Genomic DNA, 288358 nt, shown 5'->3' with positions numbered 1-288358 from the left:
CATCCAGGTGTCTGACACCAGCCCCAATAAACGCCCACCGAGCTGTCAGCATCGGGGCACACGTGCGTGCCTCTTCCATGACTCGGGGTTTGTTTTTTTAGTCATACCTAACTGAGCAGCCACATGAGAGCCGTGGCCCGTGAGTCACTGTCAGACATCAGATATCACATGTGGGAGAATCGCAAAGTATGACAGATACTGTTACCATTATGTAAACTTCCTGTCATCATCGCTCTTGGATGTTCATATTCATGAGTTACCCTCTGCGTGCCTCGAGCTGGAGCTTTGCTTTCTATGTAGGCCCAGGCAAACCCAGTTGTTGCTGGCTGTGAGATGGAGCCTCTTTTGCTCTCTTGTTTAGACTCTCGGTTCAGTGTCTTCACCGAGGCAGCAACACTTTCCATGAGAACATTCAGTTTCTGGCACTAGGATTGTCAAAAGTCTCAATTATTAATTTGCACCTGCTAATAGGGAGACTACGTATGCAGACCACATATTCAAACTTAGAATCAATTTGACAAATAAACAGTTGGAGGAGCTGTCCTAAGTTTCCTGGTGTTTTTGTGACTTTATCATATTGTGTAATTCCACCCTCCCCGCCCCCACCTGAATGAACAGATCTTTAATGCCCCTTGGCACTATTATTTTCTCACATTAATAAGGAGAGCATCTGTGAGTCTTGACTCAGAAGATAATCTGTAACACATACAGCCTGGTAAACAACAACAACAACAACAAAGTGAGAAACGTGTGTTTATCTGAAAAGCTGTGTTTTAAAAGCAGCATAGACTCAGAACCTGAAATGATGTATTGAGGCAGCTAATGGTTGAACTGTGCCGTGTGCCAAAGGCACAGGATGAGAAAAAAAGGTATCCTGATGATCCTGGATGCCCATCCACCCTTAGCTGGTATATACCCAGCCTCTGGACAGCCATGTATTACACACCAACTTCAACATTCAGAGGAGGTAACTTGGAGCAAGTTTTATAACCTGGCAGCTGATGGTTTTGCTGTGTTTTAAAAGGTTTTGTGTTCCTCAAAATTAAAGTGAAAGGTGTTATCCGATGCCTGGAAATGGCACAGGGAATGGCAAAAGCACCTTTGTTCCCTCAGACAGTCTGAACAATGTGTTAATCCGTACCTTGAGAGATCACCTCTAGAAAACAGAGGAGAGTTCCAACCTTTCTGACAGAGTGAGCCAGTTTTTCTACTGTTGCAGCCAAAAGAAGGTGCCAAGTGACGGCAAAGTAGGTGTAGTTTTGTAATGAATAGGTCTGAGCAAACCTTGGCTTTGTGCATCTCCCCAGAACCTGGGAGATGGGAAAGGGGCAGAGTTGTTTAAGAAAAGGTGCTGGAAAAATGCACATGGAAATGGAGCATTATTTTTATTACTGAGCATCTGCTAAAGAATGGTGGCCCCACTCAGCTCTACCTGAGGTGATGGTGCAGAAGGTGGCAGTGAGGTCACAGCTCTGTGTCAGCAGCTGTTTTGGTGCAGGCAAGGCACAGTTGCCTTGGAAAGCCAAACAGAGATAGGAAAGCTGAGGTCTGCAAGGCTGAGGAGGGTAAGGTAGCTGGGGGGTGGGTAGGTATCACCTTTGCTGTTCTTCCACACCCAGGAACTCAACAGGCAGCTCACACACCTCTCATGAAAAATGGAAATCTATAGTCCTGCAGTGCTCTCAGTTTTATTCAGAAGTTCATTTCCCTAGGGAGGTTGTTGGAGGAGAATGGTCTTTTTTTACATCTGAATGTTTTGAAACAGAAAAAAAAAGTCTTTTTGAAATGTTTCAGTCCCATTTAAATATGTGTTAAAAAGTCTGCTGTTAATTATCCATCCAGGATGATGGCATCTGTTATTTCTTTTTAAATGCTCCATTTACTTTAACTTTATAATGAAGTGCAGTAAATCTATTTGCAGTGGTTGTTAACTTTTTGAATTAGTTTCAATTTTTTAATATAGAGGGTGTTTTTAGACTTTTGCCACACATTGTCCTCTTGAGGGGCTGAAGAGAAAGCTAACGTATACTTTTGAGGGAGGTTTAATTCTGATCTGTTATGAAACATCTCCTGATAGTTCATAAAAAAATAAGAACTTCAGAAATTTTGAAGGAAATAAACGATGCCATTTCTCTCAGCATTTTTTTATTTTTTGGAATTGCCAACATTTCATACAGATTTACACTCTCAAATCTTTTTGCTGGAAGCTATTTACATCAGAAAGGAAGAATTGTGAAGCTGGGGGCTGAAAAACAGAATTTACACTTTTTTTCCACAGCATTTCACATATATTTAGTGTTCCTTTTTTTTTTTCCTCAGGTCTTTGTAACACGCTGTGTTCCAGATCTCAAGCTGGATAGATTAAGTGGCATGTTCGCTATTTGACATGTCAAATTTCAGTTACTGCTGCCTTCAATACATGGGAGCAAATGTCACTTGTATTTTTTGAACATATGCAAAAAATTTCAACCTAGAAGTCAGCCCATGAGAGTCTGGGTTTTTTTCCCCTCACTCTCTTTTTTTCTTCCTCTTATATTGCCAAAAGGCTTTAGAACCAACATAAAAGTAGCTGACATCAGCTCTGCGGTTCCTCACCCAGAACAGCATAAGGGGGGGACTCTAGTAAGAATGAGACTTTTCCCTCTAGGATGATTCTCCTAGGATCTGCAGCCCTGGAGAGCTAGGAATCCTGGAAAACTCCGTATTTTCTCAGGTTTTTTTTTTTTGAGGCAGACAGACAAAAATAGAGAACATTGCCTTTTGTCCTAAGAGTGTGCAATTTCAGCTCTTAATTAGGTCTCAGCTCTGCAAACCAAGAGCTGGTGGGAGCAGCAGGACCCTGACCTGCTGCCCTTCCTGCAAGTGCCCTGCTCCCACTGATGTGGGGCTGTGCAGAGAGCAATGGAGCTGGGGAGGGGGATTAATCTGCAATGACTCCCCCCTGGAGACCATCCAAGGCTGTGCCAAAGCTTGTGCTGGTGCCAGTTTAGGATGGATGAGCCCTCAGTAAGTATATGCCTTGGACACTCCTCTTGACCTAACTTGCTTGTTCCCTTCTTGCAAGAGCTTAGGCTGTATTTCCATTTTACAGGACTGCTCTAAAAAAACATGCTGGAGATGTGATTCCTACTGCAAAATCTCTCATTCCATTTAAATTGCTACCAAAATTTATTTCTTTCTCAAAGCCTGTTATGTGCAATCTACAATTAGTCAAGGAAATGGGTTATCCTTTCTAATTCCAAATCTGTTTAAACACCTTTCTCATGTGTTTGGAAAAGGATATTACATAAAATATCAGTCTACTATAAAAGGCAATAGTGCAGCAATACTTGTAACCATGATGTACTGTGGATATTGCTATGATGGTCTCTTAGAAGTTCAAAACATACAAAAGGGAAAAATTATTTTATACAGAAAGTGAACAAACTCCAAATAATATTTAAGTGATTTTTTTTTCTTGTGAAAATATTTAAATTGACAGTAAACAAGTAGTTGAAATATGAAACCAAACTGACATCTCTTGCAAAACATGGCATTTTTGCAGCACTGTGTAAATTTGCCAAAATAAAGAGAGAATATCAGTCCATACCAAAGATAATTTTGTATAAGTCAAGACCATACTTATGTGAAGTTTCAAAAATTCTTTGGAGGCTGCTGATTCACTATGAAAAAGTCTTCTCTCTGGAAAGACTTAATAGACATAGAGATACTTGTGAATGTCTTCTCTCCTCCAAAAATAAACAGAACTTATATTTATTTCAACTGGATGACCACTTTTGCTGAAATTTCCAGCAGGGCTGTGGAGCCCTATGAGATGTTCTCCCAGTTTTGCTGCTTAGCTTCCAGATCTGTTGGAGGACAGAGACTTCATTTTTTCCCTTCATTACCAGTTTCCTCCTCCCCATACTCCTGTTACCCAAAAACTGAAACGCTGTGGAGGTGATTTATTTAAAATATTAGAGCTAATCCTACTCAAAGTGGAATTAACTGCTGTGAATGCCCCTGATTAGCAGCCTGGTGTCTGTGTGAGGACATGAAAATCTCTGATAATTAAAAAAAAAAAAAAAAAAAAACAAATCTACTTTATTTCCAAAACTCTGTCTCTTTTAGCTGAAAGTAATAGAATTTTTCTTTATCATCTAACATTTTGAACTATTCTTTAAAGCTTTCTCTTTTTAATCCTCTAGCCCTCTTCCACCCCTCCCTAGACCAAAAAGGAAATCCCCTCCCTCCAAAAGAAATGGGAAATAAAGCACTTTCTTTAGCAGATATGAAAACTGTACTGCACATAATTTGAAGCACAGTTTTCATCTGGGGATCTCTTGCCTCCTCAGACCCCTTGTGATCTGCCTGCCCGTGCTCCTGCAACCCTTGGCTTTCTGCCCAAAGCTGAAGTACATGTTTAGTATCTTTTTAACATTTCATGTGTCCCCCACCTGGTGGGCCATCTTCTGGTGTCACAGGAGATGGACTTAATCATCTGAAGTTAGGTGGCCATTTCTCACTACATAAGAGTATTATAAGGCAGACTGATGATATACCATAATATATAATAATACCTACCCAGCTTTTTTTTCTTTTCTTTTTTTTTTTTCCAGGATCCTGTTAGATCACTCCACTAAACGCTGCAACCCACGTCTGGATTATTTCTCTTAAAGATCATTATTCTGTATTTATCCATACTGAAGTAGATTTTTAGCCCATGTCTGTCATCAGTGAGAGGATCTGTGTCCCTTTAGACCTATTTCATTCTTCTCTGCCATTTGCCAGAGCTGATTGGCATTGCCATGCTGCTACTTGTCCTTTTGGGGGTTATTGTGCTACTGCAAGGGTTTTGCTGATGAACTGTGGCATAAATTTTCTTGACCGTTAATTAATACCAAGAATTACATTTTACGGGTGGTTCAGGATGAAATAGGATTTCATCTTCCTACAAGACACATCAAGGATATATGGATTTTACAAATTAGAGACAGGCATGCATGCACTCTGCATAAAAAATATATTCCCAGGAACCAATTTCCTGGTGGCAAATTATTGGCTGAATATATCAGTACAGATGGCTGTCTAAAATGCAATAATGCTAAGCATGTGTCACCATGATGTGGGAACTCATTCAGAAATGGAATACTGCAGCATTGGAATAAATAGAAATGTAGCTGAAATTACAGATTGTGGAATACAGGATGGGTGCAGGCTGCTGCTGCTGCTTGGTGCCGAGGCTCTAAGTTCCCTTCCTAGGAAGCAGAGATCTCCATAGGCATTTTATCATCTACTTGGTGTAATTTCAGCTCTTAAATGTCTATTACAGAATGGAGAAGAAGTTATATTTAAAAAAAAAAAAGGTCAGAATTTGGCATAGCCACCAGCTGTTGTTTGAGGTCCATCAGCATCACTACAAGAAATAAGGAACCAAGCCAGATGGCTTGGTCTGCCTGAGGTCAGGAGCTAACCTAAGTGCAGTGGATAGCCCAGATTTTGAAGAAATTTTCAGTAATTAGATTGAGACTTTTTGATTTTTGAGTGTAATCCTTGCAAAGGCTAGACAGAAGTGAAAACACAAAACCACTGAAGCTCTTTAAGTGGAAGAGGAAAAGCAATGTTTTTCTCAATCTCCATATGTTTATATTTTGAATATGGGTTGTAGTTTTATGTTGGTAGAAAAAAAATTCAGTTTTCACTTTGTATTTTTGCTTCTTAACACAGCATTTTAGCTGTTTATAAATGCTGTGAACCCCATAACAATAGCTCATGGTTCTGAAGCCACTGTTTGAAATCTTGAAAGGCCTGCTTCAAGCACCACGTGACAAATTTTGAATTTACAAGAAGCCCTCTTGGATTTTCAGTAAGAATGAATAATAGGGCACTTCCAGCTTTTAGACTTGACTGCACTTCATGCTCCTCAGTGACACCACACGATTGTTCGTGATTTGCTGTAAGAAATGTAATGATTTTTCTTTAATTCTTCTCTATTGAATTTTTGTACTCTTCCTGTGCTACAAGAGAATTAAAAAGGGGAAAAGAGATGAGACCTTGACAGTTGTGGCATTATGGTACATACATAAAATTTCTTAACTTTTCACCCTTTCAAGATATGTAAAAATCTTCTTGTCTTTACCATATTTCCTAAAAACACACGTCATGTACATTGCCACAATGATGGTGTACATGGCAAAGCACTGAGCTTGTCTATGAAATAGGTACTAAGCCTAAAACCCCTGAAGATTATGGGTTTGCTTTGATTTATTCTGAGTAGTGATCAGTGGTGTTTCTTTGTATGGATGCATAAACCACTAATATCCTTATGCCAAGGTGTCTTCCTGAAGACTGTTTAAATGCAAAAGCTCCCTAAGATCAGGTTATTTTCTCTGTAGCAGACTAATTAGAAATCTTATTTGTAGGCCTGTCAATAGACTCTGAATATACAGATATTTGGCATTAAATTCAACTTTCAGTGACAGATTCACACAATTTGTGGGCATCCAAAGTGTTGCACTGAGAGTAGAATTTTGCTATCCAGCTTTACCCAGAATAAAACTTGTTCTTTGGATTAATATAATTTTTGAAAGATCACAAAAGGTTTCAGTACATCCAAAGATGTTTTAAATTTTGTTTTAACATTTAAGCAAGCTAAGAATCCTATCAGAAGCTGAAATTTCTCTCTTTCCTTCACTCTCTGAGACCTGCAAAGGTTTCTTCTTGGAATGTAAAAGGGTATGAAAACCTGAGAATTCATTATATATTTGGAGAATAGCAATTATAATTGCTTTTCTCACTCTCTCTTCTTGTATGGGCTTACTTGTACGTGTGCCTGCTAAATATGGTACGTGTATTTCACTCAGATTAGAAAGCAAGCTGACCATCATAACCATGTGTACTTATGCTCTGCCTAAGGATAAATACATTTTAGTGGAAGACTCTTCTATTCAGTTGGGTAAAGAGGCTTCATGCTGTAAGAAACATGCAATTTTATTTTCACGTGGAACACTTTTTCACAAGAAGGGAAGGGAGATTAATCAGTTCCAGAAATCGACAGTTACTCGTTCATCTTAAATATCGGAGTCATTCAGTACCACAGGTTTGTTCCTTAATTTTTGAAGCTAAAAGTACTTGTAAGTGTTGAACAATAGTAGAAGAAATGTCACTCTCATTTCCTATGTAATCAAAATGATGTTTTGCTATGTTTTATTTTCTAATTCAGTTTTTAACTGTAAGAGTGGGGTTTTCACTGAGTTGACAGAGGCATTGATAAAGTAGAAATGGGTCAAAAAATATTTACTGCTGCTACTAAATCACCACTATTACTATTTATCTAAATACATTCCTGATTTATAAGAGCTGCTCCGAGAACAATTTCTTAGTTGATCTCATAGTTGGATTAAATCTTACTAGATGATTGATTACGTGTTAACTGAGAGGTGGTTAAATCTTTTTTATGATGGACACGTTAAAGGTTATTTTCTCACTTTTTGAGAGACATTTGAGAAAATGTCTCTCAAAAAATGTAGGACTTTAAGAGAGCTTTGAAACAGCTTACACTTTAAATGATCGCTGAACTGAGAAACTGCTAAATATAAACAAATGGAGAAGAGCAGGAATCTGTGGTGGCGCGTGCGTTTTCCTCCCCAGCACGTGCTGGTGCCCACACACAGGCACATACTGCTGGGTGCATCCTCACCTGAGATAAACTTCCACAGTTTGCAAAGCCACTCACAGTGCGTTGCTTCATCTGTGATGGTAGTTTGAAAAAGCTTAATGATACCCTTGCTGTACAACAGCATGAACAAGGAAGGAATTTAAAGTTGCTGCATTTGCTCTGAAGCAGACTTCCTTTGCTTCTTCAATTCTAGAATCAGAAGTTTATCACTTGGATGTAGCCCCATATTTCCATTAGAAGTGACCGTGTCAAATTAGGAAGTGTGTGTTTCCATTTAAAGGCAAATTTGTAGGAAGAAGGATAAATGCCCGCCTGCATCATTTAAAGCTTGGCTGAGATATTTGTAGATTTATTAGGGACAAAAGTACAAACGATGTGTCCCTCCTCATTCTAAAGTGCTCCACGCTTTCCTCTTGGCTTTTGCCGGCACTTTGCCCCACTACAGGGTAGGGCTCTGAGGTCTCTAGAGCAGAATGGAGGCTAATTCAATTGTTGCATGTTGAGACACTGTGGACTCCAGTTGAAAACCCTTCTGAAACATTTACTACATTGCTGATTTATTTTCCTTGTGGGCATGACTCTCTAATTGCCCTGGAAGCTCACAGCTGTGCCGAGTGACTGGTGACAGTATTTATACTGCTGGTGGGGAATTCAGCATTCTACCCCACTGTTCCAGTGTCTCACGATCCGTCACACCCATCCTTCATTTTAACAAATTATTGCAGTCATTTGGGTTGGTGGGTTTTCCAAAATGGTTTTGCTGTCACATTTTGGGGAAAAGACAGAAATCCTTAGACTGTATATTATATATGCCTCCTGAGGTCTTGACCTAGGAAGAAAAAGATCTGAACAACTTAAGACAAAAAGAATTTTCTTGTCTCAAAACATGTAACCTAAAAAAGCTAATAATCACAAGAGAGAAACCTTTTTGTGCTCATTTGAAGCAATTACATGTTTCATACCACAACCTACCCACAAGAATTTTATTTCCATAGGTGAAGACAGTATGAACCTCTCATGTCTCTCAGTAATTTTACAGTGATTTCCTCTGTAGGAATCTTAATGTCACACACCAGTGACTAGTCCAATCACTTGTTTCCACTGATATTCATAGGTATTCCATCAGAAGGTAAAATTACTCTACAGTGCCTTTTTTTGACAAAACTTTGCAAAGCTTTCATCCTCAGGGAATCTTTTCCTGACTTTATTTTATGCTTTAAAGTTCAGGGATTGACACTTGTCATTTCTTGTAGCAGACAGAAATGAGAAACTTTTAATCCAAACTACAGTAAAACCTTTCCCTGAAAATGCTTTTTATGCCAGTAGTGAGCTTTGCTCGGTTATCCAACGCAGGAAAACCTTTTTCAGATTTATGTATTTCTCACCTTTTCAGCAGCAGTGGGACAGATCAGAGTGGATGGTGCCCAGTTTAGGCTCTAATTTGGCCGCCTGATCTCAGCATTCCTTGCATCATGCTTTAGAGATGGTCTCCCATCTGCAGAAGCCCAGAGGTTGGGTGTGCACACAATGAGAATCTGTCCCTCTGAAATCCAACAGGAGCTGCTCCCAGCTTGGCTCATGAGCAGATCACCCATATAACTCTGGAGAAGATGAGGTTTCCACAAAAGTTTTGGGGAAATGGCATGAACTAGCACAAGTTGGAAATCAATGGTTGTGATTTCTCTAGCTGACTGTGGCTGGGATGCAAGTCTGATTTAATGGAGAAGAAAAGAACAAAATGGTTGAACAGACCTGACATGAATTTCCAAATTAGCTCTTAGCCAATGACATATTGCTGTGGCATCACAACAACAGTCACAATGTTTTTCAGAATGAGAAAAAAAAGAGCATTTCTTCCGGAGGACGGAAATTACTGGTGTGAAACAGAAACGTGGATGACGTAAAATCCCAGAAACTGAGGTGTATCTGACAGCACAAGACTTGTTGAGGCCCAATCTGATTCAGAAACGGCAATTTGCTAATTCATACACCACAGGAAAATGTATCTGTCATACATGCTAGCGTGCCAGCAGCGTTTTGGCTTGTGATTCCCTTCTGCCAGCGGGAGCTGCGGTGTGAGGTGCGGGATCTTCCCAGTGCTGGAATGTGCTCCTGGCCCTGATCCATGTCGGGATCGACCTGCACTGCCATGTCTGCCAGCGCACCAAGGTGAGAACCCAGCCTGAAATAAACTGAATGGGAAAACTGGGCGAAACTCCATGGTGGAAAGAGCAGGGAAACGGATTTTTGGTTTAGAATACAGTAGAATAAAATATTTCTGTTTGTAGAGGCTTACAATGATCATCAAGCCCAACTGCCTGATTACTTCAGGGCTGTCCATGTAACATTGAAGGTCTTTCTTGAGTGACGTTTGGGCTAGGATTTTATTTTGGGTGGTCTAAGCTCCCTGATGTGGGAAGCAGGTAAGGCAGTTGGCAAAGGCAGTGCGTGTGAAGTTCACCCTCCAGGCTTCACTGAGGCTTTTATCAGAGCTCTATATGCATGTCTAGCTTTAGTGACTGGATGGTATACAGAGACAAGACAGGTGTGCGACATTTATTTTTAGATAGCTTCTGAGAAAAGAGGAGGAAAGCTGCATGCAGCAAAATTTTACTCTGGCAGCACAACATAAAAATAATTTGCTTTCTGTCTGCAAACAAATTTAAATCCTTATTTTGCCGTATTAAAAACAATGTAAAATGAACAGTTAGCATAAATAAGTCTCACTGCTCAGTGGACTCTCAGCTACATGTGATAAAGAACGTAGATGCCCATATGTTTAGATGCTGCAAATTGAATATTTAGCCAACTGGTCCCTGGAATGGAAGCAAAAATATAAAGTTAAGTGCTTGGACCCTTTGAACAGCACACAGGCACATTGAAAGGGCTTGTTGAAAAAAAACCAAATCCCTCACAGCTAAGTGGAGACCTGCCAACTTGAAAACAGTAAGCCAAGGGGCATGGTGCTAATTTGACCATCTCACAAGACCTGGCACCCATGGAGGCGGCCGTTTGCTCGGGGTCTGGATCCAGGCCGGTTCCACTGGGAGCAGGGATGATGCGGGCACCAGGCAGAGCTGCCAGAGGTGCAGGGAGAGGAGAGAGTGCTGTTCTTGCTGCGTGGGGAGTGACTCACAAGTTCACGTTGCAGCGCAAGTGAACACAGAAATCTCCCATGGGAAAAATGCACTTTGTGCCTCTGAGAGCTGCAGGAGGCAGCAGGAGAAGAGAACTGGGTGCTTTGGATGTGTGAGCAATGATGTGGGACAGCCTTCCCAGGGATCCTGCACCTCCAGGCTCTCTCTCTGCTGCAGTTTTACTGCCTTTGGGGCTTCCTCAGCTTCTCACTGCCTTGATCTATCCTCAGCTTCTCACCGCTTTGCGTGCTGTGGTGGATATCACAGAAGGATGGACCCATAGTGGCAATTTCTTAATTGCCTTTCTTCTGTGGTCACAGCTTGCTGAAATACTCCTCCAGATTATGGGAGCTGTGGTAGCCAGATTTGGAAAGGAAGTCTGTGTGGTTTTGCAGAAATTTGCAGCTAATAAAATGATAATAGGGAAATAAGGAGAGAAAGATGACTACAGATCTGACTAGTTGATGATTAATCTGGTCAATGTGGGGAGACATGATCTGTGGATTAAAGTCAGTGGTAACCTCTGGTTATGAAAGCTGAAAAGCAAAGCTAAATTACCTGTATTTTCAGAATGAGAAAGGGGAGACATTGATAGTAGCATTCAAGAGTCACAAAATATCCCCATGATGTAAAAGTATATTAGTAAAATGCTGGGTGTACTGCAATTGCTGGGTTCAGGTCATGCTCCTGTGGCTGTGGGAGAGGGGAGTGTAGAGTCCAGATCTTGAAACAATTGTCATGAATCACAGAAAACAGATATTTAGCATGTATGAAACAACAATGGCATCCAGCTCCATGCAACATCTTGACTCCAATAATTCTTCTCAATTACAAAAAACTGCTTGTGTTGCTGAATTCCCTGTTTCTGGAACAATATGAAACAAATTGTTCTTGGAATCAAAGTATCACTAAACAGTCAGTTCTATAGGTTAGAATGTAACTCTTCCAGTGAAAAACTTGAATATTTTATGTTTACTGAAAGAAGGTCTTGGAGCAGTAAGGTATTTCTGAAAATCCAAACTGATCTCAAGAAATCCCCAAGATATAATCAATTTACACTGAACTCTGAAGCCATATCAGGCATTGCTTGCTTCCAAACAGAGATTATTTCAGAGAGCATTCAAACTAGATTTTTGAAGTTTCTTAGATGTTTACTTCCCACTGATTTCATAAGAAACATCTGTAATTCTTGATTTCATCACCTACCTGCTTCAGCCAGTGTGGTTCTAAATACCCTGCACAGAAAAGCTGTGGCAGGATTGGGAAACAAACCTGAACTCCAACTGCTCTGCAAAATCCTTTCAAAACAGTCATTTTAAGTCTTTTAATAAATAATTACAGAGAAGTAGCATGCCAGAACCTGATAACCTGCAAATGTGATGATATTAGAAGCAACTTGCTGAATCTCCAGGCTTTTCCACATATTTGAACAGTATATCCTCCCCATATACCTATTTCCCTGTTATTCATTTTTCTCAGACTGAGGAGAAGGTTTCTTAACAGAAATTATTTGCTTAAAATTGTGAACAAATTCTTGTTACTGTAGTTTCCACGAAGGCATAACATCACTTTTTGCCACTCATCTGGTAATGGTTATTGGATTATGCCATAAAAAAATAAAATTAAACGGTAACCTTATACATTTGTCTTTTTGATGAGGGAAATATTGCCAAACCTCATTTCTGTTTCTCTCCTCAGTAAGACTAGTTTTGAATTCTAGGGAAGTTCAACTGATTGCAATCAAACATATATGAGCAATTTGCAACATGTATGTCTACAAATCAGGAGGAAATCTTCAGTTACTGCATATTTAAGATGTTGTAAGCCAAGATGTGTTCGAGCAAGAAAGAAATTTGCAGGACTCACAAAAGTATTCCAGGCACTTAGTAAATAGATTTATAGTCTCAGACACAAAGGGATATGATAAGACATAAGAATTTTGAAGTCATTCTAGGGGGTCAACATGCTATTACTTACATGCATGTATGAAACAGAATTGCAATACACTGAGACATCAAAGAAAAATGTTATGCTAGCGCTTTTCTTTTTAATTAAATTAACACCAAAAAAAATTAACAGAAAAATAGTTATGTGAGCCTCTGCAGGGATCTTTTTTCCCCTTTTTTTTTTTTTTTTTTTGTAAAATATTGAGAAATCAGTTTGTTTAAACGTTAAGCTGTTCATAGGAAAGTAAGACCCTGGAGGTTAGAGAAAGTGTTGTCACTCAAATCTGTTCTCCCAAAGAGCAATTACTGTAGTCATTAATGTGCCTTGTTCCAAAATCTAGTCTGACATTAAATACTGCTTGAAATGTTCAGAAGACAGTTAAAAGGTAGGAATGGATCATTTTCTCATGCAACATGTGCTGAAAAGCTTCCCCGTGCATTCAATCATCTGGCTTCACAAATCCTACTGGTGCTCTTCTGAAGCTGTTATGGAACATATTGGTTGCATATTTCATTTGTTTCTGGCAAGAATAATTAGATGAATGTTTAATTAGAAGTGATTTTCTTTCATGAATCATGGCCAGCTGACTGAAGGGTTGATGACAGTCCATATTAACCAATAATACATACATCAGAATAATTCTGACTTGCTAGTATAACAAAATTATAGGTAGTTTAGAAATGCCCCAGCAGAAGGATAAATCCCCAGTCAGTATAAATCAAAGATTCACTGAAGTTGACAGGACTATTTTATTAGAAACCTGCTAAGAATGTGGGAAAATTCACTGCAATATTATTCAGAAAGATTCCTGCTTTGCTGTGCTCTCTGTCTTGGATTCAAAACCCTGTGAGGCAAAACACAACTCCCCCTCACGCCTCTCCCTGCACACAGCTTTGTCCACACATTCCCATTCCTTCAGTCCTGTTCATCTCTCCCATCTTGGGAAACAGGTCCAACTTCCACCTGCACCCCTCACACCCAGAAAAAGCCCCAGCTCCTTTATCCCCTGCGGGTAAATGTGACTGTGCAGCAGCATGGCCAAGACAAACTCCCCATTCCACTCCCACCATGCTCTCACCTGGTGATGTCATCGTGGGGCCCAAGGGATGCAGGGCAGGAAAATGAAGCAGAGGATCTCCAGGAGAGGGACCCTAAAGCTGCCTGTGGTGAGGGCAAGCAGGATCTGAAGGCAGCTGAACCTCTGTGGTCCCTGTGCAGGGTTGCTCCTGTGGTTCTCCCCACAGCTGTGTGTGGGAAATGGCTGACTCCTTGGCAATGCTGGTTTAGATGGCTTTGGATGCATTTCTGTGGTGATTCAGGGATCTTCTAGGACCTGTTCTTTATATAAACACCAAGTAAAACATGTCTATTTTTACAGTACACTGGAAACTTCATCTCCTTTTGTGAAGAAAATCCACTTGTTTTACATCCCACACTTCTCCCAGTTTTTCCAATTAACCTTACAAGTTATAGTTAGCAGGACCATACATACACATTCATTCCCAATTGTTACCTACTACTTTGGACCATGGAACATTTGCTTGCTCTGGGGTACCAGCAAGGAAACAGTAATTAAATGAGATAGTTGCTGCTTTCCCTTGAAAGCTAAAGAATGGGATTATGCTCTTGATAAACTAATAGGCTTAAATCAATTCAACGTAATTAATAGGAACCCCTGATAACAGGGAGACACCTCCAAGCCTTCACTGTGAACTTTTCCTATTACTTCATAACTGCAGACAATGGAGATAAATGAAATTTCAATTCTGCAGCTGTAATAGAAAGGGTAGAGGATAAAGTATGCAGAGAATCAAAGCCTAAGTTGAATGATCATATTCTAATTAATGATTGTTATAATTCTTCTGACATCTGCAGAGCCCTCTGCAAACTTGAGCTTTCCTGTGAGTTGGGCAAGTGCAGCCCATGCTGAACTTGAACGTTGTCTTTTCCTCAGAGTCTCTTTGCCTTTTTCCTTCCGAAAGGTTTGATATCAGATTTAATGAAAGCAGGAACAGTGGTGAAGGCAGGACACTGCTCTCCTTTGCATGACTTGTAAAAGGAATGGGGCCATAGTTTGTGATGAGCTTCAAGGGCTTGTCAAAGATACATCTTGATCAATAACATGGTACCTACAGGAGGATTTAAATGGATTTTGAATCCTTGTGGCAAAAAAAAAAACCCAAACTTTTTTATCTAATGTTCACCTGGAATTCAACACTTTCTCTGTGTGTGTCTCAAATGTTGAAGGGATGAGCGCCTCACAAAGAAGACAGCTGTAGCTGCTTTGTTTTAAATTGCTGCTGCTGCCCTCTCTACCCTTTTTAAAGAGCCACCCAGCTGATGAGACCTGTGGGTTCAGCATCTTTCAGCAGGAGAACATGCTTCACTCTGTCTCCAGCAGTCAGGGCCACAGGAGACGTTGGGTGACTCACTGGCACATCCTTTCTTATAAAACAAGGATTTTCAGGGTAATCCAGCTGGATAGCATAAAGGCAGGCAGGAATTGACACTAAATGACTAAGGCATTAGTAATGAATACCTGAGATCTAATCCATGATTTTAAAGTTGTATACTGTCCTTCAAACTACGTAAAATGAAAAAAAATTGGTCTTACAACTACCAGAGTCCATATGTCCACTGGTCTGTGGGTTTCAGCAGAAGACAAATTACTCCTAAAGCCTCACCTGAGGTGACTGAGACCTTGGCAGACAGTGGCCCCCCTTCTCACATCTCAGTTTCTTTTCTGTCCCTGCCCAAAGTGACACCTGTTTAGGATCCTGCTCAGAGCTTTTCAAGGGTCCAAGCACTTCACCTGGGGCTCCATTTTGCCTGGTCCTTTCTCTTTTGTATTTATTTGTTAACTGTGAACCTACTACCTGACCATTAGCTCCTGTAGGAGCCTGAAGTTGAACCCACATCCCTAATCTGGGATAAGTAGCTTGCTATTCAAAAATACTGTCTGTCCATCTTACTCTTTATAGAATTGCTTATTTTTTCAATATTTGTTTATTACCATGTCTAATTTTACAGAAACACATTTCCCCCTCCTTCCTTTGAGTTGCCTACTGGCTGCTTGGGTTTCAGTCTTTTTAACTGTTGGCCAGATAATATCTGCTTGTACAAAATCCTTTTATTTGGTACCCAGTTCCAGTGGAATCAGGAAATTTCCCCAGTAATACAAAATACAAACCCTGGTTCCTTGCTTGTGAAATTGGACAAGGAACACTTTGTTACTCCACAGAAATTTTGGGAAGGTTAATTAATAAATACTGGGAAAGCCTCAAAGTTAGTGGGATAATACTAAATAAATAACACTGAAATTATTAAAAACTTATACACCAGTCTGAAGGCTGAAACAAATGCAGGTAGAAAGTGTTGTGACAAGGCTACAGCATGGAGCAGAAGGGCAGCTGGGAAGGATACAGAACCATATTGAAACATTTTTGGAAGGGTATCTCTTCCCATGAATTAAAGAAAGTATTGTCATGTGACAATCAGCAAGGTTTTTCTTCTTGTCAGCTGCAAGAGGGATGAGGTAGGGAAGCTCCATACAGTGATTTACTGCTTCTGCCTAATTTTGTTTTTCATGGATGATGGGGAGGGAGGAGGGAGGGCTGAAATGGAGGGCAGTGATCTAAAATACAAACAACCAGCACAATTAGCCAGCTTTATAAGGTTAACCTAGCTCTGCCTTCAGAGAGAAGGGAGGCAAAACAGCTTTATTGCCTTAGATTGCCTCTGTCTATAAATCTTAAGCACATTTAACTCCACCCTGTCTTCTAGGCAATAGGTAACTGTATTAAGCACATTCATTTAAAGCTTAAGTTAAGGTAGGTGCAGAAACCACCCACTGGTTAATTGCTCCTGTGCACTATTAGGAAGAGGACATGCTCCTAGAAAACCTTAAGGTCTTGATTTTCAGGGATTTGGGCTGGGGAGTGGTTTTAGTTTTGGTTTGGTTTTTACTTTTTACAGTATGTACTTTTTGCTCACTCTAACCTGACAAGAAGCATGTCTCAATAGTGAGGTTAAACAGGTACAGCTGCCAGCCAACAAAAGAGCCGCTGGTGCTTCTTCAAGCTGCTGCTGAAATAGTGTTTTAAATTCTCTGAAAGATACTTTAGCTTACCACGTCCAAATAAACTAATGTTTTTATGGCCAACATTTCCCCATGCCAGTAGAAACACAAATATATCTAAATAAAGGTGGCTTGAGTAGAAAGGCATGGTTGCTAGGTAGCCACTGTCATGATAGTGAAGGTACCAGTGAAGCACAGAGAGGTGAGTCCCTTGTAATTGCTGAGATACATTTTTCATTCTCCTTGAAAATGAGTCTTTATTTATTATTTTTTCCTGTACAGATGACAAGATCATCAGCTCAGCAGGAAGAAGTCTGCAGAAAAACAAAAGCAAGAGGCTGTACTGTGTCTGCCCATGGACACAAGGATTTTTCAGATGTATCCTGGAAGTTGGGGGACATAGGTGAAGGAGCCATGTGCTTTAATTATAGGGGAATGGTTAGATATGATAGCAGGCAGCAAACAAGCACTGGTTCTAACTTCCAGTGCTCCATGATTGCCAGTACAAACTGGTAGAGCAAGGAAGGGAAGTCACCAGAGCATAAGTCTGGTTTCTCTTGTTTCAAGAGCTGTGGAAGCAGCTGTGGCCTGGGGCCCTCCTGTTAATCCTGGCTTCTGAGGTTCTCCTTTGCACCTCTGGGCAGTGACAGTGTTCAAAGAGGGTGATGTACCTGGCTGTGAGAAGAAATGCTGCTAACCAAGTCACACCTTAGCTTAAGCCCTTTCTGTCATCTTTGGTGTAAATGGGTGACAGGTAAACCATAGGCTGGCCAGAAATTAATTCCCTTTTTAAAGATCACATTAAGCCCGTGGGGCTGGGAATATGTGAAATCACTGCAAGCTATTTACTTTGATCCTGCTAAAGTCCTCCTTGGGGCAGGGGGGGTAAGGGCTTGGGCGTGCTGGGGCTCTGTCAGGCTACAGAACTCATCCTCTGGACAGTGGAGATAACTTTGCTCATTGCACTAAGAGGGAAATGAGATACAGGGAAGATTAATTGGTTTGCTCATAGATGCACAGAAAGTTTGCAACTATTTGAGGAACTGAAACCAACCCCAGATGGATCTTGTAGCACAAGCAATTATTTCTATTTATTTACAGTTTGTGTGCAAGTCACATTTTATGGTATGGTCTTAAGAGACGGCTGCTTTTTTAAACATTTACCAACTGAAACAATAAACCATAATTGCTCTGGTGTAGAACTCCTTACTTTGCAACTCAGTTTAAAAAAATCCTACCCTATCTCCCAGGGTGTGAAAGATTCAGTAAGATGTCCCCCACAGGAAAGATTAAAACAACGTATGAATAACAAGTGCAAGGAGTCAGAGATCCCTTTGCAGAGAGTGTTTTGCGCAGGCACACTGTCAATGTTATGCTGTAGTCCAAGGACAAGTTGTTGATGGATAGGATGGAGCTACCAAATATTTTTTCTCTGCACCTGATGACTTAATACAAGCAAGACTGCTGTAATACATACAAGGTGGATTCTTGGCTTTCTAAGTCTGCTGGTGAGGAGAAAAAGGGCCATCTTTTAAAGAGCAAAAGTTGCACATTGCAGGTTTGAGGCCCTGTGTGGAACTCTGGATGAGCAGTTGGAGATTTGTTATTCATCACTGTCCAAGCATAGCAGATTTTATGGCAGAGACTGGATGTTTTGTAGGGGGGACCCTTTACTCTTGGGATTCAACTGGACTTTCAAAGCACTCTAGCACTGTTTTGTTAGATTGTTTATGTTATCCTGGCATTGTGCCTCCATCCTACCTGAAAAGACACTCTTTGGTCAGAGGGGTGTGTCCACTCAGCCCATGGTTTTCTGAAAAGACAGCAAGCAAGCCTGACAATTATATCTCAGTCAGCTCTAAGACCACAAACTCTAACCTACCCAACCCTAAAGGTTTAATGGGATTTGCTTGAGAGCAAATGGGTTTTAATAGGGCTCTTTCAGGCTCTTTGGGAAGCAGGGTCTCCATGCCATCAGTGTAGTGGCTGTATACAACATCTGGAGGAGACAAAAGGCAGAAGTGCCACATTTTCATTCTGGGCACATCCAGAATGATCTTGAGGACTTACACAACTCCTCTGGGTGAAGATAATTGTGTCCTGACCACTGTGGTTCTCCATCCATGTTGGGTTGAACTGTGTTTTTCTTGCTGTGAAGGAGAAAAGAGGAGACAAGAAGACAAATAAGAAAGTGCATTCTCATGGTTGTTCAAGATGCCCAAAGGGATACACACAGCTGTGGTGAAGGTTGGCTGCAGATTCCTGCAGAGCTAGTTGAAACAGATGAATGTCAGGCTTTAACTTGACACGGTGGGACATTTACTCAATAAACACTTGGGAACAGCTGCAAAGACCTGCCCAGCATTTCAGGGGGCCTTAATTTCTCCTCAGCATGTTAAACTCCCTGGTTGACTGGCAAGCAGGGAGTTAATGAAGTCACTGCTCAGTTAGTTTAGTAGCTTTATCAGCTTGGTGTCAGTCTCTAGTTGAGACAATGGTTAACCACTTATCTCACTAGAAGTGTGAGGTGTGGCCTCACGGGCAGTTATTTTCACGGGAAAATAGTATCCAGAGCAAACACATTGATTATGCAGCTCCAGCAGATGATTCAGCAAACACAGATAAGCCTCTTGCTCTGGTGAAGGCATGATGGAGAGGAGAGCTCACAGTTCTCCCCGGTGTGTGCTGGTCCAACCTATGACTTAATGAGCAGGCAACCCTGGTTTATCAGTGTCGTTGATCTCTAGCACAGCATTAAAGCAGTAATTCAGGGAATACTGAGTTTTCAAAGCACTGTAACACACTCATAAAATAATGCTCACAACATGACTAAGAGCTAAATATGCCCTATCAGTATTTTATGGCTGGTGAAAATAAGCATAAGAGGAAGAGAATAATGCAGCTCAACACCTTGGGACCAGGAAAGAGGAGGTCTCCAGTCCCACCCAGCTCAGTGCTCACCATGCCTGGAATGTCCTGCCAGTGGTGGGACTGCTCTTTGACCTTTGCCTCTTGGTTGTGGGCCTCAGATAAAAAAAAATAAATGGACAAAAATGGCCTCAACCATGTCAGTGACATGACTTTGGCATGAGTCCTGCTGTGGATGCCAGGTTCCCTCCTTTTCCCTCTCAACTAAGGGCACTGCCTTCATCCCGGGGCTTGTTTCTAATATTATGGTACCCCTGTGTCCTGATGGTGCCATGTGTGGGAATTCACACTTCAGGGGATGCAAAAGATGACTGGAATCTTTTATGGGACTCTCAGTGGGACCACAGCTTTTTTCCTTCTTTCTGATGCTCCCTCCAGATTAATCTCCTTTCCAGAGCTCTGTGAAGTATAATATCAGCATCTGAGGAAGAGGCAAGCAGATGCTAATAGCTGAGGATCACACATGTGGTGGCTTTGTGGTCTTCTCACGGGTAGGAAAAGCCATGATTTCCTTTGGGATCACCTCTTGCACAGCAGTCCTGAGCACTTCCAGAAGGAGATGCCCCAGCTGCAGAGGAGCAGCCAGGGGCTGCTCCCTGCCAGAGCTGCTGGCTGTCTCACCTTCCCCCTCCAGGGGAGCCAATTGATTACCCTGTAATCAATTTGGCATCTGGGAAACTCTCTCCACCTAAACGTGCATTTTGAAGAGAGCATCCTTCTGACCAAACAGTGCCTCCTCAGATTACTGTCAATCAGAATGAGCTTTCTCTGTATGAACCTGATGCTGCCTGACAGAGAGCGATCAAATTTCTCCCAAACCGCCTGGACAAAGTGGAAAAGCATTGCGGGATTTGACAACAGCCTCAGCAACAAACAGCTCATTTTATAGGGACTTGTTAACCATGAGAAATCTTTGCTGAGCACATGCATAGGTGACCAGATGCTTGTCAGGCTCTTGGAAGAGTAATTTTTGGAGAAGTATGGAGATTTCTACTTAAGAAACAATATATATTATAGGTATTTTACATGTTTCATCCTCAGAACAGCAACATTTGTCAGGACTTGCTATAAGTAAAGTGGGATAAATTCTGTGAGTCTGAATTCATAGTAAAGATAATAGAAAAAACCTGCTGCAAGTTAAGATGAAAAATCTGTCCTCAGCCACCAAGACGTTAGTGATTACTAAGGCTGAAATCTGAAATCAATGCAATGTCTCTTAAAGGAGTGTCTCTAGCTAGAGGCATTTATTTTCTATTTACCTGCTTCCATCACAGCTTTCCACAACACTGGGAAGTGCACTACCAAGGCAAAACTTTCAACCAAAACAGGAGACCTGTGAACACTAAGAATGGAATTTTCTCAGCAGCAAGATGCAGAGAATGAAACTGACCTCACAGCGGGTAACACTGATTGTTAAACTCACCATACTTAGAGGTAATAAGCATCTTCTTGCTGTGATTAACTTTTAGTAGAAAAAGTTATTCACAGGCACAAATAAGAATGACAAAAGACAGCTAGTAATTATTATCAATACAAGAAATGTTTGCATTTAGCTAGGGAGAAAGGAAGAGATTCTCATTGATACTTGCATATAATTCTGGCAATTAGACATCATGTCACTAATTACCTCCCTTTATAGGATTTTAGAACAATTTTCTAATCTCTCCCCATCCCACATCTTAATTAGCTCCTACTTTGCTGTCATTGACTCCCAGCTGTAAGAAGCAGCTTAGGTGAGGATAACCAAATTTCAGTCTGCTTCCTCCAGCAGCTTGTCATAAAGGCTTGTATTAATGTCACATTTTACTGCATCCATCAACATTAAGCAGATGCTAGCTACCAGGTACCAGCCAGCTCTCCACACGACCACGTGTCCTGCCACTAGTCCTAGGCCACGTTTCTAGAGTACTTTTTCCTCTGCCATCGCAGCAGGGTAACAAAGGGTAATGAGTGTAGACTTTCAAAATGAAATCCTTCCCACAGGAAACTTCTTGTCAGACAACGCTGGGTGAAAAAATTAATGAAATTTGAGATTTTCAAACCTTCCACAAATAGTGAGCAAGCATGGTCATAATCATGCTGGTTGATTTTCTTGTAGGAAACACTCATGCCTCACTTCTAAAATGAGGCAGCCGGCAATGACTGAGGATCAGAGAGTTTGTGGGAATGCCTGCCAAAAACTTTTTTTTTTGATCATTAATGCATCACTTTGAAATAAATGTTAGTTTAAAAAAGTCAGGTTTTGGAAATGAGTTGCAGGAGTTTGCTTAAATTACAATAAAAAGAAAATGAAAAATAAGGTCTCAGCAGAATTTCCTGCCCCCAGAACACTAATTTAGCATTATTATATGAGTGAACTGTGAAGGTCACGGGTGCAAGATAAGGCACTGAGTGAGTGGAGTGGGCGAGTTGTACCTCCCAGCAATGAGGAAGCCCAAGTCAGACAGCAAGTGATTATGAAAGTGTTTCATACACTCTAGAAACCAAACACAGAATAAACCAAATGTGCAAGAACGACTTCGGTACTTTCAGTATTAGCCGTATACTCTTAGATATGAATGCAAAAATGAGTCATCGTGCCTGAACATCTTTCCCCCTCCTGAAGCAATTTACATACATTGATAAAAGATGCCTATTTTTAATAGCAGAAACTCAGGGTTTTTTTTTTTTATAGGTGTGGCAATTCCACTGTGTGAGCTGATGGTGCAGGTGGCAGTCCTGGACCCTCCCAGTGCACTTGTGGCCTGTGGGAGCTTCTCCCTGACTTCTCCAAGCCTTTCCTTGCAGCATCTCCCCACTGTAGCAGCACACTGATGGATTTACTCTTGGACATATTTGGGCTGTCATAGCTGCATGCTGTGGTATGCAGTGACACAGGTCTCAACAGCAGCTCAGCTAAGCAATCCTGGCTTTCCTCCGTAGTGCCTATGGCAGGAGAGAAGTGCTTTACATGGGAGCGCTGCATGGTGCCCAAGTCAAATGGTGATGCTCCTCCTAAGTCAGGCTCCCTTTTTTAGCTCAAAACTTTCTAAGCAGACAGATGGAGGTTGCCTGGGAGGTTCTGTCACATTTTGGACAATGTGCACATGCACATAGGAAAGCCAGCTCCCAGTCACACTTAGATCACCATGATTTCGATAGTACTCCAACCCTGAACTGCTGTGGCTAAGATGAGATCCAGGTGCCCAGTTGCACTGCACCAGTGGTTGGAAGCCTGCCTTTGGTTTCAGGGTGGCTTTTACTGTTTCACCCACTTCTTTGCCTTTTCCTGATGCCCTAGAGAGACTGGTGCATAGCATGAAGTATAGCAGGCCTTTGTCAATGGCCCTAAGTAGTACAAGCAAGTCCACTCTGCTGTACCAAGATCCCTGACAAAGGCATCAGGAGAAGGTGTGTGGGACACCCTTCCACGGTACTGTTCCATGGAATAGGTTGCCCAGATGAGTTGTGAATGCCTTATCCCTGGAAATCTTCAACTGGGTGGGGCCCTGAGTGGAAGTGGGCAGCAACCCTACCCCTGCTGGGGGGTCTAACCAGACAGTCTTTAAGGTCCCTTCCAACCCAAAGCATTCTAAACTTCAGTGGTCCTGTGCTTGTGGGGCTCAGGTACACATGAGAAGCTGGATTTCCGGAATTTCTTCAGCACTGAGAGCCAGGGCCAGATATTCAAACAAGTTCAGTTGCTTGCAAATTTTCTTTTGCAACTAAGAAAAAAAAAGAAAGAGTCTGAGTAGGACCACAATGGGAATTATATGTCGAGGGCTTTAGAGAATTGCCCACTTAGTGCCTCAGCAAGAGGTGGGCTTATCTGAAAATGCAGCTCCAGATGTTGGGCTGAATACTTGAAAATTTAACCCGGATCTCCTTTGAAAATCTGGTTCTGTGTGAGAACATCTGTCACTGAAATGGTAATCAGACTATTATCCATGTACAATTTTACCATTTACATATTTTAATGACTCTTGACTCTTTCAAGCAACTTTGCGAACCAATTTCCTTCAAGTGCAAGGGATATATTTTCAAAGGCAAACACAGCTCAAATGTAAAAGTTTGTAAAATCTGTCCCCTGGACCACTGCAAACTGACCATGTGCTGTTACCTGGGGCCCCTCTTCTCTTGTGAATGGGGATGGTGGAAATGGGAGGGAGCATCAGGAATGTCTCTGGCAGTGTCCAGCGAGGAAGCTCCCAGACTCCTGACCTCCCAGCCAGCTGACTCATCTACCCTGTGGGGACCAGGGGCAGGGCTGCTGCCAGAGCCTGCAGGGGTCATCCCTGAATTCTGCAGGCTCCCTGGTGGGAAGGTGCTGATGCCTGCTTGTGCCAGGGAGGGGGCCATCTGCCACTCCAGTGACTGCAGAGGGCGTGGAGGAGATTAGCCTTACTCTTCAGGTTTTTGTGAATCCTTTCCCACTTGCATCATCTGGCAGAATATCAGGCAACAAAGAGAATAAACTAATTCCTGGAAACTCCTCCCTGCACATTTTCTCTGAATGGGGCTTTATATGGCCAGGGGCAGGCTGAGCCTTGTTCTGGTAATAGAGGAGGGAAGCCACCACAGTGCCTTCCTGAGACACTGACTGCCAGCAACAGGCAGGATGGTCTCTGCTGTTGTGTTCTGCAAACTGCTGACAAATACAAAGGCATTTTGCTGCATGAGGAGGATTTACATACACGTTTATTTGTATAGCTGACATCTCCTTTGTTTGCACAAAACAAAATTTCCATATTCAAGTCCCTCATTAGACACACACCTTTATCCAAAAATGACATGCAAATTGTAGCATAGCAGGGGTTGAAGATCTACCACATAACTTTTATTATTGAGCAGATCAGACATGGAGATGCCCACACCTCAGAGCCAGTTTGTGCTTGCTGAGCTGACAGTTCAGAAGGAGAGTATTTTTATTTATAAAGAGTAAAGAGTATTACACCTGGAAGTAAATGAAATATAAAGTTTAAGCAGTCTAATACCATTTTTACAGTCCCTTTTAACCACACTTTAGATTAAATAATAGGCCTTGCCTTGGTTAGCTATAAAATAAAAACCAACTAGGAACATATGCCAGTTGCACAAGCTTCCTATTACCCTGCTTAGTTGCTGCATTAATACTCCTTTAAGCATGCCATTTCACTCATTTTATTGCTTCTTTCACAGTTTATGGTCAAATAAACACCACAATTCATGTAAGCCTTAGTTTGTCTCATGTATTTACATACATTTACCTGCATTTGACCTTGACCTGACAATCATGTGCACAAATCTTCATCTCAGCACTCATATGAAGCTTTGTTGCCTCCAGTGGTGTGCTGTCCAGCACATCAGCATTCTCCTCATGCAAATCCACATCTTTCCAGTTTAGAGGCAAGGATGCTGTGTGGGGCAGTGTCAAATGCTTTGCACAAGTCCAGGTAGATAACAATAATCACTCTTCACTCCTCCACCAATGCTGTAGCCCCATCATAGAAGGCCACCAAATTTATCAGGCATGATTTGCCTTTGATGAAACCATGTTTGCTGTCACCAATGACCCCCTTATTTTCCATGTGTTTCATGACCTTGCCAGGCACAGAGGTGAGTCTGGCCAGCCTGTAGTCACCCAGGTTTTCCTTTTTCCACTTTTATAAAAATGGGGGGCTACATTTCCTCTTTTTTCAGTCAGTGGGAACCTCACTGGACTGCCACATCTTCTCAGCCGTGGTGGACAGTGGCTCTGCCATCTCCAACTCAGATGGTGTGGCTGGAGCACAGGAACATCGTGGAGTACGTCAGCCTTCTCCATGTCCTAAGTAACCAGGTCACCTCCTTCCTTCCAGAGGGGGGGGTCACATTTTCCTCAGTCTTCCTTTTGTCACTAGGGTCACTTAGGCACTTGGGATTGTGGCAGATGGCAAAGCACCTGACATCAACATTATGTTACAGCACCAATCTCCTCTGTCACTTCAGCCCAAAATCTGTTTTTACTCCTGTGCACCACATCTTATTTAAAACTGACTTTTGAATGTGTTAGAACTTACAATAAATGGGTTTATCGGTGTGCTTATTAAGCTCTCAGCTGAAGATTAAAAAAAGGTAAAAAAACCAGTATACTTGTGTGTTATGATGAAAGAAAATGTAAGATGATAACTGATAACTTTTATACTTCCTCTATATAGGAAGTAAAAAAACAAAAGGCTTTAATAGGCAGTCTTCAAACTGCATTGATAGTGAGCATCTCATTGATTTCAAGTTTTCACAGGTCCAAATACCTCAAAGATGATATTCAGATTTGTCTGGAAGCACTGTTACTATCCAGTGATGTCTATTATTAGCAAACAAGCCAGCCCTGACATTGGACTCAGAATCAGTGCAGGGCTACTTTAGTAACAAAGTCTGCCAGGACTGCCTGCAAAAATCAGGCCCTGTGCCTTTTTTCCTCGGAGTGGGGGAGCCCTAGCACTCTTATCTGGTTTTGGTGTGACACGACCTACCACTCTGCTTGCTGCTTCCACCTGAGCAGCGTTCGCCGTGCGGTTTGAATAATGCAGCTCGCTCAGTTGTGCTGACAGCATGTCAGAGAATATTGGAAAAACTGATGCCTTTTGATAACATTTTATAGAGGGCCCCGGCCAGCACAGACACTGAGGATGAAGCAATATTTTGAAGTTAATGAGACAGCACAAGAGAAAAGAGTTACGGTTCAATTGCAGATTGCAGGAGGAAGCTCAGCCTGGGGTTTGCTGGGTGGTTTGAAGGCTCCCTAGGGCCCAGCTAATACAAGATTTGCACAGATTATAATGTTTGTATAAACTTCAACCCCTAGTTACTGATGAGGAATTCAGACTTCAGAAAAGAAATCAGCGCAAAGTTGAAGCCATTAAGAAAGATGACAGCATGCCAGTGTTTTTAAGGCAATACAGGTTAGCTTAGAGATTCCTGGCTGAAAACCTGGTGGAGATAAACACGTGAGGCAGGACTTACATTTACCTGAAATCTTGGAATTCCTTTCTGTAGGTGTGATTGCAGCTGTAACAGATGCAGTAAAATCACAGAGAATGAGGCATAAAAATTTTGTGACCAGCAAGTGCTAGAGGCAGGACCAAGCTGGGAGACACACATTGATGAAAAGAAAAATATCCATACTTTTTCTGGATGAACATTTAGAGACAATTAAGATAGAAGGTGAAGTTAAAAAATCTATGAAACTGCTTTTTGAGGAAAAGAATGAGCTGAAGAAGTGAGTACACTCAAGAAGATGATTACAGAAAAGGAAGATAGATAGACCTGATACTTGAGTTGGCTGAAAACTTTTCAGTCAGCCATTAAAAAAAAAAAAACCCAGAAGAAATAAAAGTATTTTTCTAATTATGTTATATATTATGTAGGTTTTCCTAGAAAAGTTTATTTTAATAAGAGTTCCTTAATTAAGAACATGCTCTGTCTTCTCCCAGCCAAAATGAAAAACATTTTTTAGAAGATAATTATTCCTTTGAGGTAGAGTGAAAAGGAATGGGGAAAGTCTGTAAGGAGCATGGCATGATAGGAAATACCTTTGCAGAAGTTTTTTTTCTTACATTGTTTATCATCCCTAGTAAAAACCAAAAAAAAAAAAAAAAAAAAACAAAGAAAAACCCCATGAAATCAGAACTTATTTTGCATTTTTTAGCTGTTTTGGGACTGAAGGAAATACATTAAGCAAAAAAACTAATTATTGGAACTCCTCAAAGACAGAATTTTTTATGAGTCACTAACACGGGTAAAGGCAGACATGCTTCCAGAGTAACATATTTTCTGTGCTACACACATGTGCCTTTGCATACAACACACAGAGGGGGTGTGAGCTCTTTCATATCCACTTTTCATATGTCTAAGTACATGGACTAGAGGGAAAAAAAGAGGAAGATCAGACTCAAGTGCTACCCACATTTATTGTTCTCATTTAGGTCAGTGAGGCAATTCTGATGCACAATCCCTACTGCTAAAGCCATGTAATGGCAAAATGATTTCTGTTTGGCTGGTGATGGAGAGCACCACAATAACTTATCTATCTGCTCTGCACACAAGTGGGAACCAAAGCGTTGCTATCTGAGGCCGTAAAGGGTTCTCTGACTTCAGCAAATTTGGCACTCGGTGACAGGGCTTCAGTGGCTCTTGCGGCTCAATAGCTGCACAAATAGCCCGAATGCAAACACGTTACCTAATCAGGTATCTGTGTACTCAGAGATATCACAGCCTACAAATATATGCTTTGATAAAGGAGAGTTCATGGTCCAGATATTCATTCTTATAGAAATGGATTACATAAAGCTGAAAATGAGGAAATGAGGACGTGACCGCGCAGCGTGCCAGCAAGTTGCTGCAAACAAACGTGGTCTTGGAGAGACAAAGATGTGCGGACATGCATTTCTTCCATAGCAAGTTTCTGTCTGTGCTTGAAAAGTATGGACAGAGCCCAAAGAAGGCAAGAAAGAGATTTTGCAGCACCAAAATATTTGTACCAATGTAGAAGCACAGCTGAAATCAGAACTTATTTTGCATTTTTTAGCTGTTTTGGGACTGAAGGAAATACATTAAGCAAAAAAACTAATTATTGGAACTCCTCAAAGACAGAATTTTTTATGAGTCACTAACACGGGTAAAGGCAGACATGCTTCCAGAGTAACATATTTTCTGTGCTACACACATGTGCCTTTGCATACAACACACAGAGGGGGTGTGAGCTCTTTCATATCCACTTTTCATATGTCTAAGTACATGGACTAGAGGGAAAAAAAGAGGAAGATCAGACTCAAGTGCTACCCACATTTATTGTTCTCATTTAGGTCAGTGAGGCAATTCTGATGCACAATCCCTACTGCTAAAGCCATGTAATGGCAAAATGATTTCTGTTTGGCTGGTGATGGAGAGCACCACAATAACTTATCTATCTGCTCTGCACACAAGTGGGAACCAAAGCGTTGCTATCTGAGGCCGTAAAGGGTTCTCTGACTTCAGCAAATTTGGCACTCGGTGACAGGGCTTCAGTGGCTCTTGCGGCTCAATAGCTGCACAAATAGCCCGAATGCAAACACGTTACCTAATCAGGTATCTGTGTACTCAGAGATATCACAGCCTACAAATATATGCTTTGATAAAGGAGAGTTCATGGTCCAGATATTCATTCTTATAGAAATGGATTACATAAAGCTGAAAATGAGGAAATGAGGACGTGACCGCGCAGCGTGCCAGCAAGTTGCTGCAAACAAACGTGGTCTTGGAGAGACAAAGATGTGCGGACATGCATTTCTTCCATAGCAAGTTTCTGTCTGTGCTTGAAAAGTATGGACAGAGCCCAAAGAAGGCAAGAAAGAGATTTTGCAGCACCAAAATATTTGTACCAATGTAGAAGCACAGCAGAAATGATGGGGCCACATATACTCTGGAGGGAAACCCCCTCCCTCCCTAAACCCCCTCCCCCCCTCCAAAAAAATAAACATCATAAGAATGAAAGAAAATTTTACGGGAGATCTGGTACTGAGAGCCACAGAGCAACTTGTGCTACTCAAAAAAGCTCTGTTTATGAAACTTTCTGGTAAATTAGTGTCAAGTCTGTCTTTATTAATCTTTCACTCTCTTCAGACAAGATTTAAACATAAGTGGAGGCCTCTATTATACTGCTTTTCCAACAAATAGATGATTACACTTGCAGAAATGCACAATCTCAGCACCAACCTGTGAGTAACAAAATAGGCATAATGTATTTCCCTCCATCCTTAGGTATCAATATTATTCACATCAGATTATTAAAGTTTCTCCTACAGATAAGCAGATTTAGAGTATTAAAAATGTGGAATTTTCATACAAGCTTAAATAAAGAGAATGCCTGCATACACACTTATTTCAAAGGTGAATTTCCTAAGAAGTGGGGATCATGGGCATTTTATCGACACTCAAGAAACACAGAGATTGTAAGAGGACCAGAGAAGCTACTTAGATTTCATCCATTAGCACATGCAACACTGCAGCTGAAATCAGGATTTGGCAGTTTGGTGGTTCCTGAATAACATGGCCTTGATACAGTCAGCCTTCACCCAAATATTGTACATCAGAAAATGACCACTGACAAAGTAAACTGCAAGAACTGTTTATCCAGCACCAGCCTGTAACAGGTGGCTGAAGCAGTCTTCCTACTGCTCCAGATTCCTTTTCTGTTAATATACAGAAATCTGTATGGCTATTTCTTTCCCAGACTGGCATATTTGAGAACATAAAGTAAGCATGAACGATACATTTTTTTTTTTCCACACATTTCAAAACCCCTTTCCCAGTTCACTGTAACTCATACTCCTTCTCTCTGGAAGAGCAGTGAGCTGAAGAAACCAAAGCAGCATACTTTTTTTCCTGTTTCTGCCTGGCTTTTCTTTGGACCCAGTAAATCCATTTAATCCTTCCTGGGCTCAAAGGCTTCTTTGGCTTTTTTTATCTGGGCTTCTGACTCCAAGACAATTCGTCTCAGGGCCCTGGAGGAGGTTTTTTCCACATTGCATGACCCTTTTCTTGCTCTTCTTTGCAACCAACATCGCTGTGATTTCGGGGGAGTGGTGCCAATTCAGAGCCTGACCCCACCCAGCACAAGCTGTCTGTGAGCCACCTCCAACCTGGAGCCATCCCCAGGATGGTCAGATGGCAGAAGCTGCCAGCAGGAAAGCCACTGATTCTCCCGGATGACATGGCAGCTCTGGTCCTGGGGATTTGGCCAGCACATGTCCATCCTCTTGCCCTGCTGGGTGCAGGTCTGCCCTCTCCCAAGGAGGACACTGCAAAGCAGGTCAGACACTTGCAGCAGTTCAGGGCCGGAGCGGTGCCTTGGCTGGTCTTTTCCAGGCTGCTGACAGAGAAGTTATTCCAAGGACCTGAATGAAGTCATGTGTCTGGACATGCACCCTCACTGTGGATGCAGCCCATGGCAGGGCACCACGATCCCCTTGAGAGGCTGCATGGATAAAAGGCATGGCCAACATCCTGCCCTGCTTTTCTGCCTGATCTGGCCACTGCTTCTGAAGTCCTCGTTGCCAGTGAAGAAAAAGTCCTCTGATCCTGCTGCTGATGCTCTTCTGGCCTTGTTTTTTCAGTTTTCAGTCTACTTTTATCTTTTGAAATGAGGGGTTAAATGTTGACTGGAAGATTGAAAGCATTTTATTTACGTTTAATTCTCAAATATTACAGTTTTAGAAGTTAGTACCCCGAGGATAAATTAGCTGATTGCAAGCTTTGTTGACGTGGATGTTGGCTGATCTAGTCAGCCTATGACACGAGATGAGTTGTAATGAAAAGGAAAAAAATCAATGTTAAATAGGTTCTACACTTGTCTAAATATTTATTTTTCATAACATATTTGTAATGCTACTGGGAAATTTTTATATATGGGAGATTAAATATACTTATAGGCTTACAAATAGGCTTACAAACACTGTTAAAGCAAAAATTAAGGGCTTGATCCTGGAAGACTTGGTCGTGCTGGCCTCAGTGGGGATTCTTTCTCTGAATAAGAAGTTAATGAGAGCAAGCACAGTTTTAAAACACCATTGGGAGAATACAGCCATCTTCTCTTTCCTGAGTCTGTTACACAGGAACAATAGCACCATAATTGTACAGACAAATTATTATAAAACAATCAATTTTTACATACATGTGTTTTATTTTCTGAACTACACGTGTGTTTTGGATTTTCCCAGTGACCATACATACTTACAAATGCATAATAATGGGCCAACTGTCCATTCTATTTACATTTTTGATACTGTGCAAAATGCCTTTCAGCTGGTTGATTTTACTAGACAGCATTATTTTGAAAGAGCATTGTTGGATTCTGGCTTGGCGCACTGAAATATTCTTGCTGCAAATAACCTTTTCAGTGAACTCTGCTGCTCCTGCCAAACTGGCAAGTTTAGGGTGAGCCAAACTCCAGTGCCTGGTATCAAAGGAAGGCATGGAAAATCAGGCAACCTTGTCTTACCAAGCACCAGGAGCTTCACCAGCATGGGTTTTCCAGGCATTAAGCAGTGCCAGGTGTTAGGCAAGGGATGAGGGGAGCAGAGGTGCAAAGCCATGCTGCAGCTGATGGAATGTTCCTGGGAAAAATACCTTCCTTTCTCTTGAGCCAGGTTTGCCCTGACCTGTCCTCAGGGAGGACAAAGATTCTCTGCAGAGTGGGCTCTGGAGTTGTCCTCAGCTAGGATGTAAGTCTGTATTTTATTTGGTTTTGCATCCTGTTTCACATTTATGATATTTCAAGGGCAGCTGGTCAAAACACCTAAAAATGTTGAATCTGCATCTTTTCATCACAACTCTGGTTAATTTTCCCCATGTACAGAAGAACAGCATTTTAATTAAATGACTTCCTTGGACTGTTTGGTCCAGCTGTTAATGCAACAGCATCCAGGTGGAGCTGCCATTGGGGCCATTTTTTGGTGAGTAGAGTATGTGTTTACAAGTGGCTACCTGAAAACATGATACAATCTGTTGCAGAAGTTGCTCTCATGTCTGACTCCACAGGAGGCTGGTGCCCTCTCTGTGAGACTCTGTCCTGAAATATCTTTATTTACTCTCTCTAGGACACGGCAATTCAGCAAGGGTTGGGTGCAGCAAGGCTCATTTGTGATAAAAGAAGCTGTGGGAGCAAATCCTCCATGTGGGCATGGGGGAGAGGAGAGACACACATCCCCTAGCTCAGATACACAGCACTTGTAAATGCCTTCTCTTAGAAGAGAGCAGTGTGCCCTGTCATTCTAATCATAAGTCAATGGGAACTTCATGGTTACCTTCCCTGAGGTAGGAAGAGTCTTTATGTAACATGCAGCTTCATCCTGAATCATCCTGTGGCCCTCCAATTCAAAAAGACATCTCCTCTTTTTAGGCAAACTCCTCACTTGAAAGCAATTAGAATATTTCTGGGAAGTAAACGAGAAAAGTTATTTTTGTGTTTGTGTGTTTACACGTGACAAACCGCAGAGCTGATACAACATAAATGCCATCAGGCCCAGGCAAGTTCTGAAAGTATTATTAGGGTGCTTTTAAAGCTAAGTTAAACTCAAATCAAGTTCCATACTTCCAGTAAGGCTTTAATTAATTACTTTGGAAACATACCTGGGCTTATATGCCAGCGTGGAGGTGTCTGCCTTTTCAAAGGTGGTGTTACAAGACTCTGGCTAATATTTTCACAGGAAGGGGGGCAGGCCAGCATCCATGTATATTTTCAGTGATGGAGGTGTTGCCTCCTGTCAAATGACATTTCTTGCTGATAGTTACCAGCATATGTCTAATATCTACAAGAATAGATAATCTTATTAATTTTGAATAAATAATGAGGGTTTAACTGGTTTCTATGATTTTTTTAAAGTTTCTATATATATTTTACTCACCCTTTTAATCTGCCAGGGTCATATGCCAAAACATGACATAAATAATTAATCATAAGTTTCTATTAATCTATTATTCATTCACTTAAGTGGGGCTTTAATGTAGCAATTTCCTTTGTTATGTTTATGGGAGGGGACCTCACTTAGGTCTTATTGCAAATAGTCAAAAAAATTTGAAGGACTCCCCATAAAAAAAATTCTCAGATGTGCCACTAGTTCTTAGCTCTGCTGCTGGGGGGAAGGGAGTGCATGCAATAGCCAAAGTAAGCAATTCATTTCATATCCTCTTCTAAAAGGAGTAAGATTGTGTCAGCCCTTTTTGAGGAACCCTTTTGAAATCCTTCACAATATTACACAGATGTTGTTTCCATACTTAATTCCTGTAAGCAGCAAGGGAACTTAAAGAATTAAGAAAAAGGTCTTACTATATTTTCCAGATTCTATACTAATTTTTTTTTTTTTTCTAAAAACCCTACTCTGTGGCAAATTCTTTGGTGGATATTTGAATACTCAAACAAGACGTTAAATTAAGCAAATTACATAAATGTAATTACGCAAGTTCTGTAGGGTACCTGTGATGGGGACAAATCAGCGTGTCAAATAAAGGGCAGCTGTGGTTGCGCATCGTTTCAGTGCCCTTAACTTTAGCAGTGCTTTCTTTTAGTGTGAATGATGATCAGAGAAGCACATGTGGTAATCTGGCTCTTAACCTGTCTGGAAAATCCCTCAGCTCCTCTTGAAACAAAGGTAAAGTGACCTTTATTAGCAGCGTGCGTTATTTTCTAAGAGAACAGTTAAATACCTCAGCTTGTTGGCACACCCAGAAATGAATTGACTTGTCTTTTGGATGGAATTCAAAAAATGACCAATGTCAGCTTCTGTCACTTTTAAGCAAACCAAAGACTGGGGCAGCGTGCCATCCCCAAGCCCTCAGCTATGCCCTGGGCTTGGTATGTGAACCAGTGATTTAGTGGAAATAAGTGCAGCTGCCTCTGAAGACTGAACTCAGCCCTAGTTGAAGTCACTTCTCACCAAGACTGGATTTGTACCAGGGCAGAGCTGCAGGCAAAAGAAGAAGTGATCAATCATATTTTCAGCATGAATGTTACTCGCCTGCTTCTGGTGATTCTTTCACGCTAACACTGCCCTGCTGGCAGCTGTTGAGCTGCTCTTTGTAGTTTCACCCCCATAAAAATGTTATCAAGATGGAGATTTGGCTGTAGCCTCTCACAAGGCCTCCTTCAACTTCTACCTCCTGGGATGTGTGAGAATAAAACCCCAAACAAACATTAGAAGACCAGGAAACACTCCATTAAGGTCTCCCCACAAACCGCAGGGCTGGGGAGAGCGGCAGCAAGACACGGTGCTGTGCAGGTTCTCATTTTCACTCACCAGGCAGGGGCAAAAGCCATGGGTTTCAGCCTCAGATGTTTTGAGAGTAGCTTAGTGTCTACAGGATCCTTCAGAAAAGCTGCTGTGTGCCATCGAGCTCCTGGCTGTGCAGCTGGAGCCTGGGAGAGGCAGTGTGCTGGCTGCAGTGTGGCCAGGGAGTCAGCAGCAGATGCTACTTGTGAGAAATGCTCAGAAACCAGGGAGAGAAGTTAAGGCACCTCCTTCTTTTTCCTTTTTGCTTGTTTGTTTTCTAATGAGGAAAGCAAGACCTAAACATGCTGGTTTGGATCTGTTTTGCATCCAGCACTAGTTATCTTCACTAAAACAAGCTAAACCCTGAGTTTGGGGAGATAAGTCCCACGCTGAGGTCTGACACTTTTTTGACCTTGCTTCAAGTTTCCTGCAGATATGGAGGAGACACCACCTTGACCTTTCATTTCTTTCTGCGCTGCAGTTAAATTTGGGATAAAATGCATTGCATGGAATAATGTATATTGAATACCTCTAGGAAATATCCCTAAAAGTGAACTCCACTGTTTAGTTACCTACCTATTTTCCTGATACAAGGCAAAGACAAGACTACAAAATGGCAAGCTACAAAACAAGTGATGAGGTATTGTGTGCTGTGTTTCTTCCCCAGCCTATTGTCAGGAATAACAACAGGCTTTATGAGCATTTGTAGAAACAGCAGCATGATGCTGCAGGAGGGAGATTTTATTTTCTGCCAACACAGCCGAACTGGAGATTGTGAGGAGACCCAGGGAAATTACTAGAAGTGAGGAACCAAGGCAGCCGTCTGCAAAGCTGGTGCTTAGCCTCCTGGTCAGAGCAGGGCACTGTCAAGGTTCCTGCAATTTCAGACCCCACTTCCAAAAGCCAGCCTAGCAGCCAGAACAGGACAGAAGGCAGCCACCTCCTGGTACTGTGTGAAAGGCAAATCAGGGGAAGATAAAATTTCCATCCTGAGCCTGCAAAATGCTGTGATTCTGTGAAAATGTTTAGGTCTACTGCCAGCAGCACTGGAAATGCTCAGACGGGCCATTCTTCAAGCAGAGGCAAATGAACGTGCAGATTAGCAACTGGAAGAGGAGCAAGTGCAAAAATGTTCTTCCTGGCAGCCACATCCGCTGCATAAACACTGACCTCCCACTGGAGGAAAATAAGAATGTGGTATGGTCTTAGATCTGTGAAAAGTGGCGTATTCTGATTCTAAGTAGTGCTTATATTTTTGAGCTCTTCACATATTTCTGCTGTTCCACAGTTGCTTGTACCCAAATCTCTGCTGATGGCTTTTGGGGAAAAACATCAGAGATCTTTTTCTCCAAAGTGTGATCATGCACACATGGTGTAAGGTGATCATGCTCTTCCAAGGTGCTTTGCCATCAACAAAGGAGGAGGAACAGGGCTTTGGTGCTGTTTTGTGTTTGGCTTATCTTCATCCATTCAGAAATGAATATCATTGTGCCTTTCTGCACTGCGTAAATGGGAAAACATAAACACTTGCTTTCAAATTTACAGAAGAAAACACATTCTGCCTTTAATACACAGAAACTTCTAGAGTAAGATATCGATTTTAATGTTTTGAATCCATAGAAAAAACATTTAAATCCATATTTGGATTACACTATCAGTTGCAGTCTAAAAAGAGAAACTTCACAAAGAGTCCAACTGTGTTATTTTAGAGTAAAAGTGCAGTAAGTCACAGGAAAATCAAGTTTGATGGAATATAAGTAACTCTTTACCACCCTTCTTTACTGCATTAGCAGCATGTGAGTCAGACTGGTTCTGATTATTTTGCTTCTCATATTGATCAGCCCTTCTTCTTTTAAAATTTCTTGGGGAAAAAAAAATACTCAAAGCTTTGTTCCAATTCCAATACTGTGATGTGATGCTGGACTGAAAATTTTAAAATGTGCTGGTTTCACAGATACTGATGTCTCTGACTGAAAAGCTAATGATAATTATTCTGTTTCAGAGAGAAGAACTATGACCCCAAATAATTTTGGGTCTGTGCCCATTCTTCTGTTAGATAAAGCATTTCAAACCCAGGAATAATAGTGCTGCATTACCTGAGTGTGTTTCTGGTCCATGATTTGGTGTTTATGGCTTTCTGTCTCAGCTGAGCAGCCCAGGGTCTGACTGCTGCAGAGGAGACACAGCGCTGAGGGGTTGGGAAATGTTGTACATCTCCAGCCAATGCTCCACTGCCATGAAAGCTCACACGTCTCATGGACTTAACTGGAGTCAGAAATTGGGTATAAGTGTGAAATCTGGGAATCTGGGCCTCTGGGCCTGCTGTGTTTCTCCAGGTGTTGCTGTTGCAAAACCGAATAGCACATCATTGTAAATTATCCCTTGGAAATACAGTAATCTACAATCATGGCTTCATGAATTGATTATTTTCTTCCTGTAAATAAAACTATCCACTGGTATGCAACAACGAATGAATTGAAAGATTTGTTTTGCACCAAAGCTGTGCTACACCTGCATAAATACAGGATTAATCTTTTGTTCTATCACATGCTAATTATTTGCATGAAAAAAGATGAGGAAAAAGTTCACATGGGTTTTGCTGACAAGAATTTAGAAAGAAAATATCTAGTTACAGATATACAGAAAATTCTATGGATATTTTGTTACATTTTTGGAAGAAACTGACAATTTGCACATTGGAAAGGAAGCAGCATAATGACCTCAGCTTAAGGAACCTGAGTAATCATGGATCAGGCCCTCTGACACAAGACAGTGAATTATCATCCCAACAGAGTGTGTGGTCCCTTCAACGTGGTGAAATATTGTTGAAGAAATGTAAGGTCCATGCAGCTGGAATGCACTTTTCTGGACAAAGCCCATGCAAGCCCGAAGGAAAGAGCCAATCCAATCTATACAGCCTGTTGGTTCATAAGCAGAGTCTAAAATGAGTAAAGCTGGGTTTTCCTAAGTGTGAGGGATCTTTTTTTCTTTTATCTGATTGCATTCATGAAAATATTTAGTCTGAAATATATATATGCAGGCATATCTAATATTTCAGGAATCTTTTGGATCATCTTGCATTATCTTGGCTGTTCACAGCTGAACTGAGATTGCCAGAAATGCGTCTGGGCTTGATATGGCTTGGAAAGAAACTGACCCTTTAGTAAAGTCAGCAATTCAGAGACAGATAACTTTTTTTCCCTCTATTTTATGATTTTTCTTTGACACAAAAAAAAAAAAAAAAAAAAAAGCCATACAGAATGTAAAGCTAAAAAGAATAGAAAACAAGAAGATAATAAACTTAACCTCCTACCTTAAAATGGTGCAGATCTTGACTGACGTTCGTATTTTCAAGGGATTAAAATGTTTTACAGAGTAGTGAGCTTGAGATGTGTATAGATGCACAGAAAGTTAAACCATGGCATGTGTGTAAAAAAGCTTGTAGGAAAAGTTCTATTTCTGTTAAACTTCACAAAAAATTTATGGGGGGCATGCATTTCTGCCTGCTCTGTGTTCTGGTTTTTTTCCTTGTAAATACATTTATGGGTTATAAACTTACTAGTCTATACTAGGAGAGAACCCAGGCTGTTTATGGTAGAATTGCCAGGCGAATGATATGTTTTAGTTCCACTGTAAATTAGCTTGATGGAGCAGTAATTGCTTGCATCAGTTAGGAACGTGGGTTTATATGTTTTATGGTATATTAAGAGAGTGACTGCACTTGTGCAATGCAATATGAAATCTTCCCTCAGATGAAGTCTGCCTAGCCTTTTCTGTGCTTGCTCTTGTCTATAACTAAACCACCATTTCTAAGGATTTCATGTCATTCAGGTCCCATGTGAGCAAAACTTGGCTCAAATAACTTTCATATGTCAAGTATTTCATATACCTATATTTCATATTTACCATTTAGCTCTGAAAACCCTCAAAACTGGAAGCTACATGGCTTGCCAGGCGAGAAACATCAGTGGCAGAAATCCCTTTAGCTGTAAGGAGCTGAGGGTCGTTCTGCTCATCTCAGGGTCTTTCCAACCCACCACAAAATGTGGAAGCAAATCCTTTGTGTTGCTCGGGGCGGGCAGTGTGCCCCCTGTTGCCTCCCAGGTGAGGCCTTTTGCTCTGCCAGGGGCACAGCTCACTGGAAACAGGTCTTCTGCTCCATCCCAAAAGTGTGCTGTGGAGCAAAGGGAGGGGCGCTCAGTGCAGCTCTGGCAGCTGAGAAGAGACTGGGTCACAGCCTAAGCAGGCTGCTGGGAGGCTGCCCCTCATTCAGGACATCCCATTTGATCTCTGCCTCTCTCATTACTGTACCAGGTTGACTGGTATCACAACAGAAACCAGAATGCAGCTCAGTCAGTATCTCACACCTTTCTGTTCCTGATTTTCTTTCATTACATGCAAGTTCCATACCAGGAGAATACACAACTTTTCGATTTTTGTCTCATCTGACCGCTGCTTGTGCTCGTGGTTGTGAAAATTCAGTCTTGCAGATCATATGCATCCCTCTCTAGAGTGGATGAGGATACCTTTTGGAACGAAATTCTGGTGCTGGCACCTATATTTCCAAATGAAAAATTCATTACCCATATATATTCTCTAATACTTGCTTAAAATTTGCTGTTTCTACAAGCGTTCTTGCCAGTAAATGCAATAGCTAGAACATGCACAGTAAGCAAACACAAAGAGGGCATTGAAACAGTTGAAGAGAATATGTTTATAAACTGAAATGAATATTCATTGGAAACTTTTTTAACAGTGCTCACCAGTTCTATATTGGAATACTGTGTAAAGTTTACACTCCATATAAAGAGTTACACTGTTCCCTTGTGAAATCCGTCTTCTCCACTACCTCCATATTGGATATTTGCATTTTTAGAAATACCATCTGCCAAACCCCACACAGACTGCAAGTGATTTCCTGGTTATATATTTTGGATATTCTGTGGTTAGAAAACTATGGAGCCATATTACATGTCCTAGCCTCCAGAACATCTGTGAGACTGAAACCACATGAATATAAGCAAGTCAGCAGGATAAAAATGGAGATTTTTAGTTATATTGTATAGGCACGCTTGCAAATTTTTTTCAGTTTTATAAATTTATCTCTGTACATGTGTTATTTTCTTATTGACTTTACAAATAACTTTTAAATATTACTTTCTGCTTTGGATCAAATCTGCTTCAAACTCTTCTCGCCCAAAAATCTGCACTGTCTCTTTTCCCTCTGCATCCCAGGCCCTTTTGGCAGCATCCATCTAAGGAAGGCACCCAAAATTTAGTAGCTGGACTACTCATTAAGCAAAAATTGGTTTGACTTTCACTTCTGTGTTTTTTTTCTCCCCTTGCAATCAAAAAGTGAAAGGCATAAGGGTGACTGAAACCCAGCTTTTGGCAGACCTGGTTTACTATGGAAGGTGATCGAGGCATGTAAATACATTAAATATCATAGGCATACAGGCATTAAATATAAATAGGCATATAGGCATATAAATATATAACTTTAAACAGAGCTTTAATGTGAATGGGGTAAGCAGCTGAATGCTGCCTGTGGAGAGCTACTGGGAAATTCACAGTTCTTCTGGCCTGACATAAGGTGGGGCTAACTTCAAAGCCCACTTTTCCTCCCTGAAAAATGGAGATTTTGGACCTTGTTTCAGTTCTGTTGTGGCATTGCCAGGTATTCACAGAATTATTTGGAAAGGAACCTTAAAGATCATTGAGCTCTAATGCTCCTGCCATGGGCAGGGAGATCTTCCACTACCAGGCTGCCCAGAGCCCCATCCAAAATGGCCTTGAACACTTCCAGGAATGGAGCAGCCACAACTCCTCTGGGCAATCTGTGCCAGTGCCTCATCACATTCATAGTGAAGAATTTCTTCCTAATATCTAATATAAACCTTCCCTCCTTAACTTTGAAGCCATTACTCCTTGTCCATTCCCTTGTAAAAAATCCCTCTTCAGTTCTCTTGTACCAGTTCTCCAGTATCCCTTTAGGTACTGGACAGTGCTCTCCCTGGACTTGCTCAATCCATTCCATGTTTTCCCTGTGTTGGGGGCCAGGGCTGGGCACAGTACTCAAAGTTGGGTCTCATGACAATGGAACAGAGAAGGGGAATCACCACCTCTGCCCTGCTGGCCACGCTGCTTTTGATTTGCCCTCAGTGAAGCCTTGTTGTCTGTCTCCAGTCTCCTCATCATTTTCCAGGTGTCTTAGCATGGTTTCCAGGAGGATTGGCTCCATAATCTTACTGGACACTGTGGCAAGGCTGATCAGCCTGTAGTTCCCTGGGTCTTCCTTATTTCCCTTTTTTAAAATGAAGGTAATCTTTGCCCTATTCCAGTCAGCAGGAGCTTCACTGGACTCCCATGACTTCCCAAACATGATGAATTGTAGTTTAGCCACTTCTTCAGTCAGTTCCCTCAGGACCTCTGGATACTTCCCATCAGGTTCCATGAACTTGTGAACCTTCAGGTTCCTTAAATGATCTCAAACCTGAACTTCTTCTACAGTGAGCAGCTCTTCATTCTCCCAGTGCTCTCTGGAGCAAATACCGAAGCAAAAATGTTATGGAGTATCACAGTTTTCTCCACATCCCAGATAACCAGGTGTCCTGTTTCCTAGTGGAGAAGGCTCACATTTTCACTGGGAAAAATTTAATTCTACCAGGTTTTATCTTTCCTAACTTGATCTGTGGCTGCTCTGATAATGTCTTTGTACTCCAATCTGACTACTTGCACCTGTTTGCACCCTCTGTAGGCTTCCTTTCTGTGTTTGAGTTTGCCCAGGATCTCTGTTCATCCCTGCAGTCCTCCTGGCATTTTTGCCTGATGTTGTCTTGGCTAAGGAGCATCACTCCTGATCTTAGAGGTGGTGATCCTTGAATAGGTAAAAGCTTTTTTGGGACCTTCTTTCCTCCAGGGCTTTGTTCCATGGTGTTGTACCAAGCAGACCCCTGAAGATGCCAAAGCCTGCTCTCCTGGTATCCCTCCTTGCTGCCCTAAGGATCCTGTACTTCACTTGTCAAGTATTTGCTGCTTTGACTTCCTCATTTATGAGACTTGGATAATTATCTATCTTGCAAATCTGCTGGGCTCAGTCATATTTTGTGTCTTAGGTACTGCTGGGGAAGCAGTTGTTCTGCTGCTGTGTCAGTGGATCATGTTATTCACTGCTTTGGAGGTTACAAATTGGTAAGACAATTGTAAACCTTTAAAAAGGTGAGTGCATGTAAGGAGTCCCATCCTGCTGCATAACTTATGAGAAAAACCACTATAAAAATCCAATGGATATATGACTACTTATAGAATGAAAGAGCAATCCAGAGGAAGTAGCAAAGTATCTAAATGTTAAGAACAGGTTTGATTCTCTCCTTTGTTTCTGGGAGCATTTCAGAAAATGCCATTGGGAGGCAGATCACAGAGACTTTACACAAGGCTGCATTAACTCATCACAACAAAGGACCTGCACCTACAAACATGAACATTAGTCATTATACTAATGTGATGGGACTCTCTGGAATTTATGGTGGTTTTACAGGGGACCTTAAGCTCTAATTTTGTCATGACCAGTTTGCATGGTCATCCCTCTGACCACAGAATTGTTCATAAAGCCACTATGGTCTCTCAGTTTCATTAAAAATATTGCAGAGAAGTTGTCTTGTTTAGGACTTTTTATTTTTTTTAATGTTACTGTCACATGTATATGTTCATATATACAAATCTATATATATATATGAGTGTAAAAGATTCAGGGTTTTTAGCTTATATATATATAAATAATGGCTATATATACATTTAGATGCTATTTCTTTAAAGTATTTTATTTTTAATCTCTCTGGGGAAGAGGAAAATTTATTATAAAAATAGTGTAACTGTAAAAAGACAGATAACAGCCTGCATAACTTGATTTTAATTAAATGTATTTGTTTCTTGAAAGAGGTTTAATGTAAACTGTATTTATGCATCTTTTATATTCATATATGTTTGTGCATCCATACAAATATTTAAATATATAAATCTAATTGTTTGTAGTGGGAATGCTATAGCATAGAAGATGCAACTTAGAAAGAAATTAAGTACCTCCACTATGTATAGAGGTTTCAAAACCAAATTATTTCTATTAGTTTGTTGCCTTTATCAAAAAAAAAAAAAAAAAAAAGTGTGTGAAATATGGCCTACTAAAGTCCATGGCAAATCTCCCACTGTCTTCAAAGGGATCTGTATTTCACCCTGTGTATTTTCTCAAAGAGAGCTGCCAATAACATCTGCCAGCTGGAGATCCAGCTAGATGTGGGTTAAGACAAAAGAAATGTGTGTCAGCATTTCATTGCACGACAAAGGGTGAAGGCTTTGGAAGTCTTTTGTGGCAGATTAGCACACAAAATGTACTTTTTCCTTTAAAACGAAACGGGGAAACCCTTGCCTGCTATTTCTCCTTTGGTGCATCATTGTAGGCATGACCACTTAAGGCACAGCTGTGAAGTGAGGGGCCCTCACCTCAGCTGCCTAGTTTAGAAATGTTTGTGGTCCCATTTCCCTTGAAATCTCAGCCCTGACCCCTCTGGAGATTGTGTGCCTGCTTTTCTGTTTTGTACTCTCTAAAATTCCAGGGTATGGCCCTGCTGCCTTCAGCTGGATACATGGATCATCGCTGAGTGAGGCAGTTTGTGTCTGCAAAACCACTCCAGGGACTTGGAGAAAATCAGCCTTACCTAGGAGAAGTCTCTCTCCTGGCCCTACTAGAAGTGTTGTTACTTCACATATCTCCAACATTATTTTTTAAAGAAAATAACATATAACTTTAAGTTGGAGAAGCTGGCACTGCAGTAAATGTGCTCTATGTAGAAAGGGAAACCTGTGACACCCAGGTTGGAGGTCTGGATTTGCAAGGTCCCTCCTGTGTGTTCATGGACAATACTGATGTTGGTTTCTGTATGTTTTCACTTCAGTGTCTTTAAAATTCTACACATAGATAATAGTAGCTTTACAATATTATTTTTCTGATTAGCAGGCAGCACATGGGTAGGAAAAATTGGAAAGTGTAAAGTCTGTATTCCTATGGGCCATGAATTAAAAATGAAAACCACAGGTGGTTTGGGTTTTCTGCTTCTAAATCAAAACATGATGACTGAGGCTTAGCCAAAACCAAAATATGGCTGCCCATAGCCATTTTTTAATAAAAGTCCTTCAGATTTGTTACACATTCCACTGAAAATCTTTATTGTTAGCATGTTAGTCACCACAAGTGCCTTGCCCAGAATGAAGTTTCTCATTTTACTGGTTTTAAACTTTTGGTTTTTGCTTAATATTCCTAGTATTTTTCAAACACAGTACTTTTTCAATAGGATATATCTCTGAGATTGCCTTCTGTATTACATCCCAAAACTCCTTTAAGAGAGAAATCTTTGTTTTGGCTTCTAATAAACATTATAATATGATAGCCTAAGAACCTTGAAGTCATGCAGCTAAAGCATTACAATGATAAGAATTCATTCTTTTTATCTTTGCTTTATGCTATTAAAAGATGTTTTGCTTAGTTCATTCTGTCAAGCATTTAATAAGATTAATAATTTTCTGACCCTGGAAACTCAAGCACTTCAGTACATTGAAAAAATGATCAGGTATATAAATGGAAAAGATTTACATTGTTTGTTGTGTCTAAGAAGAGAGAGTTTTATGCAGTAACAAATATTCAAGCTATTGCTCATCAATATGAATAGTAAACTGTCGGCCTTAGAGGGTCAGACAAAGGCAAGTGTCGATTTAATCATATTCCAACATTAAAAAGTAATCAAGAATTAACTGAGTAATAATCCTGCTTAAGCTAGTTAAAAAAATTAAAATCACTAAGGCTATTGGAACAATTCCCTGCAGGAAGAAAGCTTTGTGCATATTCCCCCCTTCCACTTTGTAATTTCCACTTGTTTATTTTATTAACACATTATTTAAAAGCTCATAGGAGCAGACTTATAGAAGACTTTGGAAGTTTCTTTTTGAAGTTTTCTTGAAAATCGTTAAGTTTCTAAAAATTGCCCAAGAAAGAAAATGACATCCAAACCATAAATGAACGAGAAGCCTGGAAGTTGGAAACTGGCAGCATTTACAAGATGACTGCCTTTTTTACATCTATTCAGTAATAGAAACTGAGTAAGAAAAACATAAGCATCTTTCTCCAGAGAAGTGCCAAACATCCGTCCCTCAGAGCAGCAAAGATGAGACTTGCAAGTGCTCAGGGTACTTACCCCTGGATCACAAATGTGGGCCTTTGACATTAGACACACAGACTTGTTTTATTTTGGTTATAATATTATTTACCTAAATGCTGTAAGAAGGCTGTCATTTTCCTAGATGCTAAATTCCTAAAGAGCAAATTTTACCTGGAGAATTCAAAACCATTTGGATCCCTGTGTCTGTTTGAATGTTTGAGGCTCTCCTAAAGCTTCCCTTACTGCTCTCACATCCCTGCTGATTACACTGCATTTTCCAGCAGTTCTAATTTCTGGCAAATGAACCAGTCTAAGACAACCTAAGGTATACCAATAATACAAAAATACTTCTGCATGCCATAATTTCTAAATTTTCCAACCACCTTCTCCACCTTGGTGATCGGTGGCAGGGCTGCCAATCCAACCAATTGCCTAAAAATATTCCTGTAGCTTTGGCTTAAACTCTGAACAGAGCTAGTTCAAAAACATGAGCTATATATCAAGGTTGTTCCACTGTCAGACAAAAAATTTAAAAAAAATCAGTGTCTGCTGTTTTTGTAGTAAGACCTGTTTTCTATACATGCTGCTGCTTTTGCTTAGATGTTTCATAGGAGAGAGGAAGACAGGGAAAAATTCTGATTGCTCATTGTTATATCTTCCTACAGCAATGCAAAAGAGGTGCTGGCCTTCTGCAAGTGCTTTGCTTGCATTGAAAGCTCTGACCTCACCCCTCAGTGAGGAAGTTTCAAGACTTGTAGATAGAAAGGCAACGTTTTACCTGTGGTGGAGGCAATGACAAAATATTTTTTGAAATTCTTTTCAGGGTTTAAAATCAATAAGTTCTGCCAAACTTGAGCCTTCAAGTCTCCTTTGCTTTTTAAAAATTAAAGGAACTTCCAGCAGGAAAAGGTAGGCTTAGAAAACTGACTTTACTTTCTAATAAATAATTTAAAAAATCAGCTAAAATACTTTAACTTTTTTTTTTTAGATTTTATTTTAAACCACAATAATTTGCAAGGAAATGTGTCTGAAAAAATAAAGAATCAGCAGCTTCATGTGGATTAATGATAAACTTCACTGTTAGAGTAAGGAGTGAGATTTTCAAAATACTGAGTTGGGTTCTTTTTATTTATTTCTGGAAACTGAATGCTTAGGTATCAAAACTGACACCAACTCTTTCTCTCTAGGAAAAAGACAAAAGCCCTTGTTTTTAAGAATTTGGAGTTTCATGAGCTGAGACTTTAGAAACCATCAACTAATGAGAATCACTGACATCATGGGAAGAGGCAACTGTACACTGATTTAAAAACATCCAGTCGCTTAGGAATATAATGAAATTTTCAAGATATTTAAAAGTTCTCTAACTTTTTGTCTTGTGTCTGTTAGAGAATAAGAATTTTTTTAATATAGGATTTGACTGACTGAGTGTGTTGATAGATGATGTTGTTGGAGGTTTATGTGACTTTATGTGGACTGTATAATTTTGTGTTTTAACTATACTGTATATCTGCTAACATATGTATTTTTATGTAGTGAGTAATACTGTAACATATGTTCATGTTTTAGTACTTTGGAGACAGTTCAAGTGAAAAGGAAATGGGATTTTATATCTCCTGGATGTTTATTTTGACCTTTACATGTTCTTCAACAAACCTGAGAGGTTGAAGCTAGCGGGCAGAAGCAGTTGTGTGAGTGATGAACTGTCTTGTTTCCATTTCTTACAATAATCAGGATTTAGTTTCCAGTGCAATGGTGTTATAGGCAATTATCCTGAGATCCTGTGTATGCTGATGTTGGCTGGACTTGGTTAAAACCTGGCACACTCCCATTCCCACATTACCCTTGGCTACAGAGCAGGTTCAGGGACTTGCTTCTGGTGCAGGACCGGCAGGGACACCAGTCTACCTGTCGTGAATAACAGGCCAAGAAGTTTTAAAGCTTCCTCTCCATCCTCATGGTGTCAGACAAGAGACCCAGTCTTCTGTTTCTCATCTGAGCTGCCAAGACCCCCAGCTGTAGGAGCTTGCCATCTCTGGTATTTCAATAGAGGAAACACAGATCAAGTGGGCTATGACATCAGTAAACCTCTTTTCCTGGGTATTTTTTGATGGCAGTGATAGAGGTAAAGGAAGACCTTCCTTGACAAGAAAGTAATTTGCTCAGTGAGAGGCACATTAGAAGTATAAAACCACAGCAGTCTTTGCTCTAAATAAACTCTCAGGTTTTCCTTGAAGTCAGTGGTGCAAGAGTTCCACTGTAGGGAAAGCTCTCCCTTGGAAATGAAGGAAGAATGTCCTTTCAATGCTTTCTCTGGCTGCTGCCAGCTCCCTCCCTTGTCTTATACCCAGCATCTCAAAGCTTGAGGTTGTGTGCAGAAATGTTTGATGCTATCAAGCAAAAATCACCAGGACAGGGAGTGAACTAATGTTATTGTTCTTCCTTATCCTTTTTGAGTAATCCATGATATCCTCCACCATGGTCCCTTAAATTTGTCATTTATTTCCTTTCCTTTTAGGCCTCCCCTTTTGATTTAACCTGATGCAGCATATACATGTGCACATATTTGTTATGAGACAATTCTGGTTAAAATGTGTTGAATTGAGGTGTATGCAATGTTTATTTTTTATATATGTAGATTACATTGACTCCTTGAAGCCTTCAGTGAGCAATTTGATTGACGTTTTCTTTTACAGTCAATTGAGCTGTACTGGTTTCCACTTGCAAAGTAAACAGCTGCTGTTGTTATCTAGTTCAGGCTTTGGACAAACATTCTAGCACATAAATAATTTTTGATTAATTTTTTACTTCAGCTTTGACTTTTAATGAATGTCATCACATGTCTTACAAGAAAGACAATGGCCTTAAAAAAACCCAAATCCAATTGCAGCATAATGAAATACTCAGTTATTGATCTCATTGAACAAATTTCTATAAATGTTCAACTCAAATAAGTGTGATTTTTAACTCTCTTGTTCTGATTATTAATGACATTGCTAATATTCTCCTGATAGAGTACGTTTTTGATTCTTCTAGCATGAAGGGAATGTCCAAGGCAATGTCTCGGCTAGCGCAGTGGGAAAGGGTTTATCACAAGAAAACAGATGACCTGCTGTTCTCCAAAGCTCAGATCAATCTGTTTAATCATTTGTTATACAGTGGAAACTGCGATGCCAATTAATCAATTACTCATTGCACATGTTCCTATCTGACATGGATATTCCTACCTGACTTGGACTTCCACAGCTGAGTCCCCCAGATTAACTAAGATTGGCACTACTTGGGGGACCGTTCTCCTCCTGTGGAAATCATCTTCTCACATTATTAGGAGCTGCAACTGAACAAACACAGGAACATTTTTGCTTTTGGCCTAGAATTCTCTGTATTTCTACCACATATTAAAGAAGGATTAAACCACTTCTTTACATCCTATAATTAAAATTAAGCTTGTTGGCTGGTTTTCACTTAGTTTTGTGAGACTTTTTTGTTTAATGCTGGTGTGGTTCATAGGAAAGGAATTACTTACAAATAACAATGTAACAATAGCTACAGGACCAGTGTTTTCCAGCACAGCTGAAACAACCTATGCCAGGAGGAGGAGCTGAGGGATGTACCTGCATCTGCAAAAGCCCTGCTGCTTCTGAATTTGTTGTAGGAAAGTTGCACTTCAACAGCTGGTGATTATATTTTTCAGGGTGGGTAGGAAGAAGCTGTCCCTGCAAACATTAATTATATCATTGCAAATAGTATCCATTGCACCACATAGTAATGCAAACCCGAATGTTCTACTCTCACCTGGGACTTAGGGAAACACAGAAAGCAGATGAGAAGTTGGAAAGTATTTTTTGTGACACAGTAGAAAAAAGATAAAGGGAATAGCTATCCGAAGTTATCCTTATTTCAATTGTTCTGTCCCCACAGCCCCCATTTAATCTTTGTTTACTTTGATTACTACTTGATGGGCAATCCAGCTCTTCTTCTTTTGTTGAAGTTCTGCATCTGTGATCTGGAAGCTGTGGAGGTTGTTCTCTGTCAAAATACAGGAAAAAAAACTGGATGAGGAAAAAAAGCAAATGAAGGCTTTCTTTTGACACTCTGCTCAAAATGGTACAATACTATAGGTTCTGTCCATGACAACAAATAAAGAATTAGCAGAAATCAACAGAATTTATGATATTTGTTAATTATTTCTTACTTCCATCCAAGCAGACTTCCTTTATAGATCTCAGTATCTAGTGTCATGAGAAAATCAAACATTTTCTTTCCTTCTGCTACATCAAGGACTCCAATTCAAGCAGTATAAACCAAGAAAAAACTCCCTTGAAGAGAAATAATCTGTAAAAGATTTCTTAAAGATATCAGCCTTTGAGGAGATTTGCTTTCTCAGGTGAAGGTTATGATGCTCAGGAGAGATGATCCCTGGGCCCTGTGTGAAGGTGGGCCCTTCTCTAACTTGCTCACAGGTTGTCCTTGACTGCTTTTTGGGTGTGCAGTCATCCTGTCCTCATGTCCTATTCACTGTGAGGAGAGAAGCTTCACAGTCTGCTTTAAAAAAATGTGGTGCCCTATTAGTGTTACTATTTTCCCACCCATGCATATCTTGTTTTATTTGCTGCAGGTAGTCCAAAGATAATCCTGGGCTCGTGACAGCTCTTCCCTTCACCTGTCCAACCCCAGCCTCTCCTCTAACACACATTCTGGACTCTGGTCTGAGTTTCCAGGGCAACCACAAAATCCTCTACCTATCCTTCAAATTTATCATCTAGGTTCACATTGCTTCCAGGATCCCTTTGGGGGAGGACTTAAGGTCTAGTAAGTCCCCTGTGCTGCCCGGTCATTGCAGACTATAGGGAAAGAGGATCATTCCTCAAAGCCTTGGGAAGCACCAGGGCTGTGATGGAGGAATCTCTCACTGTGCCTGAGCACCAATTCACCATGATGTTTGTCACTATGAAAGCAGAATGGCCAATGGAATAAGCACAGGTTAGAGAAGACCCCAGTGACACCCCTGCAGTGTCAGTATTTGCTAAACCCAGCCTGGCACTGTCCTTATAAAATACTCATGAAGGACAAGAGAAAACACAGCTAGCACCAAGCCAGCAGTAGGATATGCTGTGTTATCAGGCTGAACAGCAAATACATCACTGAAGTCTTCCAGAGGTTTGCAGCATTTTTGGCTTCTCTTTCTTTAAATCTTGTCTTTCCTAGCATGGGTGTGTTTTGCACTTGGATCAAATTGATCCTGCCTGAAGACTGGGCAGAACTCATGCACTCTGCCTGAGAGATGATGTTGCAGTAGTAGAGAAATGAACAATTTCTTTGCTCCCTACCAGAGGGAAATACATATTTTCTCATGTGTTAATATGCAACAGATATGGTCATGAAAACATGGGTTAAGAATTGGACAGCTCTGGGAGAATAATTTCATGGAGAAACACTGCATCATACATGTCAAAAACAGTCTTACAGGAAGATAGGTAAAAAACTTTAATTAAAAAATGTTTTGTCTCACAGGAGATGCTGAACAAGGAACTGGGGTTACTATGAATGAATATCCCCATCAGGACTTGCTCAGGTGGGTGGGCGTGAGAGCTGGTGATCCCTGTCTCCACATCCTCACTGGAAAGAATGTAAGGGTGTCATGGCCAAGAACAAGACTATCCGTGACTGCCTGTCATCACGTTGTCTTGCACACTCTCCACAGTTTTGATGTAGGGGAGACAAAAAGCCCAGCACGTTGTTTTAAGGAAGATATGACTTGTTCTCAATCCCAGAGCTATATGAGGTCTTTCATTAAGTAGATGTATGTAAGAGTAAAAATGAAAGTACAGGTTCCTGACTGGAAGCATCAGTGATGTGAGGTCCAGTCTCGCACTGGAAGGCAGCCTCCACGCCTGAGGTGCCCACCCATCCCCTCCATGGGAGCCAGCAGATGTGTAACCAAGAAACCCAAACACTCAAAGCAGGTACCAAACCCTGTAAGAAGTTGTTTTGAAGCAGAAGTAATTGGGGACATCATTAGAAAAAAGCCAAGATTTGTTCTCTTCTGCAGGAGATGGCAGAAACAGCAGAGCTGTGTGATTTCCCAGTGCTCTCCCTGAGTGACAACAACTGCAATTAATGGGCAGGATGCTGCCTGTGTGGGTGACACAGTGCTGTAGTGCTGGGGAGGAGGATGCTCCCGCCTTTCAAACAATTCTTTGTAGGAATGGAGAGCTATAAAGTGTCTCACAGTGAAGGAAGCTAAGTGACAACAATGTGTATAGCTAGGAAGCTGTTTTTTTGAAAAAGAAAATCAAGTTTTTACAACCAGTGACCTGGCATCAGGATTTTGAACTGTCTGCTTCTATCACCAATGACCTTTCCAAGATGATCACCTGTTAGGAGAAGAACTTGGTAGCAGGGCTGGAGCTGAGGGCGGGTGGAGCATCCTTGGAAGTCAAAGGCACTGCCTGCAGGGGCTGGGGGAGGCTGTGGCACAGCACTACTCCCTGCTACCACAGCAGGCCTCTTCAAAAGCATCTGAGGTGCTGAGACAGCTCCACAGCCCTGGGTGATCTCAGACTACAACCCACACTTGAGGGCTACATCCACAGTCAGCCTCAAATGTAAATCTCTTTCAAAAAGATTAGAGATGTTAATTAATGTAATTATCCCTTTTAACGTAGGCAGACATGGATCCTGACTCCTCTGAGCCAGAAATACTGTCATGGAAGGCATCTCTTTGCTCAGTAGTGGATTTTTTCTGTAACATTCCTGAACTTTCCCTTTCCAGCAGCACGACTCTCAGCGTGATGACCACACTCTCCAGACCACAGAGCTCAGTGGTGCAAAGGCAGCAGGAATGTCTGAGACTTATCTCCTGGATATTATCACAAACAAATGGCTTTCCACTTCCTGGTGAAAACAATCTGTCTAGCAGATGTTAGGTGGAAGCTCTAGCAAGGAGACTTTGGGAAGAAAAATCTATTTTTTGTATTGGTATCTCTAAACTTGTGTAGCTGGAGTATGTAGGTCACCAGAAGCTGAGCTTCCATAAAAGGAACAAAGCATTAGATATAAGTATATAATTTTAAGAAAAAAAAGCTTAAAAGTAGGTAGACCATAAGTCTAGTCCATCCTATTTCAAAGCAAAGGTCAATCTATCTCCAGTCTTGTAGGGATGTTGGCACACACAGAGGTTGCTTTAAGTGATAATTTCCACACTATGGCTTGCAATTTAGTTGAATTTGTCCTTCAGCCTTTTCAGGATGAGTACCATTTTTCTTAATAGAACACTTTTCACTTTCTCAAAATTAAAAACAAGACTTCTCCTACAGTTCCAGTTGAAGTCAGGTCCTTGAATTAATTTCTCCCAGAGTTCAGCTTTGGTTTGGGAGCCTGCGTGACTGACTCTACAAAGACAAGCTTCAAATAAAAATAATTCATGTAATATTTCTGAGAGTTTTATTGCCACCAAGAACTTTGCTTCTCTCAGATCTGGTATTCACCCCACTGACTTTCTGACAGACTTCCTGCTTCTGAAACATTTGAAAAAGGTTTTATCATTAACTTTTATTCCTTTAATGAGCTCCTTTAATAAGTTTCTCCTTACTAAATTGGCAGGCCTTCCTGAGGTTTAACATTTAACCTGTCAGGATTTATGTGCTTCTCCTTTTTGGGATGTGATTTGTCTTACTGAGGCCATTTTTACCTGTAGCCACCTTTCCTCTTCCAGTGGCAGACGATGAGGCCAGGTATATCTTGGGTACACCAACACCAGGTATAACATCCTCACCAGGCAGCTGCTGTTCCCTCACCCCACCTGAAATTCTTCTCATCTCATGAGTCATTCAGAAAACTGAAAAACAGCCAAACATGTCTTAGATTAAAAAAAAAAAAATATATATATATATATATATAAAATCATGATAAAAAAATGTTCCATGTTGGGACTTTGCATTCTGAGTTTCAGTATAGAGTGAGTTTTTATGACTGAGTTGTAAACCCCCTAAAATATGGTTTTATAATGGAAATGCTGACACAACCTTTATACAGCCCCAGCCATAATTTTAGATGATGTAAAATACCCTTTTTATAGAAAGCCAAGATACGTGGATTTTTGCTATAGAGTGAAGAGAAGATAAGTACACCTTTTAGCTAAGTATTTTCATTCTTTGTTTTAATTTTGATCAAAGAGCAAATCATATATCTAGAAGAGCAGGTTTTTATAGTCATACTTCATGTTTGTATAAGACTAAATTATGTTTTTAATCTTTCTAGCTACCTAAAGTAATTCTTCCAGGAATATCACTGTTTCCCAAGGCAAAAATCAGACTTATGCCTGCTATTGATAAATAGGCATTTTCAAAGGAATTTTATTAAAAAACTGGAGGATATCACTGGAAATACAAAGGAGTGTTTTCAAATAATACAGCACTCAGAGGAAAGTGTGTTAGAAGTAACAGACTGGATATAATTGAAACTGACCTCATAAAATCTACAATGTATTTTTGTGATGCTTCTTTCAAGGTCATTTCAGGACAACTGAGGATCTGGGAAGTAATGATACTCATCACCAAACAACACTCAGAGTTTATTTCAGCTATAGATCCAAAACTCTGGATATTTACTTAATGGTTATGTACTATAACAGAATCCCTTCAGTTGGAAAATCACCATGATAACAACAGAAAATATTAGAACGGGTTACTCTTGTGATTTTCTCTACTTCATTCGTATTTCAAAGTAGATTTTTTTCTAAAAGCAATGTTTCAGTTAAATATTTCAGTTTATTTTCTTCTGTATGTAATCTTTTATTTAAAGTCATGAGAATAGGAAAGGCAAAAGGGAAATTTTAGGCTTTTTGCTAACGTAATGTGCAAGTTAAATTTCTGAACTTTGATTGCATTGTATTTCTACATTTACCATCATCTCAGTTTTGGGGGCTGCTCAAGAACACATTAAAAAAAATCCATTTTCACTTAAAACCATTCAAATTAAGTGTATAAAATATTTTAATAGCAACCTATAAATTGATTTACTTGGTCAGATTTGTGCCTCAGTGACCTTTTCAATACTGCAGCTTTTCATTGATATTTGAGAGCAGAACCAGCTGTGAAATACTGACTGTACTTATCTTCCTGACACCACGGTTTCTGTCATCAGCTGGGTGGAATTCACATCCTCTGCATCACAGAAGAGTCTGGGCTGCTGATCCAGCCTCCAGCCTCCACTGGCTGGGAGGTTTGCAAAGCATTTTGGACTCTGCCTCCATGAGTCTTGCTGAAATAAAGGAGGAACTTCAAACTTGAGACAGCTGAGCATTTGTTTGCCTTGGTCTGAGCAGGTCTTCCCCAACTGCAGTGATAAAAACACAGGCAGGCTTCAGAGGGAAGAAATGGAGGCACAGAAAGATTATGTCACTGCCTCCAGACTGTGCAGGAAATCTGTGGTGGGGCCAAGAATTGCAGTGAGGTGCTCGACTTCTGCACCTCAACCACAAGACCTTTTCTTTCTTCCTCACACTGAGTGTCACTGCCACAGTGGCTAGGGAAGAAAATGTTGCACTGTGCCAATCAGCTGCTCTCTGGTGCAGACTGGAGACCAAATACTTCTCCACAAATGTTCATCCAACCTCTGAAAATTTAATGGAGGGCTGTGTATGTTGACTGCAACCATGATTATTTGCCTAAAGAAAGATACATAAAAGAAAATGTTTATTCAAATTAGAACAAACTATTTTCTTCTTTACATGAAATTTAATTTCTTAGGTTTTGAAGCAAACAGATACTAATACAAAACTAGGGTTTTTTTCTTGGTTTCAGCAGACATTTTTCTTGTGGGTTGACACAAGCCCTTAAAAGGCTGGCAAAACAAGCCCTTAAAAACACCTTCCCCACACCCTTCCCTCCCTCCTTCCCAGCTCTACCTCCTACTCCAGTGGCACAAGGAGGCAGGGAATGGGGGTTATGGTCTGGTTATGGTCTGGGGAAACTTGAGACTTTTCTCACTGCTCAGGGCGCGGAATCGTTCCCCTGCTGCACCACGGGGTCCCTTTCAGGGGAGACAGTGCTCCATGAATTTTTGCAGTGAGAGTCCATCTCACAAGCAACAGCTCTCTGCAAGTGGCTGCAGCCTGAGCCCCCCCACGGACAACAGTCGTCCCAAAACTGCTGTGGTGTGCATCACTCTTCCACGGGATGCAGTCCTCCAAGGACAGGCTGCTCCAGCCGTGAAGCTGGGCCCTCTCTCTAGCAGGTCTCCCACTGGAGCAGAGCCTCCTCCAGGCTCTCCCACTCTGGTGTGGGCACCTCCCCCACGGGCTGCAGGTGGATCTTTGCATTCCCTGTGGATCCCCATGGGCTGCAGGGCACAGCTGCTTTACCGTGGTCTCACCATGTCCTGCAGGGGGAATCTCGGCTCTGGTGCCTGGAGCACCTCCTCCCCCTACTTCTCCACTGACCTTGGTGTCCCCATGTTCTCGCTTCACTCTTCTCTGACTGAAATTACAACTGCACCATGACCTTTGTTTTGAATTTTTCTTAAATGAGTTATCACAGAGGTGTTACCACCACCTCTAATTGGCCCAGCCTTGGCCAGTAGCATGTCCATCTTCAGAGTCATCAGGGATTGGCTCTGCTGGACATGCTGGAAGCTTCTGGCAACTTCTCACAGAAGCCATCTCTTCAGTACCAAAAAACAGGCCATGCAAAACTAATACAACTTTCAAATGCTAATTTATTGTCTCTAATTTTGAGTTAATAATAAAACATTCTCATAAGGAACAAATGTTCCTATACAGAAGGATGCTGCAGTTCTAGCAGAGCCCTTGCCCAGGGCTGGTGGTGCTGAAGATGCACATCTGACTCTGGTCCCTCCAGAAACTGTGACACCATCAGCACTTCCCGGCTGCTCTGCTGCCTGACAGCAGCAGCTCCTGTGGAGCTGGGAGAACAGCGCTGGGGCAAGCTGGAGTTTGTGACAATGACTGAAGCCTGCAAGGGGCATCAGAGGTGAAATTACTTTGAAGCAGTGTAAGTTGGGATGAAACTCAAAAGCTGATGAATTCCTTTTGGGCAGCCCTGCGTGAAATTCCGGGCTAGGTCATGAAAACTGACTATACATTTTTTATTCAGCTGAAGACAGAGAGAACTGTCAGGTTGCTGCTCCTGAAACATCCAGGTGTGAAGTGAGAGCTGCTGTCAAAGTGTTTACAAAGATCACCAGAAAAAGGAGTAATTATGAAAAGCAGTCTAAAATCCTTTGAGGGTTGCACCCTCACAAAGAAAGTAAGAACCTAGGTGGATATGAACACTGAAGCATTTGCTTATACTTTGGGATTCTAAAATAAAATGCGTAGTTGGCTGACACTACATATTCAGGGAAGTGTTATCCAAAAGAAATTACGGACAAAGGTGAAACTGTTAAAAGCTCTGGGTTATGTGCTAATGGTGCAGGTTTTGCAGAAGACAGACTATAGATATTTCTGACAAAACTAGATTACTTTTCTGCCAATGAACATGCATTCATTTGCTGAACCAACAGACCAGGGAATTGCAGCGTCCCGTCAGACGCAGCCCCGCGCTCCGCTCCGCTGAGCCAGCGGCGATGAGCGCGCTGCTGCACGGGCCAGGCGCTGGGACTGTGTCACTGCAGTTTAGGAGAGAAACTCACCTCTCTCTGCCCCTCACGGAGGCTAAGGAGAAAGGGTTCTGCTAAAACTACTGCCTCCTGTCTGCCTCAAACCTGGCACTTCGGTTTATTCCGGGCTAGGTATAGACTTCATCTAACTAATGTGACAGAGGCACTTGCCACGTTGACCAGGGCCTATGGATGAAAGCAATATTTTCCCTTTTCCATCTTCATATATTCTCACATTTCACAGCAAAATACAATTATTTGTGCTGTAGGTGATGGAATCAACTTCAGAAAGAATTGAACTCTATTGGTGCCCATCCTGAAATTCTGAAGCTGTTTTATCTTTAAATAGAATAATAATTTTTATTAATTGTATTGATGTTTTGAAAAATTGCTTAAGCAATTCTGGCAATATTAAAAAATTTGCAAAAATCTTTTCTAGTTTTGCAGAAATGAAGGATTCTTCATGAGAGCCTTTCTAGAAACTGTATGGAAAGGTTCCAAACTTTTGAGTTGCTTTAAGTTAAGGTCAGTTACTCGGGGCAAAGGACTATGTATGGCCTTCATGTAGACGGCGTAGCTGTGCTGCTCAAATATTCAATCATCTTTACTGTCCATAATGTACATTGTTATTAAAATTAATTTATTTTAAGAACAGAGGCCTTTTTTCATTCTGGAAGATTTTGATTCTGAAGGAATTATGGAGAAAGGCGTACAGGATGAAAGCCTGTACAAATTTCTTGTGTTGCTTAAACTGTTTCTAAGTAAGAAAACAAGAAGTTTTAGGCAGAAATGATTACAAATAATGTAGTCAACCTCTGTTCAACAGTATTTCAGCCCCTTGCTGACCATAACAGGGGCCTATTTTCTTTCTGTGTTTACACAAAACGGCAGGTGATTTGTATTTGTTTTTCTCTACTGGCTAAATTATTGTTGAAACCATTAATGACATACATATGATTTTTTTAAAAGAAAAACAAAATAAAAGTTTTGTTCAGCAATGGAATAAAATGAGAATTTTACAGTCTTTAGTGTTCTGCAGAAAACAGCCAGGATTTGGGGCAGATTTTTGGATGCTGATGAGTGTATTCCAGGGCTGCAGTAGAAGTGAAGTGTTCAGTAGCTCCCAAGAACAGACTTGATCCTGAAGTCACTATTTATGCATCACTCTTATTCCAATCTGTGGGAGTTTTGCATGACTTAAGTGTCAGTCACTTTGACATTTAGCCCAGCTGGTTGAATGATCTACCATGACTATATGGCACATTTTAATCTGATTTTTCTTCTCCATACAGTGTTTAATCTCTTGCTTTGTTTCCTGTCCTCTAGGTAGTTTGTGAATGCCAAAGGCATATTTTGACACATCTAGATTAGAAAACAGCCTTGGAAGAAGTTTGCTGGCAAGGAGTGATGGTAGGTGGGTAACAGCTGGAGGGGAAGTCATCTGGATAAAGAGACAGGGATTTCAGCTTTACGCCTGAGGTACATGTGAGTGCACCCAAGCTTGGCACGATTCAGCTCCTTGCCAGTACAAACAAGGACCAAGACAGTGGGGTTTACCTTTGCTCAGAGAAACGTGTGGGCTCAACTGGAATACCCAGAACAAACCACATTAGTAGCAGAAACTATAAGCTGAAGGAAATGCTTCCTGTGAAATGCTGCTTGAAAAATCCATACAGTTTCCTTTCTGTGAAATGTACATAACAGCTTGCAAATCACAAGTGTATCTACTATAAAATTTGTGGTTTGCCTCATTACTTATCCTTTGTTTTTTGGGGTTTTTTTTTGGTTTGTTTGTTTGTTTGGTTTTTTTTGGTTGGGTTTTTTTGGTTGGGTTTTATTGGGCTTTTATTTGGTTTTTTTTTTTTTTTTTGTCCCCTGGCAGGGGATCTCATTTTCTTAGTTGTTTTGAGATATCTTGTTTTATTTGGGCTCCACACATCCTATAATATTGTAGCACATTGATGGGGTGAATGTAACTTATATGATGAAGTATCTCAAAGGAAAATCTCATAAAGCTTAGTGAAAAATGCCTCTTCAGCAAATGCTCTCTTTTGTTTGCTGAGAACTTTCTCTACCTGAATTAGAATTAGCTGAAAACCTCTCAAATTTTCCTTCCCAGAAAATAGTTTCAGGTTCTTTCCCCATGCTTATTCCTGTTGATTGATTGAAATATCTTGCTTTCACCTTCTTGCACTGGTTTTTCCTCTTATTCTGCATTTCCATGAACGTGTCTTTCTCGTCTCTGTTCTAAGTGTATTTTCTTTGGCTTCAGCTCGTTGTAGCATTTAAGAATACGTTTATCTTGGAGCACACATGCAGCCTTGTTTCTCTGTAGTGAGATTAATTATGTACTCAAGGACTTTGTTTAGCCAAAATTTTGCTTTCACTATGCTATTCTACTTAAGGATTGAAATGGTGTGGTAATTTTCATCCAAGTTACATCACCATCATATTTTTTGCATTGGAGACATGAGAATGTCATGGAGCAAGCTTGACAAGCAATAAAATGTCAAGTGTCAAAACATTACAATTTGTTCTTAGATGTAGTCTACTCCTGTCAAATTTTGGGTAATATGTCCATAGGTGCTTAAAAAAAGAGGAAAATATTACATATAAAAAAAACCTTGCAGATGACCTAGAGGACTATTCAGGACTCTCATATAGACACTTATTGTCATTTTCTACACCCTCTGTGTCTGACAGGTCTATGTAGAGCTGGCAGATGTGACAAAAGACCTATAGGTGACCCATTCCATAAAACATCTTGCTGGGCAATTAAAATAGCAATAAACAGATGTGCTTAGGTATTTGCATCCCACCCCATATCTGTCTTTTAACTCTCTAGAACATTTTTGTAATGGAGATTGTTCAGTTGGAGAAAATATTTATCATCTTTAAACATAAGCAATCACCAAAAAATTATAAAGACAGTCAAAAAACTTAACACAAAAGTAAGCATAATTTTGTTGTATTTTTAAATATGCCTGCACTGTTCTTTGGGCCCAGATTCCTGATTTTGCACTCCAAATCAGTGAGTGCAAATTTTAATTTATTCCCTTTGTAAATCACAGCTTGACCACCAGGTTTCTTTTGGGCTAATGAGACACTTTGGTATCAAGTGCTCAAGGGTATCTAAAAAGTGAAAATCTGACTTCCTTATTGTGTTCATCCCCTTCTTACTGGTATGTGATTTAGCATGGGCTTAACAGACCCACAACCTTCTTGCTTTGTAGGAGTTATGAATCATGTGAAGTCTGTCTTGAGACTCTAAATCAATCTACCCTTCAGCAGCCATCAGTGTGTTTTAGTGTTCAAGCTGAATATGTCTTTTGCAGAACAGCACTGACAAATACATAAAAGGGGATCAGATGTCATGGCAAAAATCCTGGTGTGCAAGCCCTGCAAGTCAGTATAGCAAATAGAAATGAATCTTCATTTTCCCTCACATAGAAAACATTCTGCTCCTTTATTTGATTCCAGGGCCTTAACCTTGTTACTACAGTAGAGCTGCATGTAACTAGCAAGTCAGAAAGAAAAACCAATGTGACCTTCCATTTCTGAAGCAATTTCTTAGTAAAATAAGGCACTTCAAAGAGACCACTGTGGAAACAAGACAGTTTGGTAAAAACAAGGTTATTTGAAAATTTGTATTAGAACTCTTCACCTCCAAGGAGCCCACCACAAGTCTAATATATCAGGATTCAGAAGGCATTTGTTTTGCAGCTTTTACATACTTATATGTATTTATTTACATACATATCCATATACACACATATATATACAAATATACATGTGATATAAGAACATAATTGTTTCCAGCAGGGATATACAAAACACATACCCTTCCTTATCAGATGATTGCTATTTAAGGAGAAGAATTAGGAAAGAGACCTTTATTCAGAAAGTGTAGCAGAGCTCCAGGCTGACTTCTTCAACAAACTTCTTCCTTTCTGGACACTTTTTTGGGGCGATATTATTCCCATATTAAAAAGGATGGAATATTGTGATGAAATGGGATACTGTTATTGATTAAATAAGTCCTCATAGGCTACAGAAATGAAAAATAAAAGCAACCTCTGCATTAAGTCAAATGTGTTTACTCCTTTTTTTTCATCTTTCCCTTTGTTTTCCCAGCAGACACCTAAAGCGTTGTACCATTGTATGTATAAAACTTGTTTAACATATATCACATCACCAAAAATTTAAGTCATTAGAAGTTCAATACTTGTGGTTTAAAATAGCTCTTTGATAACCAAATTGGCTAGCTAATTTCTGCTGCCTCTCAAAATACCTCCTGGTCTGCCTTGCTCTGTCCTATTTCATGCACCCAAGCATGAAACTGCAAGGTGGAAAAGAAAGTGCCATATAGAATATTTATCTGCAGTGGCTGCTTGGGCCTCTTCAGAAGAGAGCTCATACTGATACATGGCAATTGTATTTTAAACAAAGATATTCTGCAGACTACAGATTCCTGTAAATCTCCATTGCAATTCACATAAGCAAAATAGAGATGGAGGGTTATACAGATGGCTAGGTACTGCACTGACTTCCTTCAGCATATAAATGTTCTCATACAGTTTGAGAAGACCAATTAGGAGCTGAAGTCTCAATTTAAGACACAGTTTTTCTCCACTACCGCTTAAACTTTATTAAATATAAATACTTTATTCTCATAAGTGGCTGAAAGGAGGTTTTATTTTCCAATAAAACAAAACAGAAGTAATGAAATCTCAAAATTATGCAGCATTAATATCTCTAGTAGATATTGCAAAGGTGTTTTTTTTTTCCAGAACACAATTCTTGAACGGACTTGAAAGGACTCCGAACCTGAAGTGGGGGAGTGCGTTTAATACTCCAGTATTGATCCCTCATGGTGCTCAGTTCTTGTCTACAGTACCACAATCAGGGTTCTGCATGCTCTTAGATGACTGGATGGAAAAACTAATTAAACAACTAGCCTAACTCTGTGGGTCTTGGGCACATCCTGTCCCATTCAGAAAGCTCTCCTGCCCCACTCAACACAAGGAAGGTAAGGAGGTAGAATTAGAAAAATATGCATCCCTGAAATGGAGGAGTATCTTTAGTTCCTTGTTAGATTCCTGCATGTTTGATGCAAAGTCCTGTTTAGATGGAGGGAGTGCAATGACCCAAATCTTTTGTCTCCCTCTTCCTCCAGCCACTGGAGTTCATTTAACAAGAAGCTGCTGCTCTACTTTAGAGGAGCTAACTGCTGGAATGCAGGCACCTACATCCCAAAATGATGACCAGCAGGTGGAGAGATCTTGTTCCAGAAGGATGTGATGGCTGCTACCTCTCAAGACTGAGATTTCTGGCAAGCCCTTGTAAATCCTGGCAATGGGCCAGGAGGATGAGGAACATGCTGTGTTGAGGTTAATCCCTGCCCATGGTGTGGGATGTTTTGGTTCCTTTCATAATGAAACTGGGTTTCTAGAAATTCTAACCCAAACTCCACAGCTGCATGGATAGAGATCTAGTCCCAGGGATTCTCCATCCAAACTAAACTACTTCAGGTGAAAAACACCCTGCTCTTTTCAGGGGAAGACTTCCTAACACTGCAGCAGAATTCCTCTACCTGGGTGCACCTCCTATAGCTGCCCTCACTCTGCTGGCTGCTTCTGACACAAGAGCAGGGGTCAGTCCCCCTGCAGCCCTGCAGCCTGACTCCACAGGCCACAGGGACATGGGGACACCTCTCCCCTGCCTGACTCCACAGGCCACAGGGACATGGGGACACCTCTCCCCTGCCCTGGCCCATTGCCTTCTTACTTGTTTCAACGCACTGCTAGAGTTTTGTCTTTTCCTCCTTGCTCAGCCATATAATTTTATTTTTTTTATGGTAGCCTATCACCATTCCCGTCACTTTTCCTCCTTATTTTCCCATTTTACCCGATGTAGTTTGGCATGTCCAATAGCTGTAAGCAGGCCTAGGTCACTCTTGATTCCTGCAAGCACAGCTCCACTGACATCAGAGTTAGGGGCACTGTAGCAGGATGGACTTGGCACTGGGGATGCACTGCACCTCCCAAGACTTTGTTATCTCCTTTGTTTCCCACACAGCTGCTGCATCGAAACCCACCTGTAAAATCACATTTAGATCTTGTAAAAATGAAAACTTCCTGTAACTCATTCCACATGGCTCTGCTGCTGGAATGGCTTCAGATTCCTACTCCTCCTGGTGGTATCCTCCAGTCTCACTGCAAGAACTTGGCGAGGTGAGGCAGTTTGACCTGTGTCCTGGTATTCACCTGCACCCTCTCAGCAAGAAAGACTGTCTTCCTCACACTCTCCCCACCAATTTCTCCCTTTCTCCTTCCAGTTTTAAAAATCAGGAGAAGCAGAAAGGCTAAGTTTCTCCTCAGGAGAAACCAAGTATGTGTATTTTCTGAGTCTTGAATAGAGAGTTGTTTGTAAGACTTCCACTTGCAGAATAGTGCATAATCTCTCTTTATTTTGAGAATATTTCAGCATTGAATTTACCAAGGTCACACAAAATTGGGAGGTTGCCAGGTGCAGGGGATCTGACTTTCTTTCTTCTGTAAACTCAACTCAGCAGCAACCAGAAGAATAAATTTATGTGATCAGTAAATTAAAATAATAAATACATGACATCTCATATTAGCTTGTGACAATAAAGTGTGAAACCACACATAAAGGAGTGGAAAACAAGAAGAAAAATCTGCAGATTTTACAAGAGGTGAGGACAGAAAAGGGAGAACAGGAAATTGTGCAAACTTTTATCTCAACTACTTATGACTTGCTCCGGGGATTACATTTCTCTATAGTCTTCCTCTACCTTGGCTGACACTCCCTATAACATTTTATGAGACATGCTAAGTATTTTATGCAAAAAGTGAGTTGTATTGCATTGCACTGTAGGTCAAGGTGAGGAGGACACATTGCCAGAATACTTAGTTAATCTCTTTCATCTTTCCCGTGCTGTCATTAATGCTTATCTGTTCCCACAGGAATTGCAAAGCCATCCGTTTTCTCCAGTGGTGCAGTACAATGGTAAAGCCCTTTGATTTCATATGCTAACTGCTTTTGATGCTGGTTTTGTTCATGCTAATTTTAAGATTACATTTGTGTTTTCTTGTCTGTGATGTTTCTATCATGGTCTCATGCTTTTCTTTTCTGGGAGTTCAGGAGTTTATCTTAACATTTTTGTCATCCCCCTGTGTATGAGTGGTTTGATGTTGATGGGTATGTGTTAAGAGCGCTTGCTTTAGGTCATAGTGTTGAAAGACCCTATGAATTAATTGAGTCTGTTTGTGGGGCTTCTATCCCAGTTATTGTCTGAAAGTCTGTCTTTTGCAATCAAAACCTGCCTAGGGCTTCCCTTCTCTCATTGTGCTTAAGTGGGAACTCACCAGCAGCTCCTGTGTCCTGTTCTGGTGTCAGAAATGATCTTTCTTGATTATTAAGGAGACCTTGACCAGCTCTGTCAGTATTTTTGACAGGGAATGTCTTGTTTGGGATAGTAAAAGGTTTATCAAAAATTATTTAAGGCAAACAAGATAGCTAAGGTCATTAGCAGAAACTTTTTCTTAGCAAAACTTTCAAATGCCTCTCACTTCAGGATGTCCAGTTTCAGGAGAACACTATGCCCTGCATTCTATTGCTTTTGAAAAATCCTTCTAATATTATCATTAATAAGTCTGGGAAGCAGTTATTATACACATAATTTACTTCTCCAGTTGCTTTCTTAACTTGAAAGTTGAGACCAAGGATTGGGATGGCCCAGCCATGAGGAATGTTATGTGCACTCCCCAGACTACAATCAAATATCTATATTCATAGGCAAAATAGGCACCTTGCCACTCCAGAGGTGAACAGGAGATATGAAGATGTTGGTAAAGGAAGGTGCCGAGGGTGTGTGAGATTATTATACAGCTAAATTAATGAGAAAGTAATTTGATCTTAAAATTCAAGTCTGAGCTTTAATAACTCCAGTAATTCTCAGCAAACAGAACAAATTAAGGTAAATGAAAACTAATTTCATACTAAAGAATAAATGCTTGTGAGAGGGAGCTTTTGCCCCTGCCTTGTTTGTTGACTTGCAAAGGGAATGAAATTTAATATTTCGGAATGTTTTAGTAAAATCCATAATTTTAAAGCACAAGAGAACTTATTTTCTGTTCCTCAGAACTTTGATCCTTTAATTCATCATAAGTAATTAAAAAGTCATGTCAGCATGAATTTCAATGTGAGCACCCAGTGAATATTTTTCTAGTCAGTAGAAAGGAATCTAAATATATTTTTTTTTTAATATTACAAAACATGATGTTACCCAAATGACTCAGAAGAACATTTCTGTGTTTTTTCCTTTATTCCAAATGCATCTATGTGTGGCTTCTCTTTTTCCATTACTACCAGAGACACGTAGCAGAATTGGTCATTGCTTCTATTTCTGATCACAGTTTTGGGAGCTGAGGTTTAATATGCAATAAAAAAAGCAGACATGGGGATGATTCTTTTCTTTTTCCTGAAATGGCTGTGAGAACTTATGTCAGAGCCCACTGCACATCAAGAGCACATCAAAATGAGTTTTGCTGCTTTGGTTAGGCTTTCACACAGAAGTTTCCTCTGAGGTAACTCAGTGCATAAATGGAGGAGATGTTTCCTGGAATGCCGGGAAAATGAGAGCCTATGGCATGACTCCTCCAAAGGACATAAAAGTAGGAAACAATCAATTCTACCAAATGCTGCTGGGTTTGTTTAATACAGTATATAATGGCCTATTTGTTCTAGATAGAGCAATATTTTCAGGCTGCCCTGAGAGGGAGAAAACAGCCTCTTCAAAAGTCAGCATGAACATCTGAGAAGACTGCAGTAGTACTTTCATACATTCAGAACTGGCTTGTTTTTTCATACATGTCCTAATATATCATATTCTAGCATACCTTGTATAAAAACATCTTTATTGCTGTTTTTTAGTGGTGTCAACTCAACAGGTTAGATTTCATTCCTGTTAGTGAAAATTAATTACTTTATGTGACCTCTGCTCAGTTTTAATTTTAAGGTATTTTAGAAATTTAAGGGGGGGGTGGGGAGGAGGGTTGGCTGTTTGTTGTTGTATTTTTTTAATCTCCAGTGTAAATTTTGTTACTCTTCTTTGCTTGTTTTGTATTTTTAAGAGAGGTCCTTCATGCAAATAAAGAAGAAACATAGCTATTCATAGAAAGGAGGGTACATTTCATGGAGCAAAATTTTTCCAGGCAAGGAATAGTACTGTTGCCTTTAGGAGCCAGAGACCTTAGCAGTCACTTCTCTCAGGAGCAAAGAGATTTTAGTTTATTTTTTATATCAGTAGTGATTTTGATTTTCTAAAAAACTTATTGATCAAAGTAATTGATTGTTACAAGTTCCATTATCGTCACTATGTAAAACCTGCATTTGTTAACCTGCTTGTTTTGTGTGTCTAGTTCAGCCCTGAATGTGAAATTAAATGGTGTGGTTTCCCTGTAAATCAACACTTGAGAACTGTGCTCCAAATGTGGGAGGAAAAAAAGCATCTCAGAGCCCCACAGGCTAGAAGAATGATTACAAAGGGCTGATAATTGACCCTTGTGGAACAATGAGTAGATATTCATATGGATGGTCTATATTTAAAGAAAAAAGACATTTAAAGTAACTGGAACTCTGCTGAGTTGTCGTATGTTATGAATTCTCTCCTTGGCCAAAAACTCCTTAGTTGCCATTATATCCACAGGTTCATGATGATGAATTATATCAGGCAAAGACTATTTAATCCTTGACTCCAGGGCTATGTTCAACCTTGAACAAATCCAGGACTGTCACTAATGTTTATAATTTGCTTTCTTAAATACTGATATATTTGATGAAATTAGGTAATAACAAATGCTTCCCATTAACTACTTAGTCCTGTTTCTATTTCTGCTCATACATGCTTGAAATGCCTGCCTGGTGCTGAGCACTGAACAAAACAGCCTGAAATATGCAGGGCAGAGATACATGCAGGATTTATGATCAAGCAGTCTTAAACAGTATTTGGTTTGTGGCTGAAAAACACTCTCCATACAGAGACTGGGGAACGAATTTTGGAGGGACTTAAGCATGTTCTTTATATCAGCTTCTGTCAACTCTTTGTGTTCTTTCTTTGCAGTTCCTCTCACCACTTTGCCATGTCCTTTCTGAATAGTCTGTGCAAAAGAAGTCTTATGATCAAATTCAGGTAATTTTCCCCCTGACATGCTTCCTCTTTCCAGTCTGAATTCTGTGTTTCACACGGAGTCTTCTAGAACAGAGAAGCAGTCTCATATGCAATCTTTCCATCCTTTGGATGGAAAACACACAAGTTTTTGAAGGATTTAGTATACTATGCAAATTCTCTTACGGACCCCTAAAGTGAAAATATCCTTCTGTCTTTGATAGCTTTGACTTATAGCTTTGACTTGGTAGCTTTTTTTTATTTATTCAGGTAGTGCAGTGAACTGTTGTACTGTAGATAAGGCTGTTACAGTAGTGCAAACAGCAGTAAAAGTACATCATTTGATGAGTCAGTTTGTTTCAAGCAACAGATCAGCCACAAAGTTGTAGAGATCATTGCAAAATTCCAGCAGGTCAAGGAAAAAAATCGCAAAGTAAGAAAACTGGATCTGAGGGTGATATTTGTTACTTGTTCAATAGAATAGGGGTTTTTTTCTTGGGCTGAAACCTGTCCCTTCTACAAATCCCTGGATGGCCTCTTTTCTCTACCTCACAGAAAGTATCTTGGATACACTGCAGTCTTTGCAGCCCATTTGATTTATTCTTACCTTGAATTGTGATTTTCACGTGTTAATACTTTGCTCCAGTTCTTCTCTGTATTGCAGCATGTGGCCATTATCACTTCCCTCCCCCAGGCCCATTTCCCTTGTTATATATCTGTTTCATTCTCTTATTTAAGTTGAATGTGAACTTGGGGTCAAGAACAGACGAGTCATGTGATGGGACTGAGGTATAACTGCATTTTCCAGTTTTTTTCCACTGCATTGTCTGAGGGTTTGGAAGCACAATCTCACACTGCAAAAAACCTCAAGTTCACAGTTCAGCTGTCAGTTATGAAGCAGATTGATGAATTAATGTCCTTAAGGAAGCCTGGGCTGGAAAGCTGTGGGATGCAACCTCCCCTTAAGGAGTACTTGCTGATGTGGGAAGCCTCCTTTTGAAAATCACACTGATTGCATTCCTTCCATCAAATCTAAGTTCTGGAGGGCTAGGGCCCTGCCATGAGTCCACCCTGAAACTAATGGCCAACTAATGGCCAAGTAATGCCTTTTAGTCAGTTTTCCAGTCTTTAGAAATACACCATCATGGCCTCAATGTGTGGAGGGAAGCTGAAACCCATACTTGTGGCAAGATGTGACAAACAGGAAGAGACAAACCAAACAACAAACCTGACGTGTTACTGAAGCACTGAGTGTGGCTGTCCAGGGTGGGCTCCACGAGTGCATCACAATACTCAGGATTTTTTGGACTAGCCTGCTATTATGCTGCCATTTTGCCTTTAATAAGCAATAATGGGTCACCTTAATGTTGAGCTTAACAAAACATAGTTGGAGTGCAAGAACAGTAATTAAAGGCTTGTAATAAAATAATGTAGCATTTACCTAAATGACAGCATTACTGTTGACAGCCTTAACAGCAATGACATTTAAGTTTTCCTGAGACATTTTTCATTCAAATTATGTCACTAGTTCTGAGGCTCCCTTTGTAAGTCTTCCTGCCATGTATCTCTATAGTTATTATCCCTCATTGTCAATATAGCCAGTCATTTTTTCTCTGCATCAGTTTTGATTGAGTTCTTCCAGTTTTCCCACACACCTATCTGTGTATAAACCTTTCTGAGTGATTGATATGGATTCATGCTTTTATTCTAACTTATCAATTTTTATCTTTTTTTTCTTTCTTTCTGAAGCAACTACCAAATTTCTGTCTGCATAGCGCGCAAATCCAGCCAAACCTGGAATTAAAAAGCTGCAGGCTGAGTATGGGTTTAATACCTTGTTGTCATGCATTTTGAAAGATAATACATTTCTGGGGCACACTGTAGTATCCTGTCAGTCAGGTATACCCACTGGTGAAATTCACATGACCTTGACCACAGTAAATTCTTTGCTAAAGCAGAAAGGGAAGGAGCAGCCCTCCAAAAAACCAAAATACTGGACCATAAATTTCTTTGACAACATTGCACAATATAGCAAAGCTTCACGGCGTCTCTCCAGCATGGAGGGCATTGCTGAAGAATGAGAGATACAAGGAGGCAAAAGAACTTGAGGACAAAAGCAAGTCTTTGTTCAGGCAGATTACCTGGAGGGGAAATACAGTACATGATGTACCATGCGACACATCAGTCATGCAAGCTATTTCTAGGAGGTTTTACTTATTGGAGAGCTGTTTTCCATCTAGAGAGGAATTCCTTCCTGGGCAGAGGGCTTGGAAAAGGCCAGTGTGACTCTGAGTCTCACTGAAGCCATATTCTGGCATGGAAGGCACACAGCCTCATAGAATACTCCTGCACATGCATGATTTTCTCCTGTGCTGAACTGACAGTCTAGCTTTCATCAGATCTAAAATAATGCAGAGGATTTATAAAGACATTAGACTCTGCTCAGCTTTGCACAAAGAGCATCAGTCAGGCCTTCATCCCAAACCCCTCCTGCGCCAGAATTGAATGATTTTGTCCTGTCAGGTCTCTCTGCAGAGCTGACATCTCTCAGGCTCTGCTGGGCACCTGTAGTTGCAGTGCAGGAAGCTCTCCAGCTGACTGGTCCTACCATGCACGGCTGCAAGGCTCAGAGAGCTTGTGCACAGCCAGCAGGGACATTAAAGGAGCTGCTGATTTGCCAGCTGCCATGCTCTGCTGGCCAGGTGATGGCACGTAGCTGCACACCGGTGTGTGAGGGCATGCCTAAGGGCAGGATGTGCCTCTGTGCTCCAGTGTGCTTCATTAACATGGCTGACAACTGGGCAAGGGCATGGCAGGAGAGACTGAGCTGGAGTGCTGCACCTCACCAAGCCATGATGACTGCCTGAGGCAGCAGTGAAGTTCTCCTGTTATTTTTCAGCTGGGTTAAAACCACAGCCTTTCTCTTACCTCTGCTGCAAACCAACCTTCAGCTGCTCTGCAGGGGTACAAGATTTTAAATTCATCCTGATAGTCAGAAAACACCCTCTATAGGGGTAATTCCATCATCAGGGCAGGTGACAGACCTAGAACACACCTAGACCATGAATTCCCTCACCCAGTTGCTGCTGCTTTTGTTTTTATTGATGCTCAGTTCTCGAGCCACAGGTCAATGTACCACTTGACTTTGCCTGGTCAAACCAATTGTTATGACTGGAATGTTGATTCAGCTATAAGCCATGAATATTCTAAGAGAAATAATATTTATGCATAACAACCTTAGCCTGTACTACTACTTCTTACCATCCCTCCAAATGCATTTTGAATATTTGCTTTAGTTGCTGCCTCCTCTAGATTAAATTCACAAAGCCTTCTACTTCTGTACAAAGCAGTAAGCAGACATTTCTATTTTCAGGGGCCCTTGAAAGGTAAGGAATTGAATATGGTGATGGCAACACACCATCTCTCTCCAGATTAGGGATATACAAACAAATGTAAGCATTGCTCTGCAATCAAGATCTCCCCTTTCCTCTCTTCTCCCTTGGGTATGATGAGAGGATGACAGTGGCTCATTGTTTAGAGGATGAAAACTAAAGCTGGGTGCAGCTTTGTGATCTGGAATTTTAAAGCTGCCTTTGTTTTAGAGTGCTACAGTGAAGAGTTCATCATTTACATTAGTGGCAAATCTGGATTTTCTGTCTTGACTCTATTGTTTCTCTCTGAGTTACACAGGTTCTACTGTGCACTTCTGCGTGAACTTTAAATGGTGCATCAACACCTGAAGGTGACTTCCCATGTATCAACCCTACTGCCTGCAGGGGGCTTGAACTGAATTTCTGATGAAGTGGCGGGAATATCCAGGATCTGGCACAAACAATGTATGAAATTAATTTCCTAGTGTACCTAGTTGCCCTGAAATCTTCATTGGGAAATATGAATTCTCTAATTCATCAGACCCATCGTGCAGATCAAAAGGAGTCTTAATGAGGGCTTTAGACAACCTGAGGCTGGGGGTGCTGGGGTGGGAAGTGATGAGCTAAAACCCTTCTACTTCTCAGTTATGATGATAATGGGGATTTTCCAGCCATTTTTAGTTTGAATTCCTACAGTCTAGTGTTCACCAAGCATTAAACCTCTAACACTCTAGCCTGTACCTGCAAGGGCTGGCATTTTCACACGGTGCCATTTTAGCACAGGTTAGGGCAGGATTACCAGAGCTGCTGCCATCAGCCTTATTTTGCTAAACCTTGTTGTCTTGTAGTGCCAATGAATACAGGACTGGAGGCTGTTGAACCCGAGCCAGGAGGGCCAGTCTGCCTTGATGGACAGCTTGCACAGGAGCGGCTTCTGGTGCTGCTCACCTGGGGGATTTCTCAGTTACTGTAAAGGGGGAACAAGCAATTATGCAGTAGTCTGTTTAGGGACTTATATCAGGATTGGTATAGAATAATTTCTGACCAAAGTCTGTAAGGCCCATTTTATTAAAATATGGTTGCACACAACTCTGACAAATTCAGAACCTTCCAGGAAAGCAAGACATGCTTAAGCTGCCCCCAGGTCAGCACTTTGCATATAATCCTGTCTCTCCTACTGTCCCTATCAGGAACAAGTCCTTTTTAAATGATCCCTAGATGCTTGGACGTTACATCTCCTCTACAACTTTCAACTCTCAGAAGCCCCTTGGAGAATTAATAATTTATCAACAGCAACTTGAAGTCATGCGGCCCACCCACCTCCTCTTGGCAGGATTGTTCATACTGCTGTTGCTGCTGAAAGAAAGTGTGGAAAGAGCCTGATTGTCACTCATGGTTAGTTTAACTGATTATGCTTGGCATGTTGTACCTACAAGAGCAACTGCTGCATGGGGACAAAGCCTGGAGGTGTGACACAGCTGAAGAGCCTCCTGGGCCAGCCCAAAGCTTGTAGCTGAAGTTGCTCAAAGGTTCTCCTTTAATTAAGGATATGTTGGTTGAAGCACCCTCTTTGCAGGCCAGAAGAAGACTGAGAGACTCCACACTGATGTGACTCTGGCAGTGCAAAGACACATATTTCTACCCCAATATCCCTCGTGCAGCTCCTGCTTGGTGTCTGGGAGGGACCTTGAGCCCATCTGTTCGACAGCTCCCTGAAATCTGTGCTTTTTGGAGTAAGCTTGCATCCTATTCAGAGGAAGAATCTGTGTACACTGTACTCCTAATGAAGCCTCTATTTCAGTTTTGGAAATGTCTGTCCCTTCCATGTTTTGGATAAATGATTGAAGTATCCCTGTGTAAAAGAGTAAAAAAAAGCCTACTCAGGACCAGAAGGCTCCCTTAATTGTGTGCCTGTAGTATTTCATTGCCGTTGACTCATAGAGGGAGAGAAGGGGACGTGAACACGGAGAAGGCTTGTTTGGGGCTTTACAGGTCAGAGCTACCTGCAAATCAGCTGGCTACCAAGAGGCTTCCTGCTACCAAGAGGCTTCCTGTTTGAGGTGCCAAACAGTGCACCTCATCTGGCTCCAGAGTAATGACATCAGAGAGACACCAGTGCTCACCCTCTGTAAGCACGTGGGTGAAAAGGGATTTTCATATGCAGCTGATGCTCTAAGGAGAATTATGCATCAGGGTGCTCAGAGGATGAGTAGCTCAACGTTCTGTTCACATCTTGGATCCCAGTTTCAAGGATACCCAGTGTGTTTCCTGCCTCCCTGCAGGGAGGAGACAAGAGGCAGCAAAGCACTGATTAATGTGGTGACTCAGCGAGCAGCGGATGGACTTGTCCCACACACCAACCAGCATGAACAAGGACAGCAGCTGCTGTGGCACAGGGACACCAAACACAGGAAAGCATCTAAGACACGCCCAAGGACACACCAGCCCCTGAGCCAGCTGGAAACATGGGCTCACCTAAGAACTCCATCACTTCCCTGGAGACGGGAGCTTTTGTCAATTATTGTGAAATGTCAGTGCAATTTCATCTTCAGTGAGTATTTGGGCAGCATGCTGCAGGGGTTTTGATTCACCTGGAGGTTAAATGGCTGGCATTTATAAAAATGGACAAACCCCATGGATTGCCATGGATTCTCCTTGCATGAGAATGTGGCCATGGGCAATGAGCCCGAGGTAGCCCCAGGATGGCTCCAAGCTCAGGTGCCTGGTTCTGCCTCTCACTGTGCACGGTACATGAAAAAGACCTGCTGCCTTTTCATTTTACAGTCACCAATCTGAATTTCTTTTATTGCAAGGACTGTTTTTCAAACTATCCTAGCACTTAAATCTTTTTTTATAGCTTGTCATCATTATTTTCTGCCAGGACATTTGCCATATGACTAGAGGTTTAGGGTTCTTTAGACAAAAGCAGGAATGCCCACGGGGCTGGAGAGAAGCTGACCTGTTTATTGACTTTCATTTTATTGTCTGCTGCTTGGTCCCAGTTTAAAAAAAAAAAAAAAGAGATCAAAGATCAATTGGAGAAACAGAGCATTGGTTAGAAAGAACCTTTTTTTTGGTCACCTTTGAGAGTTTATGACAGTCAGCAAAAGCAAATTTTTAAACTGTAAAAATATTGAAACAGAAATCTTCCTTTTCATATTTCACTAGTTTGAAGATACATTATGGTATTCCATATAAAAAAGAAATTTATTTTAGTTTTAAATCTCTCTTTTGTCAATCCTTTTTTTTTTTTTAATAAATGCCAACTTTTTCCATTTCTACTTAGAATTTAATAAGAAATAAACAAAGGAAGCCCCATGGGCACTTTTGTCTCCCCATGGATGTAACAATTTCAATTTAAGCTAAGATCATTTCCCATAGGCTTCATATACATAAATTTCCACAGGAGAGGTTGATAGGTAAACATTTCACTTCGTGCAGGACTATTCAGGCTATCAGTAGGCTGCAGGTTTTTCAACGTCCTTTTTGACTCCTGCCTGATGTATTTCACACATGTTCACATTATTTGCTGTCAGCACATGTATTATATTTTCATTTTTAATAAGTTTATTGAATTGGGACATTGTTTTGATGTTTCTTCATCACTTTAACTATAAGCAAACATCTTGTCTGACTTATTCCTCCGAAATAAAATGGTTCACAAGATCTGGTAATTAATAGAAAAAGGAATTAAAAATATTTTTTAAAAAAACACATTTAGAATTATAATTTGATTGCATCCTGTTTTAGTTCTGCCATGCCTGTAGATGAAGAATGACTTTTTGTCCTACTCCTTCCCTGCCACCAGAATCAACTATTATGTAGCTTTTGGTATTTTCTAAATTCTGTCTTTTGAAGAAGAGGAGGGACTTTTTATCAGCCCCTTTTTTTTTTAATATTCTAAGTCAAAGCTTGCTGCCTAGATTACTTGTGCTTTATGCATGCAACTGTGGTTAAAAAGGAATGGCACTTCAGTTTTGCAACAAGCCTGACACTGTGTTCTTTGCTCATCTTAGTCCTTCCATTCTTTTTAAGGGGATTTGTATACACTTAACAATTTGCATTCCCTGACTTTTAAAATATAAGCTCATTTTTAAAAGTTTACCAATTAATTATATGCTTAAGTGAGACCCTATCAACTAGAAAATTATATTTCTTACTGCAAAAATGTGAACCTACAATGGATTAATGCAATTCTGGAAATTAATGCAAGATGAACAACTCTGTGAAAAGGTTATTTTGGAAATCATATTCCAGTGTATATTCTTTTCATGCATTTGGCAATTTATTTTTTTTTCACATGTATTCCTGAGTTGTCATCTCCTGCTTCAAAGTTTACTAAGTTTGATTACAAAAATTCTAGATCAGACTATTAATTTTTCCTGGCTGAAAAAATGATATGATTAAACAAATCAAGGTTTAAACCCAAAATCTAGTATATGCTGTTTACAAACTGTCTAAAGCACAATTAAAACACAACACAAAACCAAGTGAGCAATTGTCCATTTTCTGAAAGTTTAAGTTGCCTGTGTCACTTTAATTCCAAACTCAGACAGAAGCAGACTTAACTTAGAGCACTTTTTCTTAAGGAGTGCAAGTCAAATCCTTAATGCTAATGTAGGAGGGTTTTTTGTATTTAATTTGACTTACATTTTGTTATCGCTTGGCTCACTGCCTCAGGAGTCTGAGCCAAAGCTGTTACACTGTAATATCCATGAGGTTCAGTTTTCTCTTTCACCTGCAATACTGTACTCTCAGTGTAATGCTAATGTGACTCCTGCAGTATAACAAAGAACCCATAATGACAGCAGCAGAGGGGCCTGAATGTCATTTACACCTATTTGCTACATCCAAGGTCAGCAAGAATGCACCTGCAAAACACTCACACTGCACCCAGACTGGATACAGGAAAACTGTCTACTGAGATGAGGTTATTTTGAATAACAGATGTTTTTTTCTCTTAAACTCCTGAAGGTCTTTGTGCTGAAGTTCATAATGAGTTATTCAAGGTAAGCATGTGCATTTTTGAAGAAACAATGAAGGAGACCGCTTTTGAAACAATGCTAAAGAATCAGTAAAGGTTCTGAGGATGTACTTAGCATGTTTATAAATACATTTCCAGACACATTGTTTCCCCATAGCATATTTTACCAACCTATTACTTTGGAACTGCTGTAGCAGAAGCAGGAAGACTGATCGCTGCAAAGGTTGTAGCAAGTTCTTAGAGTTGTGAAAGAATGAAAAGCAAAGCATGGTCTTCTGATGCAGAACATTTATTATACTATGCTGAAAGAGATAATAACTAAGTTTTTTAAAAATCAATACATTAAATTCATTTCTTTTCATTCTCTGTACCAGTCCAGGACAGTCCTGACCAGCAAAAACAGCAAAGACACAATTGGCTTCAAACACAACAGTTTTTGGTGCAGTTGAACAATAAAAGAATGAATCCCCGCAGCAAAATGCAGGGCAGGGCAGACATTTGTACCTCCTTGTGGCAGTAATGGGATCTGTGCAGAAGGTGAAGCTTGTCTAAGCCAAGGGATGTGCTCCACAGCCATGCAGATGCCACAGAGAGGATCCCCCAGCTCCGATGCTGCTGGGGCAGCAGCCAGGCACCATATGAGAGCTCCTGCTGGAGCTTCTCATACTGCTGCCGCTCTCCACCACCTCGCTGATCAAAAACGTCACCTCCTCCGCCCTGTCACTGCTCAAGGGCTAAACTGCTGGCCTTTGGCAACCCGTGGGGCCTCGTTGGGAACAGATCATGCAGCTCCCACGTGCACAGCCCAGTCCATCACTGCTTTCTGGACCCACAACTATCTCGGCTCACAAATGGTTGGAAATGAGGAGAACTTTTGGCTAAGAGTCTGTACAGGTTTTGGCTGGGATAGAGTTAATTCTTTCAGCCAATTTGGGGCTGTGTCTCAGACTTGTGCTGGAAATAGCAGTGGCTATACGAGGTGATTTTGGGATTGCTGAGCAGGGCTTGCATCAACAAAATGTTGAGGCCTTTTCTGCCTCTTGCGCCACCCTGACACATCCAGGACAGCTGACCCCAAGTGATCAAAGGAACATTCCTGACCATGTGCAGTCATGCTCAGCATATAACCTTGGGAGGAGAGGGAAGAGGGGGGGATGTTGGGAGTTATGGTGTTTGCCTTTCAAGTCACTTCTCCATGTGATGGAGCCCAGCTTTCCTGGGGATGGTTAAACACTTGCCTGTCCTTGGGAAGTGGTGAATGAATTCCTTGTTTTGCTTTGCTTGAGTGTGTGGATTTTGTTTTCCCCTTTAAACTGTCTTTATCTCAATCCACAAGTTTTCTCACTTTTCCTATACTCTCCCCCGTGCCACCAAGGGGAATAAGGGAGCTCCTGTGTGTGGCTTATTTGCCAGCTGGGGTTAAACCACGGCAGAGTCATGGGGGAATTTGGTATCTCCAATGATACAAAGACTGAAAGGGGATCAACTGGCATCTCCCTGTCTACTGGAGCTCCAGAAGAAAGGCTGGGGAGTCTAGACCATGATTTCAAAATTCAGATCTAGCCTGAGGAATAACTACAGCTAAGAAATAATTTATAGTCAGAGAAGTGATGAGAGAGGAAGGTTTTACTGATAATGTATACAGCTTCTGAAAGAAGAGGTCCCACAGCAGGGGATGAAGACTTTCACCTGGCATTTGGCTAAGCAGGGCTGACAGTGGTATCTGGGTGTCAGCATTACCACCATCTAGTGACTCCCCAAAATACTGCACCCCTACCTACCTCCTACCTCTGCTCTCCCCCCCGCCACGGTGGGGCCAAATTATCATGGCTTCAGGAGCTCAGGGCCTGCCTGAGAGAGCAAATCCCTTTGAAATGAGAAGTGAGGTGGGTTTTAGACAGTGCTCTGCTAATATTTCAGTGCACTACATTTTGACTTTCAATAGGAACATTTAATGTCGACTTCAGAGCAAATATTCATATATTCAAGCCTTAAGGTGGTTTCAGAGTACAAGCAACACTAAATGGTAACAGAGATTTCCTGAATCTTTCCATTTCTCTGTGGATTGCACCAGAAAAATTCAGACAGAGGAAAATCTTATCTAATCTGAAGATAAAGAATTCATGAAAGGTAATCTGAAGTACAGAGGTTACAATAAGGTACTAATTTAAATTTGTAAAACTACTCCCAGTCCAAAGAAAATTCCCAGTAGGCAGTTTAATGTTGTTATTTTCAGATAATATATAAAGACTGGCAAAGATATTAATTCCTTTGTATACAATTAAGAAGAGTTTTGGGACTACTTTCATATTTTACACACAGTAAAAACAACTGCATGAACTTTCAGTGATCATGGACTAACCAGTCTTTCATGTATGTCATTCAATTCATAATCCATCTCTGCCTTGTTTGGAGCTAGCACAGATTTGAGGAACAATTCCTGTCTGGAAATACAATGTTCAGAGAATTTGTTTTGATTAACACTCCGATAAAATATTTAGAAAAGAGCATCGCTGATGATGTGGCTTAAATGAAACCCTTAGTTATATTGCATTTATCACCTGCCTCAAGTGGTTTCTCTGTATGATTATGCCTGGCCACAGTCAGTTTCAGATGCCAGCAGTTGGCATATCTGTCCCTGAATCTGAGTTTCTCTTCATTGCATTGCTCCTTTTCCATAGTCATAAGATTATTATCTGGAGACTGGACATTGCCTTGCCAAATTGAATAAGGTTTTAGACAAACACAGGCATAACTTTGCTGATGGAAGTGCAGCTTAAATGTCCTCTTTGTTGCACATCACGTTTTCCTGAAAATTTGGGATTTGTTTGTATCAATAACTGACTGTTCTCTTGGTCCTATTATTCCCAAGACTTTCTGTAAACAAGTTCACTATTTATCCATGCTTTCATCATAGAATAAGGTTATATTTATTGTTTCTGGTTCCACTTACATCAGGGTACAATCCTGCTGCTGGATTTTTGTTTAGTGATGCTAATGAACACTGTAGTGTATGGCTCAGCCTGCACTTGTGAATAATCCAAGAGCTTTAAAGAGCTCAGCCTGGTTAAATTATCCTAAAGAAAAATGATGGCTGCATGGTCTTGGGGGAGATGGGGATGCTGAGCACACCTTCCCTCACTGGAGGAAAGCTACCAAGAGTCTTTGGAAAGAAAGAGCTGTCTTTGTCTTTGCCACAGCTGAGTGTCTGAGACACTGTGTCCTCTGGAAAGTGCCGGCAGACAGGAAATTTATAGACTCAGGGCAGACAAGCAATAAGATTTAAAAGCGTGTAATATACAGAACAATAAACTAGAGCAGAATTTACATCCATCATCTGAAATATTAGGCACAGCCGAAGTTGCAAATGTAAATGTATATACAATCAGGTGCAGTCATTTAGACATAGTCTTGATTAAGGACTTAGGTGCAGTTACAGCTCTCCCATGAATGCCTTTTCCAGGTTTTGACATGGACCTTTTGTATGTTTTTTACTCTCAAAGAGTCTTGCTGGCCTATCTGCCTTAGTGCAGGAGGGATATTTCATTGGTGCTCATAGTGGAGGATTCACTGTAATCTTGTATTCCCCAGGAAACTGCTGGGCTTTATGAAATGAATCTCTCTATCCTTCCATTACATCTTCTGGCTTAATGCTGGTAGCACTGGAAGTCAGATAGTTCCCAGTCTTAATATCTACACGATCAATTTAAGATTCAGGCATGGTTTGAAAGCAGGCAGTAGTGGGACATTGTATCTGCAATTTAGAATTGTAAATATTTTATCTACTTTAATGCATACACACATCTTGTAGATTCATGACTAATCTGCCAAATGGGGCTGGTTTTTAGGCAATGACTGTGGTAAGCTTGAATAGTTTTACCTGTTCAAATATCTTCATGGATATTAAAACACTATGTGCACTAAATATCAACTACTATTTATCCTAGTGCCATTTCTTTGTGGTGCTAACCCTTGTGACTATGATGTGCTGCTTCATATTTCTGTTATTTCTATTTCATGCAGCATTGTGTATCCACTGTACCATTCCTTCTGTTCTGAGACCCTGAGTTCTCCATGTTGGCTCTCAGACCTGCACATTTCCAACATGCCCGTCCTTTTTTTAGACATTTATCTGTGTTTTGTATTTCCACATACCTCTCCCTCCTGTTTGTGTTCAGATTCCATTGCTGCTCACTTTTGGAATAGATTTTTCTTTTTGACCTACATAAACACTCTGAAAAGCATTGTCTTCTGTTTAGACCTGGATTTTCAGTGGAATTCTACATGCTGTAACAGTGGCACATTTAAATCTGTGGCATTTGAACCTTGATTTTCTTTGAATGCAATGTAGCTCATGATTGACGCATAAACTTCCAAGGGACTTGTTTTCTGTGAATACTATTTCATATACACAAATAAAAGCACACACCTGACCTTGAAACTTTAATTATCTCCCGAAATATTTTGTAGGGGCACTCAAATCTTACAGTCTTACAGACTCCTTTGCTTTTGAAACCTGGGATCACTTTTGGGATGACAAGAAAATAAAATCAGAGAATGGTTTGGGTTGGAAGGAATCCTAGAGGTCATTTCATTCCAAACCCAATGCCATGGCCTGTGTTAAGCCAATTAATAACACACCATCATTAAGAGGCCTGTTATGGTATTTCACTGGCTACTTTTTCCTCTTCAGCTAATATACACACGTAAATGTCTTTCCATACTTCAAAAAAGATTAACCAGAACCATTTGCCCTTTTCAGTTTTGAATCCAGAAGTCTCTTAGAGCATCACTCTTTAAGCCTCCAGAATCCCTCCTTTTCAGAGGGAAGTGCTGTATTCCCAGGGTCCTTCATCTTCAGACCCATCTCTCCTGTGGAGGGTGGCTCCCTGGTGGTACTTCCAGCATCAGACACAGGTGTGGTCCCTGTCAGGGCCTGTTTTGTCTGCACAGGAGTACTTGTCCTAAATACCCACCCCAAGCAATGGAGGTAGAGCAGTAGAACTGCTCAGAGCCAGAGTTTTCTGTTGGTATCTCATTTAGCTTCCTGGTCACCATGGGCAGCTCATGCAACCTAGAAGAAGTGCGTACAACTAAGAGAAGAAATTTTGCAATGCAGTTCTTGATGGGCAGGAAAGAGGGAGTGAAGCAAGATAGGTGGGAAAGTATTCTATGAAATCACCACAGAGGCCCAGAGAACCACAGACAGTAAATCAGGTCTTTCCTTAAAAGAAAATGAAAAAGTGAGCACGGGTAGTTGTGGTTGTGGTGGCAGCAGCAAATCATTCTGATTAGAACACAACAGGTTTAGGTCTACTTCGATAATGAATCAAGACTGTATGAGCACAAAACATTTAAAATAATGATTGTGGAATCTCCATATGCAAAAAAGAATGATGATATATCATAATGTCCTCATCCTTACCTTAGAGGCATCCAGTTGTGTTTTGAAATTGAGGTGAGAGAGCCTTTGAGCACATTCTCTTTGTCAGCTTCCAAGTCCAGGTAGGTGTTTATTGTTATTCTTTGCACCTTCTTGGAAGTAATAAAATGCAGGCTCAAAATTCAGCACAATGTTGCATCTCCTAAAACCCACAAGGAGAAGAAACCTCTGAATGTTTCATTACATTTTTTTTATTTTATATTTTATAAGATGCTGCAAGGTATGAAAAAGAAATCATAAGTAAAGGTTTAAAATGGGAGAGGATGGTGCATCATATCTCAAAAAAAAAAAAAAAAGAAAAAAATGTAGTTCCATTCATTAATGGAAAGAAAATAAAATTGAAAATCCATTTAAATTATTAGTTGGGAAAATACAAACAGCAATTAGATATTTAAGGGATAAAGACAGCAATGGTATCATATTTACTGTGCAGAAATTTGAGGGAAAGAGTTGGAACTGATAACTGGGTAGAGCAAAAAGTGGTCTTGTTAAAGGACAGCTTTGAGATATGAGAGATATCCCTTGCCACATTCCGAGGGGCTTTTTTGCACCTTATCTTGGCTGCATATCTAATCTCTTCACAGTTCTCTGTGTACATACATTCATTTATAAGGAGCAAGAGTAAAGAAATAGAATATCTTTTCCTTCTCAGAAAACACACAAAGATTGATGAGCCACAGTAATTCCTTGACTTGATCTGTCTTTCCTGAATTTCTGCATAGTTTTACTTCACTTGCCTGCCCTTGACGGTGGAATAGAGACCCCGAGGCCAGCAGGAGCAGCCCTTCTGGCGGTGCAGAGCCCTGACACGCACACCACAGCAGCTGAGGAGGCAGCCGGCCCCTCTCCCTGCAGGGACCGAGTTTTGGGCCGTGGCTGCAGCGGGTGGAAAAAGCAACTCCTCTGCCTGTGCCAGGCCCACAGAAGAAAGGGGCCCAAGGTGCTGCTCCCAGCACTGGAGACACCAAAATAAGACCACTGCTACTGAAGTTGGTAAGTGCCAGTGACACAGTAATGCCTCTGTCAAAAAAAATCAACATCCAAAAGCTCTTTTCCAAGCTTAATAATCCGAGCTATTTCTCTGCACTGAAGCACACGTACCAAGGCACAGGGAAAGCTGTCCTGTGCAGCCACACAATACCTACCCCAGCCTCAGGCTCAGCCTGGTTTGCTCATCTCAGTACAGCTGTCTCCAGTCCAGCAGAAAATGCACTAAAGCGGGCTGTTCACAGTGGGAATGTCTCACATCTAGCTGTCTTTAATATAAATCCATTTCTTTAAATGTGTGTTTTCTTAACACTGTGGCAGACTTGGAAATGACCAGAAGAAGGAATGTTCCACTGGGGCTTTCTCACCTCTGACCCCACCGAATGGAGCTGCTCCACTTACACGGGAGTGGGACAACTTCTCAAAAGTGCTTAAGGATGCAGAAACGTTGCCAGGAATAAAGAAACAGGAATCTGTGGCAGGTTGGTTGGTCTCTTGTCAGTGACTGTCCCCAAGGGAAGGGGAAACAAGTGCCAGTGTGAGGAGCAGCCATGGCACTGCCAGTGGGCTACAAATTCACACCCCAGCTTCTCCTTGGAATCTGCTGGTGGTCTCAGAGAGAACAAGTCCAGTATGAAAACTTGACTTTCCTGTTAAGAAACAAAGCTTTGAAGGCATTAACATTTCTCAGGCGTTGTTGGTGATAGTATGTTTGTGTTCTTTCTAGTCCCAAGCGTTGCAGGCTGAGCAAGCAGGAACCCAGCTCCGAGTGGGAGGCTGTAATGAAGAGGAGGGGAGGGGGCTATGTCTTCCTCTGCTCTGCAGTAAATCCATTTTTGTACCAACATGAATGTCGTGATTAATAATAATAGCAGCTTATGACTGTTTTGAAAAATTGCATTTGTAGAAAATTAATGTTTCCAAGTTGCTCAAAGGAATGAAGACTTAATAGGGGGAAAATACGCAGAGAACTGAATTTGAAACTATTTACTACTGTAATGCTGCCAATAATTAGGATGACTTGAGTATTTCAGTATTCTGTCCTTGTAGTACTTTACCCCCCTCTTCTGCTCTGCTAGGAAGAGTAGCATTTTCTATCTTTGGCTAGGAAAATTTAGAAATTTATATATGATGAATATGACATACTCATTATAGGGTGCCAATTGAAAAGGAACCAAATATGAAAATCTGTTGTGCATATCAGTATAACCACACCAAATCTCTTATTAATACCACTGTGATGAAGAACTCTTCCTAGAGGTTTTCTTTAACTAGTTTTATGCAATTTGAGAATTATAAAACTGCAGATAGCAAAGATAAGGACGCAGCAATGCTTTTGCAAAATGAGCTATTACAAGAAGTCTTTTCTCCTTTTCAATCAATAACTTTAAACAGGGGAATGATCAGTACTCTGGAGCAACCAAAATCTGCCTGACAAATGATGTCTTAATGTTTGATCAAGTTCAAGGCATTAACAATATCATGCAGCATAATTTCTGCTTTCTTGAAAAACAATGGAGCTCATTTAGAAATTGGAATTCCCTGGAGAGCGCCACGGGAGTGCAGACTATTAATTACCCTGTTCTATTGTTATCTTTTGTTCAGAACAATTGTGCTCCTGAGGTCCTGTGGAATCTCTCTCCCCTGCAAGGTGTCGGGTTTTGATTAAGCATCATTTCATACAGTTCATTAACAATGTATCTTAAAATGAGCTTTTGATTGAACATTTTTATTGGGCATTTAATATAATTTATGGTTTCTGTTGAAATTTCACATACAACATTTGCCAAGCTAGTTATTATATATTTTTCATTAAACAATGGTGTTTTACCTTTTCTGAAAGGTTCTATTTTTTTTGAGCAGAAGTACCGATTATATAAAAATTTATTATGAATGCAGTATATCATGAAAATAGCCCTCCTGACCATATTTTATTCCAGTGGAGATATAGCACATAGGTGTATAAGCAGTCCATTTGCAAACGTTGTCATTTTGTACAGCCAATCTCAAAGCCAACATTTAAGCTTAGTTTTCCTATCTGGAATGGTAGCACTTCAGTAAATCTGTCTACTTTTACAAAAAAGCTATAACCTGAAGTGAACGAATTCTTCTCATTAAGCTTCATCCAGTAACTCAGAGACATTTTAGCAAATGTAAAAGAGCAGCATAAAAGAGGATGTTTTATCACTCATCAGCTATAAAAAGATTGCAAATACTTCTAGGAGTAGTGACCAGCAGCTAGGCTGAACACCTAAATGTAAATACAGGGTAAACAATATTTTAAAAGTTTCACCAGTAAGTTCAGGCTTTGGCCTCCAGCAGTCTGGGGGACACTGAAATCTGAGGAGTCAGGACTGTGAGTGCTTAGACAAAATAACTCTGTCTTTGTAGAACAGCTCCATCAGGAACAAACTACACAGTGAATAGGTTTTAGCTCAGCCAGACAGATGCATATTCATACCTTTCCAGGATGCGGATGGAAGAATTTGGGCCTTTTTTTTAATCCTGGGAATCTATTTTCATTGTCAGTTTGCAAGATTAAATAAAAAAAAATCTTATATCACTGAAATGGCAGGTTGGGGAGGGAGTGTGCACAAACATTATAGTTAGAAACAAACCATTAGCTGGAAATTGTGTCCAGGGAAATTACTGGAATTATTTACATGCACATGTGAATACAGAGGGAAACGCTCCAGCACTGACTGCCTGTTACCATAGTGTATGAGTCTGCTGGGAGGAAATAAGTTAAGTTTATACTCAAATACTCAAAGAAAAAGCCGGCAGAAACTTTTGCTGAGATTTGAGACTGTTCAGACAAAATCTTCCATATTTTTTGTCTTTTACCTGGACTCATGGATTTGCAGTTTTCAGGGGATGGATATGAGAATACTCAGTCTTCTGCTTCCTTGACTTACTAAGAATCGGAAAGCACCAGGAGTTTTCAGGAAGTCCTGCTATAAATATTTCAAATTTGATTGGAAGTTTAGATCTTTTGGGATTTGGATGTCAGTCCAAACCAAACCAGAAAACCTTTTAAGAGATATGGGGCCCATTCATTGCATTCAAATTCAGATTGGTGTTCCTGACAGAAGTGAGGGAGGATTTGGACCCAAAGTGTTCTCTTGGGCTTGTATCAACAGAGGGGTCAGCTGTAATATTTGGAGCTAGATCCTTGATTTATTTCAAATGGACACTGTATTCCCTGTACTCATTTTAGGATAGGATCCCATCTCTGATGCTGTGGATGCTTCCCATCAGAAATGACCATAATTAAGAGCTGGTAATTTCTAGGGCAGCCTCAGTTTTCCATTTGGTCTGTGGTTAGAGTAATAGCTGCTGCTCACTCTGGGACTGCTCACGTAGTCTTGCTCTTGAACCTGGTGACCCACACTGTGCTCTTCAATCAGCCTGGCTAAATTTCAGAGAGTTCTTCAGAAAAATGACCTTTTCTCACTGACTGGCAGCATTATGCTATCTTTGAGTCAACTTCTTGTCCCAGAACTTCAGGCCTAAAAGGGTCACTGTGATGGTGAAACATATTTTTTTTCCTTTTCCACTAGTAGTACCCTTAATACTACTGTAATTGACAGAAATGTGGAAATGTGTACACTTATTCTTGGTTTTTAGTGCTGTGCACTTTACATTTCAATTTTCCTCTAATTAATAGTGCAGTCAGCATTCCCTGTTCATTTCAGATGATTCACTGTGTAAAAGAAAAAGAGATGAAATCACTTAAAAATAGGAAAACATAACTCCTGGAAAAGTACTATATTTCAAACTGACAGTGCTCTTCCTGCCTCAGCCCTCCATTAATAGATACAATAGATACATATATATTGTGGAACTCTTCTTTGCCTGCTTTTCTGTCTGTGATCTATCATAAATTCAACCATGTTTCCTCCTCCACTCACAGCTTTGCTTGCAGTGGTCTATTTGTCACTTCACCCATAAACACTTGTTCCTTGCTTCCAGGGGCTGGGAATTATTCCCTTCACATGCATATTTTTCCCGAGTGGTTACCTTGCCTTGTGTCCACCACTGCCTTAATCTCATCTAAATAAGCTAATTTATTATATGTCTAATGGAGATGGCAAGATAAGAACATTCCACAGCTGATCAGTGGCATCATCTTCGTTTGTAACCTTTGCCTCTCCTAACCCTGTCTTCTTCCAGTGATGCTTTGCCCTCCTGTGATAATTCAGGACAGGCACAATGTCTTCACATGTGTTCTTTCAAGTGACGAGCACACTTTTCACCAGAACAAAAACAAGTAAGAGTTGATCAGTGCTTGCACCCTTAATTACTGACTATGTCAGCAAATTTCTGTGTTTAAAAAATGTCTGTGTCTTACAAAGAAATAAATTCAACTGGCAGGTTCCCCTGACTAGAAAGCTCATTACTGACCAACACCCTCCTGTGTCATTTGGGTGTGCCCATGTGAGTGTAAAGCCCTGAAAAATCCAAGGTAACTCAAAAAGCAAAACAGGTCAAGGGAACACTTCAACAGCAGATCACAGGGCTTGAAGAATGCAAGGCTAAAGGCAAAGTAAGTGATGACTTTTTTTCTTTAAAACAAACAACATAAAAGAAACTGGTTAAACAGGAAAAAAAAACCCAAACATTTGATATGTCTTGTTTCAGTGAGGGAAAATTGAGGCACAGAAATTAGAGGCTAGGCTAGGGTGATGTTGAGGTCTTCTTGTGTGCCCTTGGCTGGCAGAAGCTCTCTGTCACACTCATGGGGCATCCTAACCTCTGAAGCTGCCCTTGCACCCCTGTCCCACTGCCAGCCTGGGGAGGGACAGCTTTCTAAAGCTCCAGATGTGCTTGCCAAGCGCAGCTGGTGTTCCCTGCAGGCTGGGGGATGTGGGCAGCCCCTCAGGCACTTCAGCTTCTGGGGAAGGAGAAGATCCTGGGCATCAGCATTGCCCTGAGCTGGGCATGCAGTGAAGCAGCAGCTTTTGCTTGGCTCTCCTCCTCCTCCTCACACGGCCCTGTCACTCAGTCTTGGGGTGCTTTTTCAAGCCTTACAGTTTTAGTCCAAGGCACAGAGTGGCCACTCCTGTCTGGGGCACCGCAGAGGCTGTGGCAGAGTGTGCTATCCCTCTGGGCTAGTCGGAAGTCAGGGAGAAGCGATGGTGGTTTCAGCTCATCAAGCCTTCCTGAGTGAAGGAGACCTGAAGTTGCAGATTTTCTTCATTGTAAAACTTCTCCAGTCTGAATTGGCTCTCAGGAAGTACTGATGTGTTCACCCTCACCTGCAGCAGTACCTGTGCTCCTGCAGCCCCTGTGCTCACAGGTGTAGAGGTCCTCTCAGAATGTATCAGCGAAGGTACAGCGTGAGCAAGCAGGAACAAAGACCAGATCTGCTGGAGCCTTCCTCTGCACCACCCCTCTCCTCCTTTCCTCTCCCTCTCCAGCTGAGCTGTCAGGAAGGCAAAAGTGTCTGTATTCTCCCTTGACCACCCCCCTCTTCAGCCTCTGCTTTCCAGGACATGAAAGAAGGGCTTTGCAAACATGCTTGGCATACAGAGATGAAGAGGCAGAAATAATCAAACACTGTGTATATTAATATATATTTGCTTTCGTGCTTGCCTAACTGGTGCGTGTAGTACGTGCTTTTGTCATGCCTCTAAGGCAAAGAACAAAGGGATGGGGCTGATAGAATTTTTCTGTGTTCTTCCCAGGATAAAGTTTGTTTTTCCCTCTTTGACCTTCAACTCCCTGAAGACCTGAGTTTAACCGCTTTGATTTACTTCCATAATAGAGTGATCGATTAATGTTAAAGGCAGGCTTTATGAGGCCTGTCCTCAAATGGTCTTGGAGCCTGCCATAGCGAGGATGTTATACTGCCATGCTCTGAGAAAGGTCACATGAAGGGAATCAAAGACAAGATAAATGATGGTTTACACATCAGAAAAGCTCTCTGTAGCACAGACAGGGAATGTGGAACATAATGTCTCTCTGGGCTCGGTGCAGATGGTATATAGTAAATATAGTCTGAACTGCCTCCCCAGGATTTATTATTGTTCCCTTGTAGTTGTTTTGGGGCTGTGCTTTTAGGCAAAGCTGTGCTCTCTGAGTTTGAAACACATGGGCAGCCCTGGCTAAAACTGAGCAAATGAAGAGGTCTGATCAGCTGATGTCAACATGCTGGTTTTGAGGAGCTGGCATCCATAAGTTAAGGACTTGATTTCTTATGATTTTCCATGCTCGGCTAAAATTTGTAATTAATTTCTTTTTTTCCTAGCTAGGTTTCACTGCAGGCATTTTTCCTTAAAAGGAACAGGTAAAATGAGAAAGCAAAAGAAAGATCAATCTAAAATTCAAGCCCCTGGATGTCCTAAAGGAGAATTTATACGGAATCATATGGAACAGCAAACTGTTCTGTTCTCCCTTAATATTTTTATGAGAAATTGTTTATTCTTGTTCCATTAGTGCCCCCACTGGACTAATTTCCTTTGACAGGCAGATATACTTCTAATTTGAGGAATACAAAGGGCAAAACTCAGTTGAAGAACAGACATAAAGAGGAACCTGTGCTTTATCTGTGGTCTTTCTTAAACACAAATAAGACTGGTCAGGTCATTGTATAAAAATCCAGCTTCTGAGGGAAAGCACATTTTTTAGACCAAACCTCAGGCCACACACTCACACATGCAGCAACTCTCTGACTGGGAAGGGTTGTCAGGTGTTGGATGAAATTTCAGAACTGCCCTGTGTCTGCTCTCATAGTTTGTAGAAACAAAATAATGAATTTAATTCCGATTTACAGTTCCTATTGAAATCAATGAAAGTTATGGAAATTTCCTGCCCAGTTTCAAGACTGTGGGTGACAGATATTACCCATCAAATCAGGCCATGAACTGCTGATGCACGTAACTCAGGACTGAACAGTGTTATGAAAATTGCTTTTCAAGGACTCAGTGACTGCTTCTGGCACTCGAGGATGGGACCCTGAGGCACCACGAGGCTACAGAGGACATGCCCTCAGTGCCCTCAGCCTAGAAGCACACAGTGCCAAGGCAGACAGTGGACCACCTTGGGAAAGTAATTCTCCCAATGACCACTTCAGGCTGCTGAGATTGTGCAGGGCTGTGATAAAATTTGTCATGGTAGAAGGAAACCAGTTGAGTAAGAAGCTTATTATTAAGGGCCTATAACTAATAAGACTTTTCATGTGATTCAGTAATGTGGTAAGACCAGGTCTGGACAAAGCATTTGTATTTCCAGTTGTGCAGTATCCTTAGGAGGGGAGAAATGAAAGGGAGATATCTAAGGGGAAGGGCTCATCTCAAAATACATGGAGTGAAACACTCTATTCAAAAGCACAAATTGAAGCAGCCTGCTCTGAAAAATATTTGGCAAAAAGAATATAATGGGTTTTTCAGATTTCTAATGTTTCCTTTTTTTTTATTTAGAGGACAATCAGAGTTTAAGATAAAAACTCAGCTCCCTTAACAGCATTGTAATCATTTATAAATAGGAAAATTATTATTAAAAACCAGAATTGTGGAAGGAACTGATGAAAAACATCACATCACCTAACAAATCCATCTTTAAAATAAATCCATCTCTAGGCAGTACAGGACTAGTGCATACATTCTACAAGTGCTTCCATGCAGTCAAGCTTTAAAGCTGACTTTAAATTTCCTCCTTTAATCTAGGGTTATCCTCTGCTGCCATCCCAACCTTTCAGAGTTCCAACAGCTGAATATTCTGCTTGGCCCACAGGGAGAGAGGAGCGTGTTGAGGATCCAGATACAAAGCACATTTCTCCCTGCATTCCGTGTAACCTGACTAGGCACTCCAGTTGGCAGACACCAGATGGTTGATTGGAGTCTCTAGTCAGTCTCTGCGATTGCCGAAGCCTTAAGGACAAAACAGTGCCGGGAAGATGGGTTTGATATGATCATGAATCACTTCTGGGGGACCACGGCAGATAACTTAAGATAGGAGTCATGCAGGTCACCTTCTCCAAGCTCCTTCTGGTGCCAAGTGCAAGCAGAGACAGGGGAAGATTGGTATTAGAGAGGGAACCGTGATGAATGTCGTTAGCAGGGCAGTAAGGTGTGTTTGGGATTTACTGAATATCTTCCCGCAGTGTTTTGAGAGCACTGACAAGCAGAAGGGGATGGGCTTTTCAGAGTCAAAAAAGGCAAATCTTGTTGAGGTGAAAAAGAAGGAAAATGAATAGTTCTGCTTCATCTAAATGATACTGCAAGTGCTTCTGACAAAGTATCAGATGGGTATTCAGGAATACAGAATGAGCAATATGAAAATGTCCCCATTAAAACTAGGTGGTTATTATTAAAAAATCTTAAGCAGCTATTCAGATTATAAAATGAATTTCCTGCAGCTGTACTCACATCACTTTTTCCACTTTTCAGAAATCCTTTCGTAACTGATTTATTTTTCTACGCTCTAAAGTTTTCATGAAGAGGCGCAAGCGTCAGGCTTGCATGTTCTAGAGCCTTGTACATTTCTACTCAGAAGCATGCTATTTATGCTTTTTATTACAAACAGAAGGAAAAGATTTCTAAAACCCTCAGCTGGAACTTAAAGCAGATCTCAGGGGATATTATACAAACTGGAAAAGACTCCACACCTTTTGTGTCCAGTACTTGCATCCAATTTTTTGGTCATTTGAACAAAAGGAAAATTACATTTATATTATAAACACTGCCAAGAAATCCATAATAACAAATTTTGCTTAGGATGTCTCAGACTTGGAGACTTGGTTTTCAAATATCAAAGAATTGCTAGGGTTTTTTAAAGACACTACTTCTTAGACCTAAAAATGCATTGTTTTACTCAACAGAATCCATTACGGAAGCACCTTTATAAAATTAAATTTTTTAGAAGAGCTGAAGAAAATTTTCAATAATGTCCATGGTCCATTGGAAGAGCAGCAAGAAAGCAGGTTGTACCATAAGTTTGGAGATTGGAACCCCTAAAACATGACTTTTACTATAAATAAAAGAATAGCATACAACCTTTCCATTACTACTCAGGACTTCTATATTTCAAAAGTTTCATCACCCCTTGTGAAAATACTGCACCATAAAAATATACTAGATAGAAGATAAAATAGAAGATAAAATATAAAGTAAGAAAAATATAAGATAAAGTATATTCATGCTCTACTGAAATACTTTACATGCTTTTGAATAAGCTCTGCCCATCATGCCCAGTTTCCTAAATGCTGAGAAATGGTGTCTGGACTATCTGAGAGAACCACCTAAAACTCCTTCTATTATCACCCCTAAAAAATTATCTTCAAGCCAAGCTGATTGTGAGTCAGGCTCAGCCAGTTCTGCCTTCAGAATGTTGCCAGCCATGAGTTTTTATCTGAGATGTGTGTTGGAAAGGCCTCCCAAGAGAAGATTGGGTTGATGTTTTGTGGGACAACATCATCACTTCCTGTCATTTAGTTGTTAAATGCAGTACCATTTATTTGTCATTCACAGAGTTTGAGAGGAGCTTTCCTTTTAAACAGAATCAGTCAAACCTTCCAACCCTTGTGGTGCTTATTGGGACTGTTGAGAGGGTTCAACAAGAAGGGGAATATTCTGACAACAAGAAAATCTTCCTTAAGCCACATGCAATTTATTGGTCTAGTTAACTCAAGTACAGTCATGACTCACTCTCCAAAAATTGCTTGAATTTGTTTACTTTCCCTCACACAGTGCTGAGTGGTTGGACTCATCCTTAAGTTTCAATCATCTCTTGTTTTACTTGTGCCAGTGGTAGTTTAGCATCTGCAGAATAGAAAGGAGGAGGATTTCTTTAATTAATTTTCTGTAACTCGCTGTCTTGGATTCTATCCATGTAGAGTTGAACATGTTTCATGTAAAGTGTGCAAATATGTGTCTTTTTGCAGCTACTCTTTGACGTTTTCAAAGATAGTTCCCCCTCTCATATCTATCTTGACACTCAATCAAGCACAGAAGAACAAGGAGAAAAAGAGGATCAGGGAATGAAGAAAGGAAGACAAAAAAGAATCCAAGAAAAAAGAAAGAAATGCAAAGAAAAAATTAAAAAGGATGAAACAGGAAAATTTCTTGAGATAAATTCATAAACTATCATTTAGTTAAAAAAAAATAAGAAAGACAGGTGCTTTTCCCATCATCATCTATCTCCAGTTCTCTTCTTTCCTTGCTGTCTCTCTGACATGCAGATTTTCCTGGTTTTTGGCCTGTAGGTTTACTTGCCTTTACCACAATGCACATTAATTTGTGGAAGGAGTTCAACGTGCACATTCACTACACAAAACATGGCTGAAATGAGCTGCAGGGTGACTATTTGTATGAAGCACGAGAACCCTTCAGGAATTCTCTGCTGATCATTCCCTCCACTCCCCCATGGAGACTTTGCCATGGTTACTTGCTGCTTGCAGGTGTCACCAGACTCCCTTGCTTTTCAGTCTCACTGAAGTCAGGGAGATCTGATTCCAAGAGCAGAAGTTGGCCTTTACGATTCACTTCCATGGAGCATATGTTACTATACTGTATACCAAGAAATGCAACTGAGAAGAGCCATGGTATTTACAGTATGCTAAAATTTAACTGTTGCTGCAGCCTTCTGAAGCCTGTGGGCCACATTCCAAAGACTTTATCCACGTCTTACCTCACCTCATGTAAGGTAGGACTCCAACTGATGAGGGACAAATGACCAGTATAATTAAGGATTTGGGATCTGGATCCATGCCCATTAGTCCAGCAGTGACTAATCATCTCAGTGAGTTGGACAGGAGAAGTAGCAGTGACTGGAGTGAGGGACACTGATCTAAATTTTTTAAGAGACATTCAGCAAGTGGCAATGAGCTTTCTTTCCAAGACAGAGGGATGCAGCTGAAGGTGTTAGGGTGGGTATGGGAGCTGGGTCTGCGGCTCTAAGAGAGACACTGCCCATAAAATCAGTAACACAGAGAACAGCCTATGGTACACTTGTTGAATTTTAAAGAACTGTAGTATGCTGTTGGGTCAAGTATCTCCATCATTCCTCCTTTTATGAGAACAGTGGTCCCAAAAGAGTGAGGTAATCATCCTGCAGAAGAGGTGTGAAAGTCTGCTCACAGTGTGGTTGTCTGTTAGTATCTGTGTTTCCAGGTGTGTGACACTGCCCACACCACCGTGCCCATACTTCCCTCTGCCTGCAATGCTGTTTTGCAGCAGCAGGATTATAGCTGATCCCTGGCATTATGGCAGCAAGGATATTGTTAGGAGTGACTTGGCAATGCTCATAGGTGTTCTGACACTGGTTCTTTGCTCAAGGGCAAGGATAGCAGAGGGGATTCTGGATACAAACCAGTGAGAGAAATAATGTCAGAAGGGTTCAGAAGATGAAAGCAATGACAGTAAATAAGTCTGAAATTATTTTAGGTTTACATACTTTAAGTCCTCAGTGACTGAAAACACAGCCAAGAATTGCTTCAGCAATATTCCTTCATAAATCTGCATAATAATCTCTCAGAGGGGCTTTGGTGAAATTACAAGTATTCATTTACTAAATTGGGTTCAGTGTCTGTATCATACGCTGTATGAATATTCAGTGCCATGAATTCATCCAAACTATATCAAAGTTAGTGTGTCCACAAAGCCTCTCTCAAATGATAACCCAGACAGTAAGCATGGGCAGAAAGGGTTTTCCTTGAAATAAACAAAAACCAGCTTCCACTATTATCCAGTAAAGAAACATTTAGCAGCTATGTTCCTGAGAATGGCAGAAACACATGCCTGTAATTTTTTCATGTGAAATTTCTGATCTTTATAGGTCTAAATTCAAAACCAAATGTTTTCATGCAGCAATTGTTTTATGAAAGGAAACATAAACAAAATGTAAAGGATTTATGAGAGGTTTATCAAATAATGCAGTAAGAACTGCCAGCTAGATGAAAGAAAACTGTTTGATTGGGAGGTTAATAAAAATACTGAATATAAAATACAGTAACCTTCATACAAAGAAATGAGGACTTAGAGGACAGACAAAACTCTTCAGCGAGTCAAAGACTGGACTGTGAAATAGAAGAAGTAGTACACCTGGATAATTTTCCAGTGTTTTGTGCATAATGAATTAAACACATGAAAAAAACCAATCCCTTTAGAAGAAAATCTGGGGTGGTCAGTGTCTGCAGCTGTGCAGTGCATTGAATCAAGGTTATCAATTTTCTGAACATTTGTTCATGATCATCATGCTCACTCTTGGTCTGGCCTTGCCAGGCTAACCCAAGCCAGCAGTTCCTTCCCCCCACGGCTGCTGGTTTGAACATAAGATGTTGCAGCAATTCCACAAAAAAAAAAAGAAAAAAGAATAGTGACTTACAATTTGGAGATTTCAGAAGCTGTCTGTGGCAAATTGAGAGAGACCCAAGAAGTCACTCATGCTACTTAGGAGAAGGTGGTGCACTTCAGAGGCAAATGTTCAGTGGGTGGTTTCTGTAGACCAAATGGCAGCAAGTGAAATGCAGAGCAGAATGATAACTATGGGGAACTTCTCCAGAGGATGCTTTTGTGACTTATGTCAAATGGCATAGAAGTTGCAGCTTATTTCCACAGAAGGCATCACAATACGAGCTATAATTTTTGTCAGTGGTCGTTGCAGACAGAGTGATAGGATGAGGGGGAGTTGTTTGTTCATTTCTCTGTTAATTCTTTTTAATGCTTTTGTTAATTCCCCCATCTCACATGAGGTTTTTTTTTTTTTTTTTTTTTTTTTTTTTTTTTTTTTTTTTTTTTGGTTTTTTTTTTTTGTCCTAATTTGTGTTTTACTCAGTACCTGAAAAGAGTTAAATTCAATTTACAAACTTCCAGCACTTCTAGGAATTGTGCTTGTGTTCCTCTGACAGCCTGAGAAAGTTGAGGTTGTTCAGCCTGGAGAAGAAAAGGATCTGGAGAGACTCGAGAGCACCTTCCAACACCTAAAGAAGGCTGCAGGAGAGTTGGAGAGGGCCCTTCTACAAGGGCATGGAGTGACAGGGACAGGGGGAATGGTTTCACACTGAAAGAGGACAAGTTTAGATCAGATATTAGGAAGAAATTTTTTACTGTGAGGGTGGTGAGATATTGGAATAGGTTTCTCAGGGAGGCTGTGAATGCCCCTTCCCTGGTGCTATTCAAGGTCAGGCTGGCTGGGGCTTTGAGCAGCCTGGTCTAGTGAAAAGTGTGCCTGTCCATGGCAGGCGAGATGGAATGAGATGATTTTTAAGGTCCCTTCCAATCCAAGCCATTCTATGGCTCTTTGATTCCTTGTAAGGTAAATGATGTGAGTTAGACTGTGCCTCTTGACATTTCTACTGGTTATTCTTAGCTCTCATTCATGGTATGATCTGTTTCCTCCATTTGGTCCAATATTGAGGCCAAATGGAGAGGTGTTTAGAGGGATTTTGCACTTCATTATTTAATCTTTATATCATTTGTTCTGTGGGTGAATGAAGAATTTCAGATGCTGGTCCTGCACTGGTGGGAATATTATTTCTGTCAATAAAATAATTTATGTAAAATCAAGGTATGTACATAGTGTGTTCACTCCTGTATATTTTCTTATCTTCTTTATGCCAGCAAAATGGAGAAATACCACAACAAAGTAAGGATTCAAGCTGATAAAAAGTGAGGATTTTGGTACAAACTAAAAAGAAAAATGCACAGGATAGCACTAAGGTCATGTATGGTCATGAGTGAATTTGTGAAGTAAGGAAAGAAATGAATTTCTGAGAGGCTGAGGGAGAGTTTCAGGAATGAGTGGCAAGAGGATCTGGATCAGCCTGAGGTTGTGATTTAGTACTTGTTAGTGGTGATAACAGGGCACAGAGCTTGGTGCATTTGCTCTTCTGCCATTCCTAGGTGAAATGGCAAACTCTGAGCTTCAACTCTGCTACATAACACTGGATTTCATACCCTGGAGACTTTCTCAAGCTCCTGCCAGATTAAACAAAAAAAAAAAACAAAACAATCCTCTGCCAAACTTCTTCTTCTTCTTCTTCTTCTTCTCCTTCTTCTTCTTCTTATTCTTCTTCTTTTCTTCTTCTTCTTCTTCTTCTTCTTCTTCTTCTTCTTCTTCTTCTTCTTCTTCTTCTTCTTCTTCTCATTATTATTATTATTATTATTATTATTATTATTATTATTATTATTATTATACTACATGCAATCAGCAAGACAATGAGCAGACAGTCAGTCTGATTTTTTCCTTTACTTAAGAACAGTCACTGCCTCCTAGGGAGAATGTAATTGAGCCACTGCCACCAAAGTTTCAGAGCTTAAGTAGCCACAAGAGAGAAATGTCCATTAGAAAATAAAGTGTTCATGGATGATTTTGAGAAAAAGCATCCCTTCAGTTTTGATCTCTAAGTTATGTTACTGGCATTGTGCTCGTCTGCCATCACACAAGGTCATGACAGTCCTTTGAATTCAAGTTATTTGTAAAGCTGCTGAACAGCTGCTTCCAGGAGGTGTTTCAAAGAGGGACAAATCTCGGAGTCCAGAGCCTACTCAGCAGATGCTGGATCACCTAGTTTACCTTGAGCCCTCTCTCTCTCTTCTCCCTCTCCCTCTTTTTTTTTTTTTTTTTTTTTAATTTGGTAAAGATAGGCAGGTGCTTTAAAAAGCTGCAAAGGAAACTGATGATCATTGTACTTTTCCTCCAAACTTGTAAGATTTTAGGCTTTTGGATTCTTTCACCTGAACATCCTCCACCTAAGGCTGGATCACTTTCTCAGTGCCAGGTTAGCAATCAGAAAATTTTGGTCAGCCTCCTCCCTTTGCATTGGTTGTTCTCTATTTATGTATAAATTCATGGTCTTTTATCGAAGGCAGCTTATTCCATATAATCACAAGGTATAAAAGAAGCAGAAAGCATAATAATTATTTGGAGTCTACACTGTGGCACTACTCTGTTGCTTAGTGAGGGCATTGATTATGCTCAAGAGAAGTTTGAGGAACAGCTTTCTTTAGTCTCAAATTTGCGACAGTTCCCCTTTGAGTTGGCAGTACATTAATGGAAATGGAAACTTGCCTCATTCTAAATGTCAGAATAATAGAGCACCAAAAACAATTCAGTCATGTCTTTCAAACCACGCACATATGGTTCAGCACCAAATGTCACTATTCTTCCCCACTTCCTCTCCATTTGTCACTATCTCTGTTGATTATCATTGTTTGGGTTAAAACTTTCCTGAAGGCTCAGTGCAAAACTCACCTTGACAGCAGCAGATTTCCAGCATATCCTACACTTGGTATGTGCCCAAAGTAGACTTCCAAATGCAATGGATTCCTCCTTATTAAAATGCTGGTTTGTGGCTTAAAAGGGTGCCTTGGGTTGGCCTTGTTTCACCTGCTGTGATACTGTTTGTATGCTCATCCAGACTTTTCCATAGACATATTTCCTGCCCCAAAGGATTTCAGCCCCATGGCAGGCATAAACCAACAGCTATGACAGGCAAAAGGTGTGGGAAAAGAAAAGAGTGGACAAAGCAGTGTGCAGAAATGGGTCTTAAGGGATTGGTATATCTTCAAAAAAATCAAATATCCCAGAGTTGCAAAATGTCCCAAATATGCAGCCTGTGACCGCATCATTGCATGTTATTTTCACTTTTTCTTCCCAGAGGATGTTGGCCTCATTCAATGAGCAGAATGGGTGACATTCACTTAATGATTTTTCTGTGTCAGAGAGCTGTAACTTGTAAAAATAAATGCCTCTATGAGGTTGTTTTTAGTTAGGGGTTGGGGCGGGGGGTGGAAATGCATTGTTTTGTCTTCTGGCCTCTTTTTGAGCAACAAATAAACTTAGTAAATTCAACTGGAAGCACATATCTGGCTTTGGAAATTTCTAAATGATTGATGCTGAGAAAATAGAATTGTTCAGTAGTAATTGCCATTCTTCTTCCCAAATGTCAACCACTATGGCTTTGGGGTTGGGGTGGCAGATACCTCCGTAGGTTATTTCACTAATCCTTGTATTTTCTGCATTACTTGTGCTTCCATGTTGTAGGACAAGCATTCAGAAATGACTGCTAATATTAACAGCTATGATCAAATATGATAAACTTGATTATCATGCACTACAAGCTTAAGTGCAAAATTGGTCTTTTTTAGTATCAAACACTTTGCTCTGAACTTGTATTGGGAGATTTCATTTTTGTTTTCACTTTCACTCTGCTCTTCTCCTCTTGGTCCAAAGCATGGCCTGATGAATGTGGATTTGTTCTATTTTAAAAATGCATGAGAACTTGATTTCCCAACAACTGTTTAAATTTACTATTCACTTTAGTAAGCTGAAGAGTATTTTAATTTATTTCTTTGTGTCAAAACTAACAGAACTGTAAATAAAATTGAGGACATAGAAATTAGTTTTTGGTAGATAACCAGTCTTTTGCAACTGAAGAACCTCTTTCTACAGCAGAGTCTTTTACATAACTTCAAGACATCCAAAGAACCCATGTATTCATTTAGAAATAAGGAAATCTGTAGTAGAAATACAGATTTCTACTAAAGCTGATGTGCACGTTAAGTTCCCTAAAATTCACTTGGAAGTCTATTTTGTTACGACGAGAATGACTGTTGAACTGCAGCACGTCCGTCAGAAAGCTTTAAAAGAAAACATCTTCCACTTCTCCAGGAAATAAATATCAGTCGTACTTCAAAATTATTTAGCAAAGATGTTTATGGCCAGTGTATATCAGCACTTATTGCTGTGCAAATTAAAATAACTAACCAATTAATGCAGAAGTAATTTTATTACCAAATGGATAGAGGAGGTATGAAAAGCCCTAATTAAAAGCCTTGTCTGCTCTGTTTTACACTAATGATTCGCTAAGAACCAATGTTATTTGTGAATTAGCTTAATCACAAAGGAATTAAAGAGAACAAAATTATTTGTATGAAGCCAGTTCTCTAGATTCATGGAGGCTAGGCAGAAAAAATGCCTGAAGTCCTTTCTATATCTGATCAGCTGGCTTATCTAATCCATTTTACTGTGGATAGCTGGCCTGACATGACTTCAAATTAGTTTAATAGGGATTAAAGTGGCATGAAGTGTATAAATCTATGAATTTGCAAGTACAAATATGTTTGGGAATTCATTTATCTTTAAGGGCAGGAGGAGTGGAGAATGTTCAAAGTAAAATCTGGACATATTTGTAAACACAGATAATTTCATGGGAAATTTGGAAAACAACAGAAAACCATGCAATTCAGGCAGCAAATCTTGACAACTTTACTAAGTTTCTCTGCACAAAATCAATTACTAAAGTCAAACAAGAAAGTCTCCAAGATCTGGTACTATGAGAATTGATGTGGAAGTTCTTAGGTAAACCTACAAGTCCTCTTGATTAGTGCCCAAATAAAGCAGACCTCTGGCATTCAGCTTTCTGAACTGGCATGATCAGCACATAATGTCTTTGGAGCTATTGCTGCCAAGAAAGGGATCAGAGACAGCCAAATTATGATATCACACCAATAAAACCTCATCGTAGTGACATACATAAAACACTCTGTAAATTGCTTTTTGTAACTTTTAATTTATTAAGAGCTTTTGAACTATGTTTTCATTCTGTGACATGTTTTCATTTACCTCTCATATCCTTCATTAATTTATTTCCTGTTTGAGAAATAATACCAAATTTTTGGCAGCTTGAAACTGCTGAAAAAAATATATTGTATCCTACAAGATGCAGCTTGCCAGGGGATCAGGAGTGTGTGGTATTTTGAAATGCTAGGCTGAATTACAGTGAATTATTTGACTACTCAATTTACCTAGAATCAAATTGGAGTCATGAGAGCTGCCTGTCATGTTGCTGTCTGCTCATCCCCAAGGCCAAATTCAGAAAAGTTTCTGATATCCCAGCTGATATCTGGGGACTTTGAGAATTTGGAGGTGCTGTATCCAGCCCTGGATGATGGGGTGTGGAGCTATTTGTGGAATGGCTTCCTGCATTAAATAAAACAGACCAGGCACAGTTTTCCCTGATAGTTCTGGGAACTTTGGGGACGTGACATCAGCAGACCCTGCTCAAGGGTTCAAACCCTGGCATCCTGCTCCCTTCCCAGCACTGCCTTTCTCTGCCATAAGTCCATAAAGGTGATTCAGCCATTCTGGGAATGGGACCAAAGGCATAAATGGACAGACTAAAGGATTAAAATAACTCAATACCACATCATGTAGTGCTGACTCCTCAGGTATCCAGCCATAAATCCATTCAAGAAGCATTTATGCCTCCCCGACAGCCTGCTCGGCACATTTTTCCAGCTACGCCTGCACGAACAACTGTTCAGCCATGAGATGCAAAGTTTCTGAAGAAAGCATGAAACTCTCTCCCAAAAGCTCTTCTTCACTCTCAAAACATTCTTGCCTAAACGGTGACTGGCTTTATGGTCCATTAGCTAAAAGGCAACTGTTTCAAAGCCTTAGGTCTGTAACTTTGAAGAGAAAAACAGTTAGATCCTGTTACAGATGGAGTTTGCAACTATTGAAAATATATAGCACACATGGAACCCTACAGATATTAGACCCTTTCACTTTGCTAATACCAATCTCTTTGTGTTACCTGTGATCTAAGTCAGACAATTTCTTTGACTGTTTTCAAGATACTGGAATAACAATGAAATGTGGTTAAAAAGTAAGGAAATCAGGCACAAAGCTGAAGTTTCCTTTTCTTTCCAGTCTGCTGTATAGAACACCAGTCAAGAAGGGAGTTACAATACCTTTGAAGATGACCTTTCAAGGCCAGGCCATTCAGGTGATATTAATATTTTTTGCCAGCTCCTGAGCTAAAGCCCACGGGAGGGGAAGGGAGTGTTTGAATAGAGGGACACTGAATCCAAAGCAGCTTTTGGAATGGGTTGATGGGAAGGGCTTAATCGCACTTGGGAAAGATTTCCCACAGTTCATGTGTCAGACAGGGAGAAAAGATCTTATAAAAGCAACAGGGGCCAAAGGTTTTGTGATGAAAACTGGGGCAGAGAAGAAAAAGCTTATTTTTGTTTCCTTCTGAGATATGACTGGATTTTGACATGAAAAAATATCAGCTTCCTGCTGTGTAGGAAGCTCATACTGTGAGATCAAAGAATAGTGAGTGTCTAGCTGCTAGCTCACATGTGTTTTAAAAGCTGGGTATTTGGAATTAAGAAAGTCAAACCCTGGGGCAAACAAGAAATGAACGAACACTCAACTTTCTGTGTTGCTCTTCCTAAGGAAGAAAGCTGGAGACTGATTTCCCTACATTCAAGGGCTTCAACCTTGGAGCATCCTGGGGCTTGCACTTTTGCCATGGTGGGATCCATCCTGGGATGTGCTGAATGCTAGCTGAAGCCCAGCTGTGGTAGGTGTCACTAGAGGGTACTGTAATACATGGTATTATCTCTTGTGCATGAGTGACATTCATTCTTCCTGTCAAAATGGAGGTGTGCTGTTAAATTTGGTGGGAGAGGTTGATTTAAATAGATATAATTTTATTATTTAATCTGTCTTCAACTGTCTGGCTGGACTCACATGCCTGGGTATCAGTCTGACTGTCTTCTATTCACCAACATCTTCACTGGAGGACCAGTGCGGTCATGGGAAATGAAACTGGAAGAAAACATGGATTTCCCCTAACACTAATTTCACCTCTAAATACAAACCAGCTTGCAGCAGCATTAGCTGCTCCCAAAAAGCACAACTGATCTCATTCAGGTAAACAATGCTGTGTTGTGAGTTCAGAGACATTATAATCTACAGTGTAGTTGCATACTCAAAAATCAACCCCATGGGATTTGGGGTACTTCCCTAGAAACCGCTTGAAGATATTTGATACTGAGAACTTTGCCATGCTGAGATGCAGAGCAGATATTTTGCACAGTGCTGTGTGCAGCCATTCAGAATTGAGGCTGAACCTTGAATGGATGTCTCACCTCATGGCCTGCTCATCCCAGAGTCCGTGTGGCCGCTGGCAGGTGTTCTGGGAAAGGGCGTGAAGAAAAGATAACTCACTCCTCCTCTCTTGCCTCTTATTTTAGACTTCCAGTAAAGAGGAGATTTACAGACACCTCCTGGGAGACTTTTATTGCTAGTGGTTAGTTGTACTGTATGAATATATTTTCTTTTCTGAGTGCCTTATCTATAGATCTATATATGTGTATTTCACCATCTTTACATCTGCATGTTATGAATTAATTATAATTCTGTTGTCAGAATGAATTATAAAATGTGATAATATTTCTGTCTATGAGGCTAGATATTTTCTTTCAGATAACTTGGGTAAAAAAATATTTGTGCTCAGTCTAGAGCATTATTAATTCAGTCTAGATCATTTGAACCATTGTAAGATCCAGTAGACATGCTATAGTTTTAGCTATTACATACATGATCCTGGAAACCTGAACATGGAGTTCTTGTTCACACATTCTTTCATTTTCCTGTATGCTGTTTGACGTTTGATCACATCTAGATATTCATTTTTCATTTCATACTTTACTATTTTGGCTCTCTTTTTGGCTGGCAAATTGTTATCAGAACTATTTTTGTTTTCTGCAGATATCATAATTTTTTACTTGGTCTCTGATCACTTGTTAGTCATGATAGTGTTGCTTTGATTATTCATTATTTGTGCTTGGTTATTGATCATTGAAGCCATAATGGTTTCTTATCTTGATAAGACAAGTAAAACAGGTTCATAAGTTTCATATTTCTGACTTTACATTACTTAAATACATTTCCAGTATCATGTTTTATGTTCAAGAAAACTTCCAAAATACTCAGATCTTTCAAAATATTTCCAAATACTCTGTCAAATTACTCATATGCTCTTGTAGTCACAAGATAAGGCTCTGAGTTTTTCTTGTTGAGAATGACTTTTAGTCTCAGTTTTCAGTTTCTATTTTACTTGAAACACTCAAAAACATAAGCATTCAACTCGTTTTAGTGAATTAAATATAAACAATATTGATTGCAGCAAGCAACAAACTATTACTAAACACAAAGAAAGAAAAAATTATGCATGGTATAATAAAATAATTGAAAGTAAATTTTGAGAGCAGTACCTAGAAATGGATGCCTGTTTTCTGAACTCTTCTAAGCACTTTGTCCCAGTGGAAGCTGGGATTTTACTTTCAGTCCACAGAGAGTTCCCAGTTTTATGAAGCATGAACAGGAGTGGGAGAAGGCAGAAGTCTTTTCATGTGAGTAGGAAACAGGAGACTCAGAAAGGGTAGCTCTGCTTTGAAAAGGATGCTTTGCCAGGATGGCAAGTTGGCCCCCACTTTTGCTGCATTCAGAGCTACCTCTGATGACCTTGGCTATGAAAAGTTTTACTGATCTTTAAATTTACTAACCCTGATGAGTTATACAAACCAAAAAGCTGAGCTTAGAAGGCTAATTCCTCCTAGGACAATCTGTCTCTTAGGCACCTTTTTACCAGCAATCATGTACAGGAAACAGAAAACCCATTATGGTTTTCATATTTTAAATCCAGTTTGCCAGGCTGAGAGTTGAAAGCAAATTTTTTCTTTTCCTTTTTTAGTTTAACTCGTAAAACAATCAGATTTTCTCTATAGCTCCTCAAACTACACTCCCATGTACAAACTATATGAACCCCTCACTGCTCCCCAGTGCAACCCTATTTTACTCCTGCATTTAGAACTTGCTCTGCTTCAGGGTAAATGTAGATGCTGAAAAGTGTCATGGGTGAGTCAACACTTGGGGCACAACAGAGCTTTCAAATAAACCCTTCTGAAAAGCAGAAACAGAAGTATTACTCATCTCCTTTTCTTCTTGCTGCCAAACTTGTTTCTCCTTGAAGATCACGCTATTTATTTTTTTCCCCCCTCATTTGCAACCCTATTAGAAAAAAACATGGAAATAAGCTGCCATGTAAGGACAAATACATTGTGTGAGAGAAAATGTTTGCTGCACTGTTTATGTATCTATCTGTGGCTGTGTGTAAACAATAACAACACACTGAGCTAAGCTAATTGTCTCCTTGTGGAGGGGTTTTGTGATATCCTGAACTGGAAGACTTAGGGCTCTCCAAGCTTTCAGTATGGAGAGTTCATTGTTCTTGCCCAACAAAGTAGCTCATTGCTACTTCATATGACTCCTTCTCCTTGCAGTTTAAGAAGTCTGGTGGTTGCCCTAAATTGTATTATAGGGCCATGGATCACCTCTGAGCTTTGCTGTGGTGCCTCCATCAGTGCCAAGGCAGCATCACCATCCTGAGTCATAGTCACTCTTTCTTCCATGCTCCTGGGGAGCAGAGGGCTCACTGTGGGAATGCTGTACTTTGTACACAAAGACTGAAAAAAAATATATATTCTTCAAAACTGGGTAAGATTTGAAATTGAGATACTTTGCTGCCCTTTTCCCTTAGGAGCCAGGAGATGAGGGGGTGGGATGGTACTTGGAACCATCCTTCCAAATGTTAGACTTCCATATGGCTAATGGTGCTGTTCACTGTGGCATTGGCTGCAGCCCTAGCTCAAAGAGGCTTCCTTTGATCATCTGCTACCAAACTGTTGTGTGGCACTGCCTTTCTCTTCTTGGTCATTGCTTCTTCATTATTGCTGAACAACTATCATTTAGTTTATTATATTTGTTACCTGAAAACTTTGAAAAGTTTGGCCAAGAGTTTAACAGCCTTTATGTCCCTTGCTATTAACAGCATGCCTGGGAATTTTATGAGCAGATTGGCCATGTATGTCTTCAGGAGGCAAGCCACAAGGAAGTATGACTAACTTGCATGTCAGCTGCTTCTTCTCTTTGTATGGCTTTTTTCCTTCTTTTTCCTAACAAATGAACACGATTTCTTGCAGAAGAAGCAGATAGGCAGGATATTTAAATGGCACAGAAAAATGCTAATGATGATGATATAATTTGAAAGTATATAGGGATGATAAGTTTTGACCACCAGATTGCTGTCAAGAAAATTGCCTTTCATGGGCAGTAAAAATAGCTAATGTTATCAGCATTTTGAACTGAAGAAACTAGAGTTATCATCTGAAACATGAAACAAAATCCTGTAAAGTGGAGTAAACAAGTCTTTAAGAAAGTAAAAATCACAGTAAGAACAACAGATACTTAATCCATTTGCTGAATTTAACAGAAGCATATTTTTTTACAAATACTTACTTAGATGTATTCCGCTGTCCGTATGAATTTTTTTATTCTTCCTTTTGGCAATTTAAATTATTGAAATGGTTGCTTTCTTAGCTGCATATAGTTGAGCTGAAAATAATTGATATAGGGCATGAAGTTATTCTCAGTCGGGCTAGGATATCTCAATAGTCCCACAGTTAAGGCAGGCAGAGCAGACTTACCTTAGACTCAGTAGAGAGTAAAAGGTCATTATTTGGTCACACACATCTGATCTACTTTAGGTAGATGCTTTAGGATGAGATGAACCGTGCCCCAGACTCTTGTCTATATTGCCTTGATGCCATTTGACTGAGAGGGAGACAAGGGTAACTAGCTTGTCTATAGCTATGCAGATGAGTCCCTCTTCTTTTTACTCTAAACAGCATAATTAGTTGATGCTTGTTAGATGCTTTCAACCTGAAAATGCTGTGTATGGGCTTGTTCTACTCCTCCCCTATGAAGATGCATGCAAAATATGTATGGATTTAACAATGATTTGTTTTGAGGGAACAATTAAGAAAAAACATATGGGGTGTCCAATGCTCTGGAAGAAGCTGAGTTAAAGAAGTTTTAGAAAATTTTGTATATGCAATCTCCATATATGCATCGTCAACAGCTTATTACAGTTCTTCCATACCACGAGATCTAGGCTTTCTGCCAGAGCACTCTTTGGGCATGTTTATTATGCAGCACCTGGAAGTACTTCCGAGATCACAGATCAAGTTGTGTATCCCCATGCCACCCTGGTTTTGCAGGATCAGGTTTAGATATGCACAGTGCTCCCTTCCTCAGTTCGTTGTTTATTGGGGCAGGGAAATCAGCCACAGGAGATGTGGAGAAACTGTGACAGGTTGGCTGGGCAAGGACTGGGACCCAGGTAATTTGGGCTGGTGCCAAATCAAGCAGTTTAGACATAAATGCTATGTCGCAAATGATATTTAAGCAGTGTGGCACATCTCAGTGCAGCAGATCAGCTTCTGCTTTATACTTACCGATCCTATAGTGCTAAGTTTAAATAATATTAACTGAATTCAAACTGCCTCCCATTTTTCTGGCAATGACTTATGGGAAGATTTCTTCCAGAAATCATTCAGGCATCCCTTCCTTTGCTGCTTGTGGTGCAAGCACATGACATTATGACACAGGGCATTAAATGCAATTTCAATGGTCACATTTTCCGTATGTTCTCTTGAGAGTGCATTTCAAGGTTCTGCTTTTGCCTTTCATTTTGTGACTGATAAAGGAATGGGAAATGTTCACTTATTCTCCCCTGTTCAAGGCACAGTAGCAGTAAGAAGCAAAAGTCACTAGAAGCAGCAGCAGAAGGAGAGAGAGCTCCCCTGGGATCAGACTGGGTGTGAACAAAGGCATGGGAACACTTTCGACTTTAAATGGAACCATCCTAGTCTTTGAGGCAATAAAGTACCTTATGCTTTCCTTAATCACATGAATGTGAAATAATGGTATTTGGAGGGAACTGTGGCAACAGTTCTGAGCTGGCAAGGATCATCTAATATTTAGAGGGCATCTCACTGGAGATTTTAGGGGGAACAAAAATACTTCCAATAGATTCGTAGTGTGACACGATGGAATCCAGACTCACTTTGCCTTTGAAATGTAGGATTCAAACCCACATCTTATTTCCTTGGCATGCCTTCATCTTCCTCCCTTTCTTTGCAGTCTTTCTGAGTTAATTGCTTTTCTGGGGCCCATGCCTAAAACTCTTTACAAAGGCACTGTTGTTGTTGTCCACTGAGGTCTGGGTCATCTGAAAGATTATAACAAAAATAAGATATCTTTTACTATGGTCAGCCCTGCAACTAAGATGATGTTGCATGCAAAAGTGCATGTTGATTTCAGAAGCTGTAGGAGACAGATAGCAAAATATTGTGTGCAGAAACAATTTTCCCAACTGTTCTCAAAGCCTGAACAGGCTCATTGCACAAGAAGCAGAAGGCATCACATTACTTTCAAATTATATGGCAACTTATTGTAAAATGTTATGCACCAAATCTCTGCATACCACTATTATTGAGCCAAGTGCTACTAAAAATAATTATGTGTGTATTCCACTCATGGCAGAACATGCAAGTAACAAACTACACTGCCAGAATTCCTGAATGAAAAAGTTATTTCTTCTATGTGCTCTTACTCACAGGTAGCCACTGTGTAACCTTATCCTGTCATTATGCAATAGCTCCTCGTGTATGACTTATGTCTTCATATAATAATCCTCTGCCTCATGCTTGCTTGCTTGCTTTATTTACTGCAGGGTTTTTTCCTTGATGGAACTGGAAAATCAATATTTAAATGACATCACATGGTTAAACAGAGTTCTGTTTTGCTCTCACGCTGCAGTCTGGTCTAAAGGCAGATAAGGAAGTTCAGGGTCCTTGCCTAGGATCACAAGATCACAGGAGGTATGGCAAAAATGTAGCCATATCCAGTGCCTTCATGCTCTTGCCTCACCTGCACTGCTTCTGGGATTTCTTTTTGAGAGGCAGGAGAGGGGTGCTTGGCAGTGCTGCCCATGGATGCCAGACTACAGCTTCTTAACTCACTGCACCTAGGGGAGGGTACTTGCATGTAACAGCTCTGTTAAAAAATAAGAGCTAGAGTACTGCTTGCCAGATGCAGACCTCCAGGAGCTGCCCTTGGAGGAAGGAAGAAGCTGCATTTGCACACCTGGAGGCATGGACAGACTTTCTGTTTTGAAGGACTTCAAGGTATGGTGGTATCTGCACCTGAGGCTGAACTAAAGGGTCTACCAATTGTCAGGACAGACCAATAGGATGCAAGCCAGAGCCAGAACAAATTTAGGCAGTCTCTCTAAAGCAGCTCAGAATGGTCTAGTTAATTATATTGCAGGATTTCAGATTTCTAGCCTGTCATTTCTCTAGTCACGATTCTCATTGCTTATGAGGGATATTGGCTGTAGTATCTAGGTCCCAACCTGGAAATGCTCTGCATGCTCTGAAATACCATTTTCTTCCAGTGACATCTCCAGTGACTATCAAATTTTATGGATGCCAACGGAACCACCATGCCATTGCAACTGATTTAAAGATAAGCATCAGATACAAGTCATTTATTATTAATCAGATTATGCTTTTTGCCTTGAAAGCAAAAAATACATGAAAGTAAATCACCTTTTCTCCTTGTAGGTTTTCCACAGAGGGATATGTAGCTCCTCACTTCCAGTAGTACCTTTGAGCACATGACAGCCTTCAGATGAAGCTGTGTCTGGGGTGAGAGGCTGGTGAGGTGGAGCACAGTGAGCCCAAGGAGCACTGTGAGGGGAAATCTGTTGGAATGGGTTGGGAAATCAGTGGCTTATCCCAAACAGGCATTGCTGGCTGCTTTGTGGAGAACTGCAACTGAAAGCAGTTGCAATAATCTGCAATGTTATGTTCTTTGTAATCAAAGTCTTGCAGGGTGTGGTTCATTTGGGCTTTGTCCTCTCTTTTCCTTACTTTGGCTGGGCTGCTCTTTCTTTTGGGTGCTGGAATAAATTAAAAACCTCTTCCTGACATGGTTTGATTTGACAGCTGCTTACAGAATATACATTCAGCCACTTTCATGTAATTTCAGCTGTACTCACAGTGTTGATTCCAGCACAAAACCAACATTTTTCCTGAACACCAATGTCCACATAAATTAAGCAATTAGGCAACCATGATTTGCTGGCCCCTCATCACTCTGTTATGTTCATAGAGATGCTTTCATTTGGTGATTTATTTCTGGGCTTGTTCTCAATGCTAATTTCTGTTGATATATACAACTTCTCAAATGATGAATTGAAGCAATCACAAATATGACCCTTTAATGCAGTGCTGGTTGTTTGGGGGGTTTTAACCACTTGGAATTGTACAGATGGAGATGTGCTGTTCAAAGTAATTATGAAAAAAATCTTCTACATAACATGTTCATGCTTCCCCTTTATTAAATGCTGACTTTACTTAAATGAATTCTTTACCTAAGAAAAAGAAATTGATTTTGTGATTCGGATATTGTCAATAAAATCATTATTACTGGTGAGATCAGATGTTAATTAAGATCAAATGTACAGCTACAGCTTCAAGGCCATTAGTTGTCAACTAATGGACAATCAGAAGAGCAGGGTTTTACAATATAATAATTCAAAATTTAGACATTTATCTGTAAGTTGTGTTACTATGGTTTTTGTAATAATTATTAATATTCCTACTAAGATATAGGATGTAGCGAGGAAATTTTTTATTATTAGATATGCCAATTCATTGCTAATAATACCAAAAAATTGGGATCTCAGCTAAGATCCTGAAATGATGGTTAAATACACCCACAAAATTTTATATAAAATAAAGAAAAGCATATGAAAAAAATTGTGTTTCCTTACTGAACTGGTTTTATGCACGTGTCAGTTAAAGTCAGACATGAAAACAGTAAAAGATGGCCAGTCAGGAGCATGACACTTTTTGAGACTTGATCATTGTCTTCAGGATGTAATCTGAAATAAATTAAAAAGAGGCGTCGCTTCCACCAAGGTCTAAGTACTGAAAAATAGGAACAGCAGCAGGCAGCTAAATATTGGCCTTTACAGTTTTTCTGGCAGACTTTCTGTGTATTACCAGTCTATTAGCATTGTCCTGTATGGTAAATGGCATTACAAATATAAGATAATAAAAACCACAAGCAAATGCACTTCACTTCAGGGTAGATACAACATGGTCTGCTGAGAGATTTCAATTGTTTTAAGTTTGTCAAGGGTTTGCAGGTTTGTGTTACTGGGTATCCCTTTTCAGAACTGCTCCCTTCCTGTCTACTGACCAGATAAACTCAAGCACAGAGCTGTCAAACACAGAGCCATGGTTACAACTCATCCTGCTAGAATTCATTAGTCTTGTATATTTTTTATAGGAAAATTTCTACCAATGTTTTGATTTGCTGTAAAAAGATCATAGAATCAAATAGGTGAGAAATGACCTTTAAGATCATCAAATCAGGCCATTCATGAATAGTCTAGATGAAGAGTTTAAGTCTGTACATACTTCATTGTGTTTTCATAAAAGAAATCAACCTTTATTTTGTTTGCTTGTTTTCCTTTAGGTACTCACTTCAGTACAGACATTAGGCTGAACTTTTTCTACTACTTATTGGACAGTTGGACTACTTATATTAAGGAACCTTTAGCAAATACCTTTGGATATTGCTTAGTTTGCTTGCAGTGGAGCTAATGTCACAGACTATCCAAAAGGAATGTCTTTCAGCATCAGAGATCATGGTTTGATTTCTAACCACACTGGTCAGTTTCCTCCCCATCAGGGAAAACTAGCAAAAGGACTAGGGCTCTAGGGATATGATGAAACAAATCTATGAAAAATGCCACTAAAACTGGTTTGAATTTTTTAGTAAGTAGCCAATAAAATTAATTTCATGTAGAATCCAAAGAAATTTAAAAAGGTAGATAAGGGGTTTATCTGTAAAGGTTTGTAATATAATCCAACACACTGGCTTTAAATGTCTTTCATGATGTAGAAATCATAGAGGTTTGGTTTCTGTTTAGGCAGCTGGACTTTGGTTGGATATTACAGGCTTCATCATGATATTCTATTCCGAGCTGTTTCATACTGGATTTCTTTCACTGTCTGCCCAGCGTAAAGAGCAGTTGTTAAAGGGCTTGTCAGTGCATTTCTGCATTGCCTGATACACCCTCCTGTTACACTCGGGCTGACCTTTCAAAGCCTTCAATCACAGCAGAAGCTGCAACAAGGAAACTACATTAATAAAAATAGCACTTTTATGCTAATTGATTCCAGACTGCACAACAGCTCCTACTGCAAATAAGGAGCAAGGAGCGCGCTGGCAAAGAGGAGGTTTAGAGCAGAAAACTACAGTAGCCAAGTTAATCCAGGAAGCACAAGGGCATCAGAATTCTGTGAATTTTTATCTACCTTCCAAATCACCCACCAGTGTCACGTAATTGCACAACTGTCCTTTGATTTCTATGTGGAAGGATTCTTCCTCTCACAAAGCTGAGACCTCTACAACATCATTGTGTTGTCCCAAGGCCTTGACAAAGTCACAGTGGCGGCTGGGGATGCTCAGGGGATCCTTCCTGATTAGCTGGTGTGGAGACCCCCACACCCCTCACACCTGCTGTATGCATTCCTCAGTTTCCATCCTCGAGGAAGAGCCAGGACCAAGTTAGTCACAGGAGAGCAAATGGAAGCATTCCCAGCCTCACGCTGCTGTGCTAGGAAATTTTTGCTACGGAAGGTATTGATGATATTGTAGGAAGAGATTAGAGCAGGGCTGAGGTGCAGTAAATCTGTCCCACTATCTGTTGATCAGATTTATGGTGCAGAACGAGTCTTGCAACTCTTTCAAGGGCAAGCAAGGCTTGCCTAGGGGAAGCCACGTTGTTGACAAAGCAGCCAGAGAGTAATTTCAGTGCAAGGAGACACCTTGTGCAGCTGCTTGTTTTTGCAGGTCTGAGGCCAGCCTTTATGGCTCTGGAGAGTGTGACTGAGTTGCTGACCAAGTGCTGTGATGATGATAATTCAGATGTTTTTTAGCACAATCTACATCATCTGTTTTTGTATATGATGCTGTGTTTGTAATACAGGAATATCCCAGCAAATTAATTGAATTCAAGGAGTGTTTCCCAGAGTATGCAAGTATAGGTTGGAAAGTTCAACCTTTAATTCAGGTGGTCTAAGTTTTCCTGGGATTTTAGTTTTAAGTCATTGCAATAGCGACAGAAAATAGATATTTTTTTCCAGAAAAGCCACTTATTTAGATAATATGAACACTCACAATGTCCTGGGTGTTCTGTGTTTTTTGTAAAGCTGATATCTATAAATCTGATATCTATACATCTTCATATACAAAAATATATATTTGTATTTATAGTTTCTCCCAAACCTAATAGTATTTCACACAGTTGGTATATTCAAGAAAAATACCTGGAAAACTCACAAGTTAAAAAAAAATATATAAAATCATTAAAGATGCTTGGTTTTAATTATTATTTTTATTTTTTGTACTATCATCAACAAGGTCCAGAGCCAGCCAGATTTTTCTGCAATGTGACATCTATGGTATTTAATTTGTTTATATTTTCTTGCACTTTTTCTTCCTGTGCCTTCCTTTTAAATTTGAAATGATCACTTCATTCCTAAGGGAAACTGACAACCATTTTGTTCTCTAGAAAATATCTCTTTCACCAATGGGTGAAAGCATAAGAACCCACTCCAAGAAAGTTTGCTGTTTTCTATTTACAGGTACAAGTGGTCAGCTTTTAAACTACTCTTATATTTGTTGTTCTGCAACTTTCTTTTCAGATAAAAATGTATCTGCTGAGCTTTATGACTGGGTAATATTCAAAAAATTTCAACACATTTGGTCTCCATATTTTTCTAAAGAAGAAGACATCTTTCATGTTCAAAAATCCAACATTCAGTCTTTACATCTGTGACTGCACTAAGGGCCTATTCTTCATTTGGCTTCATTAGGAATGATGTTTTTAGAAATATCCTATATATTTATGGAAGTAGAAGGATGGGCTCCATGTTTTAGATTGGAACTCAAACACTAAAACATGCCTGAAAGTGTCTCTGATTAATATTTGCCCTTGAACTTTCGTAACTCCCATCTGAGATGCTATCCTGCCACGGCTCTCCAGATCCCCAAACCCTCTCCAGATTTAGGGCATGTTTAAGGTTAAGGTGGTTTGCAGCTTCAGAGAAGAAGCTGCAAACCTAGAAGAGCTAATGCTTTTCCTGTGATAAAGGCAGGAGCAGCCTGAACTAGCACAACCCACCCTGTGTTGCTCTCTGCTTGGTCTTCTTGGCTTGCTCTCGTTGGCCTGGTCTGAGGGACATGACTGTGGTACAGTAATTGCAGATGCCTCTTGCAATGAAGAGGAGCCTTCAGATAAAGCCTTTCATGCTACAAAAACATGGGGTCAGCTTTTAAAGACATTTAAACATGCCAAGATGTGGACAGGCAGAAATGAGATTTTAAAAATTCATAGGTACCTCATTTAGATATTTAGAAGCTTTGAAAAGGCCACTTCATGGTTTCTCTGCCCAAATGCACCTCAAAAGTCAGGTCTTTAGGGCAGGACAGACTACTGTTTGCAAACACTTGGCTTCTCAAATGCTAATTTTTTCCTTCCATTTGTAAGTCATCCAGAAATATGGCTCTTTCTAACAAAAGAAAGCAATAAAATTATTTAAAATGGGTTGGTGAGCTGTTTTGTGGACATTTCTGAGCTATGCATTGCCATTTGTCAGCTGTTTGCAGTAAACATTCAGTTGACTCTTTGATGTAGGGTTTGTGTTTGGCTTCCTAAATCACAAGTTCTGCATTATTTTCCCAGAATAGATGATGTAATTTTATAAATGACTTCTGTTTCTTTCCATAATAAATTTTCAGCATATAATACATATTGTTTGGTTTGTTTAAAAGGACTTCAGTGAGGGGGCTTAAATTAGCTGCTTGGGATCAGTTGTACAGAGAGCCCTTAGGTTGTTCAAACACTACTAAAACCTCGTTAGCAAAGGCACAGGCACAAAGTGATTTTAAGCCTTTTCCTCCTTATTTTTTTTCCTTTTTTTTTCTTTTGCTAAAGGCTTTGCATTTTCTTGTTTATGACTGCCTTTATCAGTTCTGTACAAACATTAACTAATTGATGTCCAGAGACTGCTGAGCAACCAGCAAGCCTGTTGTTCACCCTTGGGTTTTGCAGAGGGAAACAGCTGGGCAAAGGCACACAGAGGTCCCACAGCGAGGGAGCTGCAGGGACAGGCTGGACCTGCAGTAAATGGTGCCATACCTGCCTGGCCCAGGCTGCTGTGTTGGGGTGTGGTGCAGCAGGTGATGCTGGGAGGTCTCTGATAATGTACAGTCGTGCAGACACGTTCTGCTGAGAGTCCTTAAATCTTCATCTCAGCACATTAACTTCCCACACTTCTGGAAACTGGTCAGGAGACAGTAATTCTCATTCTTAAAAACTAAAGATGTTTCGTTATTTTAAAAATAGTATTGTAACACATCAGAAAGCATAACCTCTTTTTACATGGCACGTAGAGAAGATAAATCATCCCTTAATTTGTAAGTACCCATTATATTCCAGCTTCATTGCCAGTATCTATTTACACATTTCCCACAAAGAAATTAAAATAGAAGAACATATTGTTCCCCAGACTTGTTGATTGACTTACTGATTTATGAGCTTGGTTTCTGAGACTCAACCAGAGCCTTTCCCATTGAACCACACTAAAAGTCATGAAAATAATGGAACAGAAATACCACATGGCGAAGTCATGCATGCTTTCTGTTTAACCAACATTGGGCTGACCTTGAAATATTTGATTCTCCAAACCTTGAAATCTCCATCAAGCCACACAGGAAATACTTGCTCTAGACCAACCAAGACACAGCAGAAAACTGGTATTAAAAAAAGCCATCCATTTAGTTTTCTTTCAGCGCTAGCAATTAAATTACCTCAAGCATAGTAAAGCATCAACAAAATGTATGATGATATTGAGTGTTTTGAATTTAAATGTCATGGTAAAGCAATCTTCAGGGCCTATTCTTCTTTCAGACCTGTTGGATTCTCTATGCAATCCATCCTGTTTCCTTTGTCTACAGCAAACAAATACCATCCCTGGCTATGTCTGTGTCTTTTTTCTTTTTATTTTTTTCCTAAGTACTTAGCAGTGTGTACCTTTACTATATAGGTTTTCCTGCAGGTAATGCCTGTTTATTTTTAGCACAGCTAATGGTGTGCTTGCTTACAACATAACAGCCCTGCCTTCTGAATAAGGGAAATGACTCACATTCATTAAAATGAATCTTGATACATTTGGCTACTCATACAAAACAGAGGTGCATAATGTGGGGGAATTAGAGGACACAGAATTCATTAATCCATGAGGTGGCAGTGATGCCAAGCAGAGACAGGCATAAATTTCTCATATGTGTCTTGGTGACAAAGTGATTTTTTTGGGAAAAAGCAAAAGAGCCCAGAATTATGTACATTTAGCTCTTGGAGAGGGATGTTCCACAGGTTGAAAAGAAAAATAAATTGTTAAAATCAAACTGATAGAGTCTTTCAAGAAGAGCATTTATGTGAACATCTTGGTATTTTTCATTTCAATTTGAATTTTGGTAGTTCTTCAGACTGTTTTGATTCAGTAATTTCTTTCTTTTGGAACGATTTTGCCTAGGCAAAAAAAAAAAAGAAAAATTGTACTGGTGCACAGACTGAGAACAAAATCCATTATGTGAGTAGCAGCAAGAGGTGACATCAGCTTTATGCTACATGGTGATTCTGATTGTGTGTGGGCTGCATGCAAGTCAGTCCCTTCTGTTTAAAATAATGGTGTGGCCAATACAAATAATTGCTGCTGTTGATACTTGGGAAAAGCAGAGGAAAGCACAGAGAGAGTGAGTTCCCTATGCAACTTTCATCTAAGAAAAACACATCTCCCAACACAGCTTTCCTTTTAGGACCAGCCACCCACTGACTTCAAGAGGAGCTTGCAGTGTGCAAGGGAGATGAAAGTGGTCCAGTATTTTGAAACTGGGATTCTTTCCATAATGCCAGTCCTTCAAGGCTGTGTTAGTGTGGGAGAGGGTCATCTCCATGCACTGGTGGTTGTGTGACATCTACTGAAACAGAATGCTTGCCTCAGTTAACTTTCATGCCAAACACATGCTATTTCATAAAGACAAGTCGCCTGTGTAGCCCTCTCACGTCCTCCAGCAGCTACGACAATATGTTCAGTGTTGATATGTTTTAATATAGACAAAATAATACATAATCACTAATACTTTGCATGAAAGTAACACTTTTTATGCAGTATCTGTTAGGCATATTACTGACTTGAATTGACTGGGTTTACCAAGCCTTTTCTGAGGCAAGTAAGTGAAAGCTGACATTGACAAAGTTAGACAACTAAATCGGTACCTAAGGCTTAGAAAAAGCATCTCCTCACTTCTGAGTTCCTACAGTTTCCAATACCTACAGGATTATGCAAGTCATACAGCAAGCCAATGGCACAGAAGGAAAAGGCAGGAGGGGAAAAAGGCCCTGGGTTCAGACCCAAGTCATCCACATGCATATCCGTGAAGCAATTACCATGGATTAAAATAATTATGACTTAAGTTTGGATACCTCACAGATCCTGGTGGTTTCCTTTTGTACTTCACTGCTGCTATCTCAGACTTGCTACAAGGGTCACAGAGTCCTAAAGCATTCCAATGGTTTGTGGAAGAAATTTTCTAATTTGAGATTTTGAGATGTAGTAACAATTTTGGGATTCTTATTTGAACTTTGTGTCCAGTTGCATCTGCAGGCTCAGGCTTATTGAGGTGTCTGTGCAGGAAAATTGTATCCACTGTGGATAAAACCCAGCTCTGCTCCTCTGTACTTCCCTCCACTACATAATAATGCAAAGCTGCAGATAAACAGGCTGAGTGTGAGCTCTGCAGCAGCATGGTGACACCAGTGGCAGGCTCTGAGATGTGGAAGTCACTTCTGGTGTGGTTAAGACTGAAACCAATACTTGCAACTTTCCTATTGCTGCACAGAATTCACCTCTGGAGCTTTCATTTTACTCTCTTTTTACATGTCAGAGTGCTTCTGTCCTAACAAATACATAGGCAGTGACCTGTAACTCAGCATCTTCAATCTCCTTTATCCTGAAGGATAATTGTTTTTATTATTTTAAATTATGTAATGATGCCAAGACACTGCAGTAATGGATATCCTAAAACACACACACTATAATAATGATTCCCCTTTTATTATGTCTCTCTAGGATGCTTAAACTAATAATCTTTGGAAAGCTTTCCCTGCACCAGATGCAGCTAGCGAATGGTTTTATTGTTATTCCCCACACTACCAGCGTCTAATCCATGAAGCCAGGAAAGACTGTCCAGAGAAGCAGCAAATCAGCATTGATCACTGAAGGACTAATTTCCAGCAGAGTGGATAAATCCCTGCTATTTCTCCTAATGTTCTTCCTGGCCCAAGGCACCCTGACAAACCACCGACCTTCTTCCAACCCACTGTGAAAGGAAGTCAGAATCACAGTGAGATGATTCAAGGGAATAATCTCATCCATTGCACCCAGACTGCTTAATTTTATTGAGAAGCCCAACACCAGCTCCCACTGCCAAATCTGTCTTGCTGAGATATACATGAGCAGAAGTTTAGTCTGATTGCGTGTCAAGGGCACAGCAAATCTGTTCCCACCAAAACGGTGAAATATCAGGAGCTGGCTGGGAGTGGAGTTGGGTCCATCCTTCTCTTCCTGATAAACTCACACCAAGAGCAGGACCTTTTCTTTTGGTGTTAGCCTCTGTGGCAGACATGATGCCTATGCCAAAAAGTTATCTTGGTAAAGAGGAGGCACACAGACCTATTTTCCTCCAAAACATGAACAGGTAATAGTTCCAGCTTGAGAAAACATTTCCTCTGTTCTTCCAGGTCCACCCATGGGGGCTGAGCTCAGTGCCCTGGTCATGGGTGAGGGTGGCAGCTGTGGAGGAGGCTTTCTGTGGCACTGCTGGCACGGTGCTGCAGAGCAGTGCACCCCACCCAGTCTCTTGAAATGCTCTTCAGCAGGACTAATGCTCAGGGAGACAATGTTATGGATCCATGTTATCCCCAGGAGCCCACTTCTCCTTCTCATCCCAGTTTTGTTACGTGTAATGAGCCAACTAGGGATTTCCAGGGAATGACATGCTAGAAGCCCTTCATCTTTACATTTGAAATCAAGAACAACCTTTCTGTAAGGGGACAAAATACTTTCTTAATAGTGCTAAAGCTAGAACGTCCTGCAGTGTAACTTACTTCATTTTAATAAATTCGTGCCACTTATGTGAAACTGTGTTTGGCCCTTCTTTTTCTTTTCAGGTTTGGCTCTGTTTTTTTTGAAATTTTGAGGGTCGAAGACTTTCCTTTTGCTTTTCTATTTTTCCTCCTTTTTTTTCCCCAGAGCAGCATGTAAGAAACAGTACCTAACTCATGGATAATTTTGAAAAGTACAGATGAATTTCTGACCTTTATGAGTATATTGGAAAGCAGAGTCCCCTGAACAATGTGCTTTGCCTAAAAGACTGATATTTTGGTGAAACTGAAAGAGAGCTTCTCACTTATAAATGTAACAGCAAGCATAGTCATGCTGGCAAGAATTACATTATAAGGTCATCAGTCCTCAAGCTATGAGGCTTGTACAGAAGACTCCACCATTCCTAACTCTCTTATCAAAGCCACTACATAATAGAATAGAAATTTATGGTATGATATGATATATAGATTACATAAAAACACAGGGACAGAGACACTTGAATTAAACTGCCACCTTTACATGGCCACCATTTGAATTTTTCTCATTGAGAAAATGCCATTTCCATTGTGATAGTCTGGAATTTCCTACCCTAATCATGAAAAAGCCACACAAGTTAGAAACACGAGGGGGGCCAAACCTTTTCAAAATTGCTCTGGCATATGTTAAGAAATATGGTTAGTCTTTCAGTGTTGAAATTGGAGACTGTCAAGAAAATCTCAAAACCTGCCTCCTGGTAGTTAACAGCTGCAAGCGAGCTAAGTCAGACCCGCACAGAGGAGCCTTTGTGAGGGAAATGTTTGGCTCGGACACGCCACAGGCTCTCAGGCCAGTTCCTCCCATTACGCCTAAAAGCCTGGATGCATTTTCCTCCTCCCACAGGCACACTGGCATTGCTAAAAATATGAGTTTAGCCCAGTTGCTGATGCTAATTTTTCCCTGCCTGGTTGCTCTGGACCAGTAGGTCTGTTCTGCAGTTCACAGTTGTTGCTCTTTGAGACTCAGAAGTAGTAAGGGATAATTGGACAAATGTGTTAAACTGGCCCTATTATGACTGGTCTATTACGACTTTATGCTTCTGTTTACCCTGGGATGCTCTTAGCTCCAGAGGGCTCTGCTGATCACCCGACATCCCAGTGATGGATTTTGCCTACCCCAGACAGCAAGGCAGTGTGCTGCTTTTATTTTCAGCTAACCTTCTTAAAACAATAGCTCACCCACTGTTTGGGGGGACTGCAGCTCATGTACAAGCAGGGTGGCATGACAGTGAGAGGCCAAAGGGACAGCCTGCTCTCTGTGAGTTCATTGGGGGTGGTAAACACATGAGAGGGAGAGAAGCTATTTAAGCTCCAGAACAATGTTGGCACAAGAACAAATGGGTCTGAATTGGCCATGAATAAATGTAAGCTGGAAATTAGAAGAATATTTCTAGGCCTCAGCACAGTGAAGCTTGGGAACAGCCTTCTCATTGGAGGCAAGGAGCCTAACTGGATTTAAGATGGAACTTGATAAATTTGTGAAAAGGATTATATGTTGTGGTTGCCTAAGACAGCAGGGGATTGGACACAATGACGCAGGATGCCTTTTCCAAGCCAATGTTCCTCACAGCAAAAGCAACAATCACTCTTTTATATGTGTGTTTTTCAGGGCCTTCTTTTCCACTCTAGGGCTGCACTTCTATTCATAACCACGATGAAGGAATTTAGGTTCAAAAGTCAACCTGGCAGCTTTCTCCTGCCAGACCATGGTGCTGGCCTGTGACCATGCTGAAACCCAACCTGGGAAGGAAACCCAGCCTTGACTTTTTTTAGGAATTATATTATTTGCTGCAACTAAAAAATGACAGAGCCTTAATTCTTACAGTGCTCTTATTGATGAAAAGACTGCTATGCAAATTTGGCACAGTTTACTGTTTCTCATCAACAAAAGCCTAAGATTGGAATAGTAAGTTCCTGATCAGGGTGAAGGTACACTGGCAAAACTGTTTGGGGCAGTGTAAACAGTCTATCACACACTGTATACCTGGAGGATGTGATAAATATAGTTGTTCAGGCTCAGAATTCGAAATTGTTGCATAGCAATGTGAAAGACTTTTGTAATAACCAACTGTAATTTAACAGAACTATTTAAATTAGGATTTTTTATACCAAATGTAAGAAAGCTCATCATAATGTTTTTGCAGCAGGAAACAGTGGTGATATCTTTCCAATATATATTATTCTGTTTCAGGAAAGGCAGCAATTGCATTGTTTTCATGCTGAATTATTGGCTAGAGATAGCAAAGACTTTTCCTTAATCCTATCAGCCTTCCTCCGAATTATGGCTGTGCAAAATACAGTCATAGTTACAACCACCTGAAAATCAGGAATTGTGCAACAGTGCATTCCTATAAACACTTGAGCTGTTGGGTTGGGTAGAGCTTCAGCTCACTAAGAAGGAAGATGATGAATCCTTAGAGGAACTCCAAATTGCACATTTGTTACTACCCAAACAAGCCACTTAGAATTCCAATAGGGTCACTGCAGCCTCTGTGGGCTAGAGCTGTTCTTCTGCACTCTCATAGCATTCAGCAGGCACAGTTGGCTGCAGATGCATTTCCCACAACACAATACCCTGCCTGCTTCAGTGTCCTGTTCTAGATAAGAACAGGGAAATACTTTCTATAATAGCAGAGGTCTCTCTCTTTCTGGTGGCTTCCTCTGTGGATAATTCAGTACAGCAAATCTGTGTCACATATCATACTTCAATAACAACTTCAGATATTTGAGATGGTTGCATGAAACAGTTATCCACCATCCTCTGGTTGAGCTGTGTTGGATGTCAGGGCTTAGCTGCTATTTTTGTGTGATCTGATTTGGGAAGTTTATAAAAGCTTCAAGAAAAATTTGGAAGATGGTAGATCTTACTTCTCTGTCTGCCAGTTGTGCCTCTCTTAAATTAGTGATAATGATATTTACCTCCTTTGTGAAGTACTTTGAGGTGCAGCAAATGAAAAGCAGCAAATACAATAGATTGTGATTAGCTGTTACTTTATGTGATAAATACAAACGGTTATTTCAGAGCTGTATTAACTTGAATTTCGAGTTCCACAAAACTTTATTAAATCAAGAAGGAGGGTAATCATTTTACAAACACTATCTTCTACAAGTCAATGATCACTCTTTACACAGATGAATTCCAGATGCTTCTCCAAAATAGCTATATTGTGCTTTATCACACAGAACCTGGTGTTCAAAATGTCAAAGGAAAAATGTCTACAAAACAAAAAGGGCCAAGAAAGTAAAGATATTTTTTGGATAACGGCAGTTCTGTATGGACCAATTCCAAAGGAGGTGTCTCAAAAATTAATGGACTGCACCATATCTCTGAGCCATTTCTGTCTGGAAGACCATTTACAAGCAGCAGTGATGGTAGCCAGAGAGAAAACATTCAAATGTCACCAGTTGGTTTGCGCATTTGAGAATAATTCACAGAATAATCATCTTATTAGGAGAGCAGGCTTGAGTGAAAGTTGCCACATATATAGCATTGCAGTATGCAGAGTAGTTGTGTATGACTAATTTTGATACCAGAGTGCAAAGCAGTCCCTTATGATTTTCAGAAACAACTTCTAAAGTCCTAGACATTAGCAAAACCTTTCTAGTTGGCTTGGTGGTGCTGTGTCTGCTTTCCTTGCTGCAACATGAGTACCCAGATCTGTGCATTACAAATCAATTTTTCTATGAACCTAGCTAGTGTTACTGTATTTATATTTGGTTTGGTTTCTGATTGCAAACTGCTCACAGTTACGATGTCTATCAACACATGAGATACTCCCAGGCCTGAAAGTGTCAGAAATATGATGAGGGTAACATCATTGGTTTCAGTTTCTGGCTGGCACTAGAGCCTTCATCAGCTTTTGCGTTGCTACAAAAGCACACTTATGGATGTGGGATTTATCATGGCAGGTTGGTTAAGAGATGCTTCACCTTCGGGATGGACACTGGTGGAGCCACAATATTACCCTTATTACTTAGAAGATGAAGTTTGGTCCTGCTTTTAATGGAGTCAAAGGTGAAATGCCATGAGACAGACAAAATGCAATTCACTGTGAACTGTGCCATGCCATAGTAGGATCTCAGCACTGTCATAAAATCATCCAGCTATCTGAAAAAAAACAAACCCTGGAGATAGTATTTAACTCTCCAACCTCCAGCAGCAATAAATTGCAGAGACAGGAGGAGGAAGTGCACATGTTTTTGCTGGTACTTATTCCTTGAATTTGAGGCCACTGTTGGTTTTCTACATTTGTGGCTGGAGGTTTAAAGGCAGAATGTGCACCACTGAAAAGCAAGCAAAGGGACACATGGAAAGTTCTCTGCTTTGCATGCTGGCTGTTGAATTTGTAAAGAAATCTCTTATACACATTTAAAGCAAATTATTTTCTATGCAGTTTAGGATTGTATTATTATAGAAGGAAAAGAGGAAATCAATGGGATATACAGAAATATTTGGACAGGCTCTATCAGCTTTTGGAATTTATGTGGTATTAGCAAGCAGTCATCAGCCAGAGGCTTTTGACTTTAAGTGACATCTAGTGCCACCTATAACTCAGAAAGTAGTAAACTGGTCTAATAACCTGGATTTGTTATAATACAAAAGGCTCTTTTATTAGTTTTTATTACTATTATTCAACATCCTGTATTTCTTAGTTATTAGAAATTAGACACTGCCTGGTGACAGATCTCAGCTGCAGATTTCTTGAGGTGATACTGTTGCTTGTTTTCAAAACAGCAATTGAACAGACAAGAGAACAAATGCTTTCTCTGTACTTTGAACTGTGTTACCCCCGCAAATTTCACAGTAGCATCATTTCTATCTGTGTGTCTGTTAAGCAGAAGCAACATACTTTTTAATAGAGCTTAACAGTTGTCACTTGGCTGATAATTTGCATTCTTAATGTTTCGACTTGCAGTCATCATCATTGAGCTGGCCCTTCACAATCTTAGGGCACTGATGTGATTTGAAGTATTTAACCTCCTGATCAAGGGAACTGAAGCTCTGAATTTAAAACAGGAAAAAGAAGCCTTGCTAGGATTAAGCAGGATGGGGGGGTGTGTGCTGCTAAAGTATATGCATTAAGTGCTAGTTTCTTTCCATTAAAGAGGCACACTGGGAATGGCTTTCTCAGCTGGAAGTATTGTTAGGTGTACGTAGCACACATCCCCAGGGAGAGATGCTATGTATTATTTACCTCTAGTTTTACAGTTAGACCTGCCCAATATAGATTGTGAAGCTGCTTCCACCCTCAGAGCCACAGAACAGCTGACCAGAGCAGAGCTGCTTCAGAGCTGGACCCAATCCTGTTCTGGCTCATCACTGCTTCTAACTGCATGGTCTGCTGTATATTTCATAGACCTGAGATAAACAGAGTGTTTCCTTCCCAAAATGCATCCCAGTTTCAGAGCATTGTTATATTCAGAAATCATTTTTATGACTCTTCTGTTTAAGCTAAGATATTGTGGTTGAGATAAGCACAGAGGATACATGTGCCTATCAAGTAAAGTAGCTTTGAGATATAACACTCCTCACTGGCAGTAGATGAAAAGTTACGTTGTTTTGTTTTATTTTAAAAACATTGTGGATTGAAAAGACATTGGAGCCACATCTTAACAGAGTCCCATGAATCACATTAACCTTGGCAGAGCAGTGTCAGGTGGTATTAGGCTTTATCACAGTGATAACACAGTGTGGAGGAAGTCACCTCACCTGTCCCTTCAGTGCCTGTTATGTAAGAGGCTGCCTGCCCTCCAGAGCAGTTTGAGATTTTTTTCCCAGTGAAGAGTGACAGGTCCCAGCCCAGGTGACACTGGGGACAATGTGATGGCCAGGCTGAGGGTCACAGAATCATAGAGTGGGTTGGGTTGGGTTGGGTTGGTAGGGACATAAACGATCATCTAGTTCCAACCCCCTGCCAGGGGCAGGGACACCTTCCACAAGAAGTCATTCTTGGATGTACATCAAACCCCAAACCAGGTATTACAGGAGTGTGAGGGGCAAGGCTCTTCCCCTTTTCTGAGGAAGAAACTAGAAAAATTACTGAATAAATCTTGCATCACTAGTGGGATCTCCCTGCACCACACAAATGGTTGAAGGTCACCCTGAGAAGCCCAGAGAGCTGCAGTCTGCAGATGTTCCCAAGGGAGATGTTTCCCTTTGATGAAGTTTCCTGCTCACCAGCAGTGTTTTCCCTGGGAGGCAGATTCTCCAGATTCCCTGCTTAGCCCCTGGCTCTTGGCAGGGCTGGAAGTGGTGACTTCGGTTTTTTGAAGGTGAATGTTACTAATTATTCCCCAAGTGAAGTGCAGCTACAGGTACCATCCATCTTATCTAAGTGACTACTCTGCCAGACCCAGAAGGTGTGGAGGAAAGTTTCAATAACATCCTTAAAAAATGACACAAAAAAGTATTTATTAATACTCAAATAATACAGTTCAGCTCAAATTATGGTTTTAAGCTTCAAAAAATTTGAGAAACTCCTCATTCACCTACATGTCAGGCCTCCTAGATGTGATGTCCACAGTTTTTCCAGACTGGTACTATTTTCACTTCAGACTGGTTTTATTTCAGACTGGTTTTACCTGGGGAAATCTATGAAGAGTCTGTCCCATGACAGCTTTGATCAAAAGCCCCAGAAGGTCTCTAGGGCAAGGATATGCCTTTGCTGCAACTTCTGCCAGCTAAAGGTCTAGGCTTCCCAGTCTGTGATTTTATATGTCCTAGTCCTGCAACCTCTGCTGTGTTTTGTTTAACCATTGAATTGGGCAATTAGAGAACCATAGAATGGTTTGAGTTGCAAGACACCTTAAAAATCATCTTTTTCCAACCTCCTAGCCGTGGACAGGGACGCCTTCCACTAGGCCAGGTTGCTCAAGCCCCATCAAGCCTGGACTTGAACACTGCCAGGAATGGGGCATCCACAGCTTCTCTAGGCAACCTCCTTTTGAGACAAACTATTGGCTAAACATTTGGGGTTTTTTTATATTGCATTACTCATATGAGTTAATTAGCCCAAACTAAAACTTGTATTATCCCAGTATAGAAAAGTACAAAAAGCTTCAGTGAGTTATTTGATATAATCCATTAAAATAGCAGAAAAAAAATATATCAAATGGAGTTCTTCAGTTCTGCACTTTTTCTTCTAAATCTCATCAGTGCTAAGCTCAGGTGGATTTAAGCCTGGACATGGCCGTCAGTCTTTGTCCCCTCCTAACTTTGCAGACCAGAAATGGCTATTAACAAGCAAACAAGTGTGCTTTTTCAGGAAAATAACAGTAAGTGCCATCTCTGTCACAGGATTTTCACAAGGAGAAGCCTTCAAAAAGTCCCATTTTTGACAAAGCATCGTTAAGTCACATCAGAGAAGAAACTGAATGCTCTTTCAACATAATTTATAATTAGCTACTTTTACAAAACTCAAACTGAAATGTTGGAATCCTTTCTGAAGTTGCTGTTCTCAAATACAAGGATGTCCCAAAGCTGATTTCATGGCCCCTTTGCAGCTGTTGCTAACATCCAAAGAAAAGGCAGCACACACTGCAGTGGTAGGATGAAAAATCTGCTTTCTCTTAAACTAACAGCATCAGGCAGGCCACTGACTATCCACAATGCTGGTGCTGCTAGTCAGAACAGATGTTGTCGGGATTTAAGGTGTTGGACTCATGGCCTCAACAATTCTGGTCATGTTCTGTTGCTGGTGAAGGAAAGCTACCTCCATGATTAGTTACACTCATATAATGTGCTGTCTAATTGCTAGTCCCTGTCCTCCTTTGCATCTTTGAGGGTTTGTTTTGACTAATAATGTTCCATAAATTATTTTCCCTGTAAGATCATCAAGGAGATCAAGAGACAAAGGGAAATTTCCTGGTTAAGATGACATAATTTGCTTTCTCCCCAGACTGAGATTTAACAGAGCTACACACTCACAGGTTTTATTTTGAATTTGGTATGAGTGTTCTCACTATCAACAGAGAGAGAGAGAGAGAAATTATTATTTGTGAACTTGGATATTTTAAAATAAAGGAAGTTTATAAAGTAGGTGACAAGATGGTAAAAGCCTATTGGTCTTTTTGATAAATCACCAAGGACTTGCTGAAACACCAATTGACAGCTATTATATAAAATCTAAAATCATCAAATAAGTGAAGAGCAAGTTGAAAAACTATAACACTGAAATCAGCAGAAAAGACTCATTGACTTAAATGGAAAGAAAATCTGGCCATTAAACAGCAACTTGCTGCAATCATAATATAAAACCTAACCATGAAATCACAAGGCCCCTTGCATTTTATTGTTCCTGTATTTCTGTCTCCTTCACTGATCCACAAATGTGACAATGAAGTATCTTTATTCCTGAAGCAGTCCTCATTGATAATAAATTGATGTAAGTTTTCAAACTGGGCCCAGTGACATAATTATGAATGAAAACATTTTTATTCTTCTTTACCACTCTCCCCCTCGCCCCCACTGCAATCCATCTCTGTGTCCCCTCCAGCATGGGATTAGTCTGGAATTGCTGCAAATGCAACATGCTCACTGAAGGGACAGAAATGGTAAGAGTGGAGGAGGAATACCTATACCTGGCCCATAGTGCAGAATAAATTAAAAAGTGACTTTTAGTAACACGGATAAATCAACTGATATTCTTTATCTTGTCTAAGTGACATCCTAGATTCTTTTTATGAGTAGCTCTTTGGGGCCTCTGCAAGCTTTTTAAAGTGGATGATGGTTAAGGTACCATTTAACTTCATTTTTTGGGGTTAGAGTGGAGCAGAGATCTGTTTCTCAGAAGGGAGGTGAAGCACTATAGTTAAGCCACAATGCTTTATACAGCTTTAAAAAGGGAACTTTGGAGACTGCTCCTCAGTGTCTGGGCTCAGGAAAAGGTGACAAGGAAAGCCCAGGATGCTGAGGACGAAATGAGGCTGGCCTCAGGGGATAAATGTTGCCAGAGGCTGGTGAGGTGGTGAATGATTGTTCCTCCTGGACTGGAGAGCAATTCCCTTGTTCTTACTGGGACAAAGCAACTCTGTTTGCAGCAGCCAGTGAGAGATTTACTTGTGGGTTGCTCAGCCTTTATGATGGTGTCCTGGTTTAGGGCAAATTTGGAGAGAATCCCCAAAAAGGGCTTCTCCACAAGCAAACCCACAGGCCCCTTCCCCAATTGGTTCAGGAAGAATTCCTCGGAGAGAGGTGGAAAGAACCTGTTTATTTGACAAGCACAGCACCCCCCAGCACACACAATGAACAATACCGGATGACACCACTCTTCCACTGCTCTGAGAAAGATGACAAATTCAGAAAAGTCTCTCCTGGGGGTTTGCTGTTGTCAGTCCCTCCGGTGCTGAGGCAGCTGCTGCAGCCACAAGGTGTAACCTCTCTCTCTCGGTGTTCTGAATCCCAGTCCGGAGCAGTCAGCAGGTCCAACGGGGGGGGGGGGGGGGGGAGAACAGTCCAGAAAGGAATTTGGACTGTTTAGCTAAGGTAACTAATGAGAAGGGGGGAAAGAAGCAAGAGCAAGCAAAGCAGAAGCGAAGCAGAAGCAAGAGCGAGAGCAAAAAGCAGGGCAAAAAGCAGAGAAGCCGCAACATGCTCTGGTGCTATCTGTATGTCCCGCCGAGTAGCTGATAGGAGGCCCAAAACAAAACTCTCACTCTGCCAGTCTTAAAGGCACAGAACATAATATCCAGCATAAATTACATACACACGAATGGGGATAACAGTCACCCTAGGACATTCCACCCCTTATCCCCATATCGTCAAACAATTTCATTCTCACCCCACAATCAGGTCTCCCTGAGGTACACATCGTGTTGTTCCATCTCTCTGCATCACCCACCATGTGCATCCTGGTCCCTGAGCAAAAACAACCCCACGGATGGGTTTGTCCGTACTTGAGGCAGAATTGATCCACACTGTCCTCCCTAACAAACCTTTGACATGTACCACTGGGACTTTATCTCCATCTATTATATTCAGGGACTCAGACTGGGCAGGACCTGCTCGGTTAGTGGAACCTCGAGTGTTAACTAACCAGGTAGCCTTTGCTAAGTGCTGCTCCCAATTTTTGAAGGATCCCCCACCCAAGGCTTTCAGTTGGGTTTTTAGTAGCCCATTGTACCTCTCTACCTTCCCTGCAGCAGGTGCATGGTAGGGGATATGGTACACCCACTCAATACCATGTTCCCTAGCCCAGGTGTTGATGAGGCTGTTCTTGAAATGAGTCCCATTGTCTGACTCAATCCTCTCAGGGGTACCATGCCTCCAAAGGACCTGCTTTTCAAGGCCTAGGATGGTGTTACGGGCAGTGGCATGAGACACAGGGTAGGTTTCCAACCATCCCGTGGTGGCTTCTACCATGGTCAGCACGTAGCGCTTGCCTTGGCGTGTCTGGGGCAGTGTGATGTAGTCGATCTGCCAGGCCTCCCCATACTTGTACTTGGACCACCGCCCACCGTACCACAGGGGCTTCACTCGCTTGGCCTGTTTGATGGCAGCACACGTCTCACAGTCATGGATAACCTGAGAAATACTGTCCATGGTTAGATCCACCCCTCGGTCTCGTGCCCACTTATAGGTGGCATCTCTACCCTGGTGACCTGAGGCATCATGGGCCCACCGAGCTAGGAATAACTCTCCCTTGTGTTCCCAATCTAGGTCTATCTTTGACACCCCTATCTTTGCAGCTCGGTCTACTTGCTCATTGTGTTGATGCTCCTCATTGGCTCTACTCTTGGGGACATGGGCATCTACATGGCGGACCTTGACAGGTAGCTTCCCTACCCTAGCAGCGATGTCTTTCCACTCATCAGCAGCCCAAATTGGTTTTCCCCTACGCTGCCAATTGGCCTCTCTCCACCTCTCCAGCCATCCCCACAGAGCATTAGCTACCATCCATGAATCAGTGTAAAGGTAGAGCCTTGGCCATTTCTCTCTCTCAGCAATGTCCAGGGCCAGCTGAACAGCTTTGAGTTCAGCAAGTTGACTTGATCCACCTTCTCCTTCGGTAGCTTGAGCGACCTGTCGTGTGGGGCTCCATACGGCTGCTTTCCACTTCCGGTTCATCCCTACAATGCGACAGGAACCGTCTGTGAAAAGAGCGTAGCGTGTTTCCTCTGGTGGCAGCTGGTTATATGGAGGGGCCTCTTCAGCCCGTGTCACTGGGTCTGGTTCTTCATCTGTGACACCAAAATTTTCACCTTCGGGCCAAGTTGTAATCACCTCCAAAATCCCAGGGCGATTCAGTTTACCTATACGGGCGCGCTGAGTGATAAGGGCAATCCACTTGCTCCATGTAGTGTCAGTGGCATGATGAGTGGAAGGAACCTTGCCTTTGAACATCCACCCCAGCACCGGCAGTCGGGGTGCCAGGAGGAGTTGTGCTTCTGTGCCAATCACCTCTGAGGCAGCTTGGACTCCTTCATAGGCAGCCAAGATTTCTTTCTCCGTTGGAGTATAGTTGGCTTCAGAGCCTCTGTAGCTTCGACTCCAAAATCCTAGTGGCCGACCCCGAGTCTCCCCAGGCACCTTCTGCCAAAGGCTCCAGGACAAGCCATGGTTCCCGGCTGCAGAGTAGAGCATGTTCTTCACATCTGGTCCTGTCCTGACCGGACCAAGGGCTACTGCATGAGCAATCTCCTGCTTGATCTGGGCAAAAGCTTGTTGTTGCTCAGGGCCCCAGTAGAAATTGTTCTTCTTGCGGGTGACCAGGTAAAGAGGGCTCACGATCTGACTGTACTCAGGAATGTGCATTCTCCAAAAGCCTATGGCACCTAGGAAAGCTTGTGTTTCCTTCTTATTGGTTGGTGGGGACATAGCTGTGATCTTGTTAATGACATCTGTAGGGATCTGACGCCGTCCATCCTGCCACTTCACTCCTAGGAATTGAATCTCACGAGCTGGTCCCTTTACTTTGCTCTTTTTAATGGCGAAACCAGCTCCCAGGAGGATTTGGATGATTTTCTTCCCTTTCTCAAACACTTCCGCAGCTGTGTTCCCCCACACAATGATGTCATCAATATACTGGAGGTGTTCTGGAGCCTCACCCTTTTCCAGTGCAGTCTGGATCAGTCCATGGCAGATGGTGGGACTGTGCTTCCACCCCTGGGGCAGTCGGTTCCAGGTGTACTGCACTCCCCTCCAGGTGAAAGCAAACTGAGGCCTGCATTCTGCTGCCAGAGGAATGGAGAAAAATGCATTGGCAATGTCAATAGTGGCATACCACTTTGCTGCCTTGGACTCTAGCTCGTACTGGAGCTCTAATATGTCCGGCACAGCAGCGCTCAGCGGCGGAGTCACTTCGTTCAATGCACGGTAGTCCACCGTCAATCTCCATTCCCCCTCCGATTTACGCACAGGCCAAATGGGGCTGTTGAAGGGTGAGTGGGTCTTGCTGACCACCCCTTGGCTCTCCAGCTCTCGGATCATCTTATGGATGGGGATCACAGCATCTCGAGTGGTTCTATACTGCCGGCGATGCACTGTGGAAGTGGCAATTGGCACCTGTTGCTCTTCTCCCTTCAGAAGTCCTACTGCAGATGGGTTTTCGGACAGCCCAGGCAAAGTGTTCAATTGCTGGATGCCCTCAGTCACTACAGCTGCTATCCCAGAGACGGACTAACCAACTAATTATGGATTCATCGGGTCGCCGGGTGTAATCCTTCCTTAGGCCACGGAGGTCCTTCAGGGAAAAGGACTCCATATGGGCTTCTGGTCTGGCACCTGCTGCTTTGACTTCTGATTTTACATCAGGAGGCGCTGAGGGTCCTTCTCCTGCATCATCCTCATCATCATCCACTGGTCGATTGGTCTTGCCCGTGCATTTCCCACTTCTAGTGCTGGTAGCTACAGCCATTGGTTTAGCTGCTGGCTTAGGCTCACTATCTAGCTTGGCTGTTTTGTCTCCCTGCCCCGCTGCCTCTGTCTGCTGGCCAACCGTATCTAGCAATGTGCGATAAGCGTATGCCAAGGCCCAGCTCAGTGCAATGATCTTTTTCTCTTTAGGGTCATCCTGGTACTTCTCTTTCAGATATTTCCCCACCTCAACTGGGTTCTGAATTTGATCATGGGGAAAGTCCCAGACTATAGGGTCAGAGAATTCCTTCAGGATTTGGCCCATATTCTCCCATTTCCCACACCACTTAGGATTTTCCACACCTGGGTCTATTCCTGAGTCAGGGATCTCATCAGCCCGGCTAGAAATCTCAGCCCTCATTCTAGAGATGCAGCAGATTATATAGAGCAAGCTTACCAGATTGAGTACTAGAAAGATGGTCTCTTTAACATTCAGGGGAAACTGAATATTCTCCAAAAGCGATGCAACAGATTCAGAGGAGAAGAAGGAAAGCAAAGGCTGAAAAGCCTCACCCCCTGCTCTTCCTCTGACAATCTGGATGCATAACCATAGCCATGAACCATTCACACCTGGAGCAGACCCCAGCATGTTTACAAACTTCTTGCAAGCTATTACCACCAAGCCCAGCAGGATAGCTACTCTGGTCACTGCCCCTCTGCTGTAAAAGCTACGTATTAGAGACAATACAAGAGCTATTTCTGGATAAGAAAACAAACCAAGGGACCATAGAGGTATTAAGATCTCAAAAAACCTTAGGGACCAGAAATGCATGCAAGCCTTCCCCCCAATAGACATTATGAATTCAAAAAGCATGTCTATTAACTGCTTTACACTGAAACAGAATAATGGTAACCAAAATGCACTCAAAACAGGGTCTCTCCACTCTCTCTCGAGCCCCACTTTGGGCGCCAAGATTTGTCCTGGTTTAGGGCAAATTTGGAGAGAATCCCCAAAAAGGGCTTCTCCACAAGCAAACCCACAGGCCCCTTCCCCAATTGGTTCAGGAAGAATTCCTCGGAGAGAGGTGGAAAGAACCTGTTTATTTGACAAGCACAGCACCCCCCAGCACACACAATGAACAATACCGGATGACACCACTCTTCCACTGCTCTGAGAAAGATGACAAATTCAGAAAAGTCTCTCCTGGGGGTTTGCTGTTGTCAGTCCCTCCGATGCTGAGGCAGCTGCTGCAGCCACAAGGTGTAACCTCTCTCTCTCGGTGTTCTGAATCCCAGTCCGGAGCAGTCAGCAGGTCCAACGGGGGGGGGGGGGGGGGGGGGAGAACAGTCCAGAAAGGAATTTGGAATGTTTAGCTAAGGTAACTAATGAGAAGGGGGGAAAGAAGCAAGAGCAAGCAAAGCAGAAGCGAAGCAGAAGCAAGAGCGAGAGCAAAAAGCAGGGCAAAAAGCAGAGAAGCCGCAACATGCTCTGGTGCTATCTGTATGTCCCGCCGAGTAGCTGATAGGAGGCCCAAAACAAAACTCTCACTCTGCCAGTCTTAAAGGCACAGAACATAATATCCAGCATAAATTACATACACACGAATGGGGATAACAGTCACCCTAGGACAGATGGACACAACACAAGTTTAACTCAGAGCTTTGCAGCCCAGCTCCTTTCAAACTCCTCATGAAATTAAGTATGCAATGGTCCAGGACTATGCCCAAGTTTCTCAGAGGCTTGGTCAGAACCAAATGCCGCGTTGGATTTTTTTTGGAAAATGCCCTTTGCATGGAGGTGAGAAAAAGCTCCTTCTGCAATTTTGTGAAGAGGGACAATAATTTAAATACAAATATAATGCTATTGACTTGAAAAAGAAGAGGGCCAGAGATGCATGTATGTATTATGCTGCTTTATGACCCCCAGAAGTTGTATCTTTTTCCAGACCCAAATACAGGGGAAACTTGTGCAAACTAAATGCCGCTTAGTGAAGATCTGCAGCTCCCAGGAGCAAAGAGACCTGTAACAAAGTGTGGATTTTAGTCCTTGGCCTGGTAAAGAGACAAGGCATCACTCTCTGTGGATGTCTTCTCTGAAGAAGGGAGGGGCCAGACCACAGGATCATTTATGATGTTGCACAAATATACTGGAAATACTCACTTCCACTTTTCCTACTGTCTGAAGACGAGAGGATTAGGTCTTTTTGTATTATTAGTTTATTCTGCTGCATTTTGTGAAAGTTAGCAAAAGAGAAAAAGTGATATAAAATCAATGTATTTTTGTGCCATTTTTCTTATTGGTATTTCTAATATTTGTAACAGGTCCACAAAGATACTCAGAGAGTAACTTCCTCTTGTCTAATATCCCAAACAGAATTGTAATTTTAACTTTATAAATGCTTATCTTTTATTATCAGTTCATCAGTAGAAACACACTGCCTATACCCCAGAGATAAGAATAAGCTTCCCACCCAAGATGGCATGATTATCAATTTCTGACAGGAACAGAAGGTTTTGTGTATGTAACTTCCACTGCTCTTGCTATTTTTTATTTTGAGAACATGCCATTGTCTTGTGTCAGGCAGGATTTTCTTCCATCCATTTAGGTTTTCAGCAAAGCAACTGTCTGAAATGAAATTATGTTTGCAGCCTACTCCCATCCCCCTTTCAGCTGGCATTGGAAAAGTAGATGGTTTCCTGTAAACATATGAATATCTGTATTTCTCTGACTTCTGAACATGCTAATGGCATTTAAGTGTAAGCCCAATAAGAAAACTTGATTTTTGGTCTTTCAGACCTGAGAAGTTTGTAATGCCCCAAAGCAGTTCACATTTTGCACAATGCTGAAAGCTGCTGCTGCAAGACAAAACTAGATTAAAACAACTATTAAAAGGTTTTAAATTCGGAAGAAAAGCACCTAAATCCTACCACCTTGCAGGTTAAAGAATTTTCAAACAACAAGGTCTTTTTAAGAGTGCTACAAATAGCAAAGAGTGGGAATATCTCAGTTATTTTCTTACTAATCCTGGTATTATAGTGAGGTAGAGAGACAGACACACACATGCACATATGTTGATGCATGTTTTTGTTGAAGTTGTAATGCTGTAAAACCTCTGGAGGGAGGATAGATCAGTCTTAAGGTGATTATGCCATTACATTCCTACACAGAGCACGAATGCACTTTTACTCAAAGTGCATGCTGAGAGTTGTGGTACTTCAGCCATTCTGGTCTTGTTAAATCTGCTGCGTAGACAAGTCATCTTGTGAACCATACTTTGCGCTTTATTCAGGTAGAGAGCTCAGTTAGAGGATTTTATTTGCCTCTGCTATGCCTTGTGCTGGAATTCTCCTCATACAACCGAGTACAAAATTGTTGATGAAAATGCATGAAGTGGTGTTTTATAACCATATTTAATAGCTTCTGCCCACATGCATGACAGACTGTCCAAAGAAGAGCAAAAAAGAATAAGGTCACTCCCATTACCTAGATAAATTGAAACAAAATATATATTAATGAATTAAAAAGCTTATAAACCTAGTAGATCCCTAGCAGGAAGTGTCCTATCCCCACTCCGTTTCAAAAAGTGCTCATGTTATGCTAACCAGACATTCTGCAAAGATGCCTGGAAGAGCTGGCCCTTTGCCTATGTCCAGTATGAGTGTTTAAAAAGTCAATTTAGAGAAGTCAGGAGAGCATCTATTTAAGAAAGTCCTCTCAAAGATAAGTGAATAGCAGGAAAACTCTTTATAATTACTCCTCATGTCCCAGTTTAACTTGTTGGACCTTTGGGATAAGCAGAACCTGGAAAATTCATGCACTCAGCTTTATGCTTCTATCCTACATATAAGTCAATTGCCAAAATGGATTTTCCATTGATTATCAGCAATGGGCCATCTGCTACTCATTTTGGCAGTGTTTTCTGAATTTCAGATGTTCCCATTTTCCTTCATTTGCTCCTGTCATTTTACCTCATCTTTACTTGTACAGTCAGTGAGGTAATCTTTCACAAACATGATCTTTTATCCTTGCAGTCATATTAAATCAGTATGCTCTTTTATTCCTGCTCAACCATACTGAATCAGTCACTCAGTCATCTCACATCACGTTCAGGTGGGCAGCCAGGCACGTTTACCTCCAGACTCTACTCACAGTTGTGTTTCCTACCTGGTCACTTGCACTCAGTCATTACTTCTAGCCCTGAACAGCAGCACTGGCTCAGGAGAACACATTCATAGAATTGCTTCACCAAACTCTCTTTTACACTTCTATTCCTCTGTCATTCCTTAACTACAGGTTGCTTTTTTTTTTATCTCTTTGAAGTGAACAAACAAAGAAATCCAGTTCTGTGGATGCCTCCTGTGCTTGAGCATGTTAACTTGAGCATGTTAACGAGACCACAGGATTTGTCTCTTGGTGGCTGTACCTAGATCTGCACTCTAGCCAGCACACCTGGGACAGATGGATTGCAGTTCTGATGGGATACAAGGCATGATATGTGCATATACACATGTAGTTAATAGTGTCCAAATGAGAACGCTGGGTTTCTTTCTTTATTCCTCACAGCAAGACAAGAGAGCCAAGCTTTGTCCACACAGATAACACAGATGATTTGATCAGCTGACATAACTGGAAACAAACTGACATTTTTTGAGCCACTGAAGCCCATTTGTCATTCCATCAAGTTGCCACTTCTTTCTCTCCTTTTCTCTGTAAATTTCTAAGCAATCATACATGGGCTTATGGCAGCAGAGTATGATTATTCACCTAGTGAAAACAGCACAGAGAGAACAGTGTATGTGTAATTTTGGGAAGTATGCAGAGATTCAGGGCAGATGACTGCTACCTATTTCCTTGTGCAAACAAGGCCTGTGTTTTGTGAATGATCCCATGGAGAATATTTCAAAACAGGAATTAATTCATTAGTTCCCTGACATGCTACAGCAATAGCAGCTACTCTAGAAGCCCAGAAGCAACTCTCCTTGCAAAATTCTGCCACAATGTATTCTCAATGGTGCTAATGAGAGCACATTTCTTTTTTACACAGAAGTTCTGTCTGATATTGCAAATCAACTGGACATATAAGACTTTGATTATGAATAGCATAGATAGCAACATATTAATGGCAGCAGCTGCTGATACAAGCCAACTGATGGAGTAGGAGAGCTGCTGCCATTTTTCTCTGCCTTGTACTTTGCTCATATATCTTGTCCAGGTAAATGCTGCGATCACATCCATTTGCCATCTCTTGGCAACCTTCATTTCTCTTCTACACCCACGACTGATATTCTGTGACTTAATTTTGTCCACTGCATGTCCTGGTTTTGAGCTAGCTGTCCTATTTAGTGGCAATTACATCCCCGTGTATCACTGATGAATGATTTCCTAGACGGATGTTTGTTATAAATCCATTCATTGATCTTCCTGACTTGCCCTGAAATATTTAGCACCTTATATATTTCTCTGTGCTAAAAAAAAAAAAAAAAGAAAAAATTCTGTAGAGACCTTTTATTTCTGCTCTATATATCATTGTAAGCAGGATGCATTTTTTAAAGACTTGAAGAGACAGATGAGCTGATTCTTCAGAAAGTTGCAGAAGTTATGAGATAACAAGTTAACTCAGCTTTGTTCTCCAGTCCCTCTTCTTTCAGGATTTGTGCTCTAAACACCTGAACTGTATTTATGCCTGCTTTTGTTGGAATTTTTTATTCTACAGAAAACAGCATTTGCAATGAGATGTTATCTACATTCTCCAAGTTTGCTTCACCCTCAGACTTTAATTTCCTTGAAGCAGTTCCCTTAGCACAAACACAACCTCCCATACCTATCTCCTTGGAAATAGACATAGAGGAAGCTGTAAATGTCAAGGGTTCAACCATTGTCATGTTCATGGACCACTTACGGAAAGCTTCTTTCAGCAGCCTGCCGCCAATGCAGGTGGCATTAATAGCTCTCACAACCTCATATTTCCACTTCAACTCCCTTGGATGTTCCTGCCTTCCCTTGCTGTCATTACTGGGAAAATTCCTGCTCAATGCGGTGTCAGGAACTTTCTAACCCCAAACCAAGGTACTTTAACTGTGAAGTTCTGAGCACAAGATCAGGGAATCACATCCAATATGCAGGCAGAGAGGCTGCATATTGAACTCTATCTTATTGGCCACTCTGGGTAAAATTCACCCTGGCCTCTTCATTACCTATAGCAAGCAAATTGGAGGAGCTCTTGTTATATGCTGCCACCACTTGCAGTGGTAATATGAGGTGTGGGAAGTTTTTGTGCAGCTAATTCCCTGAGAGGAGCTGGAAGAGGAAGGCCGAATGAAAGGCCTCGCACACAGCACTTCTCCTTACCAGCACACACACTATGAGGCTTGTCATCGTGGCAGTAAATTTAAAACTGGGATATTGGCAGTGCCTGAGCATCAAGGTCAGTTCTGAGCTACACCTGTAATTTCCATTCCCCAAATTCAATCCTACTGCAAAGAGATTATGGGCTTGTGACCGACAGCTGATTTCAAGGACATCACTGAATCCTTTATCAGTTAATTTAAAATGTTTTGTTCAAGTCGGGACCATGATTGATGTAGTTGAATTCAGCACTTTTTCACCTTTTTGCAACGAAGCTTCCTATTTTTTTCCAAGTTCTTCCATTGAAGAAATGTTTTTAAAAAAGATTTTCCTGTAGTGTGACCTAACACATCACATGTGACATAAAGTCAGGATGTCCCACACTCTAGAGGAGTTACTAACACCTGTTGTTCAGTAGGTGAATAATCCTCTTAAGTAGCACTGATTACTCTTCTGCACTTGGAGGAACAGAAATGTCACCGACATGTTTTATGAAAAATCCTTTCCTTAGGATTTTTCCTCTCCTGGGGAGCTGAGAGGCCTCAGGAACAAACTGTAAACAATTCTTATCTACTGCTGTGGAATGCAACAGGGAAATCTCTGACTGGCCTTGTCAGGCTGTTTGCAATTAAGAGCCAATCACAGATCACCTGTCCGGCCGGTCTCGGTCTGAGAGAAGACCTTTGTTATTCATTCCTCTTCTATTCTTAGCTTAGCCTTGTAGTGAGATCCTTTCCTCTATTCTTTTAGTATAATTTTAATATATTATCTATCTTAGAATAATAAATCAAGCTTCTGATACATGGAGTCAACTTTCTCGTCTCTTCCCTCATCCTGGGACCCTTGTGAACAAGACCACACAGAAACTCAAGACTGCCACTGTCCATCTCCTCCTATTTCTTCTCCTATTTATTCTGCAGAAGCTAAAATCCCTCTGTACCCTAATTGAGAAAATGGCACTTTTCTGCATTTTACAATAGTTTGAGTTCTACAGCAAAAAAAAATCTTTCCTGTGTAACACTGCAGTATAGACTGTTATGTGCTGGATAGCAAAAACAGTGGTAGAAGTTGAAATAAATATACTTCATAATCAGCATAATAGGGACATATTCAGATCAGTAAGACCATTCTGATGATGATGAATAGTCAGCAGAAAGTTTTTTCCCAAAATCAGGAGTTGGATATCAAGGATAGAATTTAAACTACCTTGTTCTTGTAGTTTTGGGCGAAGAACAAAATTTGGCCTTCCATGCATTATTGTTTTCTTCATTCTCCTGGGTTCTATTCTGCTTGGGGCCAAGACCTGTTACTGCTTATTGCTCTGTAAATTCCCAAGCACATTACTACATCTTGTAATAAATAATAAAAAACAGTCCTAAACCCTGAGAAATAGAATTGCTTTCAAATGAGGATTTTTATAGTTTGTGCTGCACCAACTTCCATGTATTTCTCCAAGTATTCCTTATGAATTTAGTTGACTCTGATAATTGCATTGTAGAAAAAGGCAACATTATTCATCTGTCTACTGTGCAAATGTAAACTAGCTTAAAAAGTGAAGTCTTTCTCCTATGCCCATAACTTTATACAGCATCCTTCAGTTTACATGCAATTGCTGTTCTTCTATCCTGAGATAAATTAACATTGAATAATTGCAGTGCAAGGTCAGAAATCAATTAAATGGAAATTACAGTTATTTGTTTGAAAAGCTCAAGTCATATTTTATATCACAAGTCTCTTAGGTGACGGGTCAAATGAGTTAATCAGCAACCAGTTTTCTGTGCAATCTGACTCAAATCTGCCTGTAGCAAGGGGGATGGAAGGAGAGTCCTGCATATCTACTTATGGTCAGCAGCAAAAATGTGGGGTTTTGCAAAAGTTATTGGCATTTGCCTCTGCTTTTCTACTAAAGTGTCTTACTGCACTTCCATAACATGGATTTTAAACAGTGGAGAAATATACTGTGTGCCCCTGAATGAACTCTTGCAGCTTTCCAATTAATTCAGAACAGAAATGTCTCAGGGGCTGTGTTGCACCTTCTTCTGGGATCCAGATTTTTCATTTAAACCCCAAATTTTCCATGTAGCCCTAGCCTGCCAGCCAAATAATGTGTGCATTTCTAAAGCTCTCCTCTTTCTCCTTCCCCAAATTGTTGGTTGTTTTTTTTTGGTTTTTTTTTTTTCAGTTACTCCTCATTTTCTGGAATCATCAAAGTTGTAAAGCAGTTACTGTAGTGGCAGAAGCAAAGTTCCACATCTTTAACTGTAAAATATAACATTCATATATTCATGAGACCTGCAAAACTCTTAAGTTTGGCTTAAAAAGTGATTTTAACTGATCCAGAATTTATTAGGAAAATGTGAAAAATGGTGCTTTCCTAGGGAAAAAAAAAAACCCAAAATATTATTTTATTAAAACCAAATTAACAAGCACAACTAAACCTGTTCACAGAAAATTTAAAAGATTATTTCAGAATAGTGTACATGCATTTCATCTTCTCATTTGTAACTGCCTTCTTTAAAAACATAAACCCTCAGTAGATCAGCCAACACACATATAGTAAATTCTGGCCACTAGGAGCAACCTCCAGCAGCTGAAATAGAAATTTCAAAGTAGCAAAGGGTTGTCTAGATGACAGACAACCATTTTCTCTATAATTCTTGAAGATGTGGTCGAGGTGTTATGTCTGGAGGTTTAATTATGCTTAATTGCTTACTGGTATTATTCACTTACTTGGTATATATTGTTGTTGAAATGCAATTTACAGCTCCAGACCTAATTACCAATACCATACAACTTTTTATATTCAAGTAAATTTCCTTAAAGAAATAAAACATAGCATTCTTTGCTGTCCTATTGTAATATGATGGTGACTTCAGCAAGGTGGGATGGTTTCAGTTTGATTAAAACACATAAATGTTTAGGACACCCAAAAGCATGGACAATGCTCCAGAGAGATCTCATGGATAAGCAAGTCCAGCTGACTTAGGCTCCCCTGCTCTCTACAATACCTGCTCCATCTCAAAACTGGAGTGACTTTTTTTCTTTTCTGCAGCTACTGGAGTGGTGCTCCAGAATCTGACACAGGAATGCTGCTCCAGTGGTTGGAAAACTTATGCTGGTATGGCTTACATTTCTTTTGGAGCCTTTTGCCTTAAATTGTGTTTATTCAATTTACACTTCAAAAAAGAAAATAATTTCTACTGTACATCACTGATCTAACTGCCCATTCTAGCTGGGCAGCACAAATTTCTTTTTAGGTTTCTTGCTGTTCACTTATTGCTGTAGGCATGGAGATGTGGTTAAAAAAAAGGTGTGTAGGGGGGCGGGAAGAGCTAAATTCCATGTTATAATTGCAAAGATAATGGAGTGATGGCCAACTCCTCCTCCACCTGAAGCCCCAACTATAGCCCCTTGCTTGTCTACACTCACCCCTTTTATCATTTAACTTGTTTATTTCATGCCAAGAATAGGCTTAAAATATGAAACCTGCATCAGTCCTTAGGGTTTTCAGTCATTGTTTCCTGTAAAGGGAGGGAATAGTTATGTGTAATGCAAATGGGTAACTATTTGTAAGATTCACACATGAGATGACAAAATAATTTGGTTAGCTGTTTAAATATTGATATCTAGGCTGTTCTGGGGTTACTTGTTTCCAAACTTCTAAGTTTTGCTCTCCCTTCCTTGGTTAAATATGAATCCTTTTCCCTTACTCTTCTTTCTTCCTCCTACTTTTCAATTCTCTTTGCTTTGCTGCCTTTACTTTTCCACAAGACAATGCCTGAGCTCTCATTTATATGTTCCTTTCTCTTAAAATATGTTGCCATTTACTTTCTTTTCTTAGCTGGACAGCAGGAGAAAAACCACATGGAGTAGTGAAAAGAAAGAGCAACAACATCTTCTGTGAGTGTTGCTAGCAAGGCATCTACACTCAACTCAATTTTAGATTGGCCCAAGAATGTAAAAACCAGAAAGCACCAAATTCCTTGCTTTTTTCTATCTTTCAGCTGCCGATATGTTTTTCTCCTGCTTGTTCCCAAATACCCAAACAAATAACTATGTCAACTGCTTTTTTAAAGGGTTTTCACTGAGCTGCTATTTAACAACAAGGCATTCCATTGGTTATCATTTGAGCAGTTTTCTGCACGGTCCCTTACATCCTTAAGTACCGAGTAAAATTAACAAACTCCTCAGATAATATAATTACTTATGGTCTCTTAGATTGTCACACATTAAATTAACTGAGAATATATAATTGCTGTCATTAATACCTCCTGTCTCCTTAATGAAGCAAAAGGTAGAGGCACAAGCTTATCCATCATGTTTCCATAGAAGTGTCAGGACTTGGTAGATGGATTGGCTCTCAGCTCCAGGGATGCCCGTCAAACCCATCAGGTCTCACTGGTTTTGCTGTGCTAAAAAAGCAAAGATCTTAATCCCTTTAGAGTGGTCCCCACGTGAGTGATGTGCTGCTAAAGGTGGTGCAGCTAATAGCCACGTAGGGTTTCAGAAGATGTCAAACAGGGAGATTTTCTGCCTGCAGTAATTCCAATCAATAAAGCAGACCAGAATTAAACATGTGCTGCCCCTCCTTAGAGGCACTTTCTGTGCACCAGATCATAGAGATAAGTACAGTGAGACCTTTTTACATGAATACTCAATAAAATAATAGACTTACAGAGGTAAGTTATTTTGAGGATACTAACAGATGAAATGATATAATGAACCCACTTAAAGGAACAGCTGAAAAATAAGTTCTGCATTGCAAACTGGCATGAATTTCACACAGCAGCAGGGAACTTCAATGAGTATTAGTCTTGTGCAACATGCTTATGTGTGTAAAATGGGTTTCTACTGTACTTTGGCTTTAAAAACATTATTCACTGTTTTCTAGTACAAAGCCCCAGCAGGCATGCACTTGGCTAGCTAGTGAAGAACTCTGCCCCAGTTTTCCATAATACATTCATGAGGGGATTTGTAACAACCAGTGGTTACTGCAGTAGAAAGACTAAAATGTTGTACCGTGGCACTTTTGAAACAAACACAAAAAGTTCAAGCACTACAGCTCTTGCAGGCTAATGATGTGCTATAAACGGTGGCATATTGCTACCAATGTATAATCCATACCCAAAGCAGCCATTCATTAAGACTCGCAATTTCCTTTCTGTATAGTCTGCTCTTCAGGTTAAAACTATGGATTTCAGAACCTCTGTTGGTGACTCAGCCCCATTGTGGTAAATAGCTGCACCCTGCAGGGCTCCATTCACCCAGCACCTTAGGGAGTGTCCCAGCACATCCTATTGCAGGTCCTATATCTCTCAGCTCTCTTTCGTGCAGATCAGCTGCTGTCTGAGCATCTGTGATGAGAGCAGGAAGGTCAAAGGCCTCATCAGCACATCAACAAAATGTAAAGCCTGGGGCTGCAGCAAACAAGCCCAGAGAGTGAGCAGCAAACTGCAGTCAACATAGACTCAGGGCTGGGCTGGAGCGCTGCAACTGCTGGGAGGAATAAGTAGGTCATTAAAGAAAAGCTGGGCTTAGTCTAAAGTAAAGAACAACACCTCCTCAGAAAAAAACCCAACAACTTGTCAGAATTGGTGCCCTCCCCAACCTTCCTTCCTTACTCCCTCACTATAACCCTACTGAGAGCTCGCTTCTCTTTCTGTACTGACCAATTTGTTTCCAGCAGTTCAGAAACCTCTACTCTTTAGTTTCACGATCCCCCTATTTCTTTTCTTGATTTTTTTTCCTATCTTTCTAAAGCTCTCAGTGTTAGATAAAGATGTGGCTTCACAATGTATGAAGAAGAGTGTGGAAAAAAGTTGCAAAAAAACTTTATCATAAGAAGATTTATTCGACGTTTATATGGGAAGGTATATGCAGCCACAGAGAAATAGATGCCATTTATAGGCATCTCTGTCTTCATGCAGCTTAGACCTCCCTTTGAACCTGACATCATCAAAAATAGAGCTTAGAAATCTGCTAAGATGCTACACCACTCGTTAGGAGGAGAACATGTCTTATGAGTGACAGCATTGACAAGCTATGTTGATGCAACTCAAATAGCTGGTAAAATGCAAAATGAGATGGCATGGCTGCTCCTCTGGGACTTCTGCCCTTGTCCCCCAGAAAAAGAGCAAGGCCAATGCCCACCTCAGGAGGATTCTGGATAAACTCTGGTTTGAGGGAGCTTTGTTCCTAAAAAGGCAACAAAATTACCCATTGTCCAGTGCAACTACTGTGGGATGCATACATTATGTTATAACAAAGAACTTTGTAGAGACAGGCCATGCAGTTTAGTAGGTTTCACCCTGAAAGAAGCAAATTCAGACATTTTTGCATTTGCAAGATTGGACTTAGTATATAATGACTGTATTTATATTTGATTTCAAGCCTTGCAAACACTGGAAAACAGCTTTCCTCTGTGCTGTTTGCTCGAATTGACCCATTCTACCTTCCCAAATAGTTCAATAATCAAATGAAGAGTTTAAAAATCTGAAATTGGTAAAAGAACTGAAAACTTCCAGGTATGTGTGTGCATTAACACCACCATTAGTGCAGCCAGTCTTTCTGGAACCTGAATTATGTGTGAGAAAGGAGGCTTGAATTAGAGGGAAAGTGCCTGTAAGGAAAGCATTTTGCTCTTGAATCTGTAAGAGGAGAATTTTCCCTTTGGGAATGAAACAAAGCATGTGTTGCAGGTCGCATGTGGCAGCTATAACAAAAATCAAGATTCTTAATGCAGAAGTCTTAGGAAGTCATGCTTTCCTCCTGAGCCAATTTCAAATTAACACTTTCATACCATGCAATTTACACACAAAAGGTAGTTTTAAGTGTACTCTGTGTGCTATTTGACTCTACCTCCCCTGCTGTTTCTGCACAAGAAGCATGTACAGCTTCTCTGTACAGAAATTATTTTTGTGGCAGGATTAGAATATGACAGTCATGTTTTGGGATAATATTATGTACAACATGCTCAACTCTGAGTCATGTAACTTATAGAGCAGAAATAGAAATATCGGGGACAAAAGTGGAGTTTGGGGAACTGGGGGAGAGATTAAATACAGAAATTTCATCTGGGCCTTTAAAACTACAGTTATGTCAATAAATCCTAAAACCAGCAAAAACTAACTGGTTTTTAACTAGAGAAAGCATTGTCATTCTTTTTCTCTGCAGGCAAGGAAGTTACTAGTTTGATTTACAGTCAAATTTCAAGCAGAGCTGGATGATTGCCTGGGTCCGAAGGTATTCACCATCAATACAAGAAGGGACACGGGGCCCAGGAAATGTGGAGACCCAATAGTGTGCACATCCTGTGGGACTTCCAGATGTAGTATTGGAGATATTTAATAGTCACCTTGCACAAATATACAGTCTGCACAGCTGCCTCTCTGCCCTGAGCCCCTGAGACTTGTGGTTTTTTTCCCTTGTGATAATAAATTAACTTTGATGTGATAACAGTGCAGGGTGAAGTCCATCTCCAAGGCTTAGGGAAGAGTGATAAAACAGAAGAAAAGTCTTCTGGAAAAGACAGCTTGCAGGAGTCTGATTACATTTTCCAAATTTTTTCTGCAGCTTGTTTAATTATGCAGTTCTGTTCCTCCCATGCTGGAACTGAACTCTGCTGACTGAAACTCAAAATTTCTCCTCCCAAATGGTGAAATGAACCCACACACGCTGAAGCTCAACAAAACCAGCAAAAACCTACAACTGGATTTTCTTTCCCTAAAATTACTTCTTACCTTTTATTACTCCTACACAAATTGCTGTGATATTGTAAATATGATAAAACCCTCAATGTGAGCTGAATAAATTGATTAGGAGAAAAATAGTCATGTGGGCTGGTCTAGATTGCCTTATTAAGGATTCAATACCTAATTGCTCGCACATTGGGATGAAAAAGAGGGAAGAAATAAATCTAGAGAGAAATACATATTTGTTTGTGGAATAGTTGATGGGCTGATGGCCAGTGCAGGCTGAAAAAGACTGCAGGAGTTTTGGATACAGTGAGAACTTATTACTGCTGGTTGGCATGGAGCAAAATTCAAAAGAAAATATCCACAGACTGTAGTGCCTGGGACAATATATCTGTGGTTCAAGGATTTCTCTTTTATGGCCTGATTACAAATGCCATGTAATTAACTGTGCCCTGTACTTGCACAGCTCCTTTAAGCAATGATCTCAAAGAACTTTGAGTGGCATGATATGTGACATGTATTTCACCCAGGAGCAAAGCTTGGAGATGCACCTCCCAGCTTCCCACCCCTTCCTGTCTTTGTCAGGTACATCTCTGTTTACTGAATTGAGAAGAGTAGAGCTCGGAGGCAAAGCTAATTGATAGCAAAACACGTGTTTCTGTGAGGTTAGGGGGCAGGACCATGTGGATTTGAGTGGTAATCTGAATGACAGAAGGTATTGAACAAGAATAAATCAAGTCAGTCAATCAAGTCAGCACAAAAGGTAAGCTGGGGGTAGAAAAGGAGCTGAAAGGGTTCATATTAGCAAAGGAAGTAAAGAGAGATGTGGCATTGCTGGGAAGAGTGTTGCACATCAGGGTGGGTTTTGTAACAGTCTTTGTCCACAGCAGCTGAGAAGAAAACCCATCCCGTTTAATAGCAAACGTCGTTGGACTTTCTTCCTTCTAAATAAGGGCTTGGGCATAGCTCTAGTCCTCGCCACTCAATCCAAAGCAAAAAGCTACAGCTTCAGGGAGAAAAAGGAAACTCTTTAAATACTCTTCCTACTATTCACTTCCAGCAACTTTTTCAGCAACAAGCAAAGGACTATGCACAGTGTGCAGAGAGAAAACGATTAATTAGCTCCCACCAGATCTGCAGTTCCCTGGCCATGGAAAGCCTTCTGTTGAAAAGAAGTGCCCAGTCATTCTCTTTGCCCAAGTGAGAGGAAATGGGAACAGCTCAACACCTTCCAGATTTTACACAAAAAATGAATAAAGCAGAAGCGAGCTGGACTCCTAACAAATGAAGAGGGAATTTAAAAGGAATGCAGTAGTAGTTGAGAAACTGAAGTATATTTGAAAAACTAAGTGGCCAGTATCCACCAGATAAAGTAAAATCCTACACCTGCGGATGATTTATGGTTTTATGCAGGAGTAGCAGTTGTTATTGTGTCAGAACAGCTGAATAAACTGTGAGAACTGTCTAACTGCCTGCTCTGATGACACAGACCACAGGTCAGGGAGCTGTTCACATTACTGAAAGTCAAACAAAAATAAGTAGCCTTTTTCTAACATGGGTGTTACTGGACTCATGGTTGTCTGGTTTCTCCAGCAAACTGTACCAGTCAAGCAAAGCAGGGTTTAAGCAGCATAAAGGTGTCCATAATACAGTTAAAAATAGGCAATGAATATCAGGATAAAGGTACCACTGGAAAATCAGAGGAGCATAAACTTACGAAGTATAGACAGATGCTGTTGTTAATTTTTGAAAATATAGATGGAATGGTAGATAAAAGGCTTGACTCACAGCACAAAGACCTTAGGAAATGACTGAATAAAATATCTCAAGGGTTCTGAATGAAACAGTAAAGCTCGCCATGTGGCCAGTGGAGCTGCAGGCAGCAGGGACACACACACACACACCCCTACCTGTCTGGAGCCAGGTGTGCACCTGTAGGAGCCTCTCCCCAGGGTATCCCAGGAGAAGGTATTTCCTGCAGCAGGAAGAGGAGAGCCACTCCACAGAGATGGACAGTGATGCTCAGCTCATGAGTGCTCACAACAGGCTTGGAGATTCTTCATAAAAGGAGCAATGCTATACATATGTGAAGTGTTATTATTACTCCTGCTACACAGGTTTATTAAATTTAATGAGGACATTGTGGGATTCCATTAATCCCAACCACAATGCCAATCTCTCAACATTTTCTTGATTAAGCCATTGAAAATATAACAGCTCTGAGTGCCTTGAGTTTTTACACAGATTATTAAGTGCACTCTACACACAGCATTTACTCATTACACCTGAATTCTATTCCAGCTCCTACTTTATCTGCTCTCCTCTTCCACACTGCAAGAATGTGATCCTATGTAAAGTCCACAAATATATTTTTCCCTTAACACTTTGCAATAAGTGAACATTAATTCTTGCTAAATTGGAATGGAGCTTCCACAGACTTACATATTACACCTGCAGGAGTATCCAGGGAGCAGCTTGACTAATATCATTATCACCATGAATAGTAGAATTAATGTGATTTGTTGCTAACTCTAATAGAGAAGCATTTAAATTTTACTTTTGGAAGACATCTTCCTTATTTTCCTACGCAAAGTCTTTCCAACTTGCAGATAGACATGAAAGTCAGCTGAGTAAGGGCTTTAAAAGGTAGAGAAGTTGGATTTTCACTTCTTCTTAGACCTTGGTTATTTTTTTTCAAGTCTTGTTATGAGAGCTTCCATGTCTTACATCTACAATTTTTTCTATAATTTGAAATACATTTTATAATAAGGTTTCCATTAGTTTACAGTGAATTTAAAAAAAACCTCCAATACACTTGGAAGTAGTGCAGGTACTGACTTTTTTCCCTGTTATTAAAAAGTTATAAAAACTAAAAAAAAAAAAAAAAATGAGATACAGTCCTGAAGTCATAAATAAAAAATAACCATAAAAAAATTTCTTAGTAACCAACCAGCAGAAGCACCTTCCAGTAAAATACACAGTTACTTGTATTATTTATTGCTGAACATCTCTGTTCCAGGGATATTTTTTTCAAATTAAATACATGAGACCCATAAAAATTTAGGAGGAAAGAATACAAATGAAAAAAAATTTAACAAACTAGTTGCTTGTAATGCCTTGTAATAGACAAACAACTTCCTGTAATGTCATTAACCAGTGACATTTTTAGAATTTGAAGAAAATTAGGATACACGGCTTCAGTGTACAAAGATATTGGCTCTGAAATACTTGCTGTTCTTTCCAGATGCATATAACCAATGAAAAAAATGCAAAGGGTAGAGGGAAGATTGTGCAATTATTGAAACCAGGAATTGCAAATACAAATGCAGACTGTTAAAAATGCTTCCAAAGTTAATGATGGTCATAAAATTCAGAACCCACAAATCTAACATGCAGAAGCTGAGCTTCCACTTTTTTTTCCTGTGGTGGCCCCAATAGTTATGTGCTTTTACTCAGACTAGAGAACTGTCTTACAAGAGTGAGCAGTTTTTCTCATATCACAGTGACTATCAAACAGAGGAATTTTGTGCTCCTATTGACAACAAGTTGTGCTACATTCCTTTATTATTATGTGCTTTGTATATCTTGTCAGAGAAATTTAACCAAGTATTTTTGAAGCACTTGTGTTTCCTAACAGTAAATGTGATAAAAAGTCCTAACAATGCCTTCTCCCCTCCTATCCTCTCACTGCCCACATCAAGAGCTGGGCACACCAACACAGGAGAAGCCATTTGGTGTGGTGATAACAAGAGAAACTGAGAACAGGGCAAATTAAAGTGGAACTTCAGGAAGCATAGCCTGATTTATTCAGCAAGTTTTCCAAAGCTGAAGGCAGAAGTGTTTCCAAATTTTTGGCTGCACTTGGACAAAAAAACTACAAACCAAAATGTAATAAGTGATTCTCTCTTCACAGGGAAAAAGGAAGATCTGATGCATTTTACTGATCCCCAGCTTCTCTGATAGCATGTTTACTTGCAGTAAGTTTTTGTGGGGAGGGCAGAGAATGCCATGTAATTAGTTTGCAGAATGTCTTCAACTCAGTGAGCTTTAGATAAAGCTTTTGAATATCGGGGACGTGGGTGGTTAATCAGTTAAGTGGTAGGATGTTTGCATTATCCAGCACAGAAAAAACAGAGTAACTGTCCTGCGTGTATATTTTTACATGTGAAATTTTATGATTATACAAACCTGTACTTCTCCAGGACAATGAAGATTGCTGGCCCTACTTGTTTCCACTGAACATGACTGCTTAGTCTTAGCACAGGGGTTACAAAGCCTTAGCAGAGGGGCCAGTGGGGATCCCTGCCAACAGGCTGGCTCCTCTGTGGAAGGCTGGCAGCCCCGGGACCAGCCTGTTCCATTCTCAGACTTGTTGAGGCTCCTGGTGGGGATAGTCTGCTGCCCAAGCCAGGAAGAAAAAGGATCTCTATTTAATGCACCAAAGCTTGAACAGTCTGTCTTTGTCATGATTTTATGAACACTCTTATTAAAAACTTAAAATTAGGTAGTTCAATGATGTGAAATGTTCCCTGCACAGCAACAGACTGTGCAACAATTGAGTTTCCTTTCAGCTTTTACTTTTATAAAGATGGATTCTGAGACAAAAATGGGGTTCTTACTAAGGGACAGAAAAGGTTTTTCTTAGTGTTTATAGAAAAAGCATGTCCTTTGGTAGAGCCGTTCTCATGTATTTATGCAGCAAATGGGTTTTCATGTACATTTTCCTGATAGATGGGCAGTATTGTTCAGAAAAATGAACAACTGAAAACATGGTAAAGAGGTTCCTAGAAACAAAAGCCTAAAGCTGAGAATATAAGTTACCTTCCCAAAGGAAGATTGTTAACTGAGAAATAACTGCACAGTTCCAAATAAAAAAAATATGATCTACTGCCACCTCCCTCTTGCGGACTGCTATTTATAGTGACAATTGGACAGCAGATCACTGTTTAGCAGTTTGATGTCATCATTTAAATTCCAAGTGAGGGAGATAGCCTCTTGAACATGAATAAATACAAATGCTGATTCCCATCTTCCAGCGTGTAGACATTCATTAGCTCCCACCTTTGCCAGATCATGCATGCCAGGATTACTGCCACAAGTAGGAATTACTAATGCACAGCAGGCTCTGAAAGACCTAAAAAGTTTGCTAGTTACCATGAGAAATATTGCCCCCAGGAAATGCATGATTCAAAACCAGTTTGTACATGGTGAATGCCTACCCATAACCATGCATAATTCAAGTAATTCATGAACCATAGGAGCCCCACTTAGTACTCCTGAGACAACCAACAAATGTCGTGGTATGAATAATAGAAGAACACATATATTTGTACAGCACATTGAATTATCTACTGTAACTCCTCAGCTCATTCCAGCTACTGGCAATTATCTCTGTGTTAGCAGGCACTGAATAAGCAGAATATTTACCCCATGAGCTTTAAAACTCTGAAACTGCTTAACTGCTTGTCCTGATGGCCTCTGTTTCTTCGCCCTGCATAGGGAGCTTGTCAAATGCTGTCTAATGCTGAGTGTCCATGTTGCAGCTTGCAGCTCAGAGTCCAGTGCTCAGATCTTTTTCCAGTGGGATATTTTAACTTTGCAACTTGTAGGTGCAAATAAAATTCAGCTGACATTTTTAGGATACAGTCGCCATCATTTAATTCCATAACTTACTAAGCTGGTGGGGCAGACTGCATGATTTGTCAGGTTGTCTTCCTGGAGTACCTTCACGTCTTATTTCCTTTCTCATAAAAATGTTGATCTAAAATGGTGTCTTTACCAAAATTGGAAAGCATTTTTAGCCAATCTATGCTTTTCCAAGGGCAAGTCATTTGATGCTTTAAAACAAGAAGAGTAGAACAAGTATTTGCCAGAAAAATCAATGAAAAATCTTAAACACTTGTAGAAACTTGTATTTTTGCTGCTTAATAAGGTGCAAAAACTTGTCACTTGGCCAGATATTTCCAAGCACATCTGGACTTTTCTCTGTAAGTGCCAGGTGGAGTTTACAAGATACAGACGTGTTTTGTTCTTGTTGTCTTTGTGTTTTTTAAACTGATCAATAAATGTATATGAACAGCCTGCCTGGGAATGCAAGTGAACCATATTCCCTGGACATTTTTCAGCCTTCCAAAAATAATCCCAAGTTAAAAAATAAAAATTGATCTAAAGCAGCACAGCAGCACTTGATGTATTCAAAATATAGAAAAATTACAGTAAGTAAGTCTTGCGCACAAAAGTTGCACTGAGTGGAGAGATGACCCAGTGCTTCAACCCTATATTTGAATGCAGTTGATTATGCTTATTTAGGTGGAGTACTTACAGTTCATTTCCATTCAATTATTTCTTACCTATTTCAGATCATTTTAATAATTTGAAAAAAACATTCAATCCCTAATCCTAAACACTGGAGTATTTACTCCCTTTTGTACTGTCTGAAAGTTCAATAATGTATTTTGCTACAGAAGCTGTAATTGAAAACATTTTCCAGTATCTGGGCAGGTCTGCATAGAGCCTGACTTGATACATATCCATGACAAGCCACAGTCAACTCGTTGTTTTCTAAAGTTTTCAAAATGTTGCTTTTATTTCACAGTAGTTCCAACAAGATCATTCTTGTCCAGCTTTCCTAAGAATGTTGTCAGATGCTGTCAAGTTACAACTGGCTATAGGAGGCAACTTGATGATTCTGAAATTGAAAATAAAGGTTCCCTATGGTATTCTAGAGCAGTTTTCTTTGTTGTTCCTCTCTACCCTGAAAACTTTCTTAGAAGATTTTTCTTCTGCTTAGATATGGGAGGCCTGGCCTAAGTCTGCTGCTTTCACATTTGCCATGTAAGTGGCAGGAAGTCAACTTGTCAGCAAGGTTTTCTTAACATTATACCCATAGGAAAGGTCTGGGTATATACAAAACCAGAATTCCAATGATGGCATAATCAACAAATTGTCCTTTTGCTGAGGTTTGGGATTTCCTTTTGAGCTGCAGTTAGGTAGGACTTCATCTAAATGTTTCTATCCTGGTCTAGCCCCATTTTGTTAGTTGGTATTACAAATCTCTGGGTACAAAAGACAGGTGGTTTGGGTTGGCTGTGCAGTTCCTGGCACAGAGGTCATCAGTGTTGGCTGAGGTGTGTAAGTGTTACTGGAGTGCTGAATGGATAATAATCCACCATACTCCATATTTTCCTAGTTTTTTGCTAGGTCCTATTAAGCAAATCATGTATTGTGGTTTTCACAGCTTTTCTTAAGATGTTCCTTAAATAATCAGACTTTCTTGTCTGGAAGATTTTCTGTATATTTAATGAGCATAAAGGATGTTCCTGTGGAGCAAGCAGCTTACAGTATTGTGGCCAGGTGAAATCCTGACAGCAGGTACTTGTTTGTTAGTCAAGATTTGTTCTTTGTGAAATCGTTTCCTTTAGGATTCATGTTTCCACTACCCTCCAGTTGCCTACTTTCTCATTATCTAATATTTAATTTCTATATTTTCTACTTCATCTTAAGAGGGGAAAAACATCATTTTAAGGGACTTGTGTTCATAAAGAATAAAATAATTTTCAAGTGAATAATTTAGTTTTGCTTAGAAAAGGAGTAACTAAAGAAGAAAATTAGCTAACGCTGCAGTTTATTTCACATGACAGTACTTTTAAATGATAGTTTTGGATTTGCATCTTTCTGCTTTATTTTGGATAAGCTAATTAACTTTAAAAATAGTCTCCATAAGATGCAAAACATGGGAGAAAAGATGGTGGAAGCCAAAAGGTTGACTACAGTAAGAGTGGTGTTGAATTAAATTAAACTCCAGCACAGAACAAACTCTGTGGAGTGCAGGAGGACAGTCTAATTTAAAAGGGTGTGCCTTGCTGTGCAGTCTCTTTAAGTGTGATCTGCTTTTGGCCTAATTTTCTGTGACAGTGTATTTAATAACAGTGGTCCCTTACTGAGAATCCTTCTGCCTGGTCTGTCACTGCAGAAATTTTGGCTCTATAATAGGCACATCTTTGTCAATCCAACACTTAAATTTCCTTAAGGAAATTAAGAACTCTTAATGGTTAGTCCCAGAGCTCCAGGTGAAGAAATTCTTTCCTGTTATAAAAGCACCCCAAACCTAGATATTCTGCATTTGTTGGTCCTCTACCTTTTAGCTACCTATTAAAAAAATTAATGAGACTGCCTCGTAAGACTCATTATTTAAAATCCTAGGAAGGACTCTCAAGGGCAGATCAGGACTTCCACAACAATATGGATTAATGTGATTTTTTTTGGTGTGTGTGCTAAAAATAGATGGGCACTGCTGTTTGACAAGCATTTTAGCGGGAATATCATTTTTCATTTATGAACATTCATCATTAAGTGGCTTTATTTTTAAAATGTAACCTAATGGAGCTGCATGGAGTCAAGAGCCAGCATGTAGATGTACTTCAGAACTACTTGGTTTCCAAAGCAGCAGTCCTAGTCAAATGTGTACCTGCTACTGTGACCTGGCATATTAGAGGTTCTGAATTTAATTTCATTTAAATGTGCAATTTTCCTTTTTTTCCCCTCCTCTGCAATCATGCAGTGTATGAAGTATATAGAGCCAGCCTATGAACATTCTGTCTGAAGAGCTCAGCACACATCCTGAAGGATCATTCTTCTCTCTCCTCACCATTATACAAATAACTGCAGGATTAAAAATCAGAAGAATCTGTAATAACATCTAAAGCTCTTGCATCTTGGTCTTTCAGGCTTCAGACAAATGCAGCAGTGTAAAAGTGATACTGGAATTCAGTCAGACTGCTTATCTCAAGGAGCTCTGCTGCTGGATCCAGTACAGCACTTTATGTATCAGTCACCATCTTTGCCACTGGAGACAGGGCAAACCCAGCTCCCAGCTGGCAGCAGGCGTGCAAGGTATCTGTCTGCTGCTGTGGGAGCATCCCTGGTAACAGCAGTGCTGAGACAAGGAAATGTTGCAGTCATGGGACAACCTCCATCTGCAAAAGTCCTCCAGGGCAATGTGGGATCTCATCAATCAAAACTGAGAAATAGATGTTGCTTTGTTTCTCAGTTTTCCTTTTCATTCCCTGCTCACAGGAAAGGAGGCCATAACAAACTGTGTCTTGGCTTAGACTGGAGAAAACAAATTCCAGCACAATCCCATTTTGTCAAAGGGGATTTCAGTGGCCAAGCTCTAAAGACTTTTGTTTTTGTTGTAGAGCAAAACTGTGGAACAACATGGACATCCTCAATTAACCTTTACCTGTCCTCTATCACAATCCACTGTCACAGAAGGTGACATGGAGACATAGAACCAAATTGGCAGCAATCCCACAAGCAAAGGTGACAGGTAGAAAGCACAGGACAGAGGTTCCCAAAAGGAGGTCTACTTCTAAGAAGGTTCATTATGCTACTACATCTCAAATAATAGTGTTTGGGAGGGATTGAAATTGTACACAATGAATTACTTCACATTCTGAAACCACTTACTAATTTAAGCCAGACACATGAAAGCTATATGTATCTTTTTATGAAGCATGCATCTTGTCCAAATTATCTCTTTATTACTCTTGCTAAGAAGTATATGTATGCAGCTCAGTGAAGAGCATGCACATAGCCAGCAAGAATGGAAAAAAGAAATTATTCAGCGGGATACTTTGTAATTTTTTTTGTTTTTCATGCACATGTCTCAAGACATGGGATGCACTTAGCACTTTCGGCATCACGTATGTCCCAGGGTAAAATAATCAAGGTGAGTTCAAAGGTGCACGCACCCACCTTCAGCATCACTATTTACTGGTGAGTTTCACTCAGTCTTTTAAATATCTTTTCAAAAATGGAATGCAGTCACTTCTGGTTGGAAAAGGAAAACCTGATCACTCTGAGCTGTCACCAATCATCTCTCAACTGAGAAGAGTATTTCTGTTATCTCTCCCACAGCGAGTGCTGACTGTATAATGACAGTCAGAGCATGCATTACATTTACTTAGTGATTCATTTGTATGACTGGAATAATGGCACTTGTCTCCCTTGTCCACTTTGCCCCTGTATCCTAATATTAATGAGACCATGTCTTTATGCAGTCTTTTCTCTGATAGTCTGCCATAGACACCACTACTCTCTGCTGTGTTTAAAAGTAATGATAAAACCCACAGGAGTAAATTGATGTGAAAAAGCACCAAAGTCAAATGGAGCCATTTCTAATTTTATCTTGCTGTCATCCTATGGTTCATTCCCAGTCATGTAATAAGGAGAAAAGAGGGAAGGCTGAGACTGATGAGAATAGTAAATTGTTTTTTGACAACTGGCTTCTATCTTTAGGTTTCACACACGCCCCTTCCTCAGCCTTTCGAAAGTGTGGTTACTGAATTCAGCACAGGAAAATATAGGAAGCCGAGGCAATGGTTTCCTGAAGCAGAATGAGAAACAAAGAAGCTGCACACAGAGACACAGCCAATGGAAGGCCCAACGGGAATTTTCAGCTCCCGCATTTTTAAGTGTTTTCTTCTTGTTTAGGGGTACTTTATTAGTCAGTTGCTTCTCCTCATCAACTCATAGCTTGGCACTCATTGCTCTGTAAACTGCCCTAACAGCCCCCATGAGCACTGCTCTACTGAAGGATCTGGTTGTGTTTCCATTATAAACCTAGTTTCAGAGATATTTATAACTCAGCTATTTGAATTTTCATCAAGCTTTGAGGAACTTGGCTCACAGGTCAAAGAGTGAAACAATTTTCAGCTTATGAATTTGAAAAGAAAAAATTTTAGCCAAGAGCAGTTTCCAGCACAGAAAATTTCATCATGATTTAGAAGCTTCCAGGATAAGAAAATTTATATTATCTCATGCAGGAATTACATAATGTGAATTACGTATGTAACATTTGTGTTTATAAATTCAGATTAATAAAGCACACTGGATTAATTGCCTAAAATTTTTTAATTTCAGCATCAAAATATGCTGGTTTTGCAAATTATCTAAAAGATAAAAGCATGGAGAGTATAATTTCATTTTCAGTTTTTGAAAATTTGTGAAAGATTTTGGGTTTATAACTTTCATAATAAACAGAACAGGAAAATATTGATGAGGAATAGCTAAAAATAATTTAAAAAATCCTGTGAAGTTACCTATTTTATTAGTTCATATATTCTAATTGTAAACTAATGTGTTTGTACAAGAAAAAATTATGACATTTTGGTTTTTCCCCCTTACATCCGTCTTGAATGTACTCAGTACCACATACAAACTATCTTGTTAACAGGAAAATGAAAGCTGCTTAACTGTCTTAAATTTTGGGCTGGCTGATAGTTACCTTTATAGTTGGAGTGCTTTACTAGTGCAGATATATTTACATAAATATATTTCTAACATGCATTCAAAGATTTGCTTGAATATTCAGTAAAATTTGTCTTCTGGCAAATATTATTCTAACTTATATTTATGGTAATTTTCTCAGTTATTTGACTTTAGAATCTAATAAACAAAATTTCTATTCTAGATTACTTCATTGAGATCCTTCTCTTTATTAGTGTTTTCTATCGCACATCTGCTGGATGCGTGTATTTCATTTCTGCCACCAATAGTCTCAGCTCTGCTCTAAACCACAGTTTCCAGCCTAAGTCAATTTTCACTTGATCATTCTGGTCTCTCACTCTGGCTCTGCTCTGCCTCTAAGTTGCATTGTCTCTTCCAGATCACTGATATAAAAAGTGAACAGACTCATCCTTAATGATTATCTTTGTAGAGGTCCATTAGGTGCATTCCTCTTTTTGAAGTTCAAAATTGCCCTGTATTTGATGTTTAAGCCTATTTTTATGTCTGTGCAAATACCTCATCCTTTTTCCTGTACTTTCTGACCTTAGAGATTAGCTTTTTGTCTGCTTTGTGTTGAACATAAGCTGCCTTCAAGTCCACGTAAATTGTGTTGATGGCTTCCATTTTCTTTTTGACTTTACCTGCCTTTAATTTCTCCTCTGTCCTTACCTGCTCCACTACACACCTTTTTAATACAGCCTCAATGTGCAATCAGAGTAACTTTCTGCTTGATATGGAACCATCTTTACTGTCGGGTCCCCATTTGTTACTGCCCACTCTGGCCCTAAACTTTGACCCAGCTCTGTCCCTAAACCTTGACCAATTATAGATGTGCAGGAGCTCTTTGAAGTAAAATACCATACCCTAACTACTTTTGGATACATGTACAAAAAGAGGTACATTGTTAGTATTGCCATTCCCAGGATAGTTTGGAAATTGTGTGTATACAATGTATCCCATTTATATAATTTTATTATCTTTTATATATATATTTATATAAATTTATAGAAATTTGAATACATATAATTATATATATTTTATAATTTATATAAAAGGTTTGCACAAAATTTATAAGCATTTTTACCAGACCTATTTTTGGTTTTTACTATGAAAATTTGCAGTTCAGCAATGGATGTTATTATATAAACTATTATCCATAATGTCTGGTTGTCAGTAATCACATATTAAGTATATAAATAAATATTAATTATTTCTCTGAATAATTAAATCTGTTCAACCTGCCTAAAATAAATGGACTCATTGAGAAATAATGAGCAGAAAGCTGCTATATCTCTTTTATCCACAGCATTTCTGTTCAGGTTTCTGTGTGCCTAAGCTTGTGGGTAATGGTTGACATGGTGAATGTCTGGTTTATATACAATTGCAAAATTGTGCCAGAAAATATTGTTTTCATTTCAGAGGAACAGGTTTTTGCATTTCTGTAATTAATTTTTAAATATCTGCAAACAAATGTATAATCAAGATCATGAGTTTGCAGATCACATATTGGGTACTTGCATATTCCAATTTTAACATATGCAATGGCATTTACAGAACCAGAAGTTCAGAAAACCTGATACCATAATCACCTTTGCTAAAATCTCAAATCTTCCAGTACCTGAAAGTTTTTTTTTAAATCCTTTAATTTTGTTATGAAATGTTAAAAAAAAAAATTAAATAGCTCAGCAAAACTCCTGGAAAACCAAATTTTTGAGGATCTTCCTTACTAAAACCTCAAAGCAAACTTTTTGAAACAAATGGAGTGTCTTTTTGTGTTAGGGTCAAAACAGTTGTATGACCCTCAGTTGGACTTCCATCATTTCTGTATGGGGATATAATACCATCTGACAGCTGCAAAAGTCAAAACATGCTCTTCAACCATATAAACCCAACATAATCAGCCTTATCAAGACAAATCTTTGCATAGTCATCATGTTTGATTTATGGCTGCAATGCTCTGAGACCTTTAAGGGAAAGCCTCTTTATAAGGGAAAGCACGTAGGTACCACTGCAAGGAGCGTTACAGTTCCTTTGATTATTTTATTTTGTTCTTGAAAATCTAGGGGTTTTTTCCCCTCCATGAAATTCCAGACTGGTTTTACAAATGAAAATGTGGGAAGGACTTTATTTTAAATATGGTTGAAGTAAGTACTCATTTGAAATTGTATACAGCATCTTCCCAGGTTAGATCAGTGACAAAAAGGCCTCATTATTTTCACTCTACATCCAGTCCTCCTGTGACTTTCATTTCCAATGAGGATTGAAACTCTTTTCCCATGCCTCTTCCTGCTGAATTCTAATTGAGCTTCAAAAGCACAGCAGAACTTGCCTCCTTAGAAAGCCCTAAAACAATGACATTGGATATTGCAGGATTTCTTAGATTTTCTCTACTACAGTATCTTTTTAATAATTTCCCCAGCTGTACAAAAACATTGGTGAGATAAAAGAGGCAATGATTTATTCTTTTAAAGCTTGCTTTTCATTGTTTTTTTTTTTTCTTTTCTTCCATGGCCATTCTACAGGAATATGCTGTCTTTCACTCTACAATAAATAAGGCTTTGGTCAGTAAGATCTGTGCCTAATGAATGAGTGGTGTGTATTATATTTTGACACCATAGTAAAATTTGTCTCCAAGGAGATCAAAAAAGACAAGAGGGAAGAAATGCCTAATGTATGTATTTGAAGATGCTGTGAAAAATAGGGAATGTAAATAGCCATGGAAGAATACTGTATTGTATCTTCACTAAATGGCAAGGGTCTTTGAGCTGCAGACCACCCAAGAGCAAGTAACACATTCCATGTTCTGTGCCTTATGTATCCCATAAAGCCCTTAGCATGAGGGTATATTTACCAGACAAAAACTTAGCCATAGGGAAGGCTGTTCACATATTAATTTACTATCTTATGCATGTATGTTGGAATAATTACTCATGTTCTAAATAATTTAAGCTAGAAAAGAAATGTTCCGTTGCAGTTATCTACAACCTAACAGCTAGTAAAATAAACAACAGCTAAACAGCTAGATATCTTGAATAAACATTTAATTTTAGTTAAGTGTCTGGATCTTTCCAATATCAGATTAAAGTAAAACAAAATCAAATTCAAATAAGTTAGCATTTTAAAATTTATGGGATGAAAGATAAACAGCGTTTTTCTTCAGATAATAACCTGTTGATTCTATTCAATGATTTTTTTGTTACATTTACAATAACACACAACTATTGGAGAGAGAATGCTTTTAAAAACCAAGTCGCTGAGATGTAAAATGAAGTTTCAAAAGTAGCTGAAGGAAAAATATAGCATGTCTTAGAATCTGTGAGTTAACCTTGCAGACTCTTCTTTCACACCATGGGTTACAGAAAGAAGAGTCAAGCCCTGGAGAAGGTTGTGCTCTAACAAGGTGACACAAACACTGCATTGTGAACCAAACTCATCAAGAACTTGAACCTACCAAAACCCCCATATGTTTGGCATTCTTTCCTAAATTAATTGAAAACAGAATTGCAAATAAATGAAGTTCTTTTAACTGGTAAACAGAGGGGAGAACATGCTGACCCTCACCCACAGGCCTTTTCTGTGGCTGAGACACATATGGATAAACAGCAAATCAGTATTGTTGCATTTAAACCATGTAACTTCTTCCCAATTTGAAACACCAACTTATCAGAAAGGAGTGACCTTCCTTTTGTAGATGTGTCACTCAGAAGCTCACCTCCTTTCCACAGGGCCATGGTGTCAGATAGCTGATGCTTTTAGAGTGTTGGTGTGCGTTTCTGCAACCAGTTCACTCTCACTGCAGGCTCCCATTTCCCTTTACACAGTCCATAGAACTGCCTGCTGGAGGTCTGTGTGCATTCAGACATAAGAGAGCTACAAAGAGATACAAATCATGAGCATTGTTTGTATTTTCTGTGATATTTGCATGAACTTGCCAAACCAGCCATGTCCCATTTCCTCTCTGTACTGCATTGTGTTTACATGGGATTACTTGCCAGTTTATTTCTCTTTCTTTTTCTTTTTCTTTTTTTTTTTCATTCCTCTTTTGGTTCTTTTAAATTTTTTTTCCACTTCTATGCTCATAGTTTCACAGCACCTTGTCCAGAGGCTTATGAGTAAAGCCACATTGAGAGAAAGACTGAAGCGTGCTTTACCCGATTATGATGGCACCTGGGACGCACTCTCTGCTGAGAATGCTTTAGCTCCCTGGATCTGCCTGCATGATTTCTCCTTGGAATCCCCTAAGAATCCAGAGAGTTACACTCCACAGCATGCAGAGGAGAGCCCTGGGTAAAAATGCCCAAGTACTGTATAGATTTTAACACTGTCCAGATTTCCAGCTGGTCTCCTGAATATTTGGTGTTTCAGTTCATGAAAGTAGATTTCTAATTGTAGAGATTCCTTCCTTTAGGTACCCTGCATTGAGGATGCTCTACAGATAATCCTGCCCCACATTTTCACTGTTGAGAGAGTCATCTTGCTTTGCTTATATTTTGTTCTGTGTTGCAAAAAAATCTCATTTATATGCTATGCACCACATACAACTGAAGTGTGCATAAGTCCAAGCAAGATAATAAAAACTGCAATCCTTCAATGTCCCTGCTCTCTTCATTTTTCAGTACATTTTCAAAAAACCTCACCTGTCTCTGTCTTCAACTTCCAGTTTATGTTTGTTTTCTCTTTGCACATTTTGACTGTCTCTACAGAAAAGATCATACTAAAGAACACCTAAGAAGTGTAAGACATATCCTGTCTGTATAATGAGCAACATTTTCTACTTTCTTTGTGGCTACAAGTTAAAAAAATAGTAGTAAAAAATAGAGATTGTTTCTATTCCCTGGAGTTAGTATATTGCTTATACATTTTCAAAAGTTTTCTTACCCTTACTTTCAAAAATTTTACTCCCAGGGCTAGGGAAAAGTCTCATTTTTGGGCATACATATGCAAGCTAATGTAGAAATCAGTTACAAATTAATGTAGCTTTTTGTAATAAAAATGATGTTCAAGTAGGCCAGAATTTTTAAATCACAAATTTTAGATATGTGTGTGAAACTATTTCTAGCAAATCCAAGAAATACTTCATAAATATGCTCATGTGTTGAGATAGTGTTAAAAGATCATTTTCTTTGGTGTTAGGTACTGTCTCCAACTCAGATGAGTTCTGAGACTCCAGGCTGATATTAATTCTTCAGTCCAAATTAAATGAATTCTTTTAAAGGTCTTAATGATCTGAGTTGGGAGGGAAGAGTGCATCTAAACCTCAAAGGACATCTGGACAAGACTGCCCAATAAGACAGCAATGGAGAAATCCTAAAAGAAACTTTGCTGATTTATACCCTCCAGCTCGGCAGTGGTATTAGACCTGGAGGAAGAATAGTCTTTATTCCCTGTTCCACAGGAAGGTAACCATGGAAACTTTACTTCTGGGTACCAAAAAGCTCTTTTACCTTCTCTTTGATACCACAGGGGTCCAGTTAATTCCTTATCTTACATGTCCATGGTCCTCTAAGATGTCTTCTTCTGTACCAGTTGTTACATTCCATTCCTCCAAAATGTTGAGCAGAGCCTCAGCCATTGCTGGGGCGGCAATCCTTCCCTTTTGTCCTTCCCTTTTGTCCCTCCTTGCCCTGCCACGCTACGCATCACAAACCACTGAAGGCTACCTTACTCCTGCTCTACAAAAACTGCTATAAGCCAAAAGAGCAGATGAAAAGAGCAGGCAGAAATGGGTCCTCGTTTTCCCCTTTCTACTTTAGGTACGGACTGTAAATCAGTAGCAGAAGATGTGCTGCAGAAGAAGATGAACTGGTTCTAATTTTGTGCTGTGGTGGTCTTTTTCCATGGTTAGTCAAGAAGGCATTTCCCACCATCTGGTTGTACAGAGTCTTAGAAATTAGGCTTCAGACCAATCCTTGAAGACTATCAAGGCTGTTTCTCCCTTTTCCCTGCCAACTGCCTTCTTTAGCCCTTGTTTCTGAGACTCCTGGGAAGGCGGGAATCTTCCAGGGTACTCAGTTTGGTCAAATGTTTCACTTGTGTTGCCAGGTAGAATTGTTCCCAATATCCTCTATCCTTTTATCCTTGCCTTTCTTTAGTGTGAAGTTAACTGGCTTTCTCCTTGCCTGTCCTCTACTATGTACTTCCAATGTCATCTCTATTTTATAAATTTTTCAGGGCATTTTTATTCTTTATACTTCTTGCTTGTATCCAGATTCAAAAATAAAAAGTAAATATTAAAAATAAATTACAATTAATGAGAGGTGGTTTCAAAATTGAAAGCTGTGTGGTCTCAAATTTCTCCCAAATTGGGACTGTGTGGCTCTGGTGTTTTGGCAAGTCTCCATACCTAATAATAATAATGCTTAATGACACAATGACTTTTAAAAATGAGGCTTAAGAAAATTATTTTTAAGCCAGTAGCTGCATTTCTCACCAAATATTCCCAGTACTACAGAGAAGATGGATTATCATGAGAGGAAGTAATCCTATCAGACTGTCTGCTAATTCTATTAAAATTATGCAAGTGACAAGTACTCTCTTAAGCACTGAATAACCCTTTTAGAAGTGCCCCTATCAGTCAGAGAATGTTGATTTTCACACAGCAGTAGAGAATACATTACTTTATATGCAGGTATATTATTTCTCAGAGGACACAAAAGTTTTTCCTTCACTGTTAGCATGTCATTGTCTATTGAATTGTTTAAACTTCATGGCTAGGTGGTTTTTTTCACTCCCATGGTCAATAGATGTGTATCTCATACTGGCAAAGAGCACTGAACTGCTTATATTGCCAACAGGAAAAGCTGAAGAATATTCTGCAATTGATATTTATCCGAGGGGCTTTTCTTGTGATTGTGCAATTTTATTTTTGTTTAACCATTTGAATTCTGTTTAATTACCTTGATAAAATTTTATCATGTTCCTATGGTCATGAGGAATAGAGAAAAAGCCATATCTGAATGCAAAACCTTCAAATGCTGGTCTTCAAAATGCCTCTTTTGTCATTGCATTGCCATTTTAATGATGTTAAGTTATTAAAATGGGTGCAAAGTCTTACTAGCCCCAAAGCAATTAGAGTTTCCCTGCCTCGTCTAACTCCCACTGCTGCCAGTGGAAGTGGAGACAACCCTCAGACCACAGTGGACTGAGAGCCTGTTATGATGTAGATGTGAGTGTGACCTTGAGAGGTGATATTTGGAGAATATGCATTTCAATAGTACTTCTGATCAAAAGTTGTAGTGTGCCGAGTTTGCATAATTTCAAAATAATTGGAAAAGGTGATTTATCTCCTGCCAAATTTTAAAGGAACTTTCTAAAAGCATGCAGCATGTCTCAAAGTGTTAAACTGTGTCCTAAGGCTGTTAGATTTTACACATTTGCATGACTTCTTAAATCAGTCCTAAAGCTGTTGCTTTCAGTTATTTTTAATGTAGTCCACAGAACAGATACTGTTCCATTTTTATCATTTTCTTTGGTATCTACACAATGACAAGAATTGTATTTTTGACCTTTAATCTAAAGAGCATTCAGACAAGACTGAGAAAGTGCACATTTGGAAATATTGCATTCAGAGATAGGGGAGAGGGGGCAAAAAAGAAAAGATATTTGTGTGAAGAGAAGAAAAAGAGGGACTGAGAAAGAGAGCAAACAATAAAGGACCTCTTTCAGTCTTGGTCTCCAGAGTGTGCATTCAAAGAATACAAGTGTGCAAGTGGTCTCAAGCAAGCATGAAAACACAGCAGACTTCTTACAACGGAATCTATAAAAAGAATTTGAAAATGTTGCTAACCCCCAGAACAAGGAAATGGACATTTCTAGTCTAAGCTCTCAATTCAGAGCAGGAAATGTGTCTTTTTTGAAAGCTGAGGGTTGTGATTTAGTTTTTAGCCACTGCAATCCTTCCTGCATCAGCACCTCCACACTCCCTCTTTCCATGCATTTCAAGCTTGAAGTGGGAGTGGAAGTAGAATTATGGAAAGTCTCCTGAATGAGCTCTGCTCCCAGCTCCCATCCTTTCACCTTTGCCTCATTTATTTGGCTCCAGCTGCACACATCTGTTTCACCAATTCTTTCTCTGGTGCCTTCTTCAACGGAGCCCCCCATCTGAAATTTCCTTCCCAACCTAATCTAGTCTGCCTCCACCCCTTATTTTTGAAAGTCTCTTTTCAAAATACTTGTGTCATAAATTCTATAAGCACTATTGCTTCCCTTGAGTCCATCAAAGAAACAGATAATAAACAAACAACCCCCTGCAGGCCTACTAAGGCATGAAAATGAACTGAGTGCAAGTGCTCAGTCACTCTACCTTTTTAAGCTTTATTCCCTCCCTGTTTGACTTGTTCTGTCTGTCTAGACTGATTGCTAATTGTCCTTCTGCAGTTTAATACCTAGGCTGTGAGTTCCCCAGAGCAGAGCCTTCCTTTTAATAGATGGAGTCCATGAGAGATAATACCTCCTCTTGGCACAGACAGAATTTGTATTCAAATACTCTCTGACCAACTACTCAATATCAAAAATTATTGAAAAAGCTCACAAAGGGCTATCACCACAAAATTACTATCACAATTTATTTAGCTGAGAAATGCAGATAAGCATCTGGGTTTTCAGATGCTTTTTGAGACAAAGAACTGTATTCATCAGCTGCTTGGAGACGCAAAGCAGCCATAAACCAAACTTTTTCTGGCCAGGAAAACAGTTTTACAGCTGTTTTCTATTGTCAGAGTGACTCAAACCATATGGGTGAATCCAGTCCCAAATCTTCTGAGATCCACCAATCACTTGCTTTCACCTAGACAGCTGCAGATTTAATCAGCTGCACTCTGACTTCTGAAAATTTAAAACCACTGTTTAGATCTAGCAAGGTTCAGCCTGTACTACCTCTATTTTCCTCTCCCCTCCTTCAAGATAGCATTCACCTCTGTAAGTCAGGCATAGGGCTGATTCACAAAGGCTGCTCTGATACACTCTCAAAGTTTCAGTGAGACAGCAGAGATGGAAAAGCCTTCTGCTGCCCATTTGCAAGGCAGCAAGTTCATTCTTTGTTAGACCAGGATCTGGTTCCCAATATATTCAGAATAAAAGCTGGAGTCAGACCAAGGTCATTGCACTGGGATTTTGTTTGAAGGTGGATTTTACTTTATGATTTTGAAGAGCTTTGTGCCTTCTACGCTTGAGGCAGTTGGGTTTCTCTGTGGTTTTATGTTGCAGTTTGAAAATAAATGTGCCCGTTGTTCACTATTAAGAGCATAATGGAGGAAGATAATTTTCAAGATCCTGGAATGAAGCATAAGAGGGTTGTTTTTAATAAATATTTTCCTGTTCTATGTTATAAAGATACAGAATCACCACTCTAACATACTTCCAAAAAGTGAGCTTTAAATAACAGTAGCTTATGTCATGAGTCCCCCAGGCGGTCTTGGGAGACAAAAAAATTAGATTTTGGTTTACAAAATGTTTTTCTCTTGTCATATGTCAAAACAGGTAGATCTGAGACTAGAGCTAAAAAAAAATCTACAAGTAAAGATGGGTCTGTTTGCAAAATGCCATCAGATTTACAAAGGGAAATAAAAAAGAATAATTTTCTTAGCCATTTCATTAATTCTTCCCTTCTATTTTCCACTGGAATTTGTCTTCTGTAATAATGTGATGCACAAAGCGTTTGGAGCAAAACCTGATTTTTTTAACTGATGAAGACTTTGGGCTAAGTGCTTATTGGATTATTGTTCTGAGGGTCTCATGTACAAATGTGAAGCAGCAGAGAGCTCTCAGTAGCGTGGTCCATGTTGATCTCTTTATAGAAATCTCCCCCTTGGGTTGAAGTTCAGCTATTTGTACTTGCAGCTCCAAGGCGTGGTGGGTCTGATCACTCCCCCAAGGAAAGTGTGCAGCCACAGCTAATGCTCATCCCACCAGCTGCAGGTCTGAGCAGGACAGGAAAGCAAAATATTTCTCTCTGTTTTGCACCAGGAAAGATTAACATTCACACAAGGAGTCTGATTTAAAACACATTTTGGTACCTTTCTCCTTCCTCTTTGCTCTGTCATCTTTTAAAAACTATCTCAGTCTACTTCTCACAAGGACATTACAGGTAAAATGTAAATAAATGTAAAATCTAAAATGTAATTAGAATGTGGCTCTTGACCAGATTAGACTGCCACATGCTAGGGAAGGATATGGTGAAGTCAGACAGAGTGAAGCTATCACAGCTCCAGTTTATTGCTGATCTTTGGCCAAACATTTTGCAGGCAAATTTTGACATTGCCCAGAAGGCCAAGTTTCTTATATAACAGAGTAATTTGTCTGCCCAGCCTGAGGGCTGTCACTCTGTCACCTCTATCTTTAGAAAGTGATGAATTTATTCAGTAATTCAAGACACCAGTTTGGAGGGGAGGTGGCTCGTGACCATGGGCCAGCTGCTGCAGCCCATTGACCAGCCAGGCCGCACTGAGCCCAGCTCGGTGCTCTGCAAATCTGGTTTTCAGAGGAATTTTTTGCAAGCTGAAGGAAATGGAAAAATGGGAGCAGCAAACATCTTGTGCAACCGATCTGTTGGTCCATATTCCACAAAGTGGAAAAAAAGAAAACCACTGTTCTGTTAAAACAGAGCACGCAAAAAAAGACTCAAGGTCTCATATTCCCATGAAAGCTTTGTTTTAATTAGCTTTGCATAGCGTATTGTGTCTTCTTCCCTTCCATTAGGTTCCATTTCCATATCTTTAAAAGCCCCTGATAATCAGGTTCATTTTATTTAGATCAAAAACCTTATGACAAATTCATTGTTTTCTTTTGGCTTGCAATGATGTTATCGACCATTTTGTGCAGCCAAATAGATTTTAGAAAACTGCTGTATATGAACCCAAAGGGGTACACGATTTTGGGGTCTGCCAGCCCACTGGAAGTGGGTAACTTGTTTCCTTTTTCTTGGCTAGATAAGTCTGTTTCCTTGCACAGGGAGAAAATGAAGACTCTGATTATCTAAGACTTCCAAGAGAAGAACCCCTGGGCCAGGTGCTGCAATTTCTGAAGTGCAAAAAGCCCCTTAGCTCCCGATCTTCAGTGGAGATTCCTGCAATGTATTCCCAAGCAATTCTGCAAAATTTACCCTGCTATTTCAAGACTGCAGAGGGAAAACAGAAATTTAAATTCTTAACCAAAACTATTTTGTAGTTCCACCTATTTGCCTTACTGTTCTGTTCTATTTTTTCAAGTGCTCCTATTTTTTTCCATTCTTTTTTCCACTGCTTTCCTACTGTCCAGAGGGCAAATATACAGCTCATATAAGTCTTACATCTCTTTGACAAGGCAATGACTTTATTTCCTCTCCTGCTTTCAAATCCTAGTTACAATAACATCAATGGTGCTGTGAACTTTCCTCAAGTTTCACCGTTGTGAGATTAGTAGCAGGGCTATTCTTTTTATTTGGCCACCTTTTTGTCTAATTATCCCTAGCTTGGAGCAGAAATAGAACTGGTGGTAAAGCAGCTTTTTCAGTCTGTGCAAAAAAAAAATCTTTTCAAAATTTCACTTTAATCAAAATTGAACCAGAACCTAAAAGATTTCCCAATTTCCTATGAAGTAGAAATTCTGAGAATTCTTTTTTTCCAGGCCTAAGACATGTGATACTTCCCAGATTAAACATCTTTCCCGGAGCCTACATTAACTCAAAACTAAAAAGCCATTCCCCTCATTTTCATTGATGCAAAGAAAGTAATTTCTGTTGAACAGCTGCCTGAAACTCCATGGTTTGTGGCCTGCTTTATAGCCAAGGATTCCTGGGCTTTTCTGCTCCCTGTGCCAAGCAGGAAAGAGTTAGGTCATGCTCACCTGATGACCTTGGGCTCCTAAGGTCACAAGTTTAGGAGTAGGCTGCCCCAAAATTCAAAATTCCAAACTAAATTTTGATCTGCAGTTGGCAAATGACTTGAGACAGAAATCTTTCAGGCTAAACGCAGACACATTTTTATTGGAAAATGTTATTCATAACTCTAACTGGGAACAGCATGGGGTTGTCCTACTCCAGGGGAAATTCTGGGAGTTCAGAAGAAATCCCTGTAAATAGGTTACAGAGGAGAGCAAATACTTTCTTCTGTATCTGTGCCAGTGAAACTGTCAGGATCACGCCCAGGGCACATACTAAAAGAGAGACTGTCTGTGGAATGATGATAAGAGCCTATTTTCTGGCGTCTATCATATGTCATGATCAGACCTATAAAAGCGACGCACAGAACACATGGCAAGTTTCCACAGTTGCTGATGCCAGGCACTGCTGTTACGGATCTCATTTCCTCCCTTCCTTCTCATCGGTGGTAGGATTCAGTCACGGTTGTGGCAGGTGAAGTTTTCCACTTTTCCCTTTTGGGGATTACCCTCACAATAGCCAGGCTTGACAGGCTCCCTGATCTTTAAACACCTTGGAAATGCAAAGATATTGCTAATGGATGGCACAGTTATAAGTCAGCTTTAGAATTCATTATTCTTTTACTCTTCTGCCCATGGTTCTCTGTTAGCTCTGGCCTGAATGTGATGAGGAAGTGGTCAAAAACAAAATAGCCAAAGTAGTGTGACCCTTGGAAAGCAGAAAGTCAAATTTTCAAGGGGTGGTTTATTTTGTTTTGCAAATGCTATTTGTGCTTACAGTTATGAACTGCATTTGAACAAAAGGGAAAAAGGATCAAATTTCCCCTGCATCTGTCTCAGAAGCTCCAGGCTCAGTGGCTGGTCCTTCTGCAGGTACAGACCTCTCACCTTTGATCTAAGAATTTAAAAAGAAGGGATGTGCCTCAGTCTGTAGGTGCCATACTTCTCTCTCACAGCTGATATGCAGTCTATCCTAAAATAGAAAAAGTAAATACTAAAATAGAAGGAACCTTCTCCCTGCCACATGAGCTGCTGTATTATACTTTGAAGCCAATGCAAATCCTGTCAGTAGTTTCAAAGTCCAGCTAGTGCACAGTACAGCATGAAAAAAAAATGTAAGCAGCCAAAGTAGCAATCACATTGAATTTTACTTTTTACATAATGAGGATGAAAGGATTAATAGATTTTATAAGAAAAATGATGCCATAGGAAGAATTATGTTCTTAATATTAATTGTTATAAAGTTCTGGTTTGTATATTCATCTTTTAATTATGTCCTGTAGTACTATTCTGCTTTATTCTGTTCTATTTTATCTTATTCTGCACATGAGGCTTTTAGAGAAAGAGATCAAGAGGAACTTTTGATCTTGGTAGATCATGGACTTGTTAGAGAAGGTCCAAAGGCTGATCATGGCCACGAAGATGATCAGAAGGCTGAAGCACCTCTCCTACAAAGACATGCTGGGGTTGTTCAGCCTGCAGAAGAGAAAGTTCCCTCAGGGAGACCTCGTTGTGGCTTTCCAGCACCTCAAGGGGGCCTATAAAAAGGATTATTCTTGTGGGCTCCTTCCAACTGGGCAGATTCTGTGACTCTGTGATTCCTACCCCAGTGCTGGGGGTACAGGTCAGTGTTCCATATGTGCTGTGAGCCTAGCGCTGTTTACACAGCTCCAACAGTCATGGTACGCAGGGAAAAAATCCTATGGGATTGGAGACTCACATTTGCCTGAATTGGAGAGTATTCAAGTAGAAGAGTGATGTTTGGGACAACGGGAAGGGAACGGACGGGAAGGGAAGGGGAAGGGCAGGGAAGGGAAGGGAAGGGAAGGGAAGGGAAGGCGAAGGGAAGGGAAGGCGGAAGGGAAGAAGGGAAGGGAAGGGAAGGGAAGGGAGGGGAAGGGCAGGGAAGGGAAAGGGAAGGGAAGAGGAAGGAAGGGACGGGAAGGGAAGGGAAGGGGAAGGGAAGGGGAAGGGAACGGACGCGGGGAAGGGAAGGGAAGGGAAGGTGAAGGGAAGGGAAGGGACAGGGCCAAGCGGAAGGGAAGGGTAAGGGAAAGGGAAGGGAAGGGACGGCGCATACGGAAGGGATAGGAGGGAAGGGAAGGGAAGGGAGGGAAGGGAGAAGGGAAGGGACGGAAGGGAGGGAAGGGCGGAAGCGAAAGGCAAGGGACGGGAAGGGAACGGGAGGGCACGGGAAGGGAAGGGAAGGGAAGGGCAAGGGAAGGGAAGGGAAGGCGGAAGGGAAGGGAGGGAAGGGAAGGGAAGGAAGGGAAGGGAAGGGAAGGGAAGGGAAGGGAAGGGAAGGGAAGGGAAGGGAAGGGAAGGGAAGGGAAGGGAAGGGAAGGGAAGGGAAGGCGAAGGGAAGGGAAGGGAAGGGAAGGGGAAGGGAAGGGAAGGGAAGGGAAGGGAAGGGAAGGGAAGGGAAGGGACGGGAAGGGAAGGGAAGGGAAGGGAAGGGACAGGGGAAGGGAAGGGAAGGGAAGGGAAGGGAAGGGAAGGGAAGGGAAGGGAAGGGACGGGAAGGGAAGGGAAGGGAAGGGAAGGGAAGGGACGGGAAGGGAAAGGGAAGGGAAGGGAAGGGAAGGGAAAGGCGAGGAAGGGAACAGGGAAGGGAAGGGACAGGGAAGGGAAGGGAAGGGGAAGGGACAGGAAGGGAAGGGAAGGGAAGGGAAGGGAAGGGAAGGGAAGGGAAGGGAAGGGTATCAGGTAAGGGAGCAGCGAAGGCGAAGGGGAAGAGGAAGGGAAGGGAAGGAAGGGAAGCGGAAGGAAGGAAGGAAGGAAAGGAAAGGGAAAGCGATAAAAGGAAAGGACTATAAGGAAAGGCAAAGGAAAAGGAAAGGAAAAGGAAGGAAAGGAAAGTGAAAGTCAGGATCTTAGTCCAACGTTTCTTAGGGATCCTTTCCTTATAGGCCGGAAACAAACTTAAATCTAGGAAATGGAAAAAAGGAAAACCAACGGAAAAAAACAAACAAAACATTAAAAAAAACGGCGAACAATAGGAAATACATTCACAAAGGAAACCACGGTAACCCTAACGGGCATACAAAAAACACCAAAAAAGGAAAATTGGATTATTTTTTTTTAGTGTTTGTGGTGTTTCCTTGATTTTCTTAATCTTTGGACAAACGGATGTTTTTTTTATTTTTAAAAGTTGTTTTTATTTTGGAATTTTAGGAATAAAGGATTTTTTTTTGTTTTTTTTTTTTCTTCATATTTTTTTTGTGTTTTATAAGCGAAAGTGTTTTTGTTTTTTAGTTAATCGGCATAAACTCTGACAAAGGCAAAACAGGAAACTAAGGAACAGGAAGGAATAGGAAAGCGAAAACTTCAAAAGAACAGGAAAGGAAAGGAAAGCTCCTCTGACTATCCTAGGATTAATTGGAAAGGAAAAAGGTAAAGAGAACGGCAAACACATAAGGGACTAAGGAATCAGGAGAAGGATTCACAGGAAAGGTAATCTGGAACTTCCCAAAGGGAAAAGGAAAGGCAATAAGAGTAACGGACCCTCAAGCGAAAAGCGACAAGGAAAGGAAAGGAAGGAAAAGGAAGGAAACATTGAAATTAAGGAAAACGGACGATAACGTAAGGAGGAAACCGCGAAAAACCTCCTACCCCCACCACCCACAATTCACCCAACCTAACCTTAGGACATCAAACATCAACAAACACAAATAAACACAAACAGGACAAGAAAAGGACCGGTATAAAAATCTGCTCTACGACGACATCTTTCGTTTTGTCTCCTTAAACATACTAAAAGAAAACATAAATAGGCAACTAAAGTGGTGAATTAATTGCTGATTTATATTATTTAAGTATATTAATCGTTCTTCTTCCAACGGTAATGCGAACAAGGGAAAAGGAAAGCGAAACGGAAGGAAAGGAAAGGAAAAGGATTTAAAGATAAATGTGAAATGCTTGAAAGGAAAAAAGGAAATTTTGAATTAGAAAGGAAAGACGGACCAAGGTAAGGGGAAAAGGAAAGGAAAGCGAAAGGAAGGAAGGAAAGGAAACGGACACGGAATAGAGAAGGGCAAGGAAAGGAAAGGAAAGGAAAGGAACGGAAAGCAAGGAAATGGAAAGGCCCCCCACAGGAAAGGAAAGGAACGGAAAGGAAAGGAAATGGAAAGGACACGGAAAGAAAGGAAAGGACAAGGGAAAAGGAAAGGGAAGGAAAGGATTTTTGAATGGAACAGGAAAGGAAAGGAAAGGAAAGGACAGCAGCTACAAGGAGTGGGGACAAGGGGAAAAGCAGAAGAGGACTGAGAAAGTCTAAGAATAGAATAAGAAGATCCTATGTAAACTAAATAAATAAGAATAAAAAAATAAGAAGATCCCATATAAAGAGCACATCTCCTCACAAAATATAAATATACAAAGAACTCATAACTGTGTTACCATTTAGAATTATCATTGCTACTTGTGTTCATTGCTATATTAATAATAATTATCATAATCATTTTGATGGTAAGGTTATTATTTACATGGTGCTACTATCTGTGCTAATAAGTCCATTGATAATGCAGATGTCCTGAACTATGACATTTTCATACTGTTCATCCTTGTGGGTCCCTTCCAAATCAAAGTCCAGGAAAACACTATTAAATTGCTGCTGTGTCTCTGCTTGCCTTCAGGGCCAGCAAGCATCAGTCCATCACAGAGGATAACCCTGTGTGGTGAAGCCAGAAAACACAACTCTGCTGTTAAATTGCTGTGAATCATATAATGAAATTCGAGGCTGGGGAGCTCTTCATTTCAAACTCTCCAGATATTTAGGATCCAGCTTTTGAAAATAAGATGCTGAGAGCTATTTAGGCTTGCAAAATGCTTGTAGAAGGGCCTAAATGGGCAGAATTGTGGGTGTTGCTGCCTATCTTAGACACCTGAAGGAATCTTGCATCCAAGGTGATGCTGAGCATTCTCCTAGAGGAAGGCTGTTCAGCAGGAAGCTCCCTGGGCAGCACCATGTCATGAATTCCACAGTCCATGCAGGACACCAAGAGTAGGAGGTGAAGATAGGCACAAATACTAGGATGTATTTCAGGATGTACTCTCCTGCATTTTTTTAATGAAGAGAGTCTGTTAACAATTCTATAGGAAAAAAATAGTCTTAAATATTCAGTAACATTTGCTTTTTAAAGATAGAAAACCAGCAAAGAGATTCATATTTCTTGCAAATTCTCTGGGATTCACTAAAGAGGGAAACTAGAGCAGCAAATGCAAGATCTCTGCAACCATTACATCTGGGTGCCTGATTTTCTCAGTGACACAGAGGCAAAAGGGAAAAATGAGGAAGGAAAAATATGAATGTTGACTTCATCCTAAAATGGAGCTGATAGAGCATTGAGGGACCCCTCCTTCAGTTACAGCCAGAGGTAGCAAAAAACCTTCATTTTCTGTGATGTAGAAACTGGGTGTGGGTTAAAAGGGAAAGGAAGGAGGATGACAGAAGGCTCACAGAGGGACATTCCAGAATATCTCAAAAGATGCAGAAAAATGAAGAGTTCATTTCTTTGCTGATCATGTTAACATTATTTTTTACCTCACTTTTTCATTATGACCCCTCTGGAAGGGTGAAACATGCATTCTTACTATCTTCTTTTAGTTAACATAAAACATGCGTGCTGAGTGGCTGTTGGCTTTTACTTGTGTAGAAAAAAAGGAGTAGGATGTTAGGGGAAAATATATTTCTGAAGCATTATTTGTTAAAATGTCTACAAAGAATTTCATGGCCTTCACAAGTAGATGAAAGGGAGACAGCTCACAGTTTGACCTTCCAACCTTTCCTGAGGTCTCAGTAGGTGATTCTGCAAAACCTGGAGCTGTCTCTGGCTGAAGCTGCATTGTTGTAGATTTGCAGTGAAATTTGCCTTCCTGGTGCCCCTCAGACAAATGCTGGATTGCCCATAGTCTCCATGAGTCCATCAAGGATTGTTTGTGGTGGGACAGCCCTTGTGAAGCCCATCATCTCTGGATCTTGCACAACAACAAAAAAAAAACCAACAAAAAAACCTCCAAACAAACAAACAAACAAAAAAACCCACCAAAACAAGCAGACAAATTAAATTTAAAAAAACAACCAACCAAAAAACTCACCATACTATACACAAAAAAAGTCCCCAAGCCCCCAAAAACAGTCAGCAATGAAAATAGGCAATGAAACTGGGGTTCCTGCAGCAGTCTGAGTGGAGAAGATGGTGACAACATATTGGCAGATTTGTGAGATGTGAGCTGAAAAAGAAACAGAACCCTTCCCACCCACTCCAATCCCATAAGCAAGCAAAAAACACAAGCGGGTTAGTGCTCATTCCTGAACAGCTGAAGACATTGTCAGACATATTCTGCACTCCCACGTGAGTGGAGACATAAAACTGGGTGGTATTAACAGAGCAATTTTCATACCTACACCCACACTTTAAAGAACTGTGTTTTGATGATCTTGGCAGGCTCTTGATGCTTGCAGGGCTTTGACAGTTCAGAGCTGGGTCTACTTTCATGATGACCCCTGGGAGTCTAGACATTCAGGGATGTCTTAGATCCAGATTGTATTTAAAAAGGAATGAATTCTAAAGCAAGGCATAGCATACTTCTGATCCAGCAGGTCTGTATAGAAAACCTGGTCTGGTATGTTCCCATATTGATGAGAACAGGAAAAAACAGAGGGAAAATATCTGCACTGATGAGATACAAAGCCTTGAAGACTTGCCACAGCACTAGGTTTAAATATCAGTAAACAGATCTATTTCTCAAAAAGCTGGAAATTGAAGATCTTTCAGGCAACATTATTAACATTTTATTTTCTAGAAATTCAGATAATATCCCTGGAGAAATTTTATTAGCATGGAATGTGCAAAGTTTTTCCTCATGAAACCATGAGTCAACATTTTAATTACTATAGCCAGAAATTTAAACTCAGGAAACCTGTTCAGCTAAAACCAGAGATAGTTATAAGAGGGGATGAAATAAGAATAAAATTTTATGTGTTTTTTTTTCATCCACTAAGTGCAAAGAGAAAATTGAGAAAACTCTGGGTGCAAGCTCAGCATCCCCTTGCTCCATTTTAAGAGGAGGGTATTAAATAGACACCACAAGTACCCGAGCAGAATCCATATGTAGATCAATAGTCTTACTGCTTCAGTAACACTGGATTTGATGAGTGTGAAGTGTAGCTAATGGACAAATTTCATAGCCATAAAATCTCCACTTCTCTTGTCTGTAAATGCATCTATTAATTACAGGCAATTAATATGCCAATTAACCTCTTAAAACTCAGTGATAGTCAGCATTCTCTGAAATTAAATCATTCCTGATTACTTCTTTTACAGAAGACAGAAAAACGCCCAAACCTGTAGTATCTCACTGCTGGTCTGGCTTTAAGGTTTAGGACAAGGTCTGGGGTTTTATCTTCTCCCCTAGCAAGGCCCAGGGAGGAAATGATAGTTCAGAGAGAGCAGGGTGATCACACAACTCCTTTCGTGTTTAATGCTGCTGGCAGTGAAAGAAGAGGGTCAGGTGTGTGTTTCAGCCAGTACAGTTGGTTAACATCCCAGGGAATAAAAACACATGCAATATGACTGGCAATCCCTATATGAAACTTAGTGGGATTTGAGGTAGAAAGGAAAAACACAAATGGTTACAGAGTCTGGTGTTTGAGCCCAGGGATGGTTGGAGGTTCTGGCTTGTGTTCCACAGGCACTGACACCGCTAACCAGGCCGACCGTGCCTTTTAGAGCATCAGATTTTCCTCTGAGTGGAGCTGGGTTATTACATACATTATTGAATGCATGTCTTGCCTGCCTCTCTTTCACCTCTACTACAGTCCAGTCCCCTTTGTCAGCCTTGCATGGAAGGTGCAAAGTTCATGTTTGGACCCTATGCTTTCCTTGATGATTTTCCACAATATTGTATAATTCCACCCAGAGCTGCTCACAACAGATTTAGAGCATGCCCCTAATTTGGAGCACTTCCAGTCTGAGTGAGAGAGAGAGACAAGCCATGAATGCAGAGAAGGAAAACCAGAGCAAGGCAGGGAGCACAGGGGAGGGATGATAAAAAAGACTTTTAGCTGGAGGTGGCAAAGGAGCAGGTAATCAGATACTACATCCTTGGATCACAGAATGTGCCAGGTGGCCACAAACCCTGAGGGTTTGGCTTGGCCACTGCAGAGATAAGGCCAGCTGCAAAGTTTGGATCCTGATCAAATGTTTGCAATCCAAACACCCTGCGAGCTGGGGCTATTTGGCACGGGCCCATGTCTAGTTTATATTAATGTTTATTGCCCGTTGGACATTTGGAAACTATCTTTCATAATTCACACCTCAGCAACGCATGTTTGGCCACCCTGGTGGCAGGCTACAAATCTGACTCCTCAGTCGAGCAGCACTCCTTTCAGCTGTGCGGAGCTGCCTTGCATGTGGCTTGAATATTACAGCTGACAGGGGCTGAATGACAACTTTGTGGCTCACTGTTAGAAGCTCAGCCAAAACAGCAGAAAGGCATTTCTCCTCCTAGGGCTTTCATCTTTCACATCCACTCAACACTTTGGGTGAGTAGATCAGCGTCCTCTTTGCTTGCCTCCCTCTCCAAGAATTTCATGTGGCAGGAATGTCACCTACAGTTGCTTCATTGCCTCCTTGGTCACACGACTTAGAGGTTTAAGTAGGCTCTGAGCTGACCTCTCTGCTCTTTAATATTTTAAATTTCAACCTAATGGTACTTAAAGATTAGCATAAATTCACCATCAGTCTCATCCTGGTAAAAGAACGACAGAACAATCTGGACTCCCTCTCTTTGGAGCAGGAAGAGAAACAAATCATTACAATGAATAAATTTGTGCCCTGTACTTCAAAAGTTAAACAGTTCAGCCCAAGATCCTCCTGTTTCATTTCAATATTTCAAGTATATTTTATTAACCAGTCTTCTACATTTAAGTCTGCTCTGTCTTTTCAAGCTGGGGGAAAAAAATATCAGCAAAAGATGTATTTCAGAGTCTATTTCTGGGAGCATGTTGGATACTTAACAAGTTCATCTTTCGTGAGCAGCCAAATCATGTATCAGCCCATAATGATTGCTTGGGTTCAGACTGCAGCACACATTTGCAGTCTCTGTTAGATCCCTTTCCTTGATGCAGTAAAGTTGAAGTAAATGTTGTCTTCGCAATACTTTCTTCCTCTTTTTCGCTTGTAGTCTGTTTTGAGCATTTCCAGGTTTTTCCTCCCCCTATTTATAGTCCGTCTTTTGAGCACTGATGGGCACATTCACAGACAAAAAAAAAGTGGAGCAGGCAGTAACATTGAAGTATTCTCTTCTCTAGTGCTTCTAAATCATCCCTGGAGATCACTTGCCTGCTGAAAAACCAAGGTTTAGTAGCCTGGGCAGTGCAAGAAAAACTTCCCTTAGTAGCTCGTCTATATTACATAATGGGGCTAAAACCTGGCCAGCTTCTGGCCTCAAAATCTATCCTAAACAGCATGGCCCCCAACCCTAAACACTGTGTGAGACACCCACCATCCAAATTGCTACCAAGACATTATCAAACTTTCTTTAAACAAAAAAACCCCAAAACTCAACCAAGCCCAGTCCAAAAGAACTGACATTACAGTAACAAAGTGTTTTCTAGTTATAAATGCCAACACTTTTTTAGTTATAAAAGACAATTTCCTCTTAGACTCCATAGCAGAGCATCTAAAAAACCTTTTGATTGCCCTGTTGACTTTTGCTGTCAGGAAAAAGCACTTCCCCTGGTTGGGGAACTCCTCAATTGATAGAATCTGTTGAGTTTTTTCATTTTTTTAAAAAAGAGAATCATCAGGGGTTTGATTTTCTTTTTTGTTGCCCACTGCATGGCTGCCCACCCTGAGCACAGTTGGCACAAAGAGCCCTCTCAGAGCAGGCTGATGGAAGCACTCCTGTTTTGCACCCAATCATCAGCACAAAAACAACCACACAAGGTTAAAAACAATTTTCCACTCATGGAAGCGAACCAGTGGGTAAAAGGAACAGCTCAACCTTCATGACCAATCCCAGCTCTACATTCCTGAGTAACATATTTGCTATTCTTTTTTTCAATCCTGAAACCACAGTCCCAAAGCAGCCCAGCCTTGTATTTTTCAGTGGCCACCAGCTCCCCAGCCCTCTCTCTGTATGGTCTTTCCCAGTGCAGCTGAAGGAAATGTCACTCTGAGATATTTTCCTACTCTTATTTCTCCAGCTCTTGCCTGACCAAAGGCCAGAAGAGGCTCTGGCATGGTTTAGGGTTGTCTTAAAATACTCAAGGATGGGACTTGTGTATCTAGCTGGGGGAGGAGGGGGGTAGAGAAAAAAGTACTCGTTCATAACAGACCTTAAAAGGCAAAATACATAGTATTAATACTTATTAAAGAAAATCTGTGTTAAGGATCTTGCAAACAGGAATTGATCTACTATAACAATGCCAAAACATCTAAAAGGATGCTTCCAACAATATTGACAAGAAATGCACATTTTAATATTTATTTCATCAGAACAATTCTTTACAATCTTATGGAATGTGCAGTCCTTAGGGCCTACTTTCATAAGATTCTAAGAAATAGGTAGAGTTACAATTTTCCTGATCCTGTTGCAATGTACATCTCCCTAATTTTCCATATAAAAGATGCTGCACTGTATAGGAGGGTTGAGTCCTGCAGTAAAGCAGGCTCTCTGGGTACTCATTAAAACCAATTAAGAGTAAATTGGATTGTTGCTTTATCATCAGACACACCTCATAATCTCAAATCCTCTTTATTTGTATGTGACCTCATAATCTCTCTCTCCATATATGAATTGATGATGCATATTTCCTACCCAGTGTTTTCGCAGATTTTTTCTCAATTTAGGATTTTTTAAACTGTATTTATTAATATTGTAACTATATATATTATTATTGTGAGATTTTATGTTTCTTGGCATGTTTTATCTTACTGGATCAATAATATGCTTACATATAAAGGTCTAAACCTATCTTCAGTTACATCAGTGGCAGAATTTACTCTGATATTGATAAGAGACCACAGTATGCAAGGAGAAAAATGACCCTGGTTAGCAGGAGCCGCAGAAGAACAAAATATTCTCACCACTAAAAAAAAATAGAGAGCAAGAAAGGAGAAAGAAAATGAAATAAAAAGTAAATGGCTGAACCCATTTACTCATGAGTCAGCTGTTACTCTCATATATAAAAGCTCAGTGAGATTTCTAAGTTCAAGCAAACCCATAGATGTCTGCATGAATATTCAAGCCCACAGAAGGCAGACAAGCTGAAAATAATATCTATTTCATATTAAGAATGCCCCTCCTTTGCCCTTGCTGATAATCTTTGTATCCATTGTGTATTCACAAGCAAGTAGATTAGGTTCCTTAGTCCTCTAAGAGATCAGATATCAACCTTCAGCAAGGCCAGTTTAATTAATCATTTTCTCTCCTGATCATACCTTCCAGCATAAAAAGCCAATCCTCACTTTTTTCCATAGACAAAATGAGACAAAATCTTACTAATAATTGCTTTTTCCCAAGACTCTGCATTGTAAATAGTGCAGATTCTGTGGTTGTGGCAGCTAAAAATGAGTGAATGAGCCTATATCTCCCATAAAAAGTTCTTGTGGAAACACAAGTTCTCAACCTTTTTGAGTTTTTGGGAGTATCAATCATGCTCTGATTTACAATGTAACCAGGACTATAAGAACTGCCAAAGAGAAGGGCAACAGAGCATTCCACGTATTTTGGATGCACTCACTCATTATCACTCTTTTACACAGACTTCCTTTCCAATACTTCTTTATTCATCTTCTAGGGGCTTTATCCCTTGAAATGCATAGTGTCTGCCTGTGGGGTTCGGCTGTTTGTCTCTGCTCCCACACACGCTTAGGATGGTTCGGGCAGGCTGTGTCTCAAAAGATGAGTCTGGACTCCAGGGTTTTTCGGTCTTCAGAATTGTTTATTATATCTTATCTACAAAGTCCCTTCTCTGCCCGACCTGGATCTGACCAGCACGGCAGCCAAAGGCACTGTGACCTTCCCTCAAGGCGGGCACATCTTTTATAACAAAAACTACGTGTATCATATTTACCTTTTATCCCCAATATCTATCACCCTCATCACCAAGTGCACCCTCACCCCAGACCAATCCCCAAGTGCCAACACCACAGCAGAAGATGGATGACAAGAAGAAGAAAGAAGAGTCTTGTGACATGCCTTGTTTCCTCCATCTTGTCTCCATAACCCCCCTGTACCAAAACCCCAAAATCTGTAATTTACCCTATAACTATGTCTTCCCTTCACCATTCACACCTGAGTGATTCTCACAGGTTTCATCTCCTCATACATCGGTGGCACATCCCTAGATGGATCAAAATCAAGCCACCAAGTGCTTTTGGCAACATTCCAAGACCCCCGAGCCGCCCAAGGGTAGCTCTGGACATCAGGAGTGATGTGCTGGGTTCCCACATCTGCCCATGTTCTATGACATGAGGGAACTTTGATGTAAAGTTCTTGATTTTGGTGTTAAGACATCCGCCACCCTGCCCCAGTGTTTTGTGTTTCTTTTCTTTTTCCTTTTTTTTTTTTTTTGTAAAGTTAAAAGTATTTTCCTAATCATTGTGTCTGCAGTAGGTGAATTATTTTAATCTGAAACTTCTTTACTCTCCGCATATGGCAGAGACATGTCTATTAGTGATTACAACCCAACACAATATTTTAAGTTATCTATTTTTAACAATGATTGTAAAGAAGTATTCTTGAATCTCCAGAGCATCTCACCTTTACATCTTTTTAGTGAAGTGATGTCACCATGGCCATATTTATTTCAGGTGTCAAAAGAGACCCATTCAAAAGAGACCCATTTTCTGCTCAGCACTCACACAGAGAGGAAAGAGATGCAACAGCTCTTAAAACATTGGCAGTAATGAGCAGGTCAGGGGAACACGGGTAAATAGGTCCTAGGTGGACATCTCTGTGTGACTGTGCAAACCTGGTGACATCCTGCCAAGCCTAAGTCACCATGGTTCCTCAGAAAGTGCAGAAAGGTACAAAGAGGTTTTGCTCTCAGCCTCTCCCAGTGAGAGGACCTCCCTCCTTATCATTTATACCTCAGCCCTACATCCCTCACCCCTCTTTTTTGTGCATTATGTCAGAATAGCTCCTGGTCAGTGAGTTCATTACATCACCAAAACAGTGGGAGCCAGGAAGGATGCACAAGCAAAAATTGGAGAAACTGAATGAAAGCCCTAAGTTTGCAAAAGATTTGGCATTGATCACAGACTGTGTGGGTGGATAATATCTCTCTTTATACACCAGGAACATGGAGTAATGATTAAGCTTCTGTTTTCTCCACTTGCTTATGCTGGCTTGTTGGTACTGAACATGTGTTAAAATACTATAGGGATTTGCATGTAGTTTTGTCATGGCACAGAGAGCAGGTAACCTGAAATCACCCACTCAGAGTGCACAACCAGTTGAGCTAAAACAGAGACTTAAAGGAAAAGGTTTTCTCTTTCTTCCTTTAGCAGAAATATTGGAAATAGCCCAGAATATTGAAGACACGGTTGATACTATGAAAACATCTGAGTGTTTTCTTAGTAATAAATTCTTTACAGGCCAGAAAAGATTTTTATTTTAAAATGTTTCTTCAAAGAGAGCTGGGATAGGGAAGGAAGTTTGACTCTACTCACTCCCTTGAACTTTGGGCTGAGCCACAGATCAAAACCACTCCTCAGATTATGGGCTAGAGAGCCAAGAGGTGCCTATTTTCTAGCCACCACTCCTCTGGACTGTGAATAAAATCCCACAAAACCCATCGTAAGTTTTCAGCATAGCAGATATCTAGGAGCAAGGGTAATAAACTTAAGAACCCCAAAAAAGTGATTGCAAATTATCTTCTTGGCATCTTCTAAATTTGCAGATCATCTGTCTGATGCTGCAATTTACTGTATACCTAAAGCTGACCAGAGCTACCTGACACTGAGCCACAAATGTGTCCATGCACAGCAGGAATGTTTGGTCGCAGCAGGATTCTCCTGCCTTATTTTTCCGTAATCCTAATCCTAACCCTAACCAGAACTATAACCCTAACTCTAAAATAATCCTAACCCTAAACTTAAATCTAACCCTAAAGCTAACCCTAAACCGTAAACCCTAAACCTAAACCTAACCCTAACCCAAACCCTAACACTAACCCCTAAACCCTAACCCTAACCCAAACCCTAACCCTAACCCTAACCCTAACCCTAACCCTAACCCTAACCCTAACCCTAACCCTAACCCTAACCCTAACCCAAACCCTAACCCTAACACTAACAACCCTAACCCTAACCCTAACCCTAACCCTATACCCCTAACCCTAACCCTAACCCTAACCCTAACCCTAACCCTAACCCTAACCGAAACCCTAACCCTGCCCCTAACACTAACCCTAAACCTAACCCTAATCCTAACCCTATACCAAAACCCTAACCCTGAACCTAACACTAAACCTAAACCTATCCCGAACCCCATACCCAAACCCTAACCCTAACCCTATACCCTAACCCTAACCCTAACCCTAACCCTAACCCTAAACCTAACCCTATTTTCTAGCCACCACTCCTCTGGACTGTGAATAAAATCCCACAAAACCCATCGTAAGTTTTCAGCATAGCAGATATCTAGGAGCAAGGGTAATAAACTTAAGAACCCCAAAAAAGTGGTTGCAAATTACCTTCTTGGCATCTTCTAAATTTGCAGATCATCTGTCTGATGCTGCGATTTACTGTATATCTAAAGCTGACCAGAGCCACCTGACACTGAGCCTCAAATGTGTCCATGCACAGCTGGAATGTTTGGTCGCAGCAGGATTCTCCTGCCTTATTTTTCCGTAACCCTAACCCTAACCCTAACCATAACCCTAAACCTAGCCCAAACCCTAACCCTAACAATAACCCTAACCCTAACCCTAATCCTAACCCTAAGCCTAATCCTAACCGTAAACTTAAACCTAACCATATTGCTAACCCTAAACTATAAACCCTAACCCAAAACCTAACCCTAAACCTAACCCCAACACTAACCCCTAAATCCTAACCCTAACCCAAACCCTATACCCAAACCCTAACCCTAACCGTAACACTAACCCCTAAACCCTAACCCTAACCCTAACCCTATACCTAACCCTAACCATAAATGGAACCCTAAACCTAACCCTAACCCTAACCCTAACCCTAACCCTAACCCTAACCCGAACCCTAACCCTAACACTACCGTAACCCTAACCCTAAACCCTAACCCTAACTCTAATCCTATATTATTATTAGTAGTATTAGTATTAGTATTAGTATTAGTATTAGTATTAGTATTAGTATTAGTATTAGTATTACTATTGTTATTCCAGAATGCCATGAGAGCTGAATATTTAACAAAGGGTTTGACTTAAAATATTCAGAGCCCTTGATTGTGCTAGTTTCAGCCATTTTTCCCCCTTCATCTTGGGGAACTGTTGTATCTCCATAAGGGATAGGGCATCTCTGTAGTCTGTGATATGAGCCAGTTTTCCTAAATTCCTCAGCTGGACTCCACTCTCTGTTCTTGAGTCCTGCACACTAAACCTATGCAGCTCTGCATCCAATTCTCCTAACAGGTACAGTTTGTTTGGTGGTGTTGTGGCTGTGCCCATTTTTCTAAGTGTTTGAAGTACAGATCTTGCTGCAGGTAAAGTGGTTGTGAGGGGAATAAGGCCATTGGCACCTTTCCTGTTTAAATCACCTCATCATACCTGCTTACAGATCATAGCATTCTTTAAAATGTCAACATTTGAGTCCAAGGAATATTTTGAGGGGGCTCCAATCTGAAAATCAATAGCTAGCTGTGCACAGAAGGAATTAATCCTTCTCTCTTTGGAACTTTGTCTTACAAGTGGTTGGCTCTGGCATGCATGAAACACAAACCCGGCTGAAGCAAACTGTGTTTGGGGCATTTACAGGGACCCTGTTCCCATGTGTCTGCTCTAGTGCCTGATGATGTGGGATACCACTCAGCAGCTTTTCCCACAGTAAGGGCACTTACAGCATCTGTATCCTCTACCCACTGACAAATTTTCATAGCATTTGTTGATTGTCTGGGAGAGCTTTAACCCTCTGTCACATTTGGTTGAAATCTGCCACTAGGATCAAAAAAAAAAAAAAAAGAAAAAAAAGAAAAGAGACAGGAGACAGACATCCAGGCAAACCCCATGCCCCTATATAATGTATTTCCTTAAGAAAAAAACCTGAAAAAAAACAACAATGCCACCAGCAACAGCAAAACCATGCAGTGACAAAACTCACACACTTTGAAAAGCAATCTCATCCTCATGATTCTTGAGGAAAGCACAGGGAAAAGCTGTTGGTGCTGCAACACCAGGCACAAGGGACTGGGGCAACTGGTCTGGGAAGTGCAGGCTCACACCAGCTGTAGGTCTGGGCTTTCCCTGCCTCCAAACCCAGGGCCCTGTCACTCACTGAACTTTGCCGAGGGCATCCTGCTCTGCCCATGTGCCAAGGGCCAAAGGGAAAAGTCTTGTGCTGGACCAGGCTTTCCTTTATCAGCCCCCTTCCAGCCCTGCTTCATCCACAGCAGTTCCAGTGCCCTGCAGGAGAAAACACTGGGATGGTGACCCTCATGGATATCCCCAGAGCTTGTGGGATAGCATTTCCCAACACATATAGGTTGGGAAATTTATAGGTTACCTAATTTTCCAAGATGTTGCATGGGGGTTGACACCAGACGATCCCCAATGATGTCTTCCAAAGTCAGCCATTCTGTTGTTCAGTGAAAATGCTTATTAGCTACTTTAATCTGCCTGACATGAGAGGTATTAGACCAACATATATTTTTCTTCTTTTTTAGAAAAATTATTCAGTATATATTTTCTCTTTACTTTTGTGTCTTTCACCCATGCAGTGCAACTGTTGTCTGCAGCTTTCCTGTCTCAGGAAGTGAGATCCTTGTATTAGCACAAAGAAAAACAAACCACCTCCCACCCATCTACAGCAGAAGTGTAAATTACCATGTGGATAGTTGAGAACTCAACATTTATGCCTATTAAAATATTAATGAAGAGTTCTATCTGATTTTTCTACATTAATAAGGAGGAAATTCTGGAGTACTGTATAATATGCATTACTGTATAATATGCAATTTTAAAACTTGCTTGGTGTTCTAAATCACATACTTTTGAATATTGGTTTGGGTTTTACCCTTTGATCTCTCTGATAGGCAGAACAAAAGATAAAAGCATAGGAAAGAAAAAGTGCAAGCCAGTCCAACTTCCCTGAAGTGATGGATTGAGTGGGTGGTAGCTATTTCTCAAGGAAGTTCATCTGGTAAATTCCCAACTGACTCCATGTCAAAGGGAATAACTGAATTTCAGCTCCATACTAGCCAGGCAGATCCACATTTCAGAGATAACTGGGCTGCAGTTATATTTTATAGCACCCATACTTTCCTACATGGGAAACTTATTCCAAAGAGCTCACCTGCCTGCAAATACACTAGCTGGGCTGGAAGGGAAACAGGAAGGAAATAATGACAAAGGTTTTTATTGGCTGGATTTGTTTCTAAGGTTTTTGTTTTTAAAATGCAATCAAGACAAGGAAAAATAATTTCACTGTTTCTCCACATTTAGTTTTTTCCAGTCTGAACTGATAACAGCAGGTGTGCAAACTTTCCTTCTCCAGCTGGTGATTTGCTCTCTGATCAATAGTAAGTGTTGAGGTGTTATTGATGTGCCCTGAATGGTGCCTCCCAACTCTGCCAGGACTCTGCAGAATGAGGCAGATCAACTGCCACATTAGCTGTCACGTGCCAGAGCTTTTCTGGTTGCAGAAAGACTTTTTTCTTCTTACATTTGTATTGTTAGCTCTCAACACAAACTACTGCATCCTACACAGGCGTGTCTCTGCTTGCCTTTGAGTATTATGGAGAAAAGGAGGCAACTGCCAGGTGCTTGTAGGGCTGGTTCAGACCTCTGGCTGCAAGGACAGCCACTGAATGCTTTGGTGCTAGATGGTCACCTTGAAATAATTCTTCATTAAATTTAGGGGAAAGTTCAAAGCAGATTACTTAGACTTACAAAATCCAAACCAGAAACCCAATTGCAATGACACAGATTACATAGATGTAGATGACAGAAATAAAAGCAAGCTGCACTTAATCTGTTTGCACCGAGGATAAACTTTAAAGAGTGCTCTTTACTCCCTCCTATCCATCTGACAGGCTACAGATGTTTTACCTATCCCATCTGCTAAGGAAATACATCCTCTTGCATACCTACATCTTGCACTGCAGCCTCAGAGTTCGTTCGCTCTTGGAACCATGTCCTGGCTTGGATTTTGGGATCCTGCCTTGGTGTCCCAGCCTCCTCCACAGACTCATGTCAACATGGAAAATCACAGTTATGCTCAGTATAAACACTGAGAATCAGTGCAGGCAGTGTATTTCTGTTTCTTCACTGAAACCGTAGGCATGGATTTTAGTGACACTGGATCTGGGATGATGAAATCCTACTCCTCCCTGTAAGTGAAACCATGATAATGATGTACTAAAAAAATCCAACTTTGGTCTCTTAGGAATGTCTTTAGTTAGATGGTACCAATGTTTGCAAATGAACCAATGTGTGTACAAAAAAACCCTGTACCTAGAAAAAAACCAAAGACTCTGCTGCTAATAAATATGGATTTTTGGCCACAAAATTCACAGGAACTATTTGAGAAGTAAGTTTAAAATTTATCCATGATTAACTGAAGCCTGTCTTTGGCATATAGCAAGAAGTGAAATCAAATTGGAGGGAATGAAAAAAAAAAGGAAAGAAAAAAGTAAAACAGCAATTTGGAAAATCAGAATATACAAAGCAGTAACTAAGACAGCAACAGTTACAGTGGCAGAATTATCAGCAAATTGAAAGGCAATCTGTGAGTTATATTTATATCATAAACAACTTCAGTTATATGGCCTTGAAAATGCAAGACTGGATCTGCAGCTCTCTACTTAGAAACCAGCTTATTAACCTCACTGGAGATCATCTCACACCAACTCAGAGTTTGCCCATGTAAGTGATGAAAAAAAAAAGGGTTAATGTAGTGAAATGTAGCTTTCAGCATGAAACAGGTGATTGATTCTTGTTCTTTGGTAAAGGGTACAGAAATACTCAAATAAGGAAGGGGAAAAAAGGGAAGAAATAGGTGGCTTGAATTTGAAAAAAAGCTGTACTTAAGGGCTTTTTCCATAAATGTATCATGTTCTTTCAATGAAATTGAAAAATGCTTTTTGCATTAAAATCAAATGGACTAATTATTTAAAAATACTGAAGGAACAGAGGATGCCATTTTGCCTGTCTGCTCCTTTTGTGTGTTAATCATGTGAAAAATGACTGCTTCTTACAAAATTTTGAAGCCTTGAGCTCAAACAGACCAATTGGGGAAGAAGCTCTCTAGTAAATGAAAACCATACTAAAGATGGATATTTTACATAATTGCTTTCAGGAGTTTTTACTTATTAAAAACCTAGACTTTTAGGCTAACATTGTTAGACATAAATAAGTTTCTATTTTTTCCTAGTAGATACAAACCCAACCTTTAATACAACTGTCTGAGATTTTATCTCATCTGTGGGCTGCCAGTACATGTTCCCTCACTGAAGATCACACGTGTGTGAGCAGTCCTTACTTGTAAATGTATTTTCATTGACTTTAAGTAATAATGTGGGTCTTAGCCTATGCTGAAGGGATTCCTTTCAGGAATATGTTCCCAAGTGTTGGTGCACCAGACTGCAAATACCCACATTGATTTATTTTATCCAACAACGAGAATACAGTTTGGGTGGTATTACTGAAATATTTGTTTTATTTTTAATGGTTCTCATGCACATCTACATTTTCTAGGAGTCCACATTTTCTAAACATGGGACAAATTAACTCAAAAAAAACAAACAGCTCAAAAAAACTGGCATAAGAAGCCTGTAGGTCTACACCAAAATCTTTTCCCCAGCTGTTTCCTCTGGGATATAAAAAAAAAAATCAAATACACAAACAAAACCCTCAAATAAACCAAACAAAGACGCATCAACAAACCAGACCCACCAATAAGCCTCCCTTGGCTGTTGCATGCAGTGCTTGAAAGAGGTGCTGCCACACATATATACACAAGCACTCAATAAAATCCCTCCACAGGGAAAGCACAGAGCAGCTGGAAACCCTTTCTGTGTGCCCAGATTAGCCACAAAACTGTTTAGCAGAGGGCTAACCTGGCAACAGGATTCTAGTCCCAAAGATTATTTTATTCCCACATAACTTTCTTTCAGTAACAAAGATCATTCATTTCAATCTTCTAAATAGAGAAATATATATTCTTTTCAAATGGAAATACTCAGCACCTAATTGCACAGCAACATTCTGGTCCACACACCTTCGGTGTCATGGTATTTTTGTGATTGATTTCAAAGGAGGTCAATGTCACCCCAAAAAAGAATAACCTTCTTTTCTCCCTCCTTGCTCTCTACTCCATCCCCTCCTCTCACAATTCACAATCCCCCTGGACACCTTAACCACAGTTCAATACAGTTTGGCTGCAGTTAAAGGTCAATGAGCAATGATGAATGAGGGAGCTGCAGTAGCTCTAATTCCTGTCACAGTCATTCTGGTGAAATGGTCATCTGGTGAAGCTGCTGAAATGGAGGCATGTGTCTAAGTGGCCAATTCACTTAGTCCTTGAGCCATTAATAAAACTTTTGGGCTATTAGATCAAATAGTAGTGGCATGAAACGACAACATGATCTGAATCCCAGACAGACACATGAGCAGACATTTGGAAGAGACAGTTACATGAAATACAGAAAAATTAATATTATATGATTAGACTAATTATTGAATTTAGATGTATCTAGAATCAATCTTTTCTTTGGCTGCATCCTTCATTTGCTTTTGTTTACAGCATGGATTATACATCCAGAAGTTGGGGGACAGAGGAGGGGAGCACTTAGAGTATGTTGTCCCCAAATTGTTATTTCACAGATGCTGGATCTAAACTAGATCTTTGCCTTTTCTTGCTGGATGGCTGTCACAGGACTTTTTAGGATTACTCAAAAAGGGAGTTACCATCACTCTCCTTTTTTGAGACCATTAAAAAGGCATTTTTCAGTCCCAAAAGACAGATATTGGGAGGCAGGGAGGGAATGAGGAGAAGATTCTTCAGCTTTCACTCTTGCAGTCTCACAGCAGGACTTGGAAAAATATACCTTATGTGTTTGCTTTTTTCTGCCTTACTTTTTCCTTCACTTCTCTGTCCAAGTAACCATTAGTAACCACTAAATCTCCAGGATACTGACCCCAAGTGTGTAATAAAGGCAAAATCTTGACTAAATATGACTCACTTGGTGGGATGACAGCCAAGAAAAGAATTTAGCAGTAGTCCCACTTATCACACCTTGTGTATTGGAGGGCCATTTTTCTATTGATACACAAGGACAGCATTTATCTCATGGGTAGAAATAATTCTCATTTTGAAGATAAGTTTTTCAGGTTTTCAAACTCAGAATTAAAAGCAGATGAGGACAAGCCAAGTCTCATTGGGGAAATAGGAAAATGTAAGATAACGTGGTTTGGATTTTTTGTTTAACATGTAATAAAACAACATTATTTTGGAAGACTAAAGGCCAAGCAGGGATTTTGCTTTTAGCTTGCAAAGTTTTCCTTTTCTTATCTTTTTTCATATATGTATTTGCACATATTTTCTACTTTCACCAAAGGACAACACATGTTCCATATAAAACTGAGAATATAGTCTAAATATGCACCAGGGTAATGCTATGAATTCACTAGTGCTATTTGAACTAAATTATTATTTTTGTGTAAAGGTATTTCCACATGTAAATTTCTGTGGCATCAATCTACATTATTCCAGTTAATAAGCTAAAAAAGAAAGGTTACTCAACCATATATATGGAGATGTTCTATGATTCCAAAATTTTGGGATATTCAGTACTTAAAAGCAATAAGTTACTTATTCATCTTTGAATGAATGGAGGTGGGGGGTTTTTGTGTTTTTTTTTTTTTTGTTTTGTGTTTTTTGTTGTTGTTGTTGTTGTGTTTTTTTTAATATTGTGCTTTATTCTTTACTGTATTCTTTGCTCTTAGCATGATGTACCTCTACATGCACAACTTATAGACACAAATTTATGTAAAAACCTAGTGGCATATGTTAGTGGAACCTGATGGAGGGAAAAAATAGTCAAATCTTTTGTTTGTGACTTCCAAAAGGTTATTGATAAAGGAGAAAGAAGAATTAGACAAATGCCAATAGAAATATTGGCTAAAAAAAAAGAAGGGCAGCATTTGTAACTGCTTGATTTGTAATGAAACAACCACTGTTAATTTTACATCAGAAATAACATCTGCTTTGTACATATTTTTCTTTCTGAATTAATTAAAACAAGTGGAAACATGAAACGCCATAGGTCACTTCAAATATATACCTATATAATTATATGTGTGTGTGTGTATTTATATTTTATTCTATATATAAAGGAGTTATTATTCCACTCCAACAGACAGCAAAAGTGAGTTACCAAGGCTAAGCTCTGACTCCATTCATGTCAAGAACGACTGAAAAGCAGGGTCCTAAACACTCTTACTCAGCTGTTCCCCAGTGCTGTCAATGCCCATACTGGGGTTTTCACTAAAATGTGCCCAGGGTACCTCGACAGCTCCTCTGAGCATCCTGCTCTTGCCAATGTACCTCCCTCTGACCCAAGCCTTGAGGGTTCACTCTTTCATGGATCATTTGGCACACTGTAGATCGGTCCTCAGGCTGTCAGTGTTGGGGGGTCACACTGTAGTTCTCTGCTAGGGTTGGGCTTCAAGGTCCAGACTCCAATCAGTGAAAAAAGCTGGATGCATAAATCAGAACACCTCCCCTCTTTGTGTATTTTTTAAACTTCATGCTATGCTCCATTTAGAAGCTTCAAATGTAACCAGTTTGATGTAATACTCACAGAAACTATTAATTGTCCACTGGGCTCATTGGGTAATTAATGGCTTCTGTGAGGGTATATGAAGATGAACAAAGTGAACTGTATTTGTTCAAGAAGTTCCCAATTTAGCAAGTAAAAATCGAGTAAATGGCCCCAAAAGTGCAAATATAATAAGGCAGAAGGTAACCATCATATCTGAGGTGTTCTGAAAATAAGGCAACTACTGATCCTAAATTACTCACCATCAATATTTACAGCATAATATATGCTTGGCAATGTGTGGCACACCCCAAAAAGCACATAGGGAGCATTTTCATAGTCAATGAGGTATGCAACTATTCCTACGTGATTAAATACCCAATTGTAGCATTCAGTCATGTTACTTAATTATTATGCCTAAATCTTTGCCTTTTAGAGGCACGTATGACCTATGATTTATGCAGAGAAAATTGGTAGCAGTGTACAAGAACTGATTTTATTCACACATCTTCCACCCTTCTGTCTAAGTAGAAAAATTAGGTGGGACTCCACAGGGAAAACTAAAGAAATGAGGCTATTATCACACAAGGGAGGAAAGGACTTTAAAACCCCCTGGTTTTCAAGTGTAAGCAATTTGACAGCTTCCTCTTCCCTGTTCCAATGCTACTTCAGCCCCTTCATGGTGTAGTTGCAGTGTTTATTGTCACCTGAGACAGGCTGTGTCAGACAGTTGTGACACAGGTCATTTGTGTTCTACTCATCAAAACATCTTCCCGCTGATCTGCACACCAAGCAGGAGCCAGCGGCTGACAGAATACACATTTTATAAACTTCCAGGTAAGATATAGCCCAATGACCTCAGCATGTCTTATGCATGTGGTAGTGATGTGATATTAAGGCCTGGAAGTTATTGATGGTGTTTCTTATTTATTTGTTTATGTATTTATGTATTTAATTATTTATTTTGTGGCTGTGAATAGAGAGGCTATTCTGGATTTAAATGAAAGCTATGCTGTGCACACATGTGTTCTTTCCAGCCATTTCTTAAAACCCTTTATGCCATCCAGACCATTATGTCTGTGAACAGCACCTTCCAGATAACGTTTTTGTAAAAGGAAATGGAATTTATCAGTTCTGCTACATTTGACACAATTTTTACTAAACATCCACTCAGCTGCCTGCTTCATTCAATCTCACCACTGCCAGCAAGGAAGTAACATTGGAGGAACAAGCCAAAGAACTTCAGTCATTGCAAACAACCTCAAAAAGTTCAGAGCCTGCTGGAGAAACATTCAAAACCTGGATGCAACTTGTACATCAATCCTAATTAGTAGAAGAAATGGATGTGTTCAACAGATACAATGCCTCTGAACGATTCCTATCACAAATGACAACAGCTACCAAATTTTACCAACTGCCTCTTTTAACACTGCCATCAGACCATCAGATGAAAGCTGAAAAAGGTAGAGCTTCTTAAAGAATGGCATTTGGGCTGGGTAAAAATCTCTGTTAATGATTTCTCTTGCAATTTCTTTCACAGCCAAAAAGAACTTTTATCTTTCTCAAAAGAGTGGAAAACCAAAACTTATAACTGAAAAAGGAAAGCTAGTCTTCTGCTTTTCAGGTGTTGATAAAGATAAGAAATTTCCAATGTATTTTCATTGGAGCATTTCATTTTGGAGAATAAATACAAAAAGTAATACAAAAAGTAGACTTCTTCCAGTTAGCTTTACTGTCCAGCTCAGCAAGAGGAACTTTAGTGACTGCTCTGTTTCAGTTGCATGAGAGATCTGGTTTCTAAGATCCCAACTCTGGCTACAGCAGAATACAGATTGGAGAACTGCAGAAGAATAGAAACTGTTAATCGTATGAGCTCAAGCTCCTTGTGCTGTCCAGTCACCACTCTGCAGCAAGGACCTTGCCAAGACTGCTTCATTTGTACTCTCCCCTGTGCACCAGACACTGCCCAGGCAGTGCAGAGCACAGATCTCTGAACAGCCTGATGCCACTGAGGTATTCCCTTGAGCTCCCTGTGAATGAAAAGAGAGAAGGGTTCATGTAACGAGGGATTCCAGGAGCATCCAAGCCTGTCTGCTCCCCTACCCTAACAACAATGCCCAGTTAGTCTGTGATGCTGCTGACATCTGAACTTGTTTGTCTCCTCTGGTACATGAAAACTAATGTCAAGAAGCAGCAAGTCATTTGTTGTGACAGTGCTGCACTGTACCATGAGCATCCCTCTGGTGTGGCAGCCTCCAAGTGCAGCAGGATAGTGCACACAGCACTGCTACAGAAAAATATTTCTCTGGCTGATGTGTAAATAGCTCTCTTCATCAATTTATCTTCTATTTTGAGGCTTTTCTTGAAGCTCTTTTATTATAATTTCTGGAACAGTGGTTTGTGTCAGTGCTGAAATTGAAATAATAGCTGTCATATTTACTCTCAGGTTGACAGTCTTCATTGCTGCTGTGTGGAGCTCAGCTGAGCTAGAGGCATAGCTGTCATCCTTTGCCTCTGCTGGCCACAATCTGAGAATGCCCACCATCAATTAAAAACATGGTGCAACCCATTGCCTTTTTTGGTTTTTGGGATTTTTTTGGATACCATCTTTTTAAGTATTGGTTGTCCAATGTATGCAAGCTGCCATGTTCTCATTTTGATCCAGAACAGCTCTGCACACCTTTTTACCTGGAGGAGATGGGATTCTGGTGACTTCTTCACATAGCAAACCAATCCTGTGTCAAAGAATTGTGGAGTTCACTCTGGAGACTGTGCCAAGTGACCTCCTTCCTCACTAACATGCATTAACCTGCATTTTACAAGACTTTTGTTTAGCTTTACTCTGGGTTTTCCAGTAGTTTATCTTAATTTTCTTTCCAGATCACATTAAGGCACATTCTGCTGTAAAATATTCCTCAAAATTGCAAGACGCTGCTTACTCTGAGCCAGTCCTACACATAGGTTTTCATTTTTACATGGAATTCAGGGTTCTTCACATTTCTTCACTACAACCTCACAGTCAGCCTCTGTTCTGCTTAAAAGGAAATTGACTGCAACAAGTTTTGGATAACCAGCTGCTGCTGGGAACAGGGCTACCTTCAGAATTTCTTCATTCCTACTGGCACTGCCTCCTCACAAATGCAGGGAAAAGTACCTCCTGAATTTCATTCTGTTGCCTTCCATGTTTCTGGAGAGTTCTGGCTCTGACAGAGATCCTGAAGATCCTCATAATACTCAGGCTGGTTTTGGTTTTGGTACCATGTGGTGCTCAGCAGCCAGCTGGAGATAAAGTGCTTCACCCATCTCTGTCCCATTCTGTGTCTCTGTTTCGGCTGCCTCTGGTTTATAGCATGAGGCCTTTACAGATATTATTCCTTCCATGTTTAATAGATCACTGTGGCAATTCCCTGCTCTTGCTGTGAGATTTAAGATAATACAGCTCTTGCCCACAGCAGTCACTTCAAACCTTTTTAGCTCTTGGGCTTGGTTTTTGCAAGATTATGCAAGAAATTTCAGATTTTACAAGGCAGTTTGCCATACCAGCTTACATCTTTGCAAGCAAGAACTTTACTGGAAAATACAATTAAAGATGTTGGAGCTGTAGCTGAAATCAATCCAAGTTATTCAAATGGATAGCTGCAATCTTTTTTTTTGAAACACATTTTTGCAGCACACGTTAGCACACAGCTCTTATGTTGCTCTGGGAAAAATGGAAGAAAATACAGGGATATTTTTTGACTGCAAAGATAAAAGAGAAATCCCAATGGAATTTAAATCACACATCCTTCAGGAGCTGTAAGAGCAAATAGAAGGAAGCATCCTTAGCTGGTCCAACTGTCAAAACTACATTGAATTTTAATAGTTTTTCTCAGAAACTAGTGACCAAAGCCATAGAAAACTATCCACTTTTTAAAAAGTCAATGCAGTATCTACCATGAGATGAAAGCAGTAACTCCACAAATCTTCCTGCAGTGATAAAGACAGATTTCATGCAGCTTTCCATCCCCTGCCAGCAGCTGAGTTGCAGGTTACATTGCATTACCAACCTGATGTGTTTACTGACAACTAGAACTTTAAGTTTTTAAAAACTGCTGAGCAATTTGAAGGGATGCAGTATTTTAAAACTGGCAGGCTGATATAAAAGTACACTTGGGCTATGCTTGTATGCAGGTGAACATTTCAGTGCCTCCTGGCCAGCAGATGTTCTGAACTGTAAGCATGATAATCTCAGAAGATATCCACTGAATGTCTGATTATCAGTGAAGACCATGACTGGTCTAATGCCAGCTCATGGATTCTCTCACCAGAACATTACTAGGAGGACCCTTAACTTCAAAAAGACAACTACAGATACTCCTGAGCAAGATTTTTGGGATTAGTCCAAATAGGGAACTTTGCATGCACATCTGGCTAGCAACTTCCTTTGTGAGCTCTTATATCACACTGAGTTGGATGGCATAAATATGGTCTGTGCTTCATATTGCCTTAAAGGTTTTATACTTTTCTTTTCTAATCTCCTCTTGCAATATGCCCTAATTTCCATTGTTCACAACCTAATTTATTAGTGCTACTTTATGTTTTTGTTTTAAACATTGAGCCCAGTAGTCCTGTACAATGAAATTTTGGTGTTAAGTACAGCCTTTACATTACATGTGTTACCCACTGAAAAGGCTAAAAGAAAAGGGATTAAGAGGGGCTAGATTGACTTGAAGGGGGAAGTGACAAACTGCACATTGAAAATAAATATTGCAATTACCTTGCCTGAGCTGGAAGGTAGCCATTATCAATTTTATATTCAGCAGCTGTAAAAATCTGGAATATCATACTATCATGTGGCCCATCTCATCCTGAGCTGGTTTGAGTTCCCAGTTCTGTCTTGAAGGTAACACAAGGAATGCTTCAACATAAATATGTGACTCTTCAGACTGATTGATTAGAGAAACAACTGCACATTATCCATGTGGTCAGACCAGAATGTACTCTTTGTACCCAAGAGCAGGTTGCTCACATTGATGGCTACAGAGGAAGGTGGGGTTATGTTTGCTTGGTTCTTTGCCAGGTGACTCCCCAGGATGGTGCTGGCAACAGGCACAATCTCAATGACTTGTGAGGTTTGAATATTCTTCTCTTAGCAAGATGTAAATGGTCAAGTTGCCTCGAAGCCTTTAGGTTTTTTTTCCATAGGGTATAAGAGGTACTAAAGCCCTTCCTTAACCTATGTAGATTTGCCACTGTGGTGGGCAAAACCCCCTAATTTCTAGGGGTTTACACCTTTGCAAAACTGAGAGCATTTCTTGCTAAGCTGCTTCTTCAAATGGCTGCAAGCTTACTTAGCTGAAGCATTTTTATTTTAGCTAACAATACAAAAGAGCCGGATGTTCTCCCCTCCCTCAAATTAAGGTCTGACCCTTTTCTCAGGCTAGTCAATAGCAAAAATCTCAATGCACTTCAGTGAGAAAAGATGGGAACCTCCCCTTGGAAAGTAAGGACCAAATAACTTTCACTTCTGATTTGCATTCTCTATATTCTTATAGAATTTGGCCTCCAAAGAGAAAAAGCATTACTTCCTGATGACTTGAAATAGAGAGATATTCCCATTTTCTCAGCTCTATTTACTCACTAATGTTAATAAACACACACCAAAAAAAAATGAACTTGAGTGGAATATGCAGCATAAATTCAGAGGATTCCTGCCTAGCAGCGAGACTTAGCAGTTCAGTCACATTTTACTTCACAATGTTGTTACTTTTAGGGTATATCAGTGAGAGACAGCACCAAGATTGGATGGAGCCACAGAAATTCTGGCAGGATATTGTTACAAGGTCTTCTTTCCTACAAGTTTTCAATGTAATTTATTTTGGATGAAAGTCAGTGAATTTGGTATGCAGTTTATAAGAAATTGTGAAATAATGAGGAAAGACAACATCCTCTCTCACTATTCAATCCCATGGAAACCTTTGGTAATGATTAAAACTTTTGTTCATATCTTGATATCAGCTAGACTTAAATATATTGAGACAAATTCTGAATATAAATCAAATTGAAAATCCAGGCCAAATACCTTCATTTTTCATGAAGTGGAGATTAAAAAAACACTGGGCAAAGAGTATCTGTCTATCCATTTTAAAAAGTGGCATAGAGTGAAAAAATACATCCATTTATCCCCCTGCAAGAGGTTTATAAAGAATGATGGTTTTATAACCAAAGACACATTGCCCTAAACAAAAATGGGTCAGCTACGCAGCTGCAAATTGGAGAGCTCCAGCAGAGATCTCAGAATTTCCCCTGATAATGTTAGAGCCAGCTCAAAGGAGTGTCTACCAAAGAGTTAGGAGATGAGCATGCTGAGGGTTGAAAAATACAGAGTAATTACAAGTAATTTCCATGTTCTGAGGCCCAGGGTCATTTGTGTGTCAGTCCTCAATACCACAGCAAATGGGTTTAGGCTATCGTAATGCTGATACATTTAGAGCACTTGGCTTTCTGTTCATAAGGTGCTTGGGTGAAATACTAGACTTTTATAAAAAGTCATCTTAAATGGGTTCACCTCAAGTACCTATTTTTTGAAGGGTTACTGTAAACCATTAGGCTTGTATAGATAACCATTTACAAGTGATGCAAATGGAAAATAAAGACAGGAATTTATAGAGACTTGCCTCAAAAGAGCTGAGAATAAACATTGCATCAGACATCTTAAATGTCTTCTGGAAAGATCATGCAGAACAATAGATTAATGACTTAAAATGAGCTTAATTAATTATTAGCCAGTAGGCTTCATGAAGGCTCATAACTTTCAACAGAATATAAATCATAAGTAAACTAGATGTAGGGCCTGCATTATGCTGAGAAATAAAACCAGACTTCCTCTAGGAGCAGACAAAGCTGAAAAGACATTACCCTGTAGCACCACTTATTTAATCAGGGACAGCAATAGGGTTGAAGCTACACACACAAAAAAAAAAAGCCCAGTGACAATGTGGCAGTAATCTAAGCTGAAATACTTGCAGGATCTCCTTCAAAGTCTATGGCTTCTGCTTCATTGTTCACTTACAAAAACATGGAGACTTAGCACAAGGGGAAGAAACTAAATCTCAGGCAACAAACTTCAAAGAACTGGCTGAGGCTGAAGTGTGACTGTTGGGTCATTCAGCTCCTAGTGAAACTGTCCCTATGTCACTGATCCCCAGCAATGCTGGGCTTTGTCACAAGTTGCAGTTGTGGAGATGTAACTTGCGTGGCTGGTTAACACACAGACCCTCAGGAAGCTTTCTCAGGCTCCACGTGTCAGCTTTCCCTCAGCCATGCAGGGGCTAGTCTGGCATTGATATCTAAGATAATTTGGGGAAATGTGTTGAACAGATTAAAATTTACTCCATCTAAGACCTGTGAATACAGCTTAAGACTCTCTTGAGAAATAGCCACTCACAGGAAGAGCCACTCACAGTAAGTCTAGGAAAGGGCACTTATTCCCTCCTTTACAAAAACAGTTTGACCAACATATTTAAAAAAAAGAAGAAAAAAAAAGAAAAAATACCCTGCACAAACCACTTTTATCCATCTTTCAGCATCAATCTCCCAGTGCTGAGCAAGGTGACAGACCCAGATCCTCAGCCTCATTGCTAGGTAAAGATTGCATCAAACTCCTCTAGCTGATGCTAGCATGAAATGTGTTCCCTTTTATCCCTTTTATTTCTCAGAGGCTTTGTCTGTGCTTCCAAGGTTCTCCAGCATACATATGGGTATGTGTACATGCTATTTCCCACTCAGATGTGAACTCCAGCTGCCTGTGCCTCTCTTTGGGCAGATGTGAAACAGCTCCAAAACAGGAGTCATGTTGCTGTGGTTAGAGCAGAGCCCAGGCTTTTGTACCTCTGGAGCATATTTATTCCCAAGCTAACTGCTGCTAAGTCCTTTCTTCTTCAGAGAAGGCTCACATCATGCCACTTGCAGGACAAATAGAGAAAATAAATAAATAAAATTGTGATTTTCCACAAAAGAGCAGCATCAGCTTTCTTTTCCAGTTATTTCTCTCCAGCATGAAAAGAAACTGTCTTTATTCAGTGAGAAATCTCGCCATAGCCAATTGATAAGCAAAGAAAGCCTTGCTGCAGATGTAGGTTATCCTGGTGGGTGTTCAAGTTTGCCTGGCAGCATTCCAGTTAGCAAGGTTGGCTTCGGGGTATGTACCCTCAGGGATGGCTCTAGGCGAGCAAGATCAGCACGGTTCCAAAAAGGCTTCCTGCTTTGTAGGACCCAGGGCTACATGTCCTCTCCTGTGAGCCCACGCTTCAAGCATCTGAGTTTAGAAAATGCTGCAAATCCGCCCTGACACCCCCTTTGTTGATGAAGGTAAATGCTCTCCTGTGACGTAAGTCCACTAACAGGCATCAACTTGGTCTGCTTAAGCAGTCTCTTAAAAGGCAAAGCAAATTTGCGCTGTTCTGCAAGTCCCGTCTTAAAAAGAACAAATTGAATGAATAATAAATAGCAACAGGGCCTAGAGTGCAGCTGCTCTGACTTTCCAGGTCTTGTCAGCTGTCTCTTCCTACACCGCCAGCTGACCCACTTGGTTGTAGTGCAGGTACTGTGGACATGTTTTATGAATGATGTTTTGTTTGCTTCTCTGTCATCAAACTTTGTCAGACTACAGCTACCTGGACACAAAGTCTTCTGACTGCATCCCCAGGAAATAATGGTCAGAGCACTTCAAACAAAAGTTTTCCTCAGTTGCCTCTTCTGTCCCTGCCTTTAGGTAGCTGTTTGTCCATCCACTTACTTGCCCATCCACCTATGTGCCTCCTTCTTGGGCACGCTTTCCAGTGACAAACATTTGTGAGGGATCTGCACTAACACTTAGCATCAAACACCATTTTTCTATTGAAAGTATTCAAAAAAAAAAAAACCACCAACAAAAAAAAAAAACCAAAAAAACAAAAAAAACCCACAAAAACAAAACACCACAACAAAAAAAAAAATACCAAAGGGAAATGTGTCTATGCTTGCATACAAAACAGAGCTATTACAGGGTGGGGGTTGTGTTTTCCTTTTATGTAGCAAAGGAAACTGCTTTTCCATCAGAATCAAAATGCTCTGCAAGAGTTATTTTCCACTGAACTTTAACCTGTATAATCCCTATTTTCCAGTGTTTACTGTTTGCCACAGGGAGAGTGGAGTGCAAACACAGAAGCCTCTCCCACCTGAGAAGCAGAAAAGGACAGCACAGCCACTTCGCCCCAGACTCCCTAGACTGAGATCTTCCACAGACCTTCTTGCCAGGGATGACCTTCATGCTCCACAAAAAGTCTTCATAAATTTTGGATTCTATTCTGGTGAAAGGAATGGGAAAGAGAAGACAAATTCTGCTGTGTGGGAAAACTTCTTCCTTGTCAGTTCGAACACAGGCTAATGAAATTGCATCTCTCAGGAATCAGGTCTCCCATTTGCTGGTTCTGCTTGGTGGTAGCTATGCATCTAGACAGGTTTGAGGATGGAAGCATTGTAACCATTTATTTAATGTTTTTTTCTCTCTCCCTGAACATTTTAAGTTTTCCCAGTGATTGTTACTGTCTGCAACATATAGGAGTTAGGAGAGAGATCTTCAATGACTAAACTAAACCTACATTTTAGGTTTATCTGGACATGTTCCTGCAAAATTATTATTTTCTGTCTCTAACTGACTTGACAGGAATATGTACGTTACCAGTAGTGGTGAAATTTCTTGTCCCTGGCTATAAAATCCTGATCACAGAAACCTCAGGGGGTTTGTCCTAAACATAAAAATGAATAGCCCAAGCTTCAGTTGTAATTAAGTCCAAACTTAAGTTATTATTAACTCCAGCTGCTGGTTAAAGAACATATATAAATATATAAATGTATTTATATGTATTTTTATATTAATTTAATTTTGCTGCTCGATCTATATGAAAATGTAATTTCTGTAAATGTCTTTGCATTGCTTTACTTCCATAGTAGGGTAAATAACAGATTTGCTTTTAAAGTTTACTTAAAAATTAAATATAAAGGAGTGAATATTATGTCCAGTTTGCCATCTGCAAAGTTACAGCAAAATATTTTTAGTGTAATAATGAGAGCAAATTGGAGAATCTGGTCTAATCCATTTACTATCCAGTGAAATTCAGAGAATCAAAAAATGGTCATAAGCATCTTTGCGACTCCCTGATCTTTGCTCATTACACAGCAGGCTGGACCCAAATTTCAACTTGAAAGACATCTGAGACTGTTCCTGTATGACTTTTACTGCCAGAAGACCATTCTGGCGCCACAGGAGAGTGCACGGTACAACAGCAAGTCAGCTACTCCTTCTTTTTTATAGGTACGCAGAAGGAGTCCTGAAAGAAAGGGTTTAAGGCAGCTTCAATCTTATTTTGAGTCCTTAAGACCTACTGATTTGGTTATCCTGACTGCAATTCCTTCTCTGAAGGCTCATGCTGGCTGTTGTCCTTTTTTACTGTGCATAGCTTTTTCCAAGATATCAGCAGTGTTGAGCAGTATTTCCAGACAGCCTTTGATTTTATATTCTCAGTAACCTGGAAGCATCTTGACAAGGAATAGTCTTATCTCAATCTGTCAGACAATCACTGATCCTGCGTCAGCTTGGAGCCAGTGTGCTGCAGTCCCTCTATGTCCTGCAAATGCCATCAGCTGCCAAAAGTCATCTTTATTCTCCCCGTAGTGAACAGGGTATAGCTGAAACATATCACCGCTCCCTGAAAGCAGATGATGATGTCCAAAATGGGCTCTTACCTTGGCTTACCCCTGCTCTCCAAATGCAGGTGGTTGCCTGGTAGACTGCAGCCAAGTTGGCCCTGTGCTGGGGAGCAGCAGGAGGTCCCTCCCTTCTTTTCCTGTCAAGTGTGAGTGGGTGGCTCTGGAAAAAAAAAACTAGAAGGAGCTACCAGCTCTCAGTAAATAGATTTTAAACTGTGGGCCGGGTTTTCCTGTTGAGATTTCCCAGTAGCTCTGGAAGGAGTGAGGGAAGCGGATGCTGAGAAGCACAGGCTGGTTGCAGCCCCACAGCCCTGAGGTTGGAGGTGTGGGATGGGAGAGTCATAGAATCATTTGGGTTGGAGATGACTCCTCAGATCATCAAGCCAAGCTGTTAACACAGCACTGCCAAGTCCACAATAGAGCCATGTCCCCAGGTGCCACATCTACATGTCTTTTAAACATTTCCCGGCCTTCTGACTCCAGCACATTCCTGAGTCTGTTCCAGCGCTTGACAAACCATTAAACAAAGACATCTTTCCTGAGAGCCAATCTATACCTCCCCCACTGCCATTGAGGTCATTTTCTATCATCCAATCATTTGGTACCTGGGAGAAGAGCCAATCCCAGCAAGGATACACCCACCTTTCTGGCAATTGTAGAGAGTTATAAGGTCTCCCCGGAGCCCCCTTTTCTCCAAATTGAAAACCCACAGCTCCCTCAGCCACCCTTCATCGGACCTGTGCTGCAGACCCTTCAACAGCTCCCTTGCCCTTTTCTGGACACGCTCCAGCACCTTGATGTCTTTCTTGCAGACAAGAAATTCCCTGTGAGAGAAGCAGGGCCGAGCTGAACAAGTGCGTGGCCGGGGCTGCTCCTTCCCCTTGCTTAGCTCGGGCTTTCACTTAGACTTCTCCTTTAATCCACTAACCATCCATGCACAAAAAGCTCTTATCCAAGGTTAATTTGGTCCTTTCAGGCTAAGTTAGTTGGTTTGTGCACAGCTACAGGCAAGATTTCCCCTCAGACTGTGAACATTCGCTCTGCTGAGAGGATTTAGGCTAAGTCGTGCAAGTGCTGACAGACCTCCAATATTTTTACACAGTCTCCTTAAGTGCCCCAAAAGTGATTTAACTTTTCCCACTGTGGGAGGACTCAAGGCTTGGTTTGATGCAGGTCGAGGACTCAGAGGCTCACAGATGACCTCAGCACTGGCAGTGGCTGGATGTACAGCACTGCAAGGGTCACCTCCATGTGAGTAACACTCCCATCCTGGCATGTAACTCAGACTGTTGTAACACTCTTCTCCAGCTCCTGAACACAAACACAGCTGGGTTTGAAAAACTTCATACCTTGGTCAAAGCCTTGGGATTGGTACCCTGGGTCAAACCTGCTTTGGAAAAAACCTACAGCTCCACTGCAATTGTCCCAGTGACTGTACAATCAAGATGTGACATGCCAAGGATCCAAAAGTGTGGTATGTACTCTGTGGTGTTTTGGGATACGTTTGCTGGTAGAGGGAGTGTCTGAGTGCCAAATGAGCAGCTGATCTTCTGGTTCCTTTTTTTTTTTTTGATGCACATCCAGCCCTGTCCTTGTGCAGGAATGCCTTGATTCATTACTAGCTATTGAAACAGTGCTCAGCCTTAGCTCTGAGGCTGTCCTTCCGAACATGGATTTGCACTTACAGGTGTTGCATTTCAGCTCTTCTTTGGTCTGTAGCTGTTTCTGGTCCCCTTTCCCTCCTAGGATCAGTGAGCAGAGGGCACAGAGCATTTGGCCGTTCACACCAAGGGGCCTGGTGACCCAAATTCACATGGATTTCCAAAATATTTCCAGTAATTTTTGGCATCTGTGTTCAAGTCTGGATTACTTGTAAGTGTGTTAAATTCCTTGCATAACTTAAAGCAAACATAGAGCTGATGTTTCCAAGATCTGCTTTGGAAAGTTGAGGGAAGCATGAGGAATGCTGCAAAAAAGTGGGAGTAATTTCAGGCTCCTTAAGAGTTAAAGCCTCTACCACAGCCAGGAAAATCTTTAAGCCAGAGCCTAAATTTTTCCTGCATATCTGCTACCATATAATAATATAAATAATGTATTGAAAAAGGAAAATCAAAATCCTGTCTGGAAAACATCAAAAGAGTTGTGATGTGCAGAACAGAGTGGGACAGACCTGAGGAGCACCTGGAAGGGACTCACAGGCTGCACAAGCCACAGCAGCAGTTGCTGGTTTTTTGTCTGATCATGCCATTACAGAAGAAACATTGAACCCAAGTCTTCAGAGGTTTCACCCCAGATTGCTGACCCTAGATCACATCTTCCACTTCCACCTGTGGAAAAAAAGTGGCCAAAATATTTTTGTGCTCTTGAGGCAACCTGATTCATTTTTGCCAGCACTGCCATGAGGTCACCCTGGGCCACCCCTAGATAAGGGTGTGAGGTAATGTCTGCCAGTGGGTAGAGTCATGGCCATAGCCTTTAGGGAAACAACTGGACTGAGATCCAGCTACTAATGTGACCCAAATGCCATGACAAACTGACTATCAGATTAAAGCAGTTTGCCAGCTTCAGATCTGCTGAATTGCCATAGAAAACAATCTGGTCACAAACAGTGAGGACCCAACACTCCAGGGACTGCCACCCTGCCACCATGAACCCTGCACAGATGGGATGCAGAAGGTCACTGCTCAAACCAGCAGTATTTTCTACTCTGAAGTATTTTAGAGGCTGCAGAAGGCAAACTGCAGGTCAAGCTACAAAGAAGCCTTTCCCTTCATTTTTGAGGTCAATGTTGACTATGTGGTCAGAACCTGTACATTTAAATTTGCCTTTTAAATACTCTTTTGCTCATCCAGCCAGAAGCCTCCCATTCTGACATCATAAAGCACTGCTGCAGGGCACGTTTTCCTGTCATAGTGGGAAGATTAGAGATGAAAGAGGGCTGTAAAGAGTAAGAATTCGATGCAAAGAGGATGAATGTTCTCTGTAACTTGAGTGATTAAGAGAGATATCTCTAAGTAAGACACAGAGGTTATAATTCTTTCTTGGACGAGGAGCAAATGAGATAAAAATGTGGAACAGAGACAGTGGCAAATCAAGACACACATGATCACTAAATGCAAACAGGCATCCTCCCACCTTTTCCACTTCTCATTCATCTGACACAGTGGAGAGTCTTGAGTGTCACAGCTTTAAGCCCTGTTTACTCTGCCCACCACTTCTGCACAAATGCCTGAAATGCAGCTAAAGAGCCATGAGACTGAGCCCTAACCTTTCAGACATGGGTAAAACCTCCTATGCCATAGCCTTGCCTTTGTGCCCTCTTGACTGTGCATGAGGGAATGCACAGGGAGGGAGAGCCCTGTTTACCCTTCTGCTGTCATGTGAGTAGCCCTGCTGGGCTCATCACATATTTATTAAAATAAACCTTCCTTGGTAGAAAACACATTGCACTTTATTGTTATTCTGAAGACACTTGCATAAACATTGTGTCATTTCTATAATTACACACCTAAGTAGTTAGGCTGCCTGATTGAGCAGATTGTTTACTGTTATTCTTCTTTAAATCTTTTTATTTCAGTAGTTTTCTTTTTAGCAACATGATAATATGTGCTTTCACTCTAATACCATACAGGATGCATCCTAGGAGGAGCAGACTGTTGACTGTTGTTTTAATAAATATTTTTATTGAGCTAATTTGTGTTAAAGTGATCTCTTCTACTAACAGGGAGAAAAAAGGTTTCTAGGATGACTAGCCAACATCAACAGACAATAATACCCATCATTTGTAGCAGTACCTTCAAAGAATTACAACTGGAAACACATGTTGTTTCACAAAAAAGCATGTATTATGAAATGTAAAAATTGCATCATGTTTAAGGTATTCTGCCTATAGTACATGTTACTCAAGTCAAAGGGCACATCTGTGCTGTACTGATTCAGATAACTATTTTATTCACTGGATGATGGCAATTTATTCATTGATTTCTGGGTCCCAGATTGCCAAGAAGATATCAGATATCTGGTTGATGTTAAAGAACAGTTGGACTATTTATTTGACTCTCATTTCTTGTAGCTGTTTAAAAATCATAACTAAATATCAAGTAAATGAAAAAGAACAAGGAAATACAAATAAGCCATCATGTATTGTTGAATCCACTATGATCCCTGGCAATATGCAATGATTTACTCACAGGACATTTCCCACACTCTGTTAAAACTCACTTGGCCTGTGTGGATGCAGAAGTTAAGGTCCGGATCACAACGTGAGGATATTTCAGGGTATGGTCATAATTCACATTTCTGCCTTGTGGCGCCAAGGGCACGTTGCCAGCACCTAACAGGTAAATAATAGACATGGTGGAGCCTTTATGTGATCTTGAATTTCTACCTTTTGCTGGCAGTCCAGGAGAGGGGTGATCTCATGGATCTCTCTTTGCTAGCTAAGAGCAGGAGAATCAGTGGACACATGCTGCCTGACAAACAGTGTGAAAAACACGTGAGGGTTGCCAGAGCACCAGTGTTTCATCCCAGTTTCACTTACAAATCCGTGGGCCAGGAAGGTTGGGAAGAATCAAGGCTGGCATTTCAACCCACATGTGCCAGTGTCCTCCTCATCGTCTGCTTTGCCCCCATGACTGACTGTCACCTCCCAGGAACCATATCCAGCCACCCAACCTTGCAACCTGAGAAGCAGAGTTCCAATTACAATTTTCACCTCTGAGGGATAGCAATCACAAAGGAAACAGAACTGCCCAGAAGAATAAGATCTTGTGTTTCTATGCAAAGTATTCATTTCCTTGCGGTAGAAAACATCAATGTTTGCTCAAGTTATTTTATTCCTCTCCCTCTTGGGAAAAGACCATACAGAATTACAGCTTTTCCACACCAAAATAATTCTTGATGGAAATATCAAAGGTAGAGGAATTGTTTCTTCTGAGACAGCATACAACACTTTATTTACTTTTGCCTGATGAGCTCCACAGAAAATACTGTTCATGTTTAGACATACAAAGCCAAAATGGAAAATTTTTCATTTTTTTTTCCTGGCCTTTGTGGTTAGGACAATCTCAAAGCCATAGTGGCTTGTTTCAATTAAGAGGAATGAAGACTGGTATCAATCAGATAATGTGGAAAACACAGTGTCTTTACCACACTCTTCCTTCTGCAAAGTCAAAGCAGCTCATTTGCCACCAGTGAGTTTCCAAATATACTCACAGCTGAACAAACATGGAGGAAAACAAGGGGATGCAGGGAATCGCCAGACATCCTGGTTGGCCCCCATGTGTGCCAGCCTGTGTCATGGACACACTACAGAGAGGAGCTCCAGGGAGAGTGGTGGCACTGAAGGGCAGCAGTAGAGGGGAACCTGCAGCTCCAGAGCAGGCAGCCTCTGCCTGCACCACTGATTTAGGGCAGGAGTTGCCAGCCTCAGCCAAAAAAAGATGTTGTTTTATCTCTCTCTCTCTCTCTCTCTCTCTCTCTCTCTCTCTCTCTCTCTCTCTCTCTCTCTCCCACCATGTGTGTGTGTGCATGTGATTTAGCTCCTAGCTGACCAGACCACAGCAGGCTTTGCCTTGAGTTGTGGCTTTCTCCACTACCACCACCCATTGGAGAGTTTAGCTGCCCTGAACGAAAGGTTACTCATTCACTTTAACCACATCTTTGACTGCTCCTAGGCATGTTTGCTGTAAGCCACTGCCATCTTTGAGCCTAAGAAGAGGCAGAAACATAAACCCCCTCCACCTCACCACGGAGGGCTTGTCAGAAGTCATAGCTACGAGTAAGCAATCAGTGCTGTGCCGCTATCAATGGCCTTTGTCCATTTCCCCAGGGACAGAGCAGTGATTATTAAAAACATTTACTGGAGGGGGATCTTGAAGGTGACCTATCCAAGCCCTTGTGGCTCTAGCTCAGGTCAGCCACACCTGTGCCCAGGCAAAACTTGAAAATCCCCAAGGGCTTCACAGTCCCCCTGGATGCCATGATACAGTACTGGGCACTCCTCCCAGCAAGGAGTTTAACTCTTACTAATTTCTTTCCAAAGTTAGACAAATCAAGGGATGAAAGCCATTCCCGGCACAGCAGACATTGTCTCTTCCAGGCACTGCATTTTCCTGGTGGTACCAAAAATCAAGGAAGCCAGGGCAATGACCCCTCAGGGATGTGCCAGCATCCTCTCCCTGGTGTGACCGCTGGCATGGCCAGCCCACACAGGAACAGCATAGGATGCCTTGCAGCTGCATGGTTCTGATCTTGTGAGTCTATTTGAGAGAGAGAAGAAAAAAAAAATTGGCATCATACAAGGAAGAGTGTGGTAAAAGCCATAATTTGGCTGGGATTAAAGAAACCACTGGAAGTTCCTTAGTTTTAAATTTTGCACAGATGTCAACTATACTTGTTACTACTGTCTTTAATTTAACGTCTGGAATATTGTGGTAATGTAATTCAGATGACACATGACTGGGAACCAGCCAGACCAACAGATTTGTGAAATTTTCTTTTTATGTTTAGATTTAATAAAAAAAAAAAAAAAAGATCTCTCATGTGTGGCTTTTCTACACGGCAGTGAAAGAAAATGCTTTGGAAAGCTATGAAAAGTATCTGCTAAGCGCACTTGAGCATGCCTGTAGACAGACCAAAAAGCAGGGCACATCATGGCATTGCTGTTTTACCAGCTCAGCACAACATGGCACTTCCCCTGCCCACCAAGCAGAAGATGAAGTAAATACCAGCACACTCTTCATTTCCTTCAATCCCTCAACCTATTTTTTCACCAGGAACTGAGGTGAAGAAACATATGGGCACCTACCCTTAGATGTTCCAGCTATTTCAAAAGTGATCACCCTTGCAGAATGCTGCATGGTTCGCTCCATATTATATATAGCAAAGCAGTTTGGTATGATATTAATGCCCTGAATGTGGTGTTTGGTGGTGGTTTTGTGAATAAAGGCTCAGGGAAACTAATGGGCATGTCAAAAAAACCATGCTCAGATTTTTGGTCAGGAGACGTGGATGAGCTACAGTCAGGGTTGTGCTTATCTAACTTGGTGGTGCTTAGACCTGCCTGTTGAGTTTTTACAGCAAACAAGAGCTGGTGTCACCTTAACCTCACAGAGATCTAAGAATTTAGCTCACTTTACCTGCCAATACAGAGAAAACAGATTCAGAGATTGCTTTTTAACAAATAAAGGTGTCTGGAATGGACCAGTTATTTCCTAGTTCACTGTTACTGAAAATATGCTAAATGGCTTAGGTTTTGTTTAAAACATCCTTGGAGTTACCCTACTGGGTTGTTTTTAGCATTTTATCTCCTTCACGACAAAATATATTTTAGAGAACATGCTTTTGGAAAAATAATGCTAGTTTGAAGAATCCTTCAAATTTAGTTATGATTTTTAAATTTATACCCTTCTATAAATTACTTTAAAATGCCAGGCTGGTCTCACTGTAGATGCAAGAGACTTGACTTGTATGGGATCTGTTTGCATTCTTGCATAATGCAACTGCAATAATATGAATTTCTCTTCAGAAAACACCTTTGAGCCCTGCTCGCAGGCAGAAACAGGCTATGAGTCCTTTTCCTCAGCTTTCCGAGTTAGCTCCTCTTTCACTTTCTTTAAATGATAACTTATTGGCATATTTGTTGTCAAATCATTATCTTTGATTTAAAAATATACAGTGAATTATATTGTTCAAAATTTAGCTGCCAAAAGAAAACCATGGCAATCTTCATGTACCTTTCTGCTGATGGCTTTCAAGAAAATGTAACTCACACAATGGCCTCAGCACCTTTGAGCCTGAAACTATTATTTCAAGAAATTTATCCCTTTACTGTATTGTACTGTACTGTATGGGTCTACAAGCACCTACATTTTCTCACTGGAAATGTTGACTCGACTTTAATCTTACAGCATACGGATGTCATTCTCTTTTTGCTCAGAGGCACTGATGCAACTGAAGAAAGACATTAAGTTTCTGGAGGGAGGCCAAGCTGAATAGCATCAGCATAGAGTATACAGTGCTTCCATTGACATCAGATCTGGAAGAAGATCAGATGTGAATGGGAGACCCACAGTGAGTCAGGTTTGCATGTAAACCTCCAGTGAGGCTGGATTGGCTCCAGCAGAAAATGTGATGTCAATGAAAGAACTGTATCCACTTTCAGATACTCCTGCTACAAAATCAGTTTGGTTTTTGTTCATGGATTAAAGTTCAGCCAAGCTGTGGGGATAATTTTTTTTTATTCCATCAAAATTTCATTAAAGAATTGTTAAGGTATTATGCAAACCAGTTAAAGCTCAGAAATGCATGTTTAAAGAGGCCACTGGGCCTCTTAAAGAGGCTTTATTTAAAAATAAGAAACAAAAAAAAAAAGAGATATTTTGAACTGCAATACCAGTTTTACTTTTCTCCACTTGACAAATATTTATTTTCAGCAGAGGTTTCTTGTTATTATCTTTTGTATCCTATTAGCAATTTCAGGTGTTTTTATTCCTTGATTTCTGATTGATGGATTTACTAGTTCCTGAAATCCAGGAAGATTTTTGTCTTGGGATTAGAACAATTTTGACTGAACAAAATGTAATTCCTTCCCGAACAGCTTTCAATTATAAATATGTAGGCTATCAAGTATTCCCCTGATTTTTAAAATCCTTTTTTTTATTGTTTTTGGAAATGTATATTTTATTATTAGATCAGTGCTCTTCTCCTGATCTTTGAATTCTTGCACCAAATCCTTGAAAAAGAATAAAGCAAATGGAGAAGCCAGGAAGAAAACAAAAGTAGCTGAATTCCCAGTAATAAAGCACCACCTTGTCTTTGTTTTGTGACAAGCAACATGCATATCATGCCATGTTTTGCAAACTAAAAGTACATAAATATTTTCAGATCCTCAGTTCTACTGGAAAGTTGCGGCTCTTCCTTTTTATACCTTTGCAGTCTCAGAACTTCCTACTTACTGATTTCTTTTTTTTTCTGCTGAACATGAGAAAAAAGATACTAATCTATTCTCATTTCAGTGTGGGGTTTTAAAGGTGCTTCTTACCCACCCAGGAATAATTCCTGCTCTGTAGCCCCATTCCTAACACACCATGCTGCAAGTCTGTGTGGGTATGAATGTCATATTGCAGAGCACTGTGAGCTTGATATTTGCTTTCTTGTGTGTGCTTTACTGTGTGTCAGTTACATAATATCAAGGCATTGAAAAAATCTATTACATCTCATGACATCAAGTCAAGCCCAGAATAATTTTTTTTTTTTGCCTTTGCAAGAACCCAGTACAATTTAAGTCTGGTTAATTTGGGCTATATTAGCATCCAGTATGTTAGATGAGAGCAGTAGGTATAAACTCAATTGCTTGTACACTAGATCAGCAGTAAGTGGGTGAATTCTACATTGGAGGATTCCTCTCTGCCATTAATTATTTATGCCACTGTAACAAAAATTTTAGGCTTAAAAAAATCAAATTTGAGCCTGTGAAATCAGAGATATGGCTCTTTTCATCAAGACTACAAAGCCAATACATTATTCTGTCCCCTCCTCAAGTTTCAGGTACACTGTAGGTATCCCCTTCTGTATGTTTATCTTGACCCCAGCTCTGGGGCTCTCCAGAGGTTTTGCTGTTTGATGTCTATGTAGTAGCATGGAGGCATCCTCAAAAGAATAGAGATGCAGGATTTTATGAATAATTTTGGTTTTCATATTTTTGTAACATGCAAAAGCTTCCAATAACAGAGATGAATTCTGCCCGCAGTAGACATTCAATGCCACATTCATCCAGTCACTTCTTTGTTTATCCTTTGGGTATGATAGAATTGGCACCCAAATATTCAAAATGTGCTAAACCCTAGCCATCATCCTAGTTTTGGAACCATGCTCATAACGTGGTACCTGAATTCTGCTGAGATCCCTGGGGAAACACCCACTTCAGACTCTTTTTGGGAAGCAGTATGGCTCTCTGCTCCTTCTAGTTTGTGAATGTACTCGGTTCTTTATTCCCATCCACCTCCTCTCTCCTCTCCAACTGTTATGCATGAACCCAAGGGATCCCACCTGACATGCCAGTTGGATGAAGCCTTCTCTTCCCTTCCTTTTGAGGGAACCTGATAAGCTCTTGTTACATGACTTGTTGGGAAGATTTTATGGTGCTTGAATTTCCAGGCTCCCAGCAAATGCCGCACCTTTTTGTCAGTACATTTGTGAAATTCAGCTTACTGGTTTCAGGACGCAGCACAGACAGAGTCTGACACTAGAGTCTTTGTATGTGCCATCTCTCTAGGTAAATGCCAGCTTGACTCATCCCATAATTAAAACTTGTCAGAAGGAGATCCCAGTCTATGTATTTGAGCAGTGTTATTGTTCAAGGGACAAGCATAAGCCATTCGTCTCAATTTGATTGAGATGGCAAAGAAATGAGTGAGAATGATGAGCAACAGATGCACTTTTGTTTTCTTTGTGTAGTGGATAAACAAAACAGAAACTGAATCCCTGAGTTGTTATTTTTGTATGCATATGAAGAAAAGATATTAGACTTGAGTAAAGTTTTATCTAACCAGTACATTTAATGCATTAACCCACTCCTTTTATGCACTGCAGGGTAAATGATGTCTCTCTTCAGTCATGCAGGAGCACTGTATACAGAGAAAGTGGTTGCAGCTTCATGGAATCAGAGAGTGACTTGGGTTGGAAGGGAACTTGATCATTAGCTCCAACTCCCCAGTCTCCCTCTTCCCTATGCAGGAGTCATCATTCAAATCCAAATATAGGAATAGCTACCTGCTACTAATGACCATACTAATGCCAAAGAGAGAGATATTAACAATAAAATTCAAGGATGGTTCTACAGCTCAAATGCTATCCTACATACACAGGAATGTCTGTGAGTACAGAATCCAAAACTGTGCCCTTTTTTTGCTAATTTCCCCATGCACACCTTGGAATACCCTATGTGGCAAAGGAATAATGCCTTGGGAGTTACACCTTCTTTCTGTGAATTTGAAATCAGGCTGCCATGTAAACCCCCTGAACTGATGTCTGATGAGTTGTATAATAACCTTCTGGCTGTGTCAGCTTTAGGGAAGGTGTAATCTGGGTAATCTGGATTACTGGTCCTTTACTGCACAGTCATTCCAATGTTGTTTTTATCCCAGAAAGCACTGGTAAAGGTGTATGTGGTCTTTTTTTCTGGGTTCCTCTGAAGTAAAATATATCACAATATATCTTTCTAATACAAAAAAAAAACCTGGCTGTCCAATTCAAATGCTCTGTCCCGTTTTCCCTGCCCCTCCAGTGCCTCTTCTGCACTCCATTTTTCTTTCAGGGCAGCAGGACTGGACTCCTTTTTTGAGACTCTCAGCTAAGCTCAAAAGCCAAAAAAAAAAAAAAAACCACAGAAATCTCTGAATTGGATTTCCATTTTTTCTTCAAGGCTCTTGACCTAATGGCCTCCTCAATCTTAAGGGTCAATCACCACAATGATTAGCTCCTACCCTGTAACTCAGTTGTGACCCTGGTTGTAGACAAGCTATTCCTTGTCACCATTCTGGCAAGCACACAAAACCACTTTGATATTACTTGCATAAATTCTCACATTTTGGATGCTTATGGGGTCACAGCCTCAGGGTGGAAGGCATAGGTCCTGAATTCACCTCTCACTGCAAAGAACTTGGTCCATGGAAAGTAAAAAATTGCTTATTATAAATGTTTCTTATGTATTCTAGATACAATGCAGTGTAAAAGCGTGTCCTAGTATCACCAACTGCTGCAGCCTAAGAAGTCAGAAAGCAGTTGTAAAAAAAATTGAAATGCCAGTCTGCACATAATTGGTGTGTCTCCAAACAAGTGTGTTTGTCATTAAATGAACGTATTTTCACCAGTGAAAGAGTATTAGCATATTAATTGATGATACTGGTAACATCATGATCATTTTCATACACGAGTGGAGCACGGAGTGACCAGGTGGCTGTTTCTGAATGAAGGTTTGTCAACACTCACAAAAATGGTTAGATTGCAGCACCAGTTGTTGATTCTGTTGACTTCTCCAGGAAAAAAAAGGAGGAAAAAAGATGGATCCAGGCATCAGTCCCTACAAACACAGTTTAAACAATGTGATTTCACAGTTGCTTAAAAGTCACAGAGCAGCTGCGTTGAAATTTTAAAATCTGCAGTTTTATTATGCCAATGACTTTCTATTGGCCTCAGTCATAAAACAACATACTCTTCACTGAAGTTCTCTGCTAAACAAAAAACACATCCAGACTGACTAAAAAGCAAATTCAGACACGGAAAAAACAGTTTGGCCTTCATTTCTCTGGGCCCAATTGGTCCAATAATAAACAATTTTATTTTTCTTCCTCCCTGCTACTCCTACTGATAATTACCTTTTTCCCAGTGGAGAATACAAAGCATTGAAAGGGACTATTGCTGAGAGGAATTCAAAAAGAGTACATTGTTCTCCTGCAGGAGTTAATGGCATGCTGAAATTCTTCTAACTTTCTCTACTACACTTTTTGCACAAATTTTAAATTTGCCGACTGGAAAAGGGGATCTGCTAAGGAGGTTTCTCTCCAGCAGAGAAGACAAGTGAGTCCTAATCATTCACTGCTGCTTGGGAATTCAGGTGACTGCTTTCAAACAAATTATTGCTTCGAGTGTAATAACTATTTTTAGCCTACATCCTCTGTGCCCATGTCTGGAGTTAGAGGGTACATTAAGGTCTAGTGTACTGTTTACTTTAGGCAGAATAAAAATACTTTCTAAATATAGCACTAACTTGAATGCAAAATAGATGTTCTGGATAATACTTCAGGCAGTGAAACTACTACGACACTGTACAGCTTATAAAGTCAGGAAAATGGAGAAAACAGCCTTTTTCATTATTTCTGTGATGGCAGGTAATGTTTGATTCCCTCACTTCAAAACAACAAGGATGTGGGTAGGAATATTGCCCTTTGTTCATTTAAAGCAGATGATCTAAATCTGATTTCTTTGTGCTTTTTAACCTCGATTTTCTTATACTGCATGTAGGTTTTTGCCTCATTTGTACTCTCTGACAACAGTGACTTCTCAAATATTTGAAGGACTGCATGCAGGGATATATGGGGTACAAAGCCTTCTTGAGGAGTCTGTAAACATTATAATATGACTTGCATCAAATTATACTTGTATGGGATTGAGTCTGTTAATTTTGTATTTGTAATGGTATTTACCAACCATATGATGGCATAAAAAAGAACATGGTGCACTGTGGCTACGATCAGAGTATCAAATATTGAATCAGCAGGAAGCCCCAAATGACATTCTGATTATCCATTTACATTTCTTAGATTTAATTCAGACTGGTGTTATGCATACCCTTAGATTTAGAAAACAGTGAATATTAATCTTCTGAAAGTATAAATAAAATTGATCTCTGTGGACATTATCTGGTGACTCATTTGTTGGACTATGTAGAAATTCAGTTACTATCAAGTAAATTTTATTTTTGGAGCAGCTACAGCTAATGCAGTCTTCATGCTGACAATGTGTATCATTTAACCTTAGGGCTTTACATTAATTTTACAGTGGAACTAAAACCAGAGACCATGATCATTTAACAGACTGCCTAGGTACACAAGCCTTGAGTTGAATCTAGATTTCTATGCACTCAAAAGAACCCTGAATTGCTACTGTTCAGCTTCCAGGGTTAGAGCCTATTGAATGGGAAGGGGCCTTTCGTACATCTCAGAGATAAGATTTCAGATTGCTTGCAGACTCAGCGTGATCCTCTTAAATTGTTTCTGCTTTTTTATTTGGATGACACTGGCAAATGGATTACCTCGTTGAAGTCAGCCAAAAGTATTAAGTCTTCTGTCTGCATCCCAACTTGACCTTCCACTGCAGAACTGGCACTCTGAGGGTGAGAGCACCACAAAAATCTCTGCTCTGAGACCCTCGTCACAGACAGGTTACTCTCCACCAAGCACCACAAACCCCTGCTGGGAATAAAACTGACAGCTAAAAAAATTGATTTTTCTTTTTAATTACATGATGCAAGGTGTCACATCAGTTCCCAGACAGTCCATATCTCCCAGAGCTGTTGTTTCAGGTGTGTGAAAACATGGCCATGGATACATGAATTGTCTGAAAATTAATGACTAAAGTTGTTCTTCCAAAGCCAGAGTTTCCAATACCAAAGGCAAGTGGGGAGAAATGCTGGTAGGGTGCACCACCATGTGTCTCCATTTGATCTCTGTACTGATGGATAAGGAAACGATCACGAGCGAGCACAGGATGATTCCTGGAAAGCTGTGATAAATCACACACAAAATTATTCAGAGCACTCTGGTGTTTGAAATTGGTACTTCACTGAGTTGCCTTCTGGATTCTCCATTAGCTATACAGGCAACCAAGGTTCTTATTTAAGAACCCAGGCTCTCATGTATAATACTTATATTGGGCATGCAAATTCTCTTGGGCAAAAATACTGAGCTCAGATTACACGGACCTCAATAAAAGGCATAAGGTTAACATAATCTTTTATTTTTCAGAATCTGTAAAGCTTCCAAAGCATTCTGAATGTTTAAAAACTGACAATGAGGATAATACTAAAGTATTAGTTTGAGGAAAAATAATATTTTTTAGATAAACTCAGTGTTCTAAAATTTCAAAATCTGTACCAGAAATGCTGTCTGATTTGCCTTTCTTAAAACAAGGGACCGACATGTCTGAGCCTAATCCTGCTTCATTTTCCTTTTTCCTTCCCAAAATATTACATTTCATGTGATTAACCTCTCCTTTGTTTTTCATTTTTAATAATCAAAGAAAAAAGACATCCAACAGGAATGGACTGTAAAGCAGGCTGTTATCTAGCCCAGTGAAACACAATGCATGATTTGGGTTTTCTTTTGCTGATTTAAATCAGAGCTGCATTGCAAATTCTTCCTTGTCAGAGAGAATGTAAAGTCTGGGCAGCTCTAGAGTTCTAGCAAACCTGAACGTTGACCTTGCACATCTTTTCTTTCACTTTTTGAATGCTCATGAACTTAATTTGAGTGTGAATGTTTCAAGGATCAGTCTGAAACTGTGTTTTTGAACTCAGCTGGGTCATAGGAACTTTCTCAGCGCTCCATTTTCTAATTTGCAGTTTCACTATAATAAAAGCCCCAAATATATTGCTACTGTCTAGACATTTTATCTGAAACAAGTGTCCTTTGTAGTCTCAGAGGACTTTTCTATTTTATTTCCAGTAAATCAAAGTCTGTGAAGAGCTTTGGTTCTTATTAAGACATACCCTTCACAGTCCAGCGACTGCCAACAGAGACAAGTCATTGACAGTTCATTTACATATAAGTGATGACTTCCATCAGGTAGCTGGCTTAAAAATACAATGGACATTCAGAGCATATCCAATATTTCTTGTTCTTTGATGAGCATCAAGTGCCAATTTATACAAAGAAACTGACTATTGGAAGGTGAAGTCTTCTCTCCACTGACCTTACACTGCCTTTCGCAGATCTGGAGTGACATATTGTCATTCCACTAAACACCATTTAATTCCTCCAAAGAGGTGTGTAAAGCAAGCTGGTACCAATAAATATCAGAACAACTGTAAATTTCACAGAAAACATGCCCTGGCTGCAATAATTGGCAGCACAAGTCACCAGATTTACCATAAGGTGGCCAGTAAATTTTGAATTTACCGGAAATGGGAGGAGTTGAGCCCCAGCACCTGAACCAGGCAAGGCAGAGGTGTGGGGGATGCTGCTCACTGAGCACAGCTGGACAGACAGCTGTGGGCTGCAGCTGGCTGGGGATACTGCAGAACAGGGTTCAGTCCTAGATAAAGCATTATTTACAAGGTCAACAGAACAGCAGAAGAATTTTAAGAAAAAAATTGAAATATAATAATAGAAAATTTTAGTTTGTAATAAAAAATAGGAAACAACAAATATTAGAAAATAAAATAAATAAAATAATGAAAAGGACTGGAACGGGCAACACCTTTTAGTAGCTGAACAGAGCCAGATTATGTGATCCAGAGCAGCATCTATTCACAAGATTGAATTTTGCATTTATTTTGAAAAGGAGGGAGGAAAAGAAAAAAGAAGCTTTCCAACTACCTCTTCCCACTGAGAGGAAGCAGGCAGAATCCAAGCAGCAGCAGCAGCAGCAGCAGCAGCAGCGCTTCAGGTCTTCCCCAAGCTTGCCTCTGTACCCAGGTTATTCTCAAAGCTGAAGCATCAGTTATTCAAATGCAGCCTGCTTGTGCCTTTAAACTAGCCAGCAGGAGGATGGTTAACTGGTAATCTATTGGGTCATTTTTAATCTCAGAAATGATCAATTGATTTCCTTCTGCCAGATGCTTAAGCATCTTGTTTTGGCAGGATGAACGTGAACAGCAGGGGATGGACAGTTGGAAACTCCTAAAGGGCATCTACTGGCAGAGGATCGACACTCATCCCTCAGCCCCACATCTATTTTAGGGAGCTCCCATCGCCTCACACCTCCAGGTGGGCTGGATGCTGAACCAGCTGCTGGTGGGCCTGTGTGGCAATGAGGAAAAATACTCTGTGAAAACAATATCCCTTAACAATTTTCTTGCATCAGTCATGAGCTGTGCGTGCAGGAAGAAAAACTTGTCCTGCCTGCAGTGCTCAGTACTTGCCTCCATGCTGCACAGCAGACAGGCCAGTTTCAGAGACTGAGGTAGAACTGCACCCATTGAGAAAAATTAGAGGTGCCATTTCCTCCTTTAGGCCACAGATCCTGAAATATTTCCTGCTTTTGCACAGGAGGATGACTGTCGGAATAAAGATCTGTCCCTTACGTGACTTAAAGAAAAAGGGACCTAAGTAAAGAGATTCACTGACTTACATGTTGCTCTAGGAATTGCAGGTTTTCCTTAACAATTCATTAGGAGAGTTTTGATCTCTGACCCAGTCTGTACATTGCACACTGATTCACCCTATCATCTGCAAACTGATACATATGTTTTTTTAAAGTGCTCTAGTATTTTGTAACCTGCTAGATTTTCACTTTTATCTTTATGTCCTCATTAAGCAGTTCTTCAGCATGAAGGAGTCCTGTATCCTGCTCAGCCTCAAATATAGTATTTTTCCCTGCAAAGAAATTTCTCTATACTGGAATTGATTTCTAAAGACTTCACCAGTTACTTTTCACACAGTAGCACCAGAAATCCTGATAAGAGAGGTGATTTTCTTCTGTCACTGAAGAAGTTGCTAATGCAGCTGACACTTCAGCTTTCTTTGACTTTCAACTGGAAAATGCTGTGGTAAAGAAACAATAAAAAACTTTTATTGGTTAGAAGAGAATCAGTTTAATAACTAGAAGCTTGATAACAAAGGTCAATAACTTTTCAAAACAAAAACCCCAAATTCTATGCTATTTAGACTAGGTTAATAAAGTTCTTTTTCCAGCTGAGATTATTCAGAAAAATCAGGATGACTCTTTGGGCTATTTTCAATAAGATGAATCTCAGATTCTAAATAAAGAAATTATTAGCTAACATTGACTTCTTTTAAAGAACCAGGCTGTATTGCAAGCAAATCTCATTTCCACTGACCAAGATGTGAAAATTTTAAGTTATTCCTAGTTTCAGTTACTGGATTCTTCCAGGTCAGTTAGTTTTCAGGCCATTTAGAGCTCTTTTTCCTCTGTTCAAAGTGGAACTATTTCTGTTTTGAATTGCTCTTAATTCTTTATAAAACTTTTCTTTTTCACTTTATAAACACCCTAACACATCCTTAATTTGCCCATGCTATAACAATCAGTTTATTCAGTTTTAGCATTTGCTAACACAGTTGTTCTGTAATGTTATTGACTGTTTTTAGAAAAAGAAAATTGGAGTCAGACATGTAAAATGCAATCCTTACAAAGAGAAAAAGAGGGCATTTTAACATTTTATGAAGCAAAACAATGAAAAAGGAAGCTATTTACCATTTGGTCCTGTAACTCCAGAAGTCTCCCTCTTTCATTTAATCTTGCCTGATGTTCAGTCTTACTTTAGTGTATAGTAAAGGAATGGGAGAGCTTGTGTAGGAAATATTCTCCATCCCGACCAGGTCAAGGAAGAAAAATATTACCAGATCATGAGGAAAGAGTTATTAGTACCCAGTGAGAGGGATTAAAAAATGGGACCAAAATACACCATTGTGCATCAGCCAGTCACATACAGAATGATATTAGAATTAACACAGAAGGTCCTAGGTGCTCTCCTTTTATTTTCCTCAAACTGAATACCTTCTTCCTTATGTTCCCTGGAGAAGCACTCCTAAAATTCAAGTGGAAAGGGAGTGCTAGGGAGCCAGGTACAATTACGTTAAGTACGTAAGGTCATGCTTCACATTCTTCCTCAAAAGTAGCAAGAAAATCCATATTTTTACAATTAAAAGGTAAATTCTCAGTAATAGGAGGAATAAATACTGCTTTATGCTTTGCATTCATAAAGCAGCCTCTTACAAACTCAGCTTGTTGCACAGAAGTGCCTCACACAGTAAATCCTCACTTGAAAATAGGACCAATACCATCCAGAGCTATGTTCTTGATATGTATTTTGGCTCACTTTAAAGTAAAATAAAATAAACATATATTTAGCTTTAAAATGGCACATATTTGGCACAGTTCTGATGAATAGGAGTTTACCATGTGGATATTACTTTCTACAGAAAATAGACTATTTAAAAGGAATAACGAGAGCAGGATGCTTTCTAATATGTTCCAAAAGTAGAGAAAACAAACACACACACAGAGGCAAAAAAACCAAACAAACAAAGCACTTCGTTCTGCAAATACTTTCAGATGTGAGAAAACAGCCTTTTGCTGCCTCCATGACAGTGGTTATTTTTGCAGGAGGAAGGACCAATTCCCTTGTAACAGGACTAACATTAGTGCCATCAGACTAACCTGCCCCATTCATTTACATTATTTTACATCGGTGGATGTCAAATGACATCCACCGATGTAAAATAATGTAAATGAATGGGGCAGGTTTTGTTTTCTTCTTTGTTTTGGCTTTTGGTTTGTTTTGGTTTGGTTTTGTTTGGTTTGTTGTTTTGTTTGTTTATTGCGGGGGCTTCTTTGGTTTGGTTTTGTTTTTTATCTATCTGTCATTACTACAGCAGAGAATTCAAATGATGCACACAGGCACATGCACAGTTCTATCTCATACTTCTGCCCAGTGCTGGAGCAGGCTGGGCCAACAAGTTCCACAAATCCCATTATGGCTGATGGTGATCTGTCAGGGTGAACTTGGCAGGAGGTTTTGTGTTACAGACAGAATTTGTGGCACAGGTTAAGGACTAAGCAGGAGATGTAGAGCTGACTAAGTTTTCCTTCCTACATCACTCGTCAACACAGCCAACACCATTTTGGCAACTGTTACTCCTGCTGTGTCTCAATGTCAAATATGTTCCTTATGAATCCTCTCAAAGATTATTTGCACCTTTAACATTCTGGCTGAGCAGCACAGAATGATGGTCTCCAACTGGAAAATACAATTGGAATTGCAGGAGAATAATTAAAAAGAGTATAGAAAGAAACAATTGCCAAGAACATTTATATTATGGTTTCTAAGTCTAAACAAGTCACTCTTCCATCAGTAGTGAAAACAAGGAGACAGGAGGAGAATAACAACAGAAGGGATAAGAAAGAGAAGCAGCTGGAAGAAATAAGCAGGAAGTCCCAGAATGGAAAGTCTCTTGGCAGGATCTGTGGAAAATAGACCAATATCCATAGAGTTGTATAAAATAATCCATTACCAAATAAAGATTTAAATAATACACATATTTAAACTTTTATATTACCTATTCTGCCCAAGTAAAAGAAAAAAAAGTGTCACGTGAATATTAATTCTGTCTCTGCAGGGTACAGAGACAGTTTCTGTAGGTTTCTGGTAGTTTCTTCAGGTTTTGTGCATGGACACTCTCCCACCAAAACTCCCCTTGTTGGATACTGTCCTGGTGACTTCCGAAAGCCTCATCAGCACTGGGGTGTGTCAGAAGTGGGGCTGGATAGTAGGAAGCCACAGGAGACAACAGCAGAAACATTTCATTAAAGAAGCCAAAACCAACAAGAATGAACTTAACCTGTTGTTAAATCAACAAAAGGACTGACCACTCAAAATATTCCAAAATACTCCTCAATGGGATTATAGAACAAATAAAGAAAAATCTGCCATTAGCTATCTCTCCAAGATAAATCCATAAAAAAAATAAAATAAATCCAAACCTAAAAATTGATTTGTACAGTTCACACACACAGCTGTGCAAGTACACCACTCAGAGGCAGCCTCTCCACAATGGTGACACATTTTGATGAGATCCTGATGCCAAGTATTTTTCTTGTAGGCAAAAAATCTAGGAAAGTCTATACCAGATCATTTATTGGTTTTGAAGTGGCCATTTCTGTGACCCTTTGTTGCTTTTGCTAAATGCCTTGAACAAGCTTTGTGGCTGTGGTAGGGCAAGGGAACATTGCCTTGGTCACCTGCCTCAGTTTCCTTATCTTGAAAGTTAGGATAGCAATGTTTCGCAGAAGTTAATTAACCAAAAAATTAAAAATAGAAATATGTAATTGGTGTTAAAAGTGCAGCAGCAAATGCACATATTGTGTTTGTCAGCATCAGAGGTACAGCAGCATAACTCACCCCGATGAATGTTACCTTAAAATGAATAAAGACATAATCGTATGACTTTGTCACACAGTCAACTGCAAACCTAACCAAAATGTATAGCCACAAAGAAAAGACAAAGAAATACAGGTGATTTGTAAAGGAAAGCATTTTTAGGCAGAAACAGGAATAAAGGTATTCAGGTTTCAAACAGCCGGCCACTAAAAACTACCTAGATTGAATATGAAATCAAATATGACGTGGAACACTGGAAGGTAAAGCAAGCAGAATCCTTTAATGAGAAGGAAGCTACAGGCTGTGGTCTTTAGTGATACTTGAGATTCCTGGCTGAGTCTTGTTAACATGAATGAACCATATTTGCTGCTTTTCAATTTTAAGGCATTATGTACAATGCAGAAGCAAAAGTCACCTTGTGTGTTTAGAAGGATGCTGTTGCATCTCTTTACTGCCCTTAGACACTAAAAGGAAATTCATAGTCATTAAATAGGGCAATGAAGACATTTTTGTTTGTTTGGGTTTGGGGGTTTTTGGGGTTTTTTGGGTGGGTTTTTTTCCTGAGGTTTTTTTTGGGTTTTTTTGGTTTTTTTTTTTTTTTTTTGTTTGGTTGGTTTGTTGTTTTTTTTTTAGTGCTTTCCTTTTTTACTTCAGGTCTTTGCAGAAGCAATGAAGATATGAAAACAGCCTCAGTCTTATGCTGGCTCAAGGAGGCAGCAAGAGGCAGCAATATTGTAAAGTTTCTGTTGCAAAAAATTCATTAAAAGCAAGGATGACAGCTTGACTTTCAGATCACAGGCAGAGTTACAAGGCTGGCATGTAAAAAAAATACTAATAATATTCTTACTGGATATAGAATTCTCTGAGATAATAAATATGGAAAACTGTACTGACATTTTCAGTCAGTCTCCTGAATATAACTAATAACCAGATACTTTGTTGTTTCACAACCTTGGCTGCAATTTACAACCATACATGGGCAGATTTCCCAAATCACCACACAGGCAACACAAATAAACAGTGAGATATACAGAGGGATGTGAGCAGTGGGGAAAAAGCAAAGAAGTCTAGTACAAAAGCAGAGGTGTGGGAGCAATAGAAGTCTTAGACCTTTAGTCTGCTTTTGTTAGCTAAATTTGTGGTTGAGGAGCATGAGGGTCGGGGAAAGACTGCCAGCCCGTGGGGACACGGCCTCACCTCGACTTCAAAGCAGCACCAATGACCAAAAGTTCAGGAATGTTCCCTGTCTCCAGAGAAGAAACATTCCAATGCCTTCAGCATGTCATTTAAACTCAGTAAATCCAATGGAACAGCACTTGGAGAAAGACAACTGAATATTTGAAAACTCCTGAGAGAAAATTAAAATAATTTTAGAGGAAATTGATACTTATTACTATAAACCAATTTTAGATCCTCAAAGTTTGCATACATGCATTGTTAAATGTATGTGGCATATAAGCATGTTAGTCATTAGAATCTTCCTAAAATATGTAACAGGATCTTCCTAAAATATGATTGCCTTAAAATCCAGGCATTTGAGTACCTACCCAATCACTGTACAAAGAGTTCAGTAATTACTAGGTATATAATATTGTACTGTGATCTAACAGCTTGGAAAAGCTGATGTTTCAAATAATCCATTATGATTTTAAATCCAGAAGTGCAAAATGAAAGAATGCAATTTTAAAGTGAGTAGAAGTGAAAAAAGATCAATAAACAATAAAAGACAAACTATACTGAAATATTAGCTAAGTTATAAGTTTGAAAATAACCTATTCTATTTTCTTTATATGCAATATGAAGCCACATCATGTGTCTGCTAGCATTTCCCAGACTTAGCTACAGTATATGTATGCTGATATGGGATTATGCTCTGTGCATTACGACTGGTTACATTAATCCACTCTGAAATTTATTAAGCAGTAAAACTAAAATTCTATTAACCTTAATGGTATTTACACAAGGGAATTCACACTTAATATGGATGCAAAACTGACACTTAAAACTGTTCCCAGGGAAAAAAAAGACAGGCTTAGTGTAGTTAAAGCAAAGCCATCACATTTTCTATTGATGTAGTCCTTCACAAGGGTAATCCTCTGTGTGTTAAGGAGGGAGAAGAAAGAGCCACAGCCTGGTTGGTGTTTAGCTCCTCAGATGCCAAGTGAGATAACTGAATTTGCCAATAAAGGGTGGTCTTACTGCTGTGGCACAAATAAACATTGGTAGGAGGATGGGAGGGCATTATCTTTGGTTTTCTTATGGGTCCTGAAAGTGCTATTGCTTACATTTTCTGTGGTATAATTCTGTACCATCACACTGCTCTTCAAATTATAATATGCATGGAATGGGATGGATACAAACTCACATTTCCCTGTACAAGCCATTCCTCAAAACCAAGCTAAAGTAAAACTCCTCAGATTTCTCTCAAGAAAATATTGATCCTTATGGTTTCCAGAGTAAAATTAATTGTGGAGCAGCCTCTAAGTTGATTTTGCGAGACTGAATATTACCTGAGTAAGTGATCCCGAATTCAGTTTTCCAAGTTTACCAGACCAGTTGCAAGCTTGTTGAAGAGATGAGATTTCAATGGGAAAGTACAGGAGAATCCTGGGTTTTGTTCAAAGGGGATCATTTAATGATGGGTGCATCAGAATGAGGGCTGCAAAGAGAAACATAGGGTCCCTGGAGCTTGATGCCTTACCTGTGTGAAGGGGGAATGGCATTTGGACAGATCCAGGAGCCACAGCAGAATCAGGAGAACATTTTGGGTTCTGCAGGTACAACTGTAAGGCTCCCTCAGCTTTCAAGCTGCCCTGGCAGCCTTATATACCGGTCCCAATAAAAATATTTGTGATATTGAAGGCTAATCCTCTGCAGAACCAAGTCAAATAATAGACCCTGAGCCAATCATGAAAAAATTAGAAAAAGGGAATGTTGTGTAAATTAATAGAAACATCTCAGACTTTGCAAGGTTCCTAATTTGGATTCCCTGATATAAAAACAACAGTCTGAAAGAAAACTACTGAAATAATGCTCTAGTAGAAATAAATTGGTGCTTTGAGAATAAATCACATTGTAAATGCACTTGAGTATGTTGACATTTACATGCAGTCTGAAATGATGAAAAAGAGTCTCTTCCTTTCCAGTGATACTTTTCTTTCATTAGGAATTAAATATTCATAAAATAAAGCCTTTCCTGTGCTCCTAGCATCTTTGCCCTTCCTTGACAAGGCAACTCTGATATTCTAGCACTAACATAAAGCTTTCTAATATAGATGTTGAGCTGGAAGTCTGTTTTGTTATTCTGTTCATGTCATTCTGCCCAGAAGGGTTTGGAAAACAACCATTTTAAAGACAGTAAAGTTGAGTTCCCCTCTTCACATCATGGTTTCCTGTGTCAACATTCTTCATTAGCTAAGACAAACTATGCAAAAATCTGAAAATTAAATTAGATGGTGCAGAGATGAATTTAATGTTAACTATATTCTGAACACAGAGATAATTTGATTTTGGTCTTACAGTAAGCTGTCTCATACATAGAATAAGAGCCAGGCTGTGAATCTGAGCCTGGATCTTTTCTCTCCATGTGGGCAGAGGGTTCATTTGCAAGAGCATTTGCATTTGAGGATTTTGGGCTTCTGTATTTTGGATTGCATTCTCCTTTTCATCACATAATTGCAATAATAGAAACATAAGAGAAAAGGCTTCATTTTTACTTATGCATGCCAGGAATCTTAAAAAGGGGATTGAGTCTGGTCATAGCAAGTGTTCTGGAAGAACAGAAACTACTCATAAAGTCCTGAGCCCTGAAGAAATTTTTCAATAAAATGTCTTAAACTGGACAGTCAGTACCCAAATCTTCATTTGAAATCCTCTTGATACAGCATGAAATAGAAGAGATTCTTTCCATAAGCCCACCAAATTTAGTAGAACCCCTCCCTGACATTCAATAACATAGATGTCTGTGGGGTGGGTGGGGTCTCCACTCAGTTGGTGCTCTCACAGAGGAGTGCTCAGGCTCCTTTAAATTTCTTTAAATCTCAGATTCATACCTCACCCAACGGTGGATGTGAACAGCAAGTAGTTCCCCACAGTGGTTGAACTCCTCAGCCAGGGCTTAGAAGTAGTGTCTACACACCAATCTGGTTTGAAAAGCAGATGAACCTTCCCATGGAGCTTTCTCTTGAGCCTGCTCACATGTGGGGTGAAAAAAACTGAATGCTGCTGAATATTTATGCCATAGGCCCTTGTGGTGCACTGAACTTCATTCTAAGATCATTGAAACAAATACCACATTGCTCATCTTGTATTTCCATTTTTTGTAGTGGTATTGAGGACTTTTTTACATTCAAATGCTATCTGTCTTGAATTAATGAGGATAAGAAGCATGCAGTACATTGCTACATATTTTCAGTAGCCCTTATGTTGTTTTCACCCTGTGAATGTTCTTGAAGGGAAATATACCACAGGAAAAGACATATATGAAAGGAAAAAGTAGTTATACTGAGTTGTCTCTCCCTTCTTACTCATATATCTGTCTTTATTCTTTCAGCAAAATATCCACGTGGCTGACAGGCCATATGAGAAAGGATAGAGAGAAATATTGAGCAAGAAAGAAATAAATTGAAAATATTTATTTCCCTTAAAAAACTGTGCATCAAGTGGACAACAGGCACAGCAATTCTTTCCTAATATTCTAAATTATTGTCTTCAATCACATTCAGTGAAGAAGCAGCCACTGCATCTGTACTTCCTTGCTAATGTATCATTCTACAGCTTGCTCCAGGAACCAACTTCCCCAAATGCTCAGCTCAGGCATTGCTCTGGTTAAACACATACCCAGTCATCATTCCATGCTGCTAAAAACCCACGTACAAGGAAGTGGAGGTGCAAACAGGTTTGGACACCTGGATGCAGAAATTCATTTATCTGACTGAGCACGGGTAAGACATCTGAAGACTGGCAGTCCAAGATTATTTAATTTCTGCTTTATTGACTGGCTCACTGGTCATATTTCTATATATAAATATATATGTGTGTGTGTAAAATCTACACATTCAAACATATATATGCACATACATAAATATGATTTTTTTCCAGTTTGTACTTGTATTACCTTTAAATACACAATAAAATTATTAAGTTTCACTGCATTATTAAAAATACTAATTACAAATTTCTATGCATTTCATTGCAGTACTTGGAAAATAAATTAGTGAAATTAATTTTACATAACATTGCAATTAATTTTAGTTGAACATTCAACCTTAATCTAATAATTATTTAACATATTTCTGCAATCTGTCCATGACTATTTGATAAATAACAATATTATTCCTACTGCTGCATTTGAAACAAGAATTCCTTTAATTCTGAGAAACTGAGAAAGTTGGGAGTTCACAACAGAATATTACATCATGTACAGCACTCCTGAAACATTCAAACATACCCACACATCTGGGAAGTTGTTGCTATAAAAACTCTCATACAAGTAATCCTTACTCAGCCTTTAGGCAAATTCCAAGCATTCAACAAAGCTCCTCATTTCCTGAAAAGTCAACATTTTCTTTCAGAGGAAGTGGCCAGGGAGTCAGGGGTTGAAATAGAAATGTTGAAATAAAAATGCTAAATCAAGAATTTCAGAGATAATACATACAGCTCATTTTTCCAAGATGTTTTTTTCAATATTTTTTTATATCTGGGAGAGAAGAACTCCTGATCAATCAAAAGCCACTACATAGCCATACATACTTATCTTTGTAAGTCAACACTTTTTCGTCAGAATCAACTGATCTCTATGAATAACTACAGATAAAACTATATTATACTTTTGGGGCTCCTAAATTTTCTTATCCTCTGTATTGTCAGCTCTCACAGATACAAAAATTTACTTAGAATAACTTTGCTCTGAGAAGATGAGAAGACTAAACATTATGATCCATAGATTCATGACATCAGACATCCACTGTCACATAAAGGGAAATTTCCATGCAAACTGCAGAGACTTGTGGCAATTATTTCTATCATTCTCAACCTTTCCTGGGCAAGCAAAGAAATGCAGCATGGTGCAGAGCATCCAGGTTTCTTTTCCAGGAATATTATTACTGGTTGATGGAAAATTGTCTACAGAATTGCTATGATGTTTATAAGCCATGCATGGTTGTAATGCAACCAAATAAAAATATATTAGACTGGGGCTCCTTGTCAAATCTCTCCTCTCAATGCACTTTGTTTATTGAAGCTGACCTCAAATACCATTCCAACTATAATCTGTATTTTGCCCTTTAAATAGGGTAGTTAAAATTATTTCCATGCAAAATCTGTTGAGAAATTTAGGATCCTTCCCTATTAACAAGAAAAGCAGAAGGTAGCATTATTTGAGGAAGGGGAACAGTCACTGGAAATGCAAACTGGGTAGTTACTCAGATTCCTGGTTCCATGAGTGTATTTTTACCCTCTTTAGTCCCCAGTAATACTTGCTGTATCCTGAACATGTTCCCCAAAGCTAAAAAAGTAGACTGAGACTAGAAACTGAGGTTTTCCCACTCATCATTTTTAAAGAAAGCTCCTGAAACCTAAGCCCACCCTGGACAAATTTGCAGTAGGGAGCCCATTTCTTTCAGGACCATCAAAATATTCAGTTGCCTTTTCCAATTTTCTCATCAGCTCACAGTCATGGAGTGGCTGAGGCTGGAAAGGGCCTCTGCAGCTCATCTTGTTGAAGCTCCCTCACAGGTGTAGACACCTTCAGCAGGTTGCCCATGACCATGAATTTTGGATGTCTTTGAAGGTGCAGGCTCCAAGACCTCTTAGGAAGACTGTGACAGGGCTCAGACACGGTCATAGTAAAGAAGTGGTGGATGGATTTCCCAGAACAGGTCAGGAAAGGGGTCCCCATAATGACGCTTGGCAGGCATTTCCTTTCTTGCATGCAAATGCTTGAGGTGGCTCTGCCTCAGCCCTGTTTTGTAGAATCATTTAGGTTGGAAGAGACCTCTAAGATCACCATCTGAGTTAATGGAAGTCCATCCATTCACTCAGCACTGCCAAGTCTACCACTACACCATGTCCCCAAGCTTTTTGGGGGACCTTTACAACCTTTTTTAATGCTTCCACAGTTGGCAACTCTGCTACTTCCCTAGTCATTCTGCTCCAATACTGTTCAAACCTTTCAGTGAATAAATTTTTTCCTAATATCCAAGGAAAATCTCCCCTGGTACAGCTTGATGCCATTTCCTCTTGTCCTGTCACTTTTTACCTGGGAGAAGAGATTGACCCTCACCTGGTTACAGTCTCCTTTCAGGCAGTTGTAGAGAGTGACAAAGTCACTTTTGAGCCTCTTTTTCTCCAGGACAAATGCCCCCAGCTCCCTCCGCTGCTCTTCATCAGACCTGTGCTCCAGACTCTTCCCCAGCTCCGTTGCTCTTCTCTGGACATGCTCCAGGACCTCGATGTCCTTCTTGTGAAGAGCCCCAAGGTGAGCACAGGATTCACAGTTCTGTGTTCCACCATGCACATCACTGCATGCCCTTGCAGAAGATCCAAGCAGCACAGCCCAGCCTTGTCTCTTAGCTGCTGTAATCCTTTTTCTGCACAGGCCCTGAGTCCCAAGGTCACAAAGCCTCTGGAAAGGCTTTTGCCAAACAACTTCCAAGCTTCTCCCATTCCAAGCTTCTCACATTTCAGAGCTCTTCCCTGTTCACAGTAGTCACTGAGTCTTTGCAATAAAATCTCCTAATACCCATATGTGGCAAGCATTTGCTGTTTACACAGCCATTAGCCAATCTTTCCAGAAGATTTCTTTCTTGCATGCTATTTTCTAATTCGGGTTACAAGAGCAAAAAACAGAGGCCTGTAGTAATATGTTTTAACAGGCAAAAACTCAAACATGAAGTCACAGCCACATTTTTTTTTTAGATGTGCTTTTCAACATAGTCTAAGGGCAACAGAAAAAAAACCCCAATATTTGTTTTCTGCTTTCATGGTAAAATTTAGTTTAGAAGATCATTTCTTCAGGCTGATATCTACATTGCAAGCAAGATTTAATCAAGAACTACATTGCTTAATACTGTTTTGCAGAGCTTTGATGGATTGATTCAGCCTTTCCTTAGTTATATGACAAGTGACTGGAGTAAAGTATAAACAGTCTTCCTATCTGGTCTCTCCATGCACTGTGGTATTCACACCAGCCTTAGCAAAACTACTTTTTAAGATCAGTCTAAAAAAGAAAGAAGTCAGAGCCTATCACAAACTACTGTATCAAAGAAATATGCAAATCTTTCCTTGTTCCATATTCTCTTTAGCCTCCCACTACAATTATTAAATTACAGGGTATTAATAGAAACTAAATTAAGCACTCTGAAAAGATGAATTCCAAAGATGCAAAATTCAAATGCCAAATAGAGAGCATGCAATTAGGTTCTTAAATAATTCTTATCAGAGCTCATGCTAATATTAGCACTTCCAAAAAACAATAGAAAACTGCAATATTCCCAGAGACACTCCATTGAAACAGCAGTGAGGCACAGCAAAAGATTCTTGGTGAATTTCTGTATTTTGGTGCTTTGCAAAAATAGCATTTATCTCCCATTGCAATAGAAAAAAATTATTTCACACTCCTAAAAGAATTTGTAATATTTATGTGGTGATACTTAGAAAAAAAAAAGGTTGTTTTTTTTTTTCAAGTCTGAACCAATGCAAAAATGAGGCTTTTCTGCCTAGATTTTTCAGAGAGCACAAATTAGCACAAACTGTTACCTAATTGGGCTCTTCAAGTAAGTATTCAGCAATGAGCATTAGTCTTTCCTCATTGCTTTTTAAAACCTTTATGTCTATCCAGGTCCCATAGCCTTACAGATTTTAATGGCCTTAATGAAGAAAAAGAGCATTGTTATTCAATTTGTCTCAAGCAGATCTCCATTCAGAATGACAATGTCTCCATTCACAATGCTATTGTTGGAGTTGTGTCATCCTTTCTATTTTAAATCTTGTTTTTCAGGAAGCTTTAAGTTGCAGAATTTTGTTCCATGAATCTCGGGCTTAGCAAATAAAATTGATCAGTGGGTTGGTCTGTCAGTCAGTCAGCCAGTCAGTTTGTCTATTATCTACACACATAATCTGAATTCCTGCAACACACAATGCCAAAAGACAGGACCATCCACCAGGTGAGTTATTCAGAATTTTGCTTCATGCAGCTCAAAATCACTGTTCTCCTAAAAATTAGGTTTGGCAAATTATTTCCCTTCCATACAGTCAAATTAATTTTAAATTTCTGATAAGAAAAACAATCTTTGAGTAGAGTGATTCAAACCAGAAATTTACCTTAACCTGGAGTTAGATGCTATCTCAGCACAATATGAAATACTCACTTTAGGGGACACAATTTGCAACAACACACACCAAGAACCATCAGGAACAGGAAATGGATGTTGGGTATTAGTTGAGTATCATCAGTGGTGCAGCTCCAGAGAATAAATTATTATGAAAAAAAATATTGCTTTCTACATGCTGGACCAGCTTCTGTGAAGAATTGGAAGGTGAGAGGAACAGATGGTCCTTGTTCAAACCAGGGCAGGCTGAAAGAAAATAGAAGGATTGAGAGAGAGAGAGAGAGAGAGGAAAAAAATAATACCAGAACTTCTTTCATTTTTCTCTGCTCCCTCACTTGTCTCAGAAAAACTGAGTAATGCAAGCCTGGAATAACTAGTGTGACTGCAGAAGTCACCAAAAGAGTACCGCAGCCTGGAGAAGAAGCTTTCAGCCCATGAGAACTGCCCTAATGGAACCACACTGAAGCCACCCAAAATGCTCAATAATGGGTTTCTCAAAGAAAAATACTATTTATGAATTTAGGCTTAGATTCTTGCCCTAGAGCTGACACCAGAGGTTAGATTACATACACGCTTCTGTATCGTCCTTTACTTATAGATGCCTGGAATGGAGATTTAAATGATCTCTTCTTCCCTGAAAGCTATTTTTATATCAGATCACCAAGATAAAGTTTCTAGGCACGCAGATCCAACACTTACGTAGATCTGTTGCTACATCAATCTGACTTGATTTTCTAATCAGAAAGTTTTTTAAAATGCTTTCTTGCTCTAAAAGGCGCTCACTTTTTTGCAGAAGAGAAAGTTTCCCCTTTACTATCTGGCAATGTAGTCAGAATATGCTTAGAGCTGACTAGATGTATTATCACCTGTCAGCTATTTAGAGCTCCTATTAAGTTAGAAGATAGACCCACACTGAGTCGGGGAAAACTACATCTGCTTCCAGACATCAAACTGACATTTCCTGGAAAGAAAACACCCCACCTGTTCACTGTAGTCTTTGGAGCTGCCAGTAGGGCAGGCAGACATTATTTTCAGGTTAACCAAGTGAAAACAGATTAAGGAACATTAAAACTTCGCCACTCCATTATTAACTCCAGTGTGTTGCTCGGGACTGGGAGCATTTATATTAAATATGTCATCTGCTGGAGACTATTCAGGAGAAAAAAACAGATCAAGGAATTAGGCCAGTAACAATTACTCTGGGAGAGGAGAAGCACCCAGACACAAATAGGTTCCTATTTTTCCCAGTACTTTGACTAGAAACTATCTTCTCATTGGTGCTTAGCACTGTGTTTTAATGTGGCCAATGTTTTATTGATTTTTGAGTCTATTAATTCACGGGCCTGGTTTTATGGGTTTCAGCAATGAAAATGACTGCATGTATGCAGCCTCTTATGTGTCTGTGGATAATCTGTCACACTCTCTAGCTATTGAGATGTCATCAGGATCTCAAACAATCTGTTCACCAAAATAATTGGTTCTAATTTCTTAATTTGAAATAGATGTCTTGAAATGTTTCCACTACTGATAAAGGAAGGCGTTCGCTAAGCAGCAGTTTCAGCATTTCTCTTTGTGATTGAAATCCTGAGAGCAGTTATAAATACTAGAAATGTCTGGGCCATAGAAGATATTTAGAAGACTGAATTGTTGTATTAAAGAATTCCATTAGAAGCAAAAGAAATAGATGTAAGCAATGTTTGGCCTGTAGTACCCAAAACAAATGCAAGCAGGCTTTTTAGAAGGATTACAAAGCATGTATTCTACATTGATTTCAAAGGCAGATGAATGTGTTGCATATTTTAAAATAATTTAATTTTCAATTGTTACAGAAAAACAACATAAACATATTTGTGAAAATTAGCATGCTAACTGGTTAGAACAGGGAAAAATAATACAAATAGGTGTGTGGTAATTAAGACCAAATATGTTTCAAGAGCCAAGAGAGAATTCATAGTTTCATAGAATACCATTTCATGGTTTTAGAAATCAACCTTGCCAAAGGATTCCACTTTCTAAGGACTGCAGGCATGAATCACACATTTGACAGTAAATTTCTTGACTGCCTGCGTGACACTGTATTTGTGTTTGATTAATTGAATAAGCCTTTTTCAGAATAAAAACCAGCCTTTCTAGGGCAATTAAGTTTCTCTCAACACCCTCCCCACCCTTCCCATGCACACTAGCCCAGTTTTCTTAATCTTGTTTTCTTAAAATTATCAGGAAGATGCTAAGCTATCTCCAGACATCAATCTCAGAAAGGTAAGTGTTAATTGTAATGTTAAAAATCATTCTGAACCTTTTGGAACACTGTCTTGCTTACAGCTTCATCATTCTGAGAATCGCGTTATTTAACTGTAATATTGCAATTTTGGTTTCTAATGGATCTGGTTTTACACTTGTAACCCATTCCCAGCAGTATTTTGAAATACAGTTGATATACAGCTCTTCTTGCTGTGGAATTTCAAAGCTTTTTAGTCATTAAAATTGCATGTCCTTGTGTGTTTGCTATAGATATGATACGGTGCAGTAATTTCTTTGAGACAATTGTGGTCCTCTGAAGTCTTGGCTTTGTTGCAACCACTGGAGTCCAACTTGAATGCCTCTTAGAATTTGCTCAGAATTTTCTTCCTCTACCTACCCTGAACTGAGAAAAATGCTAGCAAATCGGTTGATTTATTGATTGCAAACCTATGCCAGTAACCACAAAAGACGAATTTTTAATTTTCCCTTCATATGTGATGCTTTAGTATAGCGTTTAAAGGATAATATGGTGTTATTAGTCTGCCAGCTCTTCATGAGGAGGGACATTAATTTCATTATTCTGTAAGAATTATGAAACATTTATTCAGGGGAGCTCTCAAATGGTAGGCAAGGACTGTAACAGCTCTTCATATTTTGTTAGTATTTCTACTATACATTGAACTGACCGGTACCACAATTAATTACCATAGTTGATAAATAATAATATAATAAAATAACATAATTATAAAAGCTTCATTATCTTTTCTGTTTGGGAGAAGTAAAACCAGAGCTTCTTAGATTAAACCAACTTTCCATCATTCTGGTTAATGTGCAAGGAAAAATTAGTTTCACTCCCTTCATAGCACAGATTTCTCCATACAACTGTTGGGTTGTAAATTACTTCCAGAGCCTTCGCAGAGTAGGACTTCTAATAAGAATGTTTCTTAATTCTGCCATTAACTCATCAACAATGCTTCTCAGAACTTTAAACCTTAAATTCAGGGGCAGAATTCCAGCAAGATTCAATCCTTGACAGTATCCTTGTAACATCCTTGCAGATCTTTAAGATACTTTGGTTTCATAAAATCTCTAACAAAGTTGACTCCAGATTTTGATTAGGATTCATGTCCTTGGCCCACTGGATTAATAAGTAACTTCATTTAATCATAGAATTATAATTTCTTTAAAATAAAATCTAATTTTTATACTATTTGATTATCATTACTTGGAAAGTTTTATATCTTGATTTATCATAAGCAAATCATAATCCAGTAATAAACAGTAGTTAAGAAAAGAACATACAATAATATTGGCTGCTAGCTTTGATAGTTTTTATGTTGGTCTTGGATTACAGGGAAATAATGACAATTCAGTTAAGTAGAACTTTTAAAAAGTGACAGCTTGATTAAATTTTTTCTCCTTTATTTTGAAGGGTTTGAAAGTTGGGTTTCAAATACATTGAAGGAAATTCTTAAACAAAAAAAAAGTATCTCTGAAGACTGCTGACGTCTTTCACTCAAAGGATGTGGATAAAAGGGTGCTGACTATGTCAGTCAAAATTAAAAATATTTAAAAAATCATCAACTGCACTTTCCTTGAATAATTTGATGCAATAAAATAAATAATTATTACATATGTACAATGTTTAATAATTATATACTTACCTAAAATGGCTGTACATAAATATGCAAATCTCAGTATTAAAGTGCTTTGGTAAGTTTGTTCGTAGCAGATGTATCTTATCTCTATGTTGTATCTTAGCAGGTATTGTGTTTGTTATTAAAAAAAAAAAATCAGAAATGTTACATAAATACCAGTACCTACAAGTTGCAATGAAATATGTTTTACATCTAAGAAAGGCTAGTTAACTCTAGTAGATGTAGAACAGTTTAGTAATGATCCTAAATCTACATTTTTAGAATTCTAGATCATCTTGGAACACTTCAACATGGTTCAGGCTTGACACTGTGAATAAATGCCTGGAAAATTTTAATATTTAGTGGCACTTTTCCATAATTACACCTTGGCATGCCTCTACATTTTTTGAGTAAACTTCCAGGTGAACAGGCTTGAGCAATGAAAATCCTATTTGAAAGTCAACAGAAAGACTTCATGTTCCATTAGATGTGTTTCAGTGGACTCTGTTAATGAAACCAGGAAACAGGAATAGAGTTTAAGGTGAGGTTTAATTGAGTAGTCATAAACATGCAGACAGCCCTGATTTCCAGCTCTGGTTTTGGATGAAATTTTAGAAAAATGTTGCCATTCCAGGACCGCCTTACACACAAAATTAGACAAGTACTGACTTTACTGAAATTAATGGGTATATTTCATCACTAGTTCATTACCAACATGGGTACCACACTCCCAGATTCATATGAACATAGGACTAGGGGAGATGTTACATTTCACTTTAACCATCTTCTAAAGCAATTTCAGACACTTCTGTCCACTTTTTGTGGGAAAAAAAAATTCTTTTAAAAATCTTCCTTTCTGAGCAGCCAAGCTGTCATTTCCAATATTTCTAAAGGACTTTCAGGCTGCATTTCACTTCAGAATCTTTTGATATCCAGCACAACTCAGGAAGCTAAGGAGTGCTCTTATGTTAAATGTTGCTGTAAAAGAACTACAGTTGTCACCTGAAGTGAGGCACTGAGATGCCACTTCATTATCTGCACCTTCTACAAATATTTGTGTTGATGTGCAGCTTTTATGTCCGGCTGCATACCCTGAAATAATTTAGAAAACAAAGACTTAGCACTGGAGAGCTTGAGCTTTCAAGCTCTCCAGCTTGTGGGTCCAAAGGCTGCACTCCAACATGCTTTTTAGGGACAGCTATACAATCCTTCACACTACAGAAAGCTATATTGCCAGGCTAAGACAGAGGAAGAAGCAGCTTTACAAAAAATGCAAAGGAAAAAACATCAACACCCAGTAGGTCTTGCTGGCCTGGCCCACTGGGCACATATTGTTGGTCACAGCATGGATCTGCCACCGTGGGGTGTGTTTACAGCATGGGGCGCAGAGAGCTGCACACATAAACAATCGTGAGAACAGAATATTTTTTCTTATGTCAAATGCATTGACAATTGACCCTGTTGGGATATAAATGGGGGACTGGATTGTTGTGGAAATTCTACTGGGGTTTTTTGTGCTTTTAAAGTGTTGAATTTTCTTTTTGAATGATCAAAAGTGTCTTTGAGTCACAACAGTCAAAGATGGCAAAGACCACATATTGCTCTAATTCTGGTCTTCAGGACATCTTGTAGAGATTAATGCTTGAAAGATATTATTAGAACTTTTTATCCCTTTATCCCAAACTGACACCATATGAAACGCTTGCCATGATAGCTCTACCATATCTTTTTTATTATTATTTTTGAAGCTATACCATGTAAATTAAACTGGTAAAATCATATCAAAGCTGAAAGAAAGAACTAATATGCACTACATACAGACTTTTAAACATCTGTCATATCCTCTGTTCCTCAGGTAGTAGAATAATCACTCCACCTCTTAAAGCATCAGTGCTTTAGCCTTCCATTTTACATTATTTCCTCTCTGCTTCTTTCTTTCATCATGGAATTTTTACCTCTTGTTTGCAAAGCTGCTTCTCACACAGAAGACTAAACAACAGCATAATTCCTGTAACTGGTAGGACAGAGGACTTTCAGGACCTTCCTATCACAGATCAGTCCAGCAACAAAAGGAAATGTTGATGGAACTGTGTACATCCTGAATATCACCAGGAAACCATCCTTGGAGAGACTCTCAAACCCCATGAGACAGAAAGGCTCTGGTACTAAACAGTGGGTTTCTAAATCAGTTCCTCAGTGATCAGTTTCTCTTCAAAAACCTTTTACAACCTTACTTCTCCATTTGAACTAACCACACTTAGTCCATTGTTGTACTACCAATACTCATAATTTCAAGGTATGTGTATATTTCCAGCAAGCAAAATAACATTAATTTTTTTGTGGCATTGCGTCCTTGTTGCAGTAAAACATTGGGAAATAAAATCTTATTTTACGGTAAAAAAAACCCCAACAAAACAAAAAAAATCCAAATTCCTGCATGGTCTGCTTGCATAGAAAAAAAGTCTTCTGTAATTGATAAAGGAAAAAAATTGTGTCATTCCTTTAACTATCAAGACAAAATATTGTACCTCAGATCCAATGAAAACCAGCTGACACTCTGTCATCATCAATAGTGTTATCCTGCTTAGTATTTGCTTCAAATTGCTCACCTGGCAAAATAAAAGTATTGATCAATCACCCATGCTATTATTTAAATAAGGAAATCATGCCTTCTTCTTTCACCTAAAGGCATTTCAGAAAAGTGAATTTGAAATACTCTCCCATTTGCAAATATTGAAACTGTTGTATGTGGAAAGTTGAAATGCTTGCAAAACTTATCACAGTGACAAAACTCAATGTGAATTAAACCTTGATGTCTTGGCTCTCTAATCAGCAAAGCAATCCTAACACAAGAGCTGGCAAATAAATTGAGTGGGAAGATGCATTTCCATAGAGTCATTTTTGCCAAGGGGAAATGAATCTTATCTTTCATTTTCCAGTTAAAGAAATACACTGAAGATTACTCATCCTTAAAAGAGATGTTAGCAAAGTACTTACTGGTAATGGAGGAGCAACAATAGTTGATACAAGTGCAGAAGTGTTATGAAAACATTCCTTGTGTATCAATGATAGGAAAAACTATTGTATTTCAAAAAGCTTAAAAGCTTAATTCCAGCACATTTAAACACATGTACAATTTTTAGATTAGGAAAAAACCCATCATTTGCATGTGTGGTGTATATGTCTATGGGAACCTCTCCTTGTGAATTTAATACAACCACAGCTGTAGGATTCTTTGCCTTGGTTTAGATCTGTTCCAAATAGTAAAAGCTCTGTCTGTAGGTGAGTTGGTAAGGGGATGTTTCAGGATTACCCACTGAAAAGCTCAAGAAGCTTTTGTGGCATCTCAGAAGCGACAAAAACAGACACAAGGGGTAAGCAAAAAGGAGATTAAGTAATCTTGTGGTAATTATGAGTATTAGTGGTGGAACACACAATAAATGTCCAGACCCATCCAGAGCTAAAACATTTGTTGGAAGAGGAGACTCTGAGCTACAGAAAATCTTCCTTCAATAGATTGATCTCTTTTCAAGGCAACCACTGCATCTCTCTTGTCAACCAGCTTAATATCTGCTGTAACCCAGGAAGATGAAAGAGCCTGGGCACTTAGCAAAAAGGCTCAGCAGCCTCCAGAGGCAGATTTTAACATATGCATCATAATCCCACTTGGAGATCTGCTCTTGTCTCCTCCGCTATTTCTGTCAATGTCACATTCAAAATATGTCAGGCCAATGTACTATCAAAGATCCAAATGAGCATTTTAAATGAAAAGTCCGTATCTGGAATATTGACCAGCATGAGGTGAGCAGTTAAATACTTGAAATCTTGGCAGACTCTAATAATCTCACACAAATGGCACCTGTCTAGAAGTGTCATATACCAGTCTTTCTGCGCTAAAATAAATGAATTTATGAGCACTTCCAGCAGACAAGGATCTGCCCCAAAGAATATATAATTCACCATGCTATAGCACCAGTTCAAGCATAGTTAAAGACAGTCCTAATGGTACATCAGAAACAGGGAAAAGCTTTTGCATGTTTGCCTTAGAAGTACCTTTTATGTCTACAGGTAAAAAAAATTCTTTGACATTTCATTTCCAAATAGAGGTTTGCAGCTGTTAGAATCATGAATTATTACCTATGTTAAAATAGTCACCAAAAATTAACTCAATTTTTTAAACTTATCTTTAAATATGTTTAAAACATATCTGACAACCTAAATTTTGAGTGAGATAGAGAGTTATTTTTGAATAATAATTTCTTCAGCACAGCAGCTGTCATAAGGACACTTGTAAAAAGTGATGGAGAAAGAGTCTATCTTGTTAACATATGAAAGATGAGCATAACTCTCTTAATTTCAATCCACGTCTCTTTTCATCTGAATGCAACACAAGAACACTAAATGTCTGGAAAAGGGGTGGCTCCCCCTCTTCCTGCCATTTATTACTTCTTTCCACTAATCTTCTGACTTATATACACATTTAAAAAAAAACCCCATGCTTGTAAATGTAGGTATTTTGTTTCAGTGTCCTAAAGTTCCACATTTTTGGGCAATCTGTAGAGAGTGATGATTTTGGGCAAATATCCTAGAAATAAGTTCAGAGCAAAAATGAACAGCAGGAAAATCCCATGAAGATGTGGGAGTAACCAACAAAGATTTTCAGCTTGAATTTCTAACGTAAAGTTTAGCTGCCATTAAATGACAAAGCAAGGGGGAAGGGTATAAGGAGAGTAAACCACAGACCATTTCCCATTCAGATTTTATCTGACGTTTTGTCTGACCCCTGACTTCTTGTAAAGAAAAATATACCGACTCTAGGGATTAAAGCCTGCTACACGCTTCATAGTTTTGTGAAAGCTTTTAATGTATTTTTTTCCTTTTATTTTCCTACCTGCTCACACAATCCCTGAGTGCATTCATCATCCACTTCTCAGTGGAATCATGCTCTGAGACAGGGTAAAGTATCAGTACAGACTTTGCAGTAGCTCAGTCTGGAGGGGCTTCCTTCCCTCCTCTACCCTTTCCACCTCCTCTGTTCAGCAGACACACTGTGGATTCTTTCTGCACATCCAGATGTAAACGTGGAGTTACTGTGTGTATGATCATGACAGAAAAGCACCATAAAAACTCCTCTGCCACTGAATCTCAACCTTCAAAGAGACGACAACACAACACGCCCTGCTTAATATTAACACACATAGAAAACCAGGCTAAGATACAGGTTAAGTGCGACTGAATTAAGAGGGTTTAGGTTGGAACCTACTGAAAACAAAATATTTTATCTCATCCTGTGGAAAGCCAATAGGAAAACTAACTCAGTTTTGGAAAGTACACAACAGTTTGTCAGCGGCAAGGGTGGTGATGGCAAATTTGCCTATGGAGATGGATATACCACATACACAGGTTCCAGCAGATGATGTGATGACAACATATCCATGCCCTTCATTGCTTGAATATCCTTCTGAAGGGTTAAAAATTTTACCCAATATCTTGGGTTCATCTTTTCCATCCATGAGAGGGTGCACCCACAGTAGCAGCACTTCATTTAGTTTCTTCCATTTTGCAGCAAGAAAAGGAAATAATGTGAAAGTCATTTCAAATGCTTGATACTTTTTGATGCTTCTCATGGAAGCAGTTGCAGATGAAGAATAAGGAAAAATGTATAATGACCAACATCTTTCATCTGGTATACATATAAATGCAATTGACATTGACAGTAACAACCTGTAGAGATAGGTTTACTTTTGTTACATAAGTGAAACACATTTGGTGGAACTGGCTTCAGCAAGTTAAAAGGTTGAGATGAACGTAGGATAGTAAGTTGTGGTGCTGCTGGATGAGATTAAAAACAGTATAAAGGTGTCTATAATGGAGAGATTTTATTGATCACTGTTTTAATACTTCAGCTAGTTCAATATGCAGATGGCACTTACTAATGAACACAATTCAATCTTTTCTGAGTAGAGTCCAGTGATAAACAGGATTAAAATTTTCAACAGCATTCAGAACTTAATGGGAGATGAATGTGTAATTATTCTTTAGACCCACTGAAAATCTCAGTCTTGATACTTACTGCTTGTTGATCACAAACTGTAACATATCTGACGTTAGACCACTACATTATTTGATTAAGTGAAATATTTGTTAAGAGAATCTTATGAAAAAAAGCAAAAAAAAGACCAAAAAATATGAGAAGGAAATAAAATTTCTAGTTTGGAGCTCTTATGATCACACTTTATACACTGATCCTCAATGGCCGCTGATCATAACTTTTTTCTAAAAATGTGGGGGGAAAAAAGGACTTCATAAAGGAATCTGTCCCTGTAAGTGTGTATTACATGTGCAATTTTGCACTTGGGACACCTAAGACCTCATGAGACCAAGGAGCTGTGGCTTCTCCATATGGAGGCCTCACTTCCCTGGAAAAAATGGCCTTGCTCTTGATCACAGGAACAGTTCTTGCAAATTTTTGGATATATCCTTTTTTGCAGCAGCAACTAGAATAACCTCTGTAGAAGCATGTCAGAGGTGAGGGGGGAGGCATTTTTCCTGTCTGACTAACACGCAACTGCAATACAGAGCCAAGACAGTGACATGGATGCTCAAACACGTGAAGCGCCCTTTGGAACAGGAGAATGAACCCAGTTCCTTATAGCCCTGCACTCCTGGTGGTGCAGGTCTTTAACTGGACATATCTGAACCTTCATCTGCAGGAAAATGGATCTACATAACTAAAGAAATATATTTCAAGGCCAATTCAACACTGAGCTTCCCATGTTTTGTTGTTACAGTTCAATAAAACCACTTTGCGTTACAGCCATTTCTGTATAAAATAGAGTGAATGTCACACTTTTTTGTCATGTCATTTTTATTTAACAGGGGTTTTTTTCTTTATCCATTAGTTAAAAAAGTTATAACAAGGCAAATCATTTATCAAAATGAAAAATGCTCTACTCCTTGAGCAGGGAAAGGGAACCTAAATAGAATGTCCCTGCTTTTAAATTAATGGAACCATCTTACATTTAATATTTTCTCTTAAGTAGTTACATAAGCACTCCAAGATCATTAATGTAGAAATACAGAATCACAATTTACAGCTGAAGGGCAAAACTGCTAAAAAAGCATTTCAAAACCTTGTCATGGAGTGATATAATCTAGGCAAATGAATGTAAGGATCATTGATCTCCAATACCATAATTAAATGTACATAACACATGACAAGGAGAAAGGACAACAAAGTTCACTGAAACTTGACTTCAAGATGAAGATGCAGAACTAATCAAACAGATGTACTATGGGAGGGTCAGGTTTATAAGCAAGAAGCACTTTCATTTTGACAAAAAGAATTTTTAAAATTTTTTTTTGGTCACTATAACAATTTTCACTAAGAGTAATGGTTAATAGTTACCAATAATAAAGGCAAATCATATGCATACAACATCTCCTAAGGTACCCTTCATGAGTTCTGCTGAGCTGGTGTTGTGAAATTTTACTTTTCTGTCCCTGCATTTCAATTGTTCTTTGCAAATCCAGCTCCCTCTTTGCCATCTAGACACTAACAAACACATTCCTAGCCTTCTTCCTAAATAACCCATCAGAAGAGATTTACCCAGACTTTAAAATGTAATGTGATAACTGATTTTTAATGTACAGAATGTTTATTGCAACAAAAGAAAATTCACAGATATCAGATGGAATACATCCCAGAGTGCTAATGGAACTTGCAGAAATAGTGTTGGAGTCAGTGGCTATTATTCTTCAGAACCAGTGGAGAAAAGCCAAACTCCAAGAGTTGGAAAACTACAAACCATATTACCTATTTGGAAGAGAAAAGCATAAAAGCCAGACAATCTACTAGAGGAATTACAGAAGAGAGACTTCAAATTTGAATTGCCAAATCAGCAAGAGAAGCAGTCATTTTGCAACCAGCTACAAAGGCATGTTGAAACATGGTGATGAACAACAGAAATAAGAATTGTCAAAGACAAAACATGTCTATGATATAAATATTATTGAACATGGGTCTCCTGTTCTGTGCTTTTGTTATTACTCAACAATTTAAGAAAGTTTCATATGTAGCAGCAAGTATAATAATCACTTTTACCAAATTTCAGAAACAGCAATCTTCCAGTCTAATTCTTCATTTCTCCCCACCACTGTCACAGGAAACCTATATTTTGTCAATGTCCCTTTACACCTTTCAAATGTTTTTATTAAACTCCCTTGCATTTGTACAGGTTAAATTGCATGCTTAGTACACAAAAAGACAACATAGATCCATCACATTCAGATGTGGAATTTGGAATATGGAATATTCCCATGTAGGAATTAGGTCTTCAACAGTACCAAAAAATACTTTTAGAACTGGTTGTGAGTTTTGATTTGTTATGTTTCAGGTAGGTCATGTCCCTAACAGTTGCAAGAAGCTTCTCTTGTTGAAAATCCAACAGTAAAATAGATTCCTCTTTCATCCCCAAGGACACAGGAACTAGAAACCAGAAAACATAGAGGTACTTAGAACAGCCAGATTTCTCAGGAAACACACAGTAGTCTTTCTTCTTCAATTTAGTCCTGAAATACTTGGATAAATAATTAGTTCGTCTCTTCTGGAATATATCACAAAGTTCCAGAAAATAAATAATTTCATCCATTTTAGCAAACATTTTTAATTAATTCATTTGTTTGTTTGTTTGTTAGCTTGTTTGTTTAAAAAGTCAAAGTTAAACTCCCTTAATTTTTAAATCCCATTCTTTACGTGAACATACATGGGATTTTATCATGTAACAAACTATTTTAGTTTTGTTTCTTCAGTACTGATAGCCCATTTTCTGGCATAGAAAGAAGTTCTCTATGTAGGTACTCAGTCTGAACCTGGGACTGTGATCCCAGCTCTCGCTGGGATCATATATATGGTGGAAAAGCTCATATGGAATCTACCTTTTTTAGACTGATGGAAGGAAAAAAAATATTTTTCTTCAAAGCAACTGAGGCAGATAATTCCAGGCATGAGCAAAATCATAAACCAGAAAAAAAACACTATTAAGGCTATTTAAAAGCACAAATTTAACCAGGGAGAATTATGCTGCTGCTAACTCAACATATTTCACCCCATTCCACAAGCAGTGAGTGAGTGTTCTCTTTGCAAGAACTAGAGCATTTACTTTGTAGCTCTATAAAATATAAATGTTTTCTACTACTGGAATCAGGTCTATATCACCTGACTATGAAAGTCACAGAAGAATGTTTTATTCATATTACTTCTTACTGCCATTCAGAACTATTTCAGTTACTATAATTCTTTTTGAAGACTTTCCTTCTGTTAGCCATCCTGTATTTAATGAGAATATTTAAAGAAGTACAGAGATACGTATGCTTAATAATAATAATAATAAAGAAAATATTTACTATAATAAAATATATTCAGCTAAAATGATTTGAGCTGATGAGAAAGACCAATAGTACAAAAGACACAAGAATGCATGCCTAATTTGCCTACCATTGGTGCTGCATCTGATTTGAAAACTATACTCTTGTACTGAAAAAAAATTATCCATTATTGCTTTCTTTTTAAAATTTTATAGTTAGTCTCATCCTTAATTATAAGTTTTCATAAAATGTTATACCTTTGCTATTAGAAAGCCCAGGTTTTCCTCTGAATATTTTTCTGAACTCTGATTCCAATCACATAAAAGGTATTGCCCTTTTTTACTTATAGTTTCATTTATTCAGATGCAGGAAAGAAAACCACATCTGCACCTCACACTACATGCCACTTTGCATTTAATTTTTAAATAGGAGGAAAAATATCCAATCAGAAAAATATATTTAAAAGAAATGTAAACAGGAATGTACAAGTGATCCTAGCTGATTCAAAAAATATGCAAGAATGCAGGTTAGGCTGAAATCTCAAAAGTGACATTTCTTAAAGGTGTACTATGGGATTTTATTTTGTCCCACTCTATTTCTTTTCCCTCCATTTTTCAAGTCAAAATGTAAGTAATCTGTAGAACCAAACAGATTCTTCAGCTGATTTTAAATTACTTTTAAATGTTCATCTATGGGGCAAAACCAGGACCTTTCAAAGATTTTGCTTCAAAATGGAGCAGCGTAGGAGAGCTGCTAGCCCTTCGTCATTCACTAGGCAAAGAAGCAGGAGAAATAACACTAAAACAACCCTGAATCCCACATATTAGTGCCTTCTGTAAGTATTTAGAAATACATTCAGAGAATGAAGGACTCAAAAAAAAAAAAAATCCTGACAGCCGTGGAACAGAAATCTAAGGAAATCCACAGAATTTTCCAACTTCAGACCAGAACTCAATCTATGAAGAGATAGCAAGAACATAGGTAAGAGAGAAAAGACAGGGAACACAGATTTCATACTAAAAAGGTAGATTTTCCTCCTTATGAAAATTACTTTTTAAATCTTGAACAATAATTAAAGTTTGGATTACATGTGAAATGCAATGCACAACTAAAATACATGTTCATATTTCATACAATGAGATAGCTGGAACAGATACACAATACTCCTCCAAATGGATTGTGCTCCTGAAACTCTGGTAGAATAAACTTTGCATTTATTTTCATCAACATGGCAGACTTGTCTCATTAACAAGATTCATATTTGTTTTCCAGAGGATTTCAATGGTAAGTATTTGGTAGCCAACTCAGAAAAAAGAAAAAGTGTATTAATCACTCCCCTAATATAGACATATGAGAGCCTGGGGTGCAATAAAACTTGTATTCCCTCTGGTTTAGGAAAACTCTATTAATAACAGGTGGCAGAGCTGTAAGTTAGATGTATGTATTTTCCCAAACAACTGTCAACCAAAACTTTGCAGAATCCTACATGTAGAACTGTGTTCTCATGTCAATACTCAGGTTCCAAGTCAAGCACTGCTCAAGCATTAGAACTCCTTTTGCATGTGCATTATCATACAGACCATAATTTCACAGTCCTGTCCCCTTCGCTGCACCCAACTGATGATGTTCACCTTGTGAGCAGTTACTCAGGATATTTTTTTTTTCTCCTTTTTCAGTGTTATCCTTTGGCTTGATTACCATACCGTACTCACACTCTGAGCAGAAGACAAAATTAGCAATTTCCTACTTCTTCATGGGACTCACCACGAGAGTATCAGATGTTCAGAGACATTAAAAAATTTACCTTTGCGACAGCCTCTGGGAGGAATAGGTTTTATTACTGCCATTTTACTGCTTAGGAGTTAAGGCACTGAGGATCAGCTTTTTCACAGTCAAATAAGTACTCAAAAATGCATGAAAGAGCCTAATAGTTTCCCAAAAGAGCTAAAACACTTCATTTACAGCACAAGGGTGCTTTTGTACTTTCTTCCATGAGACTGTGTCCATCACTAGCCATGCAAATAGGTACATTTTAAAATCTGACCAAAAAAGATTAAGGATGAGGGCATCAATGTATTGTGGGTTCCAGCTCTCTGAAATCTCAGATCTCATTTCATCAGTGTGTTTGGAATTCTACTCTTATTTAGTATGCCTGAAACACTAGCTTCAAGCTGCAGCAGAAATCTAAATATCAGTTGTAGCTCTGAATCCTCAGCATTTCTGCGTATCAGTCAACATGATCCCAAGTCAGGCATCCAAAAATACTGAATACCTCTGCAAACACTTTTACATAAATGAACTCTCAGCAAAAAGAAACTCTGTGGAGCTGCTGTGGGCAATTTTTGAATACTCTAACTGACTAACCATTCTCTCCCTGCAATTCTCATCATCATTTGCTGCATACCTTCCAGCTTCTGCAGCAAAATGGAGGAGTCCTGGCTGCAAGCTCTTCCTCTTCAAACTCTGAATCTCTTGATGGGGCAGCAATTTCTTACAAAGATACACATGACTGTGCAACTGAAGACCATTACTCTATGTATATACATAGAGGCCAATTTACATTTGCAGTGCAGCTGATGTGCAAAATACAGATCACTTGCCTTTACAACTCCTACAGGGTTCTTTTAATGCTTTGCAGACTGTTGTTGGAGGGGTTTTTTGTGGCATTTCAAAAGAGCACATTAGAAAGAACATACAAACAGAAGTGCCCTCATGATTTTATGCACTGTCACTTCGGAGATTTTGGCAGGCAGCGAGCTGTTTGCTGCCCCACAGACATGTAGGTGCCCTTGATCACAATTTCCATGATAAGAGGGCAGAATTCAGGGTCTTGCCTTTCTGGTAGATGTGCTCAAACCCAGCATCGTGATTCCACAGTCCTCAGAAGAAAACTGTCATTTCAAGGCACTTCATTTCATCTATAAACACCTATAAAACATCTATAATCAAGTAAATTCTGTTCTGTAGTGAAAAAGATAGCATTTTCTTAAGATAACCAACATTTCATTTTTTTACTACTTTATTTTCCTTGACATATAAGAGTTATCCTGAAATAAAGTTGTATTTGTAGTAGTGATATCAATTCAATAGATCTAGCTCTGCACATGGAATCCAATCCAAAATCCAAAACCTGCTGCTGTTTCTTAATTTATATTTGTCTCCTCTTGTATAAATAAGCTGAAATATTCCATCATATCAACTCTTATATTGCACTAGAGATGTAGAGATGTGCTGGCTTTTGACAATTGTATAAGTAGTAATTATGAAGTGTTATTTCCACTAGCTATTGCAATTATTGCATCAAATTAAGATTTATCATATAATAAGGCTCAAAACTTGAAGGACATATGAGGACATTTTTGTTCCTGTAAAAGTAATTGCTTATCACATCAATTGCACTGATATAGATGTACAGATGAAATAATAAATGAGGAGCCAAAATTGAAAGCAGTAGAGACTCCTGAATGCTCTAATAAATTTGCACTTCAGTGGAAGGATACTTCAACTGTTGGCTAACACAGAAACAGAGACTACTCATAAGCATATCTCCATGAACACTGAAATATGAGTAAGGACAATAAAACTATATATATATTCTTTTGTTCAACATCTTTGATGGAGAACTATCATTTAGAAATAATACATAATAGCTCTATAATGTATAATATATAATTATGTAAATAATTAGTATAATCTTGACATGAGATGAGGGCTATTAGTGGCAGTGGATACTTTGAACCTTGCACATTTAGTCAAAAAGACCAATGACATCCAATCAAAGTTCCTTAAAATGAATTGCAACAAACAATGGCAGCACAGCTGCTATTAGAATTATAATTGAGTTTAGGAGGGAAACAGCAGCTGAATGCAAGGCAGATAATTAAAGAGCAAGCTTTTGTTAACACTATCAGTAGGGTCATGATTCTGCAGATTGTGAACTTATTATGGCTGAACAAACTGGTCTCTTTTTACAGCAGAGGTATATTTCAGCTTTTTAAGCCAATAAAGATTATTCTGGCTACTAGAAAACTAATGACTTTTTTTTTTTTAAAGCTATCCATTTAGAGAATGATAAGCATTTACAGAATCTAAGATTACCATGGCAACATTATTCTTAAATGCCGAGGATTATGAGAACAATTGGTTATACAATTGGATGGGTAAATAGCAAGCCTCTGAGTATGACAAAGACTGTAGCCACAGAATTACATTAAATAATTTCTCTCTTTCAGGCTAATATACATTTTATATTAAGCCAGGTCTGAAAGGGGAGCAGTTACCTTCCATGGGCAAACCGTGAAAAGAAAATCTTTATGGTATGCAGGAAAAAAATCTAACCCAGGTGTTAGGGATCTACTAAACCCAAGACAGGGAATTAGAAAAGTGATCTAGAATTTTTGTTTCCTATTTTATGCTAACAAATGTTGGAACAAAGGTAGCAAAGACAGACAACAATCATGAAAGGACCCAAAGTCACTCTGAGCTTGTGGCTTGGAGCCACAGTCTGGCAAAGCAGGCTCACTGACCACTCATAACCATGAGTCGGGGTTCGGGAAATGGAAAGAAGGACATTAAAATCTCAGCAACAACATTACATGCTGCAAGCAATACTACTGTTATAATATCATTTTTTCATAATAACACATACTCTTTAAGCAAACTGAAGGGTCTGAAGATGTACCAAAGATGTTTTCATCACCATTGTACTTGTAAACCCTGTAACTTGCATAGCACAGACTCAAGATCTTTGGTTTAAGACAATCATACTAACATCCAGAGGTCATTTTACCTGTGCATCTAAATTTGCTAGGCACAAATGAGTAATTCTACTTTGGAATTTCATTGACCTCAATGTGTAAATACAGTAAGCAGAATGTGTCTGACTGGCTGCAAGCCATTACCGTGCTGTGTACAATAAAGACACTAATATGTCAAAGGGATTTTAAAAATATGCCTTGGTATTCCAACCTGCTGAAAATTCTGGTTTTTACCCTGCAAATTCCTCAAACAATATAAAAAACTTTAAAAAATATTCCAACAGTGCTTAACACTTGCACTGTAGTAAAGTCATTTGCAGATTTTGTTTCCCTGGTTATGAGGTCTCATTTCACTTGACTGTGGAGAAGGTAAGCAAAAGCTTGTGCAGATTTTGAAACTATTTTTATCTCTGTTTCTTTAGGAAATCCATTCCCAGCATCAATATGGAAAAGCTTAATTTGGTCATTATTGAAATAGAATTCAAATGTGCTTTAGTGAGATGTAAGAAAGGGAACAATTCTGCCCAGTTCCTTTCAGGGGACCCTGGAAAAGAACTGGTACTAATCAGGAATACAAACACAGCCTTCTGCTCCTGTGCACAGCATGTTGTGAGCTCTACTTACAGATTAGTCTCAGATGTAAGCAGAAATCTGAAGCACCTTTCAGATTTTATAAAAATTATTATTTATAACTTATGAAAACTGTACCCTCTTCCCATTTGCAGTGGAAGTAAAGACATGGATGTTTATCTAGAAACCTAAAAGACAGAGCCAAATCGAGGTGAAGCAAACTTGCAGGTTTTCAGAAGCATGTTACAATAGTGACCAGTCAAGCAGTCTGCAACGGTGACCAGTCAACATCTCTCAAGAGTAGAATCCAAGTATATCCTTTTACTCTATTTTCAAAGGAAATTTCAAAGGGATATATGACTATTATCCCTTATGCCCTAAATTTTCATAGCAGATTTGGTATCCTGCAGAACAAAGAACCCTGACTTAAAGGGTCAGGAAAAGTGGCCCAGAAAAATTTTCGAAATTACTACAGATAAGAACAATCTTCCAGAAAAGGTTCTAAAACCCAAATAAACTTGGCATTTTGTGTCATAGGTAAATTCCAGAATACTCTTGAAATGGATAGATTTACTGATTTTTCCTTTTAAAATTGCTATATATTATAGATGCTATATATTATAGAAAAGATTCCTGAATTTGAAATTTTAGGAATTCCCTATCTAGGAAGTATTAGGAGTTATGAAAATAACAAATGGGCTAGCATTTATTTTCTGAACAGTTCAGAGAGTCAGTGTGATCGAGATGTGAATGAGGTAATGGCATATAAAATATTAAGTTAACATTTTTGCAAAGGCCATTAATAAACATATTTTTATCACCTTCTTACTGGAAAATCTGGAAGTTTTCCTCAACATGCTCAGATTTCATTAAGGCAGCAGCACCGGGGACCTGTCCCTGTAAAGCAAGGCCTGTTTTCCCAATCAACCTCTGAAATATTCATTTCAGTTTGCCCCTTCAAGGACTTGGAGCCCAACAGAAAATCAACATTATCTCCTTTTGGCAAGAACTTTTTCTGCTAGTTTAAAATTAAAGACTACTGCTATGATTGTATATGTTGTTATAGTCACCAGAGAAAGCAGTGATGCAGAGCAGAGAGCAATCTGGAGTTGCACCATTTTCCAACTTCATTAGACATGACTCTAATGCAAGGCTGATATATTTGAACATTTAAACACACAAAGCTGTCTCTATGAGAAATATATTGCTTACCAACAAATGAAATCAGCAGCTTTTGAACATCTTTAGAATTTCTTTTCTCTCCAACTGGATATAGTTTTTACAGTTCTTCAATTATAATAATAATTTCAAATATTTTGCACAAGTTTCACTGTTGGGGTGTCTACCAGAGGCAATAAACTGCTCAAACCAAACCCTCTTCATTCCTATCACAATTTCCTAGTACCACCTCCCAAATTCTCCCACTAAAATACCTTCTACTTTTTATATGATAGCTTGATTTAAAGTGCAAATGTTTCCTGTTTACACTGAGTACAGTTATGATAACGGAAATTCAGCATTTCAATAAGAAAGTGAGTTTCAAAAGAATAAACAGGAACGCTTTTTTCCCCTATGCAAAAAGGAAAATAATCAGCCTTTCTAACTAAATAATCTTGTAAAACTTTATCTGATATAGCAGAAGCACGTACAGTAGCTAATGTCTGGAAAAAGAATCAGCATTTTGGTAGGTTCTACCTAACAGCTCGGTGCCTTCCTCAGCTGTCTGATGTCCCATCAAAGGGTAGGTGAGTGTCATTTGTGATATTTTTTTTTTTTGTAATTCTTCTCTTCAATCAAGAATGTAGGTTAAGGTCTCTCATTCTTGAAGGGTCTTTATCTCAACAGAAAGGGTTAGAGTTGTGGAAAAATCTGGAGATTTAGTTCTCTTCCTATCTTTTATTTTTCACTTCTCTGAGGGGCCATGATTGAAAGGTCTGTCATATCATGAATAATCTAGATCTAGAGGATACCATGTTCTTTCTTGCACAGCTGCAATGAATGTCCTGAGGGACATGCAATACCTGTTGGCACTCCAACAGCAGCATTTCATCTGAATAGATATTGATGAGAAAAGAATTTGGTCTTCATGATTTTCATTATGATGAACACATGATTTCTAATAATGCAGGAGGAATATAACCCAAGCCTGATTTCCTTTGCTGTTGGGGAAATAAAAATAGATTTTTTGGTAAACAGCAAAGCTTTGCTGCAGAATACCTGACACATTATTAAACGTGGAAGCCTTCCGAATGCAATATGATAGGATGATTTCTCAGCTGAAACCTGTTTACTCCTCCCTTTACTCCTGAACAGCAGTTACACAATTGAACTGAACAACAGGTCATATCTGCAATTTTCTTTTTATTGATGAGAGCTTTCTCTCCATAGTGATGTAATTGCTACTCTACAGAGTGGTTAGGAGCCAACTGTGGAATTGGAACGTTCCTGACCATTGTAGCACGCTGCCACCGAGCCCTCAGTGGATGCAGAGAGCTGCAAAGCACACTCCAAGGAGAACAACTTTTGTGTGGGAGGCTTGGGAACACAGCTCAGATTGTCTGGAGTGATGAGATACAGTACAGTGCAGTGATATTTGTCACTTATAGATCACTTTATTATTTTAAAACATCTAGTGAATATTAAATAAACATAGTGAATATTAAATAAACAACCTCCTCAGTACCCCATGAGGTGGGATATTGTGTTGAGTTATATGATCTATAAGTCCACATATAATACATGACTTAATGAGGTTTACTAAAGACCTTGAATTCTACTCAGACTTCCACTCTACCTTCAGTTGTATGGAACTGAAGCCCAGAAACTCAAATATATTTAGGTATGCAACTTCCATTGATAGCAGTGCAGGTGAGGCAGATAACCTCTGAGAACCTGAAGTCAAATACTTTCATTACATGCATTAGAGGACAGGACAAGGATTTTGTTTCCCCTTTTCCTTCTCTCAGTACTTTTTCCCAATGGGAAAATTATGTGGCTTCTTTCAAAATTATTTTTCATTTATTTATTTTATTTCCACTGTGCTTCACATGTTTGATATTGAGGCAAGGTTAATGACATGCAGCTTGCATTTGGAATTGAAAGTAGAGATGTTTAAGGTTGTTCCTAGATCCTGTGGGTATTTGGTAGATATTGCCAGAATATACAAGAGATTAAATGATGCTTGTCAAAAATCAATGTATACTAATTTTTTCCTATCTGTGCAAATTTGCTGGGTTCACAACACAGTGGAGGTAATGCCTGCATTCCATACATACTAGCTACCCAAATTCAAGGTCAAATTCTAAATTACTTCTTGAGGCAAAACTCTCAGGTAGTTGATTAATGTTTTGGCTGTGGTAGCACGTTAGGCTTCACCTTCTGCAATGATTATATATGAGGCATCACTGAAGTCTTGTATGGAATCAAGGATGCTTGATTGATTCTTTTAATGCCTTTAAGTTGTTTCCATTTAAAAATACTTCTGAAAACTGTAGCTGTAATTAAAGGCAGGACAATGGTTCCCTCTCTCCATAGAGACACTTAAGATGAATAGCATCAGTGAAAAGAGACTTCAAATGCGCTTGTCACATTTAATGGGAGATTTGTAAACTTAATGTGTGCTAAAAAGAGATATGAGAGAAAAAAATCTGTTAACACAGTCAAACATCTGATTAGGCCACAGGGAAAACACAGTCAGAATCTGTTTCTCTTGATGATTTCTTGTGTGACTGTTAGTAAATCCGTAATTTTCCCATGCCTCCATGTTCCTGTAGAAAAACAGGCATGAACCCTCATCTTTCTTCAAGGAAGTATTGCGAATCCAACAGTGTTTGTGAGGCATTCACAAACTATAAGTATATAGGGGAGGGCAAATAAGGTTTTCCTTGACATTTTTTCCCCTCTCTTGACTGAGAGCCAGGCTACATCACCCAGGAAATTTATGTATGTCTGGAGGCTCTCCGAAGGCTTGATTTACACTGCGAGTGTGGCTGAGCACAGTGCATATCTCAGATATGAAGCATATTGACCAAGGAAGTCATTGCAATTGAAGAAAGAATTAACTGCTCTGTTGGAGGGCTCCATAAACTCGTTTGTTATTACTGCTGCTCCACAGAGCCCCAACAGTCCAGCTCAATCTCCTTCTGCCTGTACAGTCTGCTGGGAGCTCCAGAGCTCTTCTACTGAACAAAGAATCTTTTGGGGCTTGGGATTTTCTGAGGTTTTGGGGCCTTTTTTCTATATAATAAGGCACTTAAAGCAACTGTTATGCATTTATTTACCATGGTGGGTTAATCTAATTTGGGGAGGTATAGAAACCAAATCACAAGTGCTACAGTATATAAGCTAATTGCCAGGATAAAACCAAATGAATAATTACTTAACTTCAGAATGAGGCCTGGGGGAATTTTTCTTTAATAAAGGTTTAATTCACCAGTGATAATGAATGCAATCTCACATACTACTGAACAACACCATTAGCATAATGGCTAAGATACAAAACCTATAATTAGAACAAAACAGAAATGTTAATTACAGCCACGAAGGTACCCAAGAAAAAGGGAGTTATCCTTTACCTGTCAGATGGGTTCCTGCCTGTGTAGCTTTAGTAATCCCTGCAAATGGGTCATCAGTTCTGCTCAGAATTCAGAGTGACTGACAGGCAGAAATTAAAAACTGAGGCTTGCTTTGCCTTTTGATTCCAGAGGGGACTGCCATTCACACAAGAGACTTAAACAGTTAGAAGGACAGGTGAGGGCAGTAAAGACAACCAAACCTCTGATCACAAAGCTTAAAAATTAAGCTCCCATGTATCTGAATCCCACCCTTGAATTCCTTTTCACACAAAAGCAGCCCCATCACGTCGGCTCAGGAATATGAGATCTTCTCCAAGTTTATTTGCTACCCCCAGGCGTATTTGCTGTGCACAGCACCATATTGCTGGACAAGCAAATGTGGGAGCCTCTTGGCTAGGAGCTGCTGGGAAGTTTACTGATAACAAGCAGCTTCATTTCCGGCACTAACAACAATAACCAGAGCTCTTTGTACATACAAATTTTCACAAACTCCTCTATCTCACTTATATGAAACCTGGGAGACGTCCTGGTAGAACAGGACTCTTTTGTGCTGTTTCTGGTCTGCATTTTCTCTAATCTCATGCTACTCAAATATTAAATTTTCAGACTCAAGAACTCAAAACTTTTAAATATAAGAACGTTGTATTTTTCCCTCATACAAGACCCAGTGCATAAAATGGACACCAACTGAAAGGGGAGTTATTCAGTTTTTCTTTTTTATCTTCATCATTCTGTGTTCGATTCCAGACCTTATTTAGCACTCATCATCAAAACCCTGCACTGAATACAAAATTACCAATTTCTCCATAGGCTTTTTGTGGTTTTCTCAGCTTTTTTTTTTTTTTTGTGGTGCTCTCAGCTGTCACTATAATTAATCTATCCTCCCAACACCTCTAAGAAATCATATAATTGAAGCACAGAGAAGAAGGCCACTTTGCTAAAACTTCATTAATTTGGGTGCCTGCTTTGATAGAAATAAGTCATAATTCATGTAGCAGTGCACACATTTAAAATACAGCCCCTATTCACTTGTGCTTTATATGAGTTTTCAGCTTGCCCATAAACAGGAAATATCTGTTAAAAAATCAGTGAAAACTCTAGTTGAAAAAATCTGTTGAAAAAAAAATCAGTTGATGAAATCTGCAGATTATCTCATTAAGAACATGGTGGAGAAGGCAGGAGAGGAGCTCAGTCCCTCACAGTGGCATTTGGCCACCTGAACCATGAGACCACGCCTCAGCATGAACAGTTCTGCCTCTTGCATGCTGCAGTCTTGCATGCAACAAATGAAGAAGCAAACAAAAATGGTGGGAAGAAAAAAAGAAAAATAACAGAAATCTGAAAAATCAGAGAAATTTTTGTTATTGGGTTTTATAATTTCCTTGCAAATTAGAGAACCTGGAGGCGGATGTTGGTGAGAAAGACTCTTAAAGCTAATAAAGGCTGATTTCAGTATCTACAGCCAAACTCGATCACAGTCCAGGCAGGGAATAAACCTGCCTTGTGGTGGATGCAGCCAGTGGCTGACAGGGAGCTGAGAGTAGCTACAAACAGGGTACTTTAACCAGGAGAGAGGTTAGTAAAAGTGCTCACTGTCCTGGAACAGGAAAGTGATCAAAGCTCTGATGCTAAAGCATTGGCTAAACCACCTCAGAGGGAGGAGGCTCAAGGTCCATCTGTTTGAATAGATCTCTAACCACCTGGCTATTCAGGATATGATACCTTTCCTGTTTAAGCTGGACAGCCTCTGCAAAATGTAGTCAAGGTTCATGATGAACTTGTGGAAAAAAAACCCCCAAAAATCCAGCACCATGATAAGATTTTTAATGCAGCAAACAGGATACTCATGTGAGTAGTTGAGGGGCAAGAATGCTGGATTATGTTTCTTTTCGTGTGCTTTATGCAGTGACTATTTAGCATGAAATGCATAATAACAATGGTTACAGTAGGGGCTGGAACCAAACTCCTCCTCTTCCTAGTCCCTTTCTTGAAATCCTGTGTTCCAGGCAAAAGAAAAGCTCAAAAACCTGAAAAACAAGCAAGCAAGCAACCAACCAACCAACCGAAACCAAAACCACAACCACAACCAAAACCAAAACCAAAACCAAAACCAAAACCAAAACCAAAACCAAAACCAAAACCAAAACCAAAACCAAAACCAAAACCAAAACCAAAACCAAGACCAAAACCGAACAACAAAAAACACACACACACAAAAAAAAGAAAAAAATACACAACCAAAACAAATATATTCACTTGATAAAAGGAGAAACTTATGAAGGCAGTCAAGGAGGGGAAGAGCATGCCTGGGAAGATTGTGGATCTTCCCTCCCTGCAGGTTTTCAGGATCATACTGAATTAAATGCTGTCCAACCTGACGTGACCTCACAGTTCAGCCTTTATTCAGTGGGAGGTGGGACCACAGACATCCTGGGGTTCCTTCCAACCTGAATTATTCTCTCTCACAGGAAAAGTGCTTTCAAAGGAAAAGTGCTTGGTGGTCTTCCTCATGATTTAGTCTATGGAAAAATTAACAGTTGAAGCCACACCCTAAGGAGGACCTCAGGATTACCTGCAGCAGAGTGGGAATGCTCACCAGACAGAGTCCTTCACTCTTACCCATCTGTCTCATTGTTTCACAATGTCTAGAAAAGCTATTTACAGGCAAATTCTATGCACAGTTTTTGTAATGGATTTTTATTTTTTTTCTTTTGTCTCAGTAATTCTGTTTTTGAAGACCTGTTAGCCTTACTAGACAATGAGAATATTTCTGTCTAACCCGATTTTTACATTTCAGAAAATACTAGTTTTTAATTTTGGACAGAAATTACCCATTAGCCTAAACTGCCCACTCCATCAGAATCCTGTGTAACTGTAACATATTTCAATTCACTCTGTTTAAATTATGATGCACAAAGCTAAACAATCTTCTCATATGAACTTGTCATTCATGCAAAGTAAGGTTTTCTGGAAAAAAAAAAAAGCTGTAAAACTAACAAAAAAGAACAAAGGAACAGCTGTAAGTCAAGAGTTCTTATGCCAACACACTGTTCAGCTGGGTTCCACATTCATTTCCATCCCCCACATCATGCTGATTACAAACTTAGATGCAGTTCTAATGTTTTCATTTAATTCATTTTTCCATATTTTAAATTCATTGTATTTAGCGAGCATTCAGTTTGAAACATGCAATATCAAAAGAAACCCCCACAGGTGCAGGGAATTTGAATAATCAGGTCCACATGATCCCTGAAACTCAAGCCACTGAAGTCTCCCTGGGACAATTTTAAATGTGCAAAGGAAACAAATGTCCAAATTACTCCACACAGAAGTGAGATAAGAGATGAAATAAGGCAGATGATTAAAATATTGATACTTTTATTACAGTAATGCCTTCAGTTCCTCACAGAGATGCTGTCTCTATTGTGCCAGGTACACAGGATGGTGCTCTGCCCAGGGGGATTTACAGTCTGAACCCTGATTTCCCATCAACATCCATCTTATCAGCACAGACATAGCCAAAATTGAGTGTTGGAAACAAATAAAAACATGAAATAGCTATTCAGGGTGCCCAGTAAGATTATGGCAGAGTTGGGCACAATTCCCAAGGCTCTACAGCTCTGTTTTTTGTGCCCTGCTTCCCAGACCTGACTGTAAACTAATCCATTTGTGTGTTCTGCTGCCATCCAGGGCAGCTCAGCGCTGGCTGGTTGCAACACATTTTCCAGCTTTGTAGGTGCTTCAGTTTTCCTCAGACTATTGCCATGTGTCACAATTAGTTATGTTCCTGGATTCTCTGCAATGTCCCTTAATTTTAGGATTTTTTTTTTTTCTTTGCAAAAGTTCTCAAATTCACAGTTTGACCTGTAGTTAACTAGCAGAGTCCTCCAAGGCACTACTATATCCCAAAGACAAGGAACAAGTGGGAATATGCAGAATGAGCAATGTAGTGCACAATCTTAATAAATTCATCTTCCGTGCTCACACTGCACAATCCATTTGAGGTATTGTTGAAATATAGCCAATGACTGAATTCAGCCCAAAGAGCTGAAGGACAGCTTTCTCCTAAAAACTGGCATAGTCTGAAAAAAAAAAATCAAAATGAGGCATAAAGGAAACTTGTGAGATACTTGAAAGCTTCAATTCTGTCCTTTGGCATGTTGTAGGACATCCATGCACTGCTGAAGATACAGCAGTGGAAAATCATGCATTCCTACATTACAGACCTGACTGACACCTGGGAAGCGGAATATTCTAGCAGTTTCTCTTGACAGCTTTATCAACGGGCCTGAAAGCAATCACAGTTTCATCCCTTTCAGGAATGTACAGTCAAATCTGATTATTTTGTGTAACAGCAGTTTTTATGTTATCTATTTACCTTCCAACTGAAAATTCCTCTTTCTGAGATGGGTGCAAAAGAGAAAGACTTAGCTACATGATGACAAATAAGATCTTGATTACTCCAAGGAATGAAGCCTTTTAGAGCAAGGACTGTTTTATTGAGGTGAAGAAATTTTATGCAACCCAATCCTTTGCTATCAGCAATCTTTTCAAGCAAAAATACCAAGTATATTACAAGTATACCAAGTATATTTGGTTTATTCAAACCAAATTTGAACCAAAGTCATCTGCATAATGGACACAACCTTCTCTGCATCCATATCAGAGTCAAAAAATAGCAGAGATGCTGAAAAATACCTGCTGATACACCATGTTCCTTATTTATCAGGAGAGTTTTTTAGATATGGCTAAACCACTACTTTTTATTTGGTGTTTTGTTGCAATATATCCAATGACAGAATACAGCTCACACCCAGTTTGCCTCTAATGCAACTAATAACTCTCTCTTTTTTGCAGTGTAAGTAAGAACCCAAACAGCTAATTTCCTTACCTTCTACCTGGAAACCAGGATATATCTATTGGCTCCTAACTATGTCAGGACTTTGCCATTTTTATTTATTCAATATGCCAAAAAATTCTATTACACAGTCTATTTTGTTGCAAATTCTTAGACTTTTACAGCACTCTTTGTTTGGGCATTCGGCGGGAAAGTTACTTGGCCAGGATGTTTGGATCTGAATTATTTCATAAAAAGCAAGAACAGAAAACCATGATTCCTCTCTTATCTCTACATTTATGGTATTATACAAGACATTCTCCTTGACCCCATACCAGGCTCTTTTAAAAATCTGCCATGCTCCAATACATGGGTTTAAAAGCCTAAATTTAGGATCTCAAATCTGCAATGTATTTGCATGCAGGGAGCCAAAGCTCAAATTCACCCTTCATATCAGGGAGTTCAGTTTCTCTGGCTTCACTTTTACCATCAATGAATAAGTTTATTCAGTCTCGAGAATGTACTTTACCACCTGTCAACACCATTTTTTGGTTGTGATGTTTTTTATAAGTAAGCTTTACCACCTTCCACTAATTTCCAAGTGAACCCGACCTTCTCTTAGAACAAGCAAAAGCTAGCTGGTGTTGGTTTGCTCCTTTTCAGCAATGTATCTTGCATCTACACTGATTGCTGGGCTTTGGAAAGAGACTGAACATGTATTTATTGACTAATCAAAAATACAGTAAAAGTAGAAAGACACAGCAATATTTAAAATCTAGCTGATTACCCTTTGGTGGCAGATGACTAACAGCTTACCTCAGCAAAGCAAAAATTGCTGCCAAAGGTTTCTTCATAGAAATAATCCTTATTTATTATCCAAGTTCACAGCTGTATACACTGCAGGCAGTAACTAAAAACACTTAAAAAGCACGATGCTAAAAAAACAAACCCCAAGCTTACGTGACCATGATGCTTATTAAAAGTCCAATTCTTCCTCATTAAAACCAACTGGAGGGGCCCTGCCAATGATTTTAGTGGTAAAGGAAGTCATCTCAGGGAAAATATTCAGACAAAGTCATAAAGCTGCATTCTGCTCATTAGCAGTAAATGTGTGATTCTCTCTGGCATGAACAGGGAAAGTGCTAAACAGCTCCAAGAGCTCTCACGTTATTCAATAATCTTCTTTTTGAAATAATAGGACAACAATAAAATAAATTTTCTGCCCTCCATGCACACATGCAGCCCCAGCTCTCTGATTCCCAGTATTTCTTACAGAAAAAAAAGTGATTATACACAGCTATTACAATAGCTCTTTTGGGGCTAAGTCAGCAAACTTTACATGGAAGATTATGTTTTTAAGACTTATTAAATCTCACTTGTTATTACTAATCACTATTCGCTCTTGTAAAATGTACGGAATAAGATCTGATGAAAAGAGTAACATTTACTAAGTAATTCAACCATTTAACATTGTTTGCTTGGAGGGAAGAATACAAGGAAATAATCTACTATTCCTCACCTGCCATGCGCTCCATCTTTGCATCACATAGTTTAGTTGTCCTTCCTGAGCTGCACTCTGTAGCATTTTCATACAGTTAGCAGGAGCCAAATATGAAACTGAGCGCGGCTAGGTGACAAAATATCAACCATTGATTTGAAACAGACTGAAATGAGGGGAAACCAAACAGATTCTAACCCTTTCTTCTTGTATCACTACTGCAGGAAATAATTGCCTGTAGACAAAAAGATCTGATCCCACTTTTCCTGATACATGGTTGGTAAAGGATTCTGTAAAGGACACCTATGGCAGCTGTGTGGTTCAGCAGTCAGACCTCAGCATTGCTCCAAAGTGTGATAGGTGGGAGCAGTAATGAATATTGTCCCGTGGTCCCTGCACAGAGCCTGGGGTCCTGTCAGGACTGGAAAAAGGACTCTGACACTGAAGATCCACCTGCCAGAGCCAGCAAGACAGAGAAGAACAAAAAGCTCGGGAGCCTGTATGAGCAAACGAGGCTCTGACATAAACTAAAGAACAGAAAACTTGGCAGACTGAGTATGGAAAAAAAATTTAGAATAAGGAAAATGTGTTGGACACCTTTGTCAGTCCTTTGAGGTTAAAGCTGGTGAAAGCCTAAGAGCTTCTGTGTCATAAGGTCTCCCATAAAGAGAGGCAGCTGAGGGCGTAGCTGATGACTCAGTCTGCTCAGAGAGCCCACAGAGACCTCTGAATGAATTAGTAGGCTGACATGCATCCTGCAGCATTACCAGCTCAGCTTTCAGAAACATGATGAGATTCGTGTTAAGCCTGGACTAATTAGCCATGCCGCCAAGCAAGGCTAATTAGTCCAGGTTCCACATGTGTGCTGACATGGTGGGATTGCCCTGGTTGAAGAGCTACCCCTGCAGTGCTACAAACTGAATTCCATCATGAAACAAGAGCAGCTCCTAAAGTAACAAACACAAGACATTTGGAATTTTACAAGTCCAAACTACTTGCTCTAACGCACACTTAAAAAAAACCCAGCAATTGGTGCCGGTTAAGAATGCGAGGTGCCCTGTGCTTACCCACACCACATCACTCCAATTCTCCATCAGGGAATTTATATATAACTATTACTGGGATCAGGTCCCTAGCCAGAAACCTTCTGGCATCTTGGCAAAGAACTTACTGGGATTCCTGAGGCAGTAGGAAATCTGAGCAACCAGGAATCCTTCAATCCAGTTCTCTTTCCTCCAAATTTTCTAGTTCAGGTCTTCTTGTAGCACATTTTTTTTCTGTTCTCTTCAATATGTTTATAATGGTCAAAACTTCATTCAGTTCCACAACTCAGTGTGTTGCAGTAGCAGCTGGAAAAAGCTGTCCAGATGTTTACAGCTTTCAGACCTTGTGTTGATGATGAACCACAAACTTCCTTACTTTCTTGCCCAGGAAGCCACTGATGAACCCAAACAAGGGTTGGCAGTTGCCTATACAGCAGCAGTATACTTGGAAGAGTGTGGATATGCCAGGAATTTGTAACCATTCCAATCCATCCCCTAGCTATTGGAGTTGCAGTCTTGTTTTTGTTCACATAGGGTAGTGATTTCTGGTGTCTAAGTATTCTTCATCTAGAATATATGATTCATTTTTGTATTCAGATTTACTGTGCCTAAATCACATAATTACTGAATGCTTTGGGTTGGAAGGGACCTTAAAGACCATCTCATTCTGACTCCCCTGCTATGTGCAGGGACACCTCCCACTACACCAGGTTGCTCAGAGCCCCATCAGCCTGCCCTTGAACACTTCCAGGCATGGGGCACAGGGCATGGGGCAGACACAACTTGTGCTGTGCCTCGCCACCCACCCAGCAAGTCATTTCTTCCTAATATCCAGGCTAAACCTAATCTCTCACAGTTCAAAACAATTCCTCCTTGTCCTGTCACTTCCTGCCCTTGCAAACAGACTCCCCATCCTACTTATAGACTCCCTTCAGGTACTGGGAGGCTGATATGCAAGAGTCAGCTCATGTAAAGAATGCTTTTTTATATTGCAGGATGCATCTAGAAAAGAAAAAACAACCAACAAATTCCTGAAGGGGAAAACAAGCCTATTAATTGTTGAAATATTTCTGAGGCTGACTTTTTTCCAGTAGAATTCTACAAAGTATCTACATTGTAACTATGTTGCTTAGCAGGCATTTCAAGTATATATGTTTTCTTTAAAGTTAAGTATAAACAAAAGGACTCTGTGAGAGTAAATTCATATTTGCCTTTTCTCTCATTATAAATTATGTGATCTTTCCAAATAGAAGCACTAGAATAATTAAACTAATTTTCCAAAATTATTCTAGTATATTCAATTACAGATTTTAATTATTTTTGAGAAATAATTCTCAGTGTTAATGAAAGAGACAGTAGTTAGAATCATGGCAGAGTATGGGTTTCATGTCTCTGCATTCCATAAGCCTTATTAGAAATGTAAATCAAATATTTGATGAATACTAAGAGTCTATTGGGACATTAAAATGAATATTACCATTGTGACTCTGAGAATCAGGTTGAAGTATAACAGAAGTCAGTTAAGGTAAGTAGATTTCGATGCCAAAGGGAACATTAGCTGTTTTATTGAGGCCTCTGGAGTATTACCCGGTATTAAATGTGAAAAAATAGATGTTAAAATAACACTCAGGTTGTGACATGAACCAACAAAAGACACCAGAACTTCAAAGTTTCAGCTGTTTCTTCATATATATTGACCTCATCTCCCATGTTAAATTAACTTTCCATCATAACTGTGATGGAAAACACATAGATGGCATAGGGGAGATGACTCCGAGTCTCCCAGGTTATTCCCTAATCATCCACTATCAGTTAATGAGAACTTTGACATGGCTTTTGAAGACAGGAAGGTCTAATGCTGGCCCTGGCATACGTCTTAAAATACAGCTTTGTATTTAATGTGCAGTAAAACCATCCAAACCTCACCATATTCTACAAAGGGCATTATGATAGCCTGAAAGATTGAACAGCTTTCAGCAATGAAGCTACTTCTACATATTTATTGTTAATATAGTTTGTAATATTTTGAAAACTGTGCAAGCTGAAATGTATTCATATCACACTTTGGAGAAGGGGTAACTGGGAAACAGAGAAACCTTTGTCTGTAGGCTGACAAATGTCTGTAAGCCTACAGACAAAGGTTCTGTCAGGGAAACAGCTATTACATGTTTCATTCCGTCTCAGTTTATCCACAAAGTACCATGTTGCACTACTTTTGGTGAACTTTTAAGAAGTCACCTACCTCAGATTTATGTTCATTTGAAGGGAAGAAGGAGCTACATCAGCTAGGAAAAAAGTACAAAAATTCAGTGTGCTTGCTCCACCACATCCAAAGTGAGATATACAAGCAAACACAACTAGTATTGTTGGGGTGAAGAGATAACTTCAAATTTGTGTATTCTATGGTGAAGTCTGAAGAGAAATTGTAAACAAATGCATGTTTGTATTTGACAAAACCAAGTTTATGAAGAGTAATCCCCTAAATTTAGAGAAATTTCTACACTTGAAACTATCAGAAGATAAGTTCCATGCCAATTTTTTCACTATTTGAATGAAATTTCCTGCTGGTGATAGTGGAAGTTTTAATTTTATGTGGACTGAACTTGAAAGAATAAAAAAAATTTCATATTGCTCCAAACTGAACCTTTGTACATCTTGTACCACAAAGCCTATTTACTTACTAGGTAAGATAATTTTGGGTAGTTATCTCCATTTTCTGCATTTTACCCTTTCCCTGTCATTTCTATAATTATATCTGTGGCCAGTACATTTCATGATCTATTATGTTAAGGTATCACTGACAATATATTTAAAACCAGAACATTTAGATGCAGATTTCTTTTGCATGATGTATTACTCAAAACACTCCATATTCAAGGAAAAGGGAGAACCAGTGTCACAGGACTTTTTTTTCCCCCTAGTGCTTTTACAGAAGTTCTGGAAAAGGCATTGCTCAAACCATCAATAAAACAGAATATTTTCAAAATACTTTCTCATTATAGATTGCCATTTTTCTCTTTGACCTAGAAATATGGATAAAAATTACAAAACTTCATAAGACAGAAGAATTTTCCATGGACTTTACTGGAATTTTTCCTACAAAATCCAATGGAGTGGAGCATAAGTGAATCTGTGTAATGCACATGGTCCCTTTTCCCCCCCCACCATGACACAGATATTAATAATACATTTAATTGCAAATTATTAGGGTTTTACCTAGACCCTTTCTGTTACATTCAAATAGCCTTCCACTACTGGAAAAACCAAATACCAAAAGCATATTTAGTAAATGTATTCATTCTGTTAACATAAAACTTTCAACTTAACTTTTACAGAGGTTCAATAATGATATAAGTCACTTATATCCCTGTTTCAAAACAGGGATATAAGTGACTTAGGTGATTATTTAATTACTTTCACACAAATATTTAACTCGGTGTGAAAGCATTATGCCAACACTTAAATGAAAGTTGCTCTCATGCCTCTAATTCTATGACTAGGACAATTAATTGGAGTGATGAGCTTAATTCAAATCAGTTTTTCTATTGATGTCACTGGACTCTGGTTTAAACAGTACAAGCAAGGGCCTGTCTGTATATTTAGAAGACAATACCATTTCAAAGAGATGTCTTTTTGGGACTTAATAATTTAGTCTGTAATATTTTCTAACAAAATAGCCGCAGCCATTAATGCATGTTCCTGGATAAGATACTAGGATAACTAGGCTATAGGAAATAGCATTTTCTCTCTCATTTACAAGAAACATTTATTGATATACAAATGCAGAAACCCGCCATTTCCCACAGCTTTTTAAGTGGCAAAAATATATTAACTGCAGTTTCTAGCCTATAGTGTTGGTGGCTTTCTTTCATAGAATGCAGGCTATTGGTGGGTATTCTACAGTAATCAATCATCTGCCACACAGAGATTGGACAGAGGTGCTGTCCTGAACTACAGCAGAGAGACATCTTAAAGATTTAGATCCTCCACATCTGTTCCAGAGACTTTGTTTCAAGAAATTGGATGTTTATCACAAAGGCATCCAATGCTCAGGGTGCAGTTTCAAAGAGACTCAAAAGAAATTACCACCGATATGCAACTTTCAGCACAACTGAAACAAATTAGAATAGTAATCCATGACCCAGAGGAGAAAACTCCAGTAATGATGGTCATGATACGAGATGTCCCCTTCTTGCTGGGTGACAGACAAAATTAGCAATAACACACTAAAACTCAGTTTAAGATAGAATAGCAGAACTGAGACCAATGTAATCCCAGCAAAACAAATAATAGAAAACCTAGAAGTTACTCATCATCAAAACTGACAGCCAAGTCTGCTTTCTTTAGAAGAAACACAAACACTGATGGTGAAATCCCACCTTGGTAGAAGGACTGGTAATTCTCTAGGAGAGTTATAAAGACAATATTATGTATTTATTTTGATCAAGCAGATATAACAGTGGATAACAAGAAAACATATTCAATCCAATAACAGTATTCAATCCTTCTGCTGAATAGAATGCAAAACATAATTTAGATAAAAAAGAAATTATTACTCACTATAGAGAGTAAAACTAGTTCCTAGAGAGTTACTACAACAGAATGCAAACAGGTCATAATCCAAAAGGAAAAATAAGCTCCTGATAAGTCTTGATACACAATATGCTTAAATGATAGAATTTATTTAATTATTGGGCACTCTAATTAAGTGTTTTTGTAGCTGTATCATTTTTAAACCAGGTGTGAAAGGGGCAGAATCTTAGCCTATAAAATATTCTTCTAGACATCAGCTTAAAGGAAATGGTTTATATAGAAATCAGTTGTTGATATCAGAAATGGTTGATTCAAACATTTATGTGATTTTGCACATAAATTTGCGAGAGGAGTTGGGGTTTTTTTGCTTTATTTTTTAATGGTGGATCAGTGGCTTTATAGAATGCTGTTGTACAAAAAAAAAAGAACCATAACTATGTAAATCAAATGATTGATTAATTTCATACAATTTACTTAAGAGAACTTTAAATGCAGCAATGGATTATAGAGACATGTGACAGGACATTTAAAATAGCAAAAGGCTGTTACTCAAATAACTTAAGTAGCAGCATAAAGCAAAGACTCCCTTTGCTGAAGTAAGGAGAAATTTTAGAAAATATTGCAAACAAACTGTCAAGATGACTACCTATAAAAACCTTGTTATTTTAAATATAAAGTTGTATAGACAAGTTTTACAGTTAAAAACGTTTCACTACAAACATTAGGTTTTCCATTTTACAACATGAAGGGGCTTTTTGGCACTTCTTTCAACTGAAAAAAATATCTGTGTAATAGCATAATCAGCAAAGTAATTTTAATGGGAGAAAGACCCTGTGCTCCTGCTTTTGTAACTGTGAAAAAAGTTGAATGTTTTATAAGTGACAGAGTGTAATTTGCCTTAAAATGTGTCAAATTATCAAAATCTAACAGGAAAAAAAAACAACATTAAGATTTTAGGATTCTATTAAAGAATTTAGGTAAATGCTCTACTTTGGCAAATATTTTGCTTTAGAAAAAGCAAGTCAGATTTTATTGAAAACCCTTTTTAACTTAATCATCCTTTTGCATGTATTCCCTATGCAAGAAAGAATTCAAGGACTTTTTTTTTTTTTTGAGTAGCTTCTGCCTCAAGAGTCAGCAAGAATCTGAGAACACGTTTTAGGTAAGTTCCTGGAGGAAAGGACTAATTATGAGTATGTATGTGAACACACATGTGAAAGACAGATTAAAAAACAATCAGCTGCCCCTTAGAAAGCACCTATTTGTTCAGTGTGGACATAACAACCTGTTTGAAGTCAGTTTTAAATATTTCAGCCTAAATTTCCAGCACCAATTCAGAGACAAATCAGAGACAAATAACTTCAACTGTTCTTTATTTCTCAAATAAAGAAATTAGAATAATATATATACTTGTCTACAACACAGATGAAGAAGAAATATTGCACTTTCAAAGTATGGGAAAAAATTACTGAAAAAGAGATGACACTCTATAATAATCCATAAACTGAATATTAGAATGATCTTGTCTTCATAGTTATCAAGGAAGATGTTTAAACTCTTTATATTTATTGCCCTGTCAAGACATTTTTGAGTATGGGAACTCATGGTTATTCACATTTCCTGCTCTGTAACTAGGGATTTCTTTCACTGGATGTTGGGGTTTTTTAAATTTCAAGAAATATTATCCAAGTTTTCAACTTTTATATTCTATATAAAAGAAATACTGTACTAGAAATACTGTACTAGAAATACATATCCATGTACCTGGATGTGTAAATACATTGTACTGTGCATATACTGAAATACAAAAGATAACACATATTTTACTAGTCATTAGGTAGTTGAATCAATTGGTATGGTCCATCTCTTTGCAGCCAGCAAATTCTTCAAACTTTTAAAACCTAATATATATCTTTCTGACCAAGAGTACTGCAGTGATAAATCTTTCTATGTACTATTGAAGAATAAACCTTCTTGAAACACCTAAAAGACATATTTGTAGCAATAAATTGAGAGCAATAATTTCTCTCCCACATGCTGCTATTCCAGTCCAGAATTTCTGAATCTCTTATTTTGAAGCTCATATTTTCTGCTGACTCATTTTTTCTTACTACGGATCAAAATATCCCACTTAAAGGCTGGATAAATACTTTCCTGTCAAACTGAGGTGAAATATCAGTGAGGTCCCAGAGAAGTCTGTCCTAAGTCCAGTTCTCTTCCATATTTTCATTAATGACTACCAAGATAATGGAATGGAGAAGTCACTTAATAGAGCTTGTAGGTGACACCATGCTGGGACCACTTACAAGCACTTTACAGGAGAGCAGTCGAACTCAAAATTTTCTTGAAAAATTGGAAAAATGGCCCAAAGTCAATAAGAAGAAATTCAATAAAGACAAGTGCAAAGTAGTAAATTTGGAAAGAAATAATCAAATGTTCAAAAATGAGGAAAACTGACTAGGCAGTAGGAAAGATTTCTGCTATAGAAGACAACCATCAGAAGAGCAGTCAACAACACAGCAACAAAAAGAGCAAGTGTCATCCTGAGGTGTTTTAACTGATATGCTGCTATTCAAGTATGTGAAGTGATGAACTTGGTCTATCAGCACTGGTGAGCCCTAAGGAGCAGTTCCTCCATTTAAGGGGCTATAGTCAAAATCTACACAAAAAAAACAGTTTAAAAAGCCAGTGCTATTAAGACACAAGTAAAATGAAAATGCTGCTATTCCAGTACGCAAAACAGCATTATAGTTACTTGTTAACCATTTTGGAATGGCAAATAGGCACATTTCCTTATTCCTTTAAAAAGCTGTTAAGATGTGTACATTATCATATCAAGGGAATGAACTACACTTACTATATTGCATGAAATATATTAGCAAACTGAGACACTAATGCTTATATAAAAATACAAATTCCCTGTAATGACATTAATGAAAACACAAACTGCCAGGTAGAAAAGGATGTAGCATGGTAAATCATAGGATCATAGACAGGTGGAATGGTTTCGGTTGGAAGAGACCTTTAAAAGGACATCTTCAACTGGATCAAGTAATGTAGTGACCCAACCAATCTGATCATTTTTCCAGGGATGGGGTATCCACCACCTCTCTGGGAACACCATTCCAGTGTTTCACCACCATCATTGTAAAAAGAGCTTCTTCCTTGTATTTAATATAAATTGACCCTCTTTCTGTTTAAAACTATTACTCCTTGTCTTGTCACAATAGGCCCAGCACAAAGTTTGTTCCCATCTTTCTTGTAGACCTCCTTCAAGTGCTGAAAGTTTGCAATAAGAAATCTCCTGGGCATGGGAAAGGCCAAATTGCTAAAGGACAAGGCAGGAAATTTGATCAAGCCACCCTATTTCAATGACCCTAAATGATGTCATTGGAGAGAGGATGGAAAAAAAAACCCATTCTAAGCTTCAGTAAGGAGGTTACACCCCACAGATTTGAGATAATCCCTTGTAAAGAAAAACATTGGTCCAAGGGAGCTTCTTTCAGCCAGATGGTCTCAGAAGGAAACTGCTCTGTTTCCATTACTGGCCTTACACTGGTGGATAAGTACTCTAAGCCTGCTGTGCTTCCCACTCACAACCTGCCACTGGGTTCTCTGAAAGAGGAATCATCCTTCTTGTATTTGGAGGTAGGGAGATGCAGTTGGCACAGAAAACAGTCAAGTGTAAGGATATATACCCTATGTACAGGTGTAGAGAAGATCCACCCTTTAAATTTAAACATACCCCATCTTTCTTTGGAGCAGATTTGACACTGCACAATTATTTGTACAATCTGTAAGTGTAAGGATAGTTCTCAGGAGCCCTAGGCACAGAATGAGGCCCTCAGTGCAAGATTCTAAGCTGGAACAAAAAAACAGTCCAAGATTTTATAGGTTAGGTATAGCAGGAAGAGACAGCACAGGAGAATGAAAAAAAAACATCATCAGCCTGGTTGACAGGCAGAAGTGTCAGCACACTGCTAGATCAACTCTTGTCAACTGTTCTATAGACATTGTAGCAAAAGAGAATTTTAAGGAGGAGGTTTATTTTTCAGGTGGTTTTTCTTACGTAGATTTTTAGAATAATTCTGAATGTGATGCAAAATATGATCAGACCTGAAATAACTCTCGTCATCAACTAAGTAGAATATTTGTTTTGTTTGGTTCTCAACTTATTATCAAAACATCTTAATAAAGACATAATGATGCTTTGGAATATTATTACCATCAAAAAGAAATAACACTTTTAACCATGTTTAAAGCAGAGTTGGTGGCTGGACTAGTGTATTCTGGCCTGTGTGGGTAACCCAAATTGCATTTTCTGTTTCTCTTTGCCACCCTCAGAAGGAGCATAGTGATCATAAGCGAAGAGCAAAGTATGCAAGCAAATTAAGTTCTTAAGCACAAATTCTATCTAGCTTTAAAAATGAAACAAAAAGAGACACACAGGCATTCCTTTGTATATATGTGGAAGGTTAGAACAAACATTGATTAGATAGCTTTTGCATCCAGCAGGGATTCTCGCATGCTTGTTGACAAACATTCCAGATGTTGTGGAATGTTTAAACCCATATTAATCTGCAATTATTTTTGGAGAGGATCAGCAGTCTAGGGGAAGAGTATACTCTGTGTATTTTACTTCTTTTTGCTGCAGTTGACAGTGAATGACCCAGAGTCTTAAAAGACCTGAAGGAATCGTTAGATAGATTTGCATTTAGCCTTGATCCAGAAACCATTATGAAGGAAATGCAAAGCTTTACAATAGCCCTATTAAGACGTTTTATTAATGCATCTGACCATTATCACTAGCTCTCTTGCAGAGTTCTTACACAGTGGAATTTAAATTTCTTGATGTTATATTTGGCTTAAATGGTCATAAGGATAACCTTCATCTCCCTCAGGGCTCGTTATTGCATAGGTGTGGAGAACATTATTAAACAACAGTACAGTGGGAGAAACTCCTGAGTATTGTGCTCTGCCAGATGCATGAGAGCTATTACACCTTTGTTCCTACTGCAGTATGCACAGCTTTCTGCTGCTTGTCCTTTAAGATTTTGTTTAATGAAAAATAAACAGTTTGGGGAGGCAATTTTCCACCAGTGATGCAGGAAGCATATTTTTCTTCAGAATGCACAGGGTACTCAACACAGAGGGGTCCTGCTCTATAAATAAGGCTTTTTTGGCATGACTGCAAGAGAAATTTCTGTTAGGTATTGTTTATTTAACAATTTATGCATAGTTACACATGTAAACCACAGTAAGGAAGAACTGAGAGAGAAAATAACTGCAGGGTGCATTGGTGAGAGCTGCAGTCAGCCAGTGCCATTTCTGAGCTGAACCTCCAAAACCATGAGAGCTTTCCAAAAGTCCCAGCAACAAGCACCAGTTATCGTGGAATTGCCAATGGGACTGAAAACTGCTGAAGGTTCAGCATGAGTCAAGCCCTGAACCACAGGCTGTGACAAGGGACTGCTCTTAAATCCTCTGTTAGCTTCATGCAAAAACTGAATCCCAAGGACCTCCTGCATCTCTCCTGCCTGTCTGCAGCTTGAGAGGGAATCAGCATTGACTTTAATGAGGATACATTACTTCAAGATGTCTCTTGGAGATCACTGTTTTGCACTCTCATTTGTTTTTTCAGTTCAAGCCAGACCAGTCTGCAACCTAAAAGCTCCTATAAAAACCTTGCCTCCCAGTAATGTGCATGAAAATTTAAATAAATGAAAAAAACAGGCATTTCCATGCTTAAATGAAGAGATGGTTTATTGCCTCCCTGCAAATACAGAAAAACCTACAGTGAGGCAAGGCCAATATAAATTGAGATGGCTTAAATGCAATGATTCAAATTCTATTAAATAATTCATATTCTTAGCCTAAACACAAAATATTTTCTGTAAATGCAGGACCACATATCAAGATCACAAACACAAAAATGAAAAAAATATGGATTTTAGAAGAGGCAACTCCGAAGGTCCAATTGCAGGGAAAATCCTTACTGTGTTTACATGTTATTTGAAAACAATCCAGTTATCAGAATGCTGCAACTGTGAACAGTTTGCCTTCACAACATATAAACAGCTAAAACTATTTCCCCAATCCAGTCCCAAACATCATTAATAGCAGTAATTTCAGTGACTGCAGTATACAGCAAATACCAAGATATTATGGCCGGACTCTTCAGCAAATAAAGAAGCAAAATAACTAGCACACCCAACATCTAACCTCCAGGCATGCATGGTTCCTCTGAACTCAATGGAAAGGTTTACCTGAATAGAACCTGCAGCACTTTGAATCAACCACACGGAAAAAAAAGGTATGTTTAAATATTGGCTACAATAATCACTTCCAAAAAAAACCTTTCAATAAATATTTTTCATGACAATTAACTGTGATGTCAATGAATTCCTCAGAGAATTTGGCCAAAATTGATTGGTTCATTACCTCTATTTTTCCTGTTCTATTGAAGCAAAGTACAGCAGTGCTGCACTGAGGCTTTCTCCTGACTGCATAGGGCATGGCATTCCACTTTTCAACAGCAGAATGGTGCAGCAGCACAAATTGGCTTGAAATATGACGAAATAGCATCATTACTTGTGTATGAAATCTCAAAATCACCACACTACGATCTTAATTTTAATTGGCTTTTTCACAAAGCCAGCAGCTAAACCTCACCACTGATGGAAATTCATTCAATCATTTCTAGGCAATTCCTAACTCCTCAGACAGCAATGTGCTAGGTGATAACACAGTCACTGACTTTCCCTTACACTGTGGGGAACAGGATATGTATAGATACATCTAGAGGATCATCTGTGGTTATGTTCATCTGACCTAAAGGAAGCTCCCTTGGTTTCCCAGAAGCTCAAAAGCAGATTTCCTAAGGAAATCACAAATATGTTTCTCTGCACAAGCCTCCTTTCAGGATTCTTGAGTCCACTCCAATTCTCCTCTTCAGTTCCTGACAGTGCCATTACTGTGGTCTGATTTGGTCAAATTATTATACCAGCTCTGCTTGTACAAACAGAGACTCAAAACAGTGTGTCAAGTACAGCATAATATATTCAGGGGTTTTTTTAACCCCACCTATTTTTCTCCTGCACATTTCACAGTATTTTTTAACATGTAGTCATCTTTCCTATTTTGACAGTAAGATCTTCGTTATTTAATGATGAACATCAGCATTTTACTACAAATATTTTGGTTTTATTCTGATAACTTTACTACCTTTGGTGTCGAACCTTTACAAAAAATAGGCAGCTCCTTTTGTAGTTATGAATGGTACTAATGTAATTAAAACTCACAAGAGAATATGTAAAATTAAAAATCTTCAAGCATTTCCTGTCTAAACTATCATTAGCCAAAGACAGCACCTATTCATGACTGAAAATGGAGAATCAACAGGACATTTAACATCTGGACACTGCTTTTTCTGTGTATTGTCTAGCTTCAATTAAAACAACAACAAAAAAAAAACCAAAACAAAACAGCAAAACTAGTAATAGTAAAATGAGATGGGAAAATTTTCAAGAGATCTGACTTTTTTTTTTTTTTTTATCTGCACTCAGATTAAATAGCCACATGCTTCCTTTTCTTGTTTTAATTTTCCATGGATCAGTCCACAGCCATGCAGGATGCAATGTTAATCTGAAAAAAATTCAGTAACTATCAGGAGATCTCTCCACCATTCTGCCTAGACACACAAAACTCCTCTCTTATCTTTCCACTCCTGAACAGGCAGACCGATGCTATGGAATGATTTTGCATCAGAGTATGGCTGCTTCAAATCAGTATTCAGGGAATCCAAACATCCAGCCAGTTGCAGTGTGTCTCCCAAGCAATTTAACAAGGTTTCATTCTGCTCATAACTTGTCTTCAGAAATGAAGACATCTATATTACAAAATTGAGGAACAGAGGCACTTTGCAGATAAGTGGAATTTTTTCAAAATGCTTCCATGTTACAAATCACTTTATGGGTGCCCTTTAGACTCAGGCACATCTCTATCTTTTGGCAATTATTCATCATTTACATGTTCACAATTTAGAAGAGTTTTAAAATTAAAAGGCATTAGAAGCCTACACTGCCTCAAATGGTCAAACAAGTCTTCATAGCACTTCACACTTAAGAGACTCTAAATAAATTAAATAATGACTAGGGAAGCATGAACCTTTCCTGGTGTGTCTGTGAACACAGTGAAAAGTAGCAATAGGCTCCCAAATCTAGGCTATAAGACACAAACCTGTCTCACAGTCACAAAATATCTTGTTACCATAGTGATGGGAACTGAGCAAATGACTAAAAATACCTGGTCTTATTCACACTGTCTTAGGGATGTGACCTACGTGACACGTGATAGATGATTTTCCTTGAGGAATTGATGGCATTTACGAGGAGCCAACACTGGAAAGCAAGTCCCACGTGTGGTAAGACACTCAGAGAGACCACCTTCTCAAAGATGCAGCTTGGGAAAAAAGCTCTCTGGGACAAGGCATGCAAAAAATTACCATCAAGAGAAACCACACACAGGTTGTGAACTAGTCAAAAGCATCAATTACTTGTGGGTTTCTCTCACTAAATAAAGTTGGACTTTAAAAGCATTCTTTGCAGCTGCTAATACATAAAATTAACCATAACCATCAAAGAAGAACAATGTCCACAAGAATCCCCCAGCTGTGACTGTCAAAGTTAGGACAACTCATGTTTAGGCTAGTTATGGTTTACAACACCTACATATGCCAGTACAACCCAAGAGGGGGCCAATAAAGTTTGCTGCAGGAGAAGCTGCCAGTGGCATCTCCCACATCCTGTTTTATTTACAAACAGTTATCTAAGAACGTTTTCATCTCTGAATGTTTCTAAAAGTTTCCTGCACTAAGCTGTTCAAGAGTGTTGGAAGGCAAACACCACAAACACCACTAAGTGTATAAAGGGGTTAATGCTTGCCTGGAGACATGCAAGTGCAGACCTGCCACAAAATTGCTCTGCACCCTCTTAAGGATATTTTAAAATAGTATGGGATTGTAGTCCAGCATTCTTAGACACAGTGGAATTCTGAAAATAAGTATTTTATTTCATGTATAAAAATAAAATGCTCAGTTTTGAAAAAGATTGTCAACATCAAGTAAGGTTTATCCTGACTATATTTCTAAGAAGAATAGCTTCTTATTCATGCAAGGAAAAGGAATAAAAAACAACAACCAAAAAGTGCAAAACTTGCAGCTCCTGCAGGTGAAATTTTGTACCATTGTAAAGAATTTACAAGAAGCCACTTACCTGAACAGGCTAGCTGGAGGACATACTGAATTCCACTGGGAAGTATTGAGTACCCACAGTATCTCAAAACTTCAGACAGATAATTTCTGACCATCTTTTTGTCAAATTCTCCCTAGGAAAACACAATTTCACAAACTGAGAAAGAAGGAGGGTTTTTTTAGAAATATCTTTCTCATTTTTTCTCATTCAGTACTTCTTCAAAACCAAGTTAGCATGCTTGAAATGCTTTGTATGAAGTTATAGACCTGTGCAGAGGCTACATGATGGGGTACTTAGTTTCTGACTTCTTCCTGCACTGAAGGAAAAGTCATGCATCATCCTTTGTGATGAAAGGATAACAGCTGTGCTGAAACACATCTCTTTCCCATATTAGAAGCTCTCAATATGAAGAGGTGATGGTCAACAGAACTGGTAGAAAGAGACTGAAGTAAGTGAAAAATTATTGTGGTTAATGTGATAAATCAGTACGTGAAACCTCTCCCCCTACGGTAAAAGGCAAGAGGAAAACTCAGAGTGGAAGAAATTTTCCCCAGTATTACTGTAATGGAAATGCCCACAGATGCCTTGCCACAACTACTTAAAAAAAAACAAGGAGAATTCATTGCAGTTGGCTGTCAATCATTTTCTTGAGAAATTTGTTATATTAAATAATACAGCTTCAGTCAAGGAGGCTAACTCAGAGAGAGGTGTTGTATGATTTATTTTGTACTACTCAGGAAAAAAACCAGTACAAAATAAAAATTAAAAAACCTTCAAAGTCTCCCATACCTTTGCGTCCACAAAACATTTCAGGTAATCTTCTTACTTGCAGATTTTTGCAGATTTGGTGAGATTCTGCAAAACTTTTTTTCCCTGAGAGGCAGACGTTATGAGTCTAGCTGATGACAAGACCGTCAGAGTTCCTGTAGGGGTTAACACCACTAGATCATATTACACTCCATGTTGTGCATGAGCATCTATAGCATGTTTCTTTCTGTCTTCAAAGCAAAGAAAATTAATGTCACTTTACCATTTCCAAAACACAGCATCTACCTTCTAAGGCAGAGTTTGTACTCTAATCTTTGAAGACCATGAAGAAAAGACAGTGAAAAAATAAATAGACAATACACTGAGCTGCAACATTTTATTTAAGAGCTGGCACATTTTTATTTCTCTGAAATGCCTTTTTAAAGAAGATTTAAAAAATCAGTACATTTCCAACTCTTAGGTGTGAAAAAATGGTTACCTAAGTCCAGCTTGCAGTATTGTGTTTCAATGTATAGTTGAATACTCACCAATTCTCTTTCTCTCTCTTTTTTCCCATGAGGGTAGCTGTTTTCTAGTGTACACTTGACTAATCTTGCTCATATTCTGTGATGAGATGGCCACCTGTTTTTCTGGAAGAGGAATTTGAAGGGCAATGGATGAGACAAAAAGGAAGTTTAGATTAACTTCGCAGTCTAAGCTTTTTTATTTTCCCTAGTGTCGTCATGTAATCCTTGAGGTGATAAGGACTACACAAACAAAAATATTCAGAAGAATGCAGATGGGAGTAAGCAGAGCACTTGGAACTAAAGAACAGGCAGGTTTGGTATCAGTCAACTTTTTCCTCTTCTTTTAACACCTCTGCTTATGTACCAGGAGAAGCAGTCCATGTCTCTACTTATTTATATTTCTATTCTATCAAATACACGATTTTTTTTTCTTTTTTTTTTTTTTTTTAGCAATTGAGATGTAAAACAAAGTGGGAGAAGAAGAGTGCAAAGAACATTCTGTTAGTTACAGGCTGTTTCTCTACCTGAAAAGCTGTAAGCCCCAGGACTGACAGTACAATATGCAGGCACACCACGACTCTCTGGAGGCAGAGGGATCAAGTGACGCATGGGGCATTCTCCTCTAAAATCTGATACAGAGCTTTCTGGAGATGAAAAGATGAAAATGGGCACCAGAACAGCACTCAGTCTCACTGAATTCTCCTTAACCTTGAAGGTACAGAACAGCCATGACAGTCAGACAAGCTGAGCATGGGGTTTTTTAATAGCAAAGTACAGTAATCAAGAATTCTGACACTACTAAAATATAAGTGCTGATTGAATTAAACAACCAAAATAATACTTTAATAATACCTTAATAATACCTTTAATCTCTTGAATGTGCTGTGTTCAAACCACCTTTTGATATATCTTTGAGTACAAACAACAACTTTAAGTACTTCTCCATTGCCAGGATGCTTTCTACTATCTTAAGATACTGCAAAGACTTCCAAGTGAGTTGCATTTTTCTTGTGACTTTGAAGGTCAAGGTGTTTGCCACTAGGAGTTAAAGGACAGAAGATTCATTTTTTTCAGTTTGGTGGACTATGGAAAAAAATTCTAGAAGGCAGATTGTAATGTGCACCTAAAATAATTACAGAATCATGTAGAATCCTCTTATTTACATGAATAGCTTGAAAAGATTGAAAAGGAACTCTTGGTCTTTTACCATCTACAATTACAGAACTAGCATCCAAATCTTCTTGCCAAGTGTTCTGCTGCAGCTGGGTAGATCTGCACAATGCCTACAGCTTTGCAAACTATAAGGATTAAGCTATTTTCAAAACTGTTAACATTTTAATTCTTATTCTACTGTGCAGCTTTGGTTTTGCTTTGGATTTTTTTTTTTTTTTACAAAATATGATTTCAGATTTTTGTGTACAAATACACTGTAGTTTGAGTAAGACCAAAGAAATACTTTACCTGCCAGCTCTTACAATTGAACTGGCAATAACAAGCTATAGCTGAAAGACATTGAAAGCTTTAGGTGTCTCTTCTATATGAATGCAAAATTTCATGGATTTTATTAATGTGTATTCATTAAACTTGCCAGGAAATTTCACACACACACTCAAAAAAAAAAAAAAAAAAAAAAAAAAAAAAAGATTTTAGGAGACAAGAGAAATATATTGAAACCAATCTTTTTCATAAGAACACAGAAGGAAATTCTGTATTGGAGATTTTCCTGTCAAAACAAGATAACAGAAATACTAGAAAATTGAGGATATTCAATATCCTGGAATATAAGTGTATTTGCTACAGTAAAATTACTAAAAGTAATTTTAAAACTCTGAAAGCTCTCAATTTTATCTGGATACAGAATGAGTAGAAAGGAGCTCTTTGAAGTTTCATCTCCAAAGTCCTCCTATGTGATTACCTTACTATGCCCCAGCTGACGAAACCATCACAGTATATATGATAAATAACAAAAAAGTTGAATTTTGCATTTCAAGCAGTGTAACTGGCAGAAATGTAAACCAAACCATAGCTGAAAAGTTTCCATCAATGACATTTAAGTTTTCTTTTTGTCCTGAAGATACAATTCTGAATAGAAATAGTAATTTTGTGCCTTAGGTCATGAGTAACTGTGTGCATAAAGTCACTTGTAATTTTACTTCATACATCCAGATTGGGCTGAGACTAAACCAATCTGCTTGAAATAGCTTTGAATTAAGAGGAAAATGGGGTTTTATGCCTGGTCTTCATTCAGCAAGGTGCCAATAAGATAAAATTACTAAGTGGAGATCTGGGTATTTCTCAAAATATAGTCTTTTGGTAGTTTTGTTTGTTTGTTTGTTTTTGAGGTTATGATAGATTGAGTTTTTTTAAAAAGAAAATTACTTAGATGATGAATTTCATCTGAAAATGATTATTTTCTGGCATTCTGTAGTACTTTCTCTGTGTAACCAAAAGTCTGCAGGATTTCTCATCAGACCATCTTCCTATAATTAAAAAATACCATTTGCAATTATTCATCACTCCCCTCTATGCCACAAAGACAAATCAGTTCCATCAATCTTGATCTCTCTACTGGCTTAAAAATCTTCCAGGTATTCCATATAACCTGACAATATGGCACCACAATTGCATCACTCACTCATAATCTGACAGAGCCTCTAACCTTTCTCCCCGAACAAGGAGCTGAACCCCCTCTCAGCTTCATTCAGCTCCATATCTGCAGGGAACATGCATTTACCATTTTCCCCAGAGAGTCTATCAGAGAAGAAAAACATTTTAATTTGCCTGTAGGGTTCAAGGAGATTGCAGTTTCCTGCCATCTCTGGAATATCCAGTGGATACCCATCACCACAGTTCTTTCTAGGCATGTCTATGAGGTCCAGGTGATGCATATCTGCTCTAAGACAGGAGAATGTGCCAAGCATGTGAATATTCAAGGGCTACATCTCTGGATTGATCGAACCCACAGTCTTTAAAGACTAAGAAACAACATTATGTTAGATGGACAAGAAGGGAAAAACCTGATTGATTATCTACATGGATATATACAGTATACACAGCATTTCTACAGATTATTTTTTGTCAAATTTTGAGGAAAAAGTTTATCCAAGGCAATTATCTGTATTGGGAGGGCAGGGCCCATTGTGTTGTCTGAAGGAAGAAAAGTTTGAAATGTTATCATAAAATTGTTTTCATATTTATTTCAGATTCTACTCAAAGCTTGACTCTTGAAACAAAATCCTAAAATCAATAGGTAAGTTGAGGGACAGATAGATTGTTTAAGGAAGGCAGGGTACTTGGACAGAGGAAGAGAAAGTCTTCTGAAAATCAGCACATTTGATTATTTCTTTTATTTAAAGAAAATGTGCTTCAGAACAGTTCTGATTAAGTTACCATTACATTTTTTTGTAGATCCATGATAAAAAAAATTATGGGAAAGATATGGACAAGTGGCTGTTTGAAAGATCAAGTGTACAATCAAACCTTCACTTAGGTACAGCAGCTGTCTGCACTACAGATGTCTTTGTAAAATCAAATTCATGCTGTGGATCTGATGGGAATGCATTGAATGGCTCTTCCTACTGAATTATACATGGGGAAATTTTTTTTTATAAAATCACAATTTAATTTCATGCAATTTACATATTCTGATTAATAGTGCAGTGCAAAGATATATTTAATATGCTCTGGCACTACTGTATAAATAATGTCTGATATCAGTATTTTGTGCTGTTCTTTAAGATTAATAATTTTAAGGTTGTAGTCAAGTTACACTACTCTTATATGCCACAAAAAATGTGTTCTAAACTACCTTTTGTTTAACATAATTTCTTTCAGTTACACTATCTCTAATGAGAACTCTTACAGGAAAATATGTTATTTCAATGAAACAGGATAGCTAAACAGGGGAAAAAAGTGCTTTTTATTTAATAAGTGTTTAGAATATACTAAAGCAGAACAAATACCAAGCAGGATGGTTGAAAAGGAATTTCTATCAATTTATCTGCATTGATGTATATTCCATCACTTACAAATTTCAGTTCAGATAATGCTACTAATTAGTTTTGGCTGATATTGGAGTATTTTGTATGCCCCATTTATAAAAGCTGTTTGCCCATCTGTTAATAGGTTGGAAGTGATTAAAGGACACTTATTTTGGCTGTTGCAAAGGCCAAATAATTTTAAAGCTGCAAATATGTGACAAAATCAGCTAAAGGTTTGCCAAGTTCAGGACCTGATTTTCTGAAAGCATTGTGGTGTCTGCTTCCTTTCCCTCCGGCCTAAAGCGCCTCTGAGTTTTCAGTATAGAAAAGCCAAAATTCATTCTGCTATGGCAGGCTACACCTTCTATCTATTTGTTTAAACTGAGGTTTTAATGAACTTTGAATGTTTTTCAGATCTCTAGCATTTCTGCTGTTTGTCTACTAGCTTTGAAGCATTGCATCTGAGAGCTTAATTAAAATGGGTCTTACAAGAGCACTCAGTATCACTGTATTTTAATACCTGCACATACTTTTCCTGTCTATTGTTTCATCAGTGTGCAAAAAAGAACAGGAAGGTCAGAGGAAAAAGATGACAAAAAATGGGATAAAGGGTTTGGTTGACAAGGATAGTCATGGACAGTGAGCTGGGAATCAACAGAAAATCAAAACCTCTACGAATACAAGATTTAATTGAACATTGAACTTTGTTGGAGGAGCGCTTGTGTTGGGGTCAGCCTCAGCTTCAAGTTTGCCTGGCCATGTCATTATTGAGAGATAATTTTAAACTTCAGATCCATCCAGCGAAGACTCCTGGGCTTAGCTTCAATGAAGGTAAGAATTAGCCTTGTACACAGAGCTGGAATAATTCCCACACAGCATTTACATCCTATGGCCTACCTGAAGACAAAGGTCACATTTAAATGATACTTTTTTTTTTCTACATCTATAACTTAATGCTTTGCAGTATGAGGACAGAAGCTGACCCTTCCTCCCAATGAAAAGCAGCAATGGAGTTGTGAAAGGAGCATTTACACAGATATTCTGCCCCTGTTTTTTCTGCTAACTCCTGAGTACTTTTTTCTTGACTGAGTTTGAATGTAATGCCAAAGGGAAAAGACCAGTAACTAACTCTAGACTTATTCTCTTCATCTGCAAATTTAATTTTATAAATGATCAACATAAAGTGCTACCGACATACATTAAAGAAATACCACCTGCTTCGAACTGCTTTAATGGAAAATCTGTCTAGCACTTCCTTTAATGATTATATGTCTTAAAAATTCAACAAATGAAAGGATTATCACCGAAATCATATTAATCTGAAAAGGATTAACAGCCTACTGTTGAAAGACTTCATGAACTGCAGTAGGAGAGAGTCTGAAATAAAAATGCAAAGAGTTTTTCTCATAAATACTGCAGAAAGGCTGTTAGAGGTTGAAGCAGCACAAGTAAAAATGGACTGTAATGAAGAATGAGGATGTGAATCAAACATATCAATGGTGAAAATAAAAGAAAATCACAGGAAACATTCTGTAAGCTTTAAAATCCTTAACACCTGTATATGCATTTTCATTTGCAGGTTTCTGTGACTGGCTGCACTCTCATTATCATTTGTAATTTTGGACAAATTTAGATACATTATTTTCAATATCTTGTTTAAGGAATGAAAATTTTATTGAGCATTATGAACTTAATGAAACGCTGAGAATGAAGCCTTGGCTTCCTATGGATATAGATCTTTTGAGGGTTAGAAAGACCTCCCACAGTTTGCAAAATACTTTCTCTTCAACAATACACATTTTAGCTTCTAGAATTTCAACATACAAAAAAAATGTTTTATTTTTCTGTAATGTCTTCCCTGCCTGTAGGACATTAATGGAATTGTGGCCAGGCATTTCTTAGTTTTTAATGGCCAACAGAGTTCATTTCATCAAACCTCATTCAGTAGTCATCCATATTCATGAAGACACTTAAGGATGTGTTTGATTTTAGCTTTAGTAGGATTTAAGGATATGTTTGAAGTTAGGCACATACTTAAAATGCTATGCTGAATTTGGATGGAGGCAATCTCATGCTTACCTGAGCTAAAGCTAAAATTAAGCGGATGCTTAAGTATTTTGCTGAATACAGATGGAGTGCAAAACTGCATCCCAGTGATTACTCATAAGTGTCAGTATGTTCTCAATCCAGAAATTATCACTTTACAAATAAAATCTGAAGATATGCATATACATAATCAATGTATGGCTGAGTAGAATTTTGATGACCAGCTAATTACAATTCATGCAGACACAAATTAATAAGAAGATGAAATGCTGCTCGAACTCAAACATACATTCCAAATTATTCACTTGGGTTGCACACAGAAGATAAAAATAGAACAGTAAAACAAAATGGAAGCATAGGACAAGCCATAATGACAAGCATGAGAGTTTTTGTTTCCGGTTCAAGACACCAATCTAAACCTCAGTGGGACCAGTTTAGTTGGTCTCAGGGCCTTATACTAAAACTTGCCTGGTTTCCTAAGGCTGAAATTATGTTAAGGGGAAGTTAATATGAACATCAAGCTCTCAAAACCCAGAATCACAATCTGAGGTTTTGCAGTTTAATGACATTGAGAATCTAAGGGTTCTGCTTGGAAATAGCCTAAATGTATGACTGCAACTGGTTTATGCTTTCTAATTCCTCTGTCAGTTTTCAGTATTAATTACCAAAAGAAAATTTCAATATTAATTACCACTGAAAAATAAGTTTGAAAACAACTACTTCAGTTTCATCTGTACCTCATATTTCTTCTTTCTGACTTAACATTTGATGCAGAGCTTTACTTTTAGCTGGCTTGGAAGACTACTGTAGTCTGGAAAGGAAGAAAAAATACCTTGTGAATTAGATATGTAAAATCTTAGACAGCTCATGACTGCCATACATTTCAAGAACTCTACATATATTTTAAAAGATTCCAAACTTAGACAGGACTAAAAAAGTTCAGAGAAATAAATCTACCTAATCAGTAGCTACAAATGCTAGGAATGAATACAGCAATAATTTGCTTTAAACTTCAGTGCACAGGTTCGAAAAAAGGAAAATATTGCTTTCCCATTTCTGTCTTCTCAATGACTACTCTCTGTCTTGCTACCCAATAATTCTAACAGACCAGGGTGTTTGGCTTTTGCTCTGATGTATTTTTGATCTAGCTACCTCTTAAGAAGGATATGCCATCTATTGAAAAAAAATAAGAAAAAAATCCCAACAAAATAATCCAGTATATAATTGAAGCATGTCCTTGCCATTTTAATTCCTGTGTTCCGAAAGCACAGCTCTAAACAAGCATCTTAAAAAATGGATACCTGATATCCTGATCCATTACGTCTATTTCCATCAATGGATGGTAAAATGGTATTTGAGATCTGTTATCATTAAATGTTTTCCTACCTGATTATTCCCATTTTATCTAGTCTGTTTTATGACAGGAACTATCCCACACCTCTGGCAATTCCATACACTTCCTCCTAGACTTCTTTTCTTTTTTAGGACAGCATGACTGGCACCTTGTATTTTGTCACTAACTTGTGACTGTAGCAGGGCCACACCACCTAGAGGGACACAGACACAGTGATGTTTTCTGTTCAGACCTAAATTCTTTTCCTTTCCATACCCAACCTCCTACTGTGTTTTGTACTCCTTAGGGTTAGCAGTTTCATACAATTAAATGGCAATTTTAAGCTCCTGCTTGTGTGAAAATGTCAAATTCAGGGCTTATTCAGATGTGCATATATAGAGTAGTTCTCTCCACCAAACATTTTCATTACTTTTCAAATTACCAGCATGTTTTGATGAACAAATCTTGTTTTAAAAAGTCAGATGTGGTACATGCTAGACTAATGTAGGCAACTGCATCAAAACTACAAGTAAACCATTCTTTCTGGCATTCCATTTAGCAAGTTTACCCACTGAGTCTGAATTCTAGAGGATGATTATCATATTTTTAATCAAAGAATGCGGGTTTTAAAGGCTGCAAAGTCAGTGCCCTGACATGTATTGCAGGTTTCCAGCAGGGAGGTATGAGTTACTCAACTGTTAAACATTTTTCTCATGAAGCCAAGCATGCAATTCAAACAACTGCTATTGCAAATAGAAGACCTGGCCTTGTAAATTTTAGGATGATCAGGCACCACTGTTATTTGGTGGGAGAGCTAAAATGCATGCAGATGCCCAGGAACAGCCCTATTTAGTACCTCATTTTATAGGTGTATAATTCTTGGGCCATTTATTTAATAAGTTCTGTGTCACCACTGAGTAGTCCTGCCCAACTTAGTTGGCTTTTCTATTAGCTAGCTATGTATTGGGTTTTGCTTCTGGTTGTAACCTAGGGATTGGAGTCCTGATGTTGCTCCTCCCAGAACCAGAGTGGCTAAAGCCTATCATTTTATCAACCTCATTCATCTACTTGGATACCCTGTCAGTCATGTAAGGTATATGCTGGAAGATTATCTACATTTTCATTCATGTGGTCTAAAGCCAAGGCAATGACTAGTAGAGTCATATTTAATTTAATGTGAAGATGAAATTATGCTTCTTGTGCAATTGACATGTGACTAGTTATTTAATGAAGTCTGGATGTTAACACCAGCTGTCTGAGGAAAAAAACATGAGAAAAGGGTGGACATAGAGGGGCAGTAGGCAGAGGATCTGCATAAAAACCTCAAGAGCCATTCTCCAAAAATTCCTTTCTGGGCAAAGATCCAGCACTACAGTAAGTGACTTTTGCATGTCTGGGCTTAAATGTATGATTTCAGGAAAGGATAGACACATGAAGTAACAGAGAGAGCTACTGAGTATTTCAGCAATTCACATGAAATTTCCCAAATCCTATGAAGACATTGTCTGAGGTTTATATCCTCCAACTGTGCATATCAGTATGATTCTGATTATGAGCTGATAATAGAAACTAAAATCCTGCCATGCAAGTGATCAGCATAAGCCAGATCTCTAAAGATCTCTGATATTCATGACTCAAGTTCCAAACACATAAAAATGTTGCTCACTTCAAAAATTATCATTTTGAGATGACAAAACATTGATCAGCAGATTGCCAAACAAAATACATCTGAGTGAAAACTAATTTTCACCTTACTTTCTTAAGTATTCTTTCTTTATTTGAATAAAGTATGTTGTACCTTTGCTTTCCAAAATTTGACCATGTAACTTGATGTCCCCCTTTGAAAATAAGGAAAGTCATATCATCAACCCCTGAGAAGTGGGAGTTGAGAAATACATGCAAAGGTTCTTTATAACTTGCACTGCCAGGCAATTTGATACTCTGCAGCAGCAAAGGAGTCAAATAGCTTTGTATTCTCAGAATCTTCCATGTAAAACAGCGCAGCAAAGCGTGTGTTTAACCCGGAATGCGCAGATCCCTCTTTTCACCAGGATGAACCTTTTGCCAGTTGAGTTCAGTCTCCTGCCTCCCACTTGCAAAAGGAGTTTAATTGGCTCTAACAGCAACCTGCACTCTGATAAGGTTGTGAGAGAGACCAAAAAAACCAACAAACAAACAAACAACAGCAACAAACCCATCTAGCTGAATACAGTGTATTCCTTCCTGTTTGTGCTGGTCTACCATCACTCCAGTGTGCAGTGACTCTTTGAACAGCCTTCCTTCCTCTAGATTTCCAGTTTTTATCCCTGGCCATCCAAAAGCTCGCAATTCCTTCCCTTTCATTCCCAAACTATCTTTCAAGTCTCCAGTATGTGGTCCAATGGATTGGATATGCTTTCAAGTGAGGCAACCTCCCCCTTTCAAATTCCCAGCTTAATTATGCTGGAGACAAGGGTGGCCTACAATAAAGACCTTGCTTCCACTTCACAAGCCACCTGTTATCTTCCTCACCAACCTGCCAACTCCTCTGCTGTTTCCCAGTCCTGCTGCTCGCCAGCCCACTGTGCCATCTGCACAGCAGGAATTCAGAGATAAACTTACCAAGTGTTAGAAGTCTCAGCTTTGTCTCTGAGCTGGTGCTGCTTTGTGAGCAGAATAATTATTCTGGAATAAAAGTAAGTTTCATTTAAGTGTAATGTCTGCATGGAAAACTACTCCAGAACCAGGGATAGTAAACTAATTTATTCTATTCTAGCTCTGCTAGTTTGCTTCCTCTTTTCTACAGGGCCTGAGACTACCTTAAATTTTCCTACTCATACTGTATATAGATATAACAATTAAATTAATCTACAAAAAGAATTAGAAAATTACTCAAAGTAGAATTTAAAAATTTACAGCAATTTTGGAGAGTAATATTTGAAACATTTCTGAAACTGGGGAGAAGCTGAAATGCAGAAATCTGATTACTCAGAAGACTATTAGAAGGTTTCAGACTTCTTTCCCAAAGGTTATTAAAAACAAAACAAAACCAAGAAAACCCAAACCAAACAAAAAGAAACAAGAAAGCTACCAATCAGAGATCACCACAGCCCAGAAACTGGACTGTGTGCTATATGATAAACTGGAAGAGATTATTAATTTTCAGCTTGGGGAAAAAAGTTCCACTCATCTATTATGGTTAGCGGCACCTTGCCACAGACACTAAGGTCCCGAGTTTCCAATGGCAAGGTGCCCCTGGACAATTATTGGTCCCAGTATCCCATAATGCTGGACAAGGTCTGAATACATAAAATACAGAACAATTTCCATGCCAGGAAATTCACAGTTGCAGCAAAGATCAAGAGAAACAGAATCACAGAAGATGGACTGATAAAATAATACAAGGTAAGTGGATTCAAGTCACATGACACAAAGCTGTCCCAGTACACCAGGAGCTTAATGCCTGTTACTTTAGATGAGAGAGTGTGGTAAATGTTAACCTTAATGAGCATAAAGTGCATTAAAGAGGATGGTCTGGACCATCTACAAAGTGTTTCTCCCAAGCCTACAAGGCAGCACAGTAAAAAAATCACCTTCAATTCCATGCTGGAATATTGATACTGTCATCATTCATCAATTGGAAGAATAGATGTTGATCATTTTATTGTGAATCAGAGATGATAGAGGGGAAAAATATTTCATATTTTGTTCAATTCAGATTATTGTGGTATCCTGTCTAAACTGGTGCGTTTGAACTATGCAAGCACTTTGCATGATAAACAGTAGAACTCTTTATCAGCCTTGAATCATGATGCAGAAATGGGTAATTCACAGCTAGCTTTGAAAGGGCTTTTGATTTAAATAATGATCTCCTCTTTTAGGTCAAGTGCAAAATCTTACTAAAGTGCAAATCACAAGCAAACAACACTATCTTATCTCTTAAAACATCACAGATATATTGTGTCTCATCCCAAAGAAAATAAATCAACAATTCAAAATAATGGTATTCTGGCAATGGAACATTTTGCCTATAACATATTCCTCCTCATGTGCCTTTTGGGGAAAGATTTTACAAAGTATATTTTAAAGTTTAACGAACCATTCTCACGTTTTTGTTTTTGCTAATTTTACAGGAAATGCATGAAAGTCATTTTGAGACAAGAATACCCCTTGTGTGCAGATGCAAGCACAGCTACAGGCATCTTCTGAGCACACTCACTGTTTTATCCAGATTCACAAGTTACATTATCTCTGCTGCCTTTTCTCATTAAATAAAATGCAATCAGACATAGAAATACTCTGCAAGGTGATTTTCTTTCACATGAAACATTCAGTAACAAAGATGTCTTTCTGCATCTGACAGACAGATGTCTCTCCCCACTTCGTGTCTGCATTTTAATCCAGGTTACATTTTCATTTTAGTAGTTCAGACTTGGTAGCTGGCTTTAATGACATAAAAATGATATGATGCAAGCACAAAGGTTGTGTAACTCACCTAAGATGGAAGCTTACCTACCAGGAACATGGGTACTTTAAATAGCTTAGCAGGAATT

The sequence above is a fragment of the Serinus canaria genome, chromosome 4 (genome assembly GCF_022539315.1).
Source record: "Serinus canaria isolate serCan28SL12 chromosome 4, serCan2020, whole genome shotgun sequence".
Lineage (NCBI taxonomy): Eukaryota > Metazoa > Chordata > Aves > Passeriformes > Fringillidae > Serinus > Serinus canaria.
This window is presented reverse-complemented; position numbering follows the sequence as displayed.